The 221,869-nt window shown below is 22.0% G+C and overlaps 82 protein-coding genes across 82 annotated transcripts in view; 39 read left to right on the forward strand and 43 right to left on the reverse strand.

The window, feature by feature from the left end:
• SRAE_1000198700 (Chloride channel protein 2) overlaps positions 1 to 1,262 on the reverse strand; it is a gene marked incomplete at both ends in the record, with an annotated part of 3,511 nt that extends 2,249 nt beyond the window's left edge. Inside the window, 2 exons of the mRNA XM_024649010.1 lie at positions 1 to 1,154; positions 1,197 to 1,262. The exon at positions 1 to 1,154 is cut by the window's left edge and continues 1,364 nt beyond it. Of these exons, the coding sequence (XP_024502930.1) occupies positions 1 to 1,154; positions 1,197 to 1,262 (1,220 nt within the window). The remainder of the gene's footprint in view (positions 1,155 to 1,196) is intronic.
• A 307-nt stretch (positions 1,263 to 1,569) lies between these two features.
• On the reverse strand, positions 1,570 to 3,081 carry SRAE_1000198800 (Dreadlocks; the record flags this gene model as incomplete). The annotated part of the gene is made up of 3 exons (XM_024649011.1): positions 1,570 to 2,403; positions 2,647 to 2,856; positions 2,965 to 3,081. The coding sequence occupies 3 exons, from the start codon at positions 3,079 to 3,081 to the stop codon at positions 1,570 to 1,572; spliced, it is 1,161 nt and encodes a 386-aa protein (XP_024502931.1).
• A 946-nt stretch (positions 3,082 to 4,027) lies between these two features.
• Positions 4,028 to 4,477, forward strand: SRAE_1000198900 (Hypothetical protein; the record flags this gene model as incomplete). Its single annotated transcript, XM_024649012.1, has 1 exon — positions 4,028 to 4,477. One exon carries the CDS (start codon positions 4,028 to 4,030, stop codon positions 4,475 to 4,477), a length of 450 nt encoding a protein of 149 aa, XP_024502932.1.
• A 125-nt stretch (positions 4,478 to 4,602) lies between these two features.
• Positions 4,603 to 6,753, reverse strand: SRAE_1000199000 (FI18641p1; the record flags this gene model as incomplete). Its single annotated transcript, XM_024649013.1, has 1 exon — positions 4,603 to 6,753. The coding sequence occupies one exon, from the start codon at positions 6,751 to 6,753 to the stop codon at positions 4,603 to 4,605; it is 2,151 nt and encodes a 716-aa protein (XP_024502933.1).
• Positions 6,754 to 7,898: 1,145 nt separating this feature from the next.
• On the forward strand, positions 7,899 to 10,439 carry SRAE_1000199100 (V-type ATPase, V0 complex, 116kDa subunit family and ATPase, V0 complex, subunit 116kDa, eukaryotic family-containing protein; the record flags this gene model as incomplete). Its single annotated transcript, XM_024649014.1, has 1 exon — positions 7,899 to 10,439. One exon carries the CDS (start codon positions 7,899 to 7,901, stop codon positions 10,437 to 10,439), a length of 2,541 nt encoding a protein of 846 aa, XP_024502934.1.
• Positions 10,440 to 10,544: 105 nt separating this feature from the next.
• SRAE_1000199200 (Domain of unknown function DB domain-containing protein) lies at positions 10,545 to 11,119 on the reverse strand (the record flags this gene model as incomplete). Its single annotated transcript, XM_024649015.1, has 2 exons — positions 10,545 to 10,961; positions 11,015 to 11,119. The coding sequence occupies 2 exons, from the start codon at positions 11,117 to 11,119 to the stop codon at positions 10,545 to 10,547; spliced, it is 522 nt and encodes a 173-aa protein (XP_024502935.1).
• Positions 11,120 to 12,174: 1,055 nt separating this feature from the next.
• SRAE_1000199300 (Regulator of G-protein signaling 3) lies at positions 12,175 to 16,452 on the reverse strand (the record flags this gene model as incomplete). The annotated part of the gene is made up of 3 exons (XM_024649016.1): positions 12,175 to 13,347; positions 14,938 to 15,030; positions 15,079 to 16,452. The coding sequence occupies 3 exons, from the start codon at positions 16,450 to 16,452 to the stop codon at positions 12,175 to 12,177; spliced, it is 2,640 nt and encodes an 879-aa protein (XP_024502936.1).
• Positions 16,453 to 21,313: 4,861 nt separating this feature from the next.
• Positions 21,314 to 22,522, forward strand: SRAE_1000199400 (Protein AAR2 homolog; the record flags this gene model as incomplete). Its single annotated transcript, XM_024649017.1, has 4 exons — positions 21,314 to 21,385; positions 21,435 to 21,671; positions 21,713 to 22,373; positions 22,422 to 22,522. 4 exons carry the CDS (start codon positions 21,314 to 21,316, stop codon positions 22,520 to 22,522), a joined length of 1,071 nt encoding a protein of 356 aa, XP_024502937.1.
• Positions 22,523 to 22,680: 158 nt separating this feature from the next.
• On the reverse strand, positions 22,681 to 24,491 carry SRAE_1000199500 (Hypothetical protein; the record flags this gene model as incomplete). The annotated part of the gene is made up of 4 exons (XM_024649019.1): positions 22,681 to 22,859; positions 22,904 to 23,500; positions 23,553 to 24,128; positions 24,179 to 24,491. The coding sequence occupies 4 exons, from the start codon at positions 24,489 to 24,491 to the stop codon at positions 22,681 to 22,683; spliced, it is 1,665 nt and encodes a 554-aa protein (XP_024502938.1).
• A 533-nt stretch (positions 24,492 to 25,024) lies between these two features.
• Positions 25,025 to 25,823, reverse strand: SRAE_1000199600 (Hypothetical protein; the record flags this gene model as incomplete). Its single annotated transcript, XM_024649020.1, has 2 exons — positions 25,025 to 25,638; positions 25,682 to 25,823. 2 exons carry the CDS (start codon positions 25,821 to 25,823, stop codon positions 25,025 to 25,027), a joined length of 756 nt encoding a protein of 251 aa, XP_024502939.1.
• Positions 25,824 to 26,515: 692 nt separating this feature from the next.
• On the reverse strand, positions 26,516 to 28,172 carry SRAE_1000199700 (Methionine--tRNA ligase, mitochondrial; the record flags this gene model as incomplete). Its single annotated transcript, XM_024649021.1, has 3 exons — positions 26,516 to 27,114; positions 27,157 to 27,385; positions 27,426 to 28,172. 3 exons carry the CDS (start codon positions 28,170 to 28,172, stop codon positions 26,516 to 26,518), a joined length of 1,575 nt encoding a protein of 524 aa, XP_024502940.1.
• A 340-nt stretch (positions 28,173 to 28,512) lies between these two features.
• SRAE_1000199800 (Methyltransferase type 11 domain-containing protein) lies at positions 28,513 to 29,350 on the reverse strand (the record flags this gene model as incomplete). The annotated part of the gene is made up of 2 exons (XM_024649022.1): positions 28,513 to 29,247; positions 29,294 to 29,350. 2 exons carry the CDS (start codon positions 29,348 to 29,350, stop codon positions 28,513 to 28,515), a joined length of 792 nt encoding a protein of 263 aa, XP_024502941.1.
• A 510-nt stretch (positions 29,351 to 29,860) lies between these two features.
• On the forward strand, positions 29,861 to 32,516 carry SRAE_1000199900 (Peptidase M13, N-terminal domain and Metallopeptidase, catalytic domain-containing protein; the record flags this gene model as incomplete). Its single annotated transcript, XM_024649023.1, has 3 exons — positions 29,861 to 30,326; positions 30,540 to 32,425; positions 32,514 to 32,516. The coding sequence occupies 3 exons, from the start codon at positions 29,861 to 29,863 to the stop codon at positions 32,514 to 32,516; spliced, it is 2,355 nt and encodes a 784-aa protein (XP_024502942.1).
• A 198-nt stretch (positions 32,517 to 32,714) lies between these two features.
• Positions 32,715 to 33,396, reverse strand: SRAE_1000200000 (PMP-22/EMP/MP20/Claudin superfamily-containing protein; the record flags this gene model as incomplete). The annotated part of the gene is made up of 2 exons (XM_024649024.1): positions 32,715 to 33,281; positions 33,343 to 33,396. The coding sequence occupies 2 exons, from the start codon at positions 33,394 to 33,396 to the stop codon at positions 32,715 to 32,717; spliced, it is 621 nt and encodes a 206-aa protein (XP_024502943.1).
• A 2,791-nt stretch (positions 33,397 to 36,187) lies between these two features.
• Positions 36,188 to 36,811, reverse strand: SRAE_1000200100 (Hypothetical protein; the record flags this gene model as incomplete). The annotated part of the gene is made up of 3 exons (XM_024649025.1): positions 36,188 to 36,437; positions 36,499 to 36,598; positions 36,658 to 36,811. The coding sequence occupies 3 exons, from the start codon at positions 36,809 to 36,811 to the stop codon at positions 36,188 to 36,190; spliced, it is 504 nt and encodes a 167-aa protein (XP_024502944.1).
• Positions 36,812 to 37,723: 912 nt separating this feature from the next.
• On the forward strand, positions 37,724 to 39,756 carry SRAE_1000200200 (G protein-coupled receptor, rhodopsin-like family and GPCR, rhodopsin-like, 7TM domain and 7TM GPCR, serpentine receptor class x (Srx) family-containing protein; the record flags this gene model as incomplete). The annotated part of the gene is made up of 3 exons (XM_024649026.1): positions 37,724 to 38,098; positions 38,146 to 38,724; positions 38,770 to 39,756. 3 exons carry the CDS (start codon positions 37,724 to 37,726, stop codon positions 39,754 to 39,756), a joined length of 1,941 nt encoding a protein of 646 aa, XP_024502945.1.
• Positions 39,757 to 40,488: 732 nt separating this feature from the next.
• Positions 40,489 to 42,507, reverse strand: SRAE_1000200300 (Hypothetical protein; the record flags this gene model as incomplete). The annotated part of the gene is made up of 4 exons (XM_024649027.1): positions 40,489 to 41,920; positions 41,966 to 42,328; positions 42,377 to 42,416; positions 42,465 to 42,507. 4 exons carry the CDS (start codon positions 42,505 to 42,507, stop codon positions 40,489 to 40,491), a joined length of 1,878 nt encoding a protein of 625 aa, XP_024502946.1.
• Positions 42,508 to 42,643: 136 nt separating this feature from the next.
• SRAE_1000200400 (Mediator complex, subunit Med27 family-containing protein) lies at positions 42,644 to 43,686 on the forward strand (the record flags this gene model as incomplete). The annotated part of the gene is made up of 2 exons (XM_024649028.1): positions 42,644 to 42,689; positions 42,737 to 43,686. The coding sequence occupies 2 exons, from the start codon at positions 42,644 to 42,646 to the stop codon at positions 43,684 to 43,686; spliced, it is 996 nt and encodes a 331-aa protein (XP_024502947.1).
• Positions 43,687 to 44,334: 648 nt separating this feature from the next.
• Positions 44,335 to 44,553, reverse strand: SRAE_1000200500 (Hypothetical protein; the record flags this gene model as incomplete). Its single annotated transcript, XM_024649031.1, has 1 exon — positions 44,335 to 44,553. One exon carries the CDS (start codon positions 44,551 to 44,553, stop codon positions 44,335 to 44,337), a length of 219 nt encoding a protein of 72 aa, XP_024502948.1.
• Positions 44,554 to 44,687: 134 nt separating this feature from the next.
• Positions 44,688 to 45,190, reverse strand: SRAE_1000200600 (Mitochondrial fission 1 protein; the record flags this gene model as incomplete). The annotated part of the gene is made up of 2 exons (XM_024649032.1): positions 44,688 to 45,092; positions 45,140 to 45,190. The coding sequence occupies 2 exons, from the start codon at positions 45,188 to 45,190 to the stop codon at positions 44,688 to 44,690; spliced, it is 456 nt and encodes a 151-aa protein (XP_024502949.1).
• A 2,270-nt stretch (positions 45,191 to 47,460) lies between these two features.
• Positions 47,461 to 47,877, reverse strand: SRAE_1000200700 (Hypoxia induced protein, domain-containing protein; the record flags this gene model as incomplete). The annotated part of the gene is made up of 2 exons (XM_024649033.1): positions 47,461 to 47,648; positions 47,685 to 47,877. The coding sequence occupies 2 exons, from the start codon at positions 47,875 to 47,877 to the stop codon at positions 47,461 to 47,463; spliced, it is 381 nt and encodes a 126-aa protein (XP_024502950.1).
• A 521-nt stretch (positions 47,878 to 48,398) lies between these two features.
• SRAE_1000200800 (Hypothetical protein) lies at positions 48,399 to 48,779 on the forward strand (the record flags this gene model as incomplete). The annotated part of the gene is made up of 1 exon (XM_024649034.1): positions 48,399 to 48,779. One exon carries the CDS (start codon positions 48,399 to 48,401, stop codon positions 48,777 to 48,779), a length of 381 nt encoding a protein of 126 aa, XP_024502951.1.
• A 748-nt stretch (positions 48,780 to 49,527) lies between these two features.
• On the forward strand, positions 49,528 to 49,872 carry SRAE_1000200900 (Transcription elongation factor B polypeptide 1; the record flags this gene model as incomplete). Its single annotated transcript, XM_024649035.1, has 1 exon — positions 49,528 to 49,872. One exon carries the CDS (start codon positions 49,528 to 49,530, stop codon positions 49,870 to 49,872), a length of 345 nt encoding a protein of 114 aa, XP_024502952.1.
• Positions 49,873 to 50,277: 405 nt separating this feature from the next.
• On the reverse strand, positions 50,278 to 50,729 carry SRAE_1000201000 (Hypothetical protein; the record flags this gene model as incomplete). The annotated part of the gene is made up of 3 exons (XM_024649036.1): positions 50,278 to 50,369; positions 50,520 to 50,661; positions 50,709 to 50,729. 3 exons carry the CDS (start codon positions 50,727 to 50,729, stop codon positions 50,278 to 50,280), a joined length of 255 nt encoding a protein of 84 aa, XP_024502953.1.
• Positions 50,730 to 54,031: 3,302 nt separating this feature from the next.
• SRAE_1000201100 (Hypothetical protein) lies at positions 54,032 to 54,923 on the forward strand (the record flags this gene model as incomplete). The annotated part of the gene is made up of 3 exons (XM_024649037.1): positions 54,032 to 54,183; positions 54,239 to 54,434; positions 54,477 to 54,923. 3 exons carry the CDS (start codon positions 54,032 to 54,034, stop codon positions 54,921 to 54,923), a joined length of 795 nt encoding a protein of 264 aa, XP_024502954.1.
• Positions 54,924 to 55,147: 224 nt separating this feature from the next.
• On the reverse strand, positions 55,148 to 57,673 carry SRAE_1000201200 (Fanconi anemia group J protein; the record flags this gene model as incomplete). Its single annotated transcript, XM_024649038.1, has 5 exons — positions 55,148 to 55,176; positions 55,287 to 56,062; positions 56,112 to 56,698; positions 56,748 to 57,388; positions 57,433 to 57,673. The coding sequence occupies 5 exons, from the start codon at positions 57,671 to 57,673 to the stop codon at positions 55,148 to 55,150; spliced, it is 2,274 nt and encodes a 757-aa protein (XP_024502955.1).
• A 251-nt stretch (positions 57,674 to 57,924) lies between these two features.
• Positions 57,925 to 61,266, reverse strand: SRAE_1000201300 (Protein dispatched; the record flags this gene model as incomplete). The annotated part of the gene is made up of 6 exons (XM_024649039.1): positions 57,925 to 58,301; positions 58,346 to 59,206; positions 59,447 to 59,720; positions 59,769 to 60,995; positions 61,034 to 61,157; positions 61,205 to 61,266. 6 exons carry the CDS (start codon positions 61,264 to 61,266, stop codon positions 57,925 to 57,927), a joined length of 2,925 nt encoding a protein of 974 aa, XP_024502956.1.
• Positions 61,267 to 61,613: 347 nt separating this feature from the next.
• On the reverse strand, positions 61,614 to 63,676 carry SRAE_1000201400 (3-hydroxyacyl-CoA dehydrogenase, C-terminal domain and 3-hydroxyacyl-CoA dehydrogenase, NAD binding domain and 6-phosphogluconate dehydrogenase, C-terminal-like domain and Dehydrogenase, multihelical domain and NAD(P)-binding domain-containing protein; the record flags this gene model as incomplete). Its single annotated transcript, XM_024649040.1, has 9 exons — positions 61,614 to 61,699; positions 61,758 to 61,867; positions 61,915 to 62,012; positions 62,095 to 62,312; positions 62,533 to 62,707; positions 62,861 to 63,010; positions 63,063 to 63,182; positions 63,282 to 63,425; positions 63,467 to 63,676. 9 exons carry the CDS (start codon positions 63,674 to 63,676, stop codon positions 61,614 to 61,616), a joined length of 1,311 nt encoding a protein of 436 aa, XP_024502957.1.
• A 477-nt stretch (positions 63,677 to 64,153) lies between these two features.
• On the forward strand, positions 64,154 to 64,432 carry SRAE_1000201500 (Hypothetical protein; the record flags this gene model as incomplete). The annotated part of the gene is made up of 2 exons (XM_024649042.1): positions 64,154 to 64,260; positions 64,309 to 64,432. The coding sequence occupies 2 exons, from the start codon at positions 64,154 to 64,156 to the stop codon at positions 64,430 to 64,432; spliced, it is 231 nt and encodes a 76-aa protein (XP_024502958.1).
• Positions 64,433 to 65,037: 605 nt separating this feature from the next.
• On the forward strand, positions 65,038 to 66,845 carry SRAE_1000201600 (Hypothetical protein; the record flags this gene model as incomplete). The annotated part of the gene is made up of 3 exons (XM_024649043.1): positions 65,038 to 65,103; positions 66,316 to 66,624; positions 66,666 to 66,845. 3 exons carry the CDS (start codon positions 65,038 to 65,040, stop codon positions 66,843 to 66,845), a joined length of 555 nt encoding a protein of 184 aa, XP_024502959.1.
• Positions 66,846 to 67,006: 161 nt separating this feature from the next.
• On the forward strand, positions 67,007 to 67,846 carry SRAE_1000201700 (AKT-interacting protein; the record flags this gene model as incomplete). Its single annotated transcript, XM_024649044.1, has 1 exon — positions 67,007 to 67,846. The coding sequence occupies one exon, from the start codon at positions 67,007 to 67,009 to the stop codon at positions 67,844 to 67,846; it is 840 nt and encodes a 279-aa protein (XP_024502960.1).
• Positions 67,847 to 68,020: 174 nt separating this feature from the next.
• Positions 68,021 to 68,872, reverse strand: SRAE_1000201800 (ET repeat-containing protein; the record flags this gene model as incomplete). Its single annotated transcript, XM_024649045.1, has 4 exons — positions 68,021 to 68,040; positions 68,081 to 68,205; positions 68,353 to 68,617; positions 68,656 to 68,872. 4 exons carry the CDS (start codon positions 68,870 to 68,872, stop codon positions 68,021 to 68,023), a joined length of 627 nt encoding a protein of 208 aa, XP_024502961.1.
• A 6,234-nt stretch (positions 68,873 to 75,106) lies between these two features.
• On the forward strand, positions 75,107 to 76,251 carry SRAE_1000201900 (Globin-like domain and Globin, structural domain-containing protein; the record flags this gene model as incomplete). Its single annotated transcript, XM_024649046.1, has 2 exons — positions 75,107 to 75,580; positions 75,646 to 76,251. The coding sequence occupies 2 exons, from the start codon at positions 75,107 to 75,109 to the stop codon at positions 76,249 to 76,251; spliced, it is 1,080 nt and encodes a 359-aa protein (XP_024502962.1).
• A 2,831-nt stretch (positions 76,252 to 79,082) lies between these two features.
• Positions 79,083 to 80,629, forward strand: SRAE_1000202000 (Hypothetical protein; the record flags this gene model as incomplete). The annotated part of the gene is made up of 4 exons (XM_024649047.1): positions 79,083 to 79,170; positions 79,226 to 79,603; positions 80,043 to 80,184; positions 80,233 to 80,629. The coding sequence occupies 4 exons, from the start codon at positions 79,083 to 79,085 to the stop codon at positions 80,627 to 80,629; spliced, it is 1,005 nt and encodes a 334-aa protein (XP_024502963.1).
• Positions 80,630 to 80,918: 289 nt separating this feature from the next.
• On the forward strand, positions 80,919 to 83,677 carry SRAE_1000202100 (ELM2 domain and SANT/Myb domain and Bromo adjacent homology (BAH) domain and Homeodomain-like and SANT domain-containing protein; the record flags this gene model as incomplete). Its single annotated transcript, XM_024649048.1, has 4 exons — positions 80,919 to 80,972; positions 81,283 to 81,298; positions 81,441 to 83,090; positions 83,142 to 83,677. 4 exons carry the CDS (start codon positions 80,919 to 80,921, stop codon positions 83,675 to 83,677), a joined length of 2,256 nt encoding a protein of 751 aa, XP_024502964.1.
• Positions 83,678 to 86,262: 2,585 nt separating this feature from the next.
• On the forward strand, positions 86,263 to 87,080 carry SRAE_1000202200 (Aquaporin-8; the record flags this gene model as incomplete). Its single annotated transcript, XM_024649049.1, has 2 exons — positions 86,263 to 86,610; positions 86,667 to 87,080. The coding sequence occupies 2 exons, from the start codon at positions 86,263 to 86,265 to the stop codon at positions 87,078 to 87,080; spliced, it is 762 nt and encodes a 253-aa protein (XP_024502965.1).
• Positions 87,081 to 87,425: 345 nt separating this feature from the next.
• SRAE_1000202300 (Nematode cuticle collagen, N-terminal domain and Collagen triple helix repeat-containing protein) lies at positions 87,426 to 88,456 on the reverse strand (the record flags this gene model as incomplete). Its single annotated transcript, XM_024649050.1, has 2 exons — positions 87,426 to 87,842; positions 87,896 to 88,456. 2 exons carry the CDS (start codon positions 88,454 to 88,456, stop codon positions 87,426 to 87,428), a joined length of 978 nt encoding a protein of 325 aa, XP_024502966.1.
• Positions 88,457 to 89,107: 651 nt separating this feature from the next.
• Positions 89,108 to 90,061, reverse strand: SRAE_1000202400 (Endonuclease G, mitochondrial; the record flags this gene model as incomplete). The annotated part of the gene is made up of 2 exons (XM_024649051.1): positions 89,108 to 89,111; positions 89,577 to 90,061. The coding sequence occupies 2 exons, from the start codon at positions 90,059 to 90,061 to the stop codon at positions 89,108 to 89,110; spliced, it is 489 nt and encodes a 162-aa protein (XP_024502967.1).
• Positions 90,062 to 90,248: 187 nt separating this feature from the next.
• SRAE_1000202500 (FAS-associated factor 2) lies at positions 90,249 to 91,718 on the reverse strand (the record flags this gene model as incomplete). The annotated part of the gene is made up of 3 exons (XM_024649053.1): positions 90,249 to 91,493; positions 91,534 to 91,623; positions 91,665 to 91,718. The coding sequence occupies 3 exons, from the start codon at positions 91,716 to 91,718 to the stop codon at positions 90,249 to 90,251; spliced, it is 1,389 nt and encodes a 462-aa protein (XP_024502968.1).
• A 302-nt stretch (positions 91,719 to 92,020) lies between these two features.
• Positions 92,021 to 92,341, forward strand: SRAE_1000202600 (Barrier-to-autointegration factor; the record flags this gene model as incomplete). Its single annotated transcript, XM_024649054.1, has 2 exons — positions 92,021 to 92,131; positions 92,183 to 92,341. 2 exons carry the CDS (start codon positions 92,021 to 92,023, stop codon positions 92,339 to 92,341), a joined length of 270 nt encoding a protein of 89 aa, XP_024502969.1.
• A 165-nt stretch (positions 92,342 to 92,506) lies between these two features.
• On the forward strand, positions 92,507 to 93,091 carry SRAE_1000202700 (28S ribosomal protein S28, mitochondrial; the record flags this gene model as incomplete). Its single annotated transcript, XM_024649055.1, has 3 exons — positions 92,507 to 92,677; positions 92,776 to 93,010; positions 93,051 to 93,091. 3 exons carry the CDS (start codon positions 92,507 to 92,509, stop codon positions 93,089 to 93,091), a joined length of 447 nt encoding a protein of 148 aa, XP_024502970.1.
• Positions 93,092 to 94,588: 1,497 nt separating this feature from the next.
• On the forward strand, positions 94,589 to 94,913 carry SRAE_1000202800 (Hypothetical protein; the record flags this gene model as incomplete). The annotated part of the gene is made up of 2 exons (XM_024649056.1): positions 94,589 to 94,653; positions 94,700 to 94,913. The coding sequence occupies 2 exons, from the start codon at positions 94,589 to 94,591 to the stop codon at positions 94,911 to 94,913; spliced, it is 279 nt and encodes a 92-aa protein (XP_024502971.1).
• A 29-nt stretch (positions 94,914 to 94,942) lies between these two features.
• Positions 94,943 to 96,457, reverse strand: SRAE_1000202900 (UTP--glucose-1-phosphate uridylyltransferase; the record flags this gene model as incomplete). The annotated part of the gene is made up of 4 exons (XM_024649057.1): positions 94,943 to 95,050; positions 95,096 to 95,988; positions 96,028 to 96,340; positions 96,386 to 96,457. 4 exons carry the CDS (start codon positions 96,455 to 96,457, stop codon positions 94,943 to 94,945), a joined length of 1,386 nt encoding a protein of 461 aa, XP_024502972.1.
• Positions 96,458 to 96,900: 443 nt separating this feature from the next.
• On the reverse strand, positions 96,901 to 101,179 carry SRAE_1000203000 (Kinesin-like protein KIF21B; the record flags this gene model as incomplete). Its single annotated transcript, XM_024649058.1, has 2 exons — positions 96,901 to 100,887; positions 100,925 to 101,179. 2 exons carry the CDS (start codon positions 101,177 to 101,179, stop codon positions 96,901 to 96,903), a joined length of 4,242 nt encoding a protein of 1,413 aa, XP_024502973.1.
• Positions 101,180 to 105,760: 4,581 nt separating this feature from the next.
• SRAE_1000203100 (Prolyl endopeptidase) lies at positions 105,761 to 109,337 on the reverse strand (the record flags this gene model as incomplete). Its single annotated transcript, XM_024649059.1, has 2 exons — positions 105,761 to 107,624; positions 107,674 to 109,337. 2 exons carry the CDS (start codon positions 109,335 to 109,337, stop codon positions 105,761 to 105,763), a joined length of 3,528 nt encoding a protein of 1,175 aa, XP_024502974.1.
• Positions 109,338 to 116,502: 7,165 nt separating this feature from the next.
• SRAE_1000203200 (Lethal (1) G0222) lies at positions 116,503 to 118,214 on the forward strand (the record flags this gene model as incomplete). The annotated part of the gene is made up of 2 exons (XM_024649060.1): positions 116,503 to 117,149; positions 117,194 to 118,214. 2 exons carry the CDS (start codon positions 116,503 to 116,505, stop codon positions 118,212 to 118,214), a joined length of 1,668 nt encoding a protein of 555 aa, XP_024502975.1.
• A 1,787-nt stretch (positions 118,215 to 120,001) lies between these two features.
• SRAE_1000203300 (Rab3 GTPase-activating protein catalytic subunit) lies at positions 120,002 to 122,749 on the forward strand (the record flags this gene model as incomplete). Its single annotated transcript, XM_024649061.1, has 3 exons — positions 120,002 to 120,256; positions 120,303 to 120,755; positions 120,803 to 122,749. 3 exons carry the CDS (start codon positions 120,002 to 120,004, stop codon positions 122,747 to 122,749), a joined length of 2,655 nt encoding a protein of 884 aa, XP_024502976.1.
• An 83-nt stretch (positions 122,750 to 122,832) lies between these two features.
• SRAE_1000203400 (Calmodulin-binding domain and Two pore domain potassium channel domain and Potassium channel, calcium-activated, SK family-containing protein) lies at positions 122,833 to 127,618 on the reverse strand (the record flags this gene model as incomplete). The annotated part of the gene is made up of 7 exons (XM_024649062.1): positions 122,833 to 122,881; positions 123,143 to 123,372; positions 123,453 to 123,808; positions 123,876 to 124,895; positions 125,112 to 125,247; positions 126,836 to 126,988; positions 127,427 to 127,618. 7 exons carry the CDS (start codon positions 127,616 to 127,618, stop codon positions 122,833 to 122,835), a joined length of 2,136 nt encoding a protein of 711 aa, XP_024502977.1.
• Positions 127,619 to 132,234: 4,616 nt separating this feature from the next.
• On the reverse strand, positions 132,235 to 134,300 carry SRAE_1000203500 (Cysteine-rich flanking region, C-terminal domain and Leucine-rich repeat and Leucine-rich repeat, typical subtype-containing protein; the record flags this gene model as incomplete). The annotated part of the gene is made up of 2 exons (XM_024649064.1): positions 132,235 to 133,317; positions 133,368 to 134,300. 2 exons carry the CDS (start codon positions 134,298 to 134,300, stop codon positions 132,235 to 132,237), a joined length of 2,016 nt encoding a protein of 671 aa, XP_024502978.1.
• A 4,497-nt stretch (positions 134,301 to 138,797) lies between these two features.
• Positions 138,798 to 140,696, forward strand: SRAE_1000203600 (SOCS protein, C-terminal domain and Ankyrin repeat and Ankyrin repeat-containing domain-containing protein; the record flags this gene model as incomplete). The annotated part of the gene is made up of 5 exons (XM_024649065.1): positions 138,798 to 138,968; positions 139,027 to 139,101; positions 139,288 to 139,473; positions 139,543 to 139,761; positions 139,818 to 140,696. 5 exons carry the CDS (start codon positions 138,798 to 138,800, stop codon positions 140,694 to 140,696), a joined length of 1,530 nt encoding a protein of 509 aa, XP_024502979.1.
• A 358-nt stretch (positions 140,697 to 141,054) lies between these two features.
• On the forward strand, positions 141,055 to 142,679 carry SRAE_1000203700 (Tyrosine-protein kinase Fps85D; the record flags this gene model as incomplete). Its single annotated transcript, XM_024649066.1, has 3 exons — positions 141,055 to 141,347; positions 141,390 to 141,829; positions 141,883 to 142,679. 3 exons carry the CDS (start codon positions 141,055 to 141,057, stop codon positions 142,677 to 142,679), a joined length of 1,530 nt encoding a protein of 509 aa, XP_024502980.1.
• A 1,381-nt stretch (positions 142,680 to 144,060) lies between these two features.
• SRAE_1000203800 (Glutamyl-tRNA(Gln) amidotransferase subunit B, mitochondrial) lies at positions 144,061 to 146,663 on the reverse strand (the record flags this gene model as incomplete). Its single annotated transcript, XM_024649067.1, has 6 exons — positions 144,061 to 144,549; positions 144,595 to 144,784; positions 144,849 to 145,176; positions 145,214 to 145,352; positions 146,248 to 146,442; positions 146,487 to 146,663. The coding sequence occupies 6 exons, from the start codon at positions 146,661 to 146,663 to the stop codon at positions 144,061 to 144,063; spliced, it is 1,518 nt and encodes a 505-aa protein (XP_024502981.1).
• Positions 146,664 to 146,805: 142 nt separating this feature from the next.
• Positions 146,806 to 154,970, reverse strand: SRAE_1000203900 (Translational activator GCN1; the record flags this gene model as incomplete). The annotated part of the gene is made up of 5 exons (XM_024649068.1): positions 146,806 to 147,054; positions 147,193 to 153,828; positions 153,934 to 154,727; positions 154,772 to 154,883; positions 154,932 to 154,970. The coding sequence occupies 5 exons, from the start codon at positions 154,968 to 154,970 to the stop codon at positions 146,806 to 146,808; spliced, it is 7,830 nt and encodes a 2,609-aa protein (XP_024502982.1).
• A 552-nt stretch (positions 154,971 to 155,522) lies between these two features.
• On the forward strand, positions 155,523 to 156,995 carry SRAE_1000204000 (FI21236p1; the record flags this gene model as incomplete). Its single annotated transcript, XM_024649069.1, has 5 exons — positions 155,523 to 155,535; positions 155,578 to 155,640; positions 155,685 to 156,175; positions 156,223 to 156,943; positions 156,991 to 156,995. The coding sequence occupies 5 exons, from the start codon at positions 155,523 to 155,525 to the stop codon at positions 156,993 to 156,995; spliced, it is 1,293 nt and encodes a 430-aa protein (XP_024502983.1).
• Positions 156,996 to 157,751: 756 nt separating this feature from the next.
• SRAE_1000204100 (Hypothetical protein) lies at positions 157,752 to 158,368 on the forward strand (the record flags this gene model as incomplete). Its single annotated transcript, XM_024649070.1, has 3 exons — positions 157,752 to 157,844; positions 157,999 to 158,104; positions 158,151 to 158,368. 3 exons carry the CDS (start codon positions 157,752 to 157,754, stop codon positions 158,366 to 158,368), a joined length of 417 nt encoding a protein of 138 aa, XP_024502984.1.
• Positions 158,369 to 158,669: 301 nt separating this feature from the next.
• On the reverse strand, positions 158,670 to 159,563 carry SRAE_1000204200 (RNA-binding protein fusilli; the record flags this gene model as incomplete). Its single annotated transcript, XM_024649071.1, has 2 exons — positions 158,670 to 159,311; positions 159,525 to 159,563. The coding sequence occupies 2 exons, from the start codon at positions 159,561 to 159,563 to the stop codon at positions 158,670 to 158,672; spliced, it is 681 nt and encodes a 226-aa protein (XP_024502985.1).
• An 855-nt stretch (positions 159,564 to 160,418) lies between these two features.
• Positions 160,419 to 160,708, reverse strand: SRAE_1000204300 (MSP domain and PapD-like domain-containing protein; the record flags this gene model as incomplete). The annotated part of the gene is made up of 2 exons (XM_024649072.1): positions 160,419 to 160,422; positions 160,479 to 160,708. 2 exons carry the CDS (start codon positions 160,706 to 160,708, stop codon positions 160,419 to 160,421), a joined length of 234 nt encoding a protein of 77 aa, XP_024502986.1.
• A 358-nt stretch (positions 160,709 to 161,066) lies between these two features.
• SRAE_1000204400 (Hypothetical protein) lies at positions 161,067 to 162,218 on the forward strand (the record flags this gene model as incomplete). Its single annotated transcript, XM_024649073.1, has 2 exons — positions 161,067 to 161,176; positions 161,231 to 162,218. The coding sequence occupies 2 exons, from the start codon at positions 161,067 to 161,069 to the stop codon at positions 162,216 to 162,218; spliced, it is 1,098 nt and encodes a 365-aa protein (XP_024502987.1).
• A 64-nt stretch (positions 162,219 to 162,282) lies between these two features.
• SRAE_1000204500 (T-lymphoma invasion and metastasis-inducing protein 1) lies at positions 162,283 to 166,875 on the reverse strand (the record flags this gene model as incomplete). Its single annotated transcript, XM_024649075.1, has 7 exons — positions 162,283 to 162,738; positions 162,989 to 163,287; positions 163,341 to 163,446; positions 163,494 to 164,222; positions 164,265 to 164,612; positions 165,575 to 166,076; positions 166,133 to 166,875. The coding sequence occupies 7 exons, from the start codon at positions 166,873 to 166,875 to the stop codon at positions 162,283 to 162,285; spliced, it is 3,183 nt and encodes a 1,060-aa protein (XP_024502988.1).
• Positions 166,876 to 169,388: 2,513 nt separating this feature from the next.
• SRAE_1000204600 (Hypothetical protein) lies at positions 169,389 to 170,151 on the forward strand (the record flags this gene model as incomplete). Its single annotated transcript, XM_024649076.1, has 2 exons — positions 169,389 to 169,470; positions 169,511 to 170,151. 2 exons carry the CDS (start codon positions 169,389 to 169,391, stop codon positions 170,149 to 170,151), a joined length of 723 nt encoding a protein of 240 aa, XP_024502989.1.
• A 1,826-nt stretch (positions 170,152 to 171,977) lies between these two features.
• SRAE_1000204700 (Proteasome subunit beta type-11) lies at positions 171,978 to 172,871 on the reverse strand (the record flags this gene model as incomplete). The annotated part of the gene is made up of 2 exons (XM_024649077.1): positions 171,978 to 172,709; positions 172,746 to 172,871. The coding sequence occupies 2 exons, from the start codon at positions 172,869 to 172,871 to the stop codon at positions 171,978 to 171,980; spliced, it is 858 nt and encodes a 285-aa protein (XP_024502990.1).
• A 192-nt stretch (positions 172,872 to 173,063) lies between these two features.
• On the forward strand, positions 173,064 to 173,482 carry SRAE_1000204800 (Prefoldin subunit 4; the record flags this gene model as incomplete). The annotated part of the gene is made up of 2 exons (XM_024649078.1): positions 173,064 to 173,153; positions 173,201 to 173,482. 2 exons carry the CDS (start codon positions 173,064 to 173,066, stop codon positions 173,480 to 173,482), a joined length of 372 nt encoding a protein of 123 aa, XP_024502991.1.
• A 107-nt stretch (positions 173,483 to 173,589) lies between these two features.
• Positions 173,590 to 175,047, reverse strand: SRAE_1000204900 (WD40 repeat and WD40/YVTN repeat-like-containing domain and WD40-repeat-containing domain-containing protein; the record flags this gene model as incomplete). Its single annotated transcript, XM_024649079.1, has 2 exons — positions 173,590 to 173,926; positions 173,990 to 175,047. 2 exons carry the CDS (start codon positions 175,045 to 175,047, stop codon positions 173,590 to 173,592), a joined length of 1,395 nt encoding a protein of 464 aa, XP_024502992.1.
• A 303-nt stretch (positions 175,048 to 175,350) lies between these two features.
• On the forward strand, positions 175,351 to 177,182 carry SRAE_1000205000 (Histidine--tRNA ligase, cytoplasmic; the record flags this gene model as incomplete). The annotated part of the gene is made up of 3 exons (XM_024649080.1): positions 175,351 to 175,464; positions 175,654 to 177,084; positions 177,129 to 177,182. 3 exons carry the CDS (start codon positions 175,351 to 175,353, stop codon positions 177,180 to 177,182), a joined length of 1,599 nt encoding a protein of 532 aa, XP_024502993.1.
• Positions 177,183 to 177,584: 402 nt separating this feature from the next.
• On the reverse strand, positions 177,585 to 183,067 carry SRAE_1000205100 (Hypothetical protein; the record flags this gene model as incomplete). The annotated part of the gene is made up of 5 exons (XM_024649081.1): positions 177,585 to 177,937; positions 178,374 to 179,755; positions 179,933 to 180,143; positions 182,830 to 182,986; positions 183,035 to 183,067. 5 exons carry the CDS (start codon positions 183,065 to 183,067, stop codon positions 177,585 to 177,587), a joined length of 2,136 nt encoding a protein of 711 aa, XP_024502994.1.
• A 180-nt stretch (positions 183,068 to 183,247) lies between these two features.
• On the reverse strand, positions 183,248 to 186,108 carry SRAE_1000205200 (Programmed cell death 6-interacting protein; the record flags this gene model as incomplete). The annotated part of the gene is made up of 4 exons (XM_024649082.1): positions 183,248 to 183,630; positions 183,743 to 183,856; positions 183,905 to 185,725; positions 185,775 to 186,108. 4 exons carry the CDS (start codon positions 186,106 to 186,108, stop codon positions 183,248 to 183,250), a joined length of 2,652 nt encoding a protein of 883 aa, XP_024502995.1.
• Positions 186,109 to 187,688: 1,580 nt separating this feature from the next.
• On the forward strand, positions 187,689 to 188,761 carry SRAE_1000205300 (Cyclin-Y-like protein 1; the record flags this gene model as incomplete). Its single annotated transcript, XM_024649083.1, has 2 exons — positions 187,689 to 187,766; positions 187,808 to 188,761. The coding sequence occupies 2 exons, from the start codon at positions 187,689 to 187,691 to the stop codon at positions 188,759 to 188,761; spliced, it is 1,032 nt and encodes a 343-aa protein (XP_024502996.1).
• Positions 188,762 to 188,999: 238 nt separating this feature from the next.
• Positions 189,000 to 189,668, forward strand: SRAE_1000205400 (Galactose-binding domain-like and PITH domain-containing protein; the record flags this gene model as incomplete). The annotated part of the gene is made up of 2 exons (XM_024649084.1): positions 189,000 to 189,329; positions 189,369 to 189,668. 2 exons carry the CDS (start codon positions 189,000 to 189,002, stop codon positions 189,666 to 189,668), a joined length of 630 nt encoding a protein of 209 aa, XP_024502997.1.
• A 38-nt stretch (positions 189,669 to 189,706) lies between these two features.
• On the reverse strand, positions 189,707 to 191,908 carry SRAE_1000205500 (Domain of unknown function DUF148 domain-containing protein; the record flags this gene model as incomplete). The annotated part of the gene is made up of 4 exons (XM_024649086.1): positions 189,707 to 190,351; positions 190,407 to 190,558; positions 191,320 to 191,811; positions 191,860 to 191,908. 4 exons carry the CDS (start codon positions 191,906 to 191,908, stop codon positions 189,707 to 189,709), a joined length of 1,338 nt encoding a protein of 445 aa, XP_024502998.1.
• Positions 191,909 to 193,883: 1,975 nt separating this feature from the next.
• Positions 193,884 to 194,456, forward strand: SRAE_1000205600 (Hypothetical protein; the record flags this gene model as incomplete). Its single annotated transcript, XM_024649087.1, has 1 exon — positions 193,884 to 194,456. One exon carries the CDS (start codon positions 193,884 to 193,886, stop codon positions 194,454 to 194,456), a length of 573 nt encoding a protein of 190 aa, XP_024502999.1.
• An 82-nt stretch (positions 194,457 to 194,538) lies between these two features.
• SRAE_1000205700 (UPF0598 protein C8orf82) lies at positions 194,539 to 194,943 on the reverse strand (the record flags this gene model as incomplete). The annotated part of the gene is made up of 2 exons (XM_024649088.1): positions 194,539 to 194,736; positions 194,779 to 194,943. The coding sequence occupies 2 exons, from the start codon at positions 194,941 to 194,943 to the stop codon at positions 194,539 to 194,541; spliced, it is 363 nt and encodes a 120-aa protein (XP_024503000.1).
• Positions 194,944 to 196,596: 1,653 nt separating this feature from the next.
• Positions 196,597 to 197,359, reverse strand: SRAE_1000205800 (Exosome complex component RRP40; the record flags this gene model as incomplete). Its single annotated transcript, XM_024649089.1, has 2 exons — positions 196,597 to 197,140; positions 197,190 to 197,359. The coding sequence occupies 2 exons, from the start codon at positions 197,357 to 197,359 to the stop codon at positions 196,597 to 196,599; spliced, it is 714 nt and encodes a 237-aa protein (XP_024503001.1).
• Positions 197,360 to 197,547: 188 nt separating this feature from the next.
• Positions 197,548 to 198,206, forward strand: SRAE_1000205900 (Hypothetical protein; the record flags this gene model as incomplete). The annotated part of the gene is made up of 2 exons (XM_024649090.1): positions 197,548 to 197,560; positions 197,611 to 198,206. 2 exons carry the CDS (start codon positions 197,548 to 197,550, stop codon positions 198,204 to 198,206), a joined length of 609 nt encoding a protein of 202 aa, XP_024503002.1.
• An 89-nt stretch (positions 198,207 to 198,295) lies between these two features.
• Positions 198,296 to 198,796, reverse strand: SRAE_1000206000 (MSP domain and PapD-like domain-containing protein; the record flags this gene model as incomplete). The annotated part of the gene is made up of 2 exons (XM_024649091.1): positions 198,296 to 198,634; positions 198,674 to 198,796. 2 exons carry the CDS (start codon positions 198,794 to 198,796, stop codon positions 198,296 to 198,298), a joined length of 462 nt encoding a protein of 153 aa, XP_024503003.1.
• Positions 198,797 to 199,634: 838 nt separating this feature from the next.
• Positions 199,635 to 200,378, reverse strand: SRAE_1000206100 (Zinc finger, C2H2 domain and Zinc finger C2H2-type/integrase DNA-binding domain and Zinc finger, C2H2-like domain-containing protein; the record flags this gene model as incomplete). The annotated part of the gene is made up of 1 exon (XM_024649092.1): positions 199,635 to 200,378. One exon carries the CDS (start codon positions 200,376 to 200,378, stop codon positions 199,635 to 199,637), a length of 744 nt encoding a protein of 247 aa, XP_024503004.1.
• Positions 200,379 to 200,726: 348 nt separating this feature from the next.
• Positions 200,727 to 201,348, forward strand: SRAE_1000206200 (U4/U6.U5 small nuclear ribonucleoprotein 27 kDa protein; the record flags this gene model as incomplete). The annotated part of the gene is made up of 4 exons (XM_024649093.1): positions 200,727 to 200,754; positions 200,810 to 200,860; positions 200,906 to 201,059; positions 201,114 to 201,348. 4 exons carry the CDS (start codon positions 200,727 to 200,729, stop codon positions 201,346 to 201,348), a joined length of 468 nt encoding a protein of 155 aa, XP_024503005.1.
• A 102-nt stretch (positions 201,349 to 201,450) lies between these two features.
• On the forward strand, positions 201,451 to 203,533 carry SRAE_1000206300 (Hypothetical protein; the record flags this gene model as incomplete). Its single annotated transcript, XM_024649094.1, has 2 exons — positions 201,451 to 201,572; positions 201,619 to 203,533. The coding sequence occupies 2 exons, from the start codon at positions 201,451 to 201,453 to the stop codon at positions 203,531 to 203,533; spliced, it is 2,037 nt and encodes a 678-aa protein (XP_024503006.1).
• Positions 203,534 to 204,279: 746 nt separating this feature from the next.
• SRAE_1000206400 (Hypothetical protein) lies at positions 204,280 to 204,842 on the forward strand (the record flags this gene model as incomplete). Its single annotated transcript, XM_024649095.1, has 3 exons — positions 204,280 to 204,305; positions 204,356 to 204,545; positions 204,582 to 204,842. 3 exons carry the CDS (start codon positions 204,280 to 204,282, stop codon positions 204,840 to 204,842), a joined length of 477 nt encoding a protein of 158 aa, XP_024503007.1.
• Positions 204,843 to 205,740: 898 nt separating this feature from the next.
• On the forward strand, positions 205,741 to 206,397 carry SRAE_1000206500 (Hypothetical protein; the record flags this gene model as incomplete). The annotated part of the gene is made up of 3 exons (XM_024649097.1): positions 205,741 to 205,791; positions 205,846 to 206,153; positions 206,214 to 206,397. The coding sequence occupies 3 exons, from the start codon at positions 205,741 to 205,743 to the stop codon at positions 206,395 to 206,397; spliced, it is 543 nt and encodes a 180-aa protein (XP_024503008.1).
• Positions 206,398 to 206,647: 250 nt separating this feature from the next.
• SRAE_1000206600 (Armadillo-like helical domain and Armadillo-type fold domain-containing protein) lies at positions 206,648 to 210,165 on the reverse strand (the record flags this gene model as incomplete). The annotated part of the gene is made up of 6 exons (XM_024649098.1): positions 206,648 to 206,962; positions 207,010 to 209,358; positions 209,397 to 209,521; positions 209,718 to 209,742; positions 210,022 to 210,072; positions 210,124 to 210,165. 6 exons carry the CDS (start codon positions 210,163 to 210,165, stop codon positions 206,648 to 206,650), a joined length of 2,907 nt encoding a protein of 968 aa, XP_024503009.1.
• A 178-nt stretch (positions 210,166 to 210,343) lies between these two features.
• SRAE_1000206700 (DNA replication complex GINS protein PSF2) lies at positions 210,344 to 211,577 on the forward strand (the record flags this gene model as incomplete). Its single annotated transcript, XM_024649099.1, has 5 exons — positions 210,344 to 210,391; positions 210,435 to 210,797; positions 210,851 to 210,957; positions 211,132 to 211,422; positions 211,475 to 211,577. 5 exons carry the CDS (start codon positions 210,344 to 210,346, stop codon positions 211,575 to 211,577), a joined length of 912 nt encoding a protein of 303 aa, XP_024503010.1.
• Positions 211,578 to 216,829: 5,252 nt separating this feature from the next.
• Positions 216,830 to 219,324, forward strand: SRAE_1000206800 (SMAD domain, Dwarfin-type and MAD homology 1, Dwarfin-type domain and SMAD/FHA domain and MAD homology, MH1 domain and SMAD domain-like-containing protein; the record flags this gene model as incomplete). Its single annotated transcript, XM_024649100.1, has 4 exons — positions 216,830 to 217,310; positions 217,358 to 218,577; positions 218,626 to 218,966; positions 219,015 to 219,324. The coding sequence occupies 4 exons, from the start codon at positions 216,830 to 216,832 to the stop codon at positions 219,322 to 219,324; spliced, it is 2,352 nt and encodes a 783-aa protein (XP_024503011.1).
• Between the last annotated feature and the right edge of the window lie 2,545 nt (positions 219,325 to 221,869).

The raw sequence follows: 221,869 nt of genomic DNA on the forward strand, positions 1-221,869 counted from the left end.
CTTCCTGTTAAAAATCTACCATATCCACGGGGATATGTTATTGATGCAACTATAAATGCTATCAATGATGGATAAGCAATCCAATGTTTTTGAAATAATTTTTTGGCAAATTTATTTGTTCTTAATACCATAACAAGATTTTTATAAAATCCAACAAAACATACTCCAATAATACCACAAAAAAAACCAAGAATAGCAAATAAAATTAATTCTTCTGCTACAAAACTATCTTTTGGAAAATTTGTTTGATAAAATGCAAGTAATGTTACTTCAGATTCAAGAAATGTCATTTTAAGTAATCTAAAAACAGTTGCTCCACATGCTGCAGCAAAAAAACCTCTCCAATAATTTCTAACACTAAAATACATTGTTGTTACTTCTATAGAAAATAATACTCCTCCGATTGGAGCAGAAAAAGTACAAGCAACACCTACTGCACAACCAGCAGCTAACATATCAGTTTTTCGCGCTTCATTAGCAAATGCAGAGTCAAAATTTTTTGCCAAATTACTTATTAAATTAGCTATAATTGCTGCAATATGAACAAATGGACCCATTTTACCAACAGGTATTCCACTACCTAATATTAAAACTAAACCAACAACTTTTGATAATAATGTTTTTAATGTTAAAAAGTCTTTTAATACTACTCCACGAAGAATTGTTTTCATTTCTGGTAAACCAGAACCAATAGCTTGTGGTGCAACAGTATGTACATAAGAAGCTGCAGAAAGAACAAGAGCAACAGTATAAAATGTCCATCCAATATAACCTAAAATTTCATAAAAGAAAAAATCACTCTCAATATCAGTTAAACTTTTAAGTATTCTTTGAAATATTTGCATTTTATCAACTAATTTATCAATTATTATTGAAAGAAATGATGAAATAATTCCTAGTGCTGCAAGGCAAATCCAATCTGTTAACAGGTCTCTAAAATGAAACATTGAACTTCCTAAATTAAAATTTAAGCTAAATCGTTTAAAATATTCGCTCCATGATCGGGCTCTTTTTTCTTGTTTCCATTCCTCTCTTGGATCAAATGAATCAAATCTTACACTTTTACTTTTACGTCTTTCTATATTTTTATCTTCATCTTCTTCATCAATTTTAGCTAAATCATTATCGTCCTGAATTCTAAATCTTCCTAATTGCTATAATTTATAATAATATGGTATCAATTGAAAATAACTTACAACTGTATTTTCATAACTATAACTTCTTTCTAAATTTTCAAACTCTTTTTTTAGTATTCCACTCATATCCAAATATTGTACAAAAATAGTAGGTAAATGAATGACTTCCGAAATGATAGCATTTTAATATAATAAAATTATAAAATTCATTTATAAAACAGTTAAGCAGATTTTTATATTTTAGTTCGTCATAAACCATAATACTCTTCAATTATTTTAACTTCTCCATCATAACTTTACTATTATTATTTTATTATATAATAATACATCATGTATTATAAATTAAAATAAAATTATATATTACTCATAATTTTATTGAAATAAAAATATTCAAGATATAATATATTTTTATTTTATAAAAAAAAAAAAACAATTAAATTTCCTTGGGTAACGGTTTAATAAGGAATAATTTTTCATTTGTTGTTTCTGAACTAAATATTGGATGTAATTTATAATGTTCTATTAATAATTCCATTGATAAAAATGTTCTTTGTCCAATTTTATATGTATTAGATAATTTGTCAACTTGAATCCAAAAATGTTTATTTCTTTTATTTCCTTTTAAACTTATAGAATAATCTCCTGGATTTGACTCAGAATCACGTACCAAAAAATCACCTTCCACTCCTCTTGAATTAAGATGATTTTCAGCAACTTCACGGGAAATTTTTCCGTAATAATATGAAAGATTGCCAGATTTTAATAATGTATCACTTTTTATTTGATTTAATAATTTATGTTCCAGACCCGAAAAGTTAAATAAGCTTCCTTTAGGATAAGCTTCTTTTACTTTTATATAATTTATAGGAACTAATCCTGTTTTATTTCTACTATTTCTAGCCAACCACCATTCAGGATCATGTTCAGGATGATCTAATATTTCTAATAATTCACCTTTATCGAATGATAATTCTTCCTCATTTTGTGCGTTAAAATTATACAAAGCTTCAACTATTTCTAGTATTTTTTCATTTCCTGAAATTGTTGGTATCCTTTCTTGTTCATCAATATAATTTGATGGAAACCACCCTATTGCATTACCACATCTTCCTTTCCACCAACCATCTTGACTTTTTTCTAAAATTTCTACATAATCATTCTTAGATAATTTTAATTCATCATCTCTTTGTGGTTCATAAGGATATAATGCTATTCCACATGATATTTTACAACTATCAACTGTAATCATAGAAGAAAGTATATTATTCTGAAAAAAAAAATTATAATAATATTAAATAAAATGAATCAATAAAATATTATATTATAAAAGATATATATATAATAAAGTATACAAATAATCTTTAAACATTTATAACGACTTTTAATTAAAACTCTTCTTAATATTATTTATATTTTATATATATATAGTAATCAATTTGTACTAAGAAAAATCAATTTATATATTAAAATGACTCACAAAGAGACTATCGATATTAAATAAAGTGTTTACCTTTTCAATATATTTTCCTGAATGTTGTAACAAATTATTAGAATCATTTGAAGATTTTATACTCGTACTACTATGATTGCTATTTTTATCCTCTATCAAACCTCTGAGAGTTGAATTTTTACTCATTAATATGTCATCTGAATTATTTCCTTTTTCACGACGAACATAATTTGATGGAACAAATCCTGTTGCATTATTTTCATCTTGTACCTAAAAAAAAATTATATTTAATTACTATAATATTTTTTTTATAATTTTAATAAATAATTAAACAACTTTTTTTTTGTTTAGTAAAAAAAAAAACTTCTTTTTACTAACCTTCCACCAATCTTTAGAATCATCAATTAATCTTAGTCTCTGATTTTTTCTTATACTTAACTCATTTGGTCCAGTTGCCTCAAAATTATATTTAACAATAACAAAATTTTCCGTCATTTTTTTCACCGGTTAAAACTTAAAGTACAAATTATGCATTTATTTGTTAACCTATAACAAATTAACAATAAATATAAAGTACAAAAAAAGAACAAATGTTTTAGAATAATCAGTTGAAATTTATTGATATAATTAAAAATAATAATTTATAGAATTTTATTTTCTATTATATAAAATAATAAAAATATTTATACATATATATAAAAATGCTTACAAAAATTGATCCCTGGATTATATTTTATCTAATAATTTTAATGAAATACAATATTTTTTTTTTATAAAAACAAAAGTAAAAATGAACTATACATGTTTTATAATAATAGTTAAGTGTTTTAATGTAATATTAAAGAAAATATTTTGAAATTTATATATTAAATGATTATTGTATTTATTTTAAAAATAAAAAAAAAATTAACTTTATTATAATGTTATTATCTTAAATAATAGAAGAAAATAGTTTTAAGAGTAAAATATATTAATTATTTTAGTGTTGATTTAAAATTAAATATATTTTTAAAAAGGAAATTTATTGAATAAGAAATTATTGTAGAAAATTTAGACATATTTTTAAAAGTATAATTTCAACTAATTTAACAAGACATGTGTTCAATTCAATAATAAAAGTAGTGATGGGCAAAGCTATAGTGAGTTTGCTTTAATATTTGTTGCCTATCTCTGACCAAATGGCATTTTATATGGGAACAATTACCATTGACAAGAGAAAATGGCCTTTTTGTATACCTGCATTGGAAGCGTTTTACCAATCAACACAAGCTATATTTTTACAATAAACAGCTGGATAAAGATAGTATTAAATTTTAAGATGCACTAAATTTTATTCTTTAGAAATATGTTAATTTTACTAATAGAGTAAATATAAAAAAGAAATCTTATTTTATTTATTCATTTTATTTTATTCTTATTATTATAATTATCAATAGAAATAATGTCAAAATATAGAAAAAATAATTATGGTAATAAAAAAAAGAATAGAGGTAAAAAAGTTATAAAAAGGGGTAATAAAATATTGTATAATCCTTTAAAAATCAATCCTCAAATAGCTATTATACCTGGTATAATTAATAAACCAAAAAGAATGATAAAAAATGGTATAAGAAAATTAGTTCTTCCAAAAGATGTAAAAACAAAACTTTTTGAAAACCTTCGTGGGAAACATGTAAAAGTAGATCAAAATCAATTAGATGAATTAATTAAAAAAGGAGTTGATATGAATATAGAAGAAAATATATTAGGTTTTCAGCCTATATTAATGTTAAAACAACGTTACAAAGAACTATGTAAAATATATTGCGAAGAATTATCTAATTGTGTCAAAGGTGTTTGGTTTAAAGAGTGTCGTTATGGAGCAACATTCCTATCACCAGGTCATTTTTAATTAAAAATGATAAATTTTAATTTAAAGAATAGATCTAAAGAAAAAAATTTTTTTTTAAATATAAATAAAATATATATGAGATCAATTTTTATATAATTAACTATTATAAACACAATATTTTATTATTACATATCATTTAGTCTATATGTTTCAACATGTGGTGTTGATGGATAATATTCTTTGTATGGTACCAAAGTTCGTCGTTCCTGTTTTTCTTGAGCTTTTCTTGAAAATAGACAATAAGCAAACTGAAGAGCTATTAAAAGAACAATAGCTAAAACAATAACTAGTACAGCCGTCGTAACTTGAAATACCATCAATTGTTTTCTAACTGAAATTTCTTCAGGTGGAAAAGTTGTTGTCATATAATTAACAAGGGCTGGAAGATAATCATTCCAAAATGCTGCTTCTTCATACTTATAATCCCGTCTTAAAATACCTGATGTTCTATTATTTTGTAAGAAAGTATAATTAAAATCCATATACCAATGACCACGAGGTTCATAAGGAATCCATTGAAATTCTGTTGGAAGATTTGGATTAGTTTTAATAATAAATTGTTTAATATTTTTTGAAAAAACAAAACTAGCATTCCTGTCAGTTGATGTAAATGTATAATTTTTAAAATTTAATGGCCTTAATTCTGTTGGAAGATAAGGGAAACCAAAAAGAAGATAAAGATCACATTCATGGCAGACACCCATCCATGGTGGAAAATATTTATCAGTCATATTCATTGTATTTTTTGAGAAATTATAATTATTAACATACATAAAAATTCTCGAACCTGATTGTGAAAAAAGGTGAGCTGTCTGAGTTATTGGTGATACATAAAAAGTTTCTGTCAATAAATCTATAATTTTTTTTCTTATCATCCATGTATTTGAAGGATCCGGCCAATAAGTATATTTTGAAATAATTGCTTCTGCTATTGCTTCACGATTCATTGTATAATTATGGCGAAAGGCATATTCAATGGCAAATGATCTTAGGTATTCTTGATCAATTTCTAAAAACTCTGAAAATTCACCTAATTTTCTATCTTCAAGTATATACTCAACACCATCTTGTTCATTTAAACCAATTAACAATGGAACAGGACTTGGTACATTAAATAATCCATTTTGAATATTTTCTAAAATAAATCGAGGATGTGCACGAATTTCATTTCCTTCAACAGAAGGTAAAAATAAATATCTTGAATATTCTATTGGTATTGTTGATGTTGCTTGAATAATATCAGAAGTTGATCTAGTTAAAATACAATCCCAAACTTGATAAGCTATTGCTTGTGTACACCCTAGATATCTTCCAAGTTTCATAGTATTATTAAATGCTAATTCAGGTTTTCCTATAATTGTATGATATGATGTAACACCACCAGAAAGTGATATTGCCTGCCTAAATAATGATTTTGAGTAAGTTGATAACATATGTAATCCAACATTTACAGCACTTCCATCATGACCTGCAATTGTTACTGCTTTAACATCACCTCCAAATGCTGATATATGTTGTTGTACCCAATGTAATGCACAACGTTGATCCTGTAATCCATAATTACCAGTTTCTCTGTCACCTAATGACATATAGCCAAATGGTCCTAGCCGATAATTAACAGTTACTACTACAATTCCACGTGAGGCTAAAATATGTCCAGGCCAATCAGAGGATGATCCCCATTGATTATTACCACCATGAAAAAAAACTAATACTGGATAAGATTGAGCGGAAACTTTAGATACATCAGGTGTATAAATATTAAGATAAAGACAATCTTCAGATACTTTATATGGATATGGCATTCTAACCCATAAATCTGGTCTTTTTGTAATATCTTGTGCACAACTTGGACCATATTCAAAAGCGGTAAATGGATCTGTTGTAGGTAATTGTGTTATTATTTGTGGTGGTTTAAATCTCCTATTTGTTATAGGTGGTTCAGCATATGGTACTCCTAAAAATGAATAAATTGTAACATTATTTTTTAATGGTAATCGATCTGGATCAGGATATAATCTATCAACAGGAACACTATCAAGTTCATCTTTATTAGGTGTCCAAGGTAAATCTTGTAATAAATGTTTTTTACCAATAATTTGTCCAATAGTAAGTATAACAACAATCTCATCTGACTTTAATCTTTGACCTGGTTTTCTTGTAGTTGTCGTACCAAATGGATTCCATATATCATAAGATCTTGTTCTTTCTGCAAATTGTCCTCTAATATATAATATTTTATTAAAAAATATTAAAAAAATAAAAAAATAAATCATATTTTTTAATTAATAATTTATAAATACTGTTTAAATAATAAATAAATTTCTTATCTTATAAAAAAACATTCAAAAGTTGGGTATGTGTATAAGAACAATTTACTTAATGATTGGACCAATACACATTTTAAAAAAGAGGAGGTAAGAGAAAGTATAATGTTTAATCATGAGTTTTTTTTTTGTTGACAAGATTGAAAAAGAAAGGTCACAGAAAGAGGTAAATAAACCATAATTTGAATGCTTATTAAATGATTATATATTCTAATTTATGTATTTGTATTATATTATCTATCTTTTCATCTTTTTATTATAATAAAATATATATATAATCATTTAAAATTATGAAAAAAGATAAAACAGATATTGTTAATAAAAGTTCAAATAATATAAATTTAGAAAAAAGTTATATCAATGATAAAGATGTATTACTTATTCGTAAAAAAATTATTTTTAAGTTAAAAACTTTTTTAGAAGAAAATGGAGGTATATGGATGAGTAATATCAAACAAAGTAATGATTGTACAATATTATTATTAAATGTACCTTCAAAATCATTTGAAAATATTTATGGAATAATAAAAATATACATAAATGAAATTATTCAAATACCAAAAGAACTTTATGATGATAAATTAAAAATTGTAATTCATTTTGAAGAAAGAATAATTATCAATAAAAATGTAGAAAATATACTAGATAAAAATAATTGTAATAAAATTATTAATAAATCAAAAAGTAGTATATTAAATGATTATTCAAATTTTTGTTTACCAAAAAAATCTAAAAGTCTACAATAGAAATGTTTTTATTATTATTTGAATTATTTAATTAATTTTTTTTTGTTAAAAAATTATTTGCAACAATGAAAAATGGTAATATTTTGTTATCAATATATATATATATTTTACAATTCAATTTGATTTTAAATTCTAAAGTATTAAGAATAAAAATATTAGATAAGAATTTATATTTTAATGAATCTGAAGATAAGAATAACCAAAAGTCAATATTTTAGTCTTTGATTTTATGAAAGCTGGTAATCTTTATAAAAATTAATATTATAATCATTTTTATATTTAATTGTTCTTTTTTGTAACATTATTTTGTTATTATTAATATATTAATTTTTTTTGTAGAATTTGAAAATGGGCTCTTTATATCGAAGTGAGCTTATGACTTTTTGTGAGTTATATCTCCCATCTGAAGCAGCATACAATTGTATTGCAGAGTTAGGAGAATTTGGATTATGTCAATTTAAAGATTTAAATGAATCATTTAATTCTCATTCTAGAAAATTTCATAAAGAAATATCAATGTGTGATGAGATGGAAAGAATTGTTGAAAACATTAAAAAATGTTTAAATGAGGAAGGTATTAAATTTAGAGATATTGATCATGATGTTCCTGTTCCTGAACCAAAAGAATTTTCTAGTATGCATACAAAATTAACACTCATTCAAAATGAGTTAACTCAAGTTAGTGAATCTATGAATTTATTGAAAAAAAATTATTCAGAACTTAATGTATGTAAACATGTATTGTCAAAAGTTGCAGGTCTTGTTGATTCTAATATTAAAGCTATTGCTACAAAAAGTATTAGTGAAGTAGAACATGGGCATGCTGGTCCATTTTTTACATCTGATGACAATGTACAAGAAGAAACCAGTACAACAAGAGATAGAGATGAATCAGAATTATCATTTATTTGTGGTGCAATAAATAGTACTAAAATGATAATTTTTGAAAAATTACTTTGGAGAATGACAAGAGGTAAAGCTTATGTTAGAAGTCAACCAATAGATGATGAAGCAAATACTATTTTTCCTTCTGAAAATAATAAAAGTGCTTTTGTTATTTTCTTTATCGGTAAACAATTAAAACAAAAAATTAGAAAAGTATGTGATGCATTTCATTGTAATATTGTTGAATCACCTGAAAATCCTAATCATAGAAGAATACTTTTAGGAAAATTAGAGACACAAATTTCTGATTTAATTGTTGTTATTAATAAAACAATTGAATATAAAAATAGAATTCTTTTTGGAACCTCTCAACATATTTCTCAATGGGAGATGGAGGTTTTAAAAGTTAAAAGTGTTTATAATATATTAAATTACTTAAATGTAGATGTAACACATAAATGTTTGATTGGTGAATTATGGACACCAACTAATGAAATTGAAAATGTCAAAAGTTATCTTCGTATTGGACAAAAGAAAGCTGAATGTACTGTTGAACCAATTCTTTCTCCAATTCATAGTCATGATATTCCACCAACATATCATAAATTAAATAAATTTACAAGTGGTTTCCAAAATATTGTCAATTCTTATGGTATTGCAGCTTATAGAGAAATTAATCCTGCTCCATGGACCATTATTTCATTCCCATTTATTTTTGCAATTATGTTTGGTGATTCAGGTCATGGTATCATTATGCTTCTCTGTGCTCTTTCATTTGTATTATTTGAACAAAAAATAGAGAAAGCTAAAATAAAAGATGAAATTTTTAATACATTTTATGGTGGTAGATATGTTGTATTACTAATGAGTTGTTTTTCAATTTATACTGGATTTATCTATAATGATTTTTATTCTAAATCTGTTAACATTTTTGGTTCATCATGGAAAAATCCTTATAATGAATCAATAATAATAAGTAGATTAATGGATGATAGTGCTTCATTAACACTTCCTGTTGAAGAAGCATTTGATTCTAACTATGGACCATATCCATTTGGTGTTGATCCAATATGGAATTTAGCTACAAATAAGCTTACATTTTTAAATACAATGAAAATGAAAATGTCAATTATTATTGGAATTTCTCAAATGGCATTTGGAGTAGTTCTTTCATTAGTTAATTATATTCATAGAAAATCACTTCTTGACTTTTTCTTTATGTTCATTCCACAACTTCTTTTCCTTTCATGTATCTTTGTTTACCTTTGTATTCAAGTAATCATTAAATGGATATTCTTCTCTGTAACACCAGGATTTATATTTGGACAATATTATCCATCATCAAATTGTGCTCCATCTTTGTTAATTGGTTTAATTAATATGTTCATGTTAAAACATGGTGAAGTAGGATTTGTAAAAGATAATAATGCTCATGGAAAAGTTTATGATCAATGTTACCTTCAACAATGGTATCCTGGTCAAGGAACAGTTGAGACAATTCTTCTTGTTATAGCTGTTATTTCAATTCCTGTTATGTTATTAGCTAAACCATTAATTCAATTATGGATGCATAAACGTGGTATGAAAGTAAGTAGTGGACATGGTCATGATGAAGAATTTAGTTTTGGTGATGTTATGGTATATCAAGCTATTCATACAATTGAATATGCTCTTGGTTGTATTTCTCATACAGCATCTTACCTTCGTCTTTGGGCTTTATCCTTAGCTCATGCTCAACTTTCTGAAGTTTTATGGACTATGGTTTTAAATATGGCTCTTTCAATGAGTGGATATGGAGGATCAGCAGCAATTTATTTTATATTTTGGGCATTTTCTATACTTTCTGTAGCAATTTTAGTTCTTATGGAAGGATTATCTGCATTTTTACATGCACTTCGTCTTCATTGGGTTGAGTTCCAATCTAAATTTTATTTAGGTACTGGTATCGCATTTGAACCATTTTCATTTGTTGCTATTCAAAAAGCCAAAGAAGGATTAGATTAAGATATGTATATTTACATAAAATTAATATTAAAAAACATTTATATTAAAAAAAAGTAAATAAATTTTTTTATTATTAAATTAAAGTATAAAAAGTAAAATAATTTTTTACATTTCTTTTATTCCACTATGATGACAAAAATTGATAACATTCAAATTATACCAACAAACAGAATCTTCTTTAGTTATTCTATTAATTTGTGTTCCATAAGGATCACAAAATCTTAAACATTTTGATCCAACCATTAAATCTGAATTATTAAGACCTAAATCAATACAACATTTTCTATTATCTCTATTCTGAGAGGCACAAAACATTATCGAGGAAAGATATTCTAAAGAACATTTTTTTTCCATAACAATATCAATAAGGCGACGTCTTGCAGAAAGGTGATCAGTATCATATGTACATAATGAATGACATGCTTTAGGTACAAACTGATTACAACATGATTTAAACAATTTATTTGCAACATTTTTTGATATACATGGACGCCAATTAGATTCACGTGTACCACATTTTGGCTATAAAAAAAAAATTTTTTTTTAATTTAATATAATAATAAATTTTAGCTAACCTGTTTATCAATTGTTTTTGGAGCTCTCCTAATATCTTTATATGATACCACAAATATTAAAAGCAAAAAAAATAAAATTATTGAAAGTGAAAAATTTGTTTTCATATTTATTAAGATAAAACAATATTAAAGGTAGATTATGATATAAACCTTTATAATTGTTTAATAAAAATTTCATTCCAATTATTGTTTAATGACTGTATATACCATCAATAATAAAATGTCGGTCAGTTAATTGGAACAAAAATAACCATATTTTATATTATTCGTTAAAATTTTATCTATACATAAATTAATTTGATCATATTAAAATAAGGCCATACACATCAAATATAGGAAATTAACATTTATATGTACAATTTAATGTTATAAATAATAATTTTTATTATATTATTAATAAAATTAAAATAGAAATAAAAGTGGTATTTTGAGAATTGATCAAAATTGTTGTTGTTTTTTGACAAATAAAATTTTACTCATAGTAATTAAAAGAAATTTTTAATAATATTTTGTATATCTTTGGTTTCATTTATTTATTTGAAATACTAACAAAAAAAACTGGAAAATTTTTTTTATTTGATAAAGAAATATTTTTTTTTACTTTACTAAAAAATGCTCCAATTATGGCAAAACTTTTTATAAAATCTAAATGATTATATTTTAAAAGTTACTATAATTAATGGCACTATTTTTAATAAAAATTGAGTGCTATTAAAAATAAAAAAAAATAATAAAAATTTTTAATTCTATGTTTATATTTATTTTATATACTTGGTATTATATATTGAAGAAAGATTACATTTTATTTTAACATAATAGTTATCCATTGAAAGATTAAACATTTATAAACAAAAAAGAAAAAATAATACTTTATTAAATAATATAAAACAATATTCAAAATATTTAAAAATTAAAATAATTGTTTAAAAATAATTCCATCCACTAAAGTGGAAACTTAAAAAAAAAAAAAATTTTCTTTTTTAAAGAGTAATAATAAAATACTAAAATTAAGTAAAATTACAAAGAGGTTAATGATTGTCCATCTACAATTGTTAAATAATCTATGATAAATATTTCTTTTTTGAATTGTTGGCACTTAATTCACAAATGATTGTCTAAATTTTTGATATGAATAAAATATCTGTTTTATTAAAATACTATTAATTTATGTCCCCTGTAGAGTTTCTTTTAGCAGTATGTATTGATTCAGAATGTTCAACTTCTTGAACAAAATCTAAATATCGTTTACTTCTTAAAAATCTTGGATATGAATCTTTAGCCATCAATTGTTCTATTCTACTTTGTGCCAAATTAAATGTATCAGATTTTGAACCATTATCAAGTAATGTTTTTGTAATATTTCGGGTATCAGCATCTAAATTTACTTGTTTACTACCATCTTCATGAATATACAAATCATATATATGTAATGCTTTATTATAACTTTTTTTGCCTTCTTTCATCTTTTTAAATTCCTCACATTCAAACCAAAAATCAAGATTTTCAACAGAAAATTCTTCTTTAAGAAAATTTTTAAATAATTCAGAACCATCTTTATGATGTAATAAAGCTTCAAATGAAGTTTCCCATTGTCTAACTTCACTCCTAGAAGGATATAATATAGGAAAACTAAGTGCACTAGCCATCTTATGTTTAACATAATTAATTGATTTTGATACAATATTTAAATTTTTTTTAGAATCATGATGCGTTAATGGTTCACCATCTTTTCCATTAGAATCAGTACTATTACGTTTTCCTTTTCTGTTATTTGGTAAAAATGTAAATGATGACACACGTCTAACAGAATTTGTATTATTTAATGATGATGATGAGGAACTTGATGATGATGATAAAGGTTTTTGTTTATTATTGTCAATTTCTCTAACTGAATTTCGAATATCATAATTAAAATTAGGTGTTGCTGAGTCGGCATAAAATATATGTAATCCTATTGGAGGCATAGGTGCAGAATCAATAAAATCAGTATTTTGTGTTAAATCACAATTAGAATCTGTTGTAGCTGTTATTGAAGGTAAAGTAAAACGATAATGTCTTTTATATCTATTATTATCACAATTGAGATCAGTTTCTTTTACAAGCCCTAATGACTTTACATTACCTAATTGTTTATGAGTACTATAATTTGAGGGATGAATAAATTTGCCTTCATCATCCATTTCTTTATGTAAATTGTTATTTTTTGAGGTTGACCTTCCAACATCATCTAAAGAACTTTTATAATTTATAATACTATTTGTAGGTTGTGAATAATTTGGAATATTCATTTGATGTCTCTCCTGCCCATATCGCCATTCACTTTTATTTGTCATCTAAAAAAACACAATAAATGAATTTTAAGTAAAAAAAAAACATAAAATTTCTTATAAATAAAACTTTTAAAACATTATTTTTCTACAAAATAATTAAAATTTTAACATAGCATTTTTATTTTTCTATTTAATATGTCAATGTAAATATTATAAATATATGTTAACAGTTTTGTGTAGTTAAGTAATGGAGAAAATAAGGAAAGCTTAAAGGCTGTTAATTGTAAAACTAATTTTACCAAAGATTATAAAAAGATGTTTACCACTTTATTGAGTAATTAATAAATAAAAAAAATAATAATAATTTTGAATGAATAAAAAAGATTTTAGATAGATAGAAGTGTAATTAACAAATATTCCAGCATTAAGATTTATTTTTAATAACACATAAAACTGGGATAATGTAAACTATAAAAGTAAAAACTGCTTGTTTATTTAATAATTTTATATTGACCATTCGTTAAGGCTTAAAATAATAAATGTTATAATAATAATATAATGATGCTATAATAACTTTACATATATTATATAACATAAAGGAAATATAGCTTGCAAAACATTAAAAAAAAAAATTTTTTTTTAATTACACAAAAGCATAGATCACCAGACCTTTAGAAACTTTTTTCTATATGTAACATTTATTAAAAGAATAAAAAAAAATTAATATATATGTATATAAATATATAAACTTTATATAGTTACATTAACGTTTTTAAGTAAATTAATAATAATAAAAAACATAAATACTTATAAATATATAAAAAAAAATTTTCTATACTGTAATATATATATTTATATTTAAATATATTATAAAAAGTAATAATTTACTTCTATTATTATTCAAATAATACTACATTTAGAAATTAAATTATATAAATTAAAAATCTAATGATAAATTAATTAATTTACGATATTTTTCTTTTATAAAATATAAAAAAATATATATATAATGGAAAAAAAAGAAGTTAAAAATACATCTATATTTAAATCTATATTATTAGTTACTGTAAAAAAAAAATTTAAGCTATTAATAGAAATATATGAAAAAAGACAAATATTCTAGCGAGATTGATTGTTTTAGCTTAGTATCTTGTACAATAATATACATTGATAAGAAAATGTATATAATGATACGAGAATTAATGATATGAGTTTATTAGAAATATTACATTAATATAATAAATAGTACATGTATGATGTCATTTTTCTAAAATATATAATATTCAAAATGTTACAGAGATTATTAATTATATTATAAAAATTAACCTATCTTACTCAAAACTTTTAGATGATAATTTTACGGTTATAAGTTTTTAAGAGTTATAACTAAGTTAAAATTTTTATAAAGCTACAATCTAGAAAATGAAATAATATATATAATAATATAATTTTATGCAATAAAATTTTATAAATTATATTAAAAGGATATTACACGCCTTCTATGAAATATTAATAGAAATTTATCAAAGCAAATACTCAAAATAACTCTTTTATATTAATTTTTATTTATATATACATTTTTTTTCTTTTTTTTGAATATGACAGAAAGAAAAATTTCTTTCAAGTCAATATGTTATAAAAAGATAAACTTACTTTAAGAGGAGAATGTGAATGAATAGAGGATGTACCAATTGAAGAGGAATCAACAGATGTTCCAAAATCGTCATAAAATTTTCTCAATTTAATCTAAAAATTTTTATTATTATAGCTCAAAAACTTTTAATTAAAACTTACTTTATTAATAGGGAAATTAGTTTTATCTCCGTGTGTTGAGCCTAGTAAAAAGAAACCTCCATCATTTATTATATATGTAGCATTAGAGGGACGACCAAATGTATAATCATTTTGTTGATGTGCTTTTTTAATTAATCTTTTTATAGGAAACGTCATGCAACCAATTTTTCCTTTCTTTAATTCATTATTTGGTGATGTTGAATATACACTAATCCCAATACGATCATGCTTCTTAATATTAGAAAGAGTAATTTTAAAAGAAAATGTTTCTTTAAATTCGGGTTTATTTGTATTAGGAATTGTCTTTGTTCTATATGAAATATTTTTTTGATTAAAATGATGATTGTCATGATGTAAGTAAAATTCTTTCGAATGTCTATAAGAATCCGATGACTTTAATAAGTCTCTTTGTTTTAATTCCAATTTAACGTAGGAGGAGGTATTATCCAAGACAGGATTTGCAAAATAAATTGCCTTATTAACAGTAAAAGTAATAATATCCCCAACTAAAGATATTTTAAGATACAAAATGCCTTTACATCCCCATTGCCTTGCACATTGAGTTGGAAGACCAAATTGTTCTGATTTAAAAATATTTTGTTTGACTAATCGACATCTATCTAAAGATGACATATTTCTTATTGGAGAACATTGTGTATTAAAATCATGAATTTCATTATATGAACCAAAAGGAATCCTTTTTGTTCCCATTTTTGTTCTTGGTTTATTTTTTGGTAATGTATCACAATCATAATTAAGTTCTGTCTTTGTTGATGTTTGCATTGGATTCCATTTATTATCAAGATGAGAAGAACTTACAAAATTTAAATTATATTCACTAAGTTCTGTTGAGTTGGTAAAAGGTGATGGACTATTAAGTTCCTTGATGACAGAAAGTTTACAACGATGTAATGATTTTGAATTTCTATGATCATATTCAGTAAAAGAGTCATCATCCAATTCTTCTTCATAATTTTCAAATGATGATGAATTATAAGAATTTGGCATACTTGTAAAAGAAGGAACTTTTCTTAATTTTGTTTTTGGAGTTGATGAATAGTGTGTTCTCCTCTTTTTTGATATAGCCTTTTTCCAGTCAACTTCAACATAATTTGAAGATTTATATAATTCTGAATCAGATGTTGTAAAATCTGATATACTATCTAATAATGGATTTCCACTTAAAGGATACCCATCAGATACCGTATCATCCTCAGAATCATCAGAAGAGTCTAATTCATTTTCTTTATTCCATAATTCATAACTATTATATAATGTCACTGGAAGAGTATTTAAATCTTCAGATGATAAATCTCTAGTTTTTTCAGCAGGAGAAGAAGTGGTTAGCATTCTAAAAGAAACCAATTGAATCATTTAAAAATATATATATTTTAAAAGTATATGGTAAACATAGAAAAAAAAAAGAAAAATAATTAAAATCAAAATATACGTTATGGTTAAAAGAATTATTACATTTTCTGTTACTTGAGGAAACACAAGAAGTGCTAAAAACTATCTAATAAGTAGACTGTGAACATAAGTTAATACAAATAAGCTATTTAAAAATCTTACATTTTATATTAATATATATTTTAGGTCATTTAATAATCTAGCTGTCAAGTTATATAATATGACATTGTAGTACTGTAAGGAGAAATAAAATTGACAATAAAGTTATAAATATCCATAAATCTATTTACGGATATTTTAAAGAGCTTTCCTTATTAAGCCATGAGAAAATTAGATAAAAAAATATAAATAAATACTTTTTTTTTAATAATATTTTTTTAATAAATTTTTTTTTGAAATATCAAGGTAAAAAAAGAAATAAAAAAGTTTTATGTCAAATTGTTTAAAATATACTTGTCATCAATTTTTTATAAAACTTTTTTAAATAGAATATAAATTCTTACAATCAAAAGAATAAATAAATAACGTAATAAAATAAAGATTAAACAAAATATTTATATTTGATTATGTTCAAAAAACAAACTAATCGCCGTTTTTGGCAACTAAAATTTATTCAAAAGATAAGCGTACCTATAAAAAAAAATGCCGAAACAGTAGTAAAAACCGCGAATATAACATGTAGTGTCGGTTAACTTCTTAAGTGTAATATATTTAATATATGTGTGCTAAACGGCGTGAAAACATTTATTGTTTTAACATAACGGTATTACAAATATACAGTTTGTATTAAGTAAATATTAAATGTTTTTTTTTTTTTGTTGTATTATAATTTTTAGGAAATATTTATTTGAATTAGAAATAATTATATAATTATAACTTTTGTCATAAAAGATATTATTATTTATATAAAAGAAAAATGACGGCAAATCAAATATAGAAAAATAAGATGTAACGGAAAAGATTATTTAGTTATTTTTTTTTGTAATAAATTTTTATAGTTAAAAGAAAATATGATTTACTTTTTTTTAAATGGATTTCCTACTTTAAGTATCTTAAAGGTATATTAATATAGCCTGTATCAAAAAAATCTTTATAAAAAGCCAGAATGCCTAATGCACAGTTAATCTTAGTAAACCAGGTTAATATAGAGCTAAACTTTAGTAGGAGTAATTATGTAAATAAAACTGTATACCGGTTATTATTTTAAGAGATAGTAACTATGTCATTTGAAGAAAAATAAGCTAAATTATATGACCACAATGCATTTAAACATCTAATGCCATTCTATCCTTTGTGGGTTGGTCAAGTTCTGTTGATTTATGCCACAAAGATGATAGAGAAAAAAAAAATGAACTGTGAATAAAAGAATAATATAAGGTTAGACAAATATATATATAAAGAATTAATATACAATTGAATCAAGGAAATTATAAACCATATGCCTTTATGACAATATATTGTATAAGTTAATATACACTTAATATAATAAACAAAAAAAAAATACTGTTTATATTAAAGTATATATATAATAATATTAAAAAGAAAATTTAAATTATTAATATATAATTGGTCATAAAGTACATTAAAGAATAGGATTTAAATATATATTACTTAAATAAAAATAAAGTTATATCTTTTTTTTTTGTTGATTGTTTTATAAATAAAAGTATTAAACAATAAAAAGAAAAATTATAATAAATTAAATATATTGTTTTAAATTTTTTTTTTTTAAAAATATAATACATTATTTAAAATAATGATATTTATATTTAAACATACATTTACAAGAACAAAAAAAAATTATATTTAAATATATTAAGTATTGTCAAAATGATTTTAATTAAATTTTATATATAAGAAGAATGCTGTCAATTTAAAATATAATATTATATGTGTATATTTATGTAAGTAATTTTACCTCATGAGTTAATTTATTATATCAAATACCATTTGAAAAATGAATGAATAATGTATAAATGATATATTTAAAATAATCTAAAATTTAGTGCTGAATATGAAATGAGGATCTAATGATATTAAAAAAAAATATTATAATATAGCAATAAATTTAAAAAAAGTTATAAAGTATTACAATTAATTTATGTTTTATGAATATTTAAAAATATATTTTGAATGTTATTTTCTTATAAAATAATAAACTTATAATTAATTCAAATATACTTCTTTCTTATAAGTACATTTATTGGTAATAAAAAAATTTTTTTTTTAATAATTATAGTTTATTAATAAATAATTATGTGTTTTATATTCAAATACTTTTAACTTAAATAAAAAAGAATCTTAAAAAAAATGATTGAAATATTTATCTATCTTAAATAATTTTTAATTACTTTTGTAATATTTTAAAAATTCTAATAATTAAAATATATTTAAAACTTCAATAGTGATATATATAAAATTTAGAAAAATTGATACATATGCTCAATAGAGCATTAACCTTTTAAGTTCATTGTAAGTGGTAGTTGAGAAGTAATATATTTAAAAATTAAGAATAAATATGGCGGGAAAGAGACAATAAATTTTATATATTCATATAAAATAAGAATATATCTATAATAAAAATTGGTAATTTGAATCATATTTCTTAAGAAAGTTTTTATATAAATTCATTTTATTCATATTTTTTTTTTGTAAATTTTATTTACCGTTTAATTTTTAATAAGATAATATTTCATCAAATATTGGGGTGTTCTTTACTTCAAAAGGATTAATATAAAATATAATTTTTATTTGAAAATTATAGGCAACAATATAATCATAATTAAAGATAATCTATATATCGTTTTTGTGTAAGTCATCCATACACATATTGCATGGAATATTATCATTAATCACTCATTTATTTATTTTTTTTTTATTCATTAAAAATAAATATATATTTAAAAATAATTGTATAATGATTGGAGTGATACAGTAATCAAGACAAATATGAAATTGTTTATATTTCAATAAAAAAAAAAGGTGTTTAATATATTTGTTGGAGAAGACCACTTGGTGTGGAATGACAAAATTCTCATCATTTTAAACTGTCTTATAATACATATGATCTTTATGGTGGTTAAGATTATAAAATTATTAAGATGGAAATTTAATAATTTTATTGTTTATTATCCAAAAAAAAAGTATAAATTGCGATAGTTGTCAATCAAGTGATGTAAACTTTTTTCTAGTTTAAGACATTTTAAATAATTTATTACATATGAGTAACATGTATAATCCTCTTTATCTTAAAACTGATATTTACACAGCAGGTCCAGGATGTTCAAATGTTATTTTAATTAACTGAGAGATTAATATAAAAAAAATAAAAAAAAAAAATTTGATATCAAGATTAGTATTGCACAAGAGTTTTAAGGAAAAATTTTTCTCTTACTATTTCAGGGACGGGTATGAATTAAAAATTTTTTCACATATTTGTAGGGGAATATTTAACTGTAACTGTCTGTTTTTTTTTTATTACAAAGATTGGATATGCTTAAAACATTTCATGACATTTTAACATTTTTAAGCATCATTAAGTTTATCAACTATCATATGAGTATGATGATTATTTATTTTTGGGTAAATATTTAATTTTAAGTCAGAATTAACAATTATAATCGGCTTTTACTTTAAAAGGGTAGGATTGAAATGCGTGTTTCATTTTTTTTTTTTTTTTTTGTTTATCAAATAAAATATTTACATATTTAAAATAAGAGTTAAGTATTAAAATTTAAGTGCGCAAAAAGTTGACAATAAAATTCCTTTAAATTTTTTAAGCACATGTAATTTTACTTATATTTTTAAATTTAAAAAGAGAATTTGACAAATGTCTATAAGTATTAAGGGACACCATCTGGAGATAATATAAGAAATATAAACATTTCAAGTGTTAAAAAAAAGACAATTTTAAAGTTATTCTCTCATATAATTATGACGTTTATTTTATTAAAAATAATCATGTACATTACTTTTATTAACTATCTGATGAAATAAATATAAACATTTTTATTAGTTCGTTTTTGTAAAGAAATTTAAAATGAACTATCTTAATTATGCTGTGTAATCCAGTTTAAATTTAACTTATCTTTTAATCTTAATACCTCATCATGAAATTGTTTAGATAATGCTTATTTAGATAGATATACAAAAAGTAATTATGTAATTATTGTAAATTTAATAATATAATCAATTTTTTGAAGTTATTATCTTTTTTAAAATCATCTCCTTCAACAGGTGTCAAATTAAATGTGACAGAAGAATAGGTAAATTCTTTTACCCAATTATTTTAAATATATATTTTTATATAAACATAAGTTTGTAAAAGCTTTTCAAGATATTTAGTTAAAACATATTGTAAATGTAGGTTATTTTATAGCAAATGTTACAATTAAGGTTAACTTTAATTGGCATTTCTTATAACTTAACCGTTAGAGGTTATATATATTATATTTGAAGAAAAAAACAATTATAAAATGTATTAAAGTAAACAACTGTAAATTGAAGTATTTTTATAAGTGTTAGAAAAAGGGTAATAGCTGTGAAAAGTTAATAAAAGATTTTTTATTACAACATAATAAACATATATTTTTTATGGTTAATTAAACATACAACATATCTTGAATATCACATTCATAAGTATTGAATTGTTTGTTTATTTATTTATAATAATATTATAAAAATTTATTATATAATTAATATCAAAAAAACAAATTAAATAACCCCCCCCCAAAAATATTCATCACATACTTAAGGGGAAATGAAGTTGCGGTCATATTATTTTTCAAATATATTTTATCAAAAAATATAAATATTTAAATTAAAGATGGATAATTTAAAGGGATATGATTTATCTCCTGAACAAGCACGTTTTATGTTTGAAAGTTTTTCTTTTATAGTAAGTTTCAATGATCATTTAAATTTTTATATTTAACACCTGTTTAAAGATATTCAAGGACTTTCCTGAGGGTATAGAAGTAGGAATTGATTACAAATCATTTATAACAGGGCCAAAATTTATGGGGTTTAAAATGATTCCACCTGGATTACATTTTATTTATATAAGTTATAAAAATTCCCCTAGAATTGGTTTTTTCCATAATTTTATTGAAAAAGAAATATTAATGAAAAAATGGGATAATATAAAGGAAAATTTTGAAGATTGTATTTTAACAGGAGAAGAGGTATTAATTACTTATCTTTTATATTATTTATTTAATTTTAGGAAAGTAGAATCAAAGCTAACATAAAAAATATAGATAAAAATCTAGGAGTATATCCATTTGACAAATTAAAAAACTGGATTTCATTAAGTAATTTTATAACTAAAGAGATTACTTACAAAATTAATCCAATATGTGGAAGAATCACATCACAACAAACATTTATTACAGAAGAGGATAGAATTAATGAGAAAGGACAAATTGTTGATAGAGAAAATCCTACACGATTAAGATTTTGTGATGAAGAGGGATTACCTATTTTTAATATGATTGAAGAAGAGAGGATAAAATTTAGTGAAATACCAAAAGTAACATTAGAAAATATTGATAAACGTGATCTAGTTGATAATTCTATTTTACTTGAAAAATTACTTAAAAATTATGGTGAAAATGGTGTAGAAAAATTATTAGGTGAATTTCAATACTCATTTGTTGTTTTTTTACTTGGACAAGTTTATGAAGGTTTTGAGCAATGGAAAAGATTTCTTCATTTGTTATCATCTGTCAAATCTTCTTTAAATAAACAACTTCCATTGTATGAAAAATTTTTTATGGTATTATATTATCAAATCACTACATGTCCAGATGATTTTTTTAATAATGTTATTGAACAAAATAATTTTATTATATGGACATTACGTCTTTTTTTTGCAAATATTGAAGGTAATATTATTTTATCTTTTTTTTTTTATAACTTTGTTGTTATTTTAGATAATGATACTTTACCAGTAACTTTCAAGACAAAATCTCTTAAAATTCGCCATTTATTTGAAAAAAAATTTAGTTGCTCTTTTGATTTACCTAATGAATAAAATTTTTTTTTTTTGATATCATTAATTTAATTAAAATAAAATATTTGTATAATATTTAAATTATAAAATTTATTTTTAAAACAAATTTAATGATTAAAAGTTAAAGAAAATAATTTTCCGATAATTTTCATTATACCATTTCTACTAAATGTAATTATTTACTTCTTTTTTAAAATTGCAGAATTACTTGCTGATGCAGAGGAAGACCCTTTCCCTGAACTGGAAGCTGTTTGTTGATTTATCAATGATTGGACTCCGTTATTGTCAGTAACTACTGAATATGATGTAGCTTTGCTTTTATCACCTGTAGCTGATACAACTCCTTGTGCCGATGATTCTAAATAAAATATAGTTTTAATATTAAAAATAATTTATTTTTACCTCGTGGTGGGCCATTTCCATCATTAATAGAAAGATTTGCTTGTGATGAAGCACTAGAATTTCCAGTTCCCTCAGCCTGTGAACCCATGTATGAATTTCCTGATGCTCCCAGAGTATTAATATTTAAAAAGTTATTTCCAGTTATATTAACTTTATCTCCTGCTGCAGAACCACTTCCACTTGCTGTACCTAAGTTTAGAACACCATTACTATTTGAAACATTACCATTAGAAACCATATTTAATGTTCCTGGATTACCACTACTAGATAATGCTTGACCATCACCATTTACAATTAAACTACCATCACCTTGAGGATTAAAATTTGATTGAACAACCATTGAAGAGTTACTTGAATCTGATCCTTGTGATTGTATATTACCATCTCCTAAAGCTATCGTTGTATCATTTCCTGTATTTCCTTTAAGTCCACCAGACAATGTCATACTTGAATTTTTACCAGTAGCTGTTGAATTAACAATTAAATTTCCATAATTTCCATCAATATTTTGTGCATTTGTAGTGTTAGTATTTGAATTTAGAGTAATTTGATTATGGCCATCAGAGTGGACTTTGGCATCACCAAATGATTGAATAGCTAAAAATATATTACAAAATTTTAGTAAAATAAATTTTCTAATAAAACATACAATTTGAAATTCCACTACTATTACTTTGTAAATTACTAGCACCAACTAAATTACTAGTTCCTGTTCCATTAACACTTCCATACATATTTCCTAAAAGTTCATGATTACTATTATTCATAACAGCATTTCCATTAACTTGAGCATTTACTAGACCACCATTTAAATTATCTCCCGAAACAATACCATTCATCTCTACACCATTATTAGCATTTCCAGCTTTTAAATCAACATTAGCCTGTGCATTAAATAATCCCTGTGCAACAGCACTACCAACAAGTTGAAGTAATATAGCATCCCATGTTAAAACTTGACTTGAAACAATTTCAGATGATGATGATAAACTACCTGTTGCACCAGCAGATGATTTAGTATTATTTGAACTATATGGTGATGATACACTTCCATTTGACATTTCAATTACTCCATTTGAAGCAGCTCCAGTATCTCCGGCTCCCTGTCCTTTAGAATGTTGAAAAGATTCAACAGCCCATTTATCTCCATGAATACCAGCATTAATATTTGAATGTGATTCTGAATCTGCTCCAAGTGCTCCAGCATTTCCTATTGATCCAATTTCTAAAATTGTATAATAATTTATTATATCTATAAAAAAAAAAACTATTTACCTTTATCTCCAACAGATCCATATGCTTGATTATTTACTCCAGTTTGACCTGATCCTGTGGCATCACCACTTGAACTTGTATTAACACCAATTATTCCTTCACTATTTTTATAATGTTCTGCCTCAGCATTTGTATCAACTTTATCACCCTGTCCAGTAGAATTGGCATTTGAAGATACAACTGTTTGACGTTTACTTATATTTTTACCAAAAAAACTTTTATCAAAATATAGTTTTGTCTCAAATAATGGTATAAAAATAATTCCAATAAATAATATAATAATAATGTAATTATATTTATTACTATTAATCATTACTTCTTATATTAATAAAAATAAGTTATAATAACACTTTTGTAGAATAATATTAATATAATAATTATACGAAAGATAAACTTTCATATAACTGGAACACTTTTATAAATTACTTACAAAATTTTTAAATAAATTTATCAATTTTTTTTAACAAATTTATTTGTAATATTATTGTATGTTACTCTGGGTTTGTTTAGTTTTTAAATGATATAACAAAAATTTCAGTAGTAGGTAAGTAATATTTAGGTAGATTAAACTTTGGGAAATGTTTAATTATAATAATGGAAATAATATAATGATAGAATAAAATAGCTTTGGTAGATTTAAAGGATTGAGAGATTTTCAATCTATCATAATGAAAATTTACCAAATCAACGATGGATTATAGTTTATTATGAAAAAGATTTATATAGTTTTACATTTGAAATAAAAATGTTTTAAATCAAAGAACAGGAAAAACTTTAAATAAATAAATATAAAATCAAAAAGTTTTATATATGTAGTAATAATTTATAATATACTTTTAATTATAATTATACTTCACAAAATTCCTTTATTTTTTTATAAAACTTATTACCATTTTCCTTGTCAGAAAATTTTAAATAGAATTCATCTAATTTTCCTCCCTCAAAATGATCAAATGAGCCAATGGGAAAAATTAAAGCAACATAATTTTTACCATCCTTCTTTTGTATTGTATTAATATTGTTGTTGATTAATCGAATTGTAGATTTAACAAGAGTAGATTTATTCATTACTTCTAAATATTTTCCACCATTGGCAAAAAAAAGTGAACATGAAACACGACCAATATCAGTAGGTTTATTTTCATCAGAAGATTTAATATAAAGTTTACTATCAATATTTTTAATTGTGTTGAATGAAAATGGATAATTGTCCATTTTCTTCTTTTCATTTTGTTGAAGTGATAAATCTTCAATATGTTTCTCAAAACTTTCTATTCTGTTATTACTATCACATTTTGAAAAATTACTATCAGTATCCATTGAAAAAAAATTACCATTTTCTTTATTCTCCTTTGGCGTTACATCTTCATTTGGTGGCTTGATATCCTTAATTAGTTGAGAAAACATATGAAAATTTTCAGATTTTTGAAAATTTTCTCCTGTGGTGTTTGGAATTTTATCTAATTAAAAAATGTTTTAAAATAATTAAAAATAAAAAAAAACCTTTTATATATTTTATTTCTTTTTCAATAGAATCAAGGCGTCTTGCAATACTTTCAAATCCATTACTTTGATACTCCTTAAGAGCACGAAATTGTTCACTAAAATACTTAAATACTATTTCACCTTTCTTATCATCCATCATAAAAATATAGATTTAAAAAAAGTCCAAATTAGTAATATCGGTAGAAAGTTGTTTAAAATTGACACAAAAATTCTAGAAATTTCTTTTTAAAAAAACGACAATAAAATGAAAGTAATATATTAATATTTAATAGGAGAACTTTTTTTTTTTTTGGAATTAAGTTGACCAACTGTAATTATTATATAAAATATCTTAAAATGATAGGACTATTATTTTGAAATACAATATGTCTAGATGAGAAAATATGTAGTATTAAAGAAGTTAGAAAAATTTTTGTATCTGTATCTTGTTAGAAAAAGTACACATATTACATTACGAAAAGTTCAAATATAAGTAGTATTTTGATTTAGAGGTAACATTACTAAATTACAAAATTAACCTGGTGATTTTTGGTTAGGAGATTAATACAATAGTACATCTGTAAAAAGTAATTATTATTAGAAAAAATTTTTTTCTATCATTTTAATTAAATAGTACTTTTGGGAAACAAAGTTTGAAAAGCATCAACAAAATATTTTTACTGTTTTGGGGAGAAAACTAAGTATGGAATTTTTCTGATTATTTTTTAGTTCATAATTATTAAGGGATTTTTATCATTCTATTATGAGTTTATTTGAACTAAAAAAAAAATGAATTACATTAATATTCAGATTAAATATTTTTTATTCATTATAGTTAAAAAAAAATGAATATTATTTTTTTGGAGTAACAATTCTCTTTAGTATTGGTTGTCGAGTTTCACTAAATGATGTTCTGGTTAATTCATCTACCTGAAAAATTACATTATCAAATGTTCTCTTATTTTCAGGAATTCCTAAATGATTTAACAATGTTGAGGAATAATTGGGTGTAATAGGTTGCATTAACAATCCAGTAATTCTTAATGTTTCATATATTATGTATAAAACTGTACTTAATTCAAGACCTGGAGATTGTTTCCAAGGTTTTTTATTGTGAAAAAATTCATTTGCTTTTCCACAAACATTTACAATCTCTTCGATTCCTTTATAAAAAATAAGATTTTCAAAATGTTCATTAACTTTTTGTGATAATACATTTAAATCTTTTATTAATTCACTAGCTTCATCTAAAATTTTAGGATCAAGACTATCATACTTTTGGGGGAAATATACTTGTTCAGAATTTAAAATATCTACTGTGGATCTCATTAGTAGATTACCTATATTATTTACTAAATCAGAATTAACCATAGTGATTGCTTTTATGTTTGAAAAATTGTTATCAGAACTAATAACATCTTGCTTCAAGAGGAAATATCTTAAACCATCAACTGATAAAATTTGTGACATCTCATATGGATCTATAACATTACCTAAACTTTTTGACATCTTAACATCATCAATAGTCCAATGACCATGGATAAAAATTTTTTTTGGTAAATCCATACCAGCTGCAAGAAGAAATGCAGGCCAATAAATTGTATGAAATTTCAGTATATCTTTTCCAATAATTTGCCATGATGGTGGCCATTGAGTTAGATGATCATTTGGTAATCCAACAACTGATATATAATTTACTAAAGCATCTAACCATACATAAATCTAGAAAAATAAGTTTTAGTTAATTTATTTTTTATATTACCGTTTGTGAATTATCATTAGGAACAGGAATTCCCCAACTTATTCTTTTAGCTTCTCTTGAAACAGATAAATCTTCAATATTTGTTAAATAATTTAAAATTTTGTTAATGTAATGTTTTGGTCTTATAACATCATTTTCTGTTATCCATTTTTTTATTTCTGGAGAGAATTCCTTTAACTTAAACATATAATTTTCTTCTTCTAAATATTGAACTACATTTTTTGTCTCTTTTGAAATTAAAATAATATTATCATTTTTTTTAATTTCTTCAATGTCATTTTTTGTATAAAATGCTTCATCAATATGTGAATAATATCCTGAATATGTATCTTTATAAATATACCCTTTGTCATAAAGTATTTCCCACATTTTTTGAACACATTTTATATGTGATTCATCTGTTGTCCTAATAAAATGTGTATATTTTACATTAAAAGTATCAAAAATTTTTTTAAAATTTGTACTAACATTATCACAAAATTCTTTTGGTGATTTATTTTTTATAATAGCAGCTTTTTGAATTTTTATCCCATGTTCATCAGTTCCTGTTGTTAAAATAAAATCATTTATATTTGATGATGGATTTTTAAATTTATCATAACGTAAAGTTGCATCAGCAATAATTGTAGAATAAATATGTCCAATGTGAGGAGAAGCATTTGCATAGTATATTGGTGTTGTAATAAATGTCTTATTTCTTATCAAACTAATTTTTAAAGGTGGTATATTTTTAAAAAATTTTAGCATTCTTAAACAAAAGTTATCCAGAAAAATATATGTAAGATATTTAACGAGATACGTCTCTTAAAAATAACATTCTATAATACTAATCATAAGTTTAAATTTTTTATTCATGTGAAATTATTAAATGAAAAAAAAGTAATATAACGAAATAAAATACTTATTTCACTTTTTATAATTACTTTTGAAATTAATCCTAAATAAAAATCTATATTTAATAAATAATCCTATACAAAAATATACTATAATATTTTAACATTTCCTGTAGATAAAAGTTTATTTATCTCCAACATATTGCTATTAATGTTTGAAAATTTACTGTACAAAATCATAGATATCATTTTTTTTAAGTAATTCCTAATTCCTTTTCTTTTAATAAAGCTTCTTCAAACATATAATATTTTATATCCATTTCTAATTGTTTTAATTTTTCCTCTGGATCATCATCTTCAATTCGTTTTGGTGGTTTGTTAGCTGTGATAACTTGAATTTCCCTATTTTTTTCCACATTTATATATTTTATATTAACATTTTCAAATCCACAAGGTTCCAAATACCAGGCATATCTCATAATATCATAATCTTTTGAAGATATTAAACCCCAACTTTCCCAATTTTTTAATCTATTCAAATCCATTGTACAAACTATTTTAGAATTAGGTTTTAAAATTCTAAAAAGTTCTCTCTGAATTCTAGTCATATGTTTGGTAGGCCAATAATAAAAAACATCAACATGATAAATTCCATCAAAAAAATCATTTGTAAATGGAAGTAATATTAATCGTGGTGATTTCTCAAGTATAATTTTATTATCAGCAACCTCCAATGCAAATCTATGAAGTCCTTTATCTAATGCATATGATGATGCCTCAATTCCAAATAATTTTCCTTGTAATTTATTTGCCTCTAATATATCATGAAATAATTGTAATCCATCACCTCTTCCAAATCCTAGTTCTAGGTAATTACAACCATCTTGTGGTTGAAACTGATCTATTGCAGCTTTATTTAATGCTTTACTTTGATATGAAATTTTTTTTCTTATAAAATTTCCAGTAAATGATTTTGTTGGAAAGGCAATCTAAATGAAATATTACTATAAAAAAAAGAAAAAAAGAAATAGTTACCTCAGAAGCAATATCATTAATATAAGTAGGAAAAAGTTTTTTTACAATCTTTTTCATTTATAAACTTTTCCTAGTGATTTAAAAAAAAATAATCATTTCTCCAATTTTTTTTATAATAATAAAAATCTTATGAAGAAATTAATTTTAAAAACTAGCTTTGAAATTATTTATTAATTAAAGTTAAGATTCTTTATTGTGATTTATTTTTAATTTCAATTACATAGTAAATAAAAGTTTTGATAGAAAATAAAATGTTTAATATTATATACCATATCATTTCAAAAGTTACACGAATTTCCACACCAAAAAGAAAAAGAATTAGAAGTGTTATTACAAGAAAATAAATATATAAATTCCACCCATTTACAAAACCCAGATTAAGTATTTCTAAGAGTTATCTAAGTTACACACTTGTGTAATGATACTGTCTTTAGAAAGAATATTTTATTATTAATTTAATGTTTCTTGAAAGACAAAATAAAATCTTTCAACTAATTTTAAATATATAACAATATAATATTTTATGTTATTATATTATTTAAAAAAAAAAGTTTCTATATTTTTATTATGTCTAATTTACCATCACCTGTATTTAGTAATGATAATGAATGCCATGTAATTACTTTAGAAAATGAACCTTATAATAGAAGTCAATGTACCTCACCTGATGGATTTTCTTTTACAAGACCAAGAAGTGTAACCATTATAGAATCTGATGAAGTAGATATAAAAAAAAATAAAAAATTTAATGGTATATTAAAAAATAATTCTAATTCTTCAATTAAACCATCTAATGATACAAAAATTGACAATCCAAATTCTGTTGTTTCATTTCAAAATAGATATACAAATATTCCTACAATAAATCAAACAATTAAATCATTTTTAAATTTTTTAAAAAATTATAAATGTATAATATTATTAATAATTTTTATTATATTAATTTTATCTGTTATTGGATTAAGTATATCATTAGGAATAATAACTCCATTATCAAAATTATATTGTACAAGTAAGGCGTGTATATCATCAGGTAAATTTTATTATATATATACAGTAGTAGTAAAGTTTTATATCACTCACCAAAATCCCCTCTTGACTTTTCTTACTAGCTTTTAACTTTGTTAATCTCATCAATTTATTTATTTTGCATTAACTCTTTTATTGATATTATCATTAGTATAGTTTTACCTTTGATTGACCGTAACAATATTAGTTTAATTAAAAATTTTTATCATCTTTTTAGCTACCAGATTGAGTGAATATATTAATAGAAATGATGATATTTGTAAAAATCCTTATAATGTAATTTGTGGAAATACTCAGGAATGGAATTATGAAGATAAAGATACAATTTTTTTAACAAAATTTAATAATAAACCACAATATTTTATTGAAACAATAAAAATAATCTATAATAAAATATTAAATATTTTAAATAATCCATCTAATGATAATGATAGTTTACCATTTAAAATATCAAAAACATTATATGATGGATGTATGAATAATGAACTTCGAAAGATTCAAGGAATGGAACCATTAAAAGAATTATTAAAAACTTTACCATGTGGATCAATTTTAAATGAATGTACTTCATTTAACTCAACTAATTATTCACTAGAAACAAACATTGGTTTGTATGGTTTTTATGCTGGAAATCTTAATATTATATATTATGATAAAGATATTGATCCTGATTATGATGGAAAAGTTATATTATCTTTTGCTCCACCAGATTTAACAACTTTTTTAAATCCATATAGAAGACAAATTGAAACAACAGAATTTGACAATCCTAATTATCGTAAAAATCTTTTAATGTTTGCCATAAAAAATGTATATAAAGAGTATATAACAAATATCTTAAATAATAGTAAATTTAATGATAATCAAATTGAGGAGGTGGCAAAATTTACATTGGAACTTGAAAATTTTACAACAACAATGGATAGTTATAATACAAATTTTAAAGTTTTAACTATTGATGATCTTAAATTAGAATTAGGTAGTTTTGATATAATGACATTTTTAGATACAGATATTAGTAATAAAAATACATGGAATGGTACAAATCGTGTTTTAATTAATAACATTGACTATTTTAAACATTTAAATTTTTTTTTAAAAACTTTTAAATTAGAGACAATTGCTAATTATTTAACAATTACTTCTACAATAAATCTTGCAAAATATACAAGTAATCTTAATACTGATAATGATGTATGGGAAAAATGTATTGATGATATGTTAAATCTTGAATCCACAATAACATTATACAATAATAGATATGGAGTTAAGATAAGTAATGAAGAAAATATTCAAAAAATATTATTAAAAATGCAAAATTTTTATATTGATACACATACAACTATTTCATCAGAGTTGATACAAAAAGTTAGAACAATGAAAATTCAGGTTGGTGTACCACCTCAAATAAGAAATAAAAATTTTATTGATGATATTTATTCTAATGTACATCTTAATTCATCAGACTACTTCAGTACAATGCTCAGAATACTGAAACGTCAAAGAGACTATAGAATTTTAAATATTGGTTCAGTCATTGATTCAAGAGATAATGTTCATTGGAATATTTTATATCCTGAAATTACTTATGATGAACATGAAAATACAATTTTTGTACCATTAGCAATATTAAAGATACCAATTTTTGATGGAAATTATAATGATAATTGGATAACAATATCAAGTCTTGGTTTTTTATATTTTCAAAAATTATCAAATATCATATGGAATTCACCCTACGAAACTGGATACAAGGAACAATTTATTAATTGCCTTACTTCTAAATCAAGTATTGGTAGTTTTGGAAGTTCAGCTCCTAAAATTGGAATAAACACTCTTCAAAATACAGATTCATTACAAACATTAATGAAGTTTATGCTTAAAAATGGATATATTAATGAAAATAATAAAGATAACTTTTCAAATATCCCTGGTTTTAGTGATTATTCTTTTTATGAATTGGCAATTCTTCAATCATCAACATTTACCTGTTACAAAAAAGATCCCTTAAATTTTATTGAAAATGTCATTCAGGAACAAATTATGTACAATTCTTTAAATGAAATGAACATCTTTTCTACCACATTCAATTGTTCAGAAGAGGTAATTTATAATAAAAAATGTTTTAATTTTTAATTTTTTTAAAAAAAAAAATAAATTTAAAATTATATTACTTTTTTTATTTATCTAGTGATTTATAGTAAAATTATTATTTATTATTAAAGTATCATAGGAAAACTAAAAATATTTACAATAAAATATTATATATTTAAAAATATCAGGAAAAAAAAAATTAATTGATATAACAGTAGGTTATTTAAAAACATAAGTTAAAGATTAACATCATAATATTAATTACCTACTGATATAAAAAAAAAAGTTTTTATAATTTTTATGAAAGTTGTGGTGGATTATAAACAGTTTTTTCTTTATAATATACTTCTTCATGTTCTTTGTCACAAATTTTTAATAATAATGCTGTAAAGGCAAATGAAAAAGCTCCCCATGCTATAGCATAACTATAATCAAGTTCCCAATGTCGTATTTGGAGCATTGACATAATATTATAAAAACAGGCTGGATATATTATTAATGATAATATATCACATAACACTGCTAGAAATGTTAGGCCAGTTGCCACTTTATGATATAAATATTTTCTATGTTGATCATCTGATTTTAAACCTAATATATTTGAGATGGAGGCAAATAAGATGATGATACAAGAAATTATTAATAGAGATATGACAGCTTTGACATAGGCATAATCTTTGGTTTTTTGGCATTGTCCTGGTAATGGTGATCCACTTATTGGTTTAATTAAACTATCTAAACCACCAGTATCTGTACATTCATTAAAAAGTCCTGTATGATAAGAACCTGTTCTTAACCAATTATTTGTTGATAGTGCTGCAATCATAAGTCCTAATGAAATAATCAAACATAATAATGCAGTAATCTTAAAAAAAAATAAATATTTATATTTATAAAATTGATAAAATATTAATTTATAAAAGTACCTTCAAAGGCCTAATAACTGTAACTGATTCTATTGTCGTTGTTTGAGCAACCATTATAATATAAAAATTAAAAAGTTTGTGTTTTAATTAAATATATATTTAAATATTAAAATATTATTTTTTTTTTCCTAAAAAAATTGTTATTAAAAATATGATAAAAAGAAAAAATGATGATGTGAATCATCATTACTAAGACATGAAGAGGTGATTTTAAAAATATACTTTAATCAATATTAAAAGATAAAATATTCTACATTGTATTATAATATATATATATATACTGATGAATAATATTATCTGATCAACCATCTTAAAGGGAATATATGTATATATGTTTATATATATTTAATAAAATGTTATTATTAAATAATATAAATAATATTAATTTTGTCATATAATTAATTTTTTTAATATAAAAAAAAATATATATATAAAAAATTATTAGAAGCATATACTGAAAATGTTTAAAATAGAATTAAATAAGTTTAAACATAAAATGTTACATTTTATGAATGAAAAGAATATTTACCATTATAAATAATATTATAGAAGTATACATTTCCTTCATTTATATCATATCTTTTAATTTTTTTGATATCTGATAAGTTAAAGCAAATAGTATTCAAGATGAAAATGCACAGATTTAAAAGATGTTAATAATAAATTAAATGGATAAACAAAATAAATACAATTATTGTTAAAAGACAAAAAAATAAATACGTAATAAATAATAAAAAATATTAATATTTTATTTTCATAAGTCTTTCCTTTTTTTTTGTAAAATAAAATTTTAATAATATATGTTATTTTTTAAAAAAAAAAATATTATCATTTTTTTAAAAATTCTTGCCTACAATTTAATAAAATAAGATTTTATATAACAATTGTTATTTCTAATTAAATTTTCAATTATATAAATTTAATCTATAAAAGAATTGTTCACGTATAATAGAAATGACCAAACAAAAAAAAAACGTAACTAAATATAAAGATGATCGATAGATATTAAAAAAAAAAAAAATTGTTTTAATAAAACAATTGATGTTTAAAAAAATTTTTTATTATAATAAATTATATTAAATATATTCTTATATTTTAAAAGTTATAATATTATCTAACTAAACTAATAATAATAATTTATATTTATTAAATAAAGATGAAACAAAATTTAATATAAAAGTATATACATATATACATAATGTTTTAAATTTATATATTAATGATTGAGATGTCGAAATATAGTGTATAAATAATAGATCAAAGTAATATTTTGAGTGAAATAGGTAAGTTATATATTGACAACCTTAAACAGAAAATAAGTAACGGAAATAAGGTTGATTTTAGATATTTAATCTATATACCTATTAATATTTATTGACATTATCTAAGGTGTGAATATAGTACCATTATTATTAAACTAAAAATATAAAAATATTTATAACTTATTAAATAAGAAAATAATATATTTATCTATTATAATAATAAATTTTTTATTTTTAAAGTTTATAATTAATAAAATATGATTTTAAATGTATGTCAAATATAGAGTTATTCAAAGTTTTATTATAAACTATTAAATAATGCCTTTAAGAATATTCTATAAGACATAAATATTATTAATAGAATTGAATTGTATAAATAAATACATTTAACTATATATATATATATATATATATATGTAGATATATTTATTTACAAAATGAACGTATATTTATAAATATAAATATATATTATAATGAATGACTTTTAAATAAAGATATTTACTTATTATTCATAACATTAATATAAAATAGGTATACTCATACAAGTATGATGAGTAATAATCGACAACTTAACTATATATATAATAATAAAAATATATCATAAAACTTTAATACAAAAAAAAAAGAAATTAACAATAACAATAAAAAATAATAATTAACCAAAATGTCTTAAACTTTTTAATAATAAATAATAACAAAAAAAAAACCTTTTTTTTCCTTTGTAAAATGTTTATATTAATATAAACAATTTTTATCCTAGATAACATTAAATCAATGATTATTTAGAAAAATATAATACATAAAAGTTTTGTTAATGTTGCATGGCAATGTTTTATGTTTAAGAGTTATAAAAAAAATTCTTTAATCCTTCCAAACATCTTTTTTTTTTTCTTTTTTGTTTTGATAAATATTCTCATATTTTTATTGGATATATCTTAAAAAAAAATATAATAAAATGAATAACTAAAAATTGTGGCCATCCAAACACAACTTTGAAGTTGTATTTTAAAAATAACAAATTTTTTTTCCCATACTTATATATAAAATTATTTTTTTGGGAAAAAAAATTTTTTTTTTCTAAAAATAAATGGTTAAAATAATGGATGGATTTAAAATAGAATTAATAAAAAAAAAGTGTAAAGTTTTTGATGAAATGTTTATAAAAAAATGGATATAGTAATTTAATGTTGTGTATAATAAAAGTTTATACAATTTTTTTTTATGTTAATTGTTATAAAAAATTATCATTCAAAAAGTTACTTTTTTTTTTCTTTAAAATAAAATGCTTTGTTTAATTATTTATTATATAATTTGTCATATATTTTAATGTAATAATTTATGGTGGAATTAATTATATGTATTATTTACACTCTGTTTCATAATGTTTTTGGAAACAATAGTAAAACAACTAGATTAAAAATTAAATAACAATTTATAATAATATAAAAATGTGTTTTTTTTTTGTAGTAGATTAAAAATTATTTCTTCTAATATATTAATTAGTTATATAAAATATTATTTAGATATAAATATTTTTTTTTATAAAGATAAGATTATTAAAATTTTTTCTTTCGTAATAATAATTAACAATTATTATTTCCAATATTTTTATCCATTTTTTTATCCTCAACAACAACCTCTTGTAATTGTATAGTATTTAAATCATTTTCTTCCTCATCACTGATACTTTGATTATCATTTTTACTTCTAAACTTTATGACAAAATTAGTGTTTGGTTTGACGTGTTTTATTCGATTATAAAATCTGTGGATTGCAGCAAAATCTAAAGCATTGTTTTGTTCCATATGACAAAATTCAATTTTTCTAAGAGTTCTAGAATAATAATTAAATTAATTATATAAATGTTTTTTTTTTTTTTTTTTGATAAACTTACGTAAATAATAAACATCCCCCGCAACAACAGCACCAACACCCAAAACAGAATGTCAAAGAAAATGCTAAGAGAAAATATTGAAGAAATGTTCGAATAGATCCTAAAAATATAAAAAAAATGAAATTTTTTCTTTTTTTTTTCAAAAAATAATTATACTACCATTAATATATGGTTGATCCATATCATCTTCAAGATCTATCAAAATTCTAAGAATAATAAATATAAATAAATTTACAAAAATTATTGCAACTAAGATAAAAAAAGTAAAACTTCCATATAAAGGTTTTCCTGGTTCTTTTTCCGCAAAAAGCATACTTTTTTTTTTGTTTCAAATAAACTTGAATAATTATTTTCAAATTGATAATATTTACCAATATGAAAATGATTAATATTAACTAATTTTATATTCATATTAAATTTATTTTAAGTCACACTTTAGTGTGCATATTATTATTTTAATATAATATTCTTATGTTAATTTTATTTAATCACATTATATTATATAAAATAACACAATATTTTGGTTTTTATTACATAGAATTGATAATAAATAATTGTAATATGAAAAAATTATTTTAATTTATTGTTCAAGAGTACTTAAATAATATAATACTTGATATCATTTTTTTTTTTTTCATTTTAAATTTTATATCAAAACAAATTTTTATTCAAAAAAAAAATATTAATTATGTTAAAATTTTTTTTTCTTAGTATACAATCATTAAAATTTATATATTATTTGTAATATAAACATTTATTTTTAACAGTTGTCATTTTTTAATAAAGAATATGATGCATTATATTTTGATTAAATTATTTTTAAAAGTCTTAAAAGCATAATTATTTTTAAAATAATTTCCTATCACAAGAAATTATTCCATTTTTATCCTTAGGTAAATTTTTTCATTATGTTAACAAAATAAAGTTATATTTTAGTAAAGTAATACAAAATGATAAAATTAAATTAATACGCTCAAAGTAACAAGATAAGATATCATGAAAAATAAGAAAATTGACAGTTTGGAGGAGCAATAGAAAAATTTATGGTAAATTAAAAAAAAATTTTTTTTTTTTCTATGAATTATGTGTGTTATTAAAATATAACTTAAAAATCGAAATATTTTATTGAAATTTTATTAATAAATATATTCTAAGTATACTTGTATATTTAAATGATTTTATTGAAAACTAATAAATATATATTTGAAACATTTTTATTGATATTATGAATGAAGTTACTTTACTACAGACTATTGAAAGTAATTCTACCTCAACTAATTATATTAATCATTCAAAAAATATATTTTTAAATGGTCAATCTAATTCTGATATTCAATATAAAATATCTATAGATGGTTGGGGTTTACTTTTTGGTATTATTTGTGATGTCCTTGGTATTATTGGATTATTTTTAAATTTCTTTGTTGTCTATGCTTTATTAGCTAATCAAAAAAGAATGTTATCAAATATATTTTATGTTCTTGTTCTTCATTGTTCAATTGTAGATATAGTTAGAGGGATATGTTTAATTATAAATGGACTACCAAATTTATTAACAAGTCTTGGATTAACTATGACTGGACGGCAAGGTTTATTAAATGTAAGTATAAAATAAAAACGTTTTTTTTTTAAATTTATTTTTTTTAGAAAACACAATATGCAACATTAATTCTTCGTTCATGTAATTTATTAACAATTTTCAATTTATTAATATTTACAACAAATGAATTTATTGTAATAAAATTTCCCCTACATTATCGAAGATATTTTTCAAGGAGAACAGTTATCTTTTTAATTGGTTTAGGGTGGATTATTAGTATATTATTTGGTGTTGGATATGTTATATTAAATACAGTATTTGAGAGAAAATCTATTATGATAAAAACTGAAATTAATGATTGGGATAAATATTTAAAAAATTATACACGTAATATTGAGAAAGAAAATGATTTTGTTGATGATATAGATGATGAAAATATTATTTTTCATAATGATGATGGTAAATGGTATTTTGATGAATATAATGAAAATTTTAAAAATTTATCTGATGTAATGGATGGAAATGAAAATGATAAACATAATGAAATAAATTGGAATAAATGGCTTGAAATAGAAAGTAATAATAGTACAATAGTTAAACGTATTGAAAGTTCTGGTATAAATCCTGCAACAATGTCATCATTAATCATATTTATTCTTTGTTATATATGTTTATTCATTGTATTAGTAAGTTATATTATATATTATTATAATTATTTAATTTATTTATAGATATGTTATGGAATAATTTTAAAAAGAATTCGTAGATTTCATTCTTCTTCAAGTTTTAAAAGTAATAATTCAAATTTACAGGAATCAAAAAAAATAATTAATAAAGTACAATTAAATAAAATAGTATCACAGACATCATTAGTTCATGTTAATAGTCCATTAAATAGATCTTCAGTTATAGGAAAAAATATTTCCTCTCCATTAAAAGTATCAATAAGACGAGGAAATTCATATAAAAGATGGAAATCACATATTATGTCAAGACATAAATATTTAATTGTTATTGGATCAGTACTTTTTGTAGATATTTTATTTTTAATACCATATTCAACCATTCAAATGATATCAATATTATATATAACAAATAAATTAAGTACCTCTGCTTTAAGTTCAACATTTAGATGGGGTTTACAACTTATGATTGGTATACATTCTGTATGCCAACCAATGTGTTATTTTAGAATGAATGAATTTCGTCAGATGGCATGTTTAAAAAGAAAAGTTATAAATTTAAATAAAACTAGTTCAAAGAATGAAATTGTAAGAGTAAAATCATTTTCAACAGTTGGAGGAAAAACATTTAATTATACAAAAAGTAATTGTAATAATGAAGAAGCAATTCAAAAGATGTTAAAAGAACAAAATAATAAATTACAAAATGATCTTAATGTAAATACAAATGATGATAATATTTTAAATAATGAACTTGAAAAAGTTTCATTTAATTTAATTCCAAAAAATATTAATCCTCTATCAAGAAAAAGAAAATGTAATGTTGAATTAAAAAAACAGCTTAGTTTTGATAGAGTAAATTATTCAAATATTCACCACAAAAGATTATCATTATTTAGTAAACTTGTGGATGATGATGAGATTGCTGTTGTTGGAGTACCATTAATACATCAAAAAAATGTTAAAAGTATGGATTTACAGAAATGTAAAGAATTATCTAGAAACAATGTATCAAGAAAAAATTTTTATGGTTAAATAAAAATATATAAAAAAATTTTTTTAATAATTATCTACCTCTTTGTGATTATAAAAAAGACGTTGTGAAATAAATGCCTCTTTTCAAATGCTATTATTATGAATGATATTAAAATTTAACAGTAGGTTTTATTTTAATTTCTAAAAAATACCACAAAATGTTATAGTTATAAGTTAAAAAAAAAGTCATTTTTATTAATATTTTAAAAAATATTTATAATAAAATAAACCAATTAACTAGTTAAATTATTTTAACAGTCAAAAGACAATTATTTTTCTGACTTATGGTTAAAAAATTGAGTTTATGGCATTGATTAACTTTGAAAAAAGTTATGCCGGAATGCTTTTAACATTTGGGTAGAACATTTTATTAGAAATAATACTTTTTATGAAGTTAACTAATTTTAATGGTTGTGTAGTCATTCTACAAGTTAGACTTTAATTAAACTGGAGCATTACTTCATTTTAAAAATTATAGTTTTCAAAAACTTTAAGAAAAAAAAATTATATCTTTTAATAGTAATAATTGTAGGTTTAAATTTTTCCAGAAAATATCTCTTCTACTTTTCTATTTAAAATTTTTTTTAAAAACTTTAAATTTCAATCTAATATTATTTTATTTGTAGATTATTAACGTTTAGGAAAATTTTGTCTTGAGAAAATTAATAATAAATATTTTATAAATAAATTATATTTTAAATGATAAATCATATACTTTCATACAAATAAAATTTAACTAACAAAAGAATTACTAATTTTGATATTTGTTATTAAATCATTAAGTTCTACAACTTTTTTGGTAACAGATTTGAATAACATATCACCTTCAGGAACACCTAATTGAAGAAGTGAATTCATTTGGCAAATATATAAATTAACCTCACTTGATAGTATTATAAAGCTTTTTGCAAAAGAAGACTTGGAAAAAGTATTATCAACAAAATCATCATTGATTTTTTTTTCTAAATATGTTGTATTCATCATAATCATGTTAAGATAAGTTGATCTTATAGTATTTACCACATTTTTATCAACATTTTTATAATTATCAGGAAATAATTTTGGTAATTCACAGGCATTGAAATAAATTGAAGTGACTAATTGATTAAGTATACTTCTATTATAACAAGTTACAACTACATCTTTATCATCTGGATCAACCATATATGTTATATTACTCCATAATGGTGTGATATTAAATTTCTTCATTAAAATATAAAAAACATTTCTGAAACAAGTAGATATTGGTAAGATGTGATTTTCATATGGATAGAATAATGCTCGTGAAAATGCAGTACGTAAAAGATTTGAGTCAATTAATTTTTTAAAATTATTTTTTATCAAGAAATCCTTAGCACAAAATTCGGAAAGCGCAGCCATTTCAAGAATTGATTCTGTAAAAGAAGTTAAAACATCTTGATCTTCTGAAAGATGGATAAATTTAAAGTTTAATAAATCGTATTCATCCAAAAAATTTTGAAAATAAGTTGGAATAATTAACTTTTTAATATTCCATAAATCCTTAAAAATTCTCATAACAACATAAGCATAAATCCAATCTAATGATTTCAGTTTAACCAATTGATGATTTATTATTGGTATTGAAAACTTAAATTGATCATTTTGTAATTTGATGGCAAGTTTTTCCAATGTAGAAAAAATTAAAAATAAACCTTCACTATTTTCTTTTCTAGCAAATAAAGGTAAATGATGAATTGCCAAAGCAATAATTCCCTCAACTTTAAATTTATTTTCATCTTCCTTTTCTGGTAACAAATTTTGCCAATTAAATTTTAACAAATTTAAATTTGATTGATCAATTAATTGCGATAAAATTGTAAAAGCTAATTGTGCAGTTGATTCATCAAATGCCATTGGAATCAAAACAACATTACAAATTAAATTAACATCAACTAAGGGATCTTCTGGTTCATTTTCAACATTATTTATATAGTATAATGACGACAATTTAGAGAAAATATTGGTAATGTTAATATATCCATCCTTAGAAAACATTGATGGTGAAAGTTTGCTTTGAAATGATTTAACAAGAAATCGTTTTAATTGTAGAACAATGAGAGGATATTTACTATTTTCTTCATCGTCATTATCAGTATCTTCTTCATTTTCATACCATTGTGATAAAATTATCTGTTTTATAAAACTAAATAATATCACACATTGTTTTGAAACTTCATAATTATTATACATTTTTAATACTAATGATGAAACAACTTTTCTTGGACTAATTAATGCCAAAAATTGCAACTCATATCCTATTTTTTTCAAAAGAGCTATATCAAAAATATCATTTTCATCAGGATCACTAGCACATAACTGATTCAGGCATACTGAAACTTTGCTTTGAAAATTTGGATAAAATGCTGACAAACTGTATGGTACATTTTCTGATTTTGTTGCAATTTTCATCTCATCAATAAAAGTAACAATAGCAACATCTCTTTCAATAGGGTCCCTTAAACAATTAAATGTAAATTCAAGTAATTTTATAAATAAAATTTTTTCCTCCAAAGACTGATCATTTTGAAAATTGTGAATTTGTTTAACAATCCTAAAAATATCATTTAAAAACTTTTTAAAACCAATAAAATAAACTAACCTAATAAAATCGTTTAAATAAATATCAACATTTGTTTCAACTAAATGAATTAAAAGTAGTTTAAAGTCCTCTGAACAAATGGATTTACTTTCAATTTTAGATATCAATGAATTAATTTTTTCTTGAGCCATTTTAATTAACTTTAATAAAATTTCGCAACAAAATCCTAAGTAGAAAGTTAAAGAAAAATTGGTATACTGTTTTCCAAAGTATTATTGCAAATGTATATATTTTTAAACTTGGTTTCTGATGCAGTATTTTCAATACATGATGCAGCAACAAAATCTTTCAACCCTTGATATAGCAGCATCTTGTAAGTGGATTTTTATTTTTATTTTAATTATATTTTATTTAATTTAGGTATAGCAGGAGTAAGATTACTTAGACAACAAGTAGTAAAAACATTTGGTTATATTTCAAGTGGACCTATAACATCAAATAAAGCATATGATTATGACCAAAAAGTAAAAGAATTATTACATTGTGTAAACATTTCATATGAAAATGTTGAAACCCAGGCAAAAAAACTTCCTGATACAATGCCGAGAAAACATATTGCTGACAGGTTAATTGCACTCGCTGGTCAAGCTACCATTGATAGAGAAGCTTCAAAAGTTTATAACTCTTTAATCGACTCTGCAGATTGGTCTAGTTTTCAATCGTTATATATAACTTATGTTTCTGAATTTATGAAAAATCAATATGCTTTCAAGAGACATCAAATGTCGGATTTTGTTGATAGACCAATTCCAGATTCTACATGGACTTTACTTAACAATCCTCAAAAAACGTTTGAAGAAAACTTTGCAAAATTACCACAGTTTCCTGAATTAAAAAGTACTATTCAATGTCGATATTTAGAAAGGAATCTCCAATCATGTGTCATTGAAATTAAATTTGGTTATTATGGAGATACTAACAAATACCATAATTTCATATGTTCAGTAAAGTTACTTTTAATTGTTAATGATGGTAATATTGATCAAATTATTGTTGCTGATCCAGAAGAGGAATGGAGATATCAAGATACAAATCGTTCTCTACTTGATTTGTCATATTCCTCTAAAAGGAAATGTTTTAGAAGTCTTACGACACAGGCAAATTTAATTCTAGCTAATCTCCAACCCTATTTAGTAGGAAATCAAGCAGTTAATTCAATGAAACAAATGCTTACTTTCTTTTCAAAATTTCAAAAACTTTATGAACAACCTTGTGCTCTATGCCATAAAATAATGTCCAATTTTATGCCACCAACAGTTTATGATTTCACAAATACAAAAATTGTTTATCACGAAGGATGTAAAAGTTAATTAAAATTTTTTTAACTTTTCTTAACGGTATTAGTAATTTATATTGTGTTTTTCTTTAATTAATGACTTTACCCTATAAAATATTAATCTTTTCAAATATAAATTGTAGTGTTAAAAGTTTTGAACTAAAAATAATCATTTTTTTCCTTGAGATTTTATCTTCAAAATACTCCAAAGTACTTTGAAGAAAATAAGTAATCATACAATATTTAATTATTTTGAAAACAAAAAATCAACAAAAAAATAAACTTTAGCACATCTGTATATCAAAATTTTAGTCATATTATATATTCAAATATTTGATAATGCTTTTTTTTCCAACGAATAATTTTGAATGTTCAAATTATCAAATGATTTGAGTGGCTACAAAATTTGACATTTATTTGTCTGGTTAAAAAATAAGCAACAAAATAAATATATATTTTTAAACATTATAAATCAAAGATATTTAATCTTTGTTTAATATACTTATTTATTGTATTTGACATTGTAAAAAAAAATTAATTTATTTGTTTTTATATTTATACAGGGAAACTATATTTACAAAATATTTTTATAACGTCCCGTTAATTTGTTAACGTTAATAAAAAAAAACAAAACTTTTTTATTTTGAGAACATTCCCTTCAATAATAAGTTAAACACAAAGACTAATTTTGTGCATTAGTCATTTCTTGAGAATCTTCTTTCATTTCATCCTTTTCTTTGATATGAAATATTTCTTCTTTTGAAATAGGTTTTTTTCCTTTTAACTCATTTAATACTGAACTAGAAAACTCTTGTTCATTGTTGGTTAAATTAAAAGTAACAGAATAACCATACTTATTCTCTTCAGTATTATATTGAAAATACTCTTCAATCGAAAACATTTTTATCTATAAAAATTCATAACACTAATTCAAAAAAAAAAAACAACAAAATATTAAATGATCAAACAATTTAATTTTTTTACAAATACATAAAAATACTTTATTAAATTGTATTCACCAGGTTATATATATAATTATTTTTTTCCCGACAAAACAGCAGTTAATGTTAAACCAGCTATACCTATTACACCGGCACCAATTATAGCTGCTCCCCAAAGACCACTGTTCCTCATTCTTTTTTCTATACACTCTTTAAGATCAAGAGCTTGTCTGTTATTTTCTTCTACTTTTAAAAGTAAATCTACATAAGCCATTGCTCTATCATATTCAGTTAGTCTTGCATAACCAATAGCCAAAAAATAAATAATATCTCTTTTTGGTATGTCTTCTTCGTTTTTTTCTAGAAATTCTTCAAGTAAAACAATTCCACTTTTTACATCCTTTTTATTGCTTCTAAGTAATGCATGTGCATAATTAAATTTAGAATTGGAAGTAACTTCTCCATATGACAACTCATCCATGTAAGTTTTTCTAAAATGCTAAAAAAAAATTTATCAAAATTTTTTAGAAATATAAAAAAATCTACCTGAAGTTGTTCTTGTGGTATTTGTTCATCAATTACATGCCCTATATCCATACTTCCTAAAAAAAATATATAAAAATTTAAAAAAAAAAACATATAATTAAAAATTATAATTAAGATGAAAAGAACGATTTACAAGAATATAATTTTTTTTTTAAGTGAAACTTAATATTTTTGTTTGAATTTTATATTACAATAGTTATCGTTCATAAAATTATCAAAATTTTGTGGTATAAAAAAAGTTTTTATTTGTAATTTGTTTTATAAAAAATAATAGAAAATTTATTCAAATAACAACGAAAGAGGTAAATTAAAAATACTAATATAAAATAAAAACTTGTAAAAAGTCTAAAGCTACTTAAAAAAACAATTATATATGAGAGTAGTATAAAAATAAAATTCCGTTGATTGTAAAATTTTGTCATATTATTTAATGAATAAATAAATCAGAAAAGTGAAAAACCAATATTAAATTTAAAATATTTTTATAATATCAGGGAATATTAAAAGAAGATACTGTTAAACAAAACATTTTTGTTACAATAAAAAATTGGTATGTAGAAATGACTATTTAAACAAATCTGCCAAAACAAATGATAATGTTTTTAATTTATAAAATAAGGTCAAAGATGCTAAAATTAAAAATAAATTTACTACTTAATAAAAAAATTAACCAATTAATTATAAGATATCTAAAATGTGATAGTATAAAATTTTTTTTTCAAATATAACCTTCATATAACAAAATAAATCCAATAGTTATATATATCTATATATTATTTGAATTCATAAATTTTGTGGAATTAAGAAATCACACAAAAATAACAAATAATCTGACTAAAAAAAGTAAATACTAATATATAAATTTTTCTTGTAAATCTCAAATAAATAATAACATATTTGGTAAATATAATTGAAAAATATATTAATTAAAATTATATAACTAATAAATTTTTTTCCTCTTTTGTACTACTAATGTGAATTAATAAAAAAAAAAACTTATCATAAAATCAATTGTTAAATATTATTTTACATAAGAAAAGTTTAAATTTAAACATTTCTTAAAAGGTAACATTTAAAACTTTCTTTCAACAAATAACATAAAAAAAGGATATATGAAAGAAATTTTATTAAAATAATCATTTTGACCAAAATTGTCAACAACAAAATAAAATTTTAATCCTCTTTCAAAGTCAAAACTTAATTCACCACAAAAAGTACCAACTAAGAAAGAAAATCTGATAAAAAATTAAACAACATTATGAAATTAAAAATTGTAAAACATTCCCTTGTGATTATTACAATTACACAAATGTTTCTTCATTCTTTTCGAGACAAAATGAATAAAAACGATTTATGAATACTTCCCCAACCAATTACAAAAATTTTCCTAAACCATTTCAAATATATTAAAAATGTTATCCAATATTTTTAACAAAACTATCAATTTACCTAAAATAAAAAAAATTAATGATATAGAAAGTATTTTATTTTAAGTGTCCCATGGTATCTATAGTGAAATTCTATGGAAGAAAACCACCACAAAGCCAAGGATATTATTTTGCATGAGATTAGGAAAACCTTTAACATAAAAAAATTTAAAGATCTGCTGAATCATGCTATTAAAAATATTAAAATTAATACTTACCTTTTTTTTAATGACCATTTTACAAATATTTAATCAAATAAAAATATATATAAATGCATACTATTTTTAAATTAAAATATATTTAATACAGTATCAGAAGTAAAGAGAAATTCTGTGTAAGAAAAGGAAATTGGTATAAAGCACAAGTCTTGTAATCTTAAGAAATCGTTACCATCATTTTAGTATTGGTTTATTCAGAATACATTTGTAAATTTTTTTTTAATTATCTAAATATGATTGAATTAGATTTGTTTTCGGTTAAAAAATCAAACCAATATAATATGGGAAAATAATTTTTTTCTATATTTTTTAAAAAAATAAAAAAAGTATTTGAAATTATGATGAGGAAAGAGATAATGTTTTCAATTAAAATTTTTTTTATGTAACAGTTTAATAAGATTTTATTTAAAACATGCACTTGTTATGCTGATCATTAATAATTAAAAATAAATTTATTCTTAAAAGAAACTAAATAATTATTTTAATACATATATATTGAAAATATTGTATATAATTAATTTGTAAATGTTATTCAATAAGGTTTACTTTACATTAATTTATTTTTTTTACACCTACAAATTTTCAATCGTATAATTTAAAATAAATGTTGTTTAAATAATGATAAACAAAAATATTCTTAGTATAACTCCACCTGTGTTGTATAAGATTGAAACTTTTATTGATTTACTTCTGAAAATTTGGGTAATTTTGGTGACCTTTTAAAAAAAACACTTAAATCCCAATTTAAAGAGTATAGTCCTCCAATTACTAATGAAGTTACTGTAAATGCTTGAGCTGCAATTCTACCTCTCATGTAATATTGTGCCTTTAATAAATCACGGTTTTTTGTAGCAGAAAACATTCCTAAACATATAATGATATTAGAACAATATTATTTACCTATAAGACAAGCACAAGTAGCAATCAATCCAGCAGGAACAAATGGATTTCTTAAACTTTTTGTAATAGCTTCGCTTATACCACTACTTTTTTCTTCTTCAAATACATCTGAAGGAATTACAGGAACAGTCCCAGTTGTGTGTTTTTTAACTACTTTCCACTTTAATTCTTCATTTTCACTTTTAGAATCCATAACTAAATATATTATTTATGTTGTTTTACCGATTTGTAGAAAAATAAAACAATCAGAAATATAAATTTAATAAAGTGCGTCGCGGCTTTTTAAAAGCATAAAAAAAAATTAAACTTCAAACATTTTTTAACATAATGCATATATTATTTTTTGCTAATTTTAAATACTCTAGATAAATTTGAATAAATAAAATTATAATCACATAATTTCTAATCAAATGATTTTAATGAAAAAAAATATTGAAAATTATTAAGAAAATGTAACAAAAATTTTGTGTGATAATTAATCATATCAATGAATTTTTAATAATAACATGTGATTTAATTTCCACAATCTCACCATACAATGATACACTATTTATGATACTTAAATGAAAACTTTACTTTTATTGGTTTTAATTATTTATATATTACAACAATAAAAAAATTGTCGTCAAAAATTTTGAATTCTATTTTTTCAAAATTTTAATATTAATTACATCATTTTAAATAGAAAAAAATCTTTCTATTTAACAATAAATCATGTTTTTTTTTATAAAAATAATTATTTTTATACTTTTTATTGTGACATTTAATGTTATCAATTGTTCACCTGATGATTGTTGTCCTTCTGATAGACAAAAATATAGAAGAAGAAATGGTGGTCATAGAGGATACAGATCTGGAAGAAATATGAGAGAAAGAAAAACTACTATAGAGGAGGAGGAAAATAAAAATGTGGGAAAAGACATATTTAAACGGCCTGAAATTTTAGGAATGGCCACACCAGATGATCCAAAATATGCTACATTAAAAAAATTAAATGTTAATAATATATTGGGAAAAAAAAGTGAAAAAAAAATACAAAATGATACAGTACAAAAAAGTTCAAAATTTACAGCACAACCAACACAGGAAGAATAATAATCATAATCATTTGGTAATATAATAAATAAATGCATTATAATATAATATTTTAATTAATTACACATAATTTCGTTCCAATTTTTTTTTCTCGTCATTTTGTCGACTTAATAATAAAGTATTTGAAATTTTGTCTTTCATAAAATAAAAAAATTTTTTTGGTTTATTTTTATATTAAAATGATATTATTATGTTAAAAATGTTTTATAAATTATTTAAAATTTGATATTAATCATAAATATTTATCATAAATAGTGATGAAATTTAATTTTATAGAAAACAAAAAAAAAATTATTTTTTGGGAAAAAAAAAAGTTAAAGAGATGATGAGTTTATTCTTAAAGGTTAATACTTATGCATTTATTTTAAGTAAATTGTTTTAATCTTTTTTCCATTAGAATGGATATGATATGAGAAGAGAAATTTTATAAAGTAAAAAAAAATATATTATTTTTAAAATATCATATATATATAATATTTTAAAGAAAAAAAATTATTACTAAATGGATGACAATATTTAATTTTCTAGAAATATCAATAAAAAAATAAATAAACTTATTTAATAATTTAATGTTAATACAAATATTTACATTTAACTATACATTTTTATAAAGTTGTTACGATTAAGATCGTGATAAGACAGCAATAAGACAAATAGACATTAATAATTTATATATTATTACATTTGTATTAATATTATAATAATTTATAACATATACTTTTAATATTTTGATTATTTTTATTCTATAATGGAAAAAAAAGAAAATAAACTTATACCAACAATATATGGTTTTGAGGCAAATTATATTAAACTAACTTCTTATGATAATCAACATTATTTTATTAAACGCGATATAGCTGAACAAAGTAATACAATAAAACAAATATTATCATCAGCCCATAGTTGTACATCCAATGATAAACTTGAAATTCGATTAACAGATATTGATAGCAAAACCCTCGGAGTTATATGTAGATATTTAACGTATAAAATGGTTTATGATCATACAACATCTTCATCTGTACCAGATTTTGAATTTTCTGATGATTTACGATTTAATGTATTACATGCTGCTAACTTTCTTGACATTTGAAAATAACATTTTACAAATTTACACTTCAAATATTGTTTTTTTATTATTAACTATTACTTGAATGTCAAAGTATTTTCAAGAAAATCATAGACAAAATGAAATCTTATTTATTTATCATAAGAAACACTAAATTTAATTTTTTTTTTCTAAAAAAAAATAATAATTATATTTTAATTGTTTGCTAACTTTAAATTATAAATATTAATAATTTTATAGAAATTTCATATAAATAAAAAGTAAAAATTTAAAGAAATATAATTTGTATAAAAAAAAATATTGTTATTTAAAATTTATTGAAATTAAAATTATAAAAATTAAAAAGAAAATATTTAAAAAAAAAAGAGTGTACTAGTGACAACAAATTTAATTATGATTATTTGTGATATTAAATAAATTTGTAACAAATTATTCTGAAATACCTTTTCCTAGAATACCAATTTTCACACATTCAAGCAAAAAATTTTCTTTATCTTCCTCCTTAATATATAATGCCATTCCTATAAAATAATTTTTTAGAATATAAAAGTTTTTCTTTTATATTTATAAATAAAAAATATAATATTTGGAAAATAATTTTTTTTTTACGTGCCTTTGGAAACGTTTATATTTTATTTATTTTTATACTTCTCAAAGTATGACTAACTTACCAATTATTATTATTGACTCATTTTTATTAAGAATTGATACTACATTTTTTAGAAGATCACGATAAGATGGTGTAGGTGATGTTTTGTATTCTTTCAAAAATTGCAGTATACTTTTTCTTTTTAAAGGATCTATATTATTTAACTAAAAATAAAAATTTTAACTATAAAAATGATAAATTATTAACATACCGCTTCTTTAAATTTATCCATAGAAGGTATTGCTTCCAATAAATTATTAACTTCACAAATTTTTGTCTTATTTTTATTTTGAAAATTTTCCTCTAATTTAACAACATTATCATTTTTCTAAAGTAAAAGAGTAATACATCATCATATATATTTATTTGTAAATTTTATATATTTATTATTTAAAAAAAAGAGAGTTTATTTTTAAAAAATAACATAGAATTTATTGAAATAACATTGCCTAATCATTTATAAAAATTTAAAAAAAAAAAGAGCCATATAAAAATATTTTGTAATAGGCTATTCCATTAAATATGCATAAAATAGAATAATATAGAAATTAAATATTAGTTTCTTTATAAAAACATTTATAAAAAAAAAAAACAAACATTTAAACTTATTTAACTATCAAATTATATATATATATAAAAAAAATTACTTCCTATATCTAATAAATAAAAAGTGCTTATAAAATTAACAAATTTTATGGCTGATGGTAATTGATATAACTATTAGCTGGCCACCTTTTAATAATGTAATATAAAACTTTATTCATATTATTAGTATTATTTATTTCATTAAATCTAAAAGTAACAATAAACTTTAAAATTGTTCACATATACTATTATTTTTTCACATAAATCACATCTTGCAATCTGCCAATAATAATGCGGCAAAAATAAGTTATAAAGATTTATAATATAATAAGTAAATACACATTTATATACAATGGTTCTAATTTTTCAATAAATTATTTTAAACAATTAACTATTTACCATAATACATATTATATATATAAACAATTATTTAAAAATATATACTAATAGTTATTTATTATTTACAGTAAAGATATAATATATATTTATATACTTTAATTAACATTGTAATATACTATTAAATAAATAATATTTTCTAATAAAAAAAAATATACCCTAGATGTAAATTATATTTATTGAAAAATATTTATATTAGTTACTCACATTAAGAAAGATAATATACTTTAGTTTTGTTCTCGAATTCATTGATATAATTTGATAATAAATATTTTTAATGATAGATTTTTTTTTTCTTTTACTATGATTAAGTACTTAATCTTAGTTATAAATACATAATATAAGAATATTAATTCAAGTATAAAAATACTTTGTATTAACAAAAAAAAAATTTATAGCTCATTTTATAAAAAGAACTAAAAGTAATTTTATTAAGTATATATATTTTAAATTCAAAATTAATAAGAAAATATATTTCGCCCTTAATAATAAATTTTTACTTGAAATATCTAAGCATATATATATATATATTTAGACATCGTATTCTCTTTATTTTATATAACATAATAGTTAGTAAAATTTATCGTAAGAGTTTTAAAGATTTACTTAAAGTTATATAAAAATCATACTAATCTTTAAAGATAATTTCACAATAAATAATGTTTATTTTAAAAGAAAATATTGTCATATTAACTTCTATTATTTATTTTCATTTTCTTTTTATAAAAATTTTTAACATTATTAATAAAAAATTTGTTGTAAGGAAAATTATAAAAAAAACATTTAATAAAAGGTTTTTTTTTTAAATATTTGTAAATAAGATATGAAATAATTATTAGCTATGCCAGATGGTTAAAACATTTACTTTTTTAATAATAAATTATTAGAAATTAAAATTTCTAGTTATTTAATTGTAGATTTTTATTTAAAAAAATTATTTTTTTGTTTTCTATTGAATAAAATTATAATTATTTTATTACAATTTATTTCAATTTTAATTGTACATATTGTTTACACATTTAATAAACGGTAGGATAAGCTAAAATGAAGACCTAAAAAAGCAGGTGTTGTGTGATAAAATATAAAAGAATAAAATAATTACTAAAAAGACATCGACTTTAATTAACTACTTTAAAATATACTTTATAGTATAAATAATGTTGTAAATTTAAAAGCTTTTGACTTTAAGATATCCTTTTTTTATTCCTAAATTGTACTAAAAGCAAGTAAATTTTACTTCTAATAACATTCAAATTGCCATAACTAAATAATAATTTTTTATTCTTTAGAAACTAATTCATTTTTATAAAAACATAAATAATTTCCTCACTCACTATTTTATTTATAATTTAATGGAAGTTACTTTTAAAAAAAACTGACTATCTCAATTTATCTTAATTTAAAAAAATAAAATGAAGTACATTTTTTATTTTTGTAATAAAATAGTAAGGAAAAATTATTGTTTTTTTATATTACTTAAAATTATTAAATATTCAATTATAAAAATTAGATTTAGTTTTTATTAAATATATTTCTATTTATTTTTTTACTGTAAAGAAAAAAAACTTGTCACAAATATTAATTTTTTTTATTTGCAAAAACTTCTCCTTACTACATTTTTTTTTTAAAATTATTTTTTACAAAAAGATATTTCTTTTCATTTAAATATTTATTATATTTCAAATTAATATTGATTATCAAAAAATTATTAAGCAATAATATATTAAATAGTATCCATAAGAAGTTTATTTTGATTATCTAATATAATGTTACATACATTTTTATAATATCTTTGAAATTTAATATTTTTCCAAATATACTTAAAATTTATAAGCTACTTTTTTTTGTATTAAAGTTGTAATAAGTTTGCATTACAAAATAAAAATCATAGGTATAAAATTTTGCCATTAATCTTCTAAAGTAAATATATATCATGATGAAAAATTGTTTATTTATAAACGTGAAAACAATAACATCAATTTCTAAACCATCTACAAATACACCATTTTTTTACTCAAATCCCCAATTGATATTTTTTTTTTCTTATCTAAATTTGTTTTTCTATTAAAAATAATTTTTAGAAACAAATCCATTATAAATTTCTAAAAAAGAACCGTCTTAGGAATAAAAAAAACATTTTAAACATTATTTACACTTTATACTTCAAAAGAAAAAACCATGAATTTTATTACTATTTAAAAATAAAAAGTAAGCTATTCATAGGAGTCAAAAAAAATTTTTTTTTCTTTTTATTTCTAAACAAAAAATATGATTTGGGTAAATCTATTTATTTTTTTCCTATCAATATTTATCTTTATATTTAATCTTTTACTATTAATTGCTATTGGTATATCTTCAAGACTACATTCATTGTCAAATTTATTGTCATGTAATTTATGGTTGGCAAATACTATAATTTCTGTTATATCAATTTTTCAATCATTATCAAATCCCTATGAAGGAATAACATTTTTACTTAAGAAAAATTTAAATAATAATACAGGAAAAAATTTTACTTCAATTAATATACGGGAAAATGAATATTTTGAAAATATGTATTCTTTTGAAGATATAGAAAGTATATTTTTTACTATTGCTGGACCACAAGTTTTAGCATCACTTTTTAATTCAACTATCTCAATGCTTTCATTATTAGGAATGGCTATTGTTCAAATATTTGGAAATAGGCAAAATTATCTTCCAAGGTAAATTAAAATTATATTAAATAATATATATATATTTTTTTGAAACTTTTTATAGATCAACATCTTTAAGGATTACTGTATCATTATGGTGTGTAATATTATTGATATTAATATCAAATTTTGCTTTAATTCAAATAACTAAATCAATAACATTATTATTTGCATTTCATATAGCATTATTATCAATATTTTTATTGATAAATTTATTACTTCATCCAATTAATTTATTTTTTTCATTAAAAGAATCTTCGGTAAGTATTTTAAATTCATGAAACCTTTTAATATATTTTTAGAATACTCAAACTTCAAGAGCAATAACAGAAACATTATGGCTTCTATTTCATTCAGTATCATTTATTATATTAGTAATAATGTTAATTTGGGATTCATCTCAAGATTTTAATGACAATAAAAATATACAGAAAATATATTTACAACAAGTTACATATAACATTCATTGTATAATCAATCCACTTATTGCAATAATAAGAGATCCAACATTGGCACATGGTGTACAAAAAATATTTTATAGAAAACGTCAAATTTCATCTAGAGAGTACCCTTCAATACTTACTACAATTGAAGATACCAATTCAAATAGTCCTTATTTTTCACAATGGGTATTTTCAGAACAATTAGTAGTCCGCCTTGACCGACCACCGCCACCATATATGACACCAACACAATCATTAGAGATTATGTATCAAGGATCAAATGAATCAAATGGACAATATGTATGAAATATTTAAAAAATAAACTACTTTTTTTTTGTCCATTTGTTATCAAAAAAAAAATATATATATATATTTGTACATATAATAGAAATGTATTAGTAACTATATAAAATTTAAATTTTCTAATAAAACTTACTTTTTTAATTAAGATTTTTCTTCGCCTCACATCAGGAGTACATTTTTTTTCATCTACATAGTGTGAATTTATAAAACTTCCTAGATTTTTATCATCATCCAGACAAATGTCTATTTTTTTTTTCTTAACATTAACATAATCATTATATGAATCATCTAATTTACAACATGATGTAACTGTTGAAGATGTTTTACAAATTGGTGGTTCAATAAGTATTCTATTAGCAGAAATACCTTTATCAGAAAAAAATTGTGAACATTTTTCTAAAAATATTTTACTAGTGTCGTATGATTTTATACTTCCTCTCATCCATGAAGGATATTGATTCTTATCCATCATTCCGAATCTTTGATCAAGAAGTAAAACAGCACCAAAATCATCTTTATGTCTAATGACTCTACCAATAGCTTGATTAACAGCTCTTATACCTTCTAATTTATACCATTCATCTGGTGATAAGACTAATGAATTTTTTTTTATATTATCACCTAGATAAATTTTTTTTAAGACAACTCTAGGTTCTCTTAATGGAGGAAAAGGAATACCAATAATTATTACACCTCTTGATTGAGAATCTTTAAAATCAATACCTTCAGACATTTTTCCTCTACAAACAGCAAATAAAATTGCTCCTTTACCACTTTCAATTGATGCACTAAATCGTGTTATTATCAATGGGACATCTGACTTATCTTTTGGTTCTACATAAAGATCTTTGTATCTTTCAAGTTCAATCCAAATAGTTCTACCACTTTTTAATTTTTTTTCTTTCCATGATTGTATTAGTAAATTCATTTGAGAATATGAAGGAAAAAAAACTAATATTCCTTGTGGTATAATTTTTGATGAGTTATAAATAATTGAACCTAACTCATGCATATATACCATATTACCACGATTTTTAAATGTTCCAAGTAATGGTTCTCCAGTACTTGTATTTTTTATAGCACCAGAAAATATTTGTGTACATTTTGCAGCATGTTCATTTTCAAGAGTTATAGGAAAATCACTAATAAATAATAAAAAAAATAATAGAACAAATAATAAAAAAAACTTACATTCCAATAGAATTAATATATTGATGTAATGGAGATAATGTTCCTGATGCTACAATTATAGAATGAACACCTCTAGATTGGATATATCTCATGGCATGCCCTGCTGAGAAACACCAATAATGAAATTCAACACATTTGTTTGATTTTGTTATATATAGTTTAAAAAGTGAGGAAGCAACTTTTTGGCAAGTTCTCATACTTGAAGTTGCCTCATCTTTTTCATAAGAATCTGCATAAATAGTTGAAACTAAGTTGGCAAATTCAAGTAATTTTTCTGAAGATGACAATCCAAATTCTCTTGCTAAAAATTGATTCTTAACAATAAATTGTCCCATCTTATCAACGAGTGATGAAATAGAACTTGCTGCAGCCTTTTCTATTCCTGCTTTTTGAAGAAGATCAATCATAAAACTACCTTCAAATAAATAACCATCGATATCTTGAACAGTTTTTGATACTGAATAATCAATTTTATCAATAACATTTTCAAAATTTTGTAATAAAAGTAATAACTGAGCACAATCATTTTTTTCAAATGGAAATTTTTTTTCAAGATTAGCTTCTCCAAAAGCCAAGTCTGTGTTATCCTTTATAATAAAAAAATTAAATAGATAGTTATAATACAAATAAACATACCATTTCATCTCTAACAGTTTCTTCAAGAGATAAATACAACTCCATTACTCCTTTACATTCTTTGAGGCACATACTTATATCTGTACTAGTAAAATTAATTGAACTACTTTCTTCACATATATTTTCTAAGTTATGAGCTTCATCAAAAATTATCACATTCCCAGCTAAATCTATTTTTTGAGCAGCACGAAGTTTTGGATCTAATATATAATTGTAAGGAAGTAATATCAAATCAGCTTTGGTAAAATCTTTTCTACTTTTGAAGAAAGGACAATGTTTTAAATGTTTTGCTTTTTTAACTAAATTATCAATATCTAAAATATCTCCATTATTTTCATATAACATTGAAAGCATATCTTCATCAGTTTCTAATGTTGTAAAATAATTACATTTTCTTGTTGAAACAAGATTTCTACACATCATTCCTTTAGCATGGGAACTTGTAATTTTCTTAACCTGTTCATTAACACATAATTGATCTCTTGAGGCAAGTAAAACTGTATTTACATGTTTATAAGCTGTTTTATTAAGTTCACTTATAACTTGTGTTAATTGTGAATGAGTTCTTGATGCGTAAATTATTTTTGGAAAAGTAATCATATCACCACTACCGCCATTATTACTATCATTAGATTTTCCCTCTAAAATAATAAAAATTTAATGTTACAAAATTTTAAAAACTCACTATTTCCAGAGACTGCAGCTTGCCTAACAATTTCAGGTGCCAATTTAACTTTCTCCGCCTGAAGCCATGCCAATGTTGAACATAACAATGATAAAGTTTTTCCCGTCCCAGTCGGTGATTCTAAAGCAGCATTTTGTTTATTTTTTAATGCAATCATAACTGATTTTATAAAAGCATTTTGACAAGAATAGGGGGTATATGGAAATGATACTGATATACCCTCAACATCAATTAAGGGCATTTTAATATAAAAAAAAGTATTTTACAAAATATTTTAAACTTATAAAATGCATCTAAATTCATGAATTTTCGTTTTAAGAAGTGATGTCTTTTTTGATCATACTTTAAAACATTGTTAGATAAAAATTTTTGATACAATTATAAAAAAAATTTTTGTTCTTAATGTTTAATAAATTGATTTATAAAATTATTAATTGAAAGAATGGTACAATAAAAAATTAAAATTAATAGATATTAGTAGTTTGGTGTTGTTTATTTTCTTAATTTCATCTTGATGATTTTTGGTAGATTGATATTTATTCTATCTCCAAAACAAATCATTAAAATTGGAAATATGACTAGTGAACTTAATAGACTATATAATGACATAATAATCATGAAAGCACCAATTTCAAAAAAAGCCTGAGTTTTTGACCATATGATTATGAATCCAACTATTACATTGGTAATTGTGGCACATAATATTGGTTCAATTATGTGTGATGTTAATTCTAAAATTTTATCTAATGCTGTAAAACAGATGATATGGTGGATTTCTTTGTAAGCTACTGCAGAATGAAGTGTATAATCAAATGACAATCCAATAGTTAAAACAATAATTGTAGTTTCAAGAACATTTATTTTCCATCCTAATTAATAAATAAAAGTTATATATCAAGAAATTTTAACTTACCAATCCATAAAACTGTAGAAATAGTTAATGTAATAACATTTGTAATACATATTAATGTTATAAATGTTAACATTAATTGACGTGTTATGAATCCAATAACAACTATAGATATTGTTAATGAAAAAGTTATTGAAATTAAAATATCACTAGATAGTGTATTGAAAAGATCATAAACTTTAGTCACTTCTGGTGATGAAAGAATTATTGGTTTTGGGAAGTCATCTTTATGTGGATAATTTAAGAATAACATTTCATCAAATAATTTTTGAATCTCTTTATATTGAATAGATAATTTGTATTTTGTTGGTCCAACTATATAATATGCAATTAGTTTCATTGATTTTTTCTCAAAAATTGGACCATCATCAAAAATTGTAGCAAAAATATCTTGGGGAAATTTGACACCTAAACGTTTTTGAGAAAATTCCAAAGAACATATACTAAAATTTGTATAATCAAAAATAGATGTTGTATTACTTTTACAGCAACTACTTTCGATAAATGAACAATTTTTATCATTAATATAATCTATATAATAATCAATCCATAATGTTTTCCCACCCAAACTATTTTGATAACGAATATCTGATTGATTTATGTAATGTACAATATCACTTAAGTGATATACTTTTTGAAATGTATTAATATTAAAATTTTCATCACTTTGTAAACTTCCAATATCATTAATATTATACTCACTGGCATCAGTTGTAGGTTTTAATCCAAATAATATATTAAATTGTTGCATTAATGTTGATGAATTTTCAAAATCAAAATAATCTTTTGAGTATTCATCAAACCATTCAAATGAGTGTGAACTTCTTAAAATTTGTAATGGATTATTTCTTGGTAATGTTATTCCTGGATAATATGTAAGTGATATAATTGTAAATAATAGTATAGAAATAAAAGAAAAAAGTATTATGAATCTTCCTTTTATTAAATAAGTATATAGTTTTTCCTTAATTTTAATTCCATTAAATTTTTTAGAAATTAACTTTAAAATACTTGTTCTTTTCTTTTTTGAGGAATGATTTATTATAATAATTGCTGCTGGTAGGGTAGAAATTACAAAAAAAAAATTAACCATAACTGTTAGACCAGCAAAAATACCAAAACATTTAACAACAACAATTGATGAAGAAATATTAGAAAAAAAGGCAATTGCTGTTGTGACAGAAGTTACAAACATTGAAATGGTTGAATTTCGAAAGGCAATTTTGATTGCCTCTTTACATATTTCTTGATACTCAAATTCTGTAATATTTCTTTCATTTATAGAAAGATTTACTGATCTACCCAAAAAACTAATTTTAGGTAAATTGTCTTGGGGTACTGGATGAAATGTATCAATTTTATTTCGTTTTAAAAGTTTCTATATATTAAAAATTTAAGAAAAAAAAGTTTTTTTTTCAAATCTTACCTTAAAAGCAATTTTATTGGCATAATTTAAGATAAATGTATCATCAGAACCAACTGCAGCTATAAGTATTACTACTAAAATATTTATAAAAGGAAAAAATGTTATCTTAAATATTTCAACATAAATAAAGAATGCTATACTTAATGAAAAAATTAAGTCTAACAAGACAACAAAAGTAAAAATAATTGATCCCGTATACAACCATATCATTAAGACGACCAAAAAAAATGATAATATTCCTAAATACATATCATTAAATAAATATATTTGAAAATAATAGTCTTTTGAAAGCATATTAACTCCCATTAATTGAATACCATTGTTACCATTAAAAATTTCTTTTAAATTATTTAATAATTCTTCAGAAAAATAATAATAATCTTTTGGATTACCAATAAATATAGGTATTATTGTGGCAATTTTTAATTTATAATCATCCTGATTATTAAGAATATTTTCATAATTATTTTCAATCATATAATTATTAAGTTGAGAAGCAACCACCGTCCTACAAACACTATTACTTTTATTTACAAAACATTCAGAGGTTTCTTCTTTTAGTTGAAGAATGTCTTCTTCACGTATTTGTTGACAGATATCTTCATTATTACCGGTAGCATTAATATTAATACAAAATGTATATAATGGTAAATTAAATGAATATGGAAGTTGTTGTTGAGGATAATCAATTATTTTATTACTTAATTGTTTATATTTTTTAATAATTTTGTTAACAATTTGATCAATATTACAAAGTTCTTGAAATGTTTTTTGCGTAAATAATTCATTATAAGAGGATATTTCAAATATTAATTTTGTAAACATATCTATTGATGTGTATGGAATTTGACTACCTAAAGCTAAATATTGAAAACATGGATTTTTGATGTCATTTATTGTTGTTCCCTGAAATGTACCGTAATCATCATAATTAATAGTAAATGTATCTGGTGTTGTTGTTGTGATGCCTTCCTCCTCCTCTCTTTTCATAATTTTATAAATATTATCAATTTCAGAAAAATTTCCCAAATCCCATTCATTTTCACTTGAACTTGACAAATCCCATAAATAATCATCAGTCGTCATCATTACACTAGATAAATAATTGATATCTCTTTTTTGTTTATGATTAAATATTAAGATATCTGAGATGGATGCTATTTTTGATTCAAGATTAATAAAAGCCAACCTATCATTTGCCAATTTTGTATTTCTACATTCAAATCCCTAATTAACAATTAATTATAACTATATTAAAAACATACTTCTCGTGGATTTATACTTATAGAATTATGATATTGAATAATAATATATAATGTTAAGGTAATTGGAATAACAGTAAATATAAATAAAACTATATATGAATATTTTAAAAGAAAATTAATATAGCTAAAAAAAATAAATAAGATATATAAATAAAAAAAATAAAAACATACCAATCAATTGTATTATCAATACAATTAAAAAATTTTCGTTTTATATTTATTAAAAATTTCATTATAAAAATTATAACTAATCAAGATACTTTAAAATGTGAATATTTTCTACATTTTATTTCTTATGAGTAACAATTTGTTTGATCATGTAATTTAGTTTATTATTGGTAAACATATTAATATTCTTATATAGCATATTAAATCATTTGTATATTAACAATATAAAAAAAATATATTATTTTAAGATAAACAATTTATTATATTATCATATTGTTAAGGAAGGTTATATACAATTGAATTGTTATATAAAATGACCAATACAATTTTAAAGTGACTCAAATGTTATATAATTTTAATGTTATTTGTATAGTTTAATATATGACTAAAGTATAAAAATTTATTAATATAATTATATTTTATTTTTTATTAATATTGATTGTTTATTTGTTGCTTCTTGACGTAAGAAATCACAAACTTTGTATAATGGATTTTTATCTATAATAAATATTATATATAATAATAATAATAATTTATATATTATATTAAAACTAACATTTCAAATACCAAAAATCAAGCTTATCAACAATTTTTTGTAAACCTATTTCATTTACCGCCCACATTACTGGTCCACCAGTATGTAATGGCCATCCCAAACCAAAAATTCTATAAATATCAAATATCAATAAAATATATCTAAATATAAACCTAACTTTATCAAATCTACATGTGATGAACATGAAACAATACCTTCTTCTAAACATTTAAATATTTCATTAATATATGGAAAGAGAACAAATTCAATAATATCCTAAAAATTTTTAAATATAATATGTGTGAAAGTATATATGTCAAAATAATGATATCAAAAAATTATATATATATATTATTACCTTATCATTTACCAATCCAATTTCTTTAAGATTTTTTTTTTTTAAAATATCAATTTTACCTTCAACCTCTTTATTATTTATTTTTTTTCCATTATTATCATATAAATAATATCCACGTCCTGTTTTTCTTCCATAGTCTCCTTTTTTAATGAGCCATTCTTCTAATTCATTAAGCTTAAAATTTTGTTCCTTAAAAACATTACTCATAACATCAAGACCTGAAAATATTTAATTAATAATTTTTACCTTAATTATCAATATTTTTAAATTTAAAAAATAAGTTGAAAAATATTATTATATTTAAAAGATCTTCATTAGTATTTTTCTTTTCATTCTTTTTTTAAATTAAAAATTATGTTTTGGATAAAAACAATATCTTTTATATTATTGAAATTAGTTTTTATTTTTTTTTTTTAATATTATCATATTTTTTCTTACCATTCATATCACACATTGTTAATGGTCCTATTAAAAATCCAAACTTTTTAAAAATTTCATCAATTTTTGAAGGATAAAGGCCATAAGTATTAATGAGTTCAGAAACAATTCCTATATAAACAAATAGTAGGCGGTTAAAAAGAAATCCTGGACATGTCTTAACCAATATTGCATACTAAAAAGAATAAAATAATTTATCATTCACTTAATTTTTTATTAACCTTTTATATTAATAAAAATATATATATATATAAATATATCATAAAAAAAATAATAAAAAGAATAATAAAAAAGAAAAAATTATTTAAACAATTTTTAATTAACTAACCTTCTTCATTTGTCTTGAAATTTCAAATCCAACTGTAACACTGACTCCTTTTGTTGTCTTTCCATATACAATTTCAATTATTTTTACAACATGAGGAGGATTAAAAAAATGAATACCAATGAAATTAAATGGTTTTATACTATTTGCTAACTATAAAAATTTTTTTTTATTATAATTTTATTACTTTTATTATATATTTTACCTCATCAATGTCCAGAGATGATGTATTTGATCCAACAATACAATTTTTTTTAAGTATAGGTTTTAATTTTTCAAATAATTTTTTTTTTAATTCCATATTTTCAAATACCGCCTCAATAACCTAATAAAAATTAAATTAAATTATTTTTTTAAATTTATATTTATATATATAAAATATATATATATATATATATATATATATATATATATATATACGTACCAAGTCCGCCTCTGAAATTAATTTAAAGTCTACTGTATATGATATATTTTTAAATATTTTTTTCAAATTATTGTCATTATATCTTTTTAATTCTTTTTCACGATTTAATAATATTTTTATTCTTTCCTGAGCTTTATGAAGCATCTAAAATTGAAGTTAATTATAATATATTTTTTTTTTCTTACATCATTGTTTGTTTCAAGGAGGATTACTTTATAATTGGCATTGGCTAAGGCAATTGCAATTCCTGCTCCCATTGTTCCACCACCAATGACAGCTATTATATTAATTGTAGGAATTTCTCCATCTACATTTTGAAAAGTTTCTCCGGTTGTAGGTAATCTCCATCTAGTGGAAGTATTTATTCCATCCATTATATGATTTTTAACTTCCATTTTTAAGTTATTCATTTTGTAAATAAAATAAGTTGACTGTAGAAATATGTAGAAAAAGTATTTATTTTATGAATATTTAGATAGATTTACAACTTTCTTATACTCGATAATTAATATTATTCCAAATCAAAAAACTTGATAATAGTTATGATACTAATTATGACACTACATACTACAATTTTGATACATATATGTCAAAGTGATTACTTTATTTTCTTGAAAAAACAATTTATTTCAAATGATGATAAAAGAAAGGTTTGTAAAAACTTTGAAATTCATAAGAAAATTATTTTATTTAAACAATAATAAAGCAATTTTTTTTAAAAAAAATAAATTTTCATCATTGATATGAATTTATTTACACATGAATTTTTTTTTAATTAAAACAATTTTTAAAAAAAAAATTTATATCTATTTGTTTTTAGTTAATAAAACGTCATGGCCAAGGTTATTTTTATCCTAACAGTACTTATAATCATGATGAATACAACAATTTCCTGGATATCACCAATAAAAGTAACATTGGATGATGAAATGATAAGACAATTCCTCAATAATTTGAATAATCCTTCCTCATTTCATCCGTTAGTTTCTTTTTTTACCCAATAAATTTATAAAAAATTCATTTTTAGGAGATCAATAAAAAGGGGTTGTTATATTAATGCAGGATTAGCACATGGATGTGACTTGGCAAACATGATGCAAGATAAATTTGACTACAATAAATTTCAAAGCTTTGCCGGACCAGGAAAATAAGAAATAAACCAGTTCTAGAGAAGAGAATATCATTTCAAAAAAAAAAACAGTCAAAAATATTACTTTAAAATTATGTAATAATTATTTAGAAAAATGATCTCACTTTCTTAATTTATCCTATAGTATATCATTGTTTAAAAGGGACAATATTTTGAAGCACTTTTAATTGTGATCTTATAAGTGACCAAATATATTAATAAATTCAATTAATTTTATTATTAAAATTTCATTTTATTTTCCTCCCAAAGGAAATATATTATTCAATTTCAAATAATTATTTCTCATTATGATTGAAATGTAATTTTGGAAGACTGTCAGTGTTTTACACAAGTACATAATATCTATGATTATACAAGAATTATTTTTATCATAATTTAGATTGACTCTTATATATTATTTTACAATTTCTATTTTAATTTTTTTTTTCTACTCTTTTCTTTTTAACACTTTTTTTTTATATCTGTCAATTATCAATTTGTAAAAGATTTTTAACCAATTAAAATTATTGATTTTTAATGAAGTTATTTAAAGTTTATGACTTTTTATACATACTAATAATCTGTTGTTTTAGAGATAAAAGAAATTGATAAGCATAAGGGTGGTCAATGTCATCATTTAAATTTTCTCAATTGGCTAATAAGGTTGTCCCTACTTCTGAGTTAGTTTTAGAGGTAAGTCTAAAACCAATAAATTACATTTTATTAAAGTTACAAATATTCATTCAATTTACAAAATTTGAATTAAAAAATGTTTAAATTATTCATACTATTTAAAAGTGAAAATGAATTAACCAATAACTTAGTTAGCAAAAGATTATATAATCTATAGACATTTATTTAATATTTTATACATTTTAAATAAATAAAAAAAAAACACACGATTTATTCATTTTAAAATTAGATTATAAATATTTAAAACATTTATATTGGTAATTCAAATGTACGTTAATATTTTTTTCTTACTTTTTGATTTTAGAAAAAAAAACCATAAAATCATAAATATTAGTTATGTGGAAAAAAAGTTGTACTATAAAATGCTAGATTTTCCTTTTTATTTAATTTACTTTTGACTACATAACTTTCTTTTTCAAAATAAATTATTATCATAATTGACAATAGTAGTAATATTTTTTATTGTAGTACCTAATATTCTTATTGAAATTTTTTATATTGGTAACTAACTATTGTTTATAAATAAAAAATTTACCAGTTGATTCTTTAAGTAGTTTTTTAAATTTAATTTTTAATAACTTTATCATAAAACATATTATAATTTAAGGTGATATTATTTACCTTTTTTTTTCTTGTAAATAGTATTTTGTATATAAATATAAGTTTTAACAAATTTAAATGTAAATTGTTTATTATCTTTTTAAAGTTGAAAAAAAAATGTTTAATGTTTTGACTTTAATAAAATCAGTATAAATCTGATTAAATCTTCAGGCAAGAATAATTTTATCTTTGTTTTGCTTACAATTTATTAAATTATATTTTTCAAATTTTCAAAATTACGGATAGTAATTTTATGAACAAAATTTTATACTTTAAAAATAATAACAATATAACAAGAAAAATGTCTAAGAGTCAAAAAAAACTTTTTTAAAGTATTTAAGAATAGTGGTTAAACGTATTAATTTGTAGAATAATTTTAAATTGTGTTTTATGTATTAAAACATTTGTAAAACTTTTCGTTGCAAAACACTAGAACATTATATGTCTTTTCACAATACCAATAAAATTTCCTACAAAGATTTGGTTTACTTTTTAGCATATACGTTCACATTACAAAAACAATATATGTTTATGTTTTATATATTATAAAAATAGTTTATCTTAAAATAACCAATTATAGTATTTAAGTATTGTGTAAAAACTTTTTTATAGGTAGCAAAAACCAAATCTACTTCTGCTTTTTCATCAACTATTTTATACGAAAAAGACGTTGACGCCATGGCTAATCGTGTACTTCCTCGCATTATGCAATCAAGAACTATTACAGGAGTTCCTAAGAACATTGGAGAAAGACCACCAACACTTGAAGAGTTTGATCCTCTTAATCCAGGAAAATGGCAAATAGGAGTTGGTGGAAAAATTCTACCAAGACTTCCAGAAGGAACTCGTGTTGGTAAATTAGTTATGGGAAAGTATGGTTTGTATAGTCCAGCATCTCGTAAAAGTGCCGAAGCTTATTCCGTAAGTTCATAAAAAAAGAATGTTATTTACTATTAATTTAGGCTGGTCTTGATGCCGGAAAAATGTCTGAACATGCAACTCCACGTGATGAAAGATATTCTCGGATTATTATGGTTTTAAGTATTATTTGTGGCTTTATCTCTATTTGGAATGCTGCTACACTTATTAGAGGAAAACCACTTCCACCATATCAAGATCATAAAGCTCCAGGCTCAAACTAGGATATTTTTTTTTCAAAATACGTATTCGTTTAGATAAAAAAATAAATGTTTTTTTACTTAATGTTTATGTCATTTAAATTAATAGATTTAAATGAGTTAAAATCTCAATATTATATTTATTAAAGTTTATTTTGTACTTTTATACTAAATATAATTTCAGTATGTCAATTATTGAGGCTGAGAAAAATGATGATGTATCTACTCCTGCTGAATTAGGAATTGAAGCTGATATTGTTGATAGTGATTATAAACTTGGAAATGATTATGTTGTAAATCACCACATATCTTTTGAATATTCTTTACTCGTTAGAAAACCAATCGATGGTTTATATATAATTCCTAGTGCAAATGATCCTTTTTTGTGGTTTGGTATAATTGTTATTAGATGTGGTGTTTATACGGGGGGAATTTTTCGGTTTCGTTTTTATATACCAAAAGATTTTCCTAATACTAAAAGTGTACCAAAAATACAATTTGAATTAAATATTTTTCATCCTTGTATATATCAAAAGACAAATATTGTTAATTTACAGCGATTTTTTCCAGATGGTTTTAAAGCAAATAGGCATCGTCTTTATCATGTTTTAAATTATCTTCAAAAGATGTTTTTCATGCTTGATGTTGATATTCCAACTGCTGCAAATCCAGAAGCAGCTATACTTTGGCAATCTGATAAACAACAGTTTAAAAAATTAACTTCTGAAATTGTACGACATTGTCGAGCTATTGTGTATGATCCTCCTAATGAGGATGATCCAAATGCTATTCAATTTGTACCATGGAATGAAGAGATATATGGTCCTATTAGAAAATTAATGTTTAAAACACTAAGTAAAAATCATTTTTCATCTAAAGATCAAGCAAGTTTGTCTGCAATTTTACTTCAGCACTCAATTGGTGGTTCGGTACCAATACATTTACCAAAAATGAGACCAAATAAAGGTTTCTCATGGATTAATACAGAAACTATGAGATCACTTACAGATTTATCTTTATCATAATTATATTTAAAAAATATTTTTTTATTTATTTTAGAAAAAATATAAAAATATGGAGAAATAATATTAGGTGAAAATTTGTTTCATTTTTATTTTTTAAATTTGTTATTGGTGTTGACATTTCAATTGGATAAAAAGTTGCTAGTGTTGATTTATTAATATCAAGATCATCCTGGTTCATATTACAAAATGGTTGACTACAACAACAAGATTTTAATAATAAATCCATATTATTACATTTATTTTCCAAATTATGTGTTAAACAAAAATATTCTGGATCACAAAAATAAACCATTCCAACATCACCTAATGTTGTATTAGCACAACTACCTGTACAATTCATTTTAATAACTAATCCTTGACTATTATATAAATAATATAATGGACTTATTATGTCATCATATATTAAATTTTGATAAATATTATTTATAACAATGTTATTATTATTTTGTGTTGAAACTATTATTACTGGAATAATATGTTGTAAAAATAAATAAAAGTTCCCTAACTTTGTCCTATGATCAAATTTAGATAACGTCATTATAATATATTCCTTGAATTTCGTTAGAAGTCTATTCAAATTTGAATAACTTTGTAATTGTATTCTTTCATACAAGTCAATGCCTACATAACATTCAATTGTCTTTGGTGGTGGCATATTTGAGGGTATTGGACTTTCTGTAAAGAAACTTGGTGACTGTGACACAGCTTTTCCCATTATCCAATTTTTAACATTACAATAATTTTTATTTGAACAACAACACATAGAAATATCTATTTTTATTTTAATTAAATAATTTTTCTATCCTTACCGAGCCATTGTAATTTACATTCATTATCAATTTCAATTGTTGCACAGACATCAAATGGATCACAGGTAAAGATAGTTGCTACTGTATTATGTATTGCTAATGTTACATTTGAACACATACCACTACAAGGCATAATAGCACCAGTTATATCCTGAGCATGAGACCCTAATGCTACACCAATAAAACATTCCAATGAATTGGTAGTTAGAAAAAACATATTTAAAAATAGAAAAAATAATAATAACATCCTTCAAAATATCTAATTATTTATTGATAAAAAAAAATATAAAAATTAATCCTAATGAGGATTTTTTAAAAACAATAATTATATTCTTTTATTAGTTGTATAATTCTCTATCAATTACTAATAAATATAAAATTGATATTTTAATGATATATAATCAATCATACTGATAAACTATACACTTTGATAACTCAATAATTATATTATCATAATTTTTCATTGGGCACCTATAAATACTATATAATTTTTTTTTTCCAATGCCTATAATTAACTACTTTGGTCAATACTAAATATAAAATTGATAATAACTAGAAAAATATTTTAAATAAATCTAATGATAATTTTATTAAATATATAAAAATAAAAAAAAAGTACTTTAAAATATTATATTTTAAATATTAATGTAGTTATGGTAGATTATTACTATAAAAAATTAAAATTATTAATTATTCTAATGTATATAAAAAAATTATTTAATAATATCAATAATCTATAAGAGTGTAATTATTATATTAATTCAATATCATTGTTAAAGTTTTCTTACTTTTGTTTTTTATAATATTATTTTAGGAAACATATTATTTTGACTATTCTTTTTTTTTTTTTTTATTTTCAATTATAATCATCACCAAATATAAAGAAATTTTTTAATTTTATTTAGTTGTCAAATAAAAAATAGTTAAACAATAAGTTTTTTTTTTAATAATAATATCCAAAACAATAATAATATATAATATTGTCTTTTTACAAAAAATTTGTCAATTTCTATATTTCATTGTCATTACCTTCAACAATATATTACTAGAAATATTTATTATTTTTTAATAACTATAAAAAAAGTTTATATAATTAATCAAGGTTTTTTTTTTTTACTTAATACTATCTTTTAAAATACGATATAACTTTTATTTTTTAAAATATTGCCTTTAAAATGTGTCGTTCAATTAAGTATAAAAAAATAACTTATTTTTTTATTTCTACTTTACTACTAAATAAATTACAAGAGTATAGTAGTAAAAAATCGAATTTAAAGATTTTAAAATATCATTTATTATTCATTACTTAAAAAAAACTACTTTATAGTATATTTTCTATAATGTTGTTATATACCTTTTATACATGATACAATAAATTTTATCCTAAAATTATGATAGAAAATATATCTTTTTTTTTTTTTTATCTATAAAACAATATTTATATTTGAATATTAATAATATAGAAGAAGACATATTTTATTTTAAGTTAAAAATTATGACTGTATGATAATAGAAAAAATTCTATGATATATTTTTTTTGTTAAAGATAATAAATTATATCGTTTGCCAGATGTTAAGAATATTTAAATTGCTTACAATTTTAAAGAATAACTTTTTTTTTTTTTTAAATTTAGATTCCTCTAACTGTTATTTTGGATGTTGTAATAATTTCTTTAATTTTTTTTTTGTAAAGATAAAAAGGACAAGTCTTTTGTCAATTATTAAAATTTTCAAAAACATGCGTTTCTTTAACAAACATTTGTAAGAAAAATTTTAAGAATAATTCTTTGTAATAATTTTTTTCTATCTTAAGTTGTAATTTATATGATTAAAAATAGTGTTTAATTATTTACTCGAAACAAATTTAATATATACAACATGCAAGTTTGAGAACTGTGATAAGGAAGTTGATATAAGAGTATGAAAATTTTAAATTTTTTTCAAATTTATATTGAAATTTAACGACAAATGTTGATAAATTAAAATTTCTTTCTCATAATATTAAAAGTATATAAAAATTTTATAACTACTTTATATATATTTATATTTTTTTTTATACATATTTTAAAAATATATTAATTATAAAATAATTTAGAAAAAATGCTTTTATTTTATTATTTACAATTTTTATTTTAGAAATAATATATTATTTTGAATATGAAAATCGTAGTATATAAGTAATTCATTGTATAATTTTTAAAAAGGCAAAAAATGTTCATTAATATAATGAAGAAATACATAAAGATAACTTTATTATTATTCTTAATAACCTTTTTAATATATATTAAACAACATTAGTAATATTATATTTATTATTTCTCACATAAACTTCATAATATTATAAATTTGGTTATGAAGTGCAATTATTCATTTAATGTTAACTTTAACGCATATCTTTTTTTTGTGATAAATATTGTATAAGTTTTTTTTTTCTTTTTGACTTATTGGTACTACTTGTTAAAAACAATTGAAATATTATTAGTCTTAATTTATCAATATGATTGAATGTTATTATTAGATTTTTTTTTAACAAATAAATTAAAATTTAATTATTTAATAATAAATTAACTATTTATTAAAAACCATAATAGAATCAACTTTCTTTTTTTTTAACTATAAATGTAGCATACAACTATTAATAATTAAACTTAAAAAATTGCTCATTTTATTTTCTCTAAAATGTGCTTTTATGATTATCTATATTTGACGTAAAATTTATGTTCAAACTATATTTATGTAAAATAAATTTAATAAAAAAGAAAGTATATATATTAAAATATAATAATCTAACAAGAGAATCAAAAATTAATGACTAAACAAAGCATATTATTGTTTTTATTTTCCATTGATAGATTTTCTATTATATTGTACAATATAATTTTTTTATAACTTTTATGTATTATTGAATTTTTCAAGTATATCTTTTATAATACCATGTTTAAGGAAATACAAATGTGTATGATAATTGATAGCTATCATTTATAATTTTTATTTCTAATTTTATATTCAACATTCAAAATTATTTATTTTTTTTAGAAATACAAAATTTTAGTATATTATATAATAAGAAATACAATTACTCATTATTTTATAAAAAAAAAACTTTCAAACATCTTTTTTTTTATCATATATATCTTAAACATTTCATTTTAATATTTATTTCTATGAAATTTTTCTTTAGGTATTGCGAAAATAAACTTTTTAATTATTTAATTTTTACTTCTGGTATTTTGAGAAAATAGGTACTGTAGATTATTTTTAAAAATATTTATAAAATTTTAAATATATTATTTAAGTTTTTTTTTACAAATATCAAAAATTAAAAATTGGAAGTGTAATAAATTGTTGTTGTAATGATCACTGTAAAAGGATAACATATATATTTATTATAAATTTTATGTGAAAAATATTTATATTTATATAAATATTAAATAACTTTTATTCATAATTTTACTATGAGTCAAAATTTTTAGAATATAATATAAAGTGTAAATGAAGATAAAAAAGTATTTTTCATTAAATTATTTTTTTTTAAATCAAAATTGTTGTCATAATTATAATATCTTCTTCTTTTTTTTTTTTTATTAATAATATTTCCATATAGTTAAGCAATAATGTTTTATTAAGAAATATAAAATAAGTTCTTATCATAAAAACTTTTTTTTTTCTATCATTTTAATTTATTACCTTATTTTTATTTCAAATATTTCTTTTTATAGAAAAAAAGAAATTAAATAAGTTATTATTATTAGTGATATTTTATATATACTATAAGTATTAATATATTATAAAAATATGTTTTGTTTAGTAATTTTTTATTTCCATGAACTAAAAATGAAAGTAAACAATTGTCTTTCTAATGGAAAATTTTAAACTTCAAAAAATATTATAAAACTAAATATAAATAATATGTTTAAGTATGAGGTAAAGAGAAGAGAAACTTTTAAAGAGACAATAAAACCATAACATATAAATCATTTTAAAATTTATTTTTAATTTTCATTTAAATAAGTAATGCATTTGAGGTTGCCTTTATTTTTGATTGTATTAAATCGTTTTAATTTATTAAAAAAATTATTTTTATATATTTATATAAAAAAAAGGTATTTTTAAACTAATGGATTTTTGTTGATTCATAACTATAAATTTAAAATTTAAAAATTAACGTCTAAATAGAATCCATCATCTTGTTAACATTCTATATTTCTCTAACAAAATTTCAGATATTTATTATTACAAACTTTTTATTATATTATTCATAAACTCTCATTAATGGTTTCATTAATATTCAACTTATAAAGCTTCCTTTGTAAAAAAAATTATTTATATATATTTTTAATGAAAAAAAAATTTGTTAAATATACTTTATATATAAAAAGTTATGTTAATTTTTAATTAAATTTATGTAGTATTTAAAAACTTTGATAAATATTTGATTTTAAATTATCACTTAAGGTATTGTTAAATTACTTTATGAAATATAATATTTAATATACAAATGTTTTCTAAGTTTAACATAATAAATGACAATAAAATTCTATTATAAATTTATAAAAATTGAAATTTTAATCAGGTATTTTATTAATAATTAATGCATTTATATACGTTTCTTTATTATTTACTATTTATACTTTTCATTTAATCATTCTTAAAAGGCCTTTGAAAAATGTAAATTTGACAAAAAAAAAAAAAATTATTTAAATTGTAAAAGGACTTTTAAAATTTGAATTTCATAATGTTAAAAATTATTTATTGCCAGTTCCACTGGGGTGATGTTGTCATGAAAACTACAACAATTATCTTATTTTCTTTTTAAAATGTAAGGACTTTTTTTTTGGTAAAATTCTAAGAAAAAAAAAATGTTGCAACATCAATATAAAAAATATAACTGATAATTCAATTGTTTTAATATTAGTCAATTTTAATTCTCAACAAATTTCTTTTATATTTATATGTATATATACATTTAGTTGTAAGAAAAAAAAAATATTTATAAAATATTATTTTATGATAAATAATTTTACCTGAGTAGAATAAATTTCTATTTCTAGTTAAAGTTTTTTTTTTTTTTTCATTTAATTTTTCATTTGTTTTATTTACTAGAATGTATATACGAACTTTCTTTTTATTACAAATAATATTACAATTATATGCTTAAGTAAGTTACTATTTTTCAATAAATTTATATCACACAAATTTGTATCTTCTTTTTTTTTCTGTATATCATATTTCAAAGTCCATCTTACCAAACATCTATGATTTTTAATATAATAAAATTAATAATACTACCAATTTATTTTCTAATTGTTTTCAATTATTTTTATTTTTTAATAGTATATTATTAATTATACTTGATTCTTTATGTTTTTATTAAAATGAAAGAGATAAAGCATTACCCTTTTATTTAAATTATTCATATATAAATATATATATATATATACATATATACGTAATAGATAAGATATTTTCTTTAATATTATACAAAAAGATAATATATTTAAATTTAAGTGAGATAAATTTATAATGAAGATAACAAATTTAATTAAAAAAAGCATTAACAAAAAGTAAATACGTAATTGAAATATGTACATAGAATATAGTAAAAAAATTTTTTTTTTTTGTATTTAATTATGAATTCTTATTTGTTAAACGGTAAATTATAAATCATATTTTTTTTTAACTTTAATATAATTTATTTAATATTGATATATAACATTAAAAATTTTTACAAACATATAATTAATTATAATATTGTTATAAGGATAGAATAACAAATTTTTATTATTTAAAAGATTATTAAGATCACATGTTATAGCCATTTTGTATATTCTTTCTATAAACTAAATAGATCATTTTTACCAGACACAACATTAGAACCCTTTATTTAGTTATAATATAAATAAAGATAATAAATGCTAAAAAATATACATTATTCCCATGAGTTTTATTACTAAATAATAGATATAACATCAACAGTTAAAATATTTCATATTCATCATCTTCTTTTTAAAGAAATTTATTTGTAAGTAAAATATTATCCATGAAACTAACAATCAGTATAATAATAATAGAAATATAAAATCAAAAAATTATTTAAAAAAAAAAAAAAAGACGGGACCACAATATTGGAATAAAAAATTTCTCTACTACTTTTTTTTTCCGCCTATTTTTAGAAATTCTACATTTTTACTATCAGGAAATAAGTTTCACATAATATACATTGAATATACCAACTGATGAAGTTAGTTCCACTTCAAGTATTTACATCGATTATATTGAATTCCAAAGAATATTCAAAATATTTTCTAATATTGATTCTATTATATTTAAATTTTACCTATAAAAGTTTAGAAAAAGCCATTTTTTTTTACTATCAAATTATTATTTTTATTTATAATTCTATTAATTGATACTATTAATAATAATAATTATAAAGATTTATAGGATAAAGATGGAAAAATTATTAACGAGTGATGATAAAAAAAGTCAAAAAAATTTAAATGAATCAAGTAATATTGAAATGAATGAATTTAATGATTTAAAGATAAACAATGACATTCGTAGACTATCAGAATCTGGTTTTACTAAAAAAGAAGCATTAAATTACAAAAATACTACCATTCAACCTTCTAAAGAAGTATTATCAAGTGATGGTATAAAAAATCCTAAATCTTATCATAAACTTCTTCATTCTCATCATAATGTATCATTAAAAGTTGTTGGAAGATCAAAAACAGATCCTGGTGAAAGAGATTTAGATTTAATGTATAATGATGATAACTATATAATAAATGATGACATTCCAAGTGGAAGTAATGTCAATTTTGTTCATAAAACTTCTGGTAATGTGCCTTATTTTTCAATGACACAAAAAAAGATTGAAGGATATAATATTGGTTTAAGAGATAAACTTGATCTTAATAATGTAAGTTATAAATATATATATATATATATATATATAATATTATTATTATATAAATATTTTTTTAGAAATTTCTTGATCCTCACATGGATCTTTCTATTAATCATCCAAAAACTCTTTCAGAACAAATTGGGTTATCATTTTATCAACAAAAATTAATCCTCCAATGTTGGCCAAATATCTATACAACAGGTGTTGGATCAAATTTTGCCTCAAATATCTATCCAACATTATGTTGTAAAAATTCGAAAGCTAAAGCACTCCTACAACAGGCGGATGGTGTTGCAGTTTTTTCAAATTCTGGTGTAGATTGTACAACAATGCACGCAAAATTAACACTAGAAATAATGGATAGTATTATAAAAAATTTAGATACAAATCCGCTTCCTATTATATCATATTTACAGGATACCGGATATTCTCATAAAAGTCTTAAACTTCAAGGAATGAATATGAGTATGTGGGATGATCTTGGTGATTCAATATTAGATGGAGTTCGTAAAAATGACCTTGTTCGTAAGCATAAAGAATTACGACGAGCCTGGCTTGCAATAATAGCATTTTTAATAGATAATTTAAAACAAGGACAAAATTCGTTCCGTTCCTCACCAAGTATAACGGATATTCAATTATGTTCAAACATCAATTTTTCGGTATCTAATAATAACAGTTAATAATGTTTTATTTTATTTAAATTTTTCTTACTAATTTTTTTTTTTTTAAAATATAAATATATATATATAAAAAAATAAAATAGCACGTGTTATTATCTCTTTATAAATACATCCTTTAATTTCCTATCCAAATGTAAATTTTATTTTTTTTTCCCTCTGTTTATCATTCTTTTTTATACAAATCTCTTTCTTACTTTTTACTTATATTTTAAATTTTATTTACTAAAAGAGATATGTTTTCAATTAATTAACATCATACTTTCAAGGGATTATAAAATAATAATTAGATATAAATTAATGTTAGTTTTATTAATATTTTGGATAAATAATAATATTGTTATATTATCTTTAGTTTTAGATAAGAAAGTTTATTAAAAATGTGGCATAGTTATTTCTAATAATATATGTAAATGTATATAAATATACAAACTTATTATTATTATTATGATAAAATAACATTTTTATAAAATTATTTATTATTATATATTTTTTTTTTATAATTTTAAAACTATGACATTAAATAGTTCTTTTTATATTTGATTTTTATGTTGTTCTTTACAATAAAAAGATTATAATTATTATATATTTAATTATATGATTTATTTAATTATACTATAATAGGATATTCTTTTTACAATTTAAATGTTATAAATATCAAAGAAAAATTAATAATTAAATGGTAATAAAAATTTTTTATTTAGTAAAAAATAAGATTTATTTTTGAATAGATTGATGTTATAATGTTGTTTACATAAAAAAATTTTTTAAACAATTTTGTTTCTTCAAATACATTAGAAAAAGCAAGCTAAATGTACTTACTTAAAATAATAAAGCTTTCAATTTTTATTTAGTTATTTTTTTTTTATTTTATATTTATATAATATTACAGATAATTATTAAATTTATATTATTAAGATGTATCAAGAAAACGATATTTATAAATATTTAATTATTATTATCGATGATTAGTTATAAGAAAATAATTTTATTACATAAAATTATGAATTTAAAAAAACTTATGTATAATTTTCTTGAAAATTATATATCTTATTGGATAAGAATATATCATCAATATAAGTATATCTTACATAAATAATTCTTCTTTTTGTACTTTATTAGTAAAAAATTTAATATAATATTTCGATATTATTCCATAATTAATTTAATTAAAAGGTTTTATCGTAATTTTTTTTAACATCTATATAAAAAAATAAGTTAAGTTAAAACTTCTTATATCTTATTTTTTTCTGAATATTTAACAATTCTGATTTTAATATATAATATAAAAAATAAAAAAAAATTTATTTTTTTATCCATATTATATGTATATAGTAATTTAATTCATACTTTTATAACTTAATTTTTAACAAACCTTTAAATATTTTTCTCATATTAAATTAAAGATTTAAAATATTTTCACATAAACTTTTTTAATCACAAAGTGCTTCTTTTTTAATGAAGGCACAAATTTATAACAATTTAACTTTAGAATTTTACACTAAGAAATCTTAAAATCTATTTCAAAACCGTTCTTTAATTATTTTTAAAAGTTACTAGATACATATTAATTATTTATCATATATTTCAAAATTACCAAAGTAAAAAAATTTTTTTAAATTAGCAAATTATTAATAAAAATATTTATTTTTTTTTTTTTTGTCAAGTATTAATAATATTTTTTTTTATTCAAGTGTATATTTGTACATTATAAATAAACTATTATTTTTCTTTACATTATAAACACAATATTTTTTAATTGTTTTCTCTATTGATAATTAATTTATAAATACAGGGATGAATATAACAAAATTACACATAAAAAAATATATAATATTTTTATGATATAAAAGTAATTTACTGACTTATAAAGTTATAAAAAATTTATATAATTATTTTTAAATAAAATAATATATTTTACATTTATTCAAAGAAAAACTTTTTTTTTTTACAATCAAACATTATTTCATATTTTAAACTTATTTTATTTTTAGTAAATAAATTTAAGATATAAATTTATTAAAGACATTGCCGAAAAAGTTCAATAAAAATAGATTTGAATAATTCTTTCTTTTTTTTTGCCATATTTTAAATAACTTTAAACTATGGAAATTTTTATTTTTTTTTATAAATAAAATATATTATACTTTATCAATATTATCATATTTCAAAAAATGACTAATATTATATACATTTATAATTAAAATTATTTCCTTGAATTTTAATTATTTATTGATATGATATATATGACGTTTTGCAACATCTATAATTTTTCTTATTTATAAAAAAAAAATATATATATATATTAATGTTTCTATTTTATAAAAGTAATTTGAATGTTGAACTTCAATAAATTATGATTATTTAAAAAAAATTAATGATCAATTAATCTTCTTTTTTGGCTTAAAATTATACCTTTAATATAAATTTTAATTTATTAATAAAAAAAAATTTTTTTAAACAACATTTTTTACCATTATTTATTAATATACGATTATTTAGTTATATAAAAATTGGTTTCTAAATGAAAAATAATCTATCTAGTACTTTATAGATATAATTTTAAGCTAAATTTGTTACTTTGTGTTTAAAAATATATTTAGCATATATTATTTATGTATATAAATGTTGTTGCTAATAACAAATAATAAGCAATGAAACTTAAGCAAAAAAAATGGGAATTAAAATTTGTAAAAATAATATTTTATTACAATATATATTTTATATTTTATATTTTGTCATCTTTTATTATAATAACAAATAGTTATAAAATTTCACCTGTACAAGAATTAAATTTATGGAAAGAAAATAGATTTGTAGATTGTTATTTTTGTATGGATTTTGATGATTTTAGTGGTTTTCAATTATTGGGATGTAAAAATAATACAATGAAAATGTGCAAGGGAAATGCTTGTTATATGAGTAAAAAATATTCATTTATTATTTTCTTAATAATTTTTTTTATTTTTTTTTCCAGGGCACCACAAAAATTATGGTTTTTTTTTATTTACATCAGGATGTTTAAATTTAACTTTTAATGATTTGTCAAATATAAATTATAGTCAAAAACTAGGAAAAAATATTCGTTATTGTTATGGAAATGAAACAACAGTTTGTGAAATGAATAACAAAACAGGAACATGTATCTGCTCAAGTAACTTATGTAATGAGGTAGAAGAGGCAAAATATTTTAGTGAATATGAATCTCCACTATTTAATGATATAAATTTTGATGAAATTTCTCATTATAGATATTACCTACCAAATGATCCAATTTTACTAGATTATGAAATTAAAAATAAATATGAAAGTCGAAAAAAAGGAAATAAATCTTTGATGATTGATAAGTTTTTAAGTAATGATGGAATAAAAAAATATAATTGTCTTAATATTCAAAATTTTATAACTTTAAAGATTAATAATAATTTCTTATATATTATAATTATATATATATTGTACAAATTTATATTAACAAATTTTTACTAGTTGAAAATAATTAATAAAAAAATATATATATTTTTTTTTTAAATTGTAAACATTTAATATTTAAAATTCCTTATTTTATTTTACATTAAAATAATTAATAAAAATTTTTTTATTATTATTTCAAAAATAAAAAAAAAATATGCATACAATTTATTATAATATTTTTACATTTTTATTTTTTTCCTACACAATTATAACATCACAATCAAACATTGAAAGGACAAATTATTTATCCAAAGAAATAGATGTAAATACAGAAGATTTATATTCAAAAATAATAAAGTATAATTCAATAAATATAAATTTAGATGAAGATATTACATCTTTTGTTTGTTCAACATCACCAAGATTAATTTGTGACCAAAGTCATAGAAAATTATGGTTATATAAAAAAATAGAAATTTTTAATTTATTAAAAAAGTATAATAATAATCTTAAATCTTCTCAACTGTAAGTAAAGATAATATAAAAACTAGTTTTTTTTTTTTTATTTTTCAGGACTACTAATGATTATCTTATTAAAGATAAGTATTGTAGAAATATCTTAGAAAGTCCTATTTTGTTAGAAGATGATTTATTACATATTCCTTTAAGTTGTGTTTGGAATGGGAATGGCCTTTTTCCTAAATGTATGCCAATTTCAGAGATGAATGGAAGATTAAATAAATCTCCCTCAACAATAGTTTATGAATCTAAAATATGGCAAAAAAAATATTTAAATTTTTCACAAATTTTTGGATGTGATACAAATAAATATAAAAATTATATAAATGATATTAAAGAGATTTATATATGTAAAGAATTTTGTATTGCTTCAGGATTTGGACCATTTTACCAATTAATACTCCTATTTACAATTATCTTAAGTATAATTGATTATAATTTTTTATCATAATATTATTTTTTTAATCATTATTCTTACCTATATTAACATTTTATTTTTATTAACAGGAAAAATAATATATTTGTACAAATATTTAATCAATCTTTTGTATCTTAATTACAAACTATGTAAACATTATATTTATAATTTTATCAAATTAATGAAAAAAAAAAACATCTAATCACTTTTTCAAACATTCTTTTATACATTTTATTTAACATTTTTCCAAAATTAATTGGCCTCTCTTAGTTAGTTTAATCGGTAGAAGTTTGACCATCCACCCGCTCAACTATTTTCTTCTATGTTCTCTCCCTCTAATACAGCCCATACTTTTGATATTGAGTGTAGCTATAAAGTATGTCACTACTATACATATACATACAATGAATGTATACAAAGATGCCAACTGGCATACTTTGTTTTTTGTATGCCTTTGCTTGTAATATCTTGACCTAAACTTTATTTTTTTTTTGCCATATTCTTTTTCATCTAATATAATATCTTCTATTTCTTGCATTCTTCATTTTAATAAATTATTATTATTTGAATATTTTTTTCTTTTTATATTTATATATAGCTGGGTAGGATTTTATACTACCTGAACAGATTTGAAAATTTAGTCAAAACTATTGATTTATGTACAATATTTCATAATTTATTTAAAGTTTTCTTCCTATAAATGTTAATATTTTTTTTATTAAAATATTTTTTTTGTTAAAATTTTTTTATTAAATTATGAATTTAAATAATAACTTACTTTTTTTAATAATTTTTTAAAATATAATACTTATATTATAATATGTATATTTGTTTAATATTATAGTTTTTATAATGGCTCAAATGGATAAAAATATGTATCGAGTTGGAGATTTTGTCTATTTCGAATCTTCACCCGAGGCACCATACTTAATTAGACGCATTGATGAATTAAGTAAATTGTCTACTGGAAGTGTTGAAGCAAAAGTTGCCTGTTTTTATAGGCGTCGAGAGATTCCCAAAGAATTATTAAGAATTTCTGATAAAGCTGGAAGAAAAAAAGAACATGATGAGGAAGATTTAAAAAAAGCAGTTGGTATAGAGACTAGTGAAGAGATTCATCCAACAACATCAGTTGAGGAAGATGTTAAAATGGAGGAGGAACCTGCTAAAGTTGATTCAACATTAAATACAGATAATGTTGTTGATCAAGAAACTGAAAAGGTAGAAGAAAAAGTAGAAGAAAAAGTGGAGGAAAAAATAGAAGAAAAAAATGGAGATAATTTAGATGTTCCTTCTACAAAAAATGAGGTAGAAAAGGAAGAAGTTATAGGATTAGCTGGTTTACCAACAGGAGCTGAGAAATTAACCAAACAACAAATTCATGCTCTTCGTTGTAGAGAATTATTTTTTACAAGACAATATGAAAGTATTCCTGCATCAAATATTAGAGGAAAATGTAATGTAACATTACTAAGTGAAGTTGAAAATCCTGAAGATTATTTAGAAAAGGAAGACTTTTTCTTTTATAGTTTAGTTTATGATTCCACAAATATGTCTCTTTTGGCTGACAAAGGATCTCTAAGAGTTGGAGAAAGATATCAAGCTGTTGTTGAACCATGGAAAGGAAAAAGAAGTGAAAAAAATGTTAAATTAGAGGAAGTTGCTGAGGAAGAAAATAAATCTTCTAATGTTATTCGTGTACCACCAACAACTAATAGGGAAACTTTAGTATACCATCCACATCATACACTTTCAGATAAAGATATAGATCAATTTCTTATTCTTGCTAGAGCTGTTGGAACATTTGCCAGAGCTATTGATCCCACTTCATCAGCTAAATATCCATCTGTTCAGATGACAGCTGCATCTGCATCTCGTGATGTTACCCTTCTCCATGCTATGGCTCTACTTCATTATGGTGATTATGATATTGGTAAAGCTGTAAAATATTTAGTTCCACCACCAGATAGAGATGCTTATCCAATTGCAGCAGATAAAGTAACTTCATGTAATACTACTACATTAGGAGGACCAGTTCTTTGTCGTGATCAATTTGAAGAATGGTCACCATATGAGACAAATTTATTTGAAGAAGGTATGGAAAAATTAGGAAAAGATTTTGGTGAAATTCGTCAAGTATGTCTTGGATGGAAGACAATGAAAGATATAATTGAATATTATTATATGTGGAAGACAACAAACAGGTATGCTGAAATTAAGAAGAAAAAAAATGAAGAAAAAGATTGTAAATTAAAACAAGTTTATGTTCCTAATTATTCAAAACCAAGTCCTAATCTTGCTCATCTTGACAATAGTCCCCCTAAAAAAGGAACATATAAATGTGAAAGTTGTGAAAGAGATGATGGATTAAGTTATTATAACTGGGGTCCATCTTACTTAAGTTTAAAAATATGTAATGAATGTTGGATATTTTGGAAAAAATGCGGAGTACTTAAAATTCAGCATCCAAATGAATTATTTGATTTAGATAAAAGTAAGTTTTTTTTTATTTAATATAATTATTTCTTATTCAAATTAATTTTAGATGTAACAACAGATAAAAATCTTCCTTTACCAAACTTTAAAAGTTGTCCTACAGTTGTAGGAGGAAAATTAACAAATATTCCATCACAAATTGTTGCTAAACTTACTCCAGAACAATTGGCATTTTATAAAGCACACCTGGCAGCGTCTAATGGTTCTGTATTACAAAATGGTATCAAACCAGTAATGATACCTTCTAAGCGTGCTTCATTTTTATGGAAAGCAGATGTTCTTTTTAAATTAGGATGCAAAACGTTAACTAAACAACAATTAAAAATAAATAAACTTTCCAGAGCTCCTTGTAAAACAGTTACTGAATTAACTCAAGAATGTGTTATTAATCATTTAAAAGGAGTCATTGTAAAAAATCCATTAATTATAAATAGAATTATTGCCAGCTCAAATTGGCGAGGATCAAAAAATTTACATTATCAGGAAATTTTGCAAGTTTTAGCTAAACGTGGAATAAAAAGACCTGCTAATGAAGATGATGAAAGCAATAGTAAAGAAACAAAAAAACCTAATCTTAATATGTAACTATTACTGACTTTTAAGTTACAAAAATGGTCCATTGACTAAGTTTTCTTATTAAAATAAATGTTTTTGACTTATTTAAATAATATTGTTTTTACAGGTTTATTTTTTTTTGGTATTTATCTGTTAGATTCTCCACAAACAATAGTGAACTTATTTAATAAAAAAATTTATTTTTTTTTACACGTATTTCTGTAAATTGTTTAAAATTAAATTTTCATTAGAAAATAAATGTTATCAAAAAATTGAGTAGATGATTATGATTGATATAATTATTTTTTTGATAAAATAAATGAGTATTAAGTTTTTTTTTTGTAAATTTTGAAGTTTCTAAGATTTTAAAAGATAACTATATTTTTTATATTTTATTGTTAAATATTGAAAATATTATTAATGATTCTCTTTAAAACTATCATTTATCAAATTTTCAATTTATTTCTATCATTAAATATTAATAAATTTTGTCATTATTATTATTGATTTTCTTTTTGAATATCAATTATTGAAAAATTCTTTATAATTTATTGTACAAAAAAATTATTTTTATATCCCACCAATTTTTAAACATTTTACTTTCTGTGAGGCATTGATAATTAATAAGAGTTAATTAATAATCAATAAAAGGTAATTAGTAAATGTTAAAAAGTACAAAGATTTTATTAGATAAAAAATATTTAAACCTTCAATCATTGATAAGAATTGGATTATTTTTTTTTGTACTAGATAAAAAAAAGGAAACAATATCAAAGTATTTGATTTTATAATATAAACAATTTTTTTAATTAAAATATTATTTAATTTGCTATAAATTTTAAAAAGCCTATCACAATTTTTTGAAATAAAAAAAATGTCATTAAATTTTTTTGACCAACATGTGAATTAATATTACACATAATAAAATATGCAAATATGCAAAAAAAAAAACTGCATTTGGATTTATATATTATCATACTTGAAAGCTAGATGTGTGAGTACTATCTTTCTTAAATTACTATGTTTATATGGTAAGTTTACACATCAAAATATTTTATTTTGTAAATAAAGAAATAAAAATTAGGATAAAATTAATTTTTAAAAAGTTATTTAAATGGTAATTATTGTAAAAATCATTCCTAATTAAACAGTTATTAATAAATATATTTAAGGAAACTTGTTTTGCCATATTTTAAAAAATTAATATTGTAAAGTATTTAGATTAAAGATAATTTTTTTATAAAAAAAAATTTACAAAAACAGTCATTGAAATAGGTTTAAAAATGATACAAAATGTACTATTTTACTTTATAAAAGTATAATTAATATTTTTATTTAAAGCAAAACAAATATTACTCTATATTTTCTTGTTATGAAATATTATATTTTATTCATTTTTATTATAAACAAAAAAAAAAAATATTTCTGTAATTCAAGAATTAAAAAATTTGATATCATTTTTTTTTTATATTAAGCACATATTTTATGATTATTATACAATTTTATTTTTATGTTAATTATACTCTATAAATCAAAATTTAAACTGTATTTTATTTTTATTTAATTCATTTTCGGAAATATTTTTCTTTGAAATTTATAGATTATGATGTTTTATCAATTATGATAAAATGAGTATGTTGAATTTTTTTAAGCATCTTAACATGAAACATTAAGTTTCTTTGGATTATATATATAAAATAGTCCATTACGATAAATAATAAAAAGTGATTTCATTTAAAGTAGTTAATATTTTTAATATGATGTCATTATATAATACTTAAATTATTTATGGTTTTGATGATAAAGAGTTTATTTTACACATTTTAAATATAAAACTTAAATTATTATCTTATTAAAATAGTTTCTTATATTTTAATAACAAAATTTTAATTAATTTTTTTTTCATATCAATTAATTAATTTCATTTAAAATGATTGACTTTTTAAAATTATTATAATGATTATTAAAAATATAATTTTAGTAATATTAAATTAAAATCAAAATACAGTATCAGATAATCAACGATAAAATTGTAATTACAGGTTTAAAAGACAGCTAATAATTAAAAAAAGTTGTAATTTTTATGATACATTATCAATAAATTATAATTAAGGTTTTACCTATTTTAATTCAATAAAATAATATTTATATAAAATGAAACAATTCATAAAGAAAATCTTTATTAAGCATATATTTACATTGTAATAATATAAATCATTTCATAAAATTATAACAATAGAATATTATAAAAATATTTGATTTATAAATTTTAATTTTTTTATATAATTTTAATTGTATTAAGAAATGTTAAAATTATTGTTATCAATTTTCATTCAAATCATTTTTTCAAATATTTACGTGTTATAAGTATTATTGTTTACTGAAATATGTATTAATGATTAATTAAAGAAGTATATTATTTTTAATCTTAAGTCATTACTATATTTAATCTGTGATAAGAGTATGATAAATTATTGATAGTAATTAAATTATAAGCCCTATTAAATCTATTTTTTTTTTTTTTTAAATTTTATTACACAATAAATTAGTATAAAATCAAATTTTTTTTCTCGTTTTTATTATATATATTTTAGATATATTAATTTTTAATGAAAATGGCAAAAAATGACAATTGGGAAGGATCATTGAGTTCACAAAGTACAGTATCATTACATAAAAAATATACAATTATTAATAAAATTGCAGCTGAATATGTAGGATGTCTTATATTTGTTTTTATTGGAAGTGTATCAGCTTTAAATGGAACTACTGTTTCGGTGGCTTTTGCACATGGACTAACAATATTTGCTGGTGTAAGTGCATTTGGTGAAATATCAGGTGGTCATTTAAATCCTGCTGTTAGCCTTGGTTTGGCTTTAAGTGGTAAATTTCCTTTGCTACATCTTTTAGCATTTTGGCCTGCTCAACTTCTTGGTGGATTTTCAGGAAGTCTACTTGCCAGAGTTAGTTTTATAAATTTAAATCATTTATTATTATTATTTTTTTAATATTTTTTAAGGCTATATTAACAAGTACACAATATAATTTAATTGTTGGTGGTGCAACAATGCTTAATGTACAAAATACATGGTGGCAAGGACTTATTACTGAAACAATTTTAACCTTTATACTGACGATGGTCGTTGTTATGACGGCTGGAGAAAGAAAAAACTTTTTTTTAGCACCAATATCTATAGGATTAACATTATCTTTGTGTATACTAAGTTGTGGATCAATATCTGGTGCATCATTAAATCCAGCAAGAAGTTTTGGTCCTGCTGTGGCTTATTCTATTTTTGGATCTAATAATAAAATAGTTCCTTTATGGAACCAACATTACATATATTGGGCTGGGCCATTTACAGGAAGTGTTATTACAGCAACCTTATATCGACTTTTTTTTAGTAGTCAACAAAATGTTAGAGTATTTTGAATCATATATAAAAAAATAGTATCTTTTTTTTTTAAATTACGACCACTGAAAGATATAAAGTTTAAAATAAAAAAATTATATTATTCATATGACAAATTATTTTAGCATTAGCAAACAAATAACATTATCATTTTAATAATTATAAGATATGATAATAAATTTTTAATACAATGATTATATTATACTCCCTGTTTTTGTTATAAATTATTTTTTTTTTCAATTGCTAAATTGAAAAATTTATTGTATTATAATAATATAAAATAAATATAAAAATAATGGAATTTTATTTTTAGTTAATGTAAAATTTATTTTATTTCAACAAAAAATTATAACGCAAATAAGTTTTTATTGATTTTTATAAGGTGTTGAAGCTGGTGGTGAAATATTTTCTGGTGAAGTGTAACCACCTTCAATACCTGAATTTTGTTTTGAACTACCTTTAGAACGATCAGGACATGGACAATATTCAGCATCAATTCCATTGGTACCCATTGGTCCTTTAAGTCCTGGCATACCATCTTTACCAGGATTTCCTGGAGGTCCTGCTTCACCAGGACTTCCAATAGCTCCTGGTAAACCATCATCACCTCGATCTCCTTGCATTCCTTCTTCTCCAATTTCACCAGCTGCTCCTGGTGGTCCTTTTGGTCCTGGTGATCCTTTAGCATATCCTTGAGCATCACTTCCTGGTTCTCCAACTGGTCCTTGTTCTCCTGGATTTCCTGGAAGACCTGGTTCACCATCTGGACCTGGATCTCCAATCTATATTATTTTAAAAAAATTAGTAATTTATGTTATATAATTTTAAAATTTACCTCTCCATCTCTTCCTGGTACTCCTGGTGCACCCTTTTCACCTTTCAATCCTCTTGGACCTCTCTTTCCTTTGTATCCTGGTAATCCTGGTGGTCCTGGTGGACAGCTGGCACATGATTGAACTCCTGAATCAGATTCATATGGGTTTGCACTATCAACCTCAATGGCTCCATTTTGACTACCACTTACACCATTAATACCATCAGCACCTGGAGATCCATCCTCTCCTCTTTCTCCTGGAGGTCCTTTTGGTCCTGGTGGTCCTGCTGGGCATTCATTACCTTTTTTCTTTGATTGAACATCTTCAACATCAGCAGATCCATATGCTTGTCTTTTAATTGCTGCAGAAGCTCTTGCTTTTCTAATAATAACATTTTGTGAGATTAATTCATCCCACATTTCATTGGAAAGAGAAATATATGATTCTCTTGAGTGAGTTATATGATTTTCAAAATTAGAAATATCATTTAATATCATTGGAACACCAATAAATAATAATGAAAAGGAAATAACAGAGAGCCCTGTAGCTAAAGCCAGATGATGCTTTAAGGTAAACTCCATAATATAAACTGAAATGTAAAATTAATTAAAATAATTTACTTTTATATTATATTTTAGAAGGCGGTTCTTATTTAAAAGAATTTTATAATGTTTCAAAAATAAAGTCAAAATTTTGTGACTAATAACAAAACTTAGATATGTCGAATAGATATCTAAAATTTTCTTTATTTATTAAATAATGTTTGGATATATATTAAAAAATATATTTGACATGAAAAAGTAATTCAATTAAATACTAAATAATTATAATCATAATTATTATAAGTGTTTTTTGTATTATTAAAAAGTCAACAATATTCTTTTATAAAAAGTGTCATTAAAAATAATTATTTTAAAACAGGATCTTTTTATATATATGTATCTTTGAAGAAAAAAAAAATTCTTTTAATTACTTTTAAATAAATCAATCGTTAGAATCTATGAAAATCCATTAAAATCTGATGGTATCTTCATCAATCCAGTCAAAAATTTTAATGGATGACATTAAGAAAACCAGTTAATTGAAGTCATGATTATTATACCAACAAAAAGTTTTCATTTATTTGATGAAATTATAAGATAAAATAATTAATGATATTTTTAAAAGATTTTATTTTCAAGGTGATTTATTAATTAAATTTTAACTAATTAATTAAACAAATAACATGCTAATTATCTAAAGTACTTTTATAACAATAACAACTATGAATCAATAATTATAATAATTTACCATAAAAGTCCACTTTGCTTAATGCCATTAATTTTTGTAATATTTTTAGTAGGTAAATTTTCAAAAATAATAAATCCCGCAGCTCTTTCAATCATTTCAAGTGAACAATAAAAATTTTTAAGTGGTGTTTCATTAGGTATAACTTCATTCGGTAAAATAAAACATTCCATCTCATAGTTATTAGGACTTTTCTCTATCAAAGCAACTTTGAAAAAGTGTGTTGGTACAGCAACATTATTTTTACCAATTACTTTATATTTAACATATTTGTTACCATCAGTTTCTTGTCTTGGAATATATAAAGGACCTGTGGCAACATAAACATTTGGATTTGTTTTTGCAAGTTTACGAACATATATCTCTAATTCATTCCATTTATCTCTGTTAAATCCTTTTCCTACTTGTGGTGACATATTTGTTAAGAAAAATGTTTGATCAACTGAAAGTTGACTTTTTCTATGATTTCCAGCAGCAGCTAAATGTCCTCTATCATATCCTGATTTAAGATAATCATCATTCTGTGATTGAAAATAAGGATGAATAGAAGTATCAGGACGAAATTTACAAAGATTTCTGTCAACAGTTGGACTATATTGCATTCTTTCTGGAGTTAAATGTTCTAAAACCCAGTGTGCTGTTCTTGTTTTGCGATCATAAGATAAAACAAAATCTTCATATACACGTAAATTTTCAAAACCAGGATAACCAAACTTCATTATTTGACTTGCCCTTGATGGTGGTATTGATTTATTTGGATCTTCAGCAGTCAATGAATTACTTACATTTAATGAAGTTGTTAGTTTTGCTGTACGAAATGTGTCATGACTGGCATAACCTAAAAAGAATGATCCTATAGAAGCAGCTGCCGCAGCAGATAATTTAACATATGGAAACATAATATTTTAATTTAAAGAAATTATCTAAAACCTTCTTAGTATATAAAAAAATTATTCTTATATTTCAAAAAATTGTTCTTGTCAAGACAAATTACCCCTAACACTATATCAATAAAAAGCAATGAATAATTTATTAAAAGATGTGAAAATTTAAAAAAATACTACATAAATCTTTTTTTTATTTGTGCTAAGCATCATTATCGTTGACAAGAACTCCAAGTGATTTTGTGTAACCTTTTTCTTTAAATGTCAATATTTCTCTGTCAACATTTTTGAAAGTCTGGCAAGTAGAAAATTCTCTGTACCATTCCGGAGCGCATGTTATTGCAGACCTTGGATAGGAACATATTAATGTAAAGTCTCTAGGACATTCTTCATGAATAATTGCAGCATTGAACAATCTTTCCAATGAATCATTTTCATTAAATCGGTGTGTAAATGATTTACCATTTGGATATCGTATGTTTACTGTAATAGTTCCTTCTACATTTTTCTCTGGTTCTTCAAGTATTGAATTGCGAATTTCATTTATTTTCTGATCTAATCTTCTTTTTTGATCTAATTTCTTTTCTTGAATTTCTCTTTCCTTACGTTCTTGTTCTGCTTTTTCAGTTTCCTTGCGTTGTCTTTCATTTTTTTTTGCTCTATCTGTAGCTAATGTTCTTTGATATTCTCTTTCTTGATCTTTCCTCAATTGAATTTCTTGTTCTCTTTGAATTTTTTCCATTCTAGCTATTTCAAAAAATCTTTTATTTCTATTTATACCAAATTCAAGATATGATATGATTGTCGAAACATCTGAAATGCCCGTAATCCTTTGTACAAGTACCATTTTTTGTTCTTTCATAGCAATTACTCCTAGATAAGGAAAAACATTTTCACGAAGAGCCATAGCTACTTTATATCCTTCTTGAGTTTTAACTGATGCTCCCCAAAGAAGAATATCATTATCTTTTAAAAATTTAATAAAAATATCACTAGAAATTACATTTCTACAAAATGAATCCGTATCTTGATGAGAAGGTGAATGAAGATATACGACTAAAAATTTTAATTCAGATCTTGACATTTTAACAGCTTCATTATAAGTGTTATTTATGAAAGGAACAACTTGGGTAGGATTATACTCTTCTGAAAAACTTGTAATAAATGAATTAACATCTTCCAAAGGATTCGTCACAGCTAATGGTGTTGAAAAGAAAAGACTTTTAACAAAATCAAAGATCCATGAAAATATAGAAAATAAAAAACGAGGAGATACTGTCAATAATGTGAAAAATGACCCAGTCCAACCCCGAGAAACAATTTCGTCACTATTTTGTGGTGTAGTTGAAATATTTTCTAACTGAGGTTCTGATTGAGTAGTTTGCTGAACAGGTCTACGATGTCTTACTTCTGTTTCTTCTGTATCTGAATCAGGGACTCCATTGTTCTAATAAATTGAAAATAAATATAAAATATTAATAAAATACCTGATAAAATTTTTGGACAGCTCGTTCAAAATTCCACCTATATTTACGTAAAAAAACTTGCGCTGACGCATGATCGACACAACAAACTTCCTACATCAAAATAAGATTAATAGAATTTGTATAACACTTACGGTAAAATTGTTTACTAAAACATTATGATCCTCTTCTTCATCAATATTATTCATAATAGCAAAACTCTAAAAACAATCATCTTAAAATTTATTTGAACCTAAACATGACACACTAGAAACATACTTATTTTTTTTTTGTAAGAAATGTACTATAATATACTACCTTACTACAAATTTACAACGTGCCTTTTAAACGATACCCCAAAAATTCTTAGCGCGAAAACGATAAAATAAATGCATTTAAAATAGTAATATTCATCAAAATTTCTCATACTACGAAATAAAGTAGCTTTTGCGTCTTATTTATTACCAGTTTTTTTAAACGTATTTTTTCTAGCATTCAAGAGTAAATAAAAATGTCTACTTCTATCAAGCATACTAACTTTATTTCTGAATCTATGGGAGACAAAAATGTTACTGAGGTAGCTGGTATTGGCCCAACATATGGTAAAAAATTAGAAGATGATGTAAGTTGAAATGATTAATATAATATAACAGAAATAATATTTTATTTACAGGGTTTCAAAAAAGCATATCATTTGTATGGACAATTTTTAATTTTGGATAAAGACAAGGAATTATTTTCTGAGTGGCTCAAAGATACATATGAAATTAGTGCCAGATATGCTAATATATGTGCTGATTGCCTTGCAGAGTATGCTGAACAACATTTGTAATTTTTTAATATTTTCTTTTTTTAAATTAAACTTACATTAACAATAAAATACTTTTCTCATATTTTTATTTTTATATTTGATAACTCCTACAACGAATGTGCATATAATATTGGGAAGTAGGTTAGGAGTATTTTAATATCACTTTTATTGTTTAGTAATAATTAAATGTTACCTAGAAATTTGTTTCAAAAATTTTTAAATGTCCATGTTAAATGTCGTGGTATGTCATGTTCCTCATATTTATTGAACAATGAAGTTCCTACGGAAGAAAAAGATGAGATTGATGAATTTGAAAGTCTTTTAATAGAATCTATTGAAGAAACAAAAGGCGAAGAGGTAAGAAATTTTTTATTAATAAGTATATTCTTTAGAAACTAAAATCTTTCCCAAAATTATTTCGTGAATCAAATTTTGTCGCTCTTGGAGATTTTAAGGGACGACTTGTTATGGGAAGAATAGTGCACAGAGTGAATGATGATTTATATGTTGATATGAATCTTAAATTTAATGCCGTAGTCAAAGCTCCTGAAAAGGAACGTCAGAAATATACTATAGGAAAGAATGTTTTGATGAGATTAATTGATCCTGAATTGTCAGAAAAATTTTTAGGTTCAAAAAGAGATTTAACACTACTTGAAGCTGATGCTATTTTGATAAAACTTTTAGATGGTAAAAAAAATTAATCATAATTTTTTGTACAATATATTAGATGGACTAGTAGACGATAATTTATCTTATCCTTTTAAATAAAAATGTTTTGTTTGTTGTAAGAATAATTTTTAGAAGTTTAAAAAGTTTATTAAGTTTTTACTTATACAATTTTTGTTTTATATTCATTGAATAATAAAGAAGAGATACTTTTTTGCTTTTTATAAACATATTTATAATAACAAAACTTTCATAAAATAAAATTTTGTTACAAATGTAATGATTTCCTTTAGATAACATTTGATAATATATACATAGAAAAAAAAAATAATTATTTTTAGCTACTAAATATTTCCTTTTAACAATTACATAATATTGTTTTAAATTATTTTGTATACATTTTCTTATTTTAAAAACAAGTACTTATGGCAATTTATAATTATTATTGCTTTTAAAAATATAATACATAAAGAGTTATATTATTTTTAAAAATATTTTACTATATTTATTATAAAATTCAATCATTACAATCAAATAAATTATATATTTTATGATAAATAGATTTAAAAAATAACTGTAAAATATCTTTAAAAATTATTTAATAATAATATCAAATTATTTTATAATATTATTTGTTTTCTAATAAAAAAAATTATTGTTTATAAATAGCTTGATTGCATATATTGAAATTTAAAAGGTTACTTGTTTTGTCAAGTTTTTGTTATTGTAAAAAAAAGCCATTATTTTCTAAATTTAAAATGTTATATATTAATGAAGTTAGATAATATTGCTTTTAAAAACTTGTTAAAGTTTTAAATTTATAATAAAATAAAACTTAAGTTTTCTTTTTTTTCGTTAATACAAATGTTATGAAGTTAAATGTTTCATAAATTTAAAAAATTATAATGATTATAAAATTAGGCATATAAAATTAAAAAAAAAAAAGTTTTTAAGAGTAAAAAAGTACATATTGATAAATGATCCAATAAAATAATATACTTATAAATATTTTATTAAAATACATTAACATTTTATAATGATTTTTTTTTTTTTGATAATAATATTTTGTTTTGTTGTAAGTAAAACAAAATATAAGTTTACATTTTTTTTTCTTTACCATATCAAATAGCATTTTATGATGAATAATAAATTAACAAGAAAATTTGTTAACTTTAATGTATTTTACAAAGCATATGATATATATATATATTTATATATTTCAATTTTTTTTATACATTAACTTTAATTACTTGAATGTATGTTATTTCTTTTTTTAAATATCTCTAAAAATATTATTATTTAATAAAGTTGATTTAAATAATATTTTAATAGTACATAGATACTTATTATTTTACTGAATGAATATAAGAATATTAGCTTACCATAAGTTTTAAAAATATTATTCAGTTTAAAATTTTGTTCAATTGACAAGTGACGCCTTTTTTGATAACTACCAAAAGAGTTATTGTCAATTTATGCTTTTCCTATTATTAGATTTCATCAATTCTTTGTCATCAACTAATATTTATTCTTTTCTTATATTGTGGGAAAATTTAATACTAGATATATTTTAATATTTCTAACGGATGCTAAAATAAAATGGGATGTTGTTTTTCTGATAACAACGATGAATCTACAGAAACATCACCTTTACACGACAAAGGGTATATTTTTAATTTTTTAATATTTTATTATAAATTTTAATTTTAGGCCATATCGTGGTGTTGGGATGGGAATTGCTATGATGATGCAACAAGCTGGAGCAATATTAGCAGCTAATGCTTCTTTTGATATAAATGCTATTGAAGCACAAGTTAGGAAAGCTAAAGCAGAAGGTAAAACAGTAACATTAATAAATGGATGTCTTTATTTTGATTATCAATTAGTAGCACAGATACCACCAAGTTATGATTTACAAATTTAATAAAAAAAAAATTATTTTTAATATAGTTATTAATTTTCAAATAATTCAAATGATCCTTTACATAATTTATTTTCAATAACTGAACCTTGTGTTATATGAAGAGATGAATTTTTATCAGCTATTATTATGACATCTCCCTATAATAAATCAAATAATTATTAAAAAAATAAATATAAATATACCTTAAGGGTGACATCTTTTCCAAAAGAAACATCACCTTTAATTGTTAATCTAATTAAATCTTTTATATTAGGCATATTTGGTATTCTTTTTTGAAATTCAGAAATATAATCAAATTCAGAGGATAACTTTATTGTTGGAGCCATTTTTATAGGTCTATCTTTTACCAATCTTAATATAAAATTTTCATCCATTGTATAAAGATTTGACATTATTGCCATTAAATCTTGTGTTTTTTTTACTGGTAAAAAACGATGCCTATCAACATGAACTGCCAGGGAACGTTCAAAATTACGAATTGCACCACCAATACTAGTTTCTAATTGTATAACACTACGACCATTTTTTAATTTTTTTTTATTTACAATTATTTCCATTTTAATTGAATCAATTTTTTCTTTAACACTCTTCAAATTTATCCAAATATTATTTGTATTAAAAATTTTAAATTTATTAAGTGAACAAAAATCATCAATATGATTCTTGGGAACCTGTGGCATCTCTAAATGCATTATTTTTCCATCAATTTCAATTAATGTTCCACCTTTGGTATCTAAAGATGTTTTATCTGTTACTTCCATTATATAATCAGCTTTTCCATCAACCATAGTCTTAGCAATTTTGATATCAACATATGCTCCTGTATTATCAATATTTGAAATAAATGCAATTTCCTTTCCTTCTTTTAACAAATTATCTAAAATTCCTGTATTTACTAAACTATGTAAAATATTTCCATGTCCTGGTGGATACCAGGCTTCTTCATTGTAATCATCAAAGCTTTCTGGAACTGGCATTAATGTGTCCTCATATATTCTAGGACATTTTGATTGATTAAAAACTTTAAAATCTATTTTATCTTTCATAACTTGTTTAAAATTTTCAATTTCTTTTTCTGTATTAAAAGAATTTAGTAAATAAATCGGAACATTACTTCCGTATCTAGCATTTAATGCCTTATTTTGTAATACGGCAATCTCAAGAAATGTTTTCCCTTCTTTAACAGGGATTAAACTTTTTGGCCCTTTACATCCCATTGTTGTCCCAAGACCTCCGTTTAATTTTATAACTGCTATTTTTGATAAAATTTCTTTAACTTCCGTCAAACATTTAGCATCTGTTAAGGAGTCGTAGTCTATCTTAATTTCATCTTTAATATTTTTTATCTTATCCCAATTAACTAAGGCTGGTTCTGTTAAAAATTGATAGTATAAATTTTTAAAAATATCCATATCATTTTTGGAAGTCTAAAAAAAGTAATTTAAATTAAAGAAAATTTTAATTAACTTTACATCATCATGACTAAGTTTAGTTAACTTTTCTTCAATAAGAATCATAAGTTTATTAACATTTTTATGTTCCATTATATTATTAAATTATTTTTTAGATAAAAAAAAATTTTTTTTAGATAATAATATTAATTGTATAAATACCTTGAATCTTTTGATTAACTTAATTAAAATATAGCTTTGACAAAATATAGTTCAAGGTTTCTTTAGTTAAAGGTCATAAAAATTATGCATGATACTATTGATGAAAGAAATTTTAACACACAATATATACAGTAATTGATTAGAAATTGTAAAAAAAAAACAATATTATAATACTTTTGTTGATAAACATTTAATATCATTAAATAAATTACATTTTATTACCATATTTTAATAGATTGATGTACAAAATTTTTATCATATCATCAAACAAAAATTTAAGTAAGATGTTTAAAAAAAATATAATATTTAATATTGGATAAATTAGTAATATACTAAATAAATATATACAATAAGTGAAAATTATTTAGACAATATTATATGTTTATAGAATAATATTCCAATATTCCATTGGTTGTACCACCAATTACAAGATTTTTATATGAAGATAAGCAATTAACAATGTTATCCCCATTCTTTGTCGAAGAACCATCAAGTATCTTCTTATTATCTGAAATATTCCATGTTTTGATAATTCCTTTTTTATCTAATGTTAGTAAAGTATTTATATTATTATTTGTATGAAGATGCATTTTACGAAGATAACCTTGATGAACACCAACACGAACTGAATTTCGAATAAAATCTAATGGAGAATAACAGCATATAGAATTATCTCTAGATGCTGTATATATTCCTTGAGAAGTATATACCAATCCAGCCACTGCATCTGTATGATGAGGTTGAAATTCCCAATATTTATTGTTTGAAATACCGGTATGTTTGTTGAAATCATAAGCATACATATTACCTTCCATTGATCCACTATATACTCTAATTATATCTGTATCATTTTCTAAAATATGTGATTCAATATTAACAACATGATCTTTTGCTGAATTTCCAATAGCAATGGAACTTCTAAGTACAGATAGGCATCTAAATGTATTAATATCCCAAACACGAATAGCTTCTCCATCACTTGATAATAAGAAATTTCCAGTTGGATCAAATTGAACACTGTAAGCAGCATTTAAATTTGTTGTCATATCTTTTTCACGTGCTCTTTTATGAATTTTAAGTTCGTCTCTTGTACCATTTGAAACTAAACAAGCAACAATTCTTTCTGATCTATAATCCCATATGTATATATTTTCATTTGCTGTTGTAGCATAAAAGTTACTATACATTGGATGTATTTTAGCACATAATACAGTATTTTGATGATACTTTAACCGTCTAACTTCTTTTTGTGATTCAACATCAACAACTAAAGCTGTTAAATCTCTTAAACCAAGAAGAGCTTTTCCATATTTAACATCCATACTATAAATACTGGCATTTGATGCTTGATAAGTATCTTTAAGTGTTAATTTATATTGTTCTTGATTTTCTTCATCATCAGATAATGTTAGGAAATCATTTACATTTTCTTCATTATTTCCAAATGAAGACATACTTTCAAGTAGATCTTTGCTTATCGCGGTTCTCCTTCTACTTTTCTTTAAAGAACTATCTCTGCTCAAAAGTTTTAAATTTGAACCATTTGAATCAGATGAACATGAAAACAAAGTTGGATTTTCGGCATCTTCAGCCTTTTCATAGTCATTTCCATAAATTACATGTGTTTCATTTAAAAGAATTTGTTGTTCTTTAACTTCTTTAGAAGCTTTTTTCTCAGCAATTCCAGTACTAATGCAAAACTCAACTAATTTTTGAAGTAAATATTTTGCTTCATCAATATTACTACATTTATTAATTGATAATATGGCTAATTCTTTTAAGTTTGAAACTTCACCATCTTTACAATTATCTAATTCAGAAATATTTGCCATTTGAACATTTTCCATTTCATATATTTGATTTTGATTATCTACAATTAAATCTGATAAGTATGCATATTTTTGACGTAGTTGTACAATATCTCTTTTAGCAATATCTCGAGCCAACTTTGTTGGAGCTTTTTCAATAAGTCTCTGAGCAGCTTCGATTTTAACCATAAGTTGACTTCTTTCTTCTAACAATGTATTTATTCTTTCTGTTATTTGTTCAGAAACAGTAGATGTTTCTATTTCTTTTACTAATATTTTTTGAAGTTTTGTCCAAGACATGTCAATATTTATTGGAGAAAATGCAGCACTAAGTCTACCTTTTCGATTGGCAATTTTTGTTGCTAATATTTTGTCAGAAACATTTTTCTGCATCTTTGCCTCTCTTTGTTTCTTTTCAAAAAGAATATTTTTTTGCTTGAGAGCTGAAGCTTCTTCTTGTTTTCTTCGTAGTACAGCATCCTTCTTCTCCATCTCTCTTTGAAGATTTTTCATTTCAATTTCTTTTTTCCTTTTTTCTTTTTCATATGTGGCAAATTTCTTTTGATTTTCCATTCTTTCTTTCTTCCTTTCAGCACCTTCTTCTTTAATTTTTTGTGACAATAAGACTTTTTCACGCTTTAAAGCTTCAACATTTTGTTGCACTCTTCCAAGCTCATTTGCAATACGTTCTTTTTCTTGGTGAACTTTTTTCAATTCTCGTTCATATTTCTTTAAACTACTTTTCTCTTCGCGAATCTCTTTTTCTTTTTCTTGAAGTCGTTGTTGATATTTCTTTATTTCATCTGCGCTAATTGAACCTTTCTTAGAATCAATCTTTAATTTTTCATTTCTTAAATTTTCTTCTAACTTGCGAATATTTTCCTGGAATATTTGTATTTTTTGTTCATATTTATCTTTTATTCTTTGTTGATCTAATTGTTTTCTTTCCAATTGTTCAATAATAATCCGTTTAACATCAATGTCTGTGAGCATATCTTGATATTGTTCTGTCATATTTTCAACAGCCTCTTCTCTGTCTTCTTGAGATCTTGTCATATTATGTTCATTATAATCATATTCTTCAATATCTTCATCTTCAGCGGTTGTGTTTCCATCGTCATTATCCATGTATTTCATGTCAGAACAACTACTTGACATTTCACAATCTTTAGAAACAGATCCACCACGTGAAGAATTTATTATATGTTCTTTCTCAGCAACTTGTTGTTTTAGTTTTGCAAGTATTGCTTTTGTTTGTGCTTCAGTAATTTCGGTATTAGAACACATTTCGGTTTCAGAATATATTCCACGGGCAACCCTTAATCTTTGATTTTCTTTACGAAGTTGTGATACTATTTCACTTAACTCAAGCATCCGTGTTTCTGCATCTTGAGCATGCTTAAAAATATCAATACTATCATCTTCCATACCATCTGAACACTCCTCACCATTTTCTTTACGTTTTTTTAAATCATACAACTCTTTCATTAATCGGCTATTCTTTTCATTAAGTAAACTCGTAACACCTTCAGAAGCTTTTAATTTTCCTAGCAATTGACGATTTTCTTGTAAAAGCATTTCATTTTCATGTTCTAAATCATTTCTTCTAACATTCTCAGCTTCATTACAAGTGATTTCACCATTTTTAAATTTACTTAATTCGTCTCGAAGCCTAGCATTTTCAGCTTGTAATTCTCTTAGTTTCTTGTCACCACCTTGATTTACAGTTACTTTATTTTTGATTTTTTTAGCTCTATCAGCATAGTTTAATGTTGAAGTTGTCTCCAAAAGATCTGCATCATTTGGTGAAATGCAGGCGATCATAAGTGTCTTAGAATTCCCCCCTAAAGAGTCTTGAAGAAGTCGTGTTAATTTAGAATCACGGTAAGGAATAAATGAAGCATTGCTACCAAGTGCAGATATTACGTTTCCAAGGTACATTAATCCACTGTTAATTGATATCCCTTCCTTTGCTGTATTGCCCTCGGCTTTAGTTCGCTTGAGTCTCTCAGAACCTGCCAAATCAACGAAATGAAATTTTGCCGTTAATGTTTCCATTATTTTTTCTGGTTTCGTGTCGCTATCTTCCGTGACAGCAGCAATAATTTCTCTTGTCTGAGAAATATACAAAGTAAAAATAGCATGAGAACGGGAAGATTCGGCATTCATCTCAGTAGCAGCTACAGATCGTTTTACAGTTCCTGCATCAAGCATCCTAAATGTATCAGATGCATCTTTTACTACTTTTCTAACCAAGCCCTTAACTATAATACCTTCTTTTTCATCTTCAACTATCCTTAGTTTTCCGTCTGCCGTTGAAGCTTTGTCTGTTGATAAAAGATCGTAAACTTCTTCGTTATATAATTCCATAAATGAAGTTGAAACTTCAAATACAGGTGGGGTTAGACCTTCTTCTCCAGCTTGTTCTTGTCTAGTTTTTATTGCATCAAAGAAATAGTTAATTGAACGAGGAATCACCCCTAAAACATCATCATCTGTATGTTTTTCTGGATCGTATGAGGTACCCATAGTAAAAGTTTTACCAGCACCAGTCTAAAACATTAAATTTTATAAAAATTATTTATCATACCTGACCATAAGCAAGAATAGTAGCATTGTATCCATTAAAAGCACTATTAATTAATGGAAGTGCACAAAAATCAAAAAGTTGAATTTGTTCAGATGTAATGTCAAAGACTTTATCAAAAGTATAAGTCTTATCGATGGGAATTTTTACTTGATTATATTCATCCACCACTTCTGTTACAACATTATAACTTGATTCTTTCAATTTATTTTGAGGTCGAACACGGACAACAACTTTAACTTTATCATCAGAAATCATAACTACAAAAAATACATTATTATTCAAAAATTAATTTTAAAAAATTATAAACATTAATCACGATAAATCATTGTATTAAAACAAAAAAACAAAAAATTGAATTTTAAATTAATAGTAAAACTTTTATTAAAAATTAGTATGATTTTATAATTATAAAATTAACATATCAATATTCATATTTCTGAAATAATCAAAGATTTATTTAAATATTACATATTTACAGATGACTATTCGATCTAGTTGTCATAGATTACATACAAATTTTGTATAATCAAAATAGTAGTACCATTTTGTATACATTTCTCCAAAGGTATTTGTATATGTAAATATGGAGAAAAAAAAATATAGTGGCAAAGAAAATATATATAAAATTGTTCTTTAACACGCTAACTTTAATGCCATGCAGAAAATATTTTACGTAAACATCTGCAAATTAATAAGTAATTTAATGTTATATATATTAAAATTAAGCACAGCCTTTTTAAATATACTTATAATAGTAAGTTTATTGTAATTTTTATATAAAATTTTTGATCTCTATACTTTTATTTAAAAAACATTTTATTACAAACATAAAACTTACGTTTTTTTTAATTACAATGCTTGCTTAAATAAACAATTATTTGATAATACAAATTTATAATTTTTTTTAATTATAAGAAAAAAGTATTTAAATAATAAAAAAATATATGATTTATATAAGATTAGTAATAATATAAATTTATAGTTTTATTATTACAAAAACAGGTCATTTTGATATATGAACACATTAATTAATATTTTAAAATATAATTGAAAATGATCAAAAAAAAAAACAAATAAATGTAAACTTATGTGTAACCAATTGTTTATATCAATATCAATTGAACATAGTTATATTGTACAATTTTTTATGAATATAATAAAATTGCCTTTTTTTTGACAACTGTAATGAATGAAATAAAATTTAATAAAACAAATAATTATAAACATACTATAATTTATTCCACAAAAAGTCATTTTTTCATGACAAATTATTATCTTGTTATCAATTCAATAAAATAAATCACTTATAATAATACTCTTAAAAGACCGATTAAATTACTAAAGTTATTAATTTTATAAAGATAATAATCAAATGCATAAAACTTAAGTAAAAAAATTTAATATTATTTTTTTTACAAAACAAGTGACTGAAAAAGTAAAGTTTTTCGTTGATTTGGTTTTAAAAAATATAATTTTTTACACTATATTAATAGTATCAATTACATTAATGTTAATTTAATATGATTAAAAAAAGTTTTTCAGAAATATTTAAACTGAATGTACACTCATTAAATATAAATAATCCAAGTATTATAAAATCAATTAAATTAATCTATTTTTTTATAAGATTAAGTACCCTCTTTAATAATTATAAAAGAAATTTTTTTTTATTATAATTGCAATTATATACACTTAAAAATAATTCAACATCTCAATTAAATATTAAGTTTAAAAATGTATTAAATAAAATTTATTGTGAATGATATTCTAATTGAGATTATTTGTTTTTTAGTACCTTCAAAATAAATAATATGTTAACAATACAATATTAGTTGTTTAATTATACAATTATAAAAATTAATAGAAAATTTAAATAAAACTAATAACTTTTATAGTTATTTACACTAAAGTAACATCATCTGTAGTAAATGAAAGATTATTTTTCTTAAAAATCATATATTTATATCTAACATGTTTTAGTATATTTAAAAAAGTTTCATCTAATTAATATAAATAATTTCAAAGTTTTTATAATAATATAACTTCCATCAAATTGAATTAGTTTTAAATAATTAGGACATTTATATGATAACAATATTAAAATATCAAAAGAGATACAAAACATGATTATAAGTGCATTTGTAAAGATCACATCTCAGAAATTGTAATTTTATAGGGGTTTTCACTTTTACATTTTATTGCTTTAAATAGGCAAAAATATTAATATAATTTTAAAATGCAATAAATTATATTTTTATTAAAAATTTTATCAATTAAATATTCATAAAACTTTATAATATTATATTTATTAATATTAAATAATTTATTTCAAATCTTTTTTCACACTTTAACTATCACTTATAAACTTATTAGATAAATTGCAACTTTGCCGATTTCTATGAATTAGTAATAATAATTAAATAAAAAATTTGACTTTAGAAATAATAATTTAACTAAAAATAAAAACAAAAAATATACTATATTGTTATTTTTAACAAATTAAAATTTTTAAGAGTAAATCAAAAAATATATAATAATCTAAAATATATACAAATCAAACTTTATGTTAAAATTATTAAAAATAACAAACAATACTTTTTCAAATGTTGTCATATTTTTTGCATACTCAAAGTATATGAAAATTGCAAAAGAAAATTAGTATAATGATAAATATTATATTTATAAGAAAACTATCATAATATTCTGATTGTTTATAATCTAAAAATATGATTTTTTTTATTAAAAAAATATGGCACTAATTGTTTGGTGTTAATTTAACGATGAAAACAGATAATTCAGATTTATGTATTGTGTTTCAACTAAAAATATCTATTTCAATTGTACGAAAAAGTAATATTTATGGTAGATTTATTTATAAAAGTTTTTAACCGATAAATTTCACAACCTTGAAAATTCTATTGATATATTTTCTTTTGTATGGTAATTTTAAAAGTAACAAATATATATTGTAAGGTAAATTATATTTGAAATAGATGAAAAAAAAAATTTTACACTCTATCAAAAAATAAATGTCCCTATTTTTATTTGTTGTGTTAAAACTTTCTTCATAATTTTTTAATTTTAAACTTTAATATCCTAATAAATGTTAAAAAAAATATTGTAAAAAAAATAAACAATTGATAATTACGTTCTTTTATGTATGCATTAATATTACATCATAAAATTATTTTATATATTATAGACTGTACTTTTATAGAAAATAATATACATAAAAAGATAAAAAAAAATTTTTTTAACAAAAAATAATTTAATTTATAGTGGAAGATTTTTGAATTATTACAAATATATCTAATAATATTTGTTTAATTTTGTTTCAAAAATAATAAAGTAAAAAAAATTTGTTGTTTTTCTTTTCATTTTATTTGAATATACCTTAATTTAATATGTTTACATTAGATATTTTTATGAATGAATAATATACTTCAAATTATATTAGTAATACATTCATATTTTTTTTGTAAATGCGGAAGTCATGACATCATTTGTATATGGTAAATTCATCCATTATTTATTGTCATATTTATATTTTAATAAAATTTTTTGGCCATATTTTAAATAAACTCAAATTTATTAAAATTATATCAAAACCATATGTATAAAAATATGATTATTTAGTTGTGAAACTTGTTATAAAAATTAATTTTGACCTCTAAAATAAAAAATATTTAAACTCTTAAAATGCAAAATTTTGAAGGCAATTTCTTAATAAATAATAAAATATCATAAACAATTTAATTTATAAATTTACATATAAATTACTTGAATTAACAATTTTACATACTAAGATTTTTTTTATATAAATATAATGTTGAGAAAGAGACACGCCCTTTCTTATATATAAAGCTGTGTGCTACTTTTAAGAAGGACAGTGTTACATAATGATGTGGTGTTTTTTTTATCCTTCTTGTATAATGGCAAAGAAATATTGACATTAGTGGGCAGTCCCAAGACAACATATATAAAAAAAATGAAAAGATTTTATAGTTTTTATAGTTTAGATTAAAATTTAAATCGTCTCAAAGAAAGATTCAGTTTCAATGATAAAAACTATATCTCTTATTATTTTTTAGTATTTTTATTCTGTCGTAAAATTAAATTTAATAAACATTATTTTTTTTAACATATATTTGTTTATGTTATATTTAATGGTAAGAAAGTATACAAATAGCATTATATTCTTACAAAAGATACACAATGGACTCATTTGACTTGTAATAAAATATATATAAATCTTGTATTAACAGTGTAATCTACATTATAAAAGAAGAACTTATTTTATAAAAATAAAAAAAGATATATTATGTTTATTTTTTTAACAAATCATATGTAAATTATACTTAGTCACGTTATTCTTTTTAATTTTAAAATGTTGAAAAAAACTTTATTAGAAAATATTTGTAATCATGTATAAAAAAATAGAACAATTAATGCATTTGTTTCAATAAAAAATTTCATGGAGCTTTTTAAAAGTCTTGGTAAAAGTACATAAGCTCATTTATTAAAAATTTCACTTACAACAATAAAATTTATTTTATATCATGTAAAAAACATTTAACTTTTTTACAATATTTAAGTTATTTTATAAAAGTTATTATGTTAATTATTGATGTTATTGTTTGAATATGTTAATTTTTTAAGTACCATTAAAAGTAAAAATATACAAATACAATTAATTTTAAAATTTTACTAAATTAAAAAAAAAAAAAATTAAAGTTGAGAGGAAAAAAAAATAGAGATACAATTATATAAGAATTTAACACTTTTTTTTATAAAAATAAAAAAGATAATAAAAATTATTTAATTAAATTTTTAGAATTAGTATCTCCATTTTATATTTAATGTTTCTTTTATGAAAGCAAATATATCAACTAATTCTTCAACTTTTTGTTCAGCATCTACATATTTATGGAATCCTCTATCTTTAGATATTCTAACAAATACAGGATTTCTTTGATGTTTAATTCCTGATTTAAGTGTATTATACAATTCAGCAACATATTTTAATGTATGAGTTGTAAATACTTTGTTATTTACTAATTCTCCTGTAAGTAATGTACAAGGCCATTGAATAGGTCTATTTGGCATTTGCAAATTATGTAATGGAGAATAACTCAATAAATTTTCAAAGTCACTTCTCTTGCTTAAATCACCAAATTCTGATCTCCAAGATGGTGAGTTAGTGTAACTATCATTATTCAACAAATCTAATGGAGCAATTTGTGTGACAACTGAACCATACAATTCTGGTCTTCTTCTTGATACAACAGTTGTTAAAAGTCCACCTTCTTTTACACCATGAATAGCCAATTTAGATGGTCGAGTGTAATTTGATCTAATTAAAAATTCAGTAGCAGAAATAAAGTCTTCAAAAGTATTATGTTTATTATGAAGTTTACCTTGTTCATGCCAATCTTCTCCATAATCACCACTTCCTCTAACAGCAGCAACAGCATATATTCCACGGAAATGATTGGAAAATAATAATACTGCTGGATTATATTCTGGAAGAGTTCCAGCACCATAGCTACCAAATGCTTCAAGAATTAGAGGATTTTTACCGTTTAATGAAATACCTTTTCTATAGTAAATTAACATTGGAACTTCAGTTCCATCTTTACTAGTATACATTAATTTTTCTGTAACAAATGAACTTTCTGTTATACCTTTTATTTTTACATGACCAAATATATTTAATGTAACATTTTGATTATTATTCTTTAATTCAGATAAATCACCAGTATAAATAATTTGTGGTATCTTTAAACTTGAAATTTTAATAAAGAATTTATTAGTTTTTATACTACTAAAAACAAAACTAGCTCTACCTTTTTCAATACTAAGTTCAGTAATATATTTACCAGTATTTCTTTCATAAATATAAAAAACATTAGTAAAGAGATTCAAATATTTAGCAATGTAATATTTTTCACCTACTGGTTTAACATATTGAAGTACCATACTTGGATGTGATTTAATAATCTTTTTCCATTTACTAGGTCCTTTACCAACTTCAGAAAATTTAACTCTTATAACATGTCCTGTTGAGGTATATTTTGTTGTTAAAACATCAATATAAGTTTTATCTGAATAAACAACTTGATAATATGCATCAAAATTAGTAAAAAGATTTTTCAAATTAAGTTTTCCTTTAATTTGATCTTTTTTAATTGATTCTAATGGATAATAATATATCATATTTTTACTTCTACCTATTCCACTAAAGTAGTAAACAAACAAATATCTACCATCACCTGAAACTACTCCATTTACAAACATATTTTTTTCATTTTGATAACTAGCTACCAATACATCCTCTTTTTGTAATGTACCCATTCTATGATAAAACAATGAATGATAAATTTGTTTACTACTAAAGTCAGAAACAATTTTTCCATCTTCATTTACCAATGCTGAGTAAAAGAATCCATATCCATCATAAGCAAAAGCCATTTTTGATAAAATAACATTTTCTAAAACATCTTCCATATCTTCACCAGAAGTATATTTAAATCTAATAGTATTAAAATATTTTCTATCAACTGAAAGTAAATAAGCCATATATTTATTATTTGATGAGAACATATAATCAACTAGACTTGTTCTTCCACTTGGATCCATTAAATTTACATCAAAGAATGTTTCTCCTTTACCATCATATTCAAGACTTCTCTTTAAAACACTAAAAAATTAAAATATAAATTTAAAATTAAATTGTTAATTAAACATACAAATGATTTTTAAGACTACTTTGAACTGTATAATAATAATATTCACCATATTTTCTATATGAATTATATTTAGTAAATGTTGAAAATGTTGTAAGTTTTTGTTTAAGATAATTTCTAATTGTACTTTTTTTTAAATAACTTTCTGACATTTCATTAAGCTTATCAATAAATTTAACTGTCCTTTCATCAGTTAAATTTTCAAAATATTTATATCTATTATAAACTTTGTGGTCAAATGTTTCTTTATAACATTCTTCACATCTTTCAGGTGAGGGATATTTTGTAACATTAACTACAATTGTAGATTCATATCTACCAAGATAAAAGTCTCTTATTTCTTCACAGTTATTAAAAGAAGTTGTTGTTGTTGATGGTGTTGTTTTTTTAGTTGTTTCATTTGGTGTTGTTTTCTTTGTTGTTGTCTTCTTTTGTGTTGTTGTTGGTTTCTTTGTTGGAGTTGTTTTTATTGGTGTTGTTCCTTCAGGTGTTGGTTTTTCTGTTGGAGTTGTTCTTTTTGGTGTTGTTTTTCTTGGTGTTGTTTTTCTTGGTGTTGTTACTTCAGGTGTTGGTTCTTCTGGTGGAGTTGTTTTTCTTGGAGTTGTTCTTCTTGGTGTTGTTCTTCTTGGTGTTGTTCTTCTTGATGTTGTTCTTCTTGGTGTTGTTACTTCAGGTGTTGATTCTTCTGGTGGAGTTGTTTTTCTTGGAGTTGTTTTTCTTGGAGTTGTTTTTCTTGGAGTTGTTTTTCTTGGAGTTGTTTTTCTTGGAGTTGTTCTTCTTGGTGTTGTCTTTCTTGATGTTGTTCTTTCAGGTGTTGGTTCTTCCGGTGTAGTTGTTTTTATTGGTGTTGTTTCTTCAGGTGTTGGTTTTTCTGTTGGAGTTGTTTTTTTTGGAGTTGTTCTTCTTGGAGTTGTTCTTCTTGGTGTTGTTCTTCTTGATGTTGTTCTTCTTGGTGTTGTTACTTCAGGTGTTGGTTCTTCCGGTGTAGTTGTTTTTATTGGTGTTGTTTCTTCAGGTGTTGGTTTTTCTGTTGGAGTTGTTTTTTTTGGAGTTGTTCTTCTTGGTGTTGTTTTTCTTGGTGTCGTTTTTCTTGGTGTTGTTCTTCTTGATGTTGTTCCATTAGGTGTTGGTTTATTTGTTGGAGTTGTAAATGGTGTTATTACTCTTGAAGTTGTTTCTAATGGTTCACAGGTTGTTGGGGGTGGACATGGTTCACATGTTGGAGGAGGAAGAGTTGTACATGGTGGATGAGGCTTACATGGTGGAGGCTTACAATATGGAGGTTTGCAATTATGTGGGGGTTGGCAATCTACAAGCCAATAATAATAATGATGATGAATACTATAATAAATACGACCACCATGACTTTTTGGTTTGTAAGGTTTTTTTTTCAAATCATAATCAACATGACCACTAATATTACGATACTGATCAACATTATAATGATAATAATGTTGTACGACAACTACATCATACTCGCCCATCTTTTTATAAATTTTTTGATCTACCATTCCTTCCTTTTCATTTTCAGATATTTCATGTCTATTCTCTAGTTCTTCTTCATAAAATGTATTTTCTCCTGGGTCTGATTTGCTTAATTTAAGATACACAGAAGGTATTAATAGCAGTAAAGTAATAAAATTAAAATAAATTAACTTGTACAGCATACTTTAGTTATTTAATTAACAGTGTAATTTTATTTTATATAAATATATAACCAAATATGAGTGCGATAATTATTAATAAATTTAGTATTTTATAGTATTTTCAAAATTGACTTAATTTTTTTAAGCAAACAATTATTGCAATTATTTTTGTTTAATTATATTTTTAAATGTTGAAATAAACTTTTAATAAAAAACCTTTTTCTAGTAATAAGTTTTAATAAAATTAATTTGAAGTTAACTAATTTGAGTGGGAAAAAAATTTTATGCAAATATTTATATTATTTGATATAAATAATATTAAATGTTATTAGAATTATAACCAATATATTGTATAGTAAATCTTTTAATAATTAATTATTAGATTTGTTGTGAAAGATTATATTGTACTAATTTTAGTTTTCTATATTACAAATATGCTGAATCTGATGTTATTCTTTTGTAAAAAAAAAACTTTTAAATTTAAAAAAAAGTGCGATAATTAATAAATTAATCATATTATGTAAAAATTACTTTTTTCTTTTTCAAATATTTAAAAATTTATCACATGAATCATAACATTTAAAGACAATTTTAAAAAATTAATAAATTATTTTACATACTTTCTTTTATAACAAATAATTTCAAAAAACTAAAAAAAAATTCTATTAACATAAAAAATTATACAATTTAAAAAATATTGAAAATATTAAAGCTTGTCATAACTTTAACAATTCATTGAAATGTCAAAATAAAATCTAAAATTAAGATAATTTTCTTGGTGCAAAAAATTATAGATGTGAGTACTCAAAATTTAAGTTTAGTTTAATGTTTAATTTTTAACATTTAATTTTATGCTGTTTAATAAAAAAAATCTTTTTATTGTGTTATAATTTCTATTAATCACAGTAATTTATTATTAGAAAGCATTATATTGTTTTCATTTGAGAAGTTTTAGACTTTACTATAAAAGACTAAATATTTTTGCTTGGTAATATCACCATTATTTAACATATTACACCTCAAGCTTAATGTATTTTCCTATTAAGATTCCAGTGCTTAAATGTCATTTTAAAATTGATAACTTTCATGATTTTTAAAATAGCCATTTAACGTTTCTTAAAAATCTTTTTTTTTGACAAAAATAGCTTCCACTTAGGTATTTTTTAACTTAAAAGATATTAATAAGCTTGAGAAATCTAAATCTGGTGGATGAAAAAACATATTGTGCTTTGATTGTAAAATTTTTGCCATAAAATAAAAAATGTTTGAAGAGTTTTTAAATTAAAATTCAATATATGTAGCATCTACATTTTAGTTAACTTTTTATCGCTAACTTTTTGGTCAATATATTTTGTGTACATTTATTAAAAATCTACACCTTCTGAGCTATCTTTTAATCTATTAATCTTTTATTTTTTAAACAAAAACATGAACTTTTCTGATGATTTTTCTCGTTGATTTATTTTTTGGAGATCAAAAAGTTCATCATTTTCTGTGCTTTTTTAACCACATTTAAATTACGCAACTAACTTCTTTAAAGCAGCAAAAAAAAGCATCTTCTCTTGAAATATTTTTTATATTGTCAAAATATCTGTTATTGTTAGATATTTTTTTTACAAATATTAAATTATTGCTTTTTATTAAAATTTAATCATAATAAAATAATTTAAAAATTATATTTTAATATTAATAACTTATAAACGAAATAATGTATCAGTTTGAAATTTTCTAAAATAAAAGAAATTTGCACTTTAAGATAGACTATTTTTTAGTTCTATATTTTTTTATTTATTCCTTAGACCGAAAACTTTTCAAATCACTATAGTATGATTTTTCAAATTAAAACATGATTTATTCTTTCAATATAATTGTTACTCAAATATTTTTTAATTTGATTAAAAATAAATATTTTTAACTTTTTTTTAAAAATCCAATAAAAAAAATAACCAAATTATTTATTTTTAAAAATTGAGTTTTTTATTTTTAAAAAATTTCAAAATACTGCTTTGACATATAAAAATTTAATTAATATAATAGATATTTGCATATCATTTTATTAAAAAGTATATGTAAATATATTAGTTAAAAAATTCATATCTATTATGACAATAAATAAAAAAAAATTAGGCAATTACCAACACAAAAAAAATTTATAATTATATTATATATTATTTGTGCAAAATTATTTTTTTTAGGAAAAAGAAATCAAAAACGACATTATCATTTATATAAAAACAAATAGTCAAAATTAAAAAGTATTATAGAACATTAAAAATAAAAAATGAACGGATTCTTTAATCTATTTCAACAACAAAAATCAAAAATTCAATTCACAGTAAAATTTCATTTTAATGTTTTTAAATATTTTTATTACTTGTAAAAACTAATGTACAAAAATTGTCAGTTATAATTTCTTAACATTATCCTTTAAAGTAACAAAAGTTTTTGGCTTGAAATTATAAAAAAATATTATAATCCCAAAAGTTTAAATAAAGAACAGTTTAAATATAGCTTATAATAATAGTATTATATTACACAATAAAAACAATTGTAACAAAAAAAAACTATATTTTTTCATCACAAAATTATAGTTTTATAAAAATTTAGTTTGTTGCTTTTTTTACTAATAAAAGCATGTATTTTAAAAATAATTTATACTGTTTGTTTTATATTTATTAAATGTTTTATTTCAACATAAAATGTCTAAAAATAGCTAAATTAAATTATTAAAACAGGGCTATATTTATTATGTAATTGATATTCAAATAGATTTTAGTTTAAATATTACAGAAATATATTTTTAACAACTCGCAAAGTTAAAATTATAATATATATTTTTGATACTTTACATCAACCTGTAAACTTTTGTTTTTTATTTGAATGTCCAAGTTTCGAAACAACTTGAAAACATAAAATTTTAAATATAAAAATATATTTTATACTACGCGCAAAATGAAAATTTAAATATACACATTTATATTTTTTATTAGCCAGAAACTTTAAATTTTATATGCAGATGTCTAAGTTTTGAATCAACTCGGAAACATAAATTTTTAAATATAAAAATATATTTCTTACCACCCGCAAAGTGAAAATTTAAATATTAACATTTAATTTTCTTCATCCGCCGGCCGAGTTTAAACTTTGTACTTGTATGTCTAAGTTTCGAAACAACTTAGAAACATAAATTTTTAAATATATAATTATATTTCTTACTACCCGCAAAGTAAAAATTTAAATATACACATATAATATTTTCTATTAGCTAGTAAACTTTAAATTTTATATGCTGATGTCTAGGGTTCGAAACAATTCAAAAGCATAAATATTTAAATATATTTTATATAACCCGCAAAATGCAAAATTAAATATGCACATTAAATAATTTTTACCAACAAGCAAAATATAAATTTTATACGCTGATTTTCAATATTCAAAAACAATCGAAAACAAAAAAAAATATAAATATATTAATGTATTATGCAAATTATCATATATTTGAATATTAATTTTATTATAAATATAGCTCCATTTTATTAATAAATTATTTTAGAATAATTGTCATTGGACAATTTATTGTCGTTTGGAAGAATTGCCAGAGAAGAATCAGCAACAATAATCACTGCAGGAAGAGGAAAGCTAAGGAGAAACTGACAACCTAAGGAATAATAGCTGTATTCAATCCAAAGAGACAATCATGAGGAGAATAAAAGAAAGGATAGAAATTATATGCTGAATTAATGGAATAGCAGACAATGAATTAAAAAAAAACCTTCTACTGATGCAGCTTTCACCTGAAGTTTTTAAAGAATATACAACAAGTCAAGTGCCGATGAAATTTAAATGCAAATTTAGGAAAGAAAAGTCAAAAGACATACGACAAGAATATGTAAATTAAGAAGAAAATCAAAAAGTAATAAAACGAAGGATAATATGATGGAAGATAGAAGAACCTATGTCGAAAAAAAAATCTGGACCACAGAAAATTTTGCATTTAAATTTTATATATTTTCCCGCCATAACGGTGGCAAATTTCTTTTTTATATCCATATTGAATATACTATTAACTAACCCTAAATTTTTAATAAATTCGACACTAAAAACCATACTCCATTTTCCTTGAAACGTTGAATCATTCTTTCTTTGATGTTGCTGTATTACTATTACTAACACACTATCCTTCAATCCATTCACCAAGCGCAACGTTGCTATCACTTTTTTTTGCTGCAGCAGAACTGTCAAAACCACATCATGATATTCCTTTCTTTATTTTTTCTCCTTATTGTATTACTGTTTTCTCTGAATCTTACTTTATTTATAATGCCATAAGTCTATTCACCGATAGAATTCAAACAGACTCCAAGAGTTTATCCAAATGCTCCACTGCATTTTCGTGTGTTCTCGATATAAATTTTATCGGTGCATACTTCGTTCTTAGTTTTGTATAAGCTTCAGATGATAGAGACATCAGTAACTGGTTTCTTTTCTATCCATTGCTTCCTTCTTATGAATTTTGCATACAATTTCCATCCTTTCCTTTTACTTTCTCCTGATTCTATCTTTGGATTGAATACAGATATTATCTCTTGATACATTGGCTTCTCTTCAGCATTTTCCTTTCATTGCGTTGACACTTCTTCACTCATTTTTGAAAGCGACAATAAATTGTCCAACGATAGTAAAACTAAACTAAATTTTTTTAAAAATGAGCTATATTTATAATTCTATTAATATTTAAATTTTAATAATATTTAAATTTTTTTTATAATTTGAATATTACACAAAATAATCAAACGCAACAAAAATAAAAATGTTTTTGTTTAAATGAATAGTTTGGCAATAAAAAAAAAGTAATGTATTGTAATAAATTCATTTGAGATAAAGTTGTTATTAATGTGATCATACAAAAAAGTTTAATTTTAATAATTTTATTATTATTTTTTTTATTGCAAGTAGAAATCTTATTTAATATTAAATTTAAAAATTTTAATAAAAAAAATGTAGTGTGAAAAAGAAAATATATCTGTAGTAAATGAAGAATTATTTTTCTTAAAAATTATAAATTTATATCAAACATGCTTTAGCATACTTAAAAAGTTTCATCCAATTAATATAAAAAAAATTTTACATTTTTTAAAAATCTAATTTCTATAATTTTGAATAAGTTTTAAAAAATTTAGAAATTTATGTGATAACAATATTAAAATCTCTTAAAAAATCAAAAACATGTTTATAAGTGCATTAGCAAAGATCACATTTCAGAAATTATAATTTTATAGAGGTTTTCATTTTTACATTTCATTGCTTAATTTGGATAAAAAAAATTGTAATTTTAAGATGAAATTAGCTATTTTTTAAGAAAACAAACAAAATATATTAATCTTGAATTAATAAATAAATAAAAAATATTTGTACATAACAAAATTATGTAACTATTTATTGAAAATCATAAAATTTATTAGTAATAATGCTTTTATATTTTTATTAAAAATTTTATCAATTAAATGTTTATAAAATCTTATGATATTATATTTATTAATATCATATAATTTATTTTAAATCTTTTTTTTTACACTTAAACTATCACTGATAGTTTTATTGATATATTGTAACTTTGCTGATTTTAATGAATTAGTAATAATAGTTTAATAAAATATTTGATTTTGTAAATAATTTAACCAAATATCAAAACAAATAATATACTATATTGTTATTTTTAACAAATTGAAATCTTCAGGAGTAAATCAAAAAGTATATAATAATCTAATATATATGAGAATCAAACTTTATGTCAAAATTATTAAAAATAACAAACAATACTCTTTCAAACGTTGTAATATTTCTTGAATACTCAAAATATATTAAAATAGCAAAAGAAAATTAGTATAATGATAAATTATATATTCATAGAAAACGATCATAACATTCTGATTGTTTATTATTTACAATTGTGACATTAATTGTTTGTGTTGATTTAACGATGAAAACAGGTAATTAAGATTAATGCATTGTGTTTCCACTGAAAATATTTATCTTAATTATATGAAAAATTATTATTTATTTATAAAAGTTTTTGACCGATAAATTTCACAAGCTTGAAAATTCTATTGATATATTTTCTTTTGTATGGTAATTTTAAAAGTAACAAATATTTATTGTAAGGTTAATTATGTTTGAAATAGTTGAAAAAAAAATTTTACACTCTATCAAAAAATAAATGTCCCTATTTTTATTTGTTGTGTTAAAACTTTCTTCATAATTTTTTAATTTTAAACTTTAATATCCTAATAAATGTTAAAAAAAATATTGTAAAAAAAATACACAATTGATAATTACGTTCTTTTATGTATGCATTAATATTACATCATAAAATTATTTTATATATTATAGACTGTACTTTTATAGAAAATAATATACATAAAAAGATAAAAAAAAATTTTTTTAACAAAAAATAATTTAATTTATAGTGGAAGATTTTTGAATTATTACAAATATATCTAATAATATTTGTTTAATTTTGTTTCAAAAATAATAAAGTAAAAATATTTGTTGTTTTTCTTTTCATTTTATTTGAATATACCTTAATTTAATATGTTTACATTGTATATTTTTATGAACGAAAAATATACTTCAAATTATATTAGTAATACATTCATATTTTTTTTTATAAAAGCGGAAGTCATGACATCATTTGTATATAGTAAATTCATCCATTATTTATTGTCATATTTATATTTTAATAAGAATTTTTAGCCATATTTAAAATGAACTCAAATTTATTAAAATAATATTAAAACCAAATGTATAAAAATATGAATATTTAGTTGTGAAACTTGTTATAAAAATTAATTTTGACCTCTAAAATAAAAAATATTTAAACTCTTAAAATGCAAAATTTTGAAGGCAATTTATTAATAAAAGAATAAATATCATAAACAATTTAATTTATAAATTTACATACTAAGATTATTTTTATAAACAAATATAAACAATAAAAAAATATATTACGATTTACTGTTTTTTATGATCAAAATACTGGTGAAGACTTTCTTCCAAAATCTTCTTAAAATATAATGTTTATTTTTTTAAGCAAATCATATGTTAACCATATTTAGCCACGTTATTAACATTTATTTTTAATTTTTAGATATTGAAAATGACTTCGCAGGGAAAATTTTTTGTAATAATGTATGAAAATAGGACAATTAATGAATTTGATTCAATAAAAGATGCAACAAAATTTCTTAAAAGTCTTGGCAAAAATGTACAAGCTCGTTTTTATCCTTTATGTACATATAAGAAATTTTTGACAAACAATTCTATTGACTGGGAAAAGTATGAAGAACATATCAACAAAAAGGTAAATTCAGTTTTTGTAAGAGATGTTCCATTTGATAAAGTTAAAAAATTTCCTACACTTTCATTTAATGAGTTATCATCGTTTAACAATGCAATTAAAATGAAAGATTTAGAAATGGTTAAAAATTGTGTTAAAAACAATCCTAAATATTTAATTAATACTGACAACGATATGCCACAAATCATATTTTGCGGAGCAAAGACAAATGCTTTATATCAAGCTGCAAGATTTAATAATCCTGAAGCATTAAATTACATTCTTACAACTTTGAGAGATGATTGTTTTTGGGAACAGTTATATGAAAAAAATGATATGTTTAAGTTACGAATTAATGTTTATTGGGATAAATTATTAAATAGTTTGGATAAAAAGTTTGAAAAAACACCGTTACATTATGCATGTTCTTTTGGATATAAAGAAATTGTTTGCCTACTTTTGAAATATAATATATTAGATAGATCAATAAAAAATAGGTAACTTTTAATTATTTATATATAACAAATATTTTTTTTTCTAGAAAAGGAAAAACTGCTTATGAAATAATTTGTAGTCAATGTGTAAAACATGATGAAAGTCTTGCAAATGAAATAAGAACTTTATTTAATTCTCATTATATATCACTTTATATTACACCATATCAAAGCAAAAAACCAAAAGTTATAATAACTAGAGATGATCCATTTTGTAGAATGAAAGAAAATTCATGTGGTATGAATTTATTTGATGAAGAATTATTAGTTGGTTGTGCTGGTCCCGTTCCTGAAGAAGTTAGTCAAAAATTCAAAGAAAGTTGGCTTAAACTTGATAGGGAAAGTTTATCTTTAGGTCATTTAATTTATGAACGAAGGGGGTATATGTTATCTCGAGCATATGATGTTGAATATACGCAATATTTTGAATTTTTAAAAGATTATATTAATGTAAATAATTATGAATCATTAGAGAAATTAGACAATTATTTTGAAAATATATATGATCAAAACAAATTTGTAGATTGTGTGGATGGTTTTACTAATGATATTGATACATTAACTTCTATGATGGAAAGAATGTTGAGGTTAAGTTCATCTGAAAATGAAGAAAATGTTGTTGATTCAACGTCGTTATATAATATTAGAAATAATGAATCTGATGAAGAAATGGATTTTTCTACACCACCATCATCACCGAAAGAATCGCCAAGTATTTTGAGAAATTACAATACATTAATAAACAATGATATGGAGGATATTAGCAACAATGATACATTTAATCCTGATGATACCATATTTTTATCAAATTCTATACCTTCGAAAGAAGATATGTACTTATATGAGATATTAAAAAATGTGTATAAAAAGTGGAAGAAGGATGAATTGTTTTATGTAAAACTTTTTATTGCATCATGTGAACATTTATCTGTTAAACATATTAAAGATTTGCCTCCTATGAATTCACCTCGTCACCAAAAGCTTTCTTCGAGGTGTAATGCTATTCACTCATTACCATTAGAAAAGAGGAGGAACATATTTAATTCAGGTGAAGAAGTAAATGATTAGATTGGAAGAGATTGAAAGAAATGGCCTTCAAATTGGAGCCTTCTACTTGAATATTTTTCTTGTCATAATTATTATTTGTATTATTATTATTATTACTTAATAAATTTTTGGTACTTTTTTATTTCAGTAGAAACATTTTATTTCTTTTCACCCTTCTTTATTATTTTTATATTTATCTTCGATAGATAAAAGGCTGCCATATCCTGTAGTAATTTCAGGAAAATATTCTTCCTCTTGTTCTTCTGTCTCCAAATAAATTTTTCAAAGTAACTTCTTAACGTTTTCTATAAAGTTCTTTGGCGCTTCTTATTCCTATATTTCACATTTTCCAAATTTTCGGAAAGAACACCATGAAACATTGAGAAGTCAATGCTATATTTTAATCTTTTAGGAAAACTTTTAAAAATTAATTTAATTAAGAAAAGTTTCTTTTTTTAATAAAAAATGATTGACAAACCTTCTGGCAATAAATTTTTTTTCTCATCAAATTCTTCAAATAAATTGTTCTATCATATACCTTATTTTTATTTTAATTTAAACTTTGTCTATATAAGAATATTACAAAATAATTTATAATATTTAATCATCTTAAAAACTACAACTTTGGTTTCTTTTTTTTAACCAATACAATATATTAAGTAATACACAAACTCTTTAAAAAATATGCATTAAAAATAATTAATTTTCTATAACTAAATAAATGATGAAGATTCAATTTTACTTTTCTTCTTATATATTCTTGTTCCGTGATGACTTCGTTTATTATAAAAAAAATTCTCACGATGAAATAAAGATCAAACTATACTTAATTTTATACTATTTAACTCTTGACATAAAAATAGTATTAAACTTTATAAAAAAAAATTTACTTTTGAAAGTCTTTGTTATAAAAATTTCAAAAAGACCAATATTTTTCTTTAAAACATTATTAAATTACTTTCCTTTATTTTGAATAAACTCCCTACTGAAATAGAAAGGTATCAAATTTTTTAATAGTATGGATATTATAATATCTATACTATCACAATGTGTTAATAAAAAAAGATTCTTTCCCTAGCTTAAACAACAACTCAATTTAAAAGTTTGTTTAGTTTGATTATATTTGATAGAATTTATTATGATATTAATATCCACCTAAAAAAAATTGTTTATCTTCTTAAAGTTCTTCTTAATGTAAGATGAAAGATTTAAATTTATGTGATTCTTAATTTCTTTTTTTGTAAAAAATAATTAAAAGATATTAGTTATTTCTACTCATAAAAATAAAATAAATAATGAAATTTTAATTATTTTTATTATTAATAATTTATAGTTACATAATGTTATAGATAAATTAATTTATTTTTTGTTATTTGATATTTAAAAAAAAAACAAAAAACAATGTTTATGAAACATCTATTTTTATTTAATAATTGATGATAGTTAGAATTATAATTGAAATAATATTATTTCATATGGTTAAAAATTTTCATAAAAATTAATGATACAATAGAAAGATTGATATTATTTATAAAGATTATAAAATTAATATATATTATATCAATTAATTTTTCAAAGTCTATTTCAAATTATTATGAATTTGTATTAATTTTGTTTATATAAAAAAATGTATTTGAATTGGCATTTGAAAATATTTTATGTTAATTATTATTTTTGAATATTTAAAAAGAAATACTAAATTAATAAATTGGTATCATGATATAATAAAGAGTGTTAAAACATCTTTTTAATATTCAACAAAACCAAAAAAATTATAAAATTGTTTTTCAAATAAGGAAATATATATTATGAATTATAATATTAATGAAGATAAATTTTGTATTGAGGAAAAAAAAAGTTTTTCTGATATTTTAGGGGTATCAATTAGTAATGATTCAATAAATTTTGAAAACAATAATTTTGATGGTATCTTTGAGATGGAAGATTTTACAAACCTGACACAATTTGAAAGAATATGTTTTACTTTTGAGGTTATCTTACGTAAATGGAATATTCATAATAAAAAAGTTGTTAATTTTAATGAGGTTAACATTAAAAAATGTGTAAGTATTTAATTTTTTTATATACCTTTTTTTTTTACTTATTTAGAGATGGATTAAAAAAAGTAGTAAATTTGTATTTAAAGAAAAAAATTATATAATAAAATATTATTGTCCTGAAATGAATACAAAATTAAAATCTATAAATAAATTAGAGTCATTGGATTGTTCAAAAATTTTAATGAATAAATTTTATAATAATGTTCCATCATTTATAAATGAATTTGGAATTGTTGAGTGGCTTTTCATATGTCCCGAATCAGAAAAAGATATTATTTCAAATAAGAATGATTTAATTTTGTTGATGTCATGTCTGGAAAGTTGTGACGCAAATTGCACTCTACCTTTCATAGTACAATTTGATGCTTCCTCTAAACATATTTTTTATGGCTTTCAAAAAAGTTCATTTTCAAAGTATGAATTTAAGTCATGTTATCTAAAAACAACTAAAACATACTTTAAGCTGCCTATTGACATAAAAAATATATTTTTCGAAAATTTTGTAAGTATATCTAACTTTAAGTAGTAATTTTTTTTTTTAAATTATAGAAATATGATACGGTAGATATACATGATATTTTACATACATGTGAAATTGAATATTCATATTTAAAGAAAAAAAACAAAAATGACAAATTTACTCCATCAAACTTTTATGACAGAAATGAGTTTTTAAATCAACTTTTTAAAATTTTAAACTATAAAAATGAGACAGAGGAAATTAATAATCTTATAAATGAATTTAAATTGTTTATTCGTTTTGATGGAATGCCTTATAATGATAAAGATGATTGGTTAAAAAATGAAAATGATATATTGTTGATGGAAAAAAATTCATCAAAATGGTTTTGTCAGACTGAGTTTAAAAATATTGATAGTCAATTTTTGACAGGTATCCTAAAACAATATTTAACTTTTTTTAATACTTCAACACATTTTAATACATCTATTCAAGATATTTTATTTAATGTAAATGAAAAGTTAAACAAAAAAAAATTTACCAATTCAATATTTTTTAGTGAAAGTATAAAAATAGATTCCAATGACCCAATGGATTTATTATTTAAGACAATTACTATTAAAGAGATAAGAAAATTTCAGGCAATTAGTAAAGAAATAATTCAAACAATATTTAATTATGTTAAAAATCCATCATCTAAATTTAATAAAAATAAATGTTATGATGATGAATATTTATTTATTAAAAAAACTCTTAAAAATAGCAAAACAGGACCTTCTTATTCTATTGTAGAATTGATATCTCTTACTATAGGTATAATTATATATAAAGAAAAAAATGGTATTATATTTTCTTGTCTTTTATGGAATGAATTTTTAAATTTTTTACAACATAATTTTGAGAATTGTAAATATTTACCTGGTATATCAAAAAAACAACATCCAGAATTTGGACATTCAATATTTCAACAAAATATTGAACTATTACAATGTTGTATTTATTCAAGAAAAAAATGGAAAACATTAAATGATTATCAGATAAAATATGGTAGAGATATTAAATCAGACATACCACTTTACCACCATCCAAATGAATATATTTTTATTCCTGTTTTACAAGATAAGATACCACAAACAGAGGAAACTTTTTTAAGAGAGATAGAAAATTTTGTTGAGACAAATTCAGATGAAAGACACATCAACCAATTATCATTTTTAACATCTGACATGAGTGCTTTCAAAGCAGCTAATCCTAAGTGTTGTTTTAAAGATTTTATTCGTTGGCACTCACCAAATGATTGGATTTTAAATAATGAAAATAAAAAATATGAACTTTCAATTAGAATGTCTGGAAATGATAATATATGGAAAAAAACATGGGATAAAAGTAAACCAATTTCTATATATAAACAAAAAAAACATTTTGACGAGAGTGAGGAATGGAAAAAAACAATTGATAAATTGAAAAATTTGACATTTGGTGAGATGATACAATATACACTTCCAAATATATTTAAAAGTATAATACAAATTTTATTTGATAATTTTGAAATATTTTCATTACAAATTAAAAAAAAGTTTAGAAAACTTTCAATAACCTTTTGTCAATGTACATTTCAAATAGGTAAAGTAGAGGTATATCAAAATATTTTAAATGAAATAAATTATATAGAAAAATATATTGAAAAAGATTATCATTTAAGAAGATATTTTTTTAATTATTTTATTAATGAAAAAGATATATCATATATTGAATATTTAATAATGGGAATGGCAGAAAATGGAATTATTAAAATTGAAAATAATAAACGTAATCTAATAAAATATTTAATAGAGAAAATATTTTATGACCAAAATGATAATTTTTGTTTTAGTAGGCAAATTCCAACTTCTAAACGTTATATTTTTTCTTTTTATGATGCTAGAATTTATGTATCATTTTCAGGAGATGAAACAAGAATTTATTCAAAAATGCCAAATTCATATATTAATATTAAAAAATTAGAAGACAATTTAAATAAAAACCAATATCCGTAATAATTATAAATATTGTTAATTGTAATTTTTTAAATAATATATTTAATTGTATTTATTTAACCAAAAAATCTATTATTCTTTTATCATACATTTTCAGTATATTTTTTTTCCAAACAATCTGCAAACATTACTCTATAACAAAAAAAAAGAAATATTATTAAATAAAAATTAATTATATGTAAGATAGGAAAAGCATTAGATGTATAGGAGATAGTTACTTTAAAAAATAAATTAAAGAATTAAAAGAACATCACAGATAGTTATTGAAATTATTATAAATTTAGTACTTATGTAATAAAGTACCTAACATAAAAAAAAAGTATATATATATTTTTTTAAATACATCGTGCATTTCCTTTTTTAATCTTACTGTATGGATTCTGAGTAAGGTACCTTTGTTGGACTGGTGGTGAATTATTTCCTACAGTTAATGAATGATTAATTGTATTTGATACATTTTGATTACCAATTGTATTTCCTATATTATTATTTATTGTTTTTGGTCGTTGTTGACAATTTGAAAAATGGTTCCTCATTGTTCGTTGCATTACATCCATTTGAGTTTTCATTTCATCTTGTGTATTCATAAGTCTTTGCATATTTGTGTGCATTTCTGTCATTAACTACAAACAAATAATATATAAAATATTAAGTAATATCTTGAGAGAAATAATTTGATAAAAAAAAAATAAATAATACTTACTCTATTCATTTGTTGCATACTTGTAGCACAATTTTCACTAAATAAACGCATTTTATTTTTAACTTTTCTAAAATTATGAATTGCATTAAGAAATCTTCTTTGATGATCCCGTAATTGACTATCTGTTCCATCGGAACGTAAACATTTATATATATGCCATGTATGTTGTAAAACTCTAGCAGCAGAATTTTTATGTTCTTGGGTTAATCTAGAATCATTCATAAAAATATTAACATTTCTTTGTCCCTGACTTAATAAAATTTTTCTTGATATGACAGCAATAAGAATAGATGATATTATGGCTCCACAAATTCCAGCAAAAATTGCTATTACTCTTCCTAAATTAGTTTTTGGAACTAAAATTTAAAAAAAAAATAATAAAGTTATATATAATTAAATTTTATTATTATTATTATTAATTACCTATATCACCATAACCATTTAACATTGATGTTATTGCAATAAACCATAATGCATTAGAATATAATATTTCAGAAGATTCATTTCTTCCATACCGTTCAACCTGAGCAAATGTCCATGCCATAATTATCCAAAAACAAAAAGTAAAAATAGAAAGAAATAGGAGAGGTTTTTGATCAAGTAATGTTTTCATGACAAATGAAAAATTAACCTGTATTCTATTTAATGCTGCTAAAGTTCTTGTTGAAGCATCTTGAAATAATTTAGAATGCATTACCATAAATCTTGCTATTAAATATATTCGAGATAACATCATTATTGATAATATAACATCAATTGGTACTTCTTTTATAAATTTTTTATGATCTTCATATCTTTGGGGTTCAATGAATGTCCAATATATATTACCTGTTCCTGGATATGGACATATTGAACATACCATAAATTCAATAACAAATTTAATAATTCTTCTTGTATTTACAACAACACGCCAATCATCAGCACCACAATCCAATAGATCAATATATATATCATTAATATGAAAATGTACAATTTCAAATAATAAGCATACTGTAGATAATAATACTAATGTTCTACATAAATAACTAGCAGGATGGTCTTTTGTTATATTAAAAATTTGTTGACCACATATTTCTGTTTCAATAACCATAAAAAATATTCCAATCATTGCTAGTAATAAACATCTATCTGTTACTTGTACACCTGTATTTAATTTATCACTCCTTAATTTATATAACATTTGTACATGACTTTTATCAACCTGAATACCATATCTTGAATTATTTCTTTTAAAATATTTACTTGATGCACCACCATTTATATTACCATTTTCAAAATATACATTTTTTTCTACTGATGACATAGCAGATTCGGGATTAACAACAGAATTAGTTGAACCACTAAAAGGATTCATTTTTAATAGTGTATTAGTTCCTGTATTTTCTACGGTAATCACTGGTCCTTGTGGAAATGGTTGATTTAAAATATTATATTTATTACCAACTATAAAAATGAATAATTAAAATATAAGATTAATTTAAGAAAAATAAAAATAAGATGGTTTTATTATGTTAAATAATAAAATGAAATATAATATCAAAGTCTAAATTTCTTTTGTCTCTAGTAATTTTAACATATAAATACGTTATTTGAGTTATTGGCAACAAAAAAAAAAATTTTTTTTTTTTATTTTAGTAATGGAAAAACAAATAAACTTACTGGTAGAGTCTAATGATTCATGACTACAATCTATTTGAGTATAAGCAGGTGGTAGTTGTCCAAGTTTTTTACGAGCTGATAAAAGATTTCTAAATTGTTGTCTTGATCCATGAAGACGAAGAAAGTCAGCAGAAACCTAAAAATTTAAAAATTATATAATATGTAATAATAAATAATTTGATATTTTTTTAATTTTTAAAAATAAAATTTTTAGAAGATTTATTTGCCTCATGCATTGATGAATGCCTTCTACCATTTCTTCCCTGTACACCTGTTGTTAAGACATTTCTTGAATTATTTGTTGGTGGTGTTTCATTATTAGATTGAACAGGAATAGTTGTTGAGTATGTTTTACCAGTATTTTGATTATAATTAACTTGTTGTAGAATAATCATTATCGTATCTATTTTATTATAAACTTTTCAATATATATATAAGTATATTTATAGAAATATATTTTTATATCTGATTAAACTTTTTAAAAAATATAATAAAGAACAATTATTTTGTTATTAAAATTTTTTAAGTACATATATAATAATTATATATTTACACATAATTTACACTTGATAAAAGCATAGCGGAACTTATTTTAAAAAACTTCCTAAGAAGTGTATTTAATTTATTCCTTTTCTTTAAAAAAATAATACTTTTAAATAATAAATAGTATAATAAAATAATAAAACTTTAAAATTATAAATAAAACAGTAAAAAAAAATTAGTAAAATAAAAAATGTGTTTTTAAAAATTTTTAGCTCATTTATCATTAACTGTCATGATTAAAATAATGTTGACATAAATAAAATAAAATAAAATATTCGTCTATTTTAGTTATTACTTTTATATTTATTATATCTTGCTTATGATATATCTTGTAATTAAAAAAAAAAAAATTCTTTTTTATAATAAATGATTTACATAAAAAAAAAATTGTTAAAAAAAAATTATTTTTTTTTTTGATAATTTTAAGGAAATATCAATAATGTAAAAAAAAAATTATTTAAAAATAATGTTAAAAAATAGATTATAAATGAATTGGCAAAAATTGTAGAAAAAAAAGAAGCCTTAATAAAGAAATATATAATTAGATAAGGGCAAATATACATACATCTGTAAATAAAAATTTCAATAGGCAGTTATAGAGAATTGATGTATGCTATAAAGAAGTTACACCTCTTGTAATACACATATTTTAGTATTAAAGAGAGAAGTAACTTGATATTAGGCAAACTAAATACTTTGAATTAGGACAATCTCTGAGACATTGACAATTTTTGGAGATTTATTATAAAAATGTTTAAATTTACAGATGGTACAAATAGATGTGAAGCTATCTATTTATAGTCAATAAAATCTTAAATGATAGTTTTAATATTATATGTTCATTTTATAAAATAAATTTTAAAGGAATATTTGGACTTAAAAATGAAAAGAAAAAAATTTGAATTTGTTAAAGTTCACATAACTTTATAAGTATTTCAAGTTATGAAATAATACATTATGCATGTATTTATTTACTTAAATATTAAGAATAAAACACAAATAAAGGCTTTATAATAAAATATTTTTTTTTTATAAATCAAGAATTGTAAAATAACAATTACATGATAAAATACCAAGAATATAATATAAAAAATGTCATTAATTTTTCATTTAAGAAAAAAAAATTGCACTTATATTTATTAATTTTAAATTTTAATGTCTTAATAAAATTCAAAGCTTACTTTAATTAGGCCGTTACTTTCTGATGTATGTGAACCATGTTGTTCCATTCCAGATAAGTCGAATGATTTACCATTTTTAATAGCTGATACAGATGGTTTAGGTGTTCGGTAGTCTTCTAATTCAACACTCGGTGCACTGGCTATTGTAGGTCCCTATAATTTAATAATATTATTAAAAATAAATATAAAATGAAACCAAATTTAAACTATTAAAAACAATATGTTATTATAATAAAAATTTATACCAATAACACCCTATCCAAATTATAATAAAATATTTTATAGTTTTCAGTATATATAATTATTTTTTTTTATTTATACAACAAATATTGTAAAACTAATTGGATAAATAATTTCCCCCTAATAAAATACAATTAAATACTTAAAACAATATAATTTTTCAAATAAAATAAGATATTTTAAAGATAACATTTCCATGATTTTGTAAAATATATAATTGTTTAAATGAAAAATGATATATGTAGTTATATATAAATTTTTGTGATATATAATCACATAAATTTTTACACTAGTAATTTTATTTTTAATAAATAACATGTAGCAAATATATATTTAATATTTATAATTTACCAATGAACCCCGACACCGAAAACCTTTTCTTTTATCTGCTAAATATTGGTTGTAGGTTGCTGAATCCATTGAAAATGTATGATGTGATGAACCATTATTTTTATATAATATTGAGTAATTATTATCACCTGTATCACTTTCTTCTGGATCTGTTTCCATTACAACAGTAGGAAGGAATGCCGAATTATTCATTACCAAATATATATATTATATTTTTCTAACTTATAATAATAAAAGTATAATAAAATATTTTCGTGAATTTATTAAAAATAATATATATGATAAATAAACAAAAATTTTAAAGTCTTAAATTATAATATAATTAAATATAAAAAAAAAGAAAAAAAAAACATTATCAATTATAAATGAGACTAATTCTAATATTTTTTAAAATTTTTTGTATCTTTGTTGTTATTATATATAAATAAAAATATTATTTTATGATAATCATTTAATATTATTTTTTTCTCATAATTACAAAAATATATTTATACAAAAATATTATTTTAAAAAAAAAATGAATATCAAAAAGAATATGATAATATATTATTTTTATTTTTATCATAGAAAAATTTAGTTATAGTATGAATAAAACATACAACTTTAAAAGTATAAATCCTATTCTTCTTTAACTTAAACTATTAAATATCTATCAAAACTATAATTAAAAAAAAAAATGTTTTTTCATAAAGTGTAAAGATAAAAAAAAAAGTTTTGATCTTTGCAACGTTAATATATTATATATAAATAATAAAATTTATAAATAAATAAAATTATAAATTAAATTTTTTAATTATCAAAAGAGTGTAACAAGTGAGTTATAAAATTATCAGAATGCTTTTTCTAACATACTAAAGATAAATATTTTTTTTATATAAATGAAATAAGCTATTCACAATAAATTATAAAAGTATGGTTTAACATATAATTACCATTATATAAGGCTCATTTGTCAAATTATGAAGATACCCATCTACATAATATTTAAAATCTTATTATTAATATTTAATAATACACTCGGTAGAATAACTTTAATTAGATAAAAAAAAATGAAATGCAATAATTTTTGCAATTAATGATATTATTAAAAAATGATGTTACCATAACTTATTGAGATGTATGATTTAAAAGTAAACTTTTTTTTTTAGCTAATTATTCAAAAAGAAAATGATTTAATACATTTATTATGGTATTAAAATATTTTATAAAAATGACAAGTTTGATAAATGAAAAATTTAACAATTATTACAGTATTATATTTATCACAAATTTTATTAATTTAATCTTATATAAAATAATTAAAATTATTAAAATGAATAAAAGTATATTTTCTTAACTTAATTTTATATTAATGTAAATGAATTAAAGGTATTTTTCTTAAATATTTACTGACTTTTTGATAACTGTTAAATTAAAATATCATTTGGATTTTAATAAAATATATTTACTAAAGAATATTATTTTTTTATTTCATTTTTATACAATCAACATATTGTACTTATAAAAATTGCATGTATTTAAGTTTTTGAGAAAAATTATATTTTTATACTGTAAACAAAATATTATATTTCACTTAAACATAAAATATTTGTGTAAATTAATAAAGAAGTTTATGTAAAGATAAAAATATCAGGAAGAGAATGTTTTACGTTTTGTTTCTATGACAATAATTGAAGAAATATAAAATAATTGAGAATTGAATTTCAAAATTATAAAAGTAACTTTTCATATAGAAAAATATATTTCATTAAATATAATTTGATAAAAGTAAAAAAAAAAATTTTTTTTTCTAACACTATATAGGATAAAATTATAAATTAAATCAATTTTTAACAATTCAATTTTATTTGTTCAATAATAAATAACCTCCTAAATATTTATTAAATAAAATATTTAATCTCAATTTTATTTTAAAATCATTTTAATATAAAAGTTTCTTCTTTTTTTTTTACCTAACATTATTTTCAACTATTTCCTGTAAGTATTATATTTTACAAACATTTTAAGAAATTAATTATTAAAAGTTTAAATCAATAGATAATTTAAAAAAAAAAAAAAAAAATTCTTAGCTGTTATAAAAATTAAATACATAAATTAGTTTTGCACACATTTTATATATAATAAAAACTTCTAAAAACTTTTTAAACAAAAATAGAACATTTATATAAAAACAAAATCATAAATATTAAGAAAATATTTCAAGATACTACTTGTATTTATTTACTAAAAGCTGTTAATATTAAAAAAGCAAATCTTATAAATGAAAGGTATTCAAGATATTAACTAATATTGTCTTAGTATATTTATAATACCATATCTTAATTCAAATGTATATATATATTTTTTTATAATTGATAGGATATTGATAAAATAAATTTATATGTATTAAAAATTGCATAAATAATATATTATCTTGACCTTTTTTGTTTTAGTATAAGTAAATTTAAAATTTAAGTACATATTTTTAAATATTTTATTATGTAACTTCATTACAAGAAATAAAATATAATAAATAGGTTCATAAAATTTAGAAAAACAAATCAAATAATTTTTATGTATTAATATATTATAATATGTTAATATATATAAATTTTTTTTTTTGATATTAAAACATTTTAAATTCATTATCTTTATGTTTATTATAAGAATAAGTATGTTTTTGGTAACTATTTAAAAAATTATAATAAATATTAATATGCTTTTTTATTTTTCAAATAAAAATGTATATCAAAAATCAAAATTTTTTTATTTTAAAAAGATATACATAAATTTTAATTATTAAAAATTTAAATTAGTGTAATGTGACTAAAAAATAAATTACAATAATAATTAGTAAAAAATGTATAGTAATATCTTTTGATATAAGAAATATTTTTAAAAAAATGTAAAAATGTTTATAGTAAAAGTTTTTTTTGGTTTTAAAAATATATAATATAACAATGAAAATCAAAATAACAAATTGTAAAAAAAAAAATTCATTACATAATATGGTAACATAATTTAAAAATAACTATTTGTCATATATTACATTCATCAAAGTTAAAAAATGTTTTTATTTATTTATTTTATTATTATTTAAAATTTATTATATTTTTAGTTGTTAAAAATTTTAAAAATTAAACAATAGATTTAAATGATGTGTGAACTAAAAAGAGATGTTATAAAGCTACTAAAATACTCATATACTAGAAAATATATATATATATGGATAATTTTTTTTAAAATTAATATGAGAAAATTAGTGTGGTAATGAGAATAATGATACACATTTGACATTCATACTCTCATAAACATAATTCGGAAAAACAAATTAGTTTATTTATACCATTTATATAATAATATCTTATTCAATATGGATAAATATGAATCAATTAAATAATAATTTAGTTTTATATAATAATTTTTAAAGATGTAAAAATTTTTTATCTTTTTGATTTCAAGAAATGAAATCATTCTTTTGATGATAAATAATGTATAGAATAAATTAAATTATTAGATAAATTATCAATCAATTTTTATAGTGTAAGGAAATAAGAACATTTTATCTATTATTTATTTTCTATATCCTATGCCGTTATCTCTTTACTTCGATATACAATCAACTATCACATATTTATACAATCCTACAGATTACAATTACATTCAAATTCTCGAGAGAGCATATAAAAAAAAAGGTACTATAAAAAAAAAAAATATTTGTCTATTTAAATGTAATACATTTAAATGTATAGTTTAAAAGTAAAAAAAAATAGTTTTTAACGGTTAAACTATTATTTAAAAAAAAAAATTATAATGAAAATAAAAATAAGATGTAGTTTTAAATATAAAAAAGTGTTTTAATACTCGTTATAAATTATTTATATCACAAAAACCAATTGAGTCTAAAAACAGTAATTTAAATATTTGAAATATTTTAAGTTGTTTAAATATTAAAATAAGCTAGTATGTCATATAAAAATTCCACATATTTATATTTAAAAATAATTTTAAACGTTGAAAGTTCAGGAAAACAGTTATTTAAAATAAAGCTAAAAATATCACGCAGTCATGAATTATTAAGAAAGTAAGAAAATAAAAAATTATCCAAAATTTTACTGTTATCATATGTTATTTTTCAATAGAAAAAAAAAAGGAAGAGAGACCATTAATGTAGTATACATGTACTTATTAATTATAAACTATTTACAATATTCTTATCCAGAAAAAAAAAACTTCTTTTTTTTTTGCCAAAATTATTTAAATTTTAAAACAATTATTTATTATATGAAAATTTTTTAAAACTTTTATTTTTATTACGTCATCCTTCTAAAAAAGATATCTTTTTAAAATATAATTAGCAAAGTAAGTTACATTGCCTTTTTCATTTCTTATATAAGTTAATTAATTTTTGTAAAAATTTTTTCCATCATGAATAAATAAATATTCATTTCTTTTGTTAAGGGTATTAATAATATGCCGTTTTCTGACTATCTAATAATAATTGTGTAATCTTTGAACCTTGTATTTATAACTGAATATGTTTCTGAAAATTAATTACTAAAAAAAATATATTTTTATTAAAATAATATAATTAATAAGAAGTGTTTATTAGAATATATATTAAAAATAATATTCACTGTAATTAAAAACATAATTTTAAAAAATATAAAAAAAAAACAATTTTTTAAAGATATATAATACTTTCAAAAAATGGCATTTTGAATATACAACAGTATAAATTGAAGATAATATACCAAACATATTTTTTTTTTTAAATTTTTATAATGAAAATATTTCATTAAAATGTTTTTTTTTTTTTTGAATATTTTTTACAAATCAATTGGTTCATCTATTGTTTGCACTGGTTTATAAGTAAAAGGAACTATATTATATTTTGTAATCACCGAATTAACTTTTGTTAACATGAATAATACTCCAAAAAATATTAAAATAAATATGAGGAGGACTCCAGTAACATGTGTAAATGATGGAATTGAATTATAGGTGTCATTTGCCTTGTCACAGGATGTTGTTGAATCGAGGTATGTAGATAATGGATATTGCCAATGATTATTAAAACAATAATAAGCATTTTGATCGAAAAACAAATCATCTTTTTGTAGTATATGATAAAATTTTTCCAATGAACAATGGCATTGTAATGGATTATTTGATATCTTGAGATCATTTAGACATGAGATTTTTGTTGATGAAATTGTTGATAGATTATGTATTAAATTATTTGACAAATCTAAGTGTGTTAAACATTTTGGTAAAAGAGAATTATCAATATTAATAATTTTGTTATTAGCTAATGTAAGAACTTTTAAATTTGTAAATGTTGATAAATTAGGAAAATGATTTAATGATGTTGAGGATAGTTGAAGTTCAACTAGAGATGACAATAAATTAATTGAATCCAACCAACAATTTTTTGATTTTAATTTACATTCCATATCAATTTGATAATTGTGATCAAGGATTAATCTATTTATAGTAGGAAGACCAGCAAAAAGTTCAGGATCAAGAGATGTCAATTGATTATGTGATAAATCTAAAATATTTAATGATGGTAGAATTGGATGAACAAAATTTGCCAAACGATTATTTGAAACATTTAAAAATTTAATTCTTAATCCAAGAGATGGAAAAGCATCATCATCAATATAATAAAGTTGATTTGAAGATATATCTAAATAATCTAATGATGGATAATAATGAAAAGTTTTTGAGGAAATTTTTCTCATATGATTGTGAGAAATAGAAAAAACTTCAAGTTGATCAAAAACAATTCCTATTTCAGGAGTTGGAAATTGATGTAAATTATTATCATCCAAATATATTTTCTTAAAAGATGGATTATAAAATTGAAAATTATATATTCTATTATTTTGTGCATATAAATATTTAACCTAAAAAAAAATAATATAAATATATATGGATAAAATAAATTATATCATACATGACAATGTTTTGGTAAAATAATTTCTGTTATACCTAATCCTGAAATGTCTAAATATTCTAAATTTGAATTACAATATATCCATTCATTGATATCATCATTATTTTCATATAACATTTCATCATCATTTAATGTAGCATATGATATTGATACATGTTTTGCTTTACTTTTTGTATCTAACCATTTCATAAATTCATTAGGTATTTTTGAATGATCAAGTTTTAATGTTGTTATATTATTCATTAATTCTAATGCTAAATGATTAATTTTTAATTTTTGATTATATGATAAATCAAGATATTTTAATATTGACCATTGTTGATAACTAAATGGAACCATTGTCCATTTTTCATTAATAGAATTTTTATTTTCTGATAATATAAAATAATCTTTGGTAATGCCAATAATACCAGTATTAGAAAGATGAAGTTGTTTTGCTAAAGGAAATGTTCCATAACCACTATTATCATTTAACATAAATGTTCTTTCTAATATATTTCCATCTAATACAAATTGATCTAATATAATATTATTAGGTATTATATTTTCAAATATTCCAACATTATTTATTTTATTTCTTGCTAAATTTAATATTCTTAATTTATGTAATGGTTGAAATAAATTATCAGGTAATTCACTTATCATATTATCAGCAAAATGTATTGTTTCAAGATTTGGTATTGATATAAAAGATAATGGATGAAGATTTTCCATTTTTGCATTATTAATTCTTAATACTCTTAGATTAGTATTATATGTAAAATGTGGTAAATGTTTCATATTTACATTATGTATATGAAGAACCTCTGCCCAATTGGGAAGTTTAATAGTTTGAATATATAAATTTTGTCCTGTACATGTTATTGTTGCTAATTGTTGATCACACATACAATGTTTACATATTGAATGATGCATATGTGAATACTCTGACATTGGTGGAGGAAAAAATAATGATAAAGATTGTATAAAAATATTAAAAAAATAAAATATAAATATATATCTTTTATAAAAAATCATTTTTCTTTATCGATCATCTAAATATAGTAGAATTTATTATATTAATCTAAAAATAAGAAAATAAAATAAAATATTTAGTAATGTTAAAAGAAATTTTGTTAATAGTTTTTGTTATCAATCATAGCTATCATCGGACTATACAACATACTCAATAACTTTATAAGGAAAAAAAAAACAATTAATCCCTATAGATTTTTTCATATTATAATGATAGAGTGAAAACTTTTATAAGATATAAATGTTATAATGTTATCAATTTCAAATATTCAAAACTATTAAGTAATCTTATTTTGTTAAAATATATTCTTATATCAGTAAGAAATAAAAAAAAAAAACTTTTTTTTATATAATAATAAAAATAATTTAAATTTTGAAAGTTGATTCTTTATTTATATTTGTTATAAAGTGTGTGTATCAGATTATAAATTACAACAAAGAATAAATAATATATATAAGAATTTTGATGTACTTAATATAAATAAAATCAAATGATATAGAAAATAAAAATATTTGAGAAACAAATAAAAAGTCATATAAAGATGATATATAAATTTATAGAATCTTTATATAAAATGATACTGTAAAACAATATCAGAACATTTAATTCTCTCCTTCAATGCATCGTTACTATTTATTTTAATGTATTGATATAAGTATAAAATATATATAAAACTAATGTCAAATAATATAAACATAATTTTTAAAATAAATTTTATCAAAAAGAACAATATAACTAAAAATATGAATAATTTTAAGTTATAAATACATGAATATCTTTTTTTTTTATATACCATCATTAGTGTATTATAAAATGCCTGATAAAGATAAAGAAATAGACTAATGAGGATAAAGAGTAAATTTTAAAGAATAGATTGATAAATAATTTCAATTTGATTATTCTTTTAAATTTTTTTTTTCCTTATAATATTGTGAAAAGAAAAGAAGAGTAGTTAAAATTTAAGCCTCAATGTCAAAATAATCTTCTTACATTAGTATATGATTAAATTATCTTAGTATGTATGAAAAAATATAGTAGTTAAAAAAGATGATAAATTACTATTCTTACTACATTTTTTTTTTTATAATTTAAAAATAAATAAATTTTATTTTTATTAATTTTTACATACTTATTATATATTTTATCAATTAAAAAAAAATATTTTAATAAATAATAATATAATAAAACTTGAATAATAAACTATTATAATAAATATAAAAATTTACTTAATTTAATAACAAAAATATAATCTAAGAATAAAAAAAAAAAACTTTCCTTTTTTAGTTTTTTTTATTTATTTATTTATTCAAACAACTGAACTTAAATAATAAAATTTTCAGATATATATATATATATTTAAATAATAATTTTAAATAAAATTATCAAATTAAAATAATAAAATTTAGGCAAATATAATTTAAATTGATATATAGAAACAGCCATTATTTATGAAATGAAAAAAGATCTAAAATGATACACAAAATATAAATAGACTATATTTTTATAATGAATAATGCCCATTATTATATGTTATTCTTTAAGAAAACTTTTTAAGAAAATGAATATATGGTAACTAACAAAAAGTACATTGACAAAAAAAAAGTTTTTTTTTTTCTTAAATATGAAATTTTACTTTAATCTCTATTATATTGTTTTATATGAATAAAATAATCTACTATAGTAAAAAAAAATTATGTATTCTTATTGAAGATTAGTGTTTTTAAATAAACCACATTAATTTATATTAATTGTAAGAGGTATATACAAATATATTATATATTATATTTTAAAGTATTTGGTAAAGTTGTAGAAAAAAAAAATTAATAACAAGTAAATAAATTTTTTTTTTAATAATTATAATTTCTTTTTTTCAAACCACATATAAACATAATAAATATATCATATAAAAGGTATAATAAAAAAAAAATTATATCTAAGGAAAAAAAAAATTGTTAATGAATATTTTCAAACATAAAAATATTATTTTACTGAATTTTAAAATAAAAACTTTTTTTTTCTCAATAAAAAAAAATAACACTATAACATCCCATATATTATATTAAAAATCAAGCCTTTTATTAGCATCATAAAAGTTTTTAAAACATGCCTTGAAAAAAGATATATTTTTGTTATTTAAAATAAATTGGTAGTTATATCGTATAATTCTTTAATAGAAACTAAATTGCCATTTATTTAAAAATATATTTACTTTAAAAATAACTTTAATTTTTTAAATAAAGATAAAAAGGTACTTCTTAAAATATCTTAATGGTATATTATTGTTTTTATTTTAAAATTTATTAATAATATTGAAGAGTTTTATTTAGAAATTATTTTTTTTAATAGTAGAAAAAAAATATATATATATATATTTTATTCTCAAAATGTTACTTATGAATTTTTATTACATTAACAAAAAATTTAATTCCTTTTTTTTTTCTCTCCTTTTTCGTCATAACATAATATAAAAAATAAATATTAAGTAGGTAGATAATTTGTCTTAAGCTAAAAAATATAAAAAAAAAATTATAATTTAAAATTTTATATAATATTATTTTTAATAAAAAATATCAAGTATTTTTGTTTTAAGTAAAATTTTAAAAACATACTCTTAAAATAAACATTTTTTTTTTCTCATAAACTTTTTATATATACGAAATTTAACATAACTATATAAAGGATTTAAGAAAAAAAAAAAAAACTTCCCTATTTGGACAACATAAGAATAGATCATAAATTATTAAGTTGATAATAAATATAGTACTACTTATATCATTTGTTTCAAAAATTAAAATGTAAAAGAATAACTTGTATATATTTATTATTTGGTTGATTAAGTATTCCATCTTATTGTAAATATTGGATTAAGAAAATAAAAGAAAGTTTAAGAGTTATGAGGTATGAATGTATATCCTTTTATGATTTTAAACATTTTAAATTATTTTAATGTCTTTGTTCTATTTTATTTAAACAAGTTATTATTGTGGTTATCTTTTATTTCCTCATAAAATAATGAAATAAATGGATCACACTATGTTATTAGTTGTTGTATATATTAATAATTATAACTAATTTTATATAATATTTTATCAAAATTATTTGAATATAATAAACTTTTCTTATTTTTTTTTTGTATTTATAAATTAAAAGTTATTAATCACATTTTTTTCTTTTATCTATATTGAAAATTTCAAAATATATACATTATATATATATGATAAAATGAATATCTTCTTAAATTAATACATTAAAAAAAAGTCATATTTTTAACATATGATATATCACAATTTATTTTAAATCATCAAATATAAAATTAGGTATAAAATTGCTCCATATCACTTACGTATTGTTTTTAATTACTCAAAAACAGCTGACTGGTCAAGAAAAAAAAAAATCTAATAAACTACAAAGGTTTTCATTTATCACGAATATTAATGATACTTCATTTCTCCACAACACAAAAAATCAACTACAACAAACAAAAGAGTAATTTATAATATGGTAATATAAATAAATCAAAATTGAAAAATAGTCATAGACCTACAAATATATACTCAATTTTTTTTTTATTATAACTCATACTTAAGAATAATTTTTCTTTTTTTTCTACCATATTAATATATTATTCTTTGTCTTCTTATACAACTACATTTGTTTACATCATAAATATTTTAAAGTATTGTAAATAACAAAAAAAAAATATAATGATTGAAAAAAGACTGGAAGGTATAGTAAAAAGCAGGTATTAAAAAAAAAGAAGAAGAAGGTAATTGTAAAAATAATAAAAAAATTTTAAAAAACACTTTTAATTTAACAAAGTATATAACTATATCTAAAAAAAGTTAATAGATAGTTTATGTTTTTATTAAGTATATATTTCTTAGTAATTTGTTTGCTCCATTTTTCACCTAACATATAATATTTAAGCAATTGGTTTTCTTTTCTTTTTTTTTATATATATTAATATTTATTTAATGAAGACATACTTTTTTTTTTTGTTAAAAATCTATTAGTAATAAACTTTAAAATTTTTTTTTTATCCTATCTGCACGTGATAATTTACTTAATATACTTTAAAAAATAAAATCTTATTATTATAATTTCTTTATAAATTTTTAAAAAAAAAATATGTCTATCAATTATTATTTTTGAACTACTCAAAGTTTAATGATCACATACATTTATTATAAACATCACCTTAATCTTATGTTTTATAACCAACCCAAGATCAATTGTCTAGTATAAGTTAACGCAACATATATAAGCACCTGATTATACATTTATTTTTTAAAAAATTTTATTCGAATTTTTGGTGTATTTATATGTTAGCCTATGTGCCATAATAATATAAATTATTTTATATTTTAATCATATATATATAAATATATATATACATATTATTTAAATCAGAAATTATGACAAGAAGTTCAACAGATGAAATAATTGGTTTCAAAAATTTTAGAATTTTACATTCAAAAGAAAAAAATTTTTCTGCCCCTAATCTTTCAAGGAATATCTTACCTATTGAAGATAATTTATTTTATAAATGTAATAAAGATAATTGTGATGAACAAGGTAGAAAACAGGTAAGATCATTAAAAAAAATTTTTTAATTATAAATATTAAATATATATTTTTTTTAAGAGAATATTAGCAGATAAAATTAATAGTTATGCTCCTATTAATGAATTAAGAATTCAATTAATATATGGTGCTACGGTATGTTATATATATATTATTAAAAACTTGTTTATTAGTTAAATATTTATATAAATTTTCTATAAATTTCCTTAAAAAATATAGGAAAAAAAGTATATATATATATATTTATATATTACTTAAATTTCATCATATTTAATATAAATATATGTTTATATATAAAATATATTTTTTTATTTGATATAGGCATATGAGGCTGTAACACAAGGCTTAACTCCACTTCATTATGCCTGTTATCGAGATTATTTTGAAGCAGCAAAATTACTAATTGTTAGAGGAGCAAATGTTAATGCAATAGATGAAGCTGGATATACACCATTACATCTTTGTGCTGAGAAAGGACATTTTAAGTTGATTAAACTTTTAGTAGATGTAGGTTAGAAATAAATTATTTTTTTTTTTATTTTTAATGAGACAAAAATATATAAAAATATATTATAGAATATGGCAAAAGTATGTTTTGTAAATAAAAAGGACAATGAAGTTACATTTCCATTACGTGATGGTGTTGATGAACCATTAGCAATGGCAATAAGAAGAGGACATTATGAATGTGCTAAATTTTTACTAGATTCAGGAGCTGATCCAAATACAAAATATTTTGATGGACCAGAAATTACACATGTTTCTTCAACAGAAACAAAATTTATTCATCTTCTTGTAAGATTTTTTTTTTTTATAATTAAATTTAAATATAATTAATTATTTTTTTTTAGTTGATTTATGGAGCTAATCCTAATTGTTATAGTCGTGATGGTCTTACACCTTTAATGAAAGCTTGTCGTCTTAAAGAAAAAGGTATAAATACTATTAAAATTCTTCTTAAATATGGTGCTAATATAAATGCGCAAGCTTTACCAAAACAAGATAATAGAACAGCATTACATTATGCTGTTTTGTCTGGTTCATATGAATTGGTAAAATTATTAATAAATTTTGGAGCAAAAATTAATATGGATAAAGGTTATGATAAAGCATCACCATTAGATTTAGCTGTTTTAAAAGATGACATTAAACTTGTTGAAATGATACTTCAAGCTGGTGGTGATCCAAATCTTGTCCATACATATATTGGTTCAGCATTACATCTTGCATGTTGTAGTAATCTAAAAAATCAGGTAGAAATTATTAAATTATTATTGAAGTATGGTGGTGATGTCAATTTAAAACATACATTTCCAGAAGGTGGAATTATGAAATCTCCTATGGTTGAATATTTTCGGTCAACTGAAAATGTTAATATTGAATTGGTTAATTTAATGTTATCATATGGTGGTAAAATAATAATGAAATCACCAATATCAGATCCAAGAGGGCAACTTAGAAATTTACTTAAAATATCTCTTACAAATCCAAATATTTTTCATGCTTTATGTGATTTAGGTGAAGATTATGATTCATTAGCTGTTCAAAGATTACCATTAACTCATAATTTAAAAAATACAATAATTGATAAAATGAATAATCCTAGAAGTTTACAACATACTTGTAGATTAATGTTAAGAAATTATTTAGCCCCATTAAATCCAACTAAAGTAAAAAAATTACCTATTCCAGAAAGTATCAAAAATTATGTTCTTGGAGTAACATATTAATAACCAATAATTATAATATTTATTTTTTAATAATGTTGTATATATTTGTTATTTTAATATATATCTAACTATTTTTGTTGTCCTACTTATAAAAAAAAAATAATTATAATAATCATTTACTAAAAATTTAAATATTATATATTTTTTAAATGTAAATTTTTTAAATATTTATAGAAATAAAATTTTTTTTAATAATAATTCATTTACTATATTAATGTCAATTGAGTTATCAAATATTATATAGTTAATTTTTATTAAAATGAATACTAAAAAAAGTAGAAAAGTTTTACTTAGGAAAACTGTAAAAAATGCATTCGGCAATACTATAGAAAATAATCTTTTTTCTACTAAAAAAAATATGTTTAAATCTAAAAAAAATAAAACACTAACTATAGATAAACAAAGCGTAGAACTTGAAACTCCAACAACTGAAGAAAATAATAATGGTCAATTGAAGACAAAAGAGAAAACTAATTCAATGGATGTAACTGTTACATTAGAGAAATCAAAAGATTTAGTATCTAAAAAAGGTAACATAAAAAGTAACACAAAAAGTAATATAAAAAGCAACATGCAAAACAATTTAAAAAGCAACATACAAAACAATTTAAAAAGTAACATACAAAACACTACAAAAAGTAAAAATATAAAGTAAGTTTAAAATAATAAAATATTAATATATTATTTATTTAGAGAAACATCACTTAATAAAACTGTTAAATTGGAGAATTATGATGATTTTAATATGGATACTTTAATGTTAAAAAATACAATTAAAGAACTTATAAAATATCCATGGTATCATGGACTTTTACCAAGAGATGATGTATTAGAATTTTTGGTAAATGAAGGTGATTTTTTAGTTAGAAAGTCAGAAGTTAACAATTTAACAAGATTTGTACTATCTGTTAAATGGAAAAATAATCAAGTTAGTCATATTGTCTTAAATTGGCATGATGGGATGTGGTATATGTCAAAAGGAGAAATTAAAAACAAAGTGTTGGATGAATTGCTTAAAACATGCTTAACTAACCAAATACCAATAGGAAACAATAAGGTTATATTACAGAAAGCAATTGTCAAACCACCTTATTATATTGATCACCAAAGTATTAATATAATAAAAGAGATAGGTATATTTAAAATATTTTTTTTTAACAAAAATTATAATATAACATTTTTTTAGGACATGGAGCATTTGGCGTTGTGTGTATTGGAACATTTATATCAAATAGTATTATTACAAAATGTGCAATAAAATCTTTAAAACTTGCTAAAAAAATTGACAAAAATCAAAGAAAAGAATTTATAAAAGAGGCAAAAATAAATTTAAAATTAAAACATGAAAATATTGTTAATCTTCATGGGTTTGCTGTAGATCATGAACCACTAATGATTGTTCTTGAATTTTGTGAAAATGGTGCATTAAATTCATATTTAAAAAAGTTTCCAGAAACATCTAACACTGTATGTACAAATTTTGTAATTGATGCATGTAGAGGAATGTGTTATTTAGCAAGTAAAAATATAATACATCGTGATTTAGCTGCTCGTAACTGTTTAATAGATGGAAATTTAAAAGTTAAAATAAGTGATTTTGGTTTGTCTGTAGCAAATGTAGTATCAATTACATTGAATGCTAAAACAAAAGTTCCTATTAAATGGCTTTCACCAGAGACAATCAGAGAAAAACATTTTAATTTAGCTACAGATGTTTGGTCTTTTGGTGTCGTTATTTGGGAAATATTTTCACGATGCCAATCAGAACCATATCCTAAACAAACAAATACCGAAGCTAAAGAAATTATTATATCTGGTAACAAACCTATGAATCCACCTCCCAATACACCTAAACTTATTGCACATGCAATGGATAAATGTTTTACCCAAGATCCTAAAATAAGACCAAATTTTGGAGATTTAATGAAACACCTATCACCAAATGAAATTCCACCAGGTGATGCAAATTTCTGTACATATTAATGTATTTCAAGATAACAATTTATGCTTAACAAAATAAATTAATGTTTCTATATATTCAATAAACATATTTTCTAAATATGCACTTTCTTTAAAAAAAAAAACAAAAATTTGAAAAATTATCAATTATCACGGAAAAGCAAAATTATTTTTGAAAGCATAATTTATTTATTGATATGGGAAATTTAAATATATATATATTTTCTTAAATTAAGATTGTAAAAAAAAATATAATAAATTAAAGTTAACTAAAAAAAAGTTATTAAAAATATAATTTATATTTCAAAATTATTATGTCTAAAACCATTAAACTTATAATTTATTAATTATTAAATAAAGCCTGTAATTGTCTAAGACAATATTAAGAAAATATTTTATTGATCTGTTGGAATAAGAATTTATAAATATTGTATAGATTACTCAATAAAATATTTAAAAAAAAATTTCTATGATAATGCATAAAAGTTATTTACAAACACTATTAAAATAAAAATTGTAATTGCTTAAAATTATAACACTAAATAAAATACAAATTTCTTTTTATCTATTTACCAATACACGTTATCATAAAGTATGAGTTAAAAAAAAAAAGAAAAAATATTTTAGATATTAATTAAAATTTTTCTATGATATACATATAGAAAACAAAATTTGACATTTTTAATTAACACTAAAAATAAGAATGATTAAATATTTTTAAACTTTTTTTACTTTTAGATAAGAAATAATAATTTAAATTAGTTTTTAACTCTTAAAATTATAATTATTTTAAAATCAATTGTTGATTATATAAATAAATATAAATTTTTGTAAAAATATTATTTTAATTTTTATAAAATTATGGTATTATAATTTTAAAAGAAAAATAATTATAATACTTGTTATATCAAATTAGTTAATGGAATAGTAAATTTAAAAGCCATCAAATAAAGATGTATACAAAATTTATTTAAAATTATATCATAAAAAAAAATATTATTAATAATATATAAGATTAGTTTATATTAATAGAAATCAAACAGGTTTATAGAAAAGATATAAATTTTTTGTTAAAATTAATAACTTATACTACTTTTTTTTTCTTTTATCAAATTTGAAATTATAAAAAAAAATTTTTTGTCAAGTGTTAAAATTAACATTATTAATGTCAAAATATTTGTGTTCAATTTCAACTGGTAAAATTAACCACATTCACTAATCATAAAGTCAATGAACCAGACATCACCTTTATTTTTTTTAATTTAGAAAGCAGTTATAAGATAAGATTTTATATATAACTTAAAATAATATTACACAATATAAAAAAAAGATATAACAAAAGTTTTATGAAAGTCTCTTAAAATCTTATCCTAACATTAAATATATCAAATTTTAACAAATAAATTTAAGAATCTAATTTTCTCCGTAAAAACTTTTCTAAATCCTCTAATTGAATAGTTTTGTTACATTCATTAAAAATCATATTTCTTAATTTATTAAAATGTTTTGATTTTCTTTCACTCTTAAGTTGTTCATATAATTTTTTCTCCTTTTTACATACTTTTTCAATATGATAATTTATTTCTTCTTCACTATTTATTCTCCAAAGATTGTTAGATTTAATTATTTTAATAATTTCTTCTTCATCTATCTTAACTTGTAATAAACATTTTTTAAGCAAATCAATAGCCGTAAGCTTTGTTATTTTATTTTCATTTTCTAAATTTACAACAAAACAAAATGTTTTAATATCAGTAACATTTATTAAAGGGTATTCCTTTTTAATTTTATCACAAATAAATTTAAGTTCTTTATACCAATTTAAAAAATTTGATAAAGGTGTATTATTTAAAGGTAAAGCTATATCCATGAAATGTTTACTTTTTTGATTAGTCTAAAAAAATGTATGATTATAAAAGTAAAATAATAATATTTATACCGTAAATTTTAGTGCTTCTTTGGGATTCATTCCATATTTATTAATATAAATTAAGTGAGGAATATCTTCATAATTTATTAATAAATTATTAAGTAATCCTTCTTCAATTTTTAATAATGGTAAATTAGGTTCAACAGTAAACCTATAATCAATTATTTCACCTTCTTTGTCTCTTAATGGAACAGTTGTACTAAAAGAATATTTAATTTATTTTTTATATATAGTTATAAATATTATGATAAATTTATCCTTACCCATCTTCACAAACTTTTCTTGTTTCATAATTTATTCTTTCACCTTTATTTAATATATTTGCATGACGTAATATTTCAAAATCTATAGCTTTAACAATATCTTTAAAACTATTAATATTTTTTACTTCTGTTCTTTCACCCAACACATCAATAGGAGCATCTTTTTCTATTAATGAAATGTTTGCATCAACACGATAATGTCCTTTGTGCATTTCGCCTTTACTAATATTGTTATGAATTAAAAAAATACGTAACTGTTCGAGAAATGACACTGCTTCTAACGATGATGATAATGTTGGTAATGTAATAATCTCAATTAATCCAACACCTTTAAATATTGAATAAATAAATATAATTAAACAAACCTGCTCTATTAAGATCAATTAAACATTGTTTTTTTAAATCTACAATTGTTTTTCCAGAATCAATTTCTAATTGTACTTGTTTTATCATAACTCGACTTTTTTTAAAATAATCATTTTCCTTATTTAGAGATTTTGTATTCTAAAAATATATTATAAATATAATGTTTAATAATTTGGTTGCTTTATCTAGTTTGAATCATCACGAAGCCAATTTAATCTCAATCAAAATTAACTTCTAGACGATTCGAATCAGGTAAAGTACCAATTTTTATTTTTTTTTCCAAAATTATGATATTTAGAAAATTATAAATAAACAACAAAAAGTTACGTTGATACATTTCAATTACTAATTTACTGGTTAAAATTTTAAATAGATAAAATAAATACAATATCAAATAACCTTAAATTAAAAAATAATTTATAATTTAAGATTAATGGTGAAAAACAAGAAGGGAGTGCCTTACATTTTAACAATTAAATGACTCATTATTGGGTGTAAAAGAATTTGTATTAACAATGAAATAATCAATTATAATGATTTTTTTTAAGAAATTTGGCGCCTTTTATTCATAATAATATGACTAATTTGAATATATATATATTTTTTTATTCTATATACAAAAAGTACAAATTTCTTTATCTCTTATCGTACATAGGATTTTTTTCATTATTATTTAAACATATAAAACATTTATTTGTTAAAAAGTACATGACTAAATAAGTTAGGTGTATTTTTTTTGAATCAAACTAATTACCATTGTGTGTTTATCTTTTTTTTTTTTTGCTTAGAAAGAAAATATTAGTAATAAAGATTAGAAAATAAGATATATTTTGTTGTTTGTTATATATTTTAATTTCAATATCAATCAAAGTTTTGTTATTTTGTATAATAAAGATAGTGTAAATTGTTTAAATACAGATAAAAGTAAAATACTTTCAAATATTTTGATGGATGAAAAATTAAGAAAACTAATGATAAATTAAATGAATATCAATTCAGATAATTTTTTTTTAAAATATTTAAAATTACTTACATTTTGAGATTCTTCTTGAGTTGAATAAATTGAAGAGTATGGATAATAATCAAAATAACCATTTTTTGCAATGGGCATTTCATTTTGTGTTATTTGAAATCCCATTGGCATATCTGGATAGAAATAATGTTTTCTATCAAATCTTGAATATTTTGGAATTTCACAGTTTAAAATTTTACCTGCTTTTAATGCCATCTAATTTAAATAAAAAAAAATAAATAAAGATCATAATAACTGACCATAACACATTCTTTATTAAGAACAGGCATAGTTCCAGGAATTGCACAGTCAAAAATGTTTACAGCTGTATTAGGTGGAGCATCATCAAGAACAGGAGCTGGGGAAAATAACTTTGTTCTTGATGCTAACTGGGCATGAATTTCAAGACCAATGTTTATACGAAATTTATTTAACATTTGCTAAAAATATATTTAATTCTAATAGATATAACAAATATTTATAAGTGTAACAACTTTTTAATGGTGTAAATTAAACAACAATTTATTAATAAAGTTAATTATCAATAATTCAATGGTAGGCATAAAAAAGTTTTTTTTTCTACTCAACACTTAACATGTTGTCTAAAGATTCAACAGAATCATCGGTATTTTTCAGTGCCTTGATTAATTGTTTTTGATATGTATCAACAAGAACAGCTTTTACACCTCCAGTCAATGTACCAAGGTACTCTTCGTATACATGATCATTTTTTCTCAATTTAAATACTTCTAATAATGCATGCTCAGAAGATACTCTTACAGCAAGATTTCTTTCCTTTGTTCCATTTACAAGTGATGGTACAACTGTCTAAAATGTAAAAAAACATTAAACAAATGTAAGTATCATAAAAGTGCAAACATTTTAATGTATACTTATATTAAAAAAAAAAAGAAAGAAAAAAAAAACATTTAAAATAAAAAAGAGATGATTTACATCTAAACTTACCTTCAAAAGTTCAATTGAGGGAGTAAAAATATTTTTAAAGATATTTTGAATAACAATAGCTACTAGTCTTTTGACATCATTTGAATTATGATTTATTGTTTTTGCAAGAATATGAAGAAGGTCTTTATCAAGGGCATCTTTCATTGAAATCAAAATATATCCAGCTGAACGAATTGAAGCATCCGCAACAAAAGCTGATTCATTTGAAAAATTTGTAGATAATGTATTTGATATGTTTTCGTATCCATAAACATCTATTACTTTATTTGCATTTTCTGATGATAAAAGTTGTATACATGTTAAATTAAACAATTTTTGATTGCTTGTTCCTTTGTTTATTTCAGTTAAAATATTTAAAGGCCATTGAGAACAAAATTGTACAGTTTCACCATATAATGCTCCACATGCTCTGATAACATCTTCATTACTATTTATATATTTTTTTCCAACATTTATTATACTTTCAATACATGTTTCAGATAACTTAAACCCAATTTTTTTGACTAAAGCTCTAAATGAAATGACAGTTGAAAGGAGAAGATTTTCATCTTCTAAATTTGATAATAATTTAACAAATTCATTAACAATGTTTTCTGGTTTTGGATGAATTTGAATTAATTTTGCCAATGCACCGCCTGCAGCAAGTCTAACTTTTTTAGAAGATGGTTCCTGAATAGCTTTAATAAATGTTGATTGTAATTGTGGAAGGAATGCAGAAAGGAGATTAATAACTTTATCTAATAATCTTGATAATGTTTGAATGATAGCAATTTTAACCTCTGGTGGGTAACGATCTCCAAGAACTCTAATAAGTGGACCAGTTGCATTAACAACGTGACTTTTAAGACTTGCTTGAGTAGATAAAAGAACAATATTACCAAGTGCTTCTCCAGCTTTTTGTTTTAATTCAACACCACCATTAATAATTCCTTCACGAAGAATTGGTAAAAATGGTGAGATACCCTTTGGATGATCAAATCCAGGAATTTGTTCTTTTCCACCAATTTTTAACATTTTTTGTATACAAGATTGAATAAGAGGTATTGTATTAAATTGAACAGATTGTTCCATATTTGATGTCAAAGCAATTAATGTTCTAATTGCACTTTCAACAATTTCAGGTATTGGTGAATTATAAAGAGAAAGTGTACCAGGAAGAATTTCATTAACAAATTCTTCAAATTCACAATCACCTTCAGAAATATATCTAGCCAATAACATTGCTGATGGAATATGATTTTTTGAAGTTGCTCGATTAAGTAATGTTGATATTATTTGAGCTATTCCATCATAATCATCAACAGACAATAAAACTGGTAAACAATTATCAATTTGTTCTTCATTATCAGTATTTTCACAATTATCCAATAAAGCTTCAAGAATTTTTGGTAAATTTTTTCCAAGAGAATCTCCTGCAGCAGCTGAAATTTTACAAAGTGCAACTACATTTACAGGTGGTTTTGTAAGTTTTGGTAAAAGATAAGACATCATTTGACGACTATTACTTTGAACAACAGCACAAAGTCCTCCAATAACTCTTTCTGAATTTTGTTTATTATCAATATCTTTTAATAATGGTACAACTATTTCATCTAAAGCAATATTTCCAACAGCTTTGTAGAAAGCAGTGAAAAGAGTAACAGCAGATTCACGAACATCTTCATTTTCATCAGATAAACATCTTCGTATTGGATCAATAAGATTTTCTGCATAAATAGAAACAATTTCAGAATTTGTATTATCAACAATTTCACCTAATGCAATGGCAACTCCTTGACGTTGTGATGGATTGTCAGAATCTAATTGTTTAGTAATTACTGGTAATACATGAGTCATAACTTTTTCTCCCATTTTTTTAACAAGTTCACCTAAACATTTTCCTGCCATTACTTGTCTATCTTCAGATGTTGATGAAAGACAATCTAAAATTTGTGAAAATAATGTTCCCATAATTTCTTTTATTGTCTTAGGAGTATTAGATACAACAATTTTCCATACATGAGTTGCAGCAGTTCTTACTTGACCAGCTGTATCATTTCTACAAAGATATAATGATGCAAATATTTGATCTCTTGTTTCTTGGCCTAATTTTTTTATAATAATAGAGTTTGCTTCATCCATTCCAAACGTATCATCTTCCTCAGCAGTATTTGATGTCATTTTACCAGAAACACCACTAACAGTAAATAATAAATCACCAATAAGAGTAACAGCAGCATGCCTAATTCTCCAGAAACTATCAGTAATTGCTGTTTGAAGTTGTGGTAAGAGTAATTTTTGTGCAGAAGTACAAAATTGATTAATAAGCCTTTGTCCAGCTTTTAAAGATGAATCTCTAACAAATTCATTTTCATCTGAAAGTCCTCGAAGTATAGAAGGAATAACTTGTGATAAATAAGGAATAAATTTTTGTTGGAAAACGAGTGGGAGATAAATGTACATCAGCGTAAATCCATCTCTTACATTTGGAGGTAAATTTGGTTGATTAAGTTTGTTAACAATTTGTGGCATAATATCATCCAATGAATTTTCACCAATACCATAATATATTTCTGATAATCCTTGTGCTGCACCAGATCTTTCAACAACACTTTCTTCTGAGATAAGTTTTTGACTGAGCCAAGGAAGAAGTTCCATTTGTAATTTTTCAGAAGTTTCACCAAGAGCATATTTAATAATACTACCAATAGCTTTAGCTGATATGGCACGAATATCTGGAACAGGATCAAAAAGTGATTTTTTAAGACCGGGCATAATTTCATATAAATAATGTTCCATATCACGTTTATCAGCTAATTGATAAATACTTGCAATAATGTTAGCAGCCATCCTACGACCATCTGTACTTTTTTCATCAAAACCTCTTTTAACAATTGGCATCATCATAGATAATGATGGGGTATCAATAAAGTGAGCAAATCGGATATTAAGAATTGTTGTTAATGTAGAGACAGTTTTATTTCCAGGATCAACAAGAGCATCAATCAAATGAGATGAAATAGTAAGCATCTCAGGATTTTTAATAACTGTAGAAATTTTCTTCAAAGCATCTTCTGATGCTGATTGAACTTTTGAATGAGAATCAGCCAAACATTCAATAAGTTTTGGTACAACTGATGCAAGACATACAGACAATTGTTTTGGTGCCGTAATAGCCATGTTACCAAGTAATTTAACACAAACAACTTTGGTTCTCCATGCATCTTTATCAATGACTTCCAAAACAACTGGAAGAATTAATTTAACTCCAAAGTTAGAAATTTTTGACATTATACAATTACAAGCATCCTCAGCAGCATAACGAACATTCTCATTAGTATCACCATATGCTGTTAAAAGTTCAGGTAATAATTCATGAATATATGGTTCAAAAGCTTGCCCTAATGCATAACCAAGCATTTCCATTAATAAACAACAAGCTTCTTTCATTTGTGGATCTTTTTTATTTTTAAAACCATTTTTTAAAAATAAATCTACTTGTTGTTCTTTCATTGATTTAATACCAAGTCCTTTGACAATTCCAGCAACTCCATAAGCAGCACCTCTTCTTTCTCCATATGTAGAAAATTTAGCAGCACTTGTTAACATAGATTTTAACAAAACTTTACCATCCTCAGGTCTACTTGCAATAAGTGCAGGTAAACATGAACAAACACTTTCTTGAACTGGTTGAGATGGTGTTGTTAATGTTGACATTAACTTCATTAAAATTTGTAAAACTTTCTCATCATTTGAATCAAGATACTTAGTTAATGTACCAAGTAATATAACTAATCCTTGCCTCATAATATCATCATTTTCATTTGAAGATAAAGAAGCCAATTTTTCTTCTAAAAATGGATAAAATTCATTGACATTACTTCTTCCATGCTTTGTTATAATAATTTCAGCAGCTTTTAACATTTTTTGTCTTACGGAAGCATTATGGTCAAGAAGTCCAATATCAACAACTTTTTTTAAGAAATTAAATGCTTCATTAGATTCAATCTTATTTGTCAATTTAATTAATGCTTCTGTAATTCCACTTCTTTTTTCCCATTCATCATATTCACCTCTCAATAATCTTCCAACTGAATCATACTCAGCTTCAACGATTTTTGAATGTTTAACATACAAGTCAAAAAGTAAATTAATTATTGTTATTTTATATTTTGGCATATCATCAACAATCTTCAAAATAACATTTGATGCTCCTTTGCGAATAAATTCATTAACATCCATTAATCCTATGAAAATATGTGAGAATAATTCTGCAGAAAGTTTCAACTCCAAATGTTTCCATAATTGTACTGCACTACGATTAACCTCATCATTATCATCATTTATAATAATTGATAATGTGACAATTAATTTTCCTTTAAATGCCTTTGATTTATGAAGTAAAACAGATACTTGATGATGCATATTATAAAACATATTTAAGATCATAAGACGAATTTCAGATTTTGGTTCTTTTAAGTGATCCAATAAATAACAAAGAAATTCTTCCATTTTTTCTGTTGGTATGGTACATTCAGACATAATACTTGCTAAATTTTGAAGAACTGTTCTACAAGGTTTTATTAAATCCATATCAGAATTTTCAATAAGTACAGGTAATGTCATTGTTGCAAGTTTTAAATATGGAACAAGAAAAACATCTTCACCTTTAATAAATTTAAGTGAAACACCATCTTGAAGAAAAGATGTTAATGAGGTTTTAATTGTTGAGTCAAAATCTTTTGTCATCATAATTTTTTCAATTAATGGTAACAAGAAACCAAGTTTTGATGCATTCATTCCTTCATTATCCATAAATATATCGATTTCTGTAGCAAATTCTTCTGGTATACTGACAAGCGCACACATAGAAGTTAAAGAACCAATCATTCTTTTTAATTGATCCTCTAATGATTCTTCACACCATTCATCAATTAGTTTTTTTGAATTATATAAACGTAATGTTGTAATAATGACTAATTGATGAAGATAATCTGATGATGGTTCAAAAATTGCATCTCTAAATGAAAACAAAGTATCAACTGCTATTGGAGCAACAAATTCAGATTGAAGTAAAGGTATAACAATATTGTACATAATATCAAAATGTTTTGTTACTCCTAATGGATTTGCTTTAGATGCTGCATTTAAAAGTCTCAATGGTTCATAAATATCTTCATAAAGTTTTTTCATCTTATTTCGAATTTCAGATTCTTTTTTTAATTCTTCAGCAATTGCTTTCTTTTGTTCTTCTGTAAATTTACCCTCTTTTCTTCTTTTTTCAGCAAGTTCTTTTCTCAAAGCTATTTCTGCAGCTTGCTCTTTTTTTGACATTCCACGTGTATCTAAAGAAGCTATCTCACTATCTTCCATAACAGAAACATTAAAAAGAACATTTTCAGGAGTTTGGTAAATTTTAACATCATTTTCAGGTATGTTAAAATATACACCTATCTCAAATTTGTTAAAATACTCTTCAAAATATTTCCATATGAAATCAGCTATTTCATGTCTTCCAAATTCTAAACCAACTAGTGATTGTATTGCGTTTTCTTTAACTTTTAATACAGAAAATTCAAATAATCTTTTTGTTAAAATTTTTTTAAATTCTTCACTATTAAGAATCTTCAATGTTGGATCATACTCACTAACTGTTTCAGCCCATAATCCTCTTGATATGTTAAAAACTTTATCCAAAGAAGTAACAAGTAATAATGTGACAACAAATTCATTAAACATTGACAACATCACTGAATCTTCCTGTGGTATAGGAGTTAAAATTTTAATAACATTCACTAAATGAATAGCTGGAATTTGTTTACCTTCACTATTAGCGTCAGGGAGATTTTTCAATGTTAATTTTAAATAAACTTTTTCAAAGTATTCATTCTGAATATTATTAAGAAATATATTTAAAACAAAATCAGAAAATACAAATCCATCAACTTTGGTAATTTTTTTGATTGTATTGTAAAAATTACTTCTTACATTAAAATCAGGATATAAACATCCAAAAATACTAAGCTTTAACAATGCATCTGAGTAATTTCCTATTTTATCATCATATGGCCTATTAAATGTAACTAAAAGAACAAGTTTAGATAGAAGATTGAAGCCATCTTTTCCTAATTTTCCATATATTTCTATATCATCATTCATCTTAAGATTACATAACTTTGTGTAAAATTCATTTGACAAAGAACCTTTTTCAATAATTTCATATTTTACCAATACATAAATAAGTGGTATCATTTCAGCAGTCAAATTACTTTTTTCATCAAAAACATTTTCCGACATCTTCTTTAACTGCGGACAAAATTTAACTGGATCTTCACAATCCATAAATTTTGCTATCGATAAAAATGCATTATATCTTATTTGTTCTTGAGCAATAGGTATTTTAAATATGTTCTCAAAAATATTAATAATTGGTTGACATTTTTCTTTTAATAAAACACTCCATTCTCCTAAGCACTGATAGAAAGCAATTGTAGATGATTCATTAGCTTCAGAAGACAAAGGTTTAGATAATTTTGAAATAACATTACTAGCAGTATTTCCAAATTCTTTTTTATCACCAGATGAAACATTGTTTAATGTACCTTTTGAAATTGCAGATAAAATATTAATTTTTTGAGAAGCATTGGTAATTTTTCCCTGAGAACCATTTAATATATCAAATAAAATGTTTAAACAACTTTCAATGGTTTTTACACATGACAATTTTTTGAATAAAACTTCAATACAAAGAAGACTATTTACCTGAAGTATCTCATCCGATGAAATGAGGCCTACAGAAATTGATTTAAATATATCTACGGCATATCCTGATAAATCAACAGAACAATATTCAATAAGTTTCTTAACACCAACAGTAGCAACTTCAGGACTTCTAAGCATACCTTTTTTAATATTAGGCATAATCAATTCTTCCCATTCATTTTTTGTTATTTTTCTAATAATATTTTGTGTTCCGGAGATAAGTGAATCAGATACTTTTGTTTTAGGTAACAATACTCCTTTTGAAAAAGCATCACAAAACAATAGAACAATTTGTTTGTCAATTTCATCTTCTTTAGAATATAACAAACAACATAATGCTATAAAACTTTCTGGATTTGATGCCAATTTTTTAAATACACTAATTAACTGCTCAATATTCATTTTTTTTCTTAATCTAGCAAGATGATTTTGAGAAAGTTTTTTACTTCTATTGCTACTGAGAGAGTATACTCCAGCTGCAGCAAGTGCTTCAAATGAATATTCAACCAAATCTTTTTCATTTTCCATATTTTCTAATTTCATCAATAATTCACAAATCCATTTTATCAAGAAAGTACTATTCTTAGCTGTTATTTTTGAAATGTATCCTGAATTATTTGGATATGAAAAAATGACTGCATCAGAAAGGTATTTTAACCCAAGTTTAATATTACGGTTAGATAATGCTTCAACAAGTAATTTTATGTTAGATTTGCAATTTTTATTTGTAAATCTTCTAACCATATTAGATATTGCTGAACGGAAGAGCATTTTATAGGCAACTTCCGGAATATCTAAAAAATTACAAATAAAAAAAATTTTATTTTACCTAACTAACCATTAGCATTTTTTATTGCTTCACTTAAATTTTTAAATACCTCTGCTTGATCTTTTACTTTATCATTAGTTGAACATGATAAATATTTTTTCACAGCATTTTTAAAAGGATCCTTAAAATTAATAATTACATATTTTTTTAACAATTATTTTTATCTTACAATATCCTGAACAGTATCTTTTTTCTCATTCTCTGTCATATTTTTTATTATACCACAATTTGAAACTTTAAACTACAAAGAATTTTTTATATTAAGTACATTATAAAAAAAAATTAAAAACAATATTTAAATTAAGATATTTTAATAGTAAAAATTTTAAAAAATACATTAAAAAAATTAATGTTACCATTGAATTATATGAAAAAATTGAATTATGTTGTTTTAAAGAATTGGGACATCCATTCACATTGCTGTTAACATGTCTACATAATCTACATCTTGAAACGAAAAATATTGGTAATAACTACTTGTCGAAAAGTATTCCTGATATTGCATCTTGTATTTTGAGATAATGGCATTATATGTTAGTATACCTCTCCCTGTATCTTTTTCCAATATTATAATTTTTCTGTTACAAAAATTTAAATAATACAATTAATCTCTAGTGTACAAAAAAAATTTTCGATTGTTTCTCTTGTGGTATAGTTTTCCAACTATTTAATACAACGTGTTATCGCACTTCTATCTATGTATTTTCTATTTAAATAGCTTATCTTTATAGGTTACAACTAATTTTTCTTTTAACATAAAATGAGTGATAATCGTAAGTCTGAGTTTAACAAACGTTCTCATGAAATGGATAAAGAAGGAAAAACCGATAATGAAAGAGATTCAAGAGATAGAAGTCCTCCTCCGAAGCGTTCTAGAGGTAAATTTTATTATATTTTTTTGTTTATTTTATACAAATTTTAGATTCTAATATTCCTTGTGAAAGTCATATTGTTTATTTTTCTAATCTTCATCATTCCACAACATGGAAAATGTTAAAAGATTTATTAGCTAAAGAAGTTGGGGGTGTCAACACAGTTGAGTATTTAGTAGAGAAGAATGGTAAATCGAAGAATTGCGCTGTCGTAGAGTTTGAAAATTCATCTTACGCAGAAAAGTGTGTTAATGCGATGAACAGATATAATTTCAGTGGTCGTGAGATGGTTGTTAACCTTGTTCGTGATCCAAAAGCTTTCTTCCGTAAGGTTACACTTGATACAGGTTGTCTCTATGAAGACGGCCGTATTATTCCTGCTCGTTTAGCGATGGGCAAAAATAGAGGGGTTGATGAGTACGGTCGTGGAGGATCTTCAAACTATTTACGTGAAAATTATGATAATTGTGGAGTTCCTATTGATATTCTTAGAGACTTACAAATTACAGGCCCACTTTCAAAATGCATTTTCGCTTGCAACGTTAGTTTTCTTTTTTCTTATTTCATTTTGTTTTTCTTCTCATTTAGTTCGACTATAAACTTAGTTGTGGAAAAATTTATAATCTTTTTGCTCGTTGTGGGGAAATCACTTATATTGACCTTCCTCTTAATGAAGAATCTAGATCTAAAGGACAAGCAATTATTGAATTTAAGAAAGAGGCAGAAGCAGTTAATGCTATTGCAATGCTTAATAATGTTGAATATGAAGGTCGCCGTTTGATGGTTAAATTAGATAGTAAACCAAGAGGACCAAACTCCAAAATTGGATTACCTAAAGGTTGTCATGGCATGAAACCTTCTATTCTTCATCTTTGTAAAAACGAGTCTCCTCAACCACAGCAAAATTCAGGATCAGATTTAACAAAATTAATTGAAACACTTTTTGCTAATCGTACTCCAACATATAATTCATCACAACAAAATTATAGTTCTCAACAAGATATTCCAAGACAAAGTAGTTATGGAAGTATAAATTCTAAAGATAGAAGTCTTCAGCAAAGTTATGTTGATGAAGGAAATTATTCAAGTATATCTGGTGGATATAGGGGAGAATTTGCTGGAAATGGATCTTCTCAAAGAGATTATGGAAGTACAACTCCTCGTGAGTATCAAGGTGGTGTTCTTCCAAGAGGAAATGATTATCAAAGTTCTGATCCTCGTGATTATAGGAGCAATCCTCCATCAAGAGGTGACTACTCAAATAACGGAGCCCCTCGAGGTGGATCATACTCATCTTCTCGTAGAAATTGTAATTAATTTTATCGTTTTGTTAACAATTAATTATATTTTTTGCAGATTAATTTTCTTTAACTGAAGCAATATTTTCTTGTCAATGGAACTTTTTTTAACGACATTCTATTTTTCTTCTACCAACAAATTTTGGAATCATATTAAAGAAAAAAATTTGGGAAAATTTTTAAATGATATATACTATTTCAGATAGAATTTATTCTTCACACTTAATTCACATCAATTTCTTTTTCTGCTGTCTTCCATTGGAGGCGTGTTATAAAAAATTTTCTTACTTTTTCTTGACAATGTAGAACATTTTTCTTGCATTTATATATATAATTTCAAAAAAAAAATTTTTTTTCTCAATATTATACGTATAATTTTCCATTAAAACATTTTTTTCTTATATTTACATTAATTTATTTCACATTGCTTTATTTTTTAATTGTGGTTATGTAATTTTTGATAAAAAAATTTTTTTTTTCAATATACTCTTTATATTGTTATTAAAAGTTATTTATTATAATGATAGATATTATAATATGATATTTTCATATAGATAATAATACTTTCAGATATAATATATATATGCCCACAGTTATTCTAATAAATAAATTAATATTGAACAATATGATTGCTAGTTACACTTTTCTTAGAAAAGAGTATATATATATTTCTTCAAAATTATATAAAAATCATTAGTTTGTTTTAAATTTTAACATATGTTTTATATTAAAGATTTAATTTTATTGAATATTTTGCAATTGTAACTGATTTTATCTAATAATAAAATATTTTATAATATAACTATTTCCTTTTTTAAAATGAATAACTCTCGTAATATTCTTGATAATATGAGTATGTCTATGAAAATTATAGACAATACACATGATGAAATAATAGAAAGAGGAAAGGAGGTAAGTCTTTAACTATTACATCAATTTTAACATTTTGATTTAATTTTCTATTTCTTATCACATATGTATATATATATATATATGTACAAATAAGTATTTCTTTAACATAAAAAATAGTATTTATATATATATATATATTTTTTTTTATATTTAGTTAATGGAATGTTTTAAAAATGGTGATGTAGGAGGTGTAGTATCAATGTATGATACAGATGCTGAATTATTAACATCAAATGTCCCAATTTGTAGAGGAATAGATGGTAAGAATACTGTATATTTAAACATATATTAATTTATATTATTAAGCATTACGTATTTATTATACAATGTTGAAAAAAAGAAATGAATTGTTAAATAATAAAGAACCTTATGAAATTCATGCTTTGTCACCTTTTTTAGCAATTGAACGTGGGCATTGTGTAAATAATTGTGTAAATGAAAGAATACCTATTAAAAACCGATATTTTATTTTATGGATAAAAAGGGATATTGGATGGATGATTATGCAGGATTGTAAACTATGAAACTTTTTCATTTTTATAACATTAAATTATATATAAATCTCATAATAGTTTCCTTTTTATTATTTAAAAAATTTCATAATTTGTTATATAATTACTATAAAGTAAAAAGTGATAGAGAATTTTGTAAAATTAAAGATAATGGATTTCAAATTATTATTTTTATTTATAATAAAAGTAAAATGTGAGAAAATACTTTTAAATAATATAAATTGTAAAATATATAAGCTTCTTATTTAATAATTTACCAAATTTATTTTTATAATAGTTTATATTAAAATACAAAATATATAAATTTGACATTTTACGATAAATAATAAAATGATGATGGAATATAAGTAGGTTCTGTAACATTATAAAAAGAAGTATATGATAACATTTGTGGATAAAATGTATTTAAAATATTTGGACCAGCCATTAATTTAATATCATTTATAGATAATTGAAAAACTTCTATGTAACGTTTTTTTTTACCAACTTCCATAAATTTATTATGTAATTTTGATACAATATGAGATGCACCTTCTTCAGAAATTAATTGTATAAAAGCTTCCCCTGATGGTTCACCATTATTATTTAAAATCATATGTATACCATGTTGTTTAACTAAATATACATATTCACCAAGAAATTGTATAACTTCTGGTATTTGTGCTTCAAATGGTAATCCTCTAAGGCGTATACAATCTTTTTTATTATATCCATATTTAATATTACTATTTATATTTAATAAATAATTATGCAATTGACTAATATTTGCCTTGAATAATTTAATATATCTTGATCCAATAATTTTTTTATTTTTCATTAAAGCTCTTTCAAAATCAAATTCATTACAAAATATTACAAATGCATCACCTGATAATTTTCCATCATTTTTATATATAAAAATTATTCCATTATCAATAATTCCAGAAGGTAAATAATCATCAGTAAAAAAATTAATCTAAAAAATATATATATATAATTTTTCTATACAATATTGTGAAAATTTTAATTATAAATTTAATAGCTATACTAACACAAATAATTAAAAAAAAAGGTGTATTTGTACAAAACAATTGACGATTAAAGCTATTAAACCAAAATATAAAAAATAATATTATTATATTAATAATAAATATATTATTTTTTATCATAAATAATCATTAAAACTTACAATCTGTTTTTCTGTACAATTAAAAGGAAGTCCTCGCATCCGTATTATCATTTTTAATAAAAACAAATTATGTTCATAAATTTATTTTTAATCAAACTGAAAGTTCAATAATTATTGTTATAAAAGATAACTAAGATGAATTAAAAAATAATTTATTAAAATCATGTTAAAATTTTATATCAAAAAAGATAGTTAAGTTTATAGTATTACAGCAAAAAAAAAAATAATAATTATAAGTGATAAGTATATCTTAATATTATTTCTAATATAAAAACTGTCAAACGTCGTTTATTCAAATTATACCTTTGACAATCACAAAAGGTGATCTGAATCTCCACCTTTTTTATATATATATTGTACTTTCAAAAATAAATAAAATAATAATCTGTAGTGATTAAGTAAACATATATAATTGACAGTTTTGCAGACATTCTTAATACCATTGTTTATATAAGATAAAAAGCTAAATTATAAACCAATTTCAAATTCGATAAATATTGAATAATTTATCAGGAGCCCAAATAATTATTAAATAATATTTTAAATTAAATAAATAATTTATCATAAATATTATCAACAATTAAATTGTTAAAAAAGAATTTTTTTTAACCAAAAACGTACCTTCTAATTAAAAACAAACAGTCTAAATTTTTATTATAAAATAATAAATATATTTAGAAACATAAATCTTTGTTATAATTTATTAGTTAAAAGTATTATTAAATTATAATTTTAATTATTTAATATGATAAGTTATTATAATAAACCTAATCCTTCTTTTCTACTTCTTTTTCACCTTCTTTAGGATCATCTTCTTTTTTAAAGTCAACAAAAAGTTTTTTTGAGACAACATCTTTACATTTATCTGAGGCATAGAATGCTCTGGGAGTTGAGTCACCTACAAATATGCAGGAATAAAAATTAAAAAAATGTTTTCCAGATTCAGGAACTTGCTTTTTTGGATTAAATGTAATAGAAATTTTTTGGGATGCTTCTGGTTTTATTGTTACAACTGGAGGTCTAATTTTAAACATTTCATTATTAGTACATTTTATTTTACATGCCTGAATTTCTTTTGAATTATTTTTAAGATTTACTGTTATTAAACAAGCCTGATCCCCAAGAGATTTTGAAGCAAATACAATTTTATCAGCTGGATCTATTATCAAAGGAAAGTCACTCATTAAGAAATATTTAATTATATAAATAATACAACTTTGATAGAATATAATTTCAATTAAATATATTACATAATTTATAAATATTATATAGATACATTAAGCTATATTAATATCATTTAATAAACAAATTTTTGATAAATACTTTAAAGAAAAAAAATTATAAAATCATTTATATTTTTTATAATAGTAAAAAAATTTGGTTAATCACAATTTGTAATGTTAATTAAAATTTTGAATAATATTTTGATGAGCTAAAAAAAATCTTTTGACATTTCCATGTCTTAAACAGATAATTTTTTTTTTACATAACAAATTTTAAAAACAAAGGATTTATGGAAAATATTTAGTTTCTGATTAAACAATGACCGAAAATTCAGATTTTTTAGCTTCAGAAAATGTCATAGGATATATCAAATCAACACTTATGGGTAGGAATAATGTTGATTTGGAGGTCATAATCAAAAGAGTTGAGTAAGATTTTTTTTATCTAAAAATGATTACAATTAATTTTTTCCATTTTTTTAGAGAAACATTCAATTTGGATTTAAAAAATTATGCTTATGAATTAAACTATGGAAATGATAGATCTACAAAGACAGTAGCAAACTACATAGCAGATATTGAGGGATCTATTGTAAATGTAGTTAATAAAGGTTCTTATCTTGCCTATTTAATTAGCTTTAATTTATCTGCTAATTCTATAAAAGCTGCCATGTTTTGTCGACAAACAAAAGATGGAAAAGGAAAAAAAAAGAACAAAGATATTCAAAAATCTAATAAATCACATTTAACTAAACTTGTTTATAAACAACCTACATATAATATTGTTAATGAACAGAAAAAAGTTCTTGTTAGTAAAAAAAATGAACTCAACCAACCAAAAGTAGAAATTGGTAAAAGACGGAAATTTAAGAAAATCTATAGTTTCCCAAGTGTTGAAAATACTCCTGACATCTTTAAAAAAATTTCTTTTACTAAAAACAAAATTAACAAAGATGTTCATTCTGTTTCAGTAAGTAATAATTATTACAAACCAGTAATAGGAAATGTAAGGAATTCTATTAAATCTTCCAATGAAAGAGATACATATGCAAGAATTTTTGGAGGTATGGAAAATCAAAAGATATTAAAACAAAGACAAAATCTTTTTGAAGATTATGAAAATAATCATGAAAGGAAAATGGATAATTATCTTTGGACAACAAATGCTACATATAATGAAATGGATTACGGCACTAAAGTGGACACGTCTAAAGGCAATAGTAGTAACACCATATTAAACGAGTACAATTTTGTACAAAGAAATTCAAATATCCATAAAATTGTTGTAAATAATGCACAAGAAATCAAAAAAAATGTTCACACCAATTTCTCAACTAACTTTTTTTGTAATAACAAAAAAATTAGTCAAAAGTTGGAAGAAGACAAATTTTTACCTCAATCTGAAACTATAATTTTAACACAAGAAATGAAACATTTATTAGTTTCATTTAGTAAGTTATCAATACATTAAATTGTTTTTTTTTTATTATTTTTTTGTTAAAACTTTGATTTGATAAACGACATATTATAATATATTATTTTTCACTTTCATATCCTCTATCTGATTGACTTGATCCTGATAACGGCCTACAATTTTTTCCAGATGTATTTATTTTGATAGCTTTATTTAAATTTCTTAACAGCTGACTTTTTATTTCTTTGCAACTACATTGAATTAAAAAATTACTATGATTTTTTTGATACGGATTTATGTGCATTATTTGAAAAGTATTTTCTATATCTTCTTTTATCATATTAATACTATTGGTGTCTTTTGATAATTGTTTAAGTGAATTAATAACAATACACTCATTTATAGGAATAATTTTATGATTTTTATCTTTCTTTTTTTCAGGAATAAATATGATAACAAGTGTATTGAAAATTAATATTACTCCATCAACTTTTTTAGATATTTTATCTTTAACATTAATTGTGTATAACTTAACATGAGCAAACATTAATAATTCTTTCATATCAAGATTCATTCCCTGAAAATATATATTTTTAATAATAAATCAAAATAAGTAATTGTATATTCATGATAAATATATTTATATGCATTGCCAATGGTTTAAATAAAATTTACTGTAATATATATAGTATACATATTTAAAATATGAAGACTTATAAATAAGTAACAGCAAATAATTATTTTATTATTAATATATATATTTATAAATATAATAATTAGTAATTAATAAAAAATAAGATATTTTTATAGTATAAATATAAACTTACCTTTTCTTCTAAATATTTTTTATTATTGTTAGCAAAGTCATCTAATCTCATACCAAATTGTTCCCGAAAACGTTGCATTTCATTGATGTATGATGCCAATTCTTGTAATCTTGACAATGCCTGTTTTGATTGTTTATATTCAATTGTCTCAACATTACATGAATCAACAATTTTTTCTAAAAATAATGGATATCTTAAAATACGTTGAATAGGTTTAATTAATAATGACTCAATATTTTGACACTTCTCTAAATTTTCTTTCTTCTTTTGTTTCATTTTTTCTTTTAATTGGTTATTTCCTAATAATAAGAAATATATCATTAAAAATAATAATAGAAAAAAAAAGTATTACCTAAACTATTCTGGAGCCAGGTTGTATAAGCAGCAGAATAATCACTATAAATTTTAAATTTACTTGATTTATTAATAAATAAAGTTGAAATTCGAATAATTGTATTCTGAAAAAAAAAATTAGATATTTATTTTAGTAATAATTTTTTTTTACCTTTGTCTGGCAATGAAATTGATAATCATCATCTTTCTTATTAATTGTTATATCATCTTTTGCCTCTTCAAGACAATTTAAAAAATAACAATGTAAATTACTTAATTCACCAATAATCATTTTTAATTTTGGACCTAATAATTCAATACTTTTATTTTTTAATTCATTTAAATCTTTAACAAATACTCGTTCTGAATCAACAAGTTCAATGACATTTCTAACCAAAAATTCTTCTTTTTTTTCATCTAATTCAGAAATGACATATGTCTCACCAAATCGTTTTTTCTTATCATTTTTATTTAAGTTAATATTTGATTTTTCTGTTATATCATTAAAATTTTCATCAATACATTTTTTTTCTAAATTATTAGAATTTAAAGGCATAAACATTGCTTTTAAATTTGAAATAGATAATTCTTGTGGTAATGTTGGATTATTAGGAGTTGTTGGTGTAGTAATGGTATCAAAAGATTTTGAATTTTTTATTTTTCCCTCATTACTATTTCTAGAAGATTTATAACTCTCATTATTTATATTATCACTATTATTTTTTAAATTCAAAATCCCATCTGATCGTTTCATTACATTAATACACATCTGATTTTGATATGAGAAATATTTTTTTATTGATATATCTCTATTTGCAGCACAATATAAATGGGTAAATGTTAATGTATGCCTTTTTGTTACAAACATTGCAGCAATTTTTTCTACTTGAGATAATAAAACCTAAAAATTATCATAATTTAATAATAATAAGTATTTTCTTACTTTATCATCAATTAACATTTTTTTTTCCTCAACATATATTCGCATATTAAACATAAAATTAATAAAATGTTTTGATGCATTATTTAATAATATTTCTTTATTGTCAATATTTTTATTATCATTATTTAATTCATCATTAACATTCATTTCTGATTGTGCAATTTTTAAAGAATTTTGAATCATTGATATTTCATTTTCATTTGTCAACACAATATTTGAATCATGTATTGCTTTTATAAAAAAATTATACATTAATGTTGGTCTTTCACATTTAAATATAAAGACTTTAGATGGATGACTTAAGTAGATAAAAGCTGATACATTATCATATAAAATAATACTATCTAACTGAAAAATTTTTAATTAAAATTTTGATTATAAATTAAAATTTTAATTTATAATTAATTTTTATTATATTATTTAATTTGATATATTATATATTTTAAATTATGATAAATTATTTATGATTAAAAGTTATTTTAATAAAAAAAAAATATTTCTTTTTTTTTCCAATCAAAGTAGATATAAAATTTGTATGGTGAAATTTTTATGAGTACAATAAGTCAAGATATGAGGCAATTTAATTTATATACTATCTAGGGAATACTAAGTATACCAAATTAAGATATTATAAAAAGAAAATGTTATTATTTTTTAAGTTTACCCTCTTAAAAATATAAAATTTTTCCCTGTTAAATTTGAAATACATTGAGTTAACAAAAAAAAAAGCTTATAAGAGAAAAAAGATATGAAAAAGAAATTTTAATGAAACCACAAAAGAGAGTAATAAATTATAGTCACCAAAATAGTAAGCGACGTTCATCTGATATTTTTACATGATTGATAATACAAGAAATATATAAAATTTTTATCTTTAAATTTTTAAAAAGCTTGTTTATGTTTAATTTAATAAACAAGTTAAATTTATATATAATCAACTCTATTATATATATATATAAATATTAAATATCTTAAAAAATGTTAGTTTTTAGTATGCATTGAATAACTAACTAGACTAATAATTACTATTTTAATGTTGCTAATATTTAATCATAAAAAAGTTTTTGTTATATACTATTTAACATGAAACATAAATAACTTAAATATATTGTAGTAACAATCTCAAGAATTTATAATATTTTACTACAAATATCATTACTACTTATTAAAATTTAATTTCAAACTTTTTCTTTGTCAAAGACATTTAAACACATAGTTTATGTATATATATATAAAAAAAAATAAAAAGTTTTTTCATTATATAACTTTTATAATATTTTTTAAGTGTAAAATAATTTTTTTAAACATACCATATCAACAGCATATGCCATTTCTTCTCCTTTTATTTTTATTAATAATATAAGACCATTATTTTGAAGAGTCAAAAAACATTGTTGAAAGGATATTTCTTTTTTTTCAATAATCTCAATAATCTCACAATTTTCTTTTTCTATACTTTCTATGATAATTGACGTCTCTGCAATAATACAATCATTAGTTAATGATTCTTTAGTAATACGAGAAGACAAAATAGCACAAAATTCCTCAGCATCCTTTGAGAGAAGAAAATTAAGACCATAAATAGAATTATTTTCATTCCAAATAATAAAACGATTTGATGATTTTTTAACTGAACTTGAACTTGAAATATATGAGGTAAATACAATTTCATTATGAATATCAAAACCAGTAATGTCAAAAAATGTCTCTAAAACATGATATCTTTCGGTACTTGATATTGTTAACATATTATTATGAAGTTTTTTCCATTCTGTTCTATCATTTGATAATTTATATACTTCAGCAGAAAATCTTAAAAAATAAAAATTTTTTTTTTGTTTTTTTTATTTATATAAATATTAACTTACCTTATTAATGAATGACTAGGAATATAGAGAGATTTTGTTAAATTTTTATCATTTTCTAAAATATTTTTATTTCCAAAACATTCTTCCTGATTTTTACATCCACTAAATTCATTACCCATTTTATTAAATCTAAAACCAGATAGGTATTTATTAGTAAAACTTTTTGACATAATATTTTGTCTATTAATATTTTTATTTAACGGTTTTTGTAGGCCAATAATATAACTATTTCTATTTTTGTTAAAGTTATATATTTTTTTATTAGTTTTATTAATAGTATATACTTCATCATTAGTAATTATATTTTGTAAATAGTTAGAAGTTAATAAGTCATTATTATAAGAATGTGTAACAATTTTTGTATCATTGTTAGTCTTATTATCACTTCTCATAATAACCCCTTTACAAAACATATTTTGGTAATTTTTTTCTACACTTTCTAAAGAATATTGTTTAATTGTACTGTTAGTTAAAACAATTCTTTTAGTATTGGCTTTTTTGGTGCCTTTTTCACTAGAAATAGTACCGCCTGCTTTTACTTCACTATTATTGTTTAGCTTTTTTGTGTCCCATAATAATTTTGGAAATGATGGAGTTATTCCCGTTGGTAATACTTGATGTTGATTGAAATATGTCATTGATGTAGTACTTGGATTACTCAATGAAGATAAATAATAGGTATTGTAATAATTTGTTAATAATGTTTTTGAAAATATAGATGAATAAATATTTTCTTCTGCCATTCTAGAATTAATTTTTATATAATAAATATACATTTTTATTATTAAATTAACTTTTATAGAAATATAATTTTATATAAGAAATAGTTTATTTTATGTTACTCTTTTTAATTAACTTGATACAACTATCACTAATTATAACTTACATTTTATTGATAATAGTCCTAGAACAATTATACTAATTGGAAATAAAAATAATAAATAAAAATAATTCTTAAAAGGATTTTATTCTTGTAATTATTTATATAAAATTATTAATAATGAATGTTATTACAAAAAAAAAACTTTTTGTTTTTCATCTTTTAATCTATTTGTACTATTTAAAAGTGTTATTAAGAATTAATACAATAATATATAAAAAGAATATAAAAAAAGAAAACAATGTACTATTTAAAATAAATAAAAATATATATATAATTACTAATTAAAGTATATTTATTTAATGTGAATAGTTTTTATACTTATAATAAATAAATGATATATTTATTTATTTTTATCATATAAAAAGAGAAATATAATATTTACTACAAAATATTTATAGTTAGATAAATTATATACTAACAAAAATGACAAAATTTTTACTTCATTAAAATATTCCTTAATCTATCTAAATATATAATTTTATTTAAATTATTTTTTTTTTACAATAAATTTAAAAAGAGTTTTATATTTTTAAATCAAAAATTAAATTTATCAAAATAATTTAATAATCTTTTTTAACATATAACAAAATATTTTTTAAATTATTTAAATGGTGTAAAGGGACAAAATTATAACAATAAATAAGTTAAAATTATTTTTATTAAATTAATACAAAAGTTATATGATAAAAAATTATTTTATAATATTTGAAATAAATTATAATCAAAAATAATTGGTATTTTGAGATACAAAAAAAAATATAGTTTTATTAGGTTTTAATATGATTCTTGGGAAAAGTTTTTAACTAAAATATAGTAATAAATAATTATTTTTATGTAAAATATTTTTTGTTAAAATATGATATGGCAAAACAAGATAAGCAGATGGTTATTTGATCGAGTAACGATGTTAAAATGAGGCCTTGAAAGTAAATAATAGTTAACTTATAATATGTGAAAAATGAGAACATGAAAAATGGCACATAACTAATTAAAGTAATCTTTATAACATCTCAATTACTTTGTAATAATGTGGCAAACTATTTCATAGATAGTACCATTCATTAAATCGACCAAATATAAGACACTTTTAACTTATACCACAATTTTACATCTGCTACTTCAGAAGGAACACAATACATTAGATAATTAAATTGTTAAAATAGAGAAAACTTCAATTATCTTAATATTTGTTTGATTTATTTATCTTTATCTTAAAAATAAAGTAAATATTTTAATATATTTATATATATGTATAAAATTATAAAATAATTATAAAGTAATTTTAAAAATTTAAATTACCAATCATATAAAATTTTTTAGGTAATTTTTTTTTTCACCAATAAAAATGAACTTTGATAAAAAGATTTTTCAATTTATAATTAATACTTATCACACTTTCCTCACTTAGCACACAATATTTAAAAATATATTCAAAAAAATTTCATCCACTTATTATATGAATTACCATCAAATTATATTAAATAGATAGATAAACTTTTTTTTTTATAAATCAAATGTCAAATATAAAAAATCATTTGAAATTTCAAGTACTATTCTTAATTATATTGGTGCTTTTTTATTTGACAATTATTTATACTGTGAATGCTATTTTTACCAAACTTGATTAGAAATGACATAGTTTAAATTTTTATATTATTATTTATTAAATATATACAGGTGCATTAGGTATATTTATCAATGAAATATAAATATTGTAAAATTGTAATTACATGAAACAAATAAGTAAATTCAGATGTCTATAAATCACTTTTAATTTCTTTTCCTGTATTCAAAATAGGTTACATAATATATATGTAACAAGCCAATAAATCATATCTTTACTTATCTAATTAAGATGAAGTTTGTTCCAAACACCATTGAAACTGTCATGTTTTATCAGTAGATTTTAATTCTTTTCTTTTGACCTTATTAAGATATGTCATTTTAATTAGTTACCTAATCATTACTACATCAATAAAAATATTACTAAAATCTTTTCTTACATAACAATAAGTTAAGTTTATTAAACCATTTTCAACATATTATTTATATTATAATACAACTTAAAAGATATTATATAATAAAACTATAGGGCTCCAAATATTATATATAATATCTATGAACTATTAAAATATTTAAAATCTCTACTTTTCTCTTATTTATTCCCGAGTCTATAAATCTTCTTTTTTCTTATAGTTTCTTCTTTCTTTTATTATAACAAATTCTCTTTAACGGGTGTGACAATTGCTTTTTAATTTTAAATATTATTTTTAATATATTAAATATATATTTCTTATTTTAGACCCGAAAGGGCAATGATTAAAAGATTATTTTTCTTAAACATATGCATTTTGTTTATTGTCTATTCATTAAATGAAAATTTTTATACTTTATTCTAATCTCTATAAGATAAGAAAAAAACATTATATTATATTATGTTTTTATATTTTATCAGGTATTATATAATATAATATTATTAATTAATTATATTATAGTATTAATTAATAAATTCTCAGTACATGGATATGATTCAAATCAAGAAAAAGAAAAAAATTATGATGATATAGATATGCCAAAAGGAATATTTCATCATTCAGAGACAGAAAGTGAAATTAATACAAAATATACTATTCCTGATTGGGAAAAAATGAATCCTTTAGATATAGCTACATCTCTTTTTGATACTGTTGCTGAGGTATCATCTAAAAGACTACAAGCAAGTAGTGTTCATTTACCAATGCCATTTGGATTATCTCCATTAAATATTCAATTAACAAAAGATACAAATACAGGTGTAAAACTTAGTGAACCACTATCTACTATTCAACCACCAACAGAAATGAGTAATGAAGAAAAAGAGGCATTTTTAAATGCTCGACTAGTTTGCCTCCAACAAGATGATCAAGCATGTGTCAAAGCACTTGACAAATTACATATAGTAAAATATGGTTTTTCAAAATTGGCAGACAATGAAATTAGAAGGAAAGCACAATCACATACAAATATAGAAAATATTGTACAACAAGGATTAATGGAATGGGTATTTCCAAATTTTGAAAAAAAATTAAGAGAAATGCGATCCGGAAATAATGTAAAAAATTTTAAGCATTCAAGACTTCCCTCAAGATTTCCATAGTTTTATTTTAAAATGTAATTTAATGTACTTAGTGAAATGAATAGTAGTATAGTGCCATTAAACGATAATAATATTTCTAAAATTGTTTTTTTTTTAAATATAAAATAGTTATTATATATTTTTTTAAAGTTAAATATACCCAGATAATTTGCATATCATCATTTACAACATAAGTAGTTTTTAAATTTACGTTTTTTTTATAATAAAAGTTTAAAAATTATTTTTATTTTGAAATTTTGATAACTTTCTTAAAATTAATATAAAGTCAACTACAATTATATAATATTAATTCATAAACATGAAATAATTTTAAACTATTCTTTTGTAAGATAATACAATTTTTATAGTTAAAAATTTTTATACAATATTTCTCAAAAATTTAAATAGTAAAAACATTTTATCTTTCAAAAAAATTAGCATAAAAAAATTTGATTTTTATATAATTTAATAATTACAATTACTCGCCTTTTTTAAAAAATAACAAATAATATATGTTAAGATTTTAATAATTTTATCAAAAGTACTTTGTTGATATTATTTTTATAATAAATTATAATTATCTATTTTAAAATTTCATTCTTTACATAATCTCAAAATTGTAAGTTTAATAACTTACTACCAAATTTCAATAATCATTAGCTTTTGAAAAACATAACTCATTTGATTTAGAATAACTTATTTAATTGGATTACATACAAATAAAATTTTTACCAACTTTATACTTATTTCATTTAACATAAGAAATATAATTTTATAAACATGTAATCTCAATAACAATACAAATCAAAATTATAATTAAGACTAACAAATACAAAAATTTAATTAAGTAATTTCTACAATAATTTTATACAATAAAATGTAGGATTACAATTAAAAAAAAACAATTAAATAAAATATGATAAATTAAATAAAATGGAGAAATTATACTACAAACATCCCCGTTAAAATATCTTAAAAAGTCGTGAAACACTTATAAAACAAAAGGACAATAAAATTAACTTCGCCGATAAAAGAAAAAAAATATTTATTCTATTACTTAATTTTTAATGAGAAAATATATTTGTTGGGGTAAACGTTTAATTACTATAATAATTATTTGCAAATTCTTTTTTTCAATAATTAAAAGTACAATAAAGAATATTTTCAAAATAATTTTTTTTTTTTGAGAAAAATGTTTATATAAGTTAGTAATACATATTAGCAGATATTATTATTAAAAATTATAATATTTAAGTAAGAGAAAAGATTTGAAGTATAAAAAGTTTCTATTTGGTTAGTATGAATTAAAGTAAAAAAGTAGTTAATTAAATATTTTTTTATAATTTACAATTTTAGATGTTTTGACAATATAATATTTTGTAGATATATCAAATTATTCTAAAAGTATATACTACAGTGTTATAAAAAATTCACCATCATATTCTAATATTTTTATAAAATCTAAATAGTTTTTAAATAACTTTATTTTTTGAAATTTCCCAAAAAAATATTTTAAAAGTTTTCTTAATGAATGTATATTAATCATATTATTTAAGAATATTGTTTGAATATCTTTATTACTGTCGAAAGTAACTAGCATCTTATAAGAAATTACATATGAAACTACAAAAATTTCATCAAAACACAATTTAACGACTATCATGCTGGATTATTAGTTATTTATAAAATTAATACAGAATAAGTTTTAAGTTTTATCAAATATATGTTAACTACAAGGAATTTAATAAATCATAGTGTAACTTTTGAAAAAAATCAGTACACAAGAGAGTTGTAAAAATAAATTATTTGTCACATATATTTCAATTAAATATAATGTATACAATCTCTTATTCATCGTTCTTAGGATCATAAACAATATCACGACCAATTTCATTAGCAAATTCATAGAACATGTCAGAAACATCAATTTTTGGAAATTTAATTTTCTCATCAGGAGTTATATGAACCAAATTTACAACAGCACCTGAACCAGAATCACGATAAGTTGCATGCATTATAGCTCTTTTTCCAAGAGTTCTAGCTTCTTCATCAGTCATTTTTGGTTTATAACAAGTATCTAAAATACCGTAAGCATTTAAACTACCTGAACCAACTGAACACATTCGAAGTGGAAGCCTTCTTCCTTCATTGTCAATCATATATATTGCAGGACCACGTTTATCATAACCAGCTACCATTGATCCAACAGATAAACCGTGATTTCTATAAGCATACATAAGATTGGCAAAGTATTTTGAAGCAGCAGCAACAGTAATTGGAGCCTTTTCTTTTAATTCATATAAACTGCAGTATTTCGCAACAATACGAGTCCAGTATTGACAATCAGCTGCACCTCCAGCCATTGTTGCTACCATTCGTGGAGAAACATCAAGAATTTTCATTACATTTTTAGATGAAATATAAGCACCGGCTGAGGCACGAGCATCTACAGCAACAATAATTCCACCTTTATCATTTGGAGTTGCTGGTTCATAACAAAACGAGAGACATGTTGTTCCTTTACGAAATTGATTGTTTTTAGCTGATTCTCCAAAATGAGCTTTAACAAAATCTCTAGGCTAAACAAACTATATATAAAAGTAATAATAACATACATTTAATCCATTTGGTGGCATGACAAAATTGTGTTCATTTATATAAAGAGAAGGTTCTTTCATAAGACATAAACTTCTATCCTCACCATATTCTTTTCTAGAATCACGAAGCTTTGTTTGTAACATCTCAAATGATTAGAATTTTTATAAATACGTTATGAAACAAGAGAGGTTGAATCCTTGAAAACGATGATTATAGTGAATCAAACTATCGCTATAGGATAACAGAATTGGTATTCTGTTTAGAGATAGGGAAATTTATATAACTCTTTTAAAAGAAATTATTATTTTTGTTAGTATTTTTTTTTAGATCTAATAATGTCTTCATCAAATTTGAGAGTTAGTAAAGAAGACCAAGCTAAAATTAATAAATTTGCTACAGGACACGCAAAATCATTAGCTTTAAAAGTTAGTTTTTATTTTTTGTAAAATAAAACATATTTTTATTATTTTAGAGAGAAATCGAAAAATTAAAAACATTCTTAGAAAATTGTAAAGAGGCAGAAGAAGAAATAATGATTGTTGATAGTGAAACTATTCCATACAAAGTTGGAAACGCTTTTTTCGAACTTACTGTAGATGAAATTAACGACCAACTTTCTAAAGATTTTGAAAATCACACCTCCAAGTTACTTGAAAAGGAATCTGCTTTAGAAAAAGTTACAAAAGAATTAGAAGACTTGAAGAAAGAACTTTATGCTAAATTTGGAAAGGCAATTAACCTTGAAGCCGAATAACTATATCCCTAATAAATCTTGTTAATTCTTATATTACATTTTAAATAAAATGTTTTTGGAAAATTAAACATTTTTTAATAAAAAAAAATTTATTTAATTGTGAAAAACTATGCTTTCCAAATTCTTAATTTTGTTTCATCTGAGAATGTAGCTACCAAATTTTGGTGAGGATGGTGAACTACTCCCATAACAGATTTTTCGTGAACACAAATTGTGTGTTCTAATGATCCTGATATCATTGAAAAACAATACAACAAACCATCTTCCCCACCACAATAAGCCCATTCACTACGAGGAGACAGAATTGCTGATAAAAACTCACCTTTTTCTTGTTTTCCTGAAGACATTGATCTAATAATATGACCCTGTGTATTAATTAAGTATATTGTATTTGACTTGTTTGATACAAGAAATTGATCGTTAGTTTTGTAAATTGGATTTATACTAATGACTGGTAAATCACCACTAATTCTAAAAGAATTTAGGCATGTTGCAGATTTCACTGACCACAACTTTAATGTTCCATCTGATGAAGCTGATAGACATTGAGATCCATCATCAACATATTTGGCGTCATTTATAAATGAAGTATGACCTTTAAATTCTTTCAATGTTTTACCTGATTTTAAACCATGAATTTTTACTATATAATCATGTCCACCTGAAAGAATATGTGAGTTGTCTTTACTAAAAACAACACATGATACAGCATCACTATGGGCTTTGTTAAAAGTTCTTAAAGTTTTACCAGTTAATAATTTAAACACTTTTATTGCCCCATCTTTTGCTCCACAAACAACCATTTCAGAGTCTCGTGAAAATTTTATATCTAAAACAGCTTCTTTCATCATCATAAAATCATCATTAGCTTGATATTGTAAATCTTTTCGTAATTTTCCTGTGGAATAATTGTAAACTTCTATAAAACCATCCATTGTACCTGCTAATAAAAATTGACCATCAGGTGAAAATTGGCAAGATTGTGGTAAAGAAGACTTTCCAAATTTAATATTTGCTAACTCATAAGTTGGATATTGTTCTTCTTCATGTTCTTTGACAGTAGCTTTTCCTCTGAAGAGATCTATTTGAGTACCTGCTGGTAGTAAACCTTGTATTTGTTGCCATTTTAAACTTTGCCCAAGTAGTGACAATAAACGTGATGGTGCAACAACATGAACCTCAACAGATAACGCCTCAGCAATCTCATTTCTTCTTTGCATTTTATTTTTACCTCCCGTATATACTTCTCTTGGATCAAAGTATGTTCTTTGTAATAATGAATCCAAATTTTTATATCTATCTGGATTTGATTTTTGTAATAATTCCATTGGTTCTGTATTTCTTAAAATTAATTTTGCAGCACCTAACTCTCTCAATTCTAATAATTCAAAAATAATGTGCTCATAGAGATCAATTAATTTTGCTGTAGGAATCTGTAATGGTTGAATAATAGAAATAACATTATCCCAGTGTCCATGAATTATTTCAGAAATAAAACTATCAACACTATCTACAGTATTCATTGTTATGTTTGTTTCAGATTGAAGTGCTTCAAAACTTTTCATTAAATGATTTTCTTTTAAAAATTGTAGTATTAGTTTTATAATGTCATTTGATTCTATATGTAATGTAGACATTCTTGAAATAATTTTTTTAAAAAAAAAACAACAATTTTTAATAAATTATGATTGTATGGAAGTTTTAATACTATTTTTAAAAACTGTGGAATAATGTCATTTGGTATAAAGTACCTAACAAAATTTTAAGCCCTAAAGAAAGAAATTAAAAATAAACTTATATATTGTCTTTTTTTTTCTATAATTTATATATTAAGTTATGATTTTCTAGAATTTATAGAATTTTTAAATATGAGTAATAATAAGGAATTAAGTTTATCAGAACGTGAATTGCTTGAAAATGAGGTTAAGAAATTAGGTGATGAAATTCGCCTCCTTAAAGCTGAAAAAGCTGATCCAAATATTGTGAGTTATTATTTTTTTATGTATTTTTAGGTTTTTTTTATTTCCTCTTTCTTTGAATGTTTTTGACACGTCGACTGGTGACTAGATTCTTTTCAACTGAACCTCCCAGATATATTCCTAAAGTTTATTCAGAAAGAGGAGGAAGAAAGGCAAGCAAATGTAATAAAAGATATTATAATTTTTTTTTAGGTAAAAGAAAGAATAGCAAGAATGTTAGAAAAAAAGGCACTACTTGGTGATACTGGTAAGACAAAATTTACATTGAAAACTCCAAAAGGTACTCGTGATTTTAATCCTCAAGCTATGGTGATTCGAGAAAAAGTTCTCAATCTGGTGACAAATGTTTTTAAAGTTCATGGTGGTGAGGCAATTGATACTCCTGTTTTTGAGTTAAAAGAAATTCTTATGGGAAAATATGGTGATGAGGGAGGAAAGTTAGTTTTTGATTTAGCAGATCAAGGTGGTGAATTATGTTCATTAAGATATGATCTTACAGTTCCTTTTGCAAGGTACTTAGCTCAAAATAAGATAACAAATATAAAAAAATATCAGATTGCAAAAGTTTATAGACGTGATCAACCTTATATGACTAGAGGTCGTTATAGAGAATTTTACCAGTGTGATTTTGACATAGCTGGACAGTATGACTCTATGATACCCGAGAGTGAGTGTATTAAAATTATGGATGATGTTTTAGGAAAACTAGATATTGGAACATACGAAATAAGAATAAATCACAGATTATTTTTGGAAGGTATCTTTGAAATTTGTGGAGCACCATCATCTGAATTTAAAAATGTCTGCAGTTCAATTGACAAATTAGATAAACAACCATGGGAAGAAGTTAAGGAAGAATTAGTAAAAGTAAAATTTATTAAAGAAGATGTTGTTGATAAGTTAGAAAAATATGTTAGGCTTCGTGAACAAAATCCTTCTTTAAGTAGATCAGATCTTTTAGAGTGGTTTGAAAAAGATGAAGTTGCATCAAAAAATGTTAAAATTAAAACAGCTATTGATGAAATGAAACTTATGTTTGAATATTGTGAATGTTTTGGTGCTGGTAGTTGTGCTGCATTTGAGCCCAGTCTTGCCCGTGGTCTGGACTACTATACTGGAGTTATATATGAAGCAATTATACTTGAGACTCCATTTTCTATTAAATCTGAAGACTGTGATGAAGAAGAAAAAAATGCAAGAATTGGTAGTGTTGCTGCTGGTGGGCGTTATGATACACTTGTTGGAATGTTCCTTCAATTGGGTAGTAATGATAAAAAAAATAAAACTAATGTTCCTTGTGTTGGTGTTTCTTTTGGAATTGAGAGATTATTTACTTTAATGGAAATGAAACATAAAAGTCTTGGAACACCAATGAGAACTAATGAAATAGAGGTATTTGTTGCTACAGCTCAAAAAGGATTATTAAAGGAAAGGATGAATATTTGTAAAGAATTGTGGGGAAGTGATATTAAAGCTGAAATGGTTTATAAAAAGAATCCAAAATTGTTAACACAATTACAATATTGTGAAGAAAAAGCTATTCCATATGCCATAATTATTGGTCAACGTGAAATTGAGGAAGGAGTTGTTAAAGTTAGAAATGTTGTAAACAGGGAAGAAAATGTAAGTTATTTTTAATTTGCATATTTTTAATATTAATATTTTAGGATGTTAAATTAAATGATTTAAGTAGTAAATTAAAGGAACTGTTAAAATGTTAAGTTTAATGCGTTTTAATAAATTTATTTCATAATATAATTTTATAATTTATCCACTTGAGTTATTCCCTAACAATAAAATTGATTTGGTTTTAATTAATTTTTTCATTAAGTATTTTTTTTTTTTAAAAAAGTTTCTCAAGTGACTAACATTAAAATAGATATATGTTTTATGATGTTATTTATAAAATTACCATAATTTTTAATGAAAGTATATTACTGTATTTAGTAGAAGAAATGTTAGTTCAAATGGGGCTGGAATTATTATCATTGAATTTAGAGAAAATACATAATTTTAAAAGTTTAAGTTAATATACTATAAAATTTTTATCTTGATGTCAACAGATGTCTGACAGGCTACTCTTTTTTAAGTTATATTTATATATATTAAAAGTACATAAAATATCAAATATTATTTTCCTCCTCTTCTGATGACTCAACAGATTCCTCAATTATCCATTCAATATCTTGAAAATTATTTTCTTCTTCAAAAGGTAATTTATCATCATCTTCAGGAATGGATAATTCAATTTTTTTAGCTTTTAATTCTTCTTCAGATATTTGAGGATTATTTAAAAGTTTCCAATATTCCATATAATTTGGTAACATATCCTTTAATTTATACCATTCTTTAATAAATAATTCCTCAGCTTCTAATTTATCCATTTTTTCTAACTTTTTCCAAGCATTAGAAATTTCATTTCCATGAATCCAATTCCACATAAATGATTCTTCACCGTCATATGAATAATCATTAGCTAAAAAAAAAAATGAAAAACATTTTTTTAAATATAATAGTCTTTAAATCATATTTATATAAAATAAATTTACATTAGTGCACTTTTTGTGATCATTCTTTATTATAAGAAATTTTTCCTATTAAAAAAAAAAAATAATATATTAATATAAGAATCATATAAATTTTAATGAAATAAGTTTACCCAATGAATATTTATAAGAATGAATTATAATTTAACTATATATAATAACAATATATGAAACAATATTTTAAAAAAAAAAAAAAAGATTTTTTTTTCTATATATTTATAAGTTACGTAAATGTTAAAGTGTCATGAAAGGCAGTAAATATTATATAATTTAACAAAACAAGATATCATTTTTTTTTTGTAAAATGATACATGACTATCAATTATAGAGTGAATTAAATTTAAACAAGTAAATTGGGAATGTTACTAATTTTTTTAGATTTATCTTTTAATGATGATAAAATTATTTCATGATTATGACTTTTTCTTGACTCCTCAATATATATATAATTTCTATTAAATTCATGTATAATTCTATATTGTTTTTTACATTTTGTATACCCACGACCATACATAGAACAAATGTAGTATATCTGTTCATTATTATCAAATATTTTGCGAATATGGCTTTTAAAATTAGGTTTATTTAAAGAAAGCCACTCATCAGCTTCTTTGACAGAAGTAAAAGAATGGTTAAGAAGTTTTTTAAATTTATTTCTTTTTATTCTTTTTCTTTTTATAGTTTTTATAGGAGGATGATTTGATAAACATAATTCTTCATTCTTAATTTTGGTATTTTTTAATATATCTAATGGTTCTTCACTGCTACTCCTATTATCAATTATTAATTGTTTATTATTGTATTTTTTTATATTACCCATATAATTACTTTCCTGACAGTCAAATGCTTTATTATATTCTGATTCATTTATATGATTATGCCTTTCAACACTATCTTCAACTAAAATTTCTTCTTTTAAATTATATGAAGTAACACGCAATGTTGCTGGACAATAATTTATATTATCAGATGAATGTTCTTTTTTAATTGTACTATTAATAACATTATAAGTACAAATAAAATATTTTATTGATTTATCACTTTCATAATCTTTACTTTTCTTTATCCATTCATTAGAAATTGGAAAAAACCATTTTTGGAATGTTGCTTTGTCACGAAATGTTGCCATAAAACGATAGGAACTAACAACAACTGGAGCAGATTGTGGACGTATTGAGAGAGATGGTGATACAGAAATTAATGATGTTTTTGGTGAAGTTTGATTATCATCACTTTTTAATAATTTAAAGAGAACATTTTGTGGTGAGGAATCTTTAAGATTATACATTTTTTGTTGAGATTCAATATATGTTGTAGTAGTTGATTGATTATTTTTAAATGAAAAATTTGACAATGTATTGTCATTTGATGTTCTACCCAAAGAATCATCATTATTTTTTTTTATTGAATTTTCAATATTATTTGGTGATGGTGGTGGTGGTGGGGAATCTTCTCCATTTAATATTTCAACCAAAATATTATTTTGACTTAACTGACTATTTTGGATAACATTTGACTCAGTAGGAGAAAATTTTTTATCATTATCATAAATTGATTCAGAAAAATCTTTTTTTGTTGTAGTTATTATTGAATGATCATGTGCATTATCTGATTCCTCTAAACTATAAATATTTTCATTATGATATTTAATTAATCTTATTGATTTCATACAATCTGTTTTAGATTTTCTTGAAAATTTACATCGATAATTTTGAATTATCCTATCTTTAAGTTCATTTTTTGTTCCTCTATAAAATAAAAATAATAAAATACTATTATAATATTTATAATATTTAGTTAATATATTTTTAGTACCTCTCAAAAAAAAAAAAAAATTTAATTCTAGTTTTATATATTATATATGTCTATTCATAAATTTTAATAGGTCAATTTACTTTTTTAATTTCTATTATATGTAAACTTACACAGACCACATTTTTTGTTCATTTAACCATGTTTCAAATTCAGAAATACTACAAAATTCTTTAATTTTTGAAAAATTTCTTATAACTCTACTTCTTCGTCGTTGTTTTATACTTTGTTCGGGTAATAATATTGATGGTGAAGGTAACTGAGATTCTTTATCTATAGTATTTGTCAATGTATTTGATGGTGTTTCTTTTTTTCCCGAATCTTCTAAATTTGAAAAAAGTAAAGTTAACAATTCACTATTATTGGAACTCATTGTAAAAGCCATATTTTTAGGATGATTATTAAGATAAGAAATAGACATTTAGGCTGTTTAAAATTTCCTTTATTAATAAGGAAAATATATAATTATATAAAAAAAAATAAGTCAAATAAAATAACAACTAAAAAAAAATGATTGATAATTGGTATGAAATTAATGAACAAAAGTTTGATTAATAATGTCATAAACTGATATAAGAAAAAAAAAATAATGAAGGATTGAATGATTGTAACTAATATGTCTAGTATTGTTATATCTTCCTATTTATTTCAACTGATAAAGTATAGAGTACAGTTTTCGAGGTTTAAGTGTAGGTAATCTGATAAATGATAGTAGGATAGTCAAAAGTGTACCTTTAATTCAGAGGTATTAAGTGTAACTATCTTTTGAAAAAAAAAATATATATTGAAAATTGATACATTTAATTTAATAACATTATTTTTATCTTTATATTATTTATTTGTTATTAATTAAAGTAAAGATATTAAAATTATCTATAAATTAATATTATATAATACAATATAAATAATAAGTGATAACATGATAAAAATTTTTTTATACTAAAATATAATATTATAATAATAGTACTAGACATTGATAAAATGTCATTCTAACAATTTTTTTTTATTTCTTAGTACAATGGAGAAGATTTAACAAATAATTTCATTTCATCAGTTATCAATGCTCCTTTTTTTTATTGTAAGATATAAATGTAGACAATGTTAGTGTTACTTTATAATGGTATCGACAATTCGTTGTTGAAGTTTAACGAACGGTGTTAGAAAATTATATAATGAAAGAAAATTTTACTGATTGTAATATATTTTAATACACTAAGTAAATTGTTATAAATTGAATAGCAATATATATTTGTTGGATAAGAGAGTACAACATAATAATGTAGTGAATTATAAAAACTAACAATTGTATTTTCTAGAATCTATAAAATTATATAGTAATAATAAAAAAAAAAAATTTTTTTTTTTTATTTTAATATATATTAACTATTAAAAATATTTATTAATTTAATGAAAAATATAAAATTATTAAAACATTTCTTAAATAATTTTTAAATGAAATTAAATATTTTTCTTTATAAAAATATAATCCCATAATCTTTATAACACAATCATTAATTTCTAACTACTTAAAAAAGTTAAACTAAATCTACTCTTTTCTATTTTAAAAGTGCAATATACCTAACATTTTACAATGATAAATTTTAAAATGACGGCAAAATAGCTTTAGTATATAAAATTATATTATTTTAATAGCATATAAGTTAATGAACTAAAAAATGGTATAAAATTTTGTAAATGTCAAATACGTTATAAATAAATTAAATATATTGTCATGAAATTAAGTATTCTGTTAATAGTACGTAAAAGTACAAGAAATGACGTATCATATAAATTTTATTCCCAGCCTTTGATTCATTTATTTTGAAGAATATAATACTTCAAGTATAATGTGTACATCAATTTGTACTAAGGACAAATATTTAATTTATGAGGATAAGTGACCTCAAATTATATTTTTGTTTGAAAATAATATTATATTTTAAAAATAATTTAAAAAATGGACAATAATATGAAAGTTGAAAGTACAAATTTTGAAAAAAAATAAATAAATTTAAAAATTAAAAAAAATAAATAAATAAATATTGAAATAAGAAATATTTATGTAATAGATGAATAAAATTAATATGTAATAAAACTAACAAATAATGAATAAAATGATATTTTAATAAATAATCTTATCAAATACAATAAAAAAAAAAACTATTACTAAAATATCAAAAGAATTATTATAATGTTTACATAAATGAAATACCTTAAAATTTCATTCTATAAAAACAATTAGTAAAACATATTTCTAAAAAATATTTGGAAAAATAAAAAGGTTTATTTTATTAAAAAAAAACTTTTACATTTTCCAACTATTTCAATTATCTTTATTCATTTTATAGTACATTTCCTTAAAAACAAGATAAAAATGAAAATACTAGAGAAAATTATGTATAAAATGGTGTACTTGCATTAAATTTACCATAAAAACGAATTAGATTCTAGTAATAGTTAACTTTTTTTTTTCAATTAAACAAGTGTTATGAATTTTGAATAATTTTTTTTACACATTTTTACTTAGATAATTTAAAAATATATTAAAAAAGATATAAAAAAAATTAAATTTTTTGTATTTTTAAATTACAATGATTGATAAATAAAAAAATATTATAAACTTATCAATTGTTTTTTTTTTATAAATTTTAAAAAAATTTAATATAAAAATTATCTTTAAATTGGAAATAAAAAAGGACTATGGATTTAGGAATAATAAAAAAAATCCTTTTACTAATGAAATATATACATGTTTAAACTTAGTATAACTAATTTTGAAACGAACTTTTTATGTTATCTTTTCTCTATAACTTTACACTAACCATTTTGCTATTTTTTTTTATACATTCAATTTCATATCCTATCACATCATAAGAAAAAGTGCATAAAAAGTAAATTTCAGTAAGTATTATTTTAATAAATAAAAAAAAAAAAATCTTTTTTTAGTATAATATTATTTTTGTTTTTTTGATTAATATAATAAAGAAAATTTTAATAATATTAATTTTACCTGCATCTCCGATTGTAGCTTGAAGGTATAAAGCACGTATAAAATAGGTTTTTTCAAAATAACGTGTATAATACTCAAAACCATATTTTTGTTGTTTTATTTGTTTCTTCATTTTAAGTGTAGTCTCATTAAACATTTCAACAGCCATAGTAAATTTCTGGAATGTACTTTTTTAAAAGGACAGTTAAACTTTGATTTATTTTACCTGATAGTTAGATGATATAATTGTTGTTGTCATTTTTGAAGTAACTAATAAAATATTTCTAAGAATGATATTTGAGAATGATGGTAAATATATTTTATTTATTCTACAAAAGAAGAAAATTAGCAATTTTTAAAAAATAATTCAATAATATGAACCAATAATAAAAATGAATTTATTCTTCTCAACAATTAATTAGTATAATTTTATCCTTTTTTAAGTGAATGGATTACTATTATTATTTGATTGTTGAGATTGCTGATCTTGTTGTGGACCACCATTATATGGTGCCTGGGGAACATAACCAGCACCGGGATAAGTTCCTGGATAAGTTACAGGATATGGACAATGATAAGGTTGTCCAAATTGTGGTTGAGGTGGATAACCACTAAAATATGGTGGAGTTGTATAAGGATTATACGTTCCATAAGGATTAAAAGGTTGTTGTCCCATATAAAATTGTTGTTGTGAATTTGGAATACCTTGATTCATTGGTTGTTGTTCTGTTTGTGTTGATGTCCTTGGTGGTGGAATTGGAGGAGTCTCTGTTCCTGATACTGTAGGAGGAGGTGGTCTTGGAGGTGCTTGTCTTGATGATGCTAAAAATATATCATTAAACATTATAAATATAAATATGTGTTATAGATAAAGAAAGAGATGTGTTAGAGTAAAACAAAAGAACAACAAAAAAATTAACTATTTTTTTCGTACCATTTTCATTATAAACTTTATTAGCTAAAGCACGTCTTTGCTCATCAATTTGTTGCTTTACATATCCTTGAAAATCATTCACCTTCTTGGATACCATAGCACTTAAACCCTTACCTAAAGTAAAATTAAAAATTTTTTTTAAAAAAGGTATATATATATTACCTGATATAATGCTTTGTTGAACTTGCTTCATTAAATCCTCCTTCTCAGTTTGCCTGGCAAAACAAAAATCAGAAACATTTTGTTGAAGAGATACCAAAAGTGGTGTAAGATCATTGTAAAATTTATGACCCTCATTAAGATTACTTTTAAGTGTATTAAAAACATCTGCAGCTGAAGCTAATTGTTTTAACATTTGATCACGATCACTATTACCAAAACCTTTTTCTTGAACAAATTTTCTATTTACAATTTCTATTTCTTTCATAATATCATCTTGTGTTTTAAGAGAAGAATCAACTTCTTTAATAATATCTGAAAAAGCTTTTTGAATTTCATTTGTTGATATTTCTTCTTCATTAAAATGACCTCCAGATGCTTCAGTTCTTGCTTTAAGAAATTTATCTGCAACATCAACCTTTACGTTTTTAATTTTATCTTCTAATTTTTTTCTTTCCTTTTCAATATCTTTTACTTGATCTAATAAACTTCTTAACTTATTAATTGTTTCAGAATTTTGATTTACACTAGAATCTGATATATTAGGAATGAGATTCACCAATTCATTTTCTGATTTTGATAAAATTTCAATACCATGTTTATTATCATCATATCTTTTACGGACAATTTGATCTGCATTAGATGCAGTAGCTAAAATACCTCTATATTTTTGGATTTGTTGAGTTAAAGGTCCAGTTAAATCTTCAGATTTTGTTCTTGTCCATTTTTCTTTGAATTTTTCACGTAACTCATCATCAGTTTGTTTTTCTTCTTTTAATAATTTTTCTGTCTCATTAAGAATAGCCATATTATTATTGTATAACTCAGGAATTTGAGCAATCAATGTATCTATAGTTCCTGCTCCACCTTCAGTTTTAATTTTCATACTTTTTTGTCTAATACTTTCTGGACATTTTTCATGATTTGTAACATCATCAAGAGCTGCTGGTAGATTTAAAGATGACAAAATTGCATTCATTAATTCTGTGTATTCTCTTAATCTTCCAACTTCCATATTTGCTCGTTGTTCTTTTCTACTTTCAAATGAAGACATAGCTGTTTGTATTTCTATAGGTACAAGTGTTTCAAACATATCTTTAAATCTAGGAAATAATGGTCTTGTATATGGAATTACTTTAGCAATAGCAGCTTTTTTTAAAGGTGGTAATGTTTTGACATCTGGAACTATCTCATGATAAATCATATCATTTTCTTTTTTTGCCTTTTCTAATGCTAATTTTGATAAATCTAAATCAGGTGCAAATAAACTTGCTGATATATAATCATTAGCCTTTTTGAATAAAATTATTGATTCATTGAGACGTGATATTGTTTCACCAATCATTTTTTGATCAAATGCCACCTGTGATTGATGATACTGACCCAGAGCATTCAAAGCTAATTCTTTTCCAGAGATAGTATTTAACCAATCTTTATCCCATATCCCTTTGACAATTTCACGTGTCATTAAACTTTTTGCCTCACGATAAAATTCACTACATTGTGCAGCCAACTGTACTAGAGCTGTCTGTTTCATTTGATCTTTTTTAGCTTTGATATAGATGGCTTCCTGTGCTTGAGCTAACATTAATGCAGACAATGAAGCTAAGGTATCAGGCATCAAATCTAAAGTTGGATCCTGTGGTACCATACCAAGAACATGATCTTTTAAATATTGAAAAATTCCAGATGCTTGTTGAAAAAGTTTTGCTGCTGATTTTAATTCTTCATCTGTATTTAATAATTGACTTGAAGCAATAATAGACATCATAGCACCACAATTAAACAATACTGCTGCTCTTTCAAATGAACTATCACTAATAGCTAAAATAATAGTATAAAAATTTCATGATTAAACTTATATCAAACTTACTGAGGGAAGCTCGACTAAAGAAGACAGATCCTTTATCAAATGCATCCTTCCATTTAAATGCGACAGGATTTGTTGTTTGTGTAATTGTAAGTTTATTTTCAATAGCAAATAATTGATCACAATATCTAAGTAATAAATCCAAAATAGCTTGACTTTTTTCATTTCCTTGACAACATGCTTTACTTCTTAATTTATTAAGTTCATTTATTCCTTCATGTATTTCATTTTTTTGTTCATCATTTAATTTATAAAATGTTTTAACAAAATTTTTTAAAGGTTTAACAAGATCAACTTCATTAGTAGATTTAAGCGGTATTTGAATAAATGAAACCATCTAAAAAAAATTATATATTAATTAAAAAAAAAGAAACATAATTTAATCATCGATCGTTCAATCTACTCAAAGAAATATGGGGAAAAAAAAATTATTTATAAATTATAAGTGACTATGATAGCATTACGTTAATTTTCTACCTATCAATACTTGATGAAATAATTTATTGTTAGGACTCCAGTTGATGATGACTCACTAAAATGAATAAGTAATGACTAATAATTTATTAGAAAATTAAAAGATATAATTATTAGATATTCTTGTGTAATAATATAAAATGCAACACTTTATCAATTAGAAAAAAAGCGTTGCAGATTAAAGAAAAAGATGGTAACTAGTTAAAAATATTTTATTATTGATTGAACGTTACAATTATTTTATTCATGATTAAATTTTAAATATTTGTATACTATAAATATGGTAAACATTTTAAATTTTTTTTTTCTCTCTATTCTATTTAATAAATACTTAATTTTGTTATTGTAAAAAGGATATTAATGATTACAAAATAAATTGGAAAAAATATTTTCTGTAATCGATAGAGTTAAACATGAGTGACAGGCAACTGATAATATTTTTAAAAAAAAGAACATGTACTTCACATAAATTATCTGAATTTTTGTTTGGAAATATTTATAAAAACATTATACCCTGTTTTTAAAATATTAAAAAAATATTATTTAATATATTTTAAAAATAATTTAGTAGTACTTCTAGAACGAAAGTGCCAATCGTTTTACCAATATTTGTGTATTCTTGATTAATTACATTTTGTTAAGATTTTTTTTTTTATTAATATTATGTTATATCCACTTTTTTTTATAACTATTTGGAAAATATTTATTATATTAAATTTTAAAAAGAAGTAATTTTTCTTATTAGTAAATTAGTTAAAACTTAATGAATTTAAAACTTTTGTAATATTTTTGTTTTTAGCATATTATATAGTAAGTATAAAAGTTAATGACAAGGTCACTACTACTATAAGCATTACTTGCCATTATCAGTAATGTCAACAGAATAAAAAGAAACTTTTGTTCTTTGTCTAAAGTTTTATCATTTCAATTGTTAGTATAAAAGACAATTAGAATTTTAATAAGAATGTTTTTGAATGAACATATATGTTATTTATTTGTAAAATTTTATTTGGATTATTTTTTGTAATATAGTTGTATTATTATATATTTGTACTGTATATATATATATTTATAATGTATATATATTATAAATAATATTTTGATGTGTATACAGTAGTGTGAATCTTAATTGAGGTCAAATGCACTTTATTATATTATTAACTTTATTTTAAGTTAATTCTAGGTTAAAAGATAATCATTAAATATATATATTTTTTTTCTTACAATTTTTATTAAAATTATTTCTTGTACTTTTTTTATTCTGATTGAATAATTATATTATTGTTAATAGTTTTTCAGATATTAAAATTAAAATATACTGTTATTGAAAAATTTATTGAAATGTTTCTTTTAACTATATAATTATTGAATTTTGTTACTATACGAAATAATTTACAAAATAAAAATAAGTTATTACAAAAAATTATTAGAAATATTTTTAATATGGGTAATTCATCATGTTGTATGCGGAGAAAGCATAATAATGACTCAAAAAATAAATTAAAAAAGAATAGACAAAAGGTATAATTTTTATTTTTATTTTTTTAAAAATAATTTTATAGGTTCTACAAGAAGATCCAACTAAAGAAACATCTGTTAATTTTTTACCCCATATTAGTGAAAGAGAATTACCTGATGATATCGAAGAAGATCCCTCAACACATCCTGGTGTTAAACCAACATTTATGGAAAGATCTCAAAGTGAAATGAAATTGAAAGACAATAGGCGTTCTTTCTATGTTCTTGATATGCAAACTTTATTTCATTCTAAACTTAAAAAAAGTAGTAGTTGTTCAACAATTTTTATTGATGATTCTACAATTTCTCAACCGAATCTTAAAAATACTATTAAATGTATATCTTTAGCAATTTTTTATCACATTAGAAATAGAAAAAATAGAGGTCATGAGAGATTAATGAAAATTTTTGAGGAAAGTTTATATCCATTGTCAAGAGAACCTATTACAAGAGAGGTAATATTTACTGATCCAGATCATCGGACTATTTATCGTTTTATACGAGCTTTATTTCATGCAGCACAATTGACAGCTGAATGTGCTATAATTACTTTAGTGTATATAGAACGACTATTAAATTATGGAGAGATGGATTTATGTCCATCAAATTGGAAAAGAGTTGTTCTTGGTGCAATAATGTTAGCTTCAAAAGTATGGGATGATCAAGCTGTTTGGAATGTTGATTATTGCCAAATACTTAGTGATACAAATGTTGATGATATGAATAAATTGGAACGTAAATTTTTGGAATGTTTAGATTTTAATATTAATGTTCCTAGTTCTATTTATGCAAAATATTATTATGATTTAAGAACACTTGCTATTGCACATGATATGCAACTTCCTTTACAACCATTATATCGTGAACGTGCTAAGAAATTAGAAGCTCTTAGTAGAGTTTACGAAGATAAAATGCTACCAGATAATAAATATTGTTTTCAAAGATCATTTTCAGCTGAAAATCTTGCGGAACGTAAAGCTCCAGTCATAATTTCTTAATTTTTTTTAACTAATTTTTTTTTATAATATCTATGACTAAATAAATGCACATATTTGTGTCATTATTATTTATTATCTATTGATATTTGTATGTTAATTATGTTTAATTTTGATACTACTAATAATATAATAAAATTACCATAGTCTTTTTTAATTTTTTTTTTGTTTTAATGGTATTATAATCCAAAATATTTATTTTTCTAGTGACAATATTGTTAAAATAAAATTATAGAAAATTATGTGTGATAATGGTCATGGTGGGGATTGTTGTCATGAGATAAGTGACAAAGATGTTTATGAAGAGGGAATGAGATATGACTTAAACGCTTGTATCGATTTTCATAGAACAGTTACTCTTAATGAAGTAGTCGATGGTTCAGGAAAATTAATATTTAAAGATTTTGATAAAAGATTTGATAAAGAAAAATTTGTTGAAAGTGATTGTGATGAGGAATTACTTTTTAATGTTGTATTTAGTGGTCATGTTAAAGTTTCAGGAATAACTTTAATTGGTAATCTTGATGAAACCCATCCTTCTCAAATGAAAATTTTTAAAAATAAAGAAAATGTAAGGGGCTTATTTTAATAAATATTAGACTTTTCTTAGATGACTTTTGACGATGTTACAATTAAATCTGATTTTGAGTGTTCTCTTAAACAAGATAATTTAGCTATGGTTGATTATGCTTTACCTGCTACAAAATTTTCAAACTGTCAAACAATATCAATATATTTTCCTACCAATTTTGGTGGTGAAACAACAAAACTCTACTACATTGGTCTTAGGGGAAGTTTTGTTCATGAAACAAGAGAAAAAGTTGTTATAGCAACTTATGAGGCTCGAGCTCAATTAGAAGATCATAAAGCAGATTTACCGGAAACGAATATATCTCGCAATATATTTTAGAAAACTGTTTTATTATTTATTATTAACAAAATAAAAATTTATTTGTTTTGTTTAAATACTTTTAACTCATTCTTTACACTTTTTGATGCTCCATTTATAATTTCTTTAATTTGTCTTTTTTCTTCTTTGTAAGTTAATTCATCATTTCCACGTACAGCTAAAATTTTATCATAAACCTCTTTAGCCTGTGATGACAATTTTTCATAAAGTTCCATTTCTTTTTTTTGTTTAGCTTCATTTCTTGCATCTACCTCTTGAAGGTGATCTCTGAATTTTTTTTGTGTATCAGCATCTTGAGCTTCAATAAATTTTGCTTGCTCATTTTTTATTTCTAATTTAGTTTTATTAGATTTTCTTTTTAAATCAAGATATTTTTGTACTAATTCAGGATCTATACCATATGTATTGTCAACTTTTTTAATTGCTTGTTGCTTATAAAATTCATCTTTCTTTGGGAGGATTCTTTTTAATTCTTGTTTTATATCAGATGATGTCTTTGACAAAATTCTTGAAATAATTTTTTTTTCCTCTTTTTTGGTAATATCCATATTAGCTTTTACATCTTCAATTTTTCTAAAAACTTCTTTAGCTTGTTGAGATAAACTTTCTGATGCTTCTAGTAATTTTTTTTGATAATCTACTCTGATTTGATCTTCTTTAATTGTATACTCATCAAAAGCACGCTAAATTAAAAGAAAAAAAAAATGAGTGTAATTTAATAATATATCTAAAATTTACTTTAACATCACTACTAATTCCAATTGCCCATTTTGCTTCTCTATCTCTAACATCTTGTTTTGTAAGTTCTGAATTTTTTCTAATATTAAAAAAAGAATCCTTTTGTTGTTTTGATAGATTTGCAAGAAAAGGAAATTTATTTTCGGCAGAATCTTTATTCCCTGACAAAATAGTTGAGGGAAATATAAAAAAAATAAAAAATATTGAGTAGTAGTATATATTCATTTCTCCGTATAGAATGCGTCTTTTATGTCAGGGTCGTCGCGATATATTTATATTTATTTCGTATATAACAACTTCAACACTCTCAATATTGTTTTTATATAGACAACATCCTACTAAACATATGACTATTTCATACTATACTCTTTAATTTTTAAAGTAATTGAGTTGATTATTACATCAAATATTTTATCTTTTATTCACTTTTTAATTTATAAAAATTTTTGTTGATGAAAAGAAATAGAAAATTTTTATTTATATAAAAAAAAAATTTATTCATTACATAAAAAGATTAATATAAGAGGATTTTAAAATACATATTTTAACCAAGATTACTTTTGCCACAGTTATCACAAAATAATGTAAAAAAATTATTCCAACCATAATATTGTGATTCAATTGTTACTGCTAAACAAAGAAATATACATAATATTATAACAATAAATAATTTGAACAATTCAATAATAGAAAACATTTTTTTAAACTTAAATTGTTTCTTTCTGCTTTTTATATATTGCAATAAGTAAAAATAATTACAAACCATTAAAAACAAGTATAAATTAAAGTTTAAAAATAGACTTGAACTTTAGATAAAAATATTTATCATTTTTTGTATTGAAGAATATATAAATAATATACGGTATAATAAATTGTTATGAATTAAAAACATCAGATATGGTATTTTTAAAACTATTAAAAACTCCCTTTATTTCAATCCATGTTTTGTTTTCTTTATCAAATTGTTGTAATTTTTCCATTAATTTTTTCCAATAATTTTTGGCATAATTAGCAAAATCTCGAGCTTTATTACTAATTTTACATGGGATATCACAATCCTCCTCATTATTTGGTATACTAATTGTTGTTGTCTCTATATTATTTGACTCATTTTTACCATCCTCTGTACAGTCACTAAAAATTGTTAATTTTTTGTAATATTTAATAGAATCACAATCAAAATGAGGATTTCCTTCAACATCAATTCCCTCCAACTGTGGAAATTTACTTTTTAATACTTCTTCACTAGGTAAATATTCTAAATTGTTATTAGTCAATCTTAAAACTTTATAATTTCTAACTGGACGTTTTGGTAAATTTAATAACTTCAAACCCAACTTATGACAATGAATAATTTCTTCAACATCATCACAATCGCAATTATCAAGACATTTTATAATTTCTCCTATAATAAAAATTAACATAAATAATAAAATAATTTTTTTAAATTTACCATTAGAAATTTTAATAAAAATAAAAATAAGTAGTAAGTAATTTTTCATGTTATTAAAAATTGTCTTAATAACACTATATGTAGAAAGAATATTAACAAATGTCGTTATTATAAATTTGTTGTCAACGACTAATATTTATTTTGACAGGTTTCTTTGTAACAAACTAAAATGTTAAAAAATTATGTGATAGTTAAAATTTCAAGAAATATTTTAACTGAATCATATATAATCTGGTGATTTATGATATTGAATGGCAAGTATAATAAACATAAAGAAATTGGTAAATTAATGATTAAAGTCATTTATTTTATATTATAGTAAAAACTATTATTTGGAAAGATTTATAATCGATCAATAGATAATCTTAGTAAAACATTCAATTCAAATTTAAATGTATAATTTTGTGTAAAAGATTATTATTTTTTTCAACTTATGTTTACATTAAATATTGTTACTTTTCCAATGTTCTCATTTTTTTTAAAAGTATTTTCAATGATTGAAAACATCATATCACTACAATAAATTAAACTAAGATAGAAAACAAAATGATTCTTTTAAACAATAAAACGGTATAAATTTTTTTTAATAGTAGCCTTTAAGCTTTATATTCAATTAATATATACAATAAAATAATGTTATAATTCTCACAAAAAATATATTATCGTAACTATTTCCTTTAATTCGTCATCAATGTTATCTAACACTATATAAATCATTTTTAGTTGTGATGTGTACAAAAAAGTTGTCTCTCATGTTCATCAAAAACAACAGTCGCAAATTCATATACCATTTAGTGTAAAATTTTAACCTGAATAAATATTATTTATATATTTTTTATTTTGCCAAAAATCATTTTTAAATTGATTGACAACAAATAAAAAAAAATATATTTACAAAGTAAATAGCTTTGAAGAAATAATAAAAAAAAGTGTTTGGTTTTTAAAAATAAATAATTAATAAGTATATAGTACAATGAGGTATTTCATTTTAAAAAAAAAACAGAGAAAATATTATCAATGAAAGTTAGTCTATCCATTTTATGCAACCCAACTGAAACTAGAATAAGACTTTTCTCTATTAAAATTTAACAGTAATCTTTTCGGGTGAATTGAGTATTAGGTAGTCGTTTAATTGTTATCTGATAATTAATCACCCAAGATTACAAGATTCTAGTATATTTCTGCGTTGTTTTTTTATAAAACACTGCATCGAGAATCTGACATTTTTTTAAAATCTTGCATGTTCATTAAAAATTTATCAAAAGAACAGTAATTATCATAATTTTCTTGTTGTTATAAAAAAGATTAAGAAAAAGTATTTGAAAAATTATGACAATTGTTTTTTCATACAGACTTCTTATCAGATTTAAATAAAACGTTACATTGATTATACTAAAATTTCATGATTATAAAGTTGTGTATAAATTATTGGCCGATGAAATAAAAATTTCTTTTGGGAAAATATTAAATAAATTGAAGTATTATGATTAATAAGGTTATTACATTAGAGATCAACTGCACTTAAACTATTAAACAATTGATAGCAACTTTCTTCTTATTATAAATTCTGTTATCATCTTAACTTTTATAAATAATACACTGGTAATATGAGAAAATAAATAAGATTTGTACATAGAAAGATCACCCGCCTTTTAATATGAACTTTTTATTCTGATATTATTAATTGTGTTATCTTGGTAAAAACTTGTATTTAATTTACAACATTTAATACTGTCCTCACCAATACATTAAACGAGATTTACAATATCTACCACAAAGTATAAAAATGGCGCGTCTTCTAGGTCAATACACAATAATAAGAAAACATGTCCAAATACACCTACTATTTTTAACATTTTATGCCATTAAATAGGTACTCTAATATTTTTTTTGCTTTTTATGATATATATGTATATACGTATGATATTTTTTTTGTGATTAGATGGTAGTAAAGATGCCACATATTTATAATATTTTTCAAATTTAATTCCATAATTTTTTTATAGAATATATTTTTTTAAAATATGTCTGCCGATGGCTCTGTTCCAAAGCCAAAAACTACTTCGAGTAATAAAAAAAGGTCATCTTCAAAAAGTCGTTTGTCTAAGACCGATCAACGTCCTCGATCAACTAGTAAATCACGTAAGGTTGCCAATACTGAACCAAGAAAAGTAAGAACATCAAAGTCAGGTACAAGAGAAAGATCTAGATCACGTAATAGAAGCACAGAAACCACAATTAAAACTGTGATACAAAAAACAACTGCAATTTTAAATACAGAAAAACCAATTATAGAACCAACTAGAATGGTTCTACGTAATAGAATTCTTCCAAAAGACGATGGAATTGAAACTGTACGCCCAGCAACCCCATTACAACCTGTAAAAGAACTTCCGAAACCACGTAATGAAAATAAGATGGTAAAAATGTGCCAACATGTGAAATCTAATAAGTTCTTATACTTATTAACCATAGTATTTTTTATTGCACTAAGTATAGCTTTTTTCTATAAACAAAACACTAAAGTGTATATAGATCAACTTAGAATCAAAATTACACATTTCCTTGAAAAACAAAGGAGAAAAATTTCAAGTTAACTTTGCTAAATATAACATAATTTTATATTGAGTATTCTTAATAATCATATCTGCAGTTTATACTAATAAAATTGCTTTAAAATTATTTGAGATTTGTTGCTATATTATTATCAAGTTTTAGTGTTTGTCCTTTCCAGTTTATATAAATAGGTTGGCCTTTTTCATCAAACTCGAACATTGGGAAGAGTTTGTCGGCCAATGACGATCTAACAAGACCATAAGTGTCAAATGTACTTATATGGTATAATCTTCCATTTTCGAGCATAAATAAATTAGATGGCTGAGAAAAATATGATAAACATAATAGAGCGTCAAGACTTACATTAATCTTTTGTTGACGATTAGACCAATTTATTTGAAAAGTGTCATTTTCTTCATTCCATTTTGTAAAGACAATTGGTCTATCATCACAACTAATAAAATTTAATTCATTACCACAAACCGACAAATAGGGAAATTCATCATCGTATCTTTTGGTATCGTTCATTTTTAAATTTCGAAAAAAGAATGTCAAAAAACGTGGATCCTTAAAACAGGTGGTAAAGTTGTACATTTTTGAATCATGTAAAAATAATTGACCCTCGTGATTTATATAATAAAAGTATTCACGGATTTTTTGGTTGTAATACTGTCCCTGTACATAAGAAATACGGTAGAAAAATTTTGTTAGTTTCATTACTAGTTCAAAAATTAAGCAAAGAAAATAAAATATTAACCAGAAAACAAAATAATTACATTAATAATACAAGAGCTTCCTTGCACGAAAGAAGACGATGTTTTGTTGGGGTAAAAAAAATTATCAAGTATAATTATAAAAAAATTACAACTATACCAATAATTAAACAACAGAGTCAAACGTCTATTCATGGTTTAAAAAATTATACAATACTCAACAAAATAAATTATCAAAATTTGAAAACAAAAAAGTATAAATTTTGAGATTAATTTTCACTTGTAAACCATAAAGCATATGTCAAGTTTTATAATTATAAAGTATAAATTGACATCTCAGCAATCTTGATAATAAAACCAAATTTTTTGAATGTATATTCATAAGTTGTTCAATTTCAAAAAAAGAGCGCCAAAACCAATAAAATTAAATAGATTTTTTTTTATTTTAACCTAAGAAACCATCCATCTTAGCAATTTTTCAAAAATCCTCTTTCTTTATCAAAAGAAAACCATTTTTTCATAGAATTTCAGCAGTTCACAATGTTGTTGTCATTCAGTTGCAGCTACCTCATCCTAAAAAATTACTTAAGTGTTAGTCTTTTGTTTAATATTACCTTTTTGAAAAAGTGCCATCCATTATAAGAAATTGAACAGAATTTTTTTTAGTAAATGGAATACTCACAATTACAAAAAAAAAATAATAAATTTTGTGAAAAAATTTTGTCTTATATACTAAAAAAAATTTCTACTAATAAACAAATTTTATGCATTTATGGAAATTATCTAATATTCAAATTTTTTTTACATTTTAAAAATTTTCCTTGAATTTTCTAATGTTTTAATTAGATTATTCTATATTGTAAACTTTTTACTGATTACGCTGATTAGTTTTTTGAAGTTATTTTGTAAAAATTATTTCTTTATTCAGGTTTTTATTCATTATCATGGAATTAAAAAAAGTCATTTTTTATTTATAAATAAAATTTATTTAAATAAAGTTTATTTTTTGATTTAAAAATTTATTTTAAAGCGAAATTTGGAAACAAACATTTTATTTTTTCTTTCTAAGATGCTTAAAACGGCATTAACCACTTGAAACAACAGTTACATCATGTCATAAACAGTTAAGTTTAACTGTTGTCATTTAGTGAAAAATTATGGCCATTTAAAATTTTTTTCCCGTTTTAGGCCAAAAAATTGATTTTTTTTTTGAGAAATGGAGTTCTTAGACATTCCTTACTCGCGTAAAATTTCAATAAAATAATTTATTTTAAGAAATAGCATTTCTTGCGTTCTTGGGGCTATTTCCGTGTCCTAATTAATGTAACTTTTTATTCCAGAAAGGTTATTTTTTCTAAATTTTTAAATCAAAAAAGCTGCACTACCTCAAAATTTGCATACATGTTATTAAATGAAGAATAAAAGATATTTATTGTATTCATATTTTAAAGAATTGTTAATAGGAAAATTACTTAATTTCCATCACTTCCTCTTTACAGTAATTTCTCATCAAACTAACATGTGAACTAACAAACTCTTCTAATTTAGAATTAGGGATTGTTTCACTTTGTTGAATTATTTTTACAATACATTTTATTGATTGATTTGTATCTGCTTTCACCCAAATTCTACCGTTAATACCAATACATGACTCATATTTTATTTCTTTACCAATAAAATCAAGCAATTTACACTTAGGACAAAGGAGTCTTCTGGCATGTTTAAGAGAAACTTTGAATACCATTCCACCACTAGGTAAAACTCCTAATCCTCTGGCAAAATTATCTTTATCAATACATGCTAATTCTGTTTCTAAATACTTTGACGTTGAGATAACACGAGCATAAACAACATCTCCAACTTTTATATTAGGTTTATTTCTTTTAGTTGCTCCTTCAAACGATAATGTAGAAAGAACTGCATTTTCTAAGTAACAGATATCTAATTTAATATTTTCAACCATAACATTAATTACAACTCCAATTACAAGATCATTTACAGTAGGCTGATATCTAAAACAAATTATTTTTTAACTAAAAATTTTATTTCTATTTTCCATACCTCTTACTACTAACATCAACATACATCCCATCTTTGCTAGAACAGAAAACACCTCCTTGAGTAGAAATTATTTCATTTTTATAAACTTTTAATCCACGTCCAATTACTGGAACAGATGGAAGATTGTTAATATCTTCTATAAAATCTCCAGGAAGCACAACCTTTGTCATCTTTTATATTTTATTAAAAAAAACTAAGTTTAAACAGGAAGTGACGTTTTGCCAAATAATATAAAAATATTAATGTATAATTTTAAATTTTATCTTGATACGAAATTTATTTGTTAACAATTTGTTGGTATTTCGCTTTTATACATTAACATACACTAGTCCTAAACTTTATAATCAGTAAAAAAAAAATGTCTGATTGGGGTGAGTTAGTTATTTTTTATATTATAGTAGATTCTGTGATATTATTTTAGATTGTGATGACTACGAAGTTGATACTTCACAGATATCCGGTAAAAAAAAGGAACTTGGGTACGATGATGAAGAAATAGTTAAGGAGGCACAAAATCTGAAAATCAATGATAAAAAAACAGTTCAAAAAAACAATTTTTCTTTCAAAAAAGGTGCTGAAAAAAGCTTGACACCAGCTGAAGTTAAGAGAAGGCAGGAAAAAAGTGATCGAAAATTGGCAGCTGATCTCTTAGATGGTGAATTATCATCTTCAGATGATGATGATATTCCAGAAGATCCCCTTGCTTTTGTTGATAAAATAAGTGTTGAAAATTACAAAGAATTTGTGAATGAATTTACTGAACGAATAACTGTGCATTCAAAGGAGAAATTTTACAAAGAAATGCTTGGATTACTTGTTGGAAAAATGGCAGAGCCATTAGAAGAATTTCAGGTAAATCATTTGATAAAAGCTCTTCAAACAGTTGCCACAAAAAAATTGTCGGCTTTACCACCTGTTAAACAAAAAAAAGTTAAAGCTGTAAAAGAGAAACAAGCTAAACTTCTTGAGGATACTTGTTATGATGAGTATGATGAATATGCCTTTGACATGGATTGAATATTTTATTATAATTGTTTTCGATGGGTGATACAAAAAAATTGTTATATTTTTAACTTTACAGTATAATAAAATATTTTTTTTTACCATTAACTATCACTATTTTGAAATTCTATTTTTAGACGTAAAGACCCTTGTGGAGGACCATAATGTGTTTCCCAGATTGCTAACGGATGAGCTCCTTCTGAACATGGAATATGGAAAATTCCAAAATGGTGTCTAGCAATTTCATTTTCAAAATTTGGTGTTGGTATGTATGTTACAGTAATTTTGGTTTTCTCTGAATGTTGCAAGACACCAAAAGAAGGTTTTATTTTAAAAGTTTCATTCTTTGAACATTTAACTTTAAATGCTTGCTTGTAATCATCTCTATTTGTTAATATTAAATGAGTTGTGATCTCTTGATTCATAGATCCTTTGAAATAAATCTTTAATAATTATTATGATTATTATAAACTTCTACTTACCTTGTCAGTCAAATTAGGCTCAACAGACAACAGAAAATTATTTTCCATAACATGTTGAGGAAATTCTTCATTAATTACTTGCTTTTCATTATTTTTATTAACGATTTTAATATCATTAACCATTCTATATTTAAAATACTTTTAAATTATTGATATTTGCTTTATGTTAATAAAATTACCATATTTATTTTTTAATAATTTTTAAATTATGAATAATCATTGTTTCGTTCACAAGAATCTCAAATTAAAAAAAATTTTTTTATAGTGTATAATAATTATCGTTTATAACAACATAATGATAAAAAATAATAAAAATTATAATAAAATGTAAAAACGACTATATAGAAAAGAAATATATGAATTAATTTTTTTAATAAAAAAAAATTATTTATCTCACTTACTATTTAATTGAAGTTGTGATGTATATAATATTTCTATAAGACTTTGAAAATAATAACTTAAAAATATTTATATTTAATTTTCTATGAATTTTGATTTATTAAAAATTTATAATTTTATTTAAAATAATTTAATAATCTATAAAAATTATATAATATTAAATTTATTATTAAATTATTTACTGACTTCAACATGTAAATATAATAATTTTTTTTACTGTGAATAAAGTTTTTAATTATAATATTATTAATTATTCATGTAATTAAGAAATATATATAATTTAGATTTTATATTTTAAAATAAAAGTTATTTATAATTTCAAATTTTAATTTACATAAAAAATATATTTTAAAAAATTAGTATAACTAATTGAAATGAATTGTATTTTAATGAAAAAAAAAATTAAAGATAAAAAATTATTTATTATTTTATTAAAAAAGTTATCTATACACCAAAGATTATATGTCTTTTTAAAATTTAAAGCATTATAAATATATTAAATTGTTGTATTTTTAATTAAAATTAAGAAAAATTTTTATTCTTGATATACCCAACATTTTAATTACGTTTGCGTACTTGTATATTTTTTTTCTACATAATTGTTACTAGTTTGAGTTCCTTCATCGCACATAAAATTAATAAAACTATCTGTCACTTCATCGGTTTGCAAACAAGCATCCACATATGTAACTAAGTTATTAAAACTGGCATCAAGTTCAATTTCTGTACGTAAATCAAACTCTTCATCGTTTAAATTTTTCATAATTGTTTCCCAATCTTCGATTGTCTGGCAACCACTAGATTGCATTTGGTTGTCAAAAGAAGTAGTAAAATTAATAGTATTTGTTTCTGTTTGTGTTTCTGAACATAACATTAATGGTGCCTCATTTTTTGATATATAATAACAATTGGTATTCACGCTAGCATCTGTAGTTTTTAATTTATATTTTTTGTATAATATGCATGAAATTTTTATATGATATTTTAAGTCTCTTTCCAGACCAAAAGGCTTATTACATGCTTCACAGATAAATTTTTTTTCTATATGAACTTTACCAATATGTTGTTTTAATAATTTATTATTTTTAAATGTTTTTTTACATTGTGAAACATTACAAATAAAAATTTTTTTTGTATCAGATGAAGTTGGAATAAATTTATGCCTATTTTGTAGTTTTTTATCACTCGTAGATGTACATTCAATTTTGTGAGTTTTTAGTAAATGTAAATGACATGCACCAGCATTTGAAAAACGTTTATTGCATTGGTAACATACATTTGTAGAAAAAGGTTCATTGGATGCCATAATTTTATAGAATCAAAATATATTTTCAAATATTTTTTTTTTCTGAAAAAAAAAAAATTAGATAATTTTACAAACTTTTAAAATTGATTAGATGAAAAATTATCTTGACACTTTTTTTTTTAAATTTACTATAAGTTCTATCTAAAAATTTTGTATTTAACACTTCTAATACCAATATTGAAACTTGTATTTACCCTACAATGGCAATTTTAATAAAAATAAACTTTTCTCCAATAATTTTATAGTTTATCCTAAAAAGAATGCATATAGTATATATCGTGTGACAACAGCGCATCTATAAATATTGCTTATTATTTTTCGCACTACTTTTAAAAATTTTTTTAAATTATGGGACGTGAAAGATCTCCAATTACAGGTAATAATTTTTAATATATTTATTTTAATATTTAAAAAATTTTTTTCCATTTTAGATAGAAGACGAAGAAGAAGTCGCACACGTTCTAAATCTCCAGTTTATTCAAGTAGGAAAAGGAGTCGTTCACCACGAACAAAAATTAATACTTTAGAAAGACGAAATCATTATGATGATTCACCAGTAAGAAAACACAGAAGATCTAGAAGTCGTAGTAGGTCACATGAAGATTCTAGAAAAGGAAAATATACTCCTGATAGAGAAGAAAATTCAAAACATAAAAATCAAACATCAAAAGATTTACAAAAGTTTGTTTTTGTTTTTTTATTAATTTATTAATATTAATATTCTTTATTTTTTAGAGAAAGAAAGGATTCTAAAAAAGATCAAAAACCAAAACAAATAAATGTTGATAAGATAAGTGACTGCGAAGAAGAAATGATGAAAGTAATGGGATTTGGAAATTTTAGTACAACGAAAAATAAAAAAGTAGAAGGAAATGATGTTGGTTGTGTAAATATTAAAAAAAGTCGAAAATACAGACAATACATGAATAGAAAAGGAGGCTTTAACAAACCTCTTGATTTTATTGCATAAACTTTCTAAACAACTATTTCTTAATATCGTTTTTTCGTTTTTTATACTGTATAATTTTTTTCTTCTTATGTTTATTAACTAAAATATTTTTCAGTGTAAAATATGAGTCTAGATTTTATTGGATATTTAGTATCTATAGAATGTTCTCCAAATGGTATAATTGAAGGAAGAATTTCATCGTTAGACACTTCAAATAATACTATTACTATCGTGGAACCTATAATGTAAGCATAATATTTATGAGATTATTTTTTAATTGTTATTTAATAGGGATGGTAAAAAAACTGACAAACAAAAAATTACAATACATCATTCTAATATAAAAAAACTTCGTGTTATTGACAAACCAACAATTGATGATGTAGTTTCAATATTAGATATTGACCCAAAAGTAGTTTTAGATGAAGAAGATGAGCCTATAATAGATGTTAAAAATGTAACAAAAATACCTAGAAATGATTTATCCTCAAATAATAAAAAAAATTCTGAGCCAATAAAATTTTTAACTGAAAACGATATATTAAATCAATATGTAACAAAAATTAAAAAAGAAAATGAAAAAAGTGATTTTGATTTAAATTCTGTAAAATATTTAACTGAAGGTGATATGATAAAAAATGAATCAACTAAACAACAATCATCTAAAACTAGAAAACCTGCTGTAATACCAGTATATGAAGATCATGAGTATTCAGATGACGAGATACGTACAAAACAAATTAAAAAAAAAGATTTAGTAAAAAATGTTCAATCAGTATTTACTGCTAATGTACTAGAGCCAACCTCGACAAATACTGAAAGTGTTCCTACAGTTGCTAAGAAATTTGGTGGTGTACGAATGATTCCAACAAGTTGTATAAAATCACTAAATAGAAAAGGTAAAATAAATGCTTTAACTGATGCTATGAAGCAAGAAGTTTGTACAAAAAATTCTTCAAAAGACAATTTTATTGAAAATATTTCTCCTAAAAATACATTAAATTCTATTAATGACCCTAACCTTGGTGATGTTACTGAACATCGAGATTTTGGACAATTTAAATATTTTTTTAATCCACAAATACCAGATCCAAATGCTATTGAAGCATTAAAACAAAAAAAGAAAGATAAAAAAAATGGAGAGTGTGGAAAAGATAAAATTCATCACAAACCTAAAAATTATAAATCTAACAAATATAGTAATGATTTTGATGTGACATTAGATTATGATCTTATCAATACAGATTTTGACTTTGATTTAAATCTTTCTAAATTTAATGAAGATATGAAAGATTTAGATATTCCTAGTTCACCGAAGAAAAATAATAAGAATTATGGACATGATGAAAATGTACTTACTGATCCTACAAGAATTAAATCATGGACTATGAAAACGCGCAAAACCGTACCATCATTTAAATCACTTTTTATTCAACCTGTTACCTCTGGATTTGATTTGCCATTTTTTTCTTTAGAGGACAAAAAAGCATATATTAAAGAAGGCATTAAATACTTAGGAAAAGACATCATATATTCAACTTTAGCTGATAGACTTTTTTCATTCGTTATTGAGTCTTCATGTAGATGTGAATTTACTTTACAAAATACCGTTGTTGTTGGTGATTCAAATTCTGATCCAACGTTAGTTAAAAAACTTTCTATTCATCTTTGTAATCGATCTATTTATCAAAATGATTCCAAATCATCAGTTACATTTATTGGAGTTCCAGAAGATCCAGATTTCCCTGATATTAAATATGTTAAATCAGCCAAACAATTATCATTAAATACTAGGTGTATTATTTTATTGAGTGATGATATGAATTCTTTACCAAAAGATCTTTCATTATGGTTAACACGAATGGGTAATGGTCCAAATGCAGCTCACGTTTTTGCTATAGATTTTGAACCTTTAGGGTTATCACAGATTCATGTTCTTTTTACATGTTTTGGTCATGATGCATCTTCCAAAATTATTGGACATGGAAAACATTTTACTACAAGAATTTCTTCCTGTTCCAGTCCTACATTACACAGTGAAACTTCAACAAATAATTCACAAAGGAATTCCCGTAATGTAACAAATATAATGTTTGATAGTGATGCTGCAATATGTGATCTTGGAATCCCACTATCTTGGGTTGATGCTGAGTCACGTCAAGCTTTAAGTCAAATATTTGCCACTCAACTTCTATTCCGCCTTTAATGATGAATTTTTTTTTTTAATTTTACTAATGTTATCATAAAAAATTATGTTTTGTGAATACACCATGAAGACATAATTTAAAAAAAAAATAATTCAATTAATTGCGTTCTGTGGCTAAAGGTGATTGATTTTAAGATTTAATAAATTATCCGGACATATTGTTTTTTTTTTAAACTTTTTTTTATTGAACTTGAATCCAGTTTGTTATATTCATAGTATCATAAAAAAGTTTAAATTAATTTTTTATATTATTTATATTTAAACAAGTCAGAGTGGGTATCATTTTTTCCTTAAATTAACTCGAAAATTATCCAGGTGGGAATAGTTTTCTTTGATCATAAATAACAGTAAATTTAGAAATTATTCTTTATGAGACATGATAATATAACTTTATCATGTATAGCTAAAAATTTTTGTTTAGATAATGATGATTGTAACAATAATATACGCTTTAGTAATCCTTATATCATTTTTTAATTGACATCATCATTTTTTTTAGGTACAATTTACTTTTTTTACCATTTTTCTAGTATATTCACGATTTTTTTTCATATCTTGAAGCATTTAGTTTTATTATTGTATTGTATTTTTTTAAAAAAAGAAAAGTTAATGGTGTTTGGCACTATTTAAGTATAAGTTGTGTTCAAAGTTTATTTTTATATATTTAATAATTATTATGTTATTCTTCAATTACTTATATTAATAATTCTTTTAGTTGAACATTAAAGATCAAATCAAAATTTATCATGGTAGTTAAGTTATTGTCCAATAAGTAAGTAAAAATATTTATATAATATTTCTACTTAAATATTATCAACTTAGGCATATTTCATTAAACGTTTTTGCTGAAAACGACCATATTTTGGAGGAGAATAATACTATTGGTCATCTTATTTTTAATATTTGTGAAGTTATCTTGGTATCTATGTATAAAATTTTTGAATGTGCTGGTATATTTTTTGATTATATAACATATACCATTGAAAAAAGAATTTATTTTAGAAGGATAAATGTAAGTTTTATTGATGTTATATTAATTTTGTTTTAGAATTTTATGTACTTTTTAAATATGAGTTTAAAAAGTATTATGAATATATTAACAGTCATGTATGATCATTTTGTTTGGTGGTTAATTGATCATAGTACTATTGAGTTTTCTAAGTCAAATAGAAAAGAGGACACAGAAGAATATGGTGAAAATACTCGTTTTCTTCTGTCTTCACTTTCATTGAGTTTAACATACAAAGTATTTTTAAATGGTTTACCTTCAATTTGTAGAGAATCATTTGCCTTTTTTAAAAAACTTTAGAATATAAATTTTTTTTTCAACTAAAACTATTTAATTTTATATTCAGATAGATATATTTTCGATGTTTTATGGATTTTTTTTTATAACATTTCATATATTATCTACATCAATTTGTAAATTTTATTAAATAAATATATTTCTATAAAATTCCATTAATTTCTATTAACTTTCAACTACCTTTTTGTTTAAAAATTAAAGAATTTTTAATGATGGTATTCTCTAAAATCACTGGAGTGAATATTATTCTTACCACTTTAGTACATTTTAGTACTTAATTGTTACCGTAAAAAATTATAAAATTTTCTTATCAAAATATTAAACTTGTTTTAACCGGATTCAATAACAGTTGATTTTATCAAAAGTTCTGGAAAAGATATTAAAAACGAGGGTTTTGAGGATTTGTTACGCCTAAAATAAATTTAAATTATTTATGTAATTTCTTATTTTCTATATTACATTAATTTATGTCATCTAATAAATAATATCATTTTTCTCACATCTAATCGACATCTACATACAATCCTTTATTATTAGTATTTCTAATAAATATTGGTTATATATTATTTTAATTTTGGTAATAAAAGAATTTTTTTAAATATTATTTTTAATAAAAAAAAATAAAAAAACTATCTTAATTAGATAGATTTATCATTTAACTTTTAATAAAAATTTATATTTACAAATATATATATATAAACATTTACCTATAACATTTTAAAAGATTTATTATTCCTTAGGGCTAAAAAGGAAATGTTATAATAGGTAGAAAGTTAAAGAAAGATATATCATTTTACAGTCGTAATTTATTATAACTAAAATTTATTAAAATTATTTTTTAAAATATTTTTCTATAGACTATATTAAATAAAAATATTTTTAGTTAAAAGATATTTTTGGTATGGCTGCGCAATTTAATGATCGATGTTTTTATGGCAAATTGCATATCTTAGTAAGTAATATACTTTTCTTTTCTTAATCATTAAAATTCTTTTTTTTTTTAAAGACAGCAATGAAATTATTTATAACATTAGGAATTTTGATTTCGATTGGAGTAATAATATTTGAATTATTCAATTTTAAAAAAGCACTTTTTATAATGATTATCCCTATTTTTGTTATTGTATCAACAATTATAGCAATTATAAAAAATTCCTCTAAATTTATATGGCCAATAATTGGAATATCTTTTTTTCATTTATACTTAGCTGCAAATATTTTACTTATATTTTTATTTTATTTTATTTTTAAACCATTATATATCATAATGGTATATAATTGGGCATTCAATACAATGCATGGTGGAAAGACATTGTCTTTTTACATTTATTCTATTATAATAATTTTATTCTTAATTATTGTTTTAATATTTAGTAGTTGGCAAGCAAAAATATCTCTTCGTTTTATGAATTATATTGAATTAACAATCAAATGTTTTGATGACCAAGATTCTACTAAAGATATTGTTCAAAAGAGTGGAACAGAAATACTTTCTATACCAGTAAATTACTCTAATACAAGTTTTGTTTCTGATGAAATAAAAAGAACAATCATGTGAAAAATGTAAATTAGCTTTATTAATTTATTATTTTTTTTTTTGTTGATTTTACTCAAGTCATGTAAAAGTACAAAAGTTTTATTAATATTTAAAAGATTGTTTTATTGTCTTTAAACTAGAAAATAAATGTCATTGTTAAAGTAAAGAAAATTAGTAGTAAACCATTAATATTTACATTTTTTTTTTTAAAATTACAATAAAAATTTATTACCACAATAAAATTTTTCTTGTAAATTTTATTGGAAACATTCTAAATTAAAAGACCACGAGTTAATGAGGATGTTAAGAATGTTGTAGATAAAAATTTATCAAGCTCTTTAAAAAATTCTTCTGTTAAATCAGGATTATTAATTAAACTAGAAAAAATCTCTAACATATCTTCTTTGGTTGTGTAACACAAAAAGTTAGTGAAAAAGAATACAGAAAGTTTTAGAAAGATATGTGGACATTGGCGTACTAAAGAAATAATATATTTTAAATTTTCTCCAGAAAACATTCTTTGAAGAGTATCACTAAATTGTATTAATTTATTAGTTAAAAAATCATAACTAAAATAATCTGCCAACTAAAAATTATTAAGAAATAAAATTTAATTTCTTGATTAAAACTTACATAAATTAAAGAAACATAATTTTGAGGTGTTTTTATTGCTAAACAATTTTCATCAGTACATCCAGCACAATAATGAATAAAAAGTTTAAAATCTTCCCATGGAACAATTTCACTAATACCATCATTAAAATTAAATTTAAATTTTTTATTCTTTGCTTCATTAAATGAACTTGAAAACATTGCTTGATAAAATGTACAATTTTTACATAAAATTTCTTTTTCAATATAAATGTATTCATTGATTAATAAATTTTCAAAACAAATAAATTCAATGTTATCGCTTTGTGACGTCGGAACTTTACAACAACTAGTCTCTTTAGTAATTTCACTGTTATCAATCATATCATTACACTCTTTAAAAGCATCTTCAAGAAAAAATAATTTTTCAAATGTATTTTTAGATATAAGTGTTCCAAAAGAAATCATGATTTGAAATAAGATATCTTTATTTAACTCACCAAGTGAGTTATGTTTATCAAAGTTTTCTTGGTTAAGTAAAATCATTTTACATTTTTCTATTAATTTTTTTATTGGTTTATAAATTTCAAAATAATTTCTTCTCCTTTTTACTGTTCTAATTAAGGCAACTGAAGCAATCATAGCATTAATTTTAATATCATCATTTGATTGTTGAAGATCTATTAATATATAACTCCATCCATAATCTGTATCAATATGTTCACTAAAATCTCGATAAAGATCCTTACCATACCTACGAATTTTTGTACATTTTTTACATGGTTTAGCTAACATATGCATCATACATGAACGTCGTATTAATGTATCTAAAATTAAAATATGAAATTTAAGTTTTAATAAATTTGATATAATATTAAATGATCGGGCAAGTCTTTTCATTGCCCTTCCAGCCTTTGAATCATACAACAAATTAATACTTAAATAATTTATCCACATTTCAATAATATCATTTCTTGCTAAATATTTATGATTATTTTCATCATGACTCTGCCATGACATCAAAAAAAATTCCCCAAAAACAACCATTTGTTCATTGTTTTGTTGTTGAAGTGAATCTTTATTTTCTTGATTGTCTACTAATTCATCACCATCCTCAAATTCAAAATCTAATATATCTCTTTCAGGTGAACTAAAAATACTCCTTGTTGGAGATAAAGAGTTTGATCGTGAATGATCAGAGGGACTACATGATGCTCTTTGTGATATTAAATATCCACCTCTTGTATATCTTTGATTTCCTAAATTGTGACAATTGGCATTATTTGAACTATCTATGTGAAATGGACTACTTTCTATTTGAACATTATTTTCACTTTTGTCTTTTAATTCTAATTTACAATCTAATGGATTAGATTTTATATATGAATTAACATGAGTGAGGACAGTATTAAAAAATTTTTGTGATTGACAAAGATAAGATATCCCAACTGTGTCATGAATAAGATTTTTCAAAGATTGAATTAAAAAAATTTTTTCATTAACAGAATCACTACAAGATAAATTTTCAATAATAATATCAAGACCACCATTTTCCCTTAATGTAACACGACCCCAGGCGTCCTGGGCAAAAAAAGTCAAAATTTTTAAAAAACAAATACATTCTTTTCCCTCAAGAATCAATTTTGTTAATCCAATTTTTCCAATTGATTCACGAATTTCATATGACCTATTTAAAAATGAACAAATTGGTTCTATCCATTTTTCATATTTATATTTATCTAATTTGTATTCAAGTAATATATTAAAAAGAAAATTTGAGCATTCTGGAGTTGCCAGCTGCCTACCAGTATCTTTAGGTACTGTTCTTGCTAGAAAAGAAAGCATAAATAAAATATCATCTTTATATACAGTAAATTTGTCAGAAACAATAAGAGATGCCAATTCTGATACAGCATTGCAATCAATTATTCTTTTAGAAATTCCATTTTTACATAAAATTTTAAATGTTCTTATTGAATTTTTTTGTAATTTTTCTTCTTCACTATTTATAAATGAAGATAATTTCTCCATAAATGGTAAATTAGAAGTTATAGTTGGAAATACTTTTCTTGTTTCTAATAAGTTTCCAATTAATCTTAAAATTCCTGCTTTTATAGAGTCAGCTTTCTGAGGTAGATTTAATAATTTATCAAATATTGAAATAACATTTGGAGCAGTTTTTGTTAAACACATACAAGCTGTCATTGAAAAAAAACAACAATTTGCAATAATAGATATTGTCTCTTGTAATATTTTTAATACAATAGTTTTTTGTAACAATTCAGTACTAAGAGCTTTATTAAGCATTAGACGAATAAGTACATAAAATACACCAGCCTTCTCCCTGCTATCATCAAGAATTTCCATAATTCGATCTTTTTTACTCAATAACTAAAATTTTCAAAATTATTCATTTATATAAAACAAACTTTTTTTAATTTAGATAATGCTTTGTCAACTTCTTCATAATTGTCACTCATTAATATTGCTTCCCATGAATCAGAACCTCCTAGACTGGGGCGATCGTTAAATCGCCTTCTCTTTATATCCATTTCTGTAATAGATTATTTTAAAATATTATATATGTGTATAGAATTATATCTTATATTTAGAATCGAAACACAAAAAAAAAACACTATTATTAACACATCCAATTTATATTAAATATTTTGTTGATAATGTTTGGTGGTTATCACTGTTACATTAAGTATCTCTTATGACGTAGAACTGTTCTGAAACGATAATCTTACTTTTGTGTGGAGAAAAGTGCTTCCACTTAAGTTAACAATAGTTATGATTAATTAACTATAAAAAGTACACGTGATTTATTTAGATTTATATTTTTAAAAAATCCTTTAGCAAAAAACATTTCCTTTCATTTATTATTTGCTGTAAGGTGAAACACATATGATCAACAATGTATATTCAAATTGATATGTATTAGTTGATTAATTAATTGCCAACGTGACGTTTGGTAAGTTTACCAATAAAGTGTTGAATATTATATATATGATTAATGTATTTTAGGTGTTTTATTAGTGACATAGTACATACAAATGCATTATTGTACTCTCTTAAGGTAAAAGAATTAGTAAAAGTAAAGCCCTAGATAAAGATAATATTCGGATAAACCTGGCATATTTGAAATGTACTTACAATTTGATAACATATTGATTCCAGTAATTTGTCGTTAGCCATCAACACAACGACATTTTTTTTGACAATGTTTTTTTCTTCAAATGTCTAATTTTACATTTACATTGGATTCTTTTACAACGACAATTAAGTAAACATTTGAGAAACGAAACCATTGCTTGATTAGTGGTTATTTAATATTTTTTTTATTATTAAAATTATTTATGAATGGTATTTATAAATGGGTATCGAAGAGTGTCAGTTTATTGCAGAACAATCATTGATATCGGTATGTATAATGTATTCTTTTTTTCTTTACAAATTTTTTATAGTTTGTACCTAATTTCAATTCAGAGGAGGAAGAATATTGTTCTGCAGGTTTGGTTAAATTTGAAGCTGGATTACCCGTAGAAATTCCAATATGGATGGCATCAATCTTAAAAGCTCGTAGTAAAGGATCTATTGTAGCTCCAAGTTGGTTAAATCCTCAAAATATTGAAAAATACATTCAATCAGAAAAAAAGCAATTCACATTTACTAAATTACCTGATAATTTTTTTTGTATTTCACTGATATTAATTAACAAATTTAAAAGTGATATTGAAAATATTGATACTATTAAAATTTTGATTCAAGATCTTTGGGATAAAAGATTATGGAAAATGCGATCTTCTTTGGTAAAATTTTTTGTGCAGGTATAAAAAAAATATTTATATAACTTTTTTATGTTAAAAAAATGTGATTTCAGGAAAATATATGTCATGTGAGAATAAATAATATAACATTACTTGAGTCATGTTATGTTGGACCAATTATTTTTACTGGTTCAAAAAACTTAGATACAATCAGAAAAATGTTGGATAATCTCACCACTACGCAACCTATTGTTTTTTAATTTTTTTTTTACTAATTATTTAAAAAAAAATAGTCTTAATATATATAATTCTTTTTTATCTTTAAAAGGGTATTTTTCCTTAGATATCTAAAATTTATTTAAAAAAATTATTTTTATTGTGTAGTCAAATTTAGGAGGATGCCTACAATTTCACGTGTAATTTCTTTGGTTCCAAAAGTTAGTGGACGTACAAGCGTTCGCCATTCTGGAATGGGTTTAAAAGCAGCAGAATTTGACAATTACAAAAAAACAATGGTTGAACCATTAACTACATCAGAAAGTGTTTATAAGACATACAGAAAAATCTTCTTTGTCTTGGGAATTCCAATTATTGCTTTCACATTTTATGCTGCTTGGCGTGATCATGAAAAGCATATGTCACATGAACGTAAAGAATATGTACCATTTGACTTTCTTAACGTTAGGTTTGTTTACTCTTCTGAAAAGTTTTTTAAATCAGTTTTTCTTTAATTTTAGAAAGAAAGCTTTTCCATTTGGTGATGGCAACCACAGTTTATTCCACAATCCTTCTGAGCAATATGTTCCAGGAGTTGGATATGAAAAGGAACGCCAACATTAAGTAGAAATAAAATCATTTTATAGGCTGTACGTATTGCTGTGTTATAAAATTTATTATTTTGCTTTAAATTGCAATTTGATAAATTTGGTATTCAAGTGATTGTATTTTTACAAAATAAAAATTTATATAATTTTTTAAAATTTCTTTGGTGATTTCTCATAATTAATAGTAAACATGATCAACGACATTTTTTATTATTTACAAATGAGCATGCACTTTGCTTTTTGACGTTATTTTTTTTTTTACTCTATAATAATAAGAAATAGTTTTTTTTTCCTGTATAACATACACTTTTAGGGATGGGATGGTGATTGATCAAGACTAGATATAATTAATATAGTTTTAAAAAAAGTAAAACACCAGTAAATATTTTATATGAAAATTTTTTCTTATATTGCTAACAATGTCATGACAGTAAAGATAATTATTTTAATTAGTTTCAAAATACATTTACCAAGTTACTTTAGAATATTTTATTATTTTAACTATTATTAAAGTGTAATTTGTAATGCAACTATGTTACTAATTTTCTAAAATCGTTTATGTATAATGATACGGTTTTATTGTATTTTTTTATAATTATATTGAAAAACACCAATAAAAATGTTTGTTTAAAAAGATTTTATTGTATTAGTCAGTCAAAAAAAGTTATATATTTTGTATAAAATAATTATTTATGTTTATTTTATTATTTTTAACTAAAAATGTTTCAAAATTTTTATTAAATATATTTTTTTTTGTACTTGCATAATTATTTTTTTTTATTTAATTATTTTTTTAATACAAGTAACAATTATGGAACAAAGTAGCAAGATTTTTTCAAGTTGTGTTAATTTTAACTTAATAATGGAACATAATTGAACTTTTATTTTATCAATTTTTAGTTTATTTACTTGCACTCTTCTGTTAATAAATTTTAACGATCAATAAACTAAAAAAGTGTAATGTTATAAAAAAGTACATTGGTAATTATTACGTAGTACAATATAAAATAACAACATTATTTTATATTTTAAAATATATATTTTATTATGCCATATTTCTTTTACATTATGTTAATTTTACAATGATTAATGAAAGTTTTATACTTGAATAATATTGTAAACATTTTCTTTAACTATTTTAAAATAAAAAAATAGCATTAAGCTTTTAGAAATTTTAGAAAATTGAGAAGAAAAAAGAGCATTTATATAATTTAATGATGTTATATATCTATTAAAAAGTTAAATTTTGTTTTAAAAAAGCAACTGTCAAAATATCTAGAGAAATGAAACAATTTGATGGTAACTTTTTCAATTTCAAATATAATAGTTATTAATAGAAATTGTAGGAAATTTATAACAAAAAAAAAGCTATTTTATTTAGTAAAACTATTAACATGCTTTTATATCTAATTTTATATTTAACAATTAAATACTTTATTCATTAAAATTATATTTAATTAGTTAGTAATAATGTACAAAACTACTTTAATTTAATTTAAAAGTATGACATAGAAATAAAAAAAATAAAGTGGGATGATTGTTGTATTTATATTTTTTTTTATGACATTGTAACATTTATTTCGATTATCATCTACATTTTAAAAGATTTAACTTAATTATTTTTATTATTCATATCAAATTTGTCATTTATCTTTTAGTATTTATATGAATGTTTCTTATAATATTAGGCTGTCTAAAATGAGATATTTTTTTTTCTACATTATTTTTAAAAAGCGCATAATTGAGTGAAAATTTCAATTAATATTAAGAGCCATCTAAAATAATAAAAATTTTTTCAATGAAAAATTAATTTATTTATTCTTTCAGAATAAAAATTTGCATTACTGGAAGAAATAAAGTTTTTGAAGACTTTTTCAGATTTAATTATAATGCATTTTTTTCGATTTGGCTCAGTGTGATTTGGAATTGGTGGTTTCACTATTTTTTATGAATCTATAATAGGTCAATCTTTGAGAAGATGATTAAACAGTGATTGTAATCTACTTTGAGATAAATTGGGGCTTCATTTTTATTCAGTGCGCTTTTTATTTTTATAAAGAATTCATTTTTTACTGCAAGTTACATCGCATTCTAAAAAAGAATTATTTTTGTTTCTCAAAAAAGTGAAGAATCAAACTAAAAACGACAGTTTTTACTTTTCAGTCACCTTGTGAGATAAACATTAGTCTTTTTTTTTGACTTTCAATATATTTCCAAGTAGTTAAAAATACTAAGTTTTAAAACCTTAAAGAATTTCAATAATTTTCTAAGAGTCTGTTTTGAATCAGATTCAATAGAGTTTCTTAACTGTTCATTATCAAAGACTAAATTTAATCTTCATTTTTAAGATCCTCATTTTTTATTCTTAAACATTCTTAACTATTTTTAAACAATTGTAGCATTCACAAAGGTCTGCCAAAAAAAAAACTATTAATATTTTTGTAGTTTTTAATGTATTATCCCTCTTTTATACTCAAAAAGAAAAATAATACGGATTTTGCGTTTTAATACCATCGTAATAAATTAAAAAATAAAAGTGATAAACTTTCACTTCTAGCATAATTTATATGTCATTGTATATGAGAGATTCAAAGGATATTAAAAATGCTTATCTATATTAAAACATGGCTAGTTATTAATTAAAACCAGCCGCTAAAAATGCGCATAAAAAATAATGCATTTTATTTTAGTCAGCTTAATATATTTTGAATTAGTTTAAAATTTGATATCTAATCTAAAAATATCTTTTTGTGAATATAAAGATTATTATTTAAGTGATATTTTCAAAAATGTAATTTATTTTTTTATTAAAGTGATGTAAATTACTAGAATTGTTAACATTTCTTGAAATGTTATCAGTTTTACAATTTTAAAAAAAAATGAAATCCAATCTCAATTATAATTTTTTCTATAAAGTTAATTATAAACATATTCATTATCTTTTATAAAACTTTTATTACTTTAAGGTTGTTATTTGTATAAAATATTCCATACTTTATGATAAGAAAGTTTTTTATTAAATAAATAGTGTTAAAAAGATTAATCATATCAAAAATTTTAGATTACCTTATTTGCAAAATAATATTTAACATACCATATTTGTAATTTCATTAACATTATAATATAACTAGAAATAAATTTATAATACTAATTATTATATATAATAAAAGTTTTATCATTTAAATTAAATTTTAGATACTAAAATGTTGTAATATTTTCATGAATAGACAACATTTTGTAAAAATATTTTATAACATTTGAAAAATTGTACTTTAATAAGCTTAACTATTTAGTAATTGTATGAAAATTTAATAAAATTTACTGTATTTATATTATATTAAAATATTATAGTAGTAAATCTTTATTTAACTTTATTTTACAATATCATAAGATTCTGATATAATGTGAATAGTAGTGTTACACAAAAATACAATTTTAAACAATTGTTTTTAACTATCCTATATTTTTGTTTGTATAAATCATAACTAATTTATGTAAATTATTATATTAATATAATAATCAAAAAAAAAGTATTCTTTTTCAAATTTAAAGTTAATTTTTTGTATCCAACAAACTTGTTTTCCACAATATAAGATTCTATATACTTTTATACAAAAATTAAAATACTATTCATTTTAAACAAAACATTTTTATTCTTAGTGTATTTCTGTATGTTGAATTGTCCAATAAGTAACACCTTTTTATTAGATGTAACTTTATCGAACAAAATACCATTTTTATCTTAAATATACAAACTTTTCTATTATTTTCTTATCCAACTACATTATAAATTCTTTAAATATTTATATTTTTAAAAGTAAATTTTTAATATCAAATGATAAAATTACTATTTTCAAACAATTATTAGCTTCATAAAATTTTTAAGAAGAAATAATTGCCATTAGGAGAATATTTGTAGAATCGACAATTGTAAACGAAAGATTATTTTAATATTTTTATTGCAAAAATTTTAACTATTGTAATATCATTAGAAATATAAAATTATAAATTTTTAAAGCAACAAAAAAAGTTTAATTAATTTTTTTTTTCAAATGAATATGAAATATTATATTATATTTCATCACTTTTTTTTGAATTTTCATAAATTTATAAAAATTTAATTATTTATTAAATTAAATTTTACTTTATATGTTTAAAATTTTATATTAAAAATCAAGCCAAAGAATATATATTAGCTTAAATTATCTATAATTAAAAGATAAAAAAGTAGAATAGATGTTTAATTCTTACATAATTTAAATATTTTGACATTTTTTAATTAAACAAATATTATAATTTAGTATCCATTAAATATAATATCATGTTTCTATTTTATAGTATCTTTTTTTTTTTTAAATTCATATATGTTATTTTATAATTTATTTTCAAAAAGATGAATACTTTATGTTGTGGATTAATTAATAAATTAAAGTATTTAATCATTATATTTTATCAAAAATGGCAAACTTTAGTTATTTCTAAAAAATTTTCTATCGTTCATATATATATATATATATGCTTAGTATTTTAACTATATTTTTTATGTTATTATCTACTTTATATATATAAAATATAATAAATAAGGTAGTGTTTTTATTTTATAACATATTGGTACTTTTTTGTGATCATCTGTTACTATTTTTTTAACATCTGGTGTAATATTATTAAAAAATTTTTTATTTTTTTAGTTAGTGATTATCATGTATAATATATATATTTTAAAAATGTTTAGAATTTATAATACTCTAAAAGTTATTATTCAAAAACACTAAGTTGACAGTTTTGTTATGATGATATAAATGAATTGAATTAAATAATTTTATAGATAAAAAAAACATCATTATATTTATAGAAAATTAAAAAGTTTTTTTTTGATAATTTTCAATTAAATTTTTTGTTAATGTTCATATTAGTTGTGTTAAAAATATAGTTGTCCTTTAATAATATATATTTGGTTAGAGAATAATACACAAAAATTTATTTGCTAATGTTACTTTAGTTTTTAACTTTGTGTTTTGTGTGCTGGTAAATTTTTTAGTTGGCGGATTGTTTTTTGCTATCTTATAACGAATTAAAGTATTGGCAATCATAACACTAAGTAAACGCAACACCAATATTGTTAAAATATAATTATATTTATATAAATAATGCGAATTTATCTTCATTTTTACTTTTAAAAATGTATTAAAAAAATTTTTTTTCCACCGACTTGAAAATTTTTAGTATTTTTCAGTGTATTCGTTCTTTTCAAATTAAATGTCATAAAGAATGGCAGTACCTCAAACTATTATTGGACCACGCCCTACTGTATCAGATTCATGTTCTACTATTACACATTATTTATCACAATATATAGTTGAGGATGATGTTCAATTTGCTAAAAAAGCTATTGAATCATTAATAAAAAAATTAAAAGATAAAAAACCTGAATTAGAGCAATTTCTAACGGCTATATGTTCAAAAGGTGGGACCCCTACAAGTTGTATAACAATTCCAAGAACATTAGATGGTAGATTACAAGTAGCCGGAAGAAAAGGATTTCCACATGCAGTATATGCAAGAGCTTTTAGATGGAAAGATCTTTATAAAAATGAATTGCGCGGAAAATCAGGATGTGAACATTCTTTTGATCGTAAAAGTGATTTAGTTTGTGTTAATCCATATCATTATGATAGAATTGTTGCACAAACATTTGATGGTGATTCAAATATTGTTTCATCCATCTATTGTAATGGTAAGAAAAGTACAGGTATGTTAATTTTTTATTTAAAACATGGAAACATTTTGATTTTTTAGATTCCCAACATCAACGTAGGCATACAATTTCTACTCTTTCACAGAATAATTTTATGCGCAATCTACCTAAAAGTCAGGCACAAAATATTTCTAATGTGTCATCTTTACCTCAGTGTAGTATAGCTTCACCAATAACATCATATGTAAATTGCGATATTGCGACCCCTTCTAATATTGGTATTTCCACAAATTTTGGATCTGTACCATCTAGTCTTTCAGACTTTAATTTGCTTTCACCAGCAAATAATATTGATGTCCACAATTTAAATTCAATTTTGGTAAACACAAGTATACCTAACGCCCAGGCAAATAATGCAATTACTAATCTCGTTAATACTAGTACATTTCAAACTTCTCCTCTTCCAGGAATTAATTTATTGTCTTCTTCAAATCCAATAAATTTAGTTACTTCAGCGACTAATGAATTAAATTTTGCAAATTCATTAATGTCATCACAAAACTTAATTTCACGAATTCCAAATGTTTCACAATCAAATCATTTAAATTCTCAACAACGTATTGATCATCGGCTAATGCCTTTTTTTTCTTTACAAAATATTGAAACTGATGAAAATTCTTCTAAAACTCCAAGTCAATCATTAAATTCAGATTCAAACTCACCATTAAATATTGATTCTTTATCATCTCCATCATTGTCAAATATTTATGAATCAGCAGCAAATAGAATTGATTCTAACTTTCGTACTAACAATTTAGAAGAAGGGGAATCATTAAATGATAGTAATATTAACTTTGAAGATACTATTAATAGAGTTGCAAATATGCAATTTAATGTTAATTCACAATCATCTACAAGAGGTATCCCACAAGAAGAGTTAAATTTTATAAATGCTACTAATATTGGTCATATAAATAATATTATTGAACGCCTAAAGACTGTTCAATATAATAAACTTATAGAAGAGTACAGTAAACCATCCTGGTGTACATTAAAATATTATGAAAGAACAAAGTGGATTGGTGAAAATTTTTATGTTCGAAAGGATGTTGTTAGAATAAGAGGTTCAAAAAATGCTATTGAAGAGTTACTTGAGGGGTCTCCTATTAAAAGAGCTAAATATGATTGTCAAATTTTTGATGTTTCAAGGTATTTTACTCAATATCCAGTAGCAATAGATAGTGTAATCAAAGGAAGACGTTATGTAATGGAAGGTTGTTATTTAATTTATCATCAAAATGGTGATGTTTGGGTTGAAGTAGTAAGTGCATTACCAATTTTTGTTGAATGTCCCTATTTAAATTTGGAGGCTGGACTTGAATTTGACAATGGAATGAGCCATTGTATATGTACCGGTGGACCTGTTAAAGTTTTTGATTTACAAATGTGTATAAATAAAGCTCAAGAGGGATATAATCACTCTGTGTTAATGAAATATGAAAAAGATAGAACTGTTACTCCAGAGGTATCTTATTTATTAATACCAAAGAAAAGAACTGATATTGATTCTTTGGATTGTTCTGAAATTTTAAAATCTGCCTTGCGAATGTGCTTTTTAAGATTTTCATTTACCAGCCCATGGGATCAACATGATAAAATTGTTAATAAAATTAGTGACACAGCATGTTGGATTGAAGCTCGATTTGATAAGTAAGTTTATATAATTAAAAAATATATCAATTAAAAATTATTTTTTAGGGCTTTCAATTATCTTAATCAATTATTTGAAGCATATAAAGGTGAGATTAAATTTAGAGAAACTATCCCTGAACCTGACAAAACTCGTCGTGAAGGTGACAATGACTTTACAAATGAAACTATTGAAGAACGAAATTGTGAAAATATTGAAAATGATAGGTGTAATCAAGGTCAAAGTAATGAAGAATCTCAAACTGATATGAATGAAAAGATGAATTATAATGTTGATGATATTTCTAAAAATCAAAATATTGTTGTAACAGAATATTCTGGTGAAGACAATGCATCAAACCATTCGATTGCGGATTAAATATATAGATTTATTATTTAATGATCTAAACTATTTTTGGTACTTATTAGTTACTTTTTCTTGAATAAAATTAATAAAAAAACAATAATAAAAAACTTATTATAAAAAAAAAAGTTTTATTTTTGTTTGTAAATACATTTTTATAAATTTTTTATTATTAATAGTCTATTAGAAATAAAATTTGTCATAAGTTGAATATATCATCATGATTATCGTAAATAATTTTTTGATTTGAAAAAAAAGATTAGCTATTATTTTAAATGTTCATTTTTTTTTAAATATATTTAGAATTGTTTATATTATCACATGAAGTTTATGTAATTTAAAGTTAGAAAAAAATAGCTTTCTTTTTAATAGATTAAAATGATAAGAAATTTTAAAAAATAAAAAATATTTCGTGATATAATAAATATTATATTTAAAAAAAATATTTTATTTAAATCTTTATGCAAATTTATTAAATGTCTTTTGAAATAATTTTCAATAATTAGTCAATATATAAGTTTGATAATAAATACAATTATTTTATTTAAATATTAATATGCGCAAGAAAATAAAGATTAAAAGAATCAAATTGTATAAAATGCCTTAAATAGATATTGATTCTACATTATTATGAAACAACGTTAAAAAATGTCTATAGTAAAATTATATAGTCAGTGTATCAACATCATATAATAATTTATACTCTTGTATATTTTTTATTTTGTGTTTTATTTATCTTACACAACTATAATTTTTTTTTTATTTTAATATATATATGGTTTGCCGATGCCTTAGTTTATATGACTAAATTTATCTTCTTTTATTTTATTGATGTATTCCAAAATAATATTTATGATCTTTTTCACATATTAAATATTATCAATAATTCTTTCTATTACAATTTTTATTTATCTTTATATTTTCTATTTTAAAATAATATAAAATTTTACAATATTGTCCTTATATTATAAAATTTATCTATCTTCTACCATAATCGTTCTTCCATTTTAACAATTTATCTATACAATATATACCTATCTATTAAAAAAAATTATTATTACATTTTCTTATTAATTTTTTTTTATTTATTTATATATTTAATGTCAACTTTAATTATCCTTTCAATATTCCTTTTTTTCCAATTTTTAAAAAAATCTTTTATAAGCTATATTACTTTTATTAAAATAATACTAGAATAAATTGTTTATAAATTTTTTTTTGTTGATATAATAAAATAATAAGACAACACTATGAACAAATGATTTAATTTTTTTTTAAAAAAAAATACAAAACTTTACCATCTCAGAATTTAAAGTTTTTTTTTATTAAAAATGTCATATATTTTAAAAGACTCATCATCAGGATTAACATTTTTTTATTACTACGAAGTGGTTTCTTACTACCAAAGTATATATCAACTTTTGTTGATAATAATATATTTATCAAAATGTCATACATTTGGGGAATTTTAATTTTCATTATAAAAAAAAAACTTTTTTAAAATTTAAAGGTAAGAATTCTTTGGCATTATAATAACTTTTTACTACTGAATCTAATATTTAATGATTTTAAATTAAAATAACTATTAAATTTTCTACTACTTAATTATTAATAATAAAAAACAAAATTAAAGCTTTTTAATAACAACTTAAAAAAAGTTTTTAGTATACAATTAGATTTGTTAACATGTTAAAAAAACTACAGAATTCCTATTAATAATTAAAAATTAATAAGATAAACTTTTAAAAATTGTTAATAAATAATTTTGATTAAAAAAAATTACATATTATTAAAAGAAATAATAGGAAGACAATGACAATGTAACTAAATTTTTTATGATAATGTATACTTTACTATATTTATTGTATTTCAATTTAAATATAACATAGTCTAAGATTAAAGTAATAGGTATTTTTTGTCCATAATATGTAAAAGTTTTCATTAACATGTTTTCTGAAAATTTCGATTTTCTTTCCAGATCATTATTTTTTTTTATATAAATTTATGATTCTTATATAATTCTTTAACTCTAAAATTGTTTTCTCTTTTATTTTTAATATGAATTTTTTTTATAAGTTATGAGAAGTTAATTTTGTAAGTGACAAAGAATTAAAATAGAATAAAACGCACCTTTGTAAACTTTTATTTTTTATATTTATTCCCACAATATTTACAGATAAATTCTAATTTTTCTATAGTAACAAATACTAAACTAATAATTCTTGTACATTTAATTATTATTTCTATGTTAATAAAAATCACTGAGTTATTTTGAAATTGTTTAATTACTTATTAAACTACTTTACCCAATTTTTATATTTAAATTTATTTATAAAATTTTATAAAAAAAATTATTTTTACTATTATCACTAAAATCAATGGATTGAATTTAAAGAAAATTATACTCTATGAATAAATAAGTATGATCTTCATAGATGTTTGTTTGATTTTTAACCAAATATGTTTATTACAAAAGTTATCACTATTTAATATTGTTTTGAATTTAAATTTGGCACAAAAAAAGTTTCTTTTTTAAAAAAAAAAATTCACCAACTATTTC

This window comes from Strongyloides ratti, assembly GCF_001040885.1.
Source record: "Strongyloides ratti genome assembly S_ratti_ED321, chromosome : 1".
Taxonomy (NCBI): domain Eukaryota; kingdom Metazoa; phylum Nematoda; class Chromadorea; order Rhabditida; family Strongyloididae; genus Strongyloides; species Strongyloides ratti.